Source organism: Corythoichthys intestinalis, chromosome 3 (assembly GCF_030265065.1).
Source record: "Corythoichthys intestinalis isolate RoL2023-P3 chromosome 3, ASM3026506v1, whole genome shotgun sequence".
Classification (NCBI taxonomy): domain Eukaryota; kingdom Metazoa; phylum Chordata; class Actinopteri; order Syngnathiformes; family Syngnathidae; genus Corythoichthys; species Corythoichthys intestinalis.
Genome location: NC_080397.1, coordinates 15,917,957 through 16,206,314, shown reverse-complemented (window position 1 = coordinate 16,206,314; position 288,358 = coordinate 15,917,957). Strand labels below are relative to the sequence as shown.

At 38.5% G+C, this 288,358-nt stretch overlaps 2 protein-coding genes across 8 annotated transcripts; both read right to left on the bottom strand.

Moving 5' to 3' along the window:
- Nucleotides 1-6,016: 6,016 nt before the first annotated feature.
- tmem161b (transmembrane protein 161B) lies at nt 6,017-33,630 on the bottom strand. Its single transcript, XM_057832788.1, has 12 exons — nt 33,387-33,630; nt 24,742-24,845; nt 23,854-23,934; nt 20,532-20,629; nt 20,298-20,454; nt 13,048-13,199; nt 12,913-12,973; nt 12,692-12,832; nt 12,413-12,526; nt 10,040-10,214; nt 6,631-6,727; nt 6,017-6,560 (listed from the first exon to the last, which is right to left on the bottom strand). The coding sequence occupies exons 1-12, from the start codon at nt 33,387-33,389 to the stop codon at nt 6,292-6,294; spliced, it is 1,452 nt and encodes a 483-aa protein (XP_057688771.1). The 5' UTR covers nt 33,390-33,630; the 3' UTR covers nt 6,017-6,291.
- Nucleotides 33,631-139,962: 106,332 nt separating this feature from the next.
- On the bottom strand, nt 139,963-285,286 carry mef2cb (myocyte enhancer factor 2cb). Of its 7 annotated transcripts, none has more exons than XM_057831028.1 (11): nt 285,073-285,286; nt 269,641-269,743; nt 226,043-226,250; nt 204,016-204,219; nt 170,220-170,363; nt 166,277-166,457; nt 162,099-162,146; nt 150,365-150,537; nt 146,549-146,678; nt 144,777-144,912; nt 139,963-143,482 (listed from the first exon to the last, which is right to left on the bottom strand). In XM_057831028.1, exons 3-11 carry the CDS (start codon nt 226,094-226,096, stop codon nt 143,131-143,133), a joined length of 1,422 nt encoding a protein of 473 aa, XP_057687011.1. In that variant the 5' UTR covers nt 226,097-226,250; nt 269,641-269,743; nt 285,073-285,286; the 3' UTR covers nt 139,963-143,130. The 7 variants fall into 7 exon arrangements, with proteins under 7 accessions (XP_057687011.1, XP_057687016.1, XP_057687014.1 ...); XM_057831033.1 differs by lacking the exons at nt 269,641-269,743; nt 285,073-285,286 and adding exons at nt 169,927-170,064; nt 264,182-264,703; XM_057831031.1 differs by lacking the exons at nt 170,220-170,363; nt 269,641-269,743; nt 285,073-285,286 and adding exons at nt 169,927-170,064; nt 264,182-264,705.
- Between the last annotated feature and the right edge of the window lie 3,072 nt (nt 285,287-288,358).

Sequence of the window (288,358 nt, the reverse complement as noted above, 5' to 3'; positions counted from 1 at the left end):
TTTTGATTGACAACGTAATGAGCAAATCAATTATCTTGTCGTATTAAGGCAGGGAGGCATTTTTCAATTTTCATTCCATTGTTCTGGGTTGAACCGGAAACTTTTGGAATCATCCTAGCGCACTTGTTAAAACGACTAGCAAAAAATCTTCTATTTTTGTTTTTTGTAGCTGCTTGTGTTTAGAGACTTGACCTCTGGCACTTTAGTTTCATTCCCTACTGAGCAGCGGATGCCGCTGAGCCCCTCCACTATCACAAAACACTCACAGGCGGACAGACTTTGAGGTTTCCCTCATTGAAAGACCAGCATCCGCCACTAGTGGCAGCCAATGCATTTATATTCCAATCAATCTTGTTTTATTGGAAAACATTTCCTTGAAACAAGACTAGTTTTTTTTTTTTAAACTCAACATGCAGTAGTTCTCTAAAATATCATTGAAAAACAAGAATTTCCTTTACCAAAAATAAAAATACAACAGAATTTTGCTTTACAAAAAAGAAAATCACTAGGTTTAAGGTTTCATTTATAAATCCAGATTTCTGGAAACCTACTAAAATTATCAGAGGCCTCTTAAGTCTTCCATTTTCCGCATCTTTAAACCTTTTAATGCTGAAACAGTTTGAAAGTGAGCCAAATGTGAGCTTTAACCAAACATGCATTATTTGACTTAACGAATGTCTGTGACCAAATACTAGCAGGCTAATGTGGCTAACTGACTAGATGCTTCGGCGCACAAGATCGGTCATGATTTCTTTTGTGGTTGACCTATCACAGATTCCACAAAATTCATGAAATTGGCCAACCGGTCGATTGTCGCACCTTTAATAAAAACAGAAGTAAATGAACATAATTTATTTCATGGTAAATTATGGTGGCAAAAATAAATACACTGAGAGAGAACATCAGCACATTACTTTGTAAATCCATGAAACGGAATAAAAGTAACACTTATTGGTACTGAATTAAAGAAACGTGAAAGTATCCCAGCTACTTCCCAACTAAACAGGCCACAATTAAAGAAAAATGATTATAATTGTCAAACATGTACAAAACCGATTCAAGTCACCAAGCAAGATCCTGTATTAACCCTTCATAGGGCACTCATTTACCTCATTTTCTGCCATTGACAGCGCTAGACGATCATTTATTGGATGTTAGTGTCGTCAATGGCACTAAAGCATGGGGATTCACAGCTTGTTAGATAATTTGAAAGAAAACAAAAAAAGAAATTAGAACGTTATTAAGGCCATAACCAGAGGGATGTCCCAATGCTTATTTTTTCACTTCCAATTTTTTTCGAGATGTTTTGCTGATACTGCTTCCTATATTTTCCAGACCAGTAAAAATAATGCAAAAAAAGCACATTTAACATATTAATCATAGTTTCTCAAGAGCAGTACAGGAATTCCTCGGGTTACGATATCCTCGACCTACGACGTTTCGACTTTACGACGCTCGTCCTCATCCCTAACACCACAGTTTCTGCTTAGCCAGTGCATAGTGCTTAGCTGCGTTTGTGCGCCGGGATTAACTTTTGCCTTTTTCGCCCTCGTTTTTTCACATTATGGCCCCAAAAAAGAAAGCTTGGTCTTCTAGTTCCATCCAAAATAAAAGCAATTACCTCGGAAACAAAGTTTAACATCCTAAAAAGAACGGAGAAAGGTGAAACACTGATGAAGATCGGTAAAGATTTTAGCTGCTTTCTGACCAAAGTTAACCCGCCGCCCAAAAACACCTTGCCTTGAAAACCCTAACTCTCCAGTCACCTCTCAGCAGTAATGGTAAGCACATCTTAACTCATTCGTAACTCGAAGACTCTGTTTAGTCACACTTAGTGGACATACTGTATTTGCCTAGTGGTTTGATTTACAGCAGCCGAGAAGCACGATTGTACTGAAAACTCGCGACTACTGGATTGGATCCGATCTTATCGCCAAATAAGATACTTCCAAAAAAAAAAAAAAAAAAAAAAAAAAAGGATCGGGCGCAAATATCGATACGGAGTCTTGAAACAGGACATCACTAAACCAGAATGTAATTGTTTTTCATTTAAATTTTATTCACTTATAATTGTGTTTATTCATTTAAACTGAATGAAAAAATGATTCATAATTTTTTATATATGTAAAATTTAGACTTGGCATCCGCATTTTGGGTTATGTAGGCCACAATATTGACATTTGATACACAAATGTTGACCCCGTATGTGGATGCCATATCTTTATGGGGTTGATTAAAAAAAAAATTTTTTTTTATTAATATAAAAAAAAAAAAAAAAATCACTTGCCCTATAAAGGATTAAAAACATGTTTACAGGTGTAGAAATATTTAATAAATACATTAAAAAGATCAGTTGAAAACAAGTCATTAGGACAAAACTGTTGACCACATTGTAGCAGAATGGCAATACGGAAGTGTGGGGTGATTAGAAAGAAAAAACACAAATTAATTTCATGTTAAAAAATTTGATACATTCAGTTTGTTTCCCATTGTGTGAAAGTAAAAACATGATATGACGCGGCCTGTCTTTCATTATCAAACTTAAAAGTTTCACATAAATGTATTTAGTAACCAAAACGGCATAACAGTGTTGGACCATCTTTCTTGAAAGGTTTGGACATTTCTATGCACTTCATTTAGACAAACAAGCTATTCTTCATGAATACTGGATGAAAAGAACTTTGGAAGTCCCTTGTCGTGTGGGATGTGGTTTGAGACAGGCATGGGAATCTTGGCACCATTGATGAAATCAACTTGATTTTGTAAAAAAAAAAAGAAAAAAAAAAAAAAATAATGAAGGCATTTCCGCATCTACAGTAGTAATGGGCCGAGCCTCCTGCCTCCCTTTTAAAACGGTCACAGCTGCTTGGAAAGATTTCCACAGTCCACACTCGTGTTTCAGAATGGCTCAGTTTATAAAAAAACAACAACAACAAAAAAACAATTCATGCTGCCTGTTCTATATGGAGGACCAAATGGGACAGAATGAAATGTGTAAATACATCTTTAATATTTAAATGTGTCATTAATTAAAATGAGGATTAAATAAATGTCATTAATTCATTAACAGTGGTCCATTTAATGTTAAAAAAAACACACACAACAATTATTTCACTATGTATTAATTATATCATTGACATGTGTTGCAGTACTTTATCAATTTATTTTATCTGTCAAACACCCATCAAAGTCAGTGGGCGGGACTAATACCTGATTGGTTACCCAGCCCACCAATCCAAGACTGTTCAATTTTAGAAAAATGATCGATGCAGAGCCAGTAAACGTATTCTGACACACTAGGTGGCGCTTCCTTTACTCGGGTCAAACAAGTGGAGGACGTGATGGCAAGTTTTGCTCACAAATTCATGACAAAGAGCCGAAATAATGTCAACAGACGTAATCAAGGGAACAGTACAAATAAAGTAGTATTTAAAGTGCTTGTGACACGAAAAAGCATGTTTATTTCATAATACACGCGGTATTTTATGCTCCTGAATGATATGGACCGCTTGGATGTGTGTGGAAGCGATCGCTATATTTATTTAGTTTTTTGAATCCCGCGCTAGGAAAATGAGTGACTTCCGGCTTCGGTCTCGCATTGAGGAGGAGGGCGCTGTGACGTGTACGGTAGAAGACGTCCTCTTCACGCTACAGTGTACTGTTGTGTATGAGGACGAAGGATTCAGCTGATTTTGCGGATTAATACTTTTATTTTTTGCATCACGCCAGCCAAACGGCTGCAGAAAAATCATTCTGTATGCGGGAGAGGCGTATGTGCCTTTTTGGAGTTTCAAAAGGTTCCCATTCACCGTGGATATTTACTGTGGGACCATTGGACTTACAAGGAAGTGAGTAAACATCTTGTTTTGTATTATGTCAAATACGAATACAGTGATTACAAAGTAAACACTATAAAATTCCTTTAAATAAAGGACTACTTACGTTTGATCTTTGATAGGCATGTAAAAAGCTATCCTCACGCTCATTAGCAGTTAGCTGTTAGCACGTTAGCTACACAACAATTCCAGCCACCCTCCTCCAGGGAACGAACTGTAAATTGCTCTCCGCCGGGCGGTTTGCCGATCCGCAAAGAAACTCGACAACCGGGTCGTCATGTCAAATAATCCAGGCTAGTTATGTGTGATTTTCCACTTCGAAGACTTTGAAACATCCCTCGGTTCGGGTTAGCATGTCGGCTAGCTGTCACTCCTTCTGGTCTGTTTACATTCTCCGAAGCCGGGGAAGAGAAATGAGATATGTCCGATGTAGGTGTCATAAAATATCGTTCGGCAGGTGTGACAGTAAAGGTAAAGTCGACTGTTTTGACCATTATGGAGTAATTTTGCCATGTCGTCTTGAATAAATGGATTTTTATTATTTTATATTCCATTTAGCACAAGTTATTTGTCATGACCATGCCATTTATTTAGCAATTGGGGAAAGTACTTGGGTAAAAAGAATATCCTGTAAAAATATTGAAGTAAAGAGACAGAAACAATGACATTTTGCCGCTCTCTTCGTCGCGTTTTCCTCATTGTGAATAGTTCCCCCTCGACGGGCTGACTGGTCCTTCTCAAGCCATTTATATAGCTATTGGGGAAAATACTTGGATAAAAAGAATATCCTGTAAAAATATTGGGAGTAGAGAGACTGAAACAATGACATTTTGCAGCTCTCTTCGTCTCGTTTTCCTCGTTCTGAACAATTCCCCCTCAATGGGCTGAATAGTAAAACCGATGAGCCTAGTCTACCGCTGACGTCATCCACCTGTTGGGGACGCTAAAGCCCTATAATTGTAGGCGTGGCTAACCGGCAGATTAAAAGACTAATTTCTCGTCATCTGCGCTTTGCTAAATTGTTGTATATAGTCGAATCGTCTCAAAATATGATTCTAATTCACATAATAATGCCATTTAAGACTTTTTTTCTGGTGTCGTATGCTCTTTAAATGCATTCAGTTGCATTTGCTGTGGTTTAGTACAATTCATTTATGGCATGACCACTTCCTATTTTTGTCACATTTTTTCCCGCGACTTCCACACCCACTCTGCCGGTCGCGGTTTAATCTGGCCGGGATCGACTTCACTTGGCTTTGTCGCCGCTAGGACTCGGCCCACTCGCCTGGCTCTCAATCGATTCCCTATCGATTACATTTGTTGCCCAAGAAAATCCAGTCTTATTTTAAGGTGTAGGAGAGATTGTAATAGCCTTCTTATTTTAAGGTGTAGGAGAGATTGTAATAGCCTTGTAAAGAGCTTTACTACTTTCGGCGAGAACGAAAGAGTTTTTTGTTGTTGTTGTGAACTACAGTTCCACACAAATGTACATTAAGATCTCATTCATAGCAATTTTAGGCGTGAGAGCCATTTTTTGAGAGTCCCAAACTTCCAAAAAAGCAAATTATCAAGCTTTCATAGGCCGTGACGTGTGTGTCGCTGTCCACCAAACAGAATTCTATGACGACGAGGCAGCTCTGTTATCGGACGCGTTCAGAGTTTACCACAAAGCATTCACTGCTACCGGGATGGCACCCTCCCATGGGGTTTCAGAATCGGCACCTTTCAAACTAAATTTCTCGAGCCTCTGGGGTCGTAGAACCAATGCCAAGGCAAAGGACATTAATCGGAAAACAATGAAATAAAATAATTAAAATTAAATAAAGAATGAATTGTATACATGTGCATTTTTTAGCCGTTCGGTTTCCGGCCAAGTTTTTCCAATATCCGGTTTTCGTTTTCAGCCAAGAATTTTGCTTTCGGTACATCTCTAATTTATATATTTCATTCCTTCATATTTGGTCCTCCATAGTTCCAAAGTCTTCGTCTTCAACTTCATTTGGACACATTCAAACAAACGTCTCCTTCTCAATTGCACACGTCCAATCTTCTCCATCGCATTAAGACTAAGTCTCGTAAGTATCGACAATTACCCAAACAGGGCATTTTGTCTTTGTGACTTTGGTGTGTGTGTAAAACAGAACCCCCCCACCCCCCCCCAAATTCAGTAATATAAAAAAAAAAAAAAAAAGTTAAAAACTGAAGTTTGTGTAACCGTGTCCAGCATGAGATTCAGAATTTGACGAGTTATGTCTAGAAAACGGAAAAAAAAGGACACCTCCTTTGTTACTTTTGTCAGTCATGTGATTTTGATTGTTACTAAACATAAGAATATCTTATGAAGCAGCTAAAAAGGAGTGAATGTAAAAACACAGAGTTTTCATCTGCAGAGGAAGCACTGGGAACAAAGCAATAGTTCCGAAGATAAAAGTCAGTCAGTGTGAAGGGCCTCGTTTTACGCTGCCATGAGATACTGATGGTAAAAGAGGCCAAAGAGGGACGTGGAGAAGAGGCAGGCGGCGATCCACCATGTAAAGAAAGAGAAGAGACCCCGGAAAAGTAACGGGCTGAAGACCGTTTTGAGTCCCCCCAGGGCTACCGACAGTTGGGTGACGGAAGCCCGTGTACCCGCCTCCGGGGGCGCTATTGGTGCTGACGCCTGTATAGAGTCCGTCTGATGAATGCAAGGCACCTCTTCCACGCGAAATCCCCACGAGTATCCACCTGATATTATGAGAGATGTTTTTTTTAAGTTTGAAAGCTGCAACAATGGACAATCATGAAGAAGGCTTACCTAAGGTTTTTAGCAGCAAAGTTGTATGCAGCAACATCACCAGAGGTGCCACATACTGGAGTGCTATTACACACAAGTAGTAAAAAACACGTGCAACCTGCGGGACAAAAAAAAAAAAAAAAAAAAAAACCGGGACGGTCGGCAATGATAAGACGTCCAGTCATGTGGTCATTATTCTTCTGCTGTGAATTTGAAGGGTATTATAATACTGAGGGGCTGTGAGATATCAATAGAACCGTTATGAGGCAAGATAACAAATATTAATAAAGATGACAAAAAAGTAAATCACATTCATGAGCAATTATCGAAAATTACGAACATTTCCGAAAGTATTCCGGAAAAAGCCGAATGGGGCGGAGACGTCACAACAATGAAACAAAAGGTGCCATCGTTGTTTATCGACGAGAGAGTTGCGTTTGTGTTTTATCAAAAAATCGGTAAAATGGTTCAAGCCTGTCATGTTATGTAGTGTACAAATAGCCATTTGTCGCAATGTAGTAAGAGCTGGACTACGCAGACAATGAGTAAAGTTCGTCCGTGCTAAGAGGGCTAATTTTGTAGACCCAGCCTCCGGCACGGTTTTGTGTGGTGCACATTTTACACCTGAAAGCTATTCGAACTATGAACAAATGAAATCAGGTTTTGCTAAGAAATTGCTGCTGAAAGCAGATGCGATGCCCACCTACACGCGCAGCCACCTAAATGTCCAAAGATATCAAGAAAGAGGACGATGACTGGCTCTGATGATACCACCCCAGGCAAAGCAAAAGAGGGAAATGGCCAGAGTGAGTACTCTTTTATAATAAAAAACATCACGCATTCGATATAGGACTGAACACATGTATAAATTATCGCTCGTAAAATATATACAACAAATCCTCTAATCCCATTCATATTTGTGTCTGTTGGCAGAGCGAAAACCTATGATAGCACAATAAATGATAATTATTTTAAACATTACTTTATTTTGCGGTCACGGTGTATCAGCTTCACAAAAAGAAATGCAAAACAAACCATTTGGTGTTTCCCCACACCATCTGTTGCCGGTGTTTCATCAGTGTGATTGCTCCCCTCAATGATCCTTTCATTAGGCTGCATTGGCTTTCGTTTGGGCTCAAATTGATAACCCAAAACACCAAAGAAAGGTTCATAACTCTCCGAGTCACCATTAGAAGAACATTCGTTACGTCGGATCCGTCGCCGCAACTAGAAACAAAATTGTCCGCTATCATCGCTGCCATTCAGTACTAAGCACTGAGCCGGGTGTTTCCTTGTTGTGAGGTCATGCACATAATATGCTAGATTTCCAGAATCTCGGGCGCCGGTCGTTTTAGCTTGACAATCGATCCAAATTTCTATCATTTTCTTGGTGTTGCGATGTGTGTAATTACACGGAGTGGCATGATATGAATCCCTAAAGGCATGCGTTTATGGATAAATGATGGAATATTAGCATTTCGCCAAGTGTTGTAATACCCTTTTAATGAGTTGTCCCCCTCACACCACGGTATGGATATTTGCTTTAAGTACAGTACTGAGGTCATGATGCGTCATTTACACTGCAGTGCAGTCAATGGAATGCTAACATTAAAGGGACTACACTAAGGATGTGACAATATATCGACATTGGGGAATATCGATACTTTTTATCCCAAAAGGTTATCGATATGCTCTCACTAAGAATCGATATATTGTTTCAAAAAAGCTGTGAAAAACAAAATTTTCTACTAGAATAGTGTCTATGTTAATGTTCATTCAAGACTCCCGGGCAAAATAGATTGGACGTTCAATGCCGTTAATGGTACTAAAACCATAGCATTTGTTGTCAGTCTTCCCGGTTTTGGAAGCATTTAATTGTTGGGGATTTCCCAGACTCGCCCAAGGGATAAATAAAGTTTATTGAACTGAAAGTTCCTGAAATGCCCCCAAATTGACTAATTGATGTCTAATACATATGAGGTGGGAGGGATGGCAGCGCTGACACTGCAAAATATCGTAGAATGATTTCCTGACCCATGTATTGATAATACCTGTATTGCCGTATCGTCAGATAATTGTTATCGTGAGGCTTGTATCGCAAATTGCATCGTATCGTGAGTTACCCAGAGATTCCCACTCTTAGACTACACTGAGTTTGTCATTTTTTTTACTCGGGACTGCAATTTCCGGCCAAAAGATATGAGTAACTTCCGCTCGTGCATGGCGCATGCTTGTATGAGCACAAACAAAGCAGCGAGTGTTTGGCCCATCAAATCAGCACCAGAAACATAAAAACAGGAATCTTAAGTGGGTTGAAAACATGTTTTTGCCTATCGGAGACTAGGTGGAGGCTCAATGAAACAACACTGCTGCCGCGGGGAATTGCAAAGGTGCGTGTTTGCCCACAGTGATTGACCCAAACTCTTTGCATTGAAGGCAAAAAAGGGATTTTGGGGCAGTCTAGGTTAAAATGTCAGGGCTCTGTGTACTCATTAGGGCATTGGTAGAGAACAGAGGCATGACAATATATCGAAATGAGTCTGTATCACAACAGGTTATCAATATGCTCCTGCCTAGAATTGATATTTTATTTAAAAAAGGTGTACCTGTGCTAGATGTCCAATCCATTTTGACTGGAAGGGTTAAAGATCGATTGGATGTCTAGCACTGTCAATGACACTTAAACGGAGCCAGTCTTCCCAGTTTGGGGAGCATTGTCAGGTCACTTCATGTTCATTTCAGGGCTTTTACAGGTTACTTCCTGTTGATTTTGAGTCACTTCCTAACCATTTGGGGACATTCCCGGGTCACTTCCTGTTGAGTAACCCAAAATCAACAGGAAATGACCCAGAAATTCCCCGAAATCAGAAAGTGACCAAAAATCAATATGTTGTATATTGTACACTGATTTCTTGACTAGTGCAGCTATAACTGTTGTATCGCCATATAGTGAGATAATAGTTACCGCGAGCCTTCTATCGCAAATCGTAACGTATCGTGAGCTACCCACAGGTTCCCACACCTAGACAGAGTTTGTCACTTTTTTACTCGGGACTGCAACCTCCGGCCAAAAGCGTAGAGTAACTGCAGCTCGTGCATGCCGCATGCTTGTACAAGCACAAACATGAAGCAACGAGTGTTTGGCTCATCAAATCAGCATGGAATAGAAAAGCTATTAGATTAACTCTAAAAATCCATATAGTCTAAATATAGTATACTAATATATAGTATATATAGTCCATATATGCAAGTATCGTCCCTTTAAGCCTAATAATTTTAGTACAAGGATGTCATATTTAAAGTCTGCACTTATGACATCTTGTAAAGATTCTTGACTCTAAAGCAACCATACCACAAATGTGACCATGACTGAAAATCAGTTTGACACACTGTTCTGAGGGAATATTCTAATTAGCATGTTGTCAATCACCATCTTCTGCAGGTCGACGGTACTTATGCGTCCCGCCTCCTTCTTCATCTGCTCCACGGCCTTCTTCGCCAGGTTGAGGTAGGCCTGCAAATGATGCCTCATCATCGCCAGTCGCAGCGCACACATCAGTATGATGGTCCATAAGCGCAGCGTGTCGTACGTCTGCTCAGCCATCCTGACACAGAGACACTGCAGTGAGTCACGCAAGAACCAGACGGATGGCAACTTTTCTTTGTTACTGCAACATCACTCCATCATTTAGACTGTGTGCCAAAGGGGAAATAAAGTTGGGGCAAAGGGAATGATGGATTTGAGTCATTGTAACTACATGGACAAAAGTTTTGAGACACAGCTCTTAACAATTTAAATGATATTTAATTCTTCCTCAAACATGAACATAGCTTGTATGAGTTTAGTGAAGGAAAACCGATTAAATCTTCTTTGAATGAATATTCACCGTTTTGTTTACCTGTGCTCATAGGTGAAACCTATTTATTCGGTTCCACATGTCTATGTTTTTTTTTGTCTGTATGTTTGTGTTCAAGATAACTCAAAAACGAATAAAGAGATTATTATCACACTTTCAGGATATTTTTGTTTGATAAAACGGACGAAATGATTACATTTTAGGGTACTGAGGTCAAAGTTCACAGAAACAAGAACGAATAAAAGGGATTGTTATCAAACTTGACGGATGCTTGTATTACCTAAGAGAAGCGGTGATTCAATTTGGGGGTAATAAGGTCAAAGGTCACTTAGATCCAAAGAACGGAATTTTCCGGAAAAACAAGAAATAAAGGGATCATCATAAATTTGCAGGATGTTTGTACTACAAAAAAAGTTGATTAAAATTTGGGATAATGAGGTCAAAGATCACAGAGATCAGAAGAGGAATTTCACGATCACTCAAAAACAGATTATTATCAAACTTGCAGCGTATGTTTATAACATGAAATGGAAGAGGTGATGAAATTTAAGAGCCATAAGGTCAAAGAGGTCAGAAAAGGAATTTTGCGATTCATATTTACAGGGAGTGCCCGCTCTTCCAAATATGGCATCGGTTGGGAGGTCTGCTTTTTGTCTGTTTGGCAATTAGGCATGTGCCGGTATGAGATTTTGATGGTACAATAACCGTGAGCAAAAATACCGCGGTTTCACGGTATCGCAATTATAGCTCCAAAATGTGTTAGCGATGTATGGGTTAAAAAAAAAAAAAAAATCATGATCAATGGAAAAAAACTTTTTTTTTTTCAGAACATAGTTGCAAACTGAAAAATGAATATATTGTTAAAATAAATAAATTATCAATTAAAAAAAATATTTTACATAAAATTAAAATAAATATAACTTATAGGTTAAGTGAATCACCGCCACAGCTCAAGTTGCTCAAGATTGGAGCAAGATCAAAATAATTTCTATAAAAAAGTCAATACACTTCTTAATAAAATTTTGAAAAATTTATTCTGCATGACTTTTTTTTTGAGAGTTAGGGTTATGTCATGCATTTGTGTTAAAAAGAACAAAGAATTCATAAGTTAATAAGTTAAAATGTATAAGTTAATTAAAATGTAAATATTGTTGTGGAAAGGTTACATAAAAAAAAAAAAAAAAAAACATTGGGAGTGAGACCTCTCCTTGATCCAGCAGACGTGGATTTGTGCTTAGGGCAAGATCATCTTTCGCAATTAGCGATCTTTGACGCTATCCCCTTTTCCCCTTCATTCAAGCGAATCAAGCTTGTTTTCTCACCCTGCGGCTGTAACACTCAACGAAGTTGCTCTCCTAGCTAAGCCTAAGCTAACATTCGTCATTGTACGTTTTTAGTTAGTTTGTATATTGAATGTGAAAGGAAAATGTGTGTTTTGTTTTTGGCGAACTTTTTCATGGTGCTAATCTGTTGAAGCTACTCACACATGGAAAATACAACTGTACAACGTTTTAAATGAATTCATTTTGTATATTCCACTTACCAAGATTTGAGAGCTCAATAAATTGAACAAAAGTACGCCTGTGTTTGGAGTATTTGTTTTTGTGTTCGCTTGCTGTCTAGCCGATAGCGTGACTTTCACACACAGCAACAAACGGGAAGGGGTGAGCGCTGCCGCGCCAAGCCACTTCTGGCTGCATTTTTGACACATGAAAAATAGCGAATACCGTACGACAGTCTGACGGAAAATTTTATTGGTTTTTAAACACAACGTTTTCACACCACATGAAACCGGTAACTGGCACATGCCTATTTGGCATAAATCTTTACAAGCAGAAAATATTGCATGAGAACAAGTGGAAAAAAAAGCTTAAACGACAATGTCATGTTTGCAAGCGATGTGTATGGTTTAAAAGTGGAACTGAACTTCGATGTGCTTTACTCACAAAGGCAAGCTGTCCTTTCCCAGGGTGGGGTTCAGTATGTAGTCCTTGGTAATGGGCTTCACCCATAGCAGGACCATGATAAGTGGGGACAAGAAGTTGATATGAAGCAAAGTTCTAAAAATGAATTGGAGAAAAACAAGACAGTCATTTCTTGAAGATACATTGCTGTAGCATATACAACAATGATAAATAATATTAAAGCACTTTCAGACACATTAATTAAAAAAAGAACAAACAAACAAACAAACACACAAAAAAAAAACGAATACTGGGTCTCACTGTGTGAATTTGGCTGTGGTCACATTGAGCGCATCCAGGTGCATCTGGGCTAATCGCAGGCCAGGGAAGGTTAAAAAAGCTCCAATCAGCGCGCAAAGAAAGGCGAGGATTAGCTTGAAGGTAAGTTTTGAAATTGGACCCCTGTGAAAAATTACAAAACAACCTTGATTGTGAATCATGACAATTTCTGAAGAAAATCATTTTACTGAAATGCAACTTACTGCGATTCCAAACCCTGGTGCTCCAGGAACTGCAGTGCGCTATCAGAGAAGTTGGCAAAACCTTGCAATGAAAACAAACATGCATTTTCACTTGAGACGCACAACGAGATTGAAAAGCATGGATCGGCATTTCACCTGTTTCCAGACCAAACTCCAGGTAGTTCTCAGTAACAATGAGAATGGCCATGGCTTTGACGAAGAAAAAGAAACCAAATGTGATACAGAGGGAGCGTTCACCTCCTTCCTCTAATTTAAAGTAGTGGGTCGTCAGAGAGAAGAGGATCTTTCTAAAACGACTGTCAAGGAAATCACTCAATATGCTTGAGAAAACCGTTGCGTTTGTATCGGGTACAAAGTTGGTGTATTATTGAATCGAGAGCAGTCTCAAATGTGCAAATGTTATGCCATCGACCGTGACATACATCCAATCCAGTTGAAATGGGAGGGCCTGGCAGCAATCTTTCGATTGCTGCCAGTCTTCCCAGTTTTAATGGTTTGCACTTCTGTCATCGTCAATAAGTTAATATGAGAAAAAACTTTCCCCCAGTACCTAAAGAAAGCATTAATTACAGTACTGTATACTGAAAATGTTCAAATGTTTCAAATGTTAATTTTCTTTCAATACATTTCTTAGTTTTTGTTGTTGTTTTTTTCTAAAAGAAAGGGATTGGACAGTTATCACCGTCACAGCAATGATTGAGTTAATCAAAACAGCAAGGTTATAATGGTTCTGGATCTTTTTTTTGTTTTTTTTCCGTATTTTTCCGACGATAAGTCACAGTTATTTTTTCATAGCTTGGCTGTGGGTCAGACTTATACTCTTGAGTTATTAACATTAGCATTTTCTTTATGCTACAGTTACCTGAATAACTTAATAGCTATGTTACGTTAACGTACCGGGCACGTTTTCAGTTCGCTGCATATCCGTCATGTAACTTTAGCATATCGTACACTTATTCAGCCTGTTGTTCTGTTTTATTTTAAATGGCCTTTCAAGAGGACATGTCTGTTCTTGGTGTTGTATTTAATCATATTTCCCTCCAAAAAGAGACCGATACTCCAATGCGACCAATACATGTTTTTTTCTACTTCATTGTTTATTTTTTGACCGGTGCGACTTATACTCAGGTGACTTATTGTCCGAAAAATACAAGTTTTATTTTAATTTTTCCCCTCCAATCTAATTGCTTTTAATGAGCTTTTGAGTTGATTTGACATTATTTCAAGAAAAATGAAAACCAATAAAAAGTTTAATTTTTACTAACATTAGTTTTTCATCAATGGATTTATTTTTCAAGTACAAGATGCAAAAGGAACTAAATTTAAAAAAAAAAAAAAAAAAAGAAAAAAAAAAAACCCTGTTTCAATGGATAAAATATGAACATGGATTAATGTCTAATTTCAAATTTTTAAAAATTTTTTAACACAAAATAAAGTTTTAGTTGGTTATATTTCATTTTATATTTTCATTTTTTTTACAGTACTGTTGACGTCCAATCAAATGGCTTTTTCATTCTCCTGCTAGTAGACATCTAATAAATTTGAAATAGGTCTGGCAGCGAACAGATGTCTATTGCCTTCAATGGCTGCCAATGAGTTTAGTTTTGATTAATTCTGATAAACATTTTTCAATTCTTGTTTTTGTCATCCCATTTGTTTTGGTTAATGATAACAACCTTGCAAACCAGCCCATTCCAATCTTTGCGCAAGCAATATTTATGATACAGCTCATCTATTCTTCCCAACAGAGTTCAGGGACCAAAGAGTTCTTATCAAACTACTTACAAGAGCATGCAGCACTTCTGTAAAGGCTAACAGCATTGTATTGCCCAGGTCTTAAACATTGTCATCATAGATGAAACAGGAAAACTGAAAATCAAGTGCTCCATTAGCACATATATTGGCAAAACACGCGCCCTCATATTCCAAGTCATCTGCTCTCGGGTCTATCCTTTCCCACCGAGTGCGTCAGGTGCCGGGCTGGGGAAATTTAGGTCTCCAATCTTTGACGTAGCCAGGAAATGACACACCATCTGACCGCGGCGAGCCGAGGTTGACCAGGAGCACTGGAAAAGATTGATTCCTGTGGTTGGCGGCACGGATAATGCATATTATTAGGCCATCATTCAGCGTAGCAAAATAGCAGGGAGCTGTGGACCATAAAGGTGCTGGCAGTCAGGCCTAGTAGGAGATCTCCACATCATTTTACATCCTCCACTGCTGCTTGGATCTACACAATCATGCTGAAATGATTTGGCCTCTCTAGCAGACAAGAAGACACTAACCTGTGGCATTTAATATAGGAGGGTTTCGAGTTAAAATGATAGAAATGTGATTGCATATAGGGGAGTTTGCATAATGTCCTTTTGTTCAAACTACCGTTGATTCTACTTAAATACTGCCTCTTTCCAAAGTGGCGCAAACATGTATATATTAGGGCTGTCAAAATTATCGCATTAACGGGCGAGAATTAATTTAATCACGTTAAAATATTTGACGCAATTAACGCACATGCCCCGCTCAAACAGGTTAAAATGACAGAACAGTGTCACGTCCACTTGTTACTTGTGTTTTTTGTCTCCCTCTGCTAACGCTTTGGTGCGACTGATTTTATGGGTTTAAGCACCATAATGTAATGTAATTATTGACATCAACAATGTCGAGCTACTAGTTTATTTTTTGATTGAAAATTTTACAAATTTTAATCAAAACGAAAACATTAAGAGGGCTTTTAATATAACATTTCTATAAGTTGTACTAACATTTATCTTTTAAGAACTACAAGTCTTTCTATCCATGGATCGCTTTAACAGAATGTTAATGTTAATGCCATCTTGTTGATTTATTGTTATAAAAAAGAAATACTTATGTACACTAAGTTGAATGTATATATCCGTCTTGTGTCTTATCTTTCCATTCCAACAATAATTTACAGAAAAATATGGCATACTTTAGAGATGGTTTGAATGGCGATTAATTACGATTAATTAATTTTTAATTAAAAATTTTAATCGTTCGACAGCCCTAGTATATATTATATGTCTAAGTAACATTTATATAGTAAAAGGTATCAGGGCAGCTTGTTTATACATGTTTAGGGCTGCAGCTATCGATATCTCTATCAATTAGTTCAAATAATCGAGTAAACGGATTGCAAAAATATAATGGGTTGCAGAACATCTTAAGGGATGTAAAACAAAGGAAAAATTGTGCTTGCAATAACATTTTGAAATAAAGATTGCACTTTCAAAAAAGCATAAAGCAAATACTAAAAGAACAACACGTTTCTTCAAATGATGTAAAATTGCACTTTCATTTCACGAGAGCAATAAATGCATTTAAAAATAAATTAAAATACCTGAGCTTAGTCTCAAATGGTATTAAAAAATGACTAAATGTAAGTACAACAAAAGAACAATTGACTAACTCACATAGCATAAGTCCGATAGCTTAAATGCTAACATTTTTTTTTTCTTTTCTTAAACAATACTTTTACAATACTTAACAAATCGTCACAAACTGCTAAATATACTGATAAATAACAAATGTATAAACATATTAGCGCAAAAGAAAACTTCTTATGTTGGTTTTAACTGGGACCAGCTGGATTCAGCCTTGTTAGAGTTATGTCATCTACACTGTTGCCACTAGAAGGAAGTATATCCCCCCAAATCAATAAAACTAAATGCTAACTTTTAAAACAAACGATCACAACGCCACTCTTATTAGACAAATCCTCAAAGAAGCAAAATTTGACTCGAAGCTTTTTTCTAATCGAATTACTTGAGTTAATCAATTAATCGTTGCAGCACTATACATTTTTAATGTTATTAACGCAGGAAGGAACTTCAATCCAAATTTAATTGTATTCAGGATTCCTACAGGTTTCAACAAGTCAAGAAATTATGACCAACACTTCTTTTTTAATGTCGATTATAGGCAAATTTCGAAGCTAATCTCACAAAAAGGAAAAAACAAAACTGCCCATCCATCCGTCCAACCATCCCAGGTCAGGTCACTGGGGTAGTAACTTCCGCAGGGAAGCCCAGACTTCCCTCTCCCCAACCACTTCATCACGCTCTTTTCGGATGTTCCCAAGGCATTCCCAGACCAGCTGGGAGACATCATCTCCCCAGCGTGTCGTGGGGCAGCCTGTAGTCATAACAATCACATGCCCGAGCCACTTCATCGGACTCCTATCGATGCGGAGGAGCAACGGCTCTACTCCGAGCCCCTCCCGGATGACCGAGCTTCTTACCTTATCTCAAAAGGAGAGCCCGGACACCCTCTGGTATATTATTTTGGCCGCTTGTATCCAGGATCTTGTTCTTTCGGTCACGACTCACAGCTCTTGACCACAGAGAGGGTAAGAATGCAGATCGACCGGTAAATAGACAGCTTCACTTTTTGGCTCAACTCTCTCTTCACCACAACAGACAGATGCAGAGTCCGCATCACTGCAGACAACGCACCGATCTGCCTGTTGATCTCCCGTTCCATTTTTCCTTCACTGAACAACACCCCGAGATACTTAAACTCCTCCACTAGGTGGAAGGATCTTATCCCTGAAAGAGGGCATTTTTCCCGACTAAGGACTATGGTGTCAGATTGGACTTGCTGATTCTCATCCTGACCGCTTTAAACTCGGCTGCGAACCGTTCCAGTAAGAGTTGAAGGTTGCGGCTTGATGAAGCCAACAGAACTACATCATCTGCAAAGATGAGAGATGCAATACTGAGGCCACTAAACCGGACGCCCTCAACGCCTCAGCTGCCCCTAGATAACCTGTTCATAACAGTTATGAACACAACCGGTGACGGATTTCAACCCCCACTGAAAACTGATCTGACTTACTAGTAGAGATGTCCCGATCCGATATTTGGATCGGATCGGACGCCGATATGGGCAAAAAAATGTGCATCGGTATTGGATCAGATCACGGGAAAAATTCCGATCCAGACTTCCGATCCAGTTTTTTTTAAAGCCCGGTCCTGGTTTTCCAGCGCGCCCATTTACATAATCTATTCCAGTTTTTGCTTCGGTTTCCCTAAATCCGGTCCGCATTTTACGGCACACCTTCAACACACTACATTGACATTACCGTCTCCCAACTTACCGAGAGACTTTATCGGTAAAAATGTCAGCTGTGTGGGATCATTTCACCTTAAAGGACGACAAAGACGAAGAGGCAGAGAGCAACATATGCCACAGTAAAGTCAAGCGTAGTGGTAAAGCTGTAAGAAGTTTTAATACAACCAACCTAATCAAGCATTTAGCGAAATACCACCACAAACAATATGAGGAGTATGTTAAGAAAACCGAAGACAAAAAGAAAGGTCCTACGCAACTAACACTGGCAGAAACTTTTGCTATACTCGACAAACTGGCACGTGACAGTCCCAAAGCCCAGGGAATAACAAGAGTCACTGCCGAAGAATTCATTCTGGATGACGAGCCATTATCTCACATTAGTAAAGACGCACCATCCAACACGTGATTCGGCCGTGGAAGATTCGAGAACGATTCACAAACATCCAAATTCTGATTATTGAAATATGTCAAGTAAAGCGGAACTAATGCACAGCGCGGTCTTCGGGACGCAATGAGAAACTGACCGCATTGCGTCCCATAGGTAAACATAACTTGTCTTAGACCCGGGTAATGCCAATGCTCAACTCACGGCTTTAGCTCAACTCATGCCGCTGGATAAAAAACACAAGAATACCTGACTGATGCTGACAGCCGCTACAAACTACGTCAACGTCGTTTTACTGGAGATAATAGATATTATATGTATATCGAACCAGATGCTACACGACAGACTCGACTGCGTTAGCAACATTGAAGTATTGAAAACCAGATGCGTTAGTAAACCGCCGCCATCTTAAAGCAGAAGACTTCCCTAGTAGGCTTTTGTGAACCTTCCAAGCGAACCTAATTAACTTTTTATCTAAAATACTCCTAAATCGGCAAAATCTTGACTTGAATCTATCTTCAAAACAGTTTTAAAACTTTCACATGTCGAAAGTAGACAGAAGGGAAATTATGGAATAACGGGAGCAATTTTAACAACTTTAACAGTTGATTCGAAAAATTAAATGAATTGAATGTTAGTTTAAAGCTGCTGATACAGAATGGGGAATTGAGTATTTTATTTACTGTTTTAAAATGTTAACTTGATACTGAAATAGTCGTTTATTTAAACCTGAGAGGCTTTTTATACAATTTTTGTATCTAATGCACGAAACATTAAAAGCATCTAATAGCTTGGGGGATTTGTGGGATTTTCCACTGAGGTTGTTGGTGTGTTTTGCTTTTTTAAGACAGTTTACAATATTATTTGCACGTTTTACTGACTGACTATGCCAATTTTGTTTGTTATTTATAATGTTTTGTATTTGTCACTGAATAAACAGGTCAGTTTCTTGTTACCAACCGTTGTATGTTATTCAAACTCACCTAATTCAGCTGGCTACTTGTTATTAAGAGTACTAAAACCTTTTTCAACATGAGTCTGACAACTAAGTAAGGAGGCTAAATAACTTTAAACTTTAACACATGCTCAGATAGGTCGGTATCGGTATCGGCCGGTATCGGATCGGAAGTGCAAAACAATATCAGTATCGGATCGGAAGTGCAAAAACCTGGATCGGGACATCCCTACTTACTAGTGTCTATTCAGACCAAACACTGACACCGGTCATACAGGGACCGGACCCCCCGTATCATGGATTCCACTCCATATATACCCCACTCCCGGAGCACCCCCCACAGAACTCTCCGAGGGAAACGGTCGAACGCCTTCTCCAAGTCCACAAAACACATGTAGATTGGTTGGGAGATGTACCATGACTGCCCCCCCCCTCCCCCCCAAGAACCCTGCCTTTTTAAGACAGTTTATCAAGATGAGACTTTTTTTTAAGATAATTACAGCTCCCTGCTTTTTTATTAACAGCAAACCGAAAGGTTTGTATTTTAGGGCAAGCATTTATTTCTTCAAGCAGATGTGAGACCAAGTGACTAACTGGGGTGCACGGTTAGTTACGATTCAGAGTAATCTATAGAAATTATTTTATCAAGTAAAAACTACATATTAAAGGTTATTGTTGGATGCTTTCATAGTACTCCCGTGATAGTTTTCTCCTTTTTCCAGCTGCTCAGAGAAATACCTGAGAGCCAACTAGATGGATTTGTCAAAGCTGCTTTTAAAAACGACCTTCTGACATCATTTTAAAAGCATGGCTACACAAAACAGATCACTTCAAATGGTCTTTGGTTTACATACGATACGCAGGGCTGCATTCATGTGATTCTAATGCACCGTGCATGTTGTCCATTGAGAGAACATTTGACATGACATCTTGTAAGGACTGATCCAAGGATACACGACAAAGGCGAGCACGAGCATGGACCACACCACGCTGATGTTCATCTCTCCTGAGGGCTGAGCCACACTGTAGTAGAGCTCCGTGATTAGATAGACCACGGTCGCCGCTACTGTGAAATCAACAAGCCACTGGAACTCTGGAAAGTAGTGCAATGCTGAGGGCATAAATGGGAAATAGATTTCTTAAATTGTATCCATATTTGGAAAGCTTAACCAATGCTCAATTCAGTACCTAATGTGTCCACTTCAGTGATATACTTTGTCTCCAGTTGAAGATCAATGTCCTTGGGTACCGTTAGCGGTTTGTTGTCTATGTGACCATTGTACTTCCTGGTAGAAAGAGCAACATCAAAAAATTAAAATGGAATTCTACATTCAACACATTATTAAATGGCAAAATTAGTCATACATAAAAACTGTGAGCAAAGCAAAACAATACTTGTACTACCTTTTTTAACCCTTTATGTGACAAGTGACCTTTAGTAATTTTAACATAGGACAATACTTACTAGTAGTAGTAGTAGTACTTCTTTTAACCCTTAAAAGGGCAAATGACTCTTGGTAATTTTAACAAAGCCTAACTAACCCATAAAACTAACTAACCCTGGCATCCACATCTTAAATGTAACTACAGACACCTTTAAGTGAAAACTACGGAAGGTTCGGTATATCTGTTTATCTGTATGTTTGTCTTTAAGATAATTCAAGAACAAATAAAGGGATTATGATCAAACTTGCAGCATATGGTTGAAAAATTAAGAGGAGTTAATTGCAATCAGGGGTCTAGAGGTCAAAGGTCACATAGGTCAGAAAGGAATTTCCCAATAAAAAAGGCGTTATCAAAATTGCAGAATATGCTATTAATATCAAACTGAAGAGGTGATTGCAATTAGTGGTCATGAGGTCAAATGTCACAAAGGTCAGAAAAGGAATTAAGCGATAGGTTGTTTCATACTTAAAGGACTTTTCTTGGGGGGGGGGCTTTGACGATCAACGCAATTCATTTAAACTGGAAGGACTGACTTTGAACACCGCCAGCTTCTCCCAGTCAAAATGGATTGGGTGTCTAGCGGGGGTTAAAGTCTAAGAAATGGGCAGAACTAAGTCAATCGCAGCAGGTAATTGAGAGCTACTCTTTGAGCATGAGGAACTATCTGATGGGCCTCCTCAGTTCTGGCCTCTGTTTGTTCAGCCCAGTGTGTGCGCTACATTCACCGGACAATGCCACTGTCAGACTCCCGGGCCAAAACACGGCCAAGACACATTTCTTCTCCGAAGCACCTGACAGCCAAAAAAGTGGGGGGCTCAGCTACATCCCATTGAGGGAGTCAGCGAGCAACAAAGGGATCTAAGCAGCATGGCAGGAGCTGGCAAAAAGACACTGGTCATCTTATTCTTTTTGGGATTACTGGACATGTGGTGCCACAGAACACCAACCTGCCTCATACGGGATCAGAGAAAGGGACTGTTATGGTGCACACTCCTGCATTTTTAAGATTAACTTCCAGTTGTGATTCAATTTAAATTCATACTTCCAAATAAATGTGTCAACCTATGGTTTAACACATTTGTCTTTTGTCAGTTCAATAAGACGAGAGAGAAATGTTGAAATATGCAAAGTCGGTAGTTGAACAAAATAAAATATGGTCTGAGGTCAGACAAAATCCTAGACAAAGAAAGCATGAAAAGACAAATCTGTTCAACGCCAGCTGCTCTCTCTTAGCTTCTTGACTGTATTTGTCAAAGTGTTTTTGAGTTTTATTTTGATTGTTTCTCTACCCTTCCACAAGGGTAAGAGTGATAAGCCGAATAGGAAAATGATGATGACAATGATTTATGGTCGAATTCTGGCCAAAAGGGTTATGCAGAAGTTAGTCTAGACATCCTATTGTTGTTTTAACTGGTAAAAGAAGTTTTTTTATTTTTATTTATTTTTATTTTTTTTGCAAAACAAACTATGGTAGCACTAGGCGTTTGAAATACTTTATATTGGTGGAAGGTACGTATCCCCTATTCATCTTAAAAATATCTTATATCTGTATATGTACAAGAAATATTCAAAGCTAACCCATATTAAAGATGCACAAGCCTTAAATGACTTGTGGTCAAATTCTAAGGCTGCGCTCAGACTGCAGGCATATTAGATTCTAATAGGATTCCTCCTCAAATCTGATTTTCAGGGCTGACTGTTCACACTATTTCTAGCAAGTGTCCAAATCAGATCTACGCCTGTTCACATTATTGATAGACCTAACAGATTGCTGTTGCAACAAAGGCGTCCGGCAGCATAGACTAAGGTCAAGGACAGTCACTCAAAACTCATCAGTGCTGTTCAGACTGAGAAGCATTTACCTTCCCTATGTGTAGGGCTGCAACTAATGATTATTTTTATGATCAATGAATTAGACGATGAATTGGATATTTTTCAGCTAACTTCACAATTGAACGTGAAGTTGTTTTAGGCATGTTTAAGTAATAATTAAGACAACATGGATGACAATTTCCTTCAAAATTAGTAGCTAATTACAGCTTCCTGGTCTAACCGTAGTCTACAAGTGTAGTTTAAGTACATTAAACTTGTTAAAGTTAAACTAAAGGTTCAGATCATGAAACAAAAATAATTTTTGAGTACACAAATCAGAGAAAACTCCTGTTCATTAAAAAAAAAATAAATAAAAACAGTGCTGCTGATTGACATTTTTCTTGTGGGCAAAGCGCCAATATAAATTGTGTCAATGACTCATTATTTTCTTTAAACAAACTAAACAGCAAAATCGAATGAGGATGGGGCAGACTTTAATGAATCGGTTTTCTTTATAAAAAAGCTGTTCAAAAATCCAATCCAAATCCCATTTCAAAGTTTGTATGACAATTTGTTTGAATGGGAGTTTGTGTTGAAAGCTGTTATATGAATGGGTTTATGTGTGTGGTTTCTTTAAAAAAAACAAGAAATGAGACAACTTTACTATCTCACAATAACTGAAGTGCTAATATGCTTCTCCAAAACACAATCCAAACAATGGTTGCTAAGTAGTAACGTCTCATCTACGAAGAATACGAACAATACAATTGGCTTCATTTACTCATCTCTGAGGCACACTGGCTCTAACAACACAAAAGAAAATCTAACTAACACTTCCATTCAGCAAACCAACCTGAGTGTAGCAGTGAACTCTCTCTCGCTCGCTCTAATCACTGGCACGCCTGCGCAGCTTCACGTTACACACAAACAAGGACCCAAATGGGACTGCTCAAAGCTGCCGGCAAAAATCGATGATCAAATTCATTGCCAACCAATTTATTAATCGATTTAATCGATTAGTTGTTGCAGCTTTACTTATGTGGTTTCAATCAGTCTCAAAGAAAATTTAGATTTATGTGCTTTGTGACTGTTTCGACTACAAAAGAGCCATTCCGTTCCAATCTACATGGGCTAAAAATCAGATTTTGGCTACCAGTCTGAACAAAACCTAAAAATCCACTTTTTACTTGTTTTAGTGCTTCTTTAGAATCTTTAAACCATGACACTCCCATGTATTACCATGTATACATACCTGTCTTTCCTCTTCTGGCCCTTCTGTTTACCAGCAAGATTCCTCAACTCATCTTCCGTAGGGTGCTGATACCACCGAAGACTAGCACAATAAGACAACGAGAGAACAAGCATTAGAAATCGGGACACCATAAATCAAGAATCCGTGTCCGAAAAGAATAACAACTGGCTACCATATCAATAAAACTAAGCAAATATGTTTAATTCACGATGGATTCACACCATAAAATGATTGACAGTGATGTAGAGTTAATAACCTGGGCACCTCTCTAGTGTTACCTTGAATTTAAAATGAGCAACACGAAAGAACATTACTTTTTTCATATAATTTCAGCGACATAGCTGGTTGTGAAATCCCTTAATAACTATTGTTAAGAGAAGAATTGTCCTGATCGGTCAACTGATTTGGAGGATCAGCCGATACAGAGTACCAAGCAGATACCTTGGATCATGTTGATCAGTGATTGGATCGGTGACATCCCTAGTTTTTAGAGTCGTTAATACTGTCTTTCTTCGATACCAAATGAGAGACGCTTGAGAACAGTTTTAACAACAACAAGTATGGTCATGCAGGATAACCCTGAAAATCTTTCAGGTGCATTATTCGGAAAACATAATTTTCTCTGATTAAAAACATGCTTGTAGTCTCATTTATTTATTATAGATAGAAATATAAATTACAAAAGCAGTGCAAAACACATTTTGTCATGAAAAGGATTCAATTTCGCCTTAAAAATGATATATACTTATTTAATATTTTGGAAATCGTGCTTGTTTAAAACAAAAACAAAAAACAACTTTTGTCAATTTATGGTAACTTCCCCATGTTTTACAATTCAAGACATTAAACGGGAACAAGAAAACGAAGCAGTGTGACAATGTGAATTACCTGCCACTGCAGAGTATCCATCTTGCGAAGGAATAATGAGGTATGATTTTTTGTATCACACTGGCCATTACCATGGTAACCACCAGCTGCACACCGATCACACCCTGTGAAAATAGAATGCTTTAAATGGCATTTGAATGAAAATAACATTTCACTTTAGCTACATGAGCTTCTGGTGGCATAGCATAGCATAGCATCTAGGAGCATATCGTACTGAACATTGCTTAATATAGAGTCTTGATAAAGAACTCAAAACCATCTTAATATTACCATTGTAGAAAAGCGTAATTTTTGACTATTAAATCCCCTTCGAATTTAATATAATACACAATTTTCAAATTATTTGCATTAACTGCATGTGTTTGCATGTTGAATGGATGCGTTTACATGGGTCCTAAAATCCTATTAATAATCCGATTGAAAGGCGAATATGAATAACAATGTCTCATATAAACAACTTAGCCAATCGAAACGTGAATCTCTTTACTTAAACATGTATAAAGATCAAATCCTATACACGAAATATGATTGATTTCAATCGGATTGAGGAGAATTACCCATGTAAACATACCCAATGACATGATTCAGTCCCACATCAAAAATCAACATAATTTGTTTTACTGGGCATTAAACACAAGTTAGCCAATAAAGAGGAGGATGTGAATGACAGGCCACTAGACCTACATGTGAAATGGGTCCCAGGGTTCAAGCCTATTTCACCAAGTGCGCGCTCTAAAATCTTAAGTCAATACTTTTTCTCATCGAAGGGGAGAGAGAGTTCCAATAATATGGCAATTATCTTTGCTCAGAGGTGACTGGTGGCCAAATAAAACGTCTCTGGCTCAAGCCCCTCCACCTCACATCATCCCAATGTGTGATGCGGTCATGATATATGGGTAAAAAGCCCGCTGCTTCAAGTTGGTATAGTGGGTGTCGCTGACCAATAGTTGTCGGAAACCTGCAAGGAACTCGTCCTCAGGGGAAATTGAGCCAGCATGGTTTCTCTTATCTTGCCAATCCTGCTTGACCCCCTCCACCTGACATCCAATTGATCCCTGCGGGGGTGGATGGTGAGTTTTCTATCCATGAAGCTAAACTTGGAACCTTATCAAACCATTTTTAATCGCAATTTTAAATCTGTTTAACTTCTTTCATTGTAAAACGGAGTAACAATTGAAAGGGACATTATGGAAAACAATGACGCGATGGTTAATTCTTTAAGCGATCTAGGCCAAACACAATTGCTCTAACAATTTGCTTGTTTTTACAATGACCACACAGTAGACAGTACTGTTGTCAAACTTTGTAAAATTACCAGAAAAACACAGAAAATAAAGAAATAGATCAACAACCTCATAAATCAAGCACACATTTAACTTATTTGCTGCCATTGTCAGCAACAAGTAACCAATTAATTTCATGACTCGATTGCTTTCAACACTCCCTTTTGTAATATATTGGATGTCTAGCTCCATCTATGACACTGAAAAAAGATAATAAAAAAGATAATTCAAAACCAGCGATCCAAGTTACCCCATGATACGATGCGATTTGAGCTACAAGGTCAACAATAACTATGATCTCATGATATGGCGAAACTGTCGACATAAGGCTCAGGAAATCATTCTGGGATATTCTACAAAAGAACTAATAAACAGAAAAACAAGCCAATTTCATCCTTCCGCTGTGAATTAGAATGGGTTTATCACTAGTAGACATCCATTTGAAGTGGGAGGACGGCAGGATTCGTGCATTCACTGCCATCCCTCCCACTTTAAACAAATTGGACGTCTATGGCCGTCAGTCAGTCAGCCAATGCAAGGCAATGAGATAATCTTCGGGCATTTTACGTAATTTCCTGTTGATTTTCTGTCACTTCCTTTTCCTTTTGAGGCATTTCTAGGTCACTTCCTTTTGATTTTGGGTTACTGAAAAGGAGTGACTCAAGATTGTCCCAAAATTAGTGACACAAAATCAACAGGAAGTAACCTGTAAATGACCACAAAAGACTGGCTGTGAATGCTCTGGTTTCAGTTCCTTTGACGGCACAAGACATCCAATCCAGTTAAAATGGATCTGATGACTAGCGCCGTCAATGGCAGCCTTTGAGCTAACGTAAACACTAATGATAGATTTTTGGAAGCAACTAGGCATGTCCCGGTATGAGATTTTGACGGTTCGATAACCGTGAGCAAAAATACTGCGGTTTTACGGTATTGCATTTTACCTCAAAAAAAAAAAAAAAATTCCATTGAACAGGATTTTTTTTTTCAGAACATATTTGCAAATTCGAACATGAATATAGTGTTAAATTAAATAAATGGATTAACAAAATATATATGTGTATATATATATGTGTATATATATATATATATATATATATATATATATATATATATATATATATATATATATTTTTTTTTTTTTTTTTTTTTTTTAAATAAAATTAAAATAAATATAACTATAGACTATACCCACAGCTCAAGTTGAACAAGATTAGAGCAAGATCAAAATAATTGCTATAAAAATGTAAAAACACTTCTAAGTAAAATTGAAAAACTATATACTGCAAGACTTTTTTTTGAGGAAAGAAAGAAATCATAAGTTATTACGTTAGTTAAAAATATACAGTCTAAGTTTGTTAAAATGTAAATATTGTTGTGGAAAGGTTTCATTTAAAAAAAAAACACAAAAAAAAAAAACATTGGGAGTGAACTCTCCCCGTCCAGCGGACGTGGATTTGTGCTTACGGCCAGATCATCTTTTGCAAATAGTGATCTTTGACGCTATCCTTTTCCCCCCCTTCATTCAAGCTTGTTTCTCACTCAGTGGCCGTGAGACTTAAAACCTCGACGAAGTTGCTCTCCCAGCTAAGCCTAGGCTAACATTCATCTTTGTAAGTTTTTAATTAGTTTGTACATTGAATTTGAAAGGAAAACGTGTGTTTTGTTTTTGGCAAACTTTTTCATGGTGCTAACCTGTTGAACCTACTCACACGTGGAAAAATACAATGGTAGAACGTCATTTTGTATATTTAACTTACCAAGATTTGAGAGCTCAATAAAGTGAAGAAAAGTACACCTTGTGTTTGCACTGTTTGTTTTTGGGTTTGTTGGCTGTTTAGCAGAATAGCGTCACTGACACAAACAGCAACAAACAGGGGAAGGGGTGAGCGCTGCCGCACCAAGCCACTTCTGGCTGCATTTTTGGCACATGAATAATAGCGAATTCCGTTTAACGGTATGACGGAAAATTTTAGTTGTTTTCAAATCACAATGTTTTTACACCACGGAAAACCATTAAACCGGAGTAGGAACCTTTTTTTTTTCCCTTAAACAGTCAAACCATTTTAAAACAATATATCGATTCTTGGTGGAAGCATATCGATAACCTTTTGGGCAACAAAGTATCACGATATATCACCTTTTCGATATATTGTCACCCCCAAGTAGAATACACAATTTTGTCTATGTCTATCGCTGTCTATGACAGTGAATTAGTGAGCCAGTGGTGAATTCACGCAAGGTACTTGCAGGAGCGTGAACGTGAAGTGAGTGCCTCCTAAATGTGATGTGACATACATACCAGGGGTGCAACGGTTCAGTTAGCCCACGGTTCGGTTTGAACCTCGGTTTTGGGATAACGATTTCGGTTCGGTTTCGGTGCCTTTATTTTGCTTTTTAAAAAGTGAAATAAACACTTAAAATAAAACATTTTCGACTGTTAAAATGCCTCTTAGCTCTTTGGCTAGTGTAGTGACTGACTACTGAAATACACACACAGTAGTAAAAAAGTTACTTGGCAAAGTAACTGGTGATACTTTTGATGAAAAAAACAAACCCAAAAACATAGTAACCTTTGCTTTGTTTTGAGGTCGTTTAATGTTGTGAATCAACCGTTAAAGTTGATAAAATTGCTCCCGTTTTTGCGTTAGTTCCCTTCTGTCTACTTTCGACATGTGAAAATTTTAAAACTGTTTCTTCCTTTAAATATCCTTTAGGAGTATTTTAGATAAAAGATATAAAGCTTAGGTTCGCTCGTAAGGTTTACTACAGCAGAGCCTTTCTGAGAAGTTTACGGCTCTAAAATGGCGGGTGTTTACTAACGCTACTGAGTGTCATTTCGCATGTAGTTCTATATGCATGAGATATCAGGCGTAGATTGTATGCTGTCGGCTACAGTCAGGAAATATTGGAGCCACCTAGCCTAGCATCGCGTTTGCTACAGCGTCTCAACAAACACTCTTCCCTCTCTGTGTCTGACTTTTCTCGCGTCATTCAACCAACGTATTAACGAACATTGTCTCGTTGCAGAAACAGTGACCAAATCTGAACGGATGAAAAAAAAAAACATAATGCACGAAAAACGTGCAGATTTTGAACGTAACGTACGGCGTACACATTTAAAAATCAGTGCTCACTTATACAAATTACGACGAGACCGTACAACTTGACAGGTATGAATTATAGTGGACCGTCACAGTTAGGTATTAGCACTCTGTAGCATGGGACGTCCAACTACCAGTGGTCAGGGCAAAACTATGTGCTTTAGTGAAATCATCTTCGATGGCTTTGCGTGCCATTTCATAAATGTCGGGGATTACGTCCTTGGAGAAATATGTCCGCGAGGGAACAATGTAATGCGGGTCAAGCGTTGCAAATAAATTAACGAAGCCCCCCGTGTGTTTTGACTGGTGTCATCTTCGGGGTTGTCCTGCCCTGAGAAAGTGATATCTGTGGGTGATGCCGGTTGAGGTGCCGGAGTCATGTTATAAAAGTGTTGCCATTAGCATGGGGAACAAGTGCTGAGCAATGCTTGCAATTTTATTTTATTTTTTTCAATATTTTCTCTCCTTCCGCATTGTAGTCCACGGGGAAACCAAAATGTTGCCACACCGCATATTTGAAAGAAGCCGGTGCTTCCTCAAAATTCGGTCTCTCCACTCCTCTGCTCGCCATAGCCATTTGTTTTCTTTCTTGTTTCACTCTCACTTCGCTCGTAAGCGAGAGAGGGCATTACTCGGCTTCTAATACACAGGTTCTTGACAGCAATCCAACATTTACTTGCGGGGCGGGAATTTCTCCACAACGGTGCTTCATGTCACAGACAGGCACACAGAGCTGGGAACTATCAGGTCTACTGATAGTTCCCAGGGTTTCTAAAAGTACTGTCGGAGCTAGAGCCTTTAGCCACCAAGCCCCTGTTTTATGGAATCAGCTTCCAGCTAATATTAAAGACGCCGAGACAGTCTGCACATTTAAGATTAGATTAAAAATGTTCCTATTCAACAAAGCTTATGGTCAGGCTATTTGAAGTCGGAGTAGACTCAAAGTTTAGTCTAAGCTGCACTAGAAGCTATAAAGCTCGGGGAAGTACAGCCACTGAGTTATATCTCCTTTTTCTCACTCTACCTACCACTTATCTTACTTTATTTCTATTTTCCAATGTTAATATCTAGTTAGCTAGTCTCTTCATCACTAGTCACCCGGTGTCCCCTTTCCCCCCTCCCCTCTGGGGAGGGGCTATTTTTCAGCTGCAGCCTCCTGACTGTCCGGACCCCTGGCTGGATGGACTACCTCGTTGCTACCCCCATCTCATCTGGCTAGATGGACCTCTTCTTGTTCCTTTACTCCACTGCATCTTTACGTACTGTAATTTCGCCTGCTAATTCCCATTAGCAGTCCTGGGGCTTCCTGTCTATCCGTCCTGGGAGTGGATCTCTCCTGACTGTGGTACTCCCCAAGGTTTCTCATTTTCTCCCAAAGACTCTGGAGTTTTTGGAGTTTTTCCTTGCCGACATGGGGGGTCTCAGGAATGGGGATACCCAGGACTTGAATTTATTTATTCATCTTTGTTGCTTCATTTGCCGTTTCTGATTGTGCATCATATTGCCTCTGCAAAGCCCTTTGAGACAACGTTGTTGTGATCCAGGGCTATACAAACAAAATTACATTGTATTGAATTGAATTGAATTGAATTGAATTGAATTGAATTGAATTGAATTGAACTGAATTGAGAGCTCGACCAATTCATTCCACAAGTGGTCGGAATACATTAATGGCAAAACCGAAAAGGCGTGATTCATAAAGGCGTATTGAACCGTACAGGGCGAACCGTCCGGTTCGACTTTGAACCGCAAACTGTTGCACCGCTAATACATACAGCTACGGATGTCCCGAAACAGATTTTTTCATACCGCTGATCTGATGTTTTGTCAATACTGACCTGATACCTGTCTTCTTAGACCATAACAAAATAATGGAATCAGCAATACATACAGTATATACAATTTATTTTGGTTTACAAAATGAACTGTATTGCAACAAATTCTGCCAATAAGGTTATGACTTATGAAAATTAATGTTGTCATGTGACAAATCATATTTTTTTGTATTGAAGTGAGCCCTGGTGGTGCATTGTCATAAAAAAAAGCTCTTTTTTAAAAATAACATGATCTTTTACTATATAATTGGTTTCTAAAGAGGAGTAGACCTTAACTAGTGGTGTAATTTCAATAAGAAATTTTCAAAAGTCTCGAAAATGTCTACTTTTAACTCACCTTATTTGACCTACGTTTCCTGCTCAATATTTTACTGCCCTTAGGAAATACAGATTTTAAGCTTTCCAATAATGTATTACACATGTTCATAGGACAATTTTGAAATTTGGCCAAATTGGGGGTCTCATAACGGAACTTCAAGCCACCTGAGTGTTTTCTCCCTTTTAACAGGGAGGGCTGACAGAATATCAAATTCATACAGTGCGATTGACGACGATGGACGTCCAATCCATCCTGGAAAGGAGTGGCAGCAAATGAATACAACACATTTTTCTTCTAACAATTACATGCATGAACTAGAGCAGGGCGGTAAACCGAAAATTTACCGTTATCGAAATTCTTCACGATGACCGACGTAATTTTGACCATGTCGGTAAAATCGGTAATTTAATAAAACAAGAAAATACAGTCTTTTCATCCCGCTTTGACTCTGTGTTGTTTGGCTATGTTCATTCCCCTTTAAGAAAGCAGACAGTGTGCTTGCGTATGTAGTCATGTGGTTTTCAGGAAGCCAAACAAACAGAAGCCCGGTAGGCTAACGCTACAAGTAAACGGGATGGAGTCGGGCTTAAATTAGCTTCGCCAAACTTTTACCCGACATTACGTAAACTCTTGGCGGGTTCCGGACGGGCTGTCACCCGCTGTCCTTCCTGGTTCTCACAATTTCAGGAGAGGATGCTTTCAGTGCTTTCTTCTGGTAGCCAAGCCACAGGCTAACGCTAGCGGCTAACGGTACAAATGAACGTTTTGGAGTCGGATAGCGGCTCTAACCTTGTCGAAACGGCTGAAATTAATGAGTGGACTGGGCACGGACTTCATGTAGCAATCATTATGTCACGTTATTTGGTATCTCTGTGTGATTTCTCTGAAAGCTTTCATGATGGTAAAGCACTCAGCATAAAGTATAATCCAACAGTGAAGCCTATATATAATATGACAGTTTAATGGCCACAGCTATTTTTCTGTATGTGTTTGCTTTATTTTGCCATCATAAAATCTTAAATGTTTCATGGGCATCAGAGCAATACAGCTTTAATCTGGTTGTGTCTGTGTAGGGGGTGCATGTATTAAAAAATGTTCTGGAAAAAAAAAAAAAAACCTTGACGTAAACACCTGTGTTGAATAATTATGTCACAGCAGCCATTACCAATAAGTTGTCTAAAGTGTACTGTTAAAGCTGCAAGTCATTTGTGTTAGAATGACATGTTTGCACAGTCATCATATTGATTTTTATAATGTTGTACATTTTTCAAGTCATACAAGCTGTTGTAAATGTTCACACTAGAATTCTTATTGTTTACAAGATTTTTTTTAATACTTAATGTTTAGACTGCATGTGCAATTGTTAAATTGAAAGCTGGTAAATAAATTTAACGAAAAACGGTTAATTTGTATTCAATGCATTGATTCAAATTTTCAAATTATATAACAGTCCGCTTGGGCTAATTTATCGTCATTTATCGTTATCGAGGTAAATCTGCTCAATTTATCGTGATACGTACTTAAGGCCATATCGCCCAGCCCTAGCATGGACGCAAGTTGGATACACACATCTACTATTTGCAAAGGAATCTCTTTACCCCCAGTGAGATTCAACTGGATCGTAATGAGAATAAGCAGTAGGAAAAAAATGCATGATTACACTTGACAACATGCAAAGAAGGTCACAATGCACAATTCAACCCTATAGTCAGTTTAAAGTCATCCAGGGGTCAACCAAACTGATTCAGGTACACCTCACCTGCACTTAAAGGTTAACAGCTATCATCTAAACCATGCAGATTCCGTGAATTGCACAACATTGTAAGCCCCAAAATTAATCGCCAGGAACTTCTAGTCCTTCAAATCATAATAGGCTAATTTAATTAAAAGATATTTTGTCTATTATTTGCAGAAAACAGAAGGCTGACAGGTGAGCCTTAGAGTTAGCCACATGTTAGCAAAGCATGATGCTAAACCAATTGCACTGTCACGAAATGAATGGAATGCGGGGCAGTACTAGAAAAACGCGAAATTAGCTCAATATGTAATATGCAATCAATGCAACATAGATGACACAACGCATATAGCTCGCTGTCACACTTACCATGTTGATGCAGTGCAGCTGAAACAGGCTCAACGCCGACAACACTGAGCACTCCGACTCGGAGAAGAAACAGCGAGGAGCACATAAGCCCTTCTTGAGACGTTTATATACAGGATGAATTGATTTTTTTCAAAGGGAAAATGTAACCGTTTCCGGCGTAAATGGGGTTACAATTTTTTTTTAAATCAGCCCAAATGATTGCCGCTCCGCTCCCAAGTATTTTCAACTGCAGTAGAGGTCACAGTGAAACTCCGGCTAAGCAGGTGTCCGATGTTGTGCCTGAAAAATAAATATTAGATAATAAAACTTGAAGTTATTTTGAAATAGGTGTACCCTATGTACAGGTCAAAAATCTTTTAAATTAATTTTTTTTTTTTTTTTTTTTTTGCATTGAATCCTACCCAATTTTAATAATAGAAACATAATTTTAAACAGGCTATAGTTTGGCCGCCAAACCTGAGTTTAGGACCGAACGAGGGGAAGGGTTTATTTTTGTATTGCTTAATTAGTACACATTAGAAATAACGCAAATGTTTCAGGATGAAGATTTGTTTATTTTTATTTTTTTTTTTTTTTAAATGTATTACTGTTTGCTTATTTTAAACTGTGTTTTATTTTCGGATTTTACTCCTGTATAATTCCCGAATGTTTTGTTTTCTATGAATAAAGTTACCATATGAATTCACTTGAAGTATATGTTACTTGTCTAATGAAAGTTGCTGAGAACAAAGAATGTGATATTTACCCTTATTTCCCCCCTTTACAGAAACAAATTTAGGACACTGAGGATTTTGTCATTCCACCGCAGCACATAATCTCGGTAAGAAATCTGAGCAATAAATTTAATTGATCTTAGAATCATCTCTCAGAATACTTTCTTTGCTGCGGGGGGTTGGGCTCAGGGATTGTTTTTGACCCTGAAATATGGTTTTAATGAAGCATCAATGGTCTCCTTAACTCTTTGGCTGCAAATGAGTGTTAAACATCCAAAACATAAATCGTGAATTGCTGTCTAAACCTAACAATTTTCTCTGAAAATGATGTGCCTGGTGCCAAATTGACTGGCAAAGATGTGGAAGAACATAAACATGTTCAGTTAAAGCAGTGCTTCTCAATTATTTTATGTTACGCCCCCCCCCCCCCCCCCCCAAGCAAGACGTAAATGTTTCGCGCCCCCCCAAACTATCTGCCGCCACTGTAAATAGTATCATTTGTCTATAAAATTACTATCATAAATACGCATCTGTCTAACACTGTGTCCTTTTTTTCTAATAAAGAAAAAAAGTAACATAGATCAACTTATAATAAAGTATAACTTTATTAACGTTGTTTTGTTTGTAACAGAGAAGACTTGACGAGCATCAATTTGCCTGCATTAAAAAAAAAAAAAGTCAACGTTCAAACTGTAAAAATACACTCAAGGTACATTTTTGACCATTTGATACAGAAAAATAAAATAATAAAATCAGTAAATAATAACAAATTCGAATTGATTAGAAACATTCACTCATGAGGACAATATGCCAAAAAATTTGACCGCAAAAAACAAAAGTGAATAAAAGAAAACAAGAGTGTCCTTGGACAGAAGGACAGTTTTTATTTTTGCTGCTCACACTCAGTATTACCTCCTTTGCAATGGTGTGGAGTTATTTTGCAATGAGCATGCGATCAATGCTCACTGGTTTACTGATATAACACTGACAAAGCAGGACGATTGTTGGCAATATTCGGCACGTTTTCGCTGAAAAACAATCAAGCGGCTTATCAATGAAATTGGGGTCGAATGTCTTTAAGTGGCGTCTTAATTGATTTGGCTTCTGGCTGTCCGCTATAAATATTTTTGGACACAGTTAACAGTGGTATTTCCTCATCACACACTGTATTAAAAGTCAAAGCTAAAAGGCAAACGGCACGAAAAAAGCGCATTCTCGGCGGCCGAGGTAGAACCGTAGGTGAGGGCGGTCGACGTGACGATCCCAAGCCGAAAATGGCACTTCTCGGGCGGCGACGTGAGAACCCGACAAGACCGTGGGTCGCTGCGTGAGTGAGTCCGGTCGGAAAACGGCTTTCGAAAACGGCGGTGGCGCACTGCTCTTCATATCTGTTTTCTGTGTGCTGAGTGCTCTTCCTTAGTTCAAAAATACTGAACGCACTCTGTAAATGAGAGCGCCACTGCCACCCACTGAGTGGATGTGCAAGTACACGTTATTCCAGTACGGCAAAAAAAAAAAAAAAAAAAAGCATGTTCCCCGTGGACACATGCGCCCCCCCTGGCATCGCTCTGCGCCCCCCCAGGGGGGCGCGCCCCACTATTTGAGAAGTACTGAGTTAAAGAGATGGCTTTAGTGTCGAAGGCTGAAAAAGACGGGAAAAAAAAGCCGACCTAAGCATAGCTTTAGCTTTTTTATCGACGCGACTGACAATGACATTCTCCTGTTTCAACAAGCTATCCTTTACCATCAGCCCTGTCTTTCTTATATATCCTCTGGTTGTCCTACGTCTCCTACCGTTCTTGGGGGTAATTTAGTTAGCTTTGTGTAGCGATCGCAAATGCTACTCAGTGACAGCCAATGAACACTTTTAATGTTTTCATTGATAACACATCTTAATCCTATAATTTATTTACACTTCCCCCTTACTAAAGTTGTGTTATGTATATATATATATATATATATATATATATATATATATATATATATATATATATATATATACATACATACAGTGCTTTGCAAAAGTATTCGGCCCCCTTGAACCTTGCAACCTTTCGCCACATTTCAGGCTTCAAACATAAAGATATAAAATTTTAATTTTTTGTCAAGAATCAACAACAAGTGGGACACAATCGTGAAGTGGAACAAAATTTATTGGATAATTTAAACTTTTTTAACAAATAAAAAAACTGAAAAGTGGGGCGTGCAATATTATTCGGCCCCCTTGCGTTAATACTTTGTAGCGCCACCTTTTGCTCCAATTACAGCTGCAAGTCGCTTGGGGTACGTTTCTATCAGTTTTGCACATCGAGAGACTGACATTCTTGCCCATTCTTCCTTGCAAAACAGCTCGAGCTCAGTGAGGTTGGATGGAGAGTGTTTGTGAACAGCAGTCTTCAACTCTTTCCACAGATTCTCGATTGGATTCAGGTCTGGACTTTGACTTGGCCATTCCAACACCTGGATACGTTTATTTTTGAACCATTCCATTGTAGATTTGGCTTTATGTTTTGGATCATTGTCCTGTTGGAAGATAAATCTCCATCCCAGTCTCAGGTCTTGTGCAGATACCAACAGGTTTTCTTCCAGAATGTTCCTGTATTTGGCTGCATCCATCTTCCCGTCAATTTTAACCATCTTCCCTGTCCCTGCTGAAGAAAAGCAGGCCAAAACCATGATGCTGCCACCACCATGTTTGACAGTGGGGATGGTGTGTTCAGGGTGATGAGCTGTGTTGCTTTTACGCCAAACATATCGTTTTGCATTGTGGCCAAAAAGTTCAATTTTGGTTTCATCTGACCAGAGCACCTTCTTCCACATGTTTGGTGTGTCTCCCAGGTGGCTTGTGGCAAACTTTAAACGAGACTTTTTATGGATATCTTTGAGAAATGGCTTTCTTCTTGCCACTCTTCCATAAAGGCCAGATTTGTGCAGTGTACGACTGATTATTGTCCTATGGACAGACTCTCCCACCTCAGCTGTAGATCTCTGCAGTTCATCCAGAGTGATCATGGGCCTCTTGGCTCCATCTCTGATCAGTTTTCTCCTTGTTTGAGAAGAAAGTTTGGAAGGACGACCGGGTCTTGGTAGATTTGCAGTGGTCTGATGCTCCTTCCATTTCAATATGATGGCTTGCACAGTGCTCCTTGGGATGTTTAAAGCTTGGGAAATCTTTTTGTATCCAAATCCGGCTTTAAACTTCTCCACAACAGTATCTCGGACCTGCCTGGTGTGTTCCTTGGTTTTCATAATGCTCTCTGCACTTTAAACAGAACCCTGAGACGATCACAGAGCAGGTGCATTTATACGGAGACTTGATTACAAACACGTGGATTCTATTTATCATCATCGGTCATTTAGGACAACATTGGATCATTCAGAGATCCTCACTGAACTTCTGGAGTGAGTTTGCTGCACTGAAAGTAAAGGGGCCGAATAATATTGCACGCCCCACTTTTCAGTTTTTTATTTGTTAAAAAAGTTTAAATTATCCAATAAATGTTGTTCCACTTCACGATTGTGTCCCACTTGTTGTTGATTCTTGACAAAAAAACTACATTTCATATCTTTATGTTTGAAGCCTGAAATGTGGCGAAAGATTCAAGGGGGCGAATACTTTTGCAAGGCACTGTATAAATATATATATATATATATATATATATATATATATATATATATATATATACATATATGTGTGTGTGTAACAGAAACGGTAACAGTGGCAGTCTGATACCATTGTAATTCTTTTCAGAAACGTGAATGGATTCGCCGAGCTGGTGTTAAAGTCCGCGCAAGTTGATTCGGTCTTCACATTTTTTCCTCCCGAGTTTTTGGTTTCCGGAAACGTATGAAGAAAACATCCTTCTTGTGTCGTAATGTCTAGAGTTGTTTCTACAAATTCCAAAAAAGCAATGCGTCATCGGCAGTGTTGTTAATAACGGCGTAACAATATAACGGCGTTACTAACGGCGTTATTCTTTTCAGTAGTGGGTAATCTAATTAATTACTTTTCTCATCTTGGCAACGCCGTTACCGTTACTGAGGACGGAAAGGCATGCGTTACTCTGCGTTACTATATTGGTCGAAAAGTCTGAGGGAGACGGACTCACCGAGACGACGGAGCAGAGCAGGAGTGAGGAGGAGCCAAGAAAGTTGTGACGAGGAGCAAACGCGATGCTAGGTAGCTCCAATAATACATGTTGTAGCTGATAGCCTACAAACTACACCCGCTGCTATGGTAGATATGGTAGACATGGTAGATATCACATGTACTGTATATAGATATAACTAGATGCAAATGACAGACATGGCACTAAATGCGTTAGTAGACAGCCGCCATCTTAAAGCAGTAGACTTTTTAGGACGGCTCTGTTGTAGAGAACCTTCCTAGCGAACCTAAGTAACTTTTTATCTAAAATACTCCTAAATCGGCAAAATCTTGACTTGAATCTATCTTTAAATGATGAAACAGTTTTAAAACTTTCATATGTCGAAAGTAGAGAGAAGGGAACTAATGCAATAATGTGAGCAATTTTAACAACTTTTAACAGTTGATTAAGGGTAAAGGGTAAATTAGGGTAAAGAATTGGGCTCGGGCCAATTGTACCAAAAACCTTCACAAAAAACTTCACATAGTGTGGCCAATGTTTTTTTTTTGTTTGTTTTTTTTTTTGTTTTTTTCGTTTTTTTTTTTTTTTTTGAAGGAAAAAAAAAAGTAATGATCACCAATTACTTTGCCAAGTAACTAATTACTCTTACATTCAGGTAATTGAGTTACTAACGCAATTACTTTTTGGGAGAAGTAATTTGTAACTATAATTAATTACTTTTTTTCAGTTAGATTAACAACACTGGTCATCGGCATGTTCGTTTTTGAAAGATTACCGGAGAAAAGTAGCACTAATTACGTAGGGTCTATGCGAGGGCGGGTCTATAATGTCCCACTTCGGCTTTACTTCCGCTTTATGATGCGACGTCACGGTCTAAAAATAGCCTGTGTGCGGTACGCCTTCAAAGGTAATGGTACTGCAGTTAGATTAAAATACTGACTAGCACAAAATGCACTCCCCCTTCGGGTTGCCAGAATACTGCTTCACATTGGAGAACCTGCAGGAACAGAACTTTAAATGGCAAGTGACGAGTCCTCTGCAGAAGCTATTTTGTCCTCTGCAGAAGCTATTTCTTTATTTTTCATGCAAGATGTTTTCAATGTAATAATGCCAACATTTACGTACGATGATTAAGATAGCAGTGATACAGGATCGAAGTTAGTTCATGTCACCATGACTGAAGTGAGGGATGACTACTTTTACTATACTATACACTGTATTCTATGTACTATGCTATGCTATACTATACTATACTATAAGCACACTGGCAAAGAAATATATCATTTGGTAATATGTTGACAGCATCCAAAAAGACGATTTCAATCGCAAATGTGATAATCAATCAGAATTGTGGTGTGATGTGAAAAGGGCCCGGGTGTGATGAGCATAAACGTGACCCACCGAGTGGAATGCCCAAGGAGGGACCAGGTGGTGCTAGTGGATTTTATTCTAGGACCTCTCCACACGTTTGCATGCCCATCAAGAAGATCGTCTGATTTGTGTGTGTGTGGGTGCAAGTGGAAATTTTTTGAGGACCCATCCAGAGTACCAGGTCAAGCGGCTGGCAGAGATATTTTAACACTTGGGGCGCTTTCACACTAGACCAAGAGGACCAGGGTCCGGATGGAGAACTACCTCGCAGCAACACTTGCAAAAGAGTTGTTGAAAAAGTTCAGCATTTACACTGCACTAACCGAACTTTCCGAGTATCATCACGTGTACAAAGGCACACTCATTGGACAAATAGAAGAGGAAGTACCTCCCCTTTTGTGAAGCAGAAGTTTGTATGGATGTAAGTTCGAATTAAAAAGAATAAAAAGTAAAAAAAAAAAAAAAAAAGCGCAATGTAGCATAGCAAGTTGATGCTTGGCCTGCGGCGGTGTTGCTCTCTCCTGACTCAATGCAGAGCGAACTGGATTATATAAAAATGCATAGGGAAAAATTAAACCACGAAAGGAAACTGCGTGGTATTCCAAGTCAAAGAGGTGCAACCGCTCTCACTTTCGTGACTTTTTGAACTATCAAATTGTCGCCACTTCCAGAAAAGCAAGACTCATGAAACGGCCGCACCGAGAGACTCGCCTGCCTCGGCCAGTCACTCTCACACGGTACGTTCAGCAACAGCATGCAAAACACAATCGCCAAATTAGAACCCGATTCTGTTTATCAAAAGCAACTGCTTAGCACAGCATAACAGCATTTGGCCATGGCTAATCATCTGTCATCTTGCCATTGTTGATTTTGAATAGCATCTCCGCTGTACTTCCGCTTCCAAGGAAGCCAGGGTTTCCCCTACATAGAAACGATAGACACCAAAATAACAGCTACCACGCATTGCAAATGAGATTTTTTTAGATTTAAAGATATATATATTTATAATTTAAAATGATGTCTAAAAGAATATATATATATATATATACGTATATAAATATATACAATATATTAAAAAAAAAAATCGTCGTCTCGCCCACCCGGGCGGTATGGTCTCCTCTTTCAAGCTCAATATTCAATATATATATATATATATACAGTGCCTTGCAAAAGTATTCGGCCCCCTTGAACCTTGCAACCTCTCGCCACATTTCAGGCTTCAAACATAAAGATATAAAATTTTAAATTTTGGCCAAGAATCAACAACAAGTGGGACACAATCGTGAAGTGGAACAAAATTTATTGATAATTTAAACTTTTTTAACAAATAAAAAAGTGAAAAGTGGGGCGTGCAATATTATTCGGCCCCCTTGCGTTAATACTTTGTAGTGCCACCTTTTGCTCCAATTACAGCTGTAAGTCGCTTGGGGTATGTTTCTATCAGTTTTGCACATCGAGAGACTGACATTCTTGCCCATTCTTCCTTGCAAAACAGCTTGAGCTCAGTGAGGTTGGATGGAGAGTGTTTGTGAACAGCAGTCTTCGGCTCTTTCCACAGATTCTCCATTGGATTCAGGTCTGGACTTTGACTTGGCCATTCTAACACCTGGATACGTTTATTTTTGAACCATTCCATTGTAGATTTGGCTTTATGTTTTGGATCATTGTCCTGTTGGAAGATAAATCTCCATCCCAGTCTCAGGTCTTGTGCAGAGACCAACAGGTTTTCTTCCAGCATGTTCCTGTATTTGGCTGCATCCATCTTCCCGTCAATTTTACCATCTTCCCTGTCCCTGCTGAAGAAAAGCAGGCCCAAACCATGATGCTGCCACCACCATGTTTGACAGTGGGGATGGTGTGTTCAGGGTGATGAGCTGTGTTGCTTTTACGCCAAACATATCGTTTTGCATTGTGGCCAAAAAGTTCAATTTTGGTTTCATCTGACCAGAGCACATTCTTCCACATGTTTGGTGTGTCTCCCAGGTGACTTGTGGCAAACTTTAAACGAGACTTTTTATGGATATCTTTGAGAAATGGCTTTCTTCTTGCCACTCTTCCATAAAGGCCAGATTTGTGCAGTGTACGACTGATTGTTGTCCTATGGACAGACTCTCTCACCTCAGCTGTAGATCTCTGCAGTTCATCCAGAGTGATCATGGGCCTCTTGGCTGCATCTCTGATCAGTTTTCTCCTTGTTTGAGAAGAAAGTTTGGAAGGACGGCCGGGTCTTGGTAGATTTGCAGTGGTCTGATGCTCCTTCCATTTCAATATGATGGCTTGCACAGTGCTCCTTGAGATGTTTAAAGCTTCGGAAATCTTTTTGTATCCAAATCCGGCTTTAAACTTCTCCACAACAGTATCTCGGACCTGCCTGGTGTGTTCCTTGGTTTTCATAATGCTCTCTGCACTTTAAACAGAACCCTGAGACTATCACAGAGCAGGTGCATTTATACGGAGACTTGATTACACACATTTGGATTCTATTTATCATCATCGGTCATTTAGGACAACATTGGATCATTCAGAGATCCTCACTGAACTTCTGGAGTGAGTTTGCTGCACTGAAAGTAAAGGGGCCGAATAATATTGCACGCCCCACTTTTCAGTTTTTTATTTGTTAAAAAAGTTTAAATTATCCAATAAATGTTGTTCCACTTCACGATTGTGTCCCACTTGTTGTTGATTCTTGACAAAAAAACTACATTTCATATCTTTATGTTTGAAGCCTGAAATGTGGTGAAAGGTTGCAAGATTCAAGGGGGCCGAATACTTTTGCAAGGCACTGTATATATATATATATATATATATGTATGTATGTATATATATATCCAGAAGACGGAAGGTGATCTCAACTGAAGGGGCTGAACTACCTGAAGGCAACATAACTGATGTGCAGGACAGCTACAAATACCTGGGGATCCCACAGGCAAATGGGAACCATGAGGAAGCAACTAGGAGGTCTGCCACAACCAAATACTTACAGAGGGTGAGGCAGGTCCTCAAGAGTCAGCTGAATGGCAAGAACAAGATCCAGGCCATTAACAGCTATGCTGGCATCGTATCCTGGCCTCTGGAAGAGATGCAGGCTACCGACATCAAGACAAGGAAGCTCCTTACAATGCATGGAGGGTTTCACCCTAAGTCCAGCATCCTGAGGCTCTACACAAAGCGGAAAGAGGGAGGCAGAGGACTAGTGAACATCAGAGCCACTACCCAGGAGGAAACTACATCCCTCCAAGAGTACATCATGAAAATGGCCCCCAGTGATGACCTGCTCGGTGAATGCCTCAGGCAACAGAAGCTCAGTAAGGAGGAGGACCCTGAGAAGATATCATGAAAGGACAAGACCCTGCAAGGTATGTACCACCGGCAAATTGAAGGGGTAGCTGACATGGAGAAAACATACCAATGGCTGGAAAAGGCCGGACTGAAGGACAGCACGGAAGCACTGATCATGGCAGCACAAGAACAGCCCATAAACACAAGATCAATAGAGGCCGGGGTCTATCACACAAGACAGGACCCCAGGTGCAGGCTATGCAAAGAGGCACCTGAGACAGTCCAGCACATCACAGCAGGGTGTAAGATGCTGGCAGGTAAGGCATACATGGAACGGCATAACCAGGTAGCAGGCATAGTGTACAGGAATATCTGTGCCGAGTACGGACTGGAGACCCCAGAGTCAAGGTGGGCGACACCTCCAAAGGTGGTTGAGAACAACCGAGCCAAGATCCTGTGGGACTTCCAGATCCAGACAGACAAACTGGTAATGGCCAAACAGCCTGACGTAGTGGAGGTGGATAAACATCAGAAGACAGCAGTAGTCATAGATGTAGCAATCCCGAGCGATAGCAACATCAGGAAAAAAAAAAAAAACACGAAAAGCTGGAGAAATATCAAGGGTTAAAGTGAAAAGTTGGAGAAAATGTGGGGAATGAAGGCAACAGTGGTGCCAGGAGTGATCGGGACACTAGGGGCAGTAAACCTCAAGCTGGGTGCATGGCTCCAACAGATACCAGGAACAACGTCCAAAGTCTCCGTTCAGAAGAGCGCAATCCTTGGGACAGCGAAGATCCTGCGCAGAACCCTCAAGCTCCCAGGCCTCTGGTAGAGGACCCGAGCTTGAGAGGAGAGACCATACCGCCCAGGTGGGCGAGACAACAATTTTAAAAATTATTTATATATAAATATATATATATATATATATATATATACACACACATATACATACACATATATACACTGTGGGGCAAATAAGTATTTAGTCAACCACTAATTGTGCAAGTTCTCCCACTTGACAATATTGGACAGGCCTGTAATTGTCAACATGGGTAAACCTCAACCATGAGAGACAGAATGTGGGAAAAAAAAACAGAAAATCACATTGTTCGATTTTTAAAGAATTTATTTGCAAATCATGGTGGAAAATAAATTGGTCAATACCAAAAGTTCATTTCAATACTTTGTTATGTACCCTTTGTTGGCAATCACGGAGTCCAAACGTTTTCTGTAACTCTTCACACGCTTTTCACACACTATTGCTGGTATTTTGGCCCATTCCTCCATGCAGATCTCCTCTAGAGCAGTAATGTTTTGGGGCTGTCGTTGAGCAACATGGACTTTCAACTCCCTCCACAGATTTTCTATGGGGTTGAGATCTGGAGACTGGCTAGGCCACTCCAGGACCTTGAAATGCTTCCTACGAAGGCACTCCTTTGTTGCCCTGGCTGTGTGTTTGGGATCATTGTCATGCTGAAAGACCCAACCACATCTCATCTTCAATGCCCTTGCTGTTGAAAGGAGATTTTCACTCAAAATCTCTTGATACATATCCCCATGCCCCCCATTAATTCTTTCCTTTACACAGCTCAGTCGTCCTGGTCCCTTTGCAGAGAAACAGCCCCAAAGCATGACGTTTCCACCCCCATGCTTCACAGTGGGTATGGTGTTCTTCAGATGCAATTCAGCATTCTTTCTCCTCCAAACACGAGAACCTGTGTTTCTACCAAAAAGTTCTATTTAGGTTTCATCTGACCATAACACATTCTCCCAGTCCTCTTTTGGATCATCCAAATGCTCTCTAGTGAACCGCAGACGGGCCTGGACGTGTACTGGCTTCAGCAGGGTGCAGGATTTGAGTCCCTGGCGGAGCATTGTGTTACTGATAGTAGCCTTTGTTAGTGTGGTCCCAGCTCTCTGTAGGTCAATCACTAGGTCCCCCCGTGTGATTTTGGGATTTTTGCTCACCGTTCTTGCTATCATTTTGACGGCACGAGGTGAAATCTTGCATGAGCCCCAGATCGAGGGAGATTATCATTGGTCTTGTATGTCTTCCATCCATCCATCCATCCATCCATCCATCCATCCATCCATCCATCCATCCATCCATCCATCCATCCATCCATCCATCCATCCATCCATCCATCCATCCATCCATCCATCCATCCATCCATTATCTTCCGCTTAGTCCGGGGTCGGGTCGCGGGGGCAGCAGCTTTAGCAGGGAAGCCCAGACTTCCCTCTCCCCAGCCACTTCAGCCAGCTCCTCCGGCGGGATTCCAAGGCGTTCCCAGGCCAGCCGAGCGACATAGTCTCTCCAGCGTGTCCTGGGTCGACCCCGGGGCACCTGCCGGTGGGACATGCCTGGAACAGCTCTCCAGGGAGGCGTCCAGGAGGCATCCGAACCAAATGCCCGAGCCATCTCAACTGGCTCCTCTCAACGCGGAGGAGTAGCGGCTCGACACCAAGCCCCTCCCGGATGACCGAGCTTCTCACCCTATCTCTAAGGGAGAGCCCGGACACCCTGCGGAGGAAACTCATTTCGGCCACTTGTATCCGGGATCTTGTTCTTTCGGTCACGACCCACAGCTCGTGACCATAGGTGAGGGTAGGAACGTAGATCGACCGGTAAATCGAGAGCTTCGCCTTTTGGCTCAGCTCCTTCTTCACCACAACGGACCGGTGCAGAGTCCGCATCACTGCAGACGCTGCACCGATCCGCCTGTCAATCTCCCGCTCCCTCCTACCCTCAATCGTGAACAAAACCCCAAGATACTTGAACTCCTCCACTTGGGGCAGGATCTCATCCCCGACCCGGAGAGGGCACTCCACCCTTTTCCGGCTGAGGACCATGGTCTCGGATTTGGAGGTGCTGATCTTCATCCCAACCGCTTCCCACTCGGCCGCGAACCGCCCCAGTGAGAGTTGGAGGTCACGGCTTGATGAAGCCAACAGCACCACATCATCTGCAAAAAGCAGAGATGCAATGCTGAGGCCACCAAACCGGACACCCTCAACGCTTCGGCTGCGCCTAGAAATTCTGTCCATAAAAATTATGAACAGAATCGGTGACAAAGGGCAGCCTTGGCGGAGTCCAATCCTCACTGGGAACGAATTCGACTTACTGCCGGCAATGCGGACCAGACTCTGACACCGATCGTACAGGGACCGAACAGCCCTTACCAGGGGGCTCGGTACCCCGTACTCCCGGAGCACCCTCCACAGGACTCCCCTAGGCACACGGTCGAACACCTTCTCCAAATCCACAAAACACATGTGGACTGGTTGGGCGAACTCCCATGCACCCTCGAGGACCCTGCCGAGGGTGTAGAGCTGGTCCACTGTTCCACGGCCGGGACGAAAACCACACTGCTCCTCCTGAATCCGAGATTCGACTTCCCGACGGACCCTCCTCTCCAGCACCCCTGAATAGACTTTACCGGGGAGGCTGAGGAGTGTGATCCCTCTATAATTGGAACACACCCTCCGGTCCCCCTTTTTAAAAAGGGGGACCACCACCCCGGTCTGCCAATCCAGAGGCACTGTCCCCGATGTCCACGCAATGTTGTAGAGGCGTGTCAGCCATGACAGCCCCACAACATCCAGAGCCTTTAGGAACTCCGGGCGGATCTCATCTACCCCTGGGGCCTTGCCACCGAGGAGCTTACCAACCGCCTCAGTGACTTCAACCCCAGAGATCGAAGAGCCCACCTCAGAGTCCCCAGACTCTGCTCCCTCAAAGGAAGGCGTGTCGTTGGAATTGAGGAGGGCTTCGAAGTATTCTCCCCACCTACTCACGACGTCCCGAGTCGAGGTCAGCAGTACACCATCTTCACTATACACAGTGTTAATGGTGCACTGCTTTCCTCTCCTCAGACGCCGGATGGTGGACCAGAATTTCCTCGAAGCTGTATGTCTTCCATTTTCTAACAATTGCTCCAATAGTTGATTTCTTTACACCAAGCGTTTTACCTATTGCAGATTCAGCCTCCCCAGCCTGGTGCAGGTCTACAATTTTGTCTCTGGTGTCCTTCGACAGCTCTTTGGTCTTGGCCATAGTGGAGTTTGGAGTGTGACTTACTGAGGTTGTGGACAGGTGTCTTTTATACCGATAATGAGTTAAAATAGGTGCCATTAATACAGGTAACGAATGGAGCCTTGTCAGACCTCGTTAGAAGAAGTTAGACCTCTTTGACAGCCAGAAATCTTGCTTGTTTGTAGGTGACCAAATACATATTTTCCACTGTAATTTGGAAATAAATTGTTTAAAAATCAAACAATGTGATTTTCTGTTTTTTTTCCCACATTCTGTCTCTCATGGTTGAAGTTCACCCATGTTGACAATTGCAGGCCTCTCTGATCTTTTCAAGTAGGAGAACTTGCACAATTGGTGGTTGACTAAATACTTATTTGCCACACTGTATATATATCTTAATTATTTACACTCTATTTGCCATAAGTCGTCTGAAATAGCATGTCAAATACAAATATTTTCTTTACACGCCTTATTTTGAAAATGGCATCGGTTCTCTTGTTGTTAACTTTCGCCTGAGTTCGTCGGCGCGGAGTTCCGCAGAAAGGTATTTCAATTTAATGAATGTAATTCTAGTTTAAACCTGTGAAAACGACCTTAATATGACGTTGACGTAACGTTTTAAGTTCTTTATGGCGTGTCTTTGACCTGAATCGTCGCGTCCTAGCTTTGCATTTGATCGTTACTGACGTCACTCTTTGTAATTTCAGATGAGTATTTTGAAAAGAGAAATGTGTCGGGAAAGGAGGGGTAAGGTAAAAAAAAGACTATCATTGTTTTGGTGATGTAGTTGTTTGTTTCACATTTTGAAATATTTAATTAGTGTGCTAATTAAACCAGTGTAGTCCAAATGACTAATCCATTTAATGTGTTACAGAATATGGACCAAGTCAGCATGATGGCAAAGATGGCATCACTGACTGATGAATGGGGAGGGCTGTACCCTTGATTGAGCCAACAGTCGGCCATTGCGTTGATAGTGCCTATCTCAACAGTGAACTGTGAGAGAGATTTCTCTGCAATGACCACGGTAAGAAATTTGGTCAACTTTACAATGTACAGAACTCTACAATGTCAGTTAGAGATGCTTGTATGTCTCTATTTCCTAGATGTCTTTTTAAAAAAATATATTTTTAATTTAATTTAGACCTGCGGAACCGGCTGCAGAAGGACTAGAAGCATGCCTCACATTGACCATAAATGTGACCACTGATTGCTGATTTTCCTTATGAAAGAGCCCTCAATTTTTTTTTTTTTTTTTTTTTTAAAACCAGGAAAATCAAGTGCGGGCAGGATGCAAACTTTGCAAATAGGTCTTTGTCATGGTTCTTCTTGGGAAAAAAAGTAAATGTTATTGGAAAAAAAAGTCTTGTTTGTCATGATATGAAACAATTTCGCCGCGGCACACTATCTGACGCAGCCCACCACCACCACACCTAGGGGAAACCCCAGATGGCCTTCGTGTACCGTCACAGCCTAGAGCATCACAGCTCCACGCTGCGACTCAGTACATAAAGAATCAAAAGCGCACCCTGCTCCGATAGCATTCAGAAGCAAAGCAGGGTGCATTTAACGTGGACCGAGACCCACGATTTTTGAGCTCACCAGAGTTCAGTTGTTTGGTCCTAACTAGAGTTGGGATGCGCGTTCACATTTACAAAACTAAGCAGACTGTCTGAAAAAAAGAATTCTGGTCCATTTTAAACGGACCAAACAGTGCTAGTGTGAAAGCGCCCTTAAACACTATTACAGCGCCGTGCATCATCTAACATTTCTGTTTGACATCCCCCCCCCCCCCACCCCACTTGCCCAACCACACCCACTTTTCGCCCGCAAATGGGGCCTTGTGTGGTCGCATCCCCCTCAATTCCGCCCCTGAGTCAGACTCATAAGAATAATAATCAGAATTACTCCTATTGGTGCCCTCATGAGTACAACAAGCACTATAACAAATGGACTGATGGATTTTCAACTTGAGAAAAATAGAATTTATTGCAACACATTGTTGTAGACCAAATGTATGCATTAATATTTTCACAGACAATATACTCAAAATCATGCCAGATTATCTGATTCAAAATCGGAAATGCCCTTTTACTAATGGTTCCCTGAAGAAACAGACCTGTCTTTATTTGATTACTTTCCTTCTTCCATACTTTGTGCTCTTATTTCAGTATTTTATAATTAAAGTGAGCTGTCTTCCTACTGTACACTCCGCTGCTCGTCTTCCATATCACACTCGGCACCATTACTGTTACTGCTTGAATGTGACTCTCTCTGGAGTTTTCATTCTTTTCTTTCTTCTTCTTGTCTTTTTAGTCAGCCTTGTTATTTTTAGATGAAACATAATAGCTCGAATCTTCAGAGTATCTCTGAGACTTCCATACTTCTTGTGAGTGTTTAATCCATATGACATCTCCTCGGTGCCTGCTGCTGCTTTTGGCTCGCACGTCTTACAATATAAATAAAGATGTTGAGAATATTACAGTGAAAATCTCAGCCTAGTCAATCAAATAGACTCACTGTTGAATGTCATCATTCATTTTTTATGGCAAGGCTTCATTTTTTTTCGTGGGGGCGCATTATATGTGGTTTCCTTCTTTTATTAATCAAACATCAGTTTGAAATGTGTGTCACTGATCTCAGCAGTGTACTCGCTCCGAGCGCAGGAAGAAAATAGAACAAAAAGTCGACTCCTCAGCAGCAGGACCGAAAATGGTCGTGAATGTAATTCTCTTTGGTGCGGAGCCTCCTTCTCTAGTCTGTGTAATCTACTGTACAGAAATGCAAATTACAATGCAAATGCAAATACCACTGAATAATTTATTTGTATCATACGCCCCCTTTACAGAAGAGCTTTTTGCTTGAATTGGGGATGACGTTTGGATGACAGGAAATAAAACTATTCACTGCATGACAATTAGAAAGGAATGTTCAGGAATTTTTTTCTTGTCTCTTTAATTACAAAATGACTTGGTTGTACTTCTCTTATTCACTTAGGTGATCAAATCGGCCGATAAAACCATTTTAAAATTGTATTGGATAATATCGACATTGGTATTTCATTATCGGTTGTACAATACATACAATACAATTTACAACACTCAATTGAATATAGAGTTGTCCGATAATATCGGGTAGCCGGTAATATCGGCCAATTTAGGCATTTTAAAATGATAACGTATAATATCGACATCTGTTTTTCATTATTGGTTTTAGAATACATACATACAATACAATTGACAACATGCAATTTAATATAGAGTTCTCCATTATTAACAGATAGCTGATAATATCGGACAATAAAAGAATTTTAAAATGATTGCTGATAATATCGACATCGGTTTTTCATTATCGTTTTTACAATACAATTTACATACAATACAATTTACAATACACGATTTAACACATATAATATAATTAGCCATAATATTTTAAGTCCACGACCGCATATATCGGCATCAGTTTGATATCAGTAGCAGATTTTTGGAGTTGGACAATATCGGGAAAACGGTTCAAAACTTACTATCGGACAATTCTAATATTAAACATTATAGTCATTGATAGTGCAATCCAAAACAGATCATTGTGGATGATATCATTTAACACAATGTCACTACATTATACTGTAATTATTTTTAGAGGTGTGCCCAATAAATTGGCTGATGTATGTAAATTAGGACCCAAAACATATATCTGTTTTTTGTTTGTTTTTTTGTTTTTTTTACCTTTTCGTTTCCGCCCGGATACTTGACTGTGTTCAGGCTTCCTCTTCAATGGTTTTCCCATCAGGGAGTGTAATTAAACAAGAGCATTCATGAGTGGGTCTGCTCATTTAGCCTGCATTTGGGCTTAGACAGCTTTGAGGCGATGGAAGAACAAATCCTGGTGGAACACGATGACAACACTGCCGCCAAAATGAAACACACTGCAAACAGAATGACAACTACTTTGCAACTTTGTGTGTTTTCTGATACTTCAGAAGGTTAATGGACAATGGATGTGAAAAGTAAACATCCCTGATCAATGTCAGGTTGTTATAATTGTATTTATGGCAGTTTCACTTTAAAAAGGTCAGATTTACTCCAACCCAAACTTTAAAAAATGTCAAGAACAAAACTGTAATTAATAGATTTTATGTTATCTGTTATTTTACTCACGTTTGAATGTGATAGGTTAAATATGAAGCGAGACAAATGCCCAGTTAATGCGGGCGTGCACATTTGTACAACCTGATTTATATATTTCAGATCAGATCAATATATTTTAATGTCCCCTCTCAAAAAGATTTTCTTTTCAAATGAATTGTGAATGAATGAATGAATTGTGATTAAAAGTCACCGTATTATTATGGGGAAATGGTTATTTTCTTGCACAAAAATTGGGGCGGATCTATCAGGGTGGCGTGGGGTGGTAAATGCCACCTTAAGAGATAAGCTTGCCACTTCAATAGGCACTGATGAAAACAATTAAAAGCTCCTGTCATCAATTAAGTAGTGGTGTCACTAGTGCATTTTTGTAGTGTCTACATATGATTTCTTAGCAAACTCTGATTCAATATGTGTACACAACATCCATATGATGACACTAGGAGTGTAACAATCGATGTGAATCAATATATCGATTTGTTTAACACAATCGAACGTATTTTGATCAAAATGCAAAATAATGCCAAATTTGGTAAAAAAAAAATTGAAAATAAATTTTATACACTTCAAAACTGATATGTGTTTTTTTTTAATCGCTTTAGTTAAATTGGAGCATATTATGTTCTTCATAATTTTGTATTAAATCGATTGAAGGCCCTTGAATGGATTTGTCACAGAATTTTATATTTTCAAAAGAAATGATGATGTATTATACCATCATGAAATATTTGCCACCCTCAAAAAGTTCCTGCCCCTGTTTTTGTGAAAAATAGGATATTTGATAAAGGGTGAGTAGACTTTAACAACATATATTTTCTTTTTCACAATGTAAAAAAAAAATGCTAATAATTCATCCAGTAGTGTGCAGAATGGAATTTAAACTTGCACATCGAGAAAACATCATTAATGTGCCAAAACCATAATAATCTGAAGAAAATGTCCATACCAGATGACACGTAACCTGAAATATTTGGGGGTACGTTATTTATATATATTATATATGTATATTTATCAACAGAAAGGACTTCATTGCAATATCACAGGCAATCCTTTTATTCATGTTTAGTGCTCCAACACACGCCTACGCCAATATATCATTTGTACATATACGTAGAAATATTTTCCATTTTCTAACATACAGTAGATGCTCAGCATCTCGGCATGACATTACATTAACTTCCATTTGTCAGTGCTATGTTTGCAATGCCACAATATCAAAAGATTAGTCTAAGCATTAATTTCCGTGTCATTGTTGTCATTTTAATGTACAGACGATTTATTCTATGTGCTGCATTTTATCCAACATGGACTCACGCCATGATATATGAATGCATATTTCCTTTTATTCATATCGAGACTGATTTATACTGCAAATGGGATACAGTGAAAGTGTGTGTGCACACAGAGAAATAAAGGCAGAGCTAGACAGAGGGGAGAGAGAGAAGCTCATTATAATCAGGCAATTATGCTGGCAGAATTAGAAGCGTCCTTATTTTCTCTTGTGGCGGCGTGAGTGTGGAAGACGCTATGGTGACTGCAGACTCAAAATCCATGGATGTGACTGATTCTGCTGTGTTAACATGGAGCATCTGTTGCCATGTGTGCAAACAAAACCTGTGATTTTTTTTTTTCTTTTCTTTACTCCCCCTTGATTTTCGGAGAATCAAATGTGGTTTCTCAGCTTCTTATTTGCATTGATGGGGATTTTTTGGTGTCTTGAGCGGAAGTGAATCAAACAAGAGAAGTTATTCATTGATGCCTACAACTCAGGACGACATGGCTGTCCACAATGTGTCATCCAAACAGGTGTACATAATTACGCTGCATGTTATTATCGTTATATATCTTTTGTATGTAGTCATGGTGATTAAAAATGGGCGGAGCTGTGCTGACGATTTTGCAGACAATGGTATGTCAGTACCTGTAATTCTGATATATCTGCATGAATACTTGACATGCATTTCCAATTCAAACAAGAAAGTTAAGGAATAAAGATAATAACTTTGTCTTTTTGTTTTGATGGTTTGTTGTCTTGTATTTTTTATATATTTTTTAATCAATTTATTATCTGCATGATCTTTCAATGTGACAAATAATGCTTGAGGTGAAGAACCAAAAGCACACTTAAGTTAAAGACTTTGACCTCTGGTCAAGGGTGTTTGGTCAGAATTTGACCCTTGACCTCTACTACACATTTTAGCAACACGCCAGCTAATGTGTATTGATTGTCCCTCCCTTGAGATTATGCGACGCCAATGTTACATGTGCGGATTGTACTGAACCGTATTTTGCTAAACAACTTTATATAACAATTATTGAAGGCTAAAAATGCTATTGTTTACCACAGCATATTCATAACTGCCTATATATTTCAAATTTCAAGTTATATGCTTTTTCCTCATTTGTTGGTTGTTTGAATTGTTTCTTAACTCTCTCGATGATTTAATGTTACTTTTATGTATCATTTTATGTTCTGTGTCAATTGTTTTTGTTTTAATATTAATTTTCTAGTTGTATTTCTATTTCCGGTTTCTTTGTTTTTAACTTTCTTGATTAGTTAATGTGATTTTTACGTGTCATTTTAACTGTTTGTGGATGTTCATTTGATGCAAAGTACTTTGAATTGCATTGTGTTGAATTGTGCTATATAAATAAATTTGCCTTGCCTTGCCTGGCCTTAATAAGCATCCTCCATTTTGAATTCGAAGGATATTTTCGTGGTTGTAAGATGCTGGTGCCTATCCATTCTGTAGTTGGGTGAAAGGCAGCTAGCCAGTCAATCACATGTTGGAGACAGATGACAATTCATAATAACAGTCACAGGGTTGCTAAGTGATGAGGCGGATGAAACACTGAATACACTATCCGTGGCTTCTAATGAGTTAAAATGTAATAATTAAAATGTTATAATTTAATTTTAAGATTCTAAATTTAAAAAATCACAATACAGTAATATGTATATTTAATCAATTTATATATTTCATGTATTTTATGAAACAGTAACACATTTTCTGTACAGGTATTATTACCTAATCTGAAATAAATTCATTTTTTAACTCCATTTGTCCATTTTTTTTAACTCGTATATATTTTTTACCCAAGAAGATGTAGCTGCAGTTTTGAAAAGAACAACCAGTCCCAACACCCACGTGCCCCACCCTTTTTCTGCATAGAAAAAAAAAAAAAAAAATCCGGATTGTGCATGGAATGTGTCAAGGGGGATTGTTTGTGTATGGGGTGGGGGTGCTAAGATGAACAGCGGAATGACGACTGGTTGAAAGTTCTCAGGAAAGTGCTTGTGTCTGGCCACGAAGCAGGCAGCTGATTTGGGCACTGCTATTAGCATAACAAAGGACCCGAGCCTGTGAACTTGGAGCACCTTTCGACCTTGGTGCTGTGGGGATGAATGGTCTGCGGGCCTCTCCATAGGCTGCCCCCCACACACATGGCTCGCCTGATCGTGGCTAAATTGCTAATCAGGGTAATTTAATATAGTATTTCACCATCTCTCGGCGGCTATTCGCCTTCCCGCCTCGAAAAAAAGAGCGCCCTTCAATGAACGAGACGAGACGGGCAGCTGCATGGCAAAACACACACAACATAGTTGTTTAAGCATGGCATCACATATTTACATTGACATTGAGATGAAAGATCGTCTGTAACAAGCAGACAATCTTTAGTAAAATTTATCGTGTTAAGTGGCCATATGCAATCTAATTTGAAGTACTAATTTCACAGACGTCAATTTGTATTATTTTAGCCACACCCGTAAGAATTCAGTAAGACTAATGATGAAAAAAAGTTAAGCGCTTTATCGCTATAATTCAATACTACAAACTCTCAGTTTGGATGTTTTTATCATCAGACTTTTTCTGAAAATCTGTAAATCGTTACAGATACGTACAGTTATATACAGTATAAATGGAACTTTGTCGGGGTGTTGGGGTGTGCGTGTGTGTGTGTTTGTTCCGTATAGACTCTTGAAACGGCTTGTCGTTTTTTATTTTTGATGACATTTTCCACAGTTGTACTTTATGCTTCTGGGAGTGTTCTTAGATCGGTTTGATCTCCATTTAGTGCGGAAAATTAATTAAAAACTCCAAAAATTAACATAGCAAATCCCTGATTGTGACGTCTTATGGGCAAAAGACGTGTCTCTTGCGATTACAATGTCACAGTTGGCTTTCAAACTTTTCATGTACAAATTTAAATGTGTTGTGATGATACGTTTTGGCTTTGAGTACTCCTCAACAAGACGCTGTATTTAAAAAAAAAAAAAAAAGTACAATTTTCTAGAATAGTACTAAGGGATTCATTTCGGCTAGATATGCATAATGTAGCAACAGTTATATATTTTGTGTTACGTGCGCAATGGTTCATGGGTTGTTGTGTCAACCATGACTTAGAGTAGTGGTTGCCGTTTTTATATTCTGGTATTTTCTGTTCAATAAAGGTGCTATCTCTTTGGGTCTTGCAGTGTATAAGGCACAGGAGCAGCTAGTGTGAAACCTAAACTGTCGCTATTCTTCTTCTCCATGTCGCTCGCCGCATTACTGTACACAGTGATGGAAATGCGATTGCGCATTAACCCCTTTATGGTGTCCTTTTACTATTATTACATTACACCTGCATCTTTAAAGAAAGTATGTTTTAGATGCCATTCGGTTGTATTGCGTTCACGTTGCACAAACCCGAGCAACACCTGGCCATACACTTTATCGTAATTATTTTCACTCTATATAAATTAGCATAGTATTTTTCTTTCACTTAAAAAATTCAGTATGCAGGGTGGATGAAATTCCCAAGTGGGATGATTTTGTATGTTTGACACACTTTGTTCTAACATTTCAAATGTGTAACCTGGTCAGAGTGAAATCGCCTCCATCAACAAGTTTTAGCGTCAAACCGGATGATTTCGGGTTTCCGAGTGACCACTTGCAAGCTGACTCAACAGAACGAGAGATGCAAGCATTAGACCACACACATTCATATACAGTATAATCTTACTGTGCCCTCGGTCTAATTGGGAATGACTAAAATAATTCATGACACCATCAAGGCCAACATCCATTGAGATCAGAGCTGGCATGTCATCAAAATGAAGGACAAAGCCATGAAAGATGTGTGCTAAAAATGTATAGAAAACTCAAACTTTTGTTGCACTGCATTACACAACATTTTCAATCATTTACCCAAGCAATTTATCTATCACAAATGAGATAAAAAGGAGGTTTTTTTTCTATGACCTTTATTTACTCTGCACAGAATGTGTTTCGTAATGTTAAAAAAAGTTAACAATTTTAACAGCAACACTGAAAGTAAAATTCCTCACCTTTTGGGAATATTTGACAGCTACATAATAGCATGAAGGGTCACAGAGACGCATATTTGTGTGTTCTGCTGAATGTACTGTTACAGAACAAGATAATTATTAATAATTACTGCTTTGTGGTTTATTTGTTCGTATGTATTTCATACCTAATTTATTAAAATGTTAATACAGTACAGTATTGTATTGAGTTGGCAGACCCATTCCAATTAAGTTACGTTGTTGGCAATGGATAGCAAACGTGGCGTACAACCTTTTTATGCCATCACACATCCACAATCAGGGTAGGGTGTGTGATGGACGTATTACGAAATGGTGATCAAACTAACAACACGTAGAGGCTTAATGCTTGTTTACTCTCTGGTACAATGAAATGAAAAAAAAAAAAATTACAGAAGGCTAATTGGAGCTTTGAAGTCTACAATCAACACAACAGCTAATGCTAGCTACTGTAATTACTATACATGACATAATATTCAATTTCAACACATTCTGGACATCAGTAGGCAGCTTTTAAAATGAATAATTGCTTTAAACAAAATGATCCTGTGTCCAGAATTAAGCACAGATGTGATGTGCAAACACGAGCTAATTAGCATAACATCTAGCCATAAGCTTCCCATTGAATGGTCTCATATACGCCATCTGAGGTTGTCTGTTAATTTATGCGAGCGACTAGACGATAATTCATGCCCAAATCAGCAGACGTCGGCTCCCCCCGAAAACATCAATGCAGACGTGTAGTCAATGTGTGGGAACCAAGGGCCCAAAGTCAACTTCACACATTCATCACCAGGACAAAGACACATCCACACTTGGTTAAGCAGCATTAAAAATTGAAAGAATACGATTCGTCTGATTTAATACTATGATATATTAGAAGAAATTACCCCAAATATTTCTGAATATGAGTATGTGATATCTTTGTTTTTGTTTTGAATTATGCTCAAGTATTCTCTCTGGTAATGTCTAAAAAAATTATTTCCATTCACCTGAGTCATTTGAGTCTGAGAGGAGTTCAAGTTTAGATGTTACCATGTTTGCTGTCCGACTACAATGACAGAAAACAGAATTGATCAATATGCAAACAAAAGTATTATAGGACCCTTGGGAGTCGGGGGCTAACAGGGGTCATCAAGACTGAGGGGGCTTGTCTAGACGCTCTGGTTTGGTAGTTCCACAGTTTCATTCTGCTTGCACTCTCTCAATAGAAGAACTTGACCTGTGTCTGGGACGAAGAAACTGGTGAAACACTAAGGAAAAAACTTGCACCTTCTCTTGTGTTTGCCAACCTTCTTTTACGGTACAAAAACAAAAAAAAAAAAAAAAAAAAAAAACGTAAAATAGGTTTACAGTCAGTGTTGTTTTTGGCAGCCCTTTTAATTTTCATCTTAGTCTTTTGGACGAAAATACATAGTCTTAGTAACATTTTAGTCATTTCAAAATGTGTTTGTCTTCATCTAGTCTTGGTCGACAGTTACTCAAAAGCTGTTTGTCTGTAAAATTAAAAAGTTTTAGTCCCAAAATAAATAAATAAAGTTTCCCAACATTTTCAAATAACTTTGACAGACCAGCATGTAGTGTCGACAGGACATTGCGATCTTTGTGATGATAATTAACACTCAGCAGGAAAACGGTACATTATTTGCAATTAATTAAACCCACCTGGACGCCACAAACTATGTAAAAAAAAAAAAAAAAAAAAAAAAAAAAATATATATATATATATAATTGTCCACGCGTTTAAGACGACACTCACCACGCTAAATGCTAACGCTAGCATGAACTCTATGCTAACCCCACAAGTTACATTTAGTGTGTGATGATCACTCAGCGCAGAGCTTTAATGGGTAAAGCAACATGGCATATTCTCTCTAGCCAAGATAAGAAAACAAATCTGTTTGTTTCAAAACAAGCAAGTCTGGAGCCTAGAGAGGACACCGGTGAGTGTGTGTGTGGGGCGGGGGGCGCAGTACGTCACATGGGTAACATGGCCAAACACTGCTACGATGCAGGCCAACTACACACACGATAAGATAATGTCAGACATTGTGAACATATGGCGGAAACTATGGCACATTTTCATCTCATTCTTGTCCCGTCAAGTGAAAACTGACATTATTTTTTAGTCTCATAAGACACGTTTTTAGCTCGTCACGTTATTGTCATGAAAAAAATTGTTCGTCGAAGAAATATTTTCGTTATCGTCATCGTTGACGAAAACAACACTGTTTACAGTTATCCCTCGCTAGTTCGTGGCTCATCTTTCTTGCCCTCAGTGCATCGCGGATTTTAAAAATATATTCAGCAATTCATCATCATTCATCAGTTCAAAATTGAGGAAAAATATTCATCAAAAATTCAAAATAAAAAAAAAAAATGGCGCGAAAGATCCCGGTGCGCCAGCAGACGGCAGGGAGAGCCCACGTTATTTACATTTACTTATGTATGTACACTTACACATGTATTGTATAAGTGAGTGAGAGACTGAATGTAGAGTATGTATTATGTATTCATATTATTTATATATACAGTATATATTATTTATTAAGGATGTCCCCAATCGGATTACGTGATTGGAAATCGGGCCAATTCGGCCATTTTTCAGAGGATTGGAATTCGGCAAGAAGGATCAGGTTTTTAATTTTAAAAGGACATACAAGTTATTTTATTTTTTTAGGGGCTAAAAAGTGACAAAATTATCCAGAAATACAATAGGATTGCCAAAAGAAACAAGAGATATGTTTTATACTCCGCATCACTCCTCAATAAAAGTGGAAGTACTGTGAGCAGTACAATACTGCAACATGTTTGGAACTTTTGTTAAAATTAAAAAAATAAATAAATAAAAATAAAATTGTATTGGCCGATTCTCAAAATCAGGTGACTCGGACTCGAGTGCAAAAATTGAGATTTGGGCATCCCTATTATTTATATTATTAATATTATATGTACATGTTTCAAACTTTTCGTTAGTGGTCTCATGATAACGTATGCATTTATAGGATTTTATACATATTTTTGTTAAAAATTGGGGGGGTCACAATAATACTTTGCGTTTTTTACCAGTTCTGGTCCCTATTAACCGCAATAATTGACGGGTAACTGTATTCCAAAAATATCAAGGCATGATATAATATTATATCATGGTGTGAGTACCTTGACTTATGACTGAATCAACTCAGAAGCTCTTCAAGTTGAAATTTTTTTTGGTCTGTTGTTTTTTTTTTTTTTTTTTTACACAAAAATGTCACAAAAAGAAGCACATACCTAATTTTTCGGACTATAAGTCACACTCGCCAAAAATGCACAATCAAGAGGAAAAAAACAAATATAAATCGCACCAGAGTATAAGTCGCATTTTTGGGTGAAATTTATTTGATAAAATCCTCTAGCTATGGCAACCTAGCGTTTAGCCCATAATTAGCTTTTTTGTTTTCTTCAATTCAGTAAGAGTAACCTCCGCGTTTCGCCAGACCCTTATAAGTTTCTCGCTATCCCCAAACTTTCTTTCTGATGGTTAATTACCGTTTTCGGCTTCATATTTCACTACTTGCAGCTAGTAATCAGCATTATATGATTTTCTTTTCAGTACCATATTGTTTAGCCCTTCTCAGTTGTTTTTATAAGTTACCGCCAATGTTGAAACAAAGGCCTTGAGTGCTCTCTTGCGGTTTAGTGCGACAGTAACATGTGAAATGATATAATAACGTGTTAATAATTTCACACATAAGTCACTCCAGACAATAAATCGTAATCCTTGCCAAACTATGAAAAAAACTGACTTATAGTCCGAAAAATACGGTAGTTGTTGTCCGCAAATTAATGGGCGCTACATTTTGGCAACAAAAATGCAGCTCCACCTTTCTTGTACTAATCTTTTAGGGCCATTGTGACTTTTACACAACCTTGTTACTGCTGTTTCACAGAGATTAATTTTTGCTTAATCAGGTCACCAATGGTGGATGGGTAGCCCCTCGAATGGAGGAAGAGGTGGCAAAATCACATGCCTGGTGATTAGCTTGACCTCCAACTTTTAAAGTCATTGCGGAATAAGTCAGTTCAACCCTACTGGCAACTTCAAGCAATTCTTCTAAAAACAACCATGGATGGGGAATAGATACAGTAACCATCAGCAAGTTACCTTACACTTCTGTGTAAACAGTAGCAAAGCATGCAATTTTAAAAACACTATCCTCAAAACATTACCAACAGATGCTTTTGTGGGTTTGACGTAGTAAAGAACTCCTTATACTAGTATGCACAGAGAACATCTCATGGAAAGAGGTTAAAGGCAACTATTGACAATGCCAATATACAGGAAGGGAACCCAACACCAAATTCAGTCACTTCTCCTACTCTCTCAGCTCCAATCGCAGCTGATGTGGTGTCGGGCAGAGAGCTGCTGCAGGGCATGGTATAATTGAAAGGCTGAAGAAGAATATGGCTTGTTTAAACCAAGCAGGCGGCAGCGAGGCCATGATGGGAAAACAAAGCCGGGGCCTCGGGAGCGGCTGACGCGACATCACTAATGGTGGAGCGCAAAGGAACATTGCTTCTGTTTTGTTCCCCTCAGTCGTCATGATGAGCAGCAGGTTGATGATGCACTTCAAGCGTTCAAATATGAAGTTTTCACAGCTGAACTGATATACTGTAGTTTTGTACAATCTAACATGACTCTCATGGGTGTTTCCTCCCAGATCAGACTTTCTTTGATTGGAAAATATCATCATCCACCCACTACACTATTTTTAATATTATATCATGGCAAGTGGAATCTACGGAATGTATGCATTTAAAAAACTGATTTAACAATCATGTGCACCCTGAACTCATCGGAGGCCTTTAATGAGTAAAAATGTTTAATCATGCCACATTTTAAGTAGTATATTAATATATATCAGTTTGTATTAACCTGGAACGTCAGATTGATTGTTCCATAGATCTGCTACGAATACATTCCAAATATTAATCTGGGAAAGCTCCAATCAAGAGCTGTTACTTGGGATGAAGCTTCATAATATTATACGGCTGCTGATTGGCAAATGGCTCTTCTTATCGCACTCATAAAAGTACTGTTTCCCATCCAAAAAACAAAAAACACTTTTGATGACCTTCTTTGCTCCTCTTTTAATAAGGAAATTAAGTGTATTTCAGACAGAATTTGAAAAAGTTGACCAATTTACCGCTTTGCATTCCACTCTAGTTTTCAAGCAGATAGCAGTGTTGTTATTGACAGTTCTTTTAATTTTCATCTTAGTCTGTCCTTTAGACTAAAATACTTATTAGTCCAAGTCATATTTTAGTCATTTCAAAATGTGTGTCTTTGTCTAGTCTTCTTCAAAGTTTACTCAAAATGGTTTCGACTGTAAAATTTAAGTTTTAGTCCTAAAATAAATAAATAAGTAAATAAAGGTTTCCAACAATTTCGATTCAATATTGACATACGACAACATATTGTAGCGTCTACAAGGACAACGCCAACTTAATGATGATAATACACACTCAGTAGGAAATCAGGTCATTATTTTCAGTAAATTATACCTACCTGGATACCACGTATTGTGTGTAAAAAAAAAAAAAAAAAAAAAAAAGTCTCCGAGAGTTTAAGAGAACGCTCGCCATTAGCACTAGCCTAATGCTACCGCGAATGCTGCTATGCTAACACAACGAGTTACATTTAGTGTGTTACGATCACTCAGCACAGACCTTTAAAGCACATTTCATATTCTCTCTTGTCAAAATAAGAAAACAAATCTTACTATATGCCTCAAAACAAACAAGCCTGGAGAAAACACCAGTGACTTGGGGGGTAACGCAGCACGTCACGTTAGTGACACAACCAGACACTGCTACGGCTAACTACACATAAAGATTGTGAACATGTGACCGAAACTATGGCACATTTTCATCTCGTTCTCGTCTCATAAGACAAAAACTGGCATTCGTCTCATTATATATTAACCTCCGAAGACACGTTTTTAGCTCGTTATCATCTCGTCATTGTCATGAAAACTTTTTTCGTTTTATCATTCATTAATTCATTTTCCATGCCGCTTTTCCTCACGAGGGTCACGGAGGTGCTGGAGCCTAGCTAGCCCAGCTAACTACAGGCAGTAGGCATGGTACACCCTGAACTGGTTACCAAGGAGACATACAACCATTCACGCACACACTCATACCTACGGACAATTTAGAGCAGACATGTCCAAAGTGCGGCCCGGGGGCCAAATGTGGCCCGTGGTCAAATTTCATCTGGCCCCCAGCCTCTGTCATAAGATCAATAACGTCTGGCCCGCACACAGACTTAATAAATTGGTTAGCAGTACTGCTACCAGCATATGAAGTAGCTTACACATTAAATGCTGCTCCTCATTTACCCACTAAAAGGCAGCAGCACTCTAAGCAATGTTACCCCGTGTGACGCTTGACTTCCAATTTTCTAAAATGGCAACAACCAACAACAACAACAAAAATTCACTGCGACAGCCAACGCTTCAAGGATAGGTGTAAATTGAACTATTTCTTCACTAAAATACCCACAACTGTGTCTGCCTCATTTGCAAAGAGACAGTCGCTATTTTTAGAGTTTAATGTGAGGCGATATTACCAAACAAGACACGCTTACATATACGACTAGATTACAGGGAGGATACGCAGCGAGAAATTGAAGCAACTTGAAGCTAGTTTAATTTCACAGCAGCAAGATACCGAGAGTCGAATGCCACAAAGGCTAGTTGCGAGATTGTTGAAATTATTACGTAATTTAAAAAAATAATAATAAAGCAAATGTGACACACAGAATGGCTTGCTAAAATTTGCTTAAATATATTGTTCTACGTAAAGGACGTCAGCCAACGTCGGCCCCCCCGACATTTTTACGACACCAAATCTGGCCCCCTTTGCAAAAAGTTTGGACACCCCTGATTTAGAGTGTTCAATCAGCCTACCACGCACTTTTTTGAGAAAACCCACACAGACACGGAGAGAACATGCAAACTTCACACAGGAAGGCTGAAGCCTGGAATTGAACCCTTTATCTGAGAACTGTGAGGCAGACGTGCTAACCACTCAGCCACCGTGCCGCCTCTTCTTCGTATGAAGTGTATTTTCGACAAATCTTCATATAATCAACTAGCTACAAGCACCGACAAATATGTGCTTCCTGGTCACGTCTGCCACTTTTTCCCGATTGGCTCGAACATTGGATGAGGCATGAAGTGCTTGGACAGTTGAGGTTTGCAAGATGATACTGCATTGTGATTCAGTAAGGAATATTTTTCTTGCAAGGCTAACTGTATGGAATACAGATAAAATACACTTTTCCTTATATTCACAAAACTACTGATGTTGGTACACTTATTGCGCACAACAACTGAAAATATTTTTGGTCATTACAGTACCTTGTTCTGGAAACACAGAGTAAAGCCTTTGCTTTTAAAAAGAAAGAGAAGAAATTCTCTGCTGTCTGGATATGTGACCCCCCCCCCCCTTAACTTTTATCTGTCCCAGTTCCTTTTTAGAAGTTATTCATAATATTATGAAAAGACAGAAAGTGCCAAAATAGGACACCGCAGGAGAAAGAAAGTAATTTTGCTATTCTGTCTGGGAGTGGTAACTTTGTGAACTTTACGTATTAAGTAATTCAGTACCTCCTCTCGTGTTTACCCCGCCGAGAAAGAAGTATGAACAAGGCGGTGTTTTGCAGTAGCAGTCAAGGTTGACTGTACATTTATTGTGAGTCATACAAAATTGAGCACTGACTTGCTGTCCTGTATGTCAATAAAAATAACACTGGGAACGGTGAATGATAGGCTAAAGGGGCTTTTACATTGGTTCGTCTGCTAAATCAAATCTAATAGCAAGGTAAGGACATTTTTACCAACAAATAAGGGCTTGTTTGACATAATCTTTGAGATCCAGTAGTTGCCAATTAGCAATGTGTTGAGCAACGGAATACTCTGTAAATAGCGTACCGCACGCAACACATCATGTTTGCTCATTAAATTCGTGACGTTAGCAATTGTTGCTAAGCGGGTCATGCTTGCGTTTGTCCCAATGCTAAATGCATGTAAATATTGTACCAACGAAATCCTGTCCGAAAATAATTTCCCTGGTGCCAAATTCACTGGTAAAGATGTGGAAGAACATACAAATGTTCAATTCAAGAGATAGCTTGAGTGTCAAGGGCGGAAAAAGACGGGAAAAAGAGCCTACCTGGTCCATTGCCTTACGCCACTGACAATGACATTTTCCTGTTTCAACAATCTATCCTTCATCACCATATGCCCTGTGTTTCTTATATATTATATCCTCTGGTTGTCTTACGTCTCTGACCGTTCTTGGGGGTTATTTACATTGCTATTTTTGTGTAGCGATCGCAAATGCTACTCAGTGACAGCCAACAAACGATTTTTTATTTATTTTTTTCATTAATAACAAATCTTAATTCTATTTTTTATTTACACTTCCCCCTTACTAAAGTTTTTTTTTTTTTTTTTTTTTTTTTTTTTTTTTTTTAAATATTTTTATTTATTTATTTTTAATTTTTTTTTTTACAACAGAAATGGTAACAACAGTGGCAGTCAGATACAATTTTATTTTTTTTCAGGTCATTCATTGTCAGACAGAAGCAGCATGGCAAAAGGCCACACTAAAAAATAAGTAAAAATATCAAAATGGCTTACCTCTTCGTCCTCTGTGGGATCATGGCCCCCAACAAAATGTTTACTGCATATGAAGGTGTATGGCTTCACCTTTTGGCGTTAAACTTGTCTTTTGGACGTCCGCACAAGTTGATCCATTGTACACATTTTTCCCTCTTTTTTGGCTTTGGGAAATGTATGAAGAAAACATCCTTCATATGTCGTAATGTCTACAGTCGTTTCTACAAGTTCCATAGCAGCAGTGTTTACTCGGGATGTTCTGTTTTGAAATATTACCGGTAGAAAACAAGCAGTAATACCATGAGTTGTATCCGAGGATGTGTCTATGTTGACCCACTTCCGCGTTACGATGGCGACGTCACAGTCTAAAAATAGCCTTCCTGCGGTACGCTATTGAATTCACAGTCTTTAAGGCATAACCTTTGCTTTTACAGTTTGTACTGAGACAGCATAACGAGTTGCAATTCCGTTACAGTTTTTCATTAAAAGCGTTTTTTTTAAGATTTCGGCAAAGTGTACTGTATTTTTCGTACCATAAGTCACACCTGAGTATGATTCGCACCAGCCCAAAATGTGCAATGTAGATAAAAAAAAACATATACAAGTCGCACTGGAGTATAAGTCGCAGTTAGAATAACTTCTGTATTTCGCTAGTCCCTTACAAGTTTCTTGCTAACTCCAAACTTTCGGCTGCTCCATCACTGTTATTTCATGATTTGCAGCTGGTAATCCGCAGAATACATATAATAATAATAATAAAATATAAATAATATTTATAATATTTTCTTTTCGGTGCCATTTTGTTCAGCCCTTCTCAGTTGTTTTTATTTGTTTTGATAAGTTACCGACAATGTTGAAATACAGGCCTTCAGCGCCTTGGAGTTTAGTGTGAAAATAACATATACATATAATGTGTAATATTGTGTTAATAATTTCACACATAAGTCGCTCCAGAGTATAAATCGCACCCCCGATCAAAGTATGAAAAAATACAGCAACATACAGTTCGAAAAATACAGTAATTGCATTTAAAGCATTTTTCTATTGAAGGCTGTTTATCGAAAAAAGCATTAATAATCCTCCTGAAGTCTCATCCCACGAGATTATACCGATGGAAGATAGACACCTATAACCTGTTGCATTTCAAGGAAACATGATCATGTGACTGAGTACGTCATATCCTTTGGCGTACGAATTTGAAAAAAAAGTGTATGTATAAGTGTATGTATTTAATTTCAAAAGGTCGGAAAAGCCTTCTCATGAGAGCGTAAAAAAAAAATTCTGTCACTTTTCATTGTAAAAATTTATGAATTACGAAGTGTGATTGAAACACTGGTGTATACTGTTTGCAATTTTGAACTTCCCTCAGTGCTCCATAAGTGAATCTGATCATCTTCACTACATTCCAAATTGACCGAAAAAAATATCATACAGATGTAGATAGAGCTCAAATTGATCCATTTGCTGCTGTGCATACCCTCTTTATCTCCACACCCACACCATTGCATATATGTGCAAATACACATACAGTAAGCTTGCAATTGCTGACTGTACAGATCACAAAGCATTCACAAAAATGTCCTGCTTCCTCCACTCTATATATAAAGGCGTGTTTGACTCAATATATATCTTGATCTCACTGGTATAGGCTACAGCAGCTGCGAGTTCCCCTCACAGTAATTTACCAAGCATGACTGTCTTTTATTGACTGGCATAAGGAATGTCCACCAGTGGCAAGACAGCGGCTCATTTCAGCCTGCAATAGATATCAATATTCCCTATCAATAAAACCATCAGGGGATGTGGAGATAGCAGGGAGAGGAATAGACTGCAATTGAAAGTGGATGGAGGCTGGCAATGAGAGGGCAAAGGTGCGACAGTGGACAGTGAGATGGAGAAGACGGCACGGGGTCTTCTCTTCTGGGATGGCACAATACTTGGTCAACTTTCACCACTTGAAAATCAATCACTGTTCATACAGAGGCAAACGCATGCGCTTTCGCTTTAAGAACCTATGTTATCTAGTTTCAAAATCTCAATGTAAGTTTACATTTACAAGGAATTTAAGGTTGTAGTTACTTGTTTTCCATTGACGTTGATAGGCACAATCTGGAAATCAGCCCATAAACACTATTCTTATTATGATATGTGACAGCAAAAAACAACAACAACAACAAAAAAAACAAATTTATTCTTTCACCTTCAAATTTGACTATCTAAAGTCTAAAGTTATATTACAGTTTTTCTCAATTGTTTTAGTACGTATCTGAGATCAGAATTGAAATTCTCAAAACAATTCATGCATTTCTCAAAACATGTCACACAAGTAGCAAAACCACACGGATTACCTGCAAAGCGAGTTTTTTTGTTCATAATTCTTAGTCTCTCGCTCAAAAGTAAATTTTTGTGTCAATAAACATGTCAGTGGTGTCAGAATGACATGTCCTTGTTTCACTGTGTGGAGTCAAGACAGTCAAATTGCTTTGTTATGCTCTCAATATAACAGTTACTGTGGTGGAAGGCTGTGATGCTGAAGCTGGTTTACGTAGGTTTTGATGAAAACTGTCAGTAAGTTAGTAAGTTTGTGTGTGTGGAAGATTGTTTGCAAGGGACTGGACAAGATTCAGTTTATACTTTTACTGTTTTTACAATGTCTTGACAAACATTTCATTGCGATACAGAGAGCAAAAGACAGCAGTGAGTATCACAAAGAAAAAAACAAAGGCAAAATTAGAAATAGGAATATAAGATAATCGACACAACTAAACTTCGAGTGCTGTTGGGATCCCCCCCCCCCTTCTTTCTACACAGCTTGAAGTTCCTCTCTGTTGGGCAACAAATTTCCATCCACATCACAACGAATGTCCTCTCTTGCTATACAGTGTGGAGAAAATCTTCTTGAATGTCTTACCTAGCCTCTGCAGGCATCTGCTGTGATGTCACTGCATGATGCATCCTGGCATCCAGGAGAGTCATCTGAGTGTGAGGCTGGCGATCCTACACTTGCCATCTTCATATGGAGAAAAATTATTCTATGGGATTGAGGAATGGGAAGTATGGTGGGAGGAACTCCATTACTATTCTTTTGTTTTTTGCATATCATTCCCTGATTATGTTGGCGTGGTGGAAACGCACATTGTCCCAAACTATTACAAATTTTGGCAGGTTAAAATATGTTACGTAAAATAAGTAACGAAAATGCTTAGAAATAAGCACAAACATTCAAGTCTGAGCAGAGAAATGTGCTAAAGCAATTGAGAAAAACTGCAAAATATAATGGGAAGAATGCCAGTTGTTGTCTGACGAGACAAGAATGAAACGAAAGTTTTTCTCATGAGTTCACAATGTGTGACATTTTCTTATCGTAGTTGTCCTGCATCGTAGGGGTGTTTGGTCGTGTCACCCATGTGACGTGCGGCACCACCCACCCACTCTACACACGCATTTACTCATCGGTCGCCTCTCCAGTCGTCAGACCTGCTTGTTTTGAAAACACATGGCAAAGATTTGTTTTCTTATGTTAGAGAATATGCCATGTTGCTTTTACCTTTAAAGGTCTGTGGTGTTCATCACACACTAAATGTAACATATTTTGTTAGCATAGCGTACGCGTTAGCATTAGCATTTAGCATGGGGTGCGTCGTCTTAAACTTTTGTACAACTTTTTTTTTTTTTGACGAGACAAGAATGAAATGAAAGTTTTTGTCATAAGTTCACAATGTGTGACATTTTCTTATCGTAGTTGTCCTGCATCGTAGGGGTGTTTGGTTGTGTCACTCATGTGACGTGCGGCACCCATACACATGCACTTACTCATCGGTGTCCTCTCCAGGCATCAGACTTGCTTGTTTTGAAAACACATGGTAAGATATGTTGTCTTATCTTAGAGAATATGCCATGTTGCTTTAGCCTTTTAAAGGTCTGTGCTGATTGTTCATCACACACTAAATGTAACACATTTTGTTAGCATAGCGTACGCATTAGCATTTAGCGCGACGAGCATCGTCTTAAACTTTTTTTTTTTTTTTTTTAAACATTTCCTGGTGCCCCGGTGGGTTTATTTATTTGAAAGTAATGTGCTGTTTTCCTACTGAGTGTGTATTATCATCACAAAGACAGTGATGTCTTTGTAGACTCTACAATTATGTGCTCGTCAGATAATGTTCATTCGAAATTGTTGGAAACCTTTATTTATTTATTTTTGTGTTATGAGCATATTCGCATTTTGAGTAACTGTGGACTAAAACCAGATGAAGTTGTACACATTTTGAAATGACTAAAGTATGACTAAGACTAATCAGTATTATCGTCCAAAAGAATGAGACCAAAATTAAAAGGGCTGACAAAACAGCATTGTCTGACACCTCAGAAAAATAGTAATAATAATAACAAAGTTTTGAAACCGTAAATCTATGAATCATTTTTTTTTTTTTTTTTTTTCGAACAAGTGAGTCTTTATTTTTTTCACAGTGTTTGTTTTCAGTATTTGTTTACAGTACAATAGAATGTGGATGATTATTTCAGCTACTGGAAAACCCTCAGGACACCTTTGCTATATTTCAGTTTTTTTGGTTTTGTTTTGTTTTTTTGTGTGTGTGCCGTTAGCTGTAGATGTGACTGTTGGCTCGGGGGCATCCTTTGTCTCATCACACGAGCCGCCAAACATCATTGGACACTGTGGGAACAAACACACCATCTCACCTGTCACGCCGTTGACATCTCTGGTGCAAACAGAAGGTGTAAAAATGCATGCAGGCGGGGAAATTCGGCCACCGAATGGCTTGTTTGTGTGATCATGACCGTACGTCATCGAGCATATAGGTGGAGGCCATCTTTCATCCCTTGCTCGCGATTAGGTATTCTACATGATATGATGATCCAGGCCCAATTAAAGGATGAGGCAGTGTGAAAAATGTGATGACAGGGCAAGCGGAAGACAAGAGCGTCTGATGTGACATCTGAGAGGGAGAGGAGGGGACGCTGGCTGAAAAGAAGGGAGGAGTGATGTTTCGAAAGGAAATGAAGAAAGAGGGAGAAGGATGGCGAGAATGAATGTTAAGTAGAAAGCGACAGGGAGAATAATATGCTTCGGAAAAGGAGAGGGGAAATGAAGAGGCACATGAAGATGAATGGAGAGAAGAGTAGGAAAAATTATCCGCCTTTCTCATATGAAACAATTTCTCAAACCTACTTTTGATCTTTTTAGATTGGATCGCGTCATGCTTTTATTTTTTTTTTCCACCTCCCCCAAAACACCACGCAAATACAAGAAATGCAATGAAATATGTATGCGTGTGACTGGCGACACAAGAAGAAAATATTCAGATGGTGTTGCTCATATTGCACACACAGGTACATTTGATTTACAAGGCATGGGATTTATTGTGCACAAGCAGGCAGGGAAATGTTTTATGAGTTTTCCCCCCCAGATAAACTCCAAACTGTCGGGTGCGTCAGTTTGATGCGGCTGCTTTGATCAACCTGCTACCTTTTATCAGTGCGCGTGCTCCTGTCATCAGCAAACAGGACCCAATTATGTCAAGCCTATTGTTCGTGAAGAATCAAGAAAACGTCTCTGGTCTTAAAATGGGGTTTTATTTAGCCATCAAAAGACAAACAGTTTTGCTTAATTGCTAATGAAAATATGAACACAATACATTTGTTCTCATCAGCTCAGGCTGAAAAATGTGTTGCGCCATTGATAACAAAAGCACTAATGACTTCTTCAAGTTGTTGCGCTGGAGGGAGGGACAGACCTAAAACAGAAAAAGGGGATAGATTAGAAGGAAAAATGACAGATAACACAGTATACACGCAATTCCAAACTCCAAATTTAAGAAACTGAAGTTAAATCTTTTTGTTTGACACAAGGGGTCAAAAAGTATGCAAGCTTAGGGCATTTTATTTACTTTTTTGTCTGTATTCCAGGCTGCGAAAGTTAAGTTTTAACCCACAAGTAAAGGGCAGTGGGAGTCTGAACTTTTGAATATTACACCTTTTATTAATAAAAGCAAAGCACTTGGTCAATTTTGGATTGACAGAAATTAATAGTCGTTATCAAAAATGTGAATTGTTTCAATGCCATTGACGGTGATAGGCGTCCAATCCTTTGGAATTGGGACAGGCGGGCAGCAAATGATTAATGTATCCATCTCGGTTTCAGTGGTTTGGACTTCTATCACTGTCAATGGCAGCTATTCACTCAATCGGAATACTCTACTGAGACGACGCATGCAAGATATTCTTGCAACAACAACAAAGCACTCTGAGGAAGCAGATTTCAGCCAAATTTAATGCATTGTCATATTTCTGACCTCTGTGACCTTTGACCCTTTCTTTTCTCATCACATTACATATCCTGCAAATTTAATAAGTCAATCCTTTATCGAGTCGATTGTCTTTTTTTTCCCCTTTTAGATTGACAAAAATGAATGTTTGTTATAAAAAAATTAGGGCTGTCAAAATTAACGCGTTAACGCGCGGTAATTAATTTTTAAAACTAATCCTGTTAAAATATTTGACGCAATTAACGCACATGTCCCGCTCAGACAGTATTCTGCCTGTTGGTAAGTTTTACAGCAAGGTTTTTTGTGCTGTCTAACAGCGAACTCTTGTGGTCGCTTTGCGACATGGTTTGTTGCTTTCTTGCCAGTTCAATATGGCTGCGTCTCGGGCTGACGCCTACGTTGTAATGTTGTGCTTATATGATCCTTGGACAAGATTTGTCCGTAAGTATGGTTGTTGTAAAGAATGTACATATTATGTTAGTAAGCGAAATGTTATATTTTTTGTATGAGACGCTTTTTGTTTATGTTTAGTGAACCTGTATAGCGTGCTAAGCTAACGTTGTTGCTAATGCAATGCTTGTGTACTTTTTTTTGTAGTTTCACTACGGTCTAAAGAGGACAGTGGTTTGAGGCCATTTTATAAATAAATCAGATGAAAAAGGAAGAAGTCTGATTATTAAGGCGTCGTTCACTAGCTGTCTAGCTTTAGAAAAAGTAGACGCTTCGGAGTGAGGACAGCATAGACAGATTTAAATAACAGTAGAGTGAAATTCCCACTACAGTCCTTATGTACCGTATGTTGAATGTATATATCCATCTTGTGTCTTATCTTTCCATTCCAACAAATTATTTTACAGAATATATATATATATATATATAATTTACAGAAAAATATGGCATATTTTATAGATGGTTTGAATTGTGATTAATTGCGATTAATTACAATTAATAAATTTTTAAGCTGTAATTAACTCGATTAAAAATTTTAATCGTTTGACAGCCCTACAAAAAATATATAATGTTTCAGTAACATTGACGGCGATAGATGTTCAATTCATTTAAAACATTTAAACCTCTCCCATTTCAAATGGATTTGACGTCTAGCACAGTCAATTGCAGCCATTTACACAATCGGAATACAGTATTGAGACGAGGCATACAGAATATTCTTGAAACAAGAACAAAAACTAGACAAGCACTCTGAAAGGGATGACATCTCTGCCTAAGCAGCCAAAGTCAAAGCATCACCATATTTCTGACCTCTGTGACCTTTGAACCTCTCTCTTCTCATAACATTACCTATTTGGGGTGTGAGAAAATATTGAAATGCTGATTTATAGTGATACTTCGGATCCCAAAGATATGCTCCTGCCAAAAATCGATCTATCGTTTTGAAAAGGTTGCTACCAAAATCTTTCACTAGAATAGTGTCTCCATTAACTCAACAGCTGCCATTGACGGCGCTACGCACCCAATCCATTTACAATGGGAGGGGTGATTGAACTTTCGCTCATTCGAAACCAGAGCATTCGCGGCCAGTCTATCCGATTTTCGGGGCATTTCCAGGTCACAATCTGTTCATTTTAGAGCATTTACAGGTCACTTCCTGTTAAATTTGTGTGACTGCCTATTCATTTGGGGATATTCCCAGGTCACTGTCTGTTCTGTAACCCAAAAATCAACAGGAAATTATCCGTAAATGCTTCAAAATAAACAGGAAGTGACAGAAAATCAACAGCAAATGACCTGAAAGGTGCAATATTTAAACTAATCAGTTGCCATTGATTGCCACAGATGTCCAATCCGTTTGAAGTGGGAGGCATGGCAGCGAATGAACAAATGTTCAATGGGTTGCCAGAATACCACTTCACATTGGAGAACATGCATCAAAAGTATTTCCTCTGAAGAAAGAATATATCTTTTTTTTAATTCATGCAAAATGTTTTCAATGTAATAATGTCAACAAATGTTCATTTGCTGCCACCCTCCCAGTTCAAACGGATTGGACGTCTACTAGTGATAAACCTTTCAAATTCACAGCAGAAGGATGAAAAGAGCTTGCTTTTCTTGTATTATTGGTTTTGTCGATTATCCTAGAATGATCTCCTGATCCATGTATTGATAATTGTTGTATCGCCATATCACGAGTGTTAAAACCCCCCGATCACAAGCAATCTGAATTGTGTGTATTTTTCTCCGGAAACTGAGTTACGTCACAGACCAGAGTAAGCTTCTTCAATGAAAGGACTCTCTGAGCTCTGAGTTCTCAGTCAACTTGAAGGCAACAAAGACCTCAACAATAGCGGCAGACATAAGCCAGTACCTCATATCGCACTGCACTTTTCTCTCCTTCTTCCTGCTGCACTTCTCACATGTATTGTCTTACATGATCTACTTTAGAACCTGATAAGATGGCCACTGACTTTTTTTCTATGAAGGACACACGGCTCGGAAGTGTCTCAGGTTTACAGCTTATTATTTACTTTAACAGGAAACTAGTAGGTTGAGGGTTTATGTTTACACCACAACTACAATGTTAGTTGCGCACAGATGGCAATGTTGTCTAAATGAAACTGACTCTAAATACTGAAATGCATGCCAGGCCATTAGTAGGACTTTTTCCATTTCCATATTTAGGGATGGGAATCAAGAATCGGCTCCGTATGTCTCAATTCCATGGAATCGTTTGGCGGTTTATCTAATGATTCTCATATAGATTCCAACCCAGCACGAGTTATGTCACGTAACTTACTCATGTTACATAGTATTGATTCAGCAAGTAAGGCAACATGATTACTCAAAAAGGGACAACTCACCAAGTAAAATCTGAAGAGTTGTCTCCGAGTAATTTTGCATTGATTTTCACAGGCCAGGTCATTATTCATGAGACTATGGAGATTTTTCCCAAAAAATCTATTAATGGGTCTATCGTATTCGTCGTCGAATACTCTATATGAAAAATATAACATATATGCATATAAAATAATTTTAAACGATATTCTTAGCAATTTTAATACTCCTGTTAGAAAGGTTCCTTGGGTATGCGGTCGTTCCCATAGCAACCAGTCAGTTACTTCCTGTTATTGTCCTACGTCACATGCGCTGCATATTCTGGGACCGAGAATAGGCGTAAGGGGTGCATTTCGAGCAGAGAGTATTCCGTGTGCTTCCATGAACGAATGTAAGTATTTCCTCATCATGTAAAAGCTCTTATGATAAGTTAGAGCCGTTTTTAGCGCGACCGTTTCGCGTTTTTACTGTTATGTCGGCTGGTTGCTCCCGCTCGTCCTCGCTGCGTCGAGGAGAGCGTTGTTTATATTATATCCGCTGTTAAGAGGGAATGTGCTAGTTTAGCATTTTAAGATGATGTTGTACATCCATATGAGTGTAAAGTGCTTAGTTTTCGCCACTTTTATGGCCAAGATGACTGCACGTGTACGCAAAGTGCTTCCGGGTTAACCCCTTCCACCTTTGTGTTCATTACACTGTGCGAGTTATGTATGTGTGTTATTGACTGCTTTACAGTCAATTTGCATTGTTTATTGCCTCAGCACTAATATGAACCACACATATACCCACACATTCCAGTCTTCTTCCACACACATCCAAATACATCAACATCTTTCCACGCATGCTCTCATCTGCTCATTGAGGGAATCTCATATCAAGTGCCATTGCCTGTTTATAGTTGTGCCTGATGCCAAGTTGGATTAAAAGTGCCAAAGACAAACTCCACTCTCTGCTACTTGTGTTATAAGTTCTAACTGACACCGCAAGGCCAGCGAACCATAAAACATATTGAACCCAGAACCTCATACAGTCCCTTAGTCCAAATTAGTCGATGAGAGAATCGATAAAGAATCGAATCGATAAGCAATATTGGTAATGGAATCGGAATCGTAAAGATCTTATCAATTCCCATCCCTATCCATACCCTTGGAAGCACTGTACTTAAACTGTATCATATTTTTCGTACTATAAGTCGCACCAGCCAATAAATTTTACGTAATGAATTGAGGGGTGGGAACATATAAAGTCGCACCGGAATATAAGTCGCATTTTTAGGGGAAAATTGATTTGATTTGATTTATTTATTTAAAATCCAACACCAAGAACAGACATGTCATCTTGAAAGGCAATGTAAAATAAAAATTATATCGAGAACAACAGGCTGAATAAGTGTACAGTATGCTAATGTTACATGACGCAAGGACAACAAGGAGACCAAACAAGGAGCACGGTATGTTAACGTAAGAAAGCTAGTAAGAGTTATTCAGATAACAATAGCATAAGAACATGTTGACAAGTTTATCAAACCATCAGTGTCACTTAAATCACTAAATGATTTAATAATTTGTTAATAATTTCACACATTTGTTGCTCCAGGGAATGAGTCCCACTCCGGACCAAACTATGAGAAAAAAAACAGTTATAGTCCAGTACGGTACTATTATTTACAGGAAATTGTTTAAACCATGAAGGAAAAGCGGTACAAAAAAATTGCTAGTCTGATTGGTGAGTTAAGAGCAGTTTGACTTGCAAAATACTTCTGTTGCAATCTGACACATGATGACTACATGGTTTGTTTTCGTGATTCTAGCTAAAATAGAATTTAAATATATATATATATATATATATATATATATATATATATATATATATATATATATATATATATATATATATATATATATATATATATATATATATTAGGGCTGTCAAAATTATCGCGTTAACGCGCGGTAATTAATTTTTTTTTATTAATCACGTTAAAATATTTGACGCAATTAACGCACATGTCCCGCTCAGACAGTATTCTGCCTTTGGTAAGTTTTACAGCAAGGCTTTTTGTGCTGTCTAACAGCGAACTCTTGTGGTCGCTTTGCGACATGGTTTATTGTTTTCTTGCCAGTTCAATATGGCTGCACGACATCTCGGGCTGACGCCTACGTTGTAATGTTGTGCTTATATGATCCTTGGACAAAATTTGTCCGTAAGTATGGTTGTTGTAAAGAATGTAAATATTATGTTAGTAAGCGAAATGTTATATTTTTTGTATGAGACGCTTTTTATTTATGTTTAGTGAACCTGTATAGCGTGCTAAGCTAACGTTGTTGCTAATGCAATGCTTGTGTCCTTTTTTTTTTGTAGTTTTACGACGGTCTAAAGAGGACAGTGGTTTGAGGCCATTTTATTAATAAATCAGATGAAAAAGGAAGACGTCTGATTATTAAGGCGTCGTTCACTAGCTGTCTAGCTCTGGAAAAAGTAGACGCTTCGGAGTGAGGACAGCATAGACAGATTTAAATGACAGTAGAGTGAAATGCCCACTACAGTCCTTATGTACCGTATGTTGAATGTATATATCCATCTTGTGTCTTATCTTTCCATTCCAACAATTTATTTTACAGAATATATATTTAATTTACAGAAAAATATGGCATATTTTATAGATGGTTTGAATTGCGATTAATTGCGATTAATTACGATTAATTAATTTTTAAGCTGTAATTAACTCGATTAAAAATTTTAATCGTTTGACAGCGTGTGTATGTATATATATATATATATATATATATATATATATATATATATATATATATATATATATATATATATATATATATATATATATATATATATATATATATATATTTAGTACAAAAAAGTTTTTATTATTATTATTGTTAAAACTGAATATATAAATACATTTGAAACATTTTAGGAATAAATTCAAATATATATATTTTACTTAATGAATAACAAATGGTTTCTTTTCTAATTTTGTTAAAAAGTAAGTAATAAGACAAAAATGAAAAATAAATTAATACTAGAGTTTTCCAATATTATCGGGTAGCCAATAATATCTGCTGATAAAAGCCTTTAAAAATGATATTGGATAATATCAACATTGGGTTTGGGCCAATATGCATGTTGCCTTCAAAGTGAATGTAGAAGCCTTCTGCCTTTGTACAAGGGCTGGTCACAGCTTAATTCAGTAGTTATGTTATTGACCATGAGTCATTAGTGTCAAAACTAAGATGCATGGGATTTGTTATGTGAGCATTATCATTATTAAAGCATCCAATGGGGAATTACAATACAATTATCCATTATATGTTAAGTCCATGACCTGCATATATCGGTATTGGTTTGATATCGGTATCGGATTTTTGGAGTTGGACAATATCGGGATATCAGGTATAGGTTAAAAAGTCTTTATCGGACAACTCTGATTTATACAATTAAAAATAAAATAAAGACAATGTTTAATATTTTTCCCTTCATTAATTAAAAATATTTATTTATTTATTAAACAGTTATTGCTTTTTGTAATTGAAAAATGTATAAACAAGAAATATGATTATATTTGCTATGAAGAACCTCAAAAATAAGGGTTTGAACAATTTTGAGTAGAATAATGTTTCTAAACAGTTCATCAACTTTCAAAATAGTTATTGATTCATTCTTTTATCGATTAGTTGACAATAATTCGATTAATCGTGGCATCGGTAGTCGGCAGACGTATTGGATTTTTTTTTTTTTTTTTTTAAAAAGCATATCTATGACATAGCCCCTGACTAAGTTGAGTTTGCCACCTGTTCTAGAGTGAATATAGTTTATTTCATTTGAATTTGGTATTAATTTGTTACTTTATGAGATTAATATTGATTCTCAATTATTCCAGATGATTACCAAAGTATATCACGGTACATTTTTCTTTAGAAACGAAAATTTCTATAATATATATAAATAAAAAATGTACTTTACAGGCCTCTGAACATTTTAAAGTTGACCTTTTTAAACGTTATTCAGCCCATCACGGACTTGAAATACTGAGAGACACTCGCTTGCACATATATACGTCAAGAACTGCTCTCATATTTTTCCAAGAATTCAATGAGTACAAAAGCATTGAGGCCAGGCTTTTTTCTTCCACAAATGCCTCTGATACTTAGCTGACAGTACAGAAAAGTTCAGGGTTGACAGGCGGTTTTTCAGCTATCTACAGCCAAGCTCAGCCCATCTTCAAAAGATGAAGGCAGACAAGTCGAGTGCAAGACCTCGTCTGCACCTCTAGGGCACAAGCTGCTTACCTGGCCAGCTTGTCTGTTTGCTAACAGCTGATCTTAGTCAAAACAGGAGTTGCCTGTCTCAACATCACTCTTTGTGCTGACATGTCACATCAACACCTTGACACGTCTAAAAACATGATATCCGTCCAATGTGTTACTAAATATATGTTTAGATTCTCAGTCATCCAGGAAGAAACTTATTTTTTTCCAGTTAAAATAGTCTTTGTTTTTTTTAAATGTATGTTTTGTTAGATCAGTGGTTCTTAAACATTTTACAGTAAGTACCTCCGCAAAGAATACTTAGCTATCCGAGGACCAACATCAAGGTCAACATTAAAATATGTTAGTGTTGGAACAGTGGCAGAACAAATGTGAAAAGGGCCCAGGTGTTATGAGCATTAATGGGACCTCCACCAACCGGGGTTGCTCGTGGACAATTATTCCCAGGCCCCGCCACACTTTGGCAGACGTCTCGAGACGATTGTCCGGTCTATGTGTGGGGTGCAAGTGAAACGTTTTTTGCGGGGCCCTCCAGACAACCGGCCAGGCGCCTGGCAATGATATTTTAACACTTAAACAATATATTACAGCTCACGCATCATCATACCTTTCTGTTTGACCCTCCTCTCGCCCAACAACGCCCACTTTATGTCCACTAACCAAGCCCCCTTAGAGGCCAAAGTTCCGCCCCTGTGTTGTAGGCGAAAATGTTCAGAAATAAAAGGTTAAGGTTCTACTTATTTTTTATACGGCATAGTTTGAGCATTAATTCATGAAATAATAGTAAAGCTGTAAGAAGAAGAGGAAGTTTGTTGATGTGTTTCCTTAGTGTGAGTATTGTAAGTAGTAATATGCAAATGTCACTGTGTCGTCACTAGTTAGTCCATCTCCATCAATGGCACTGAAAGAGTTAAGATTTGCATTAAATGGTATTACACTTGTTGTTTCTAAATATTTGTTAAAATGTGTGCATCTTATGTTGTTTAAAGTTAAATACAACTGAACTATTGTCGCTAAATGAACTGTAGTGCAGGGGTGTCAAACTCATTCTGGTTCGCGGGCCACATTCATGGCAATTAGGTTTCATGTGGGCTGGACTAGTTAATTTTTTTACCAAATAAATTGCGCAATGAAGGTACTGCAACTAGACCAAAAATATTTACTAGCACAAAATGCCCTTGCCCTTTGGGTTGCCAGAATAATGCTTCACACTGGAAAGCCTGCAAGAAAAGAACTTCCTCTTCAGAAGGATAAAATTTTTTTTTTTTAAATTAATGCCAACATTTAGTAATGATGCTTAAAAGAGCCGTGATATGAGGTCAAAGTTAGTTTATGTCACCATAACCAAATTGAGGGAGGGCTACTCAATGTTTAAGCGCACTGGCAAAGAAGTAAATCATTTGTTAATTCAATGACAGCATCCACAAAGAAGATTTAATTGCTCCATCCATTGTGATTTCAATTACCGACTAAATACTGTATATACACACGTTAAGCCCTGGTCAATGGAGCCACATGCGAAATAACGTAGCACCGTCAGAACGCCGGTCAATGGATCCAGATATTAAATAATGTCGCAAAACCACACCAAATGAATGCATATACTTGTTTTGCTTCTCTTGTTGTCTTGAATCCTTTGAGACACAAAACGACGTGTTTTTCTTTTTTAGCTTGCGAGATTAGACATAATTCAGACTTTTTGTCAAAGTTGGCGCAGTCTTAGAATACGGGGTGCACAGAGCTATGGCAACCTAGATGAAGACTGGAAACTGGTCTTGTGATTAGCTGATGATGAGTAAGATGGGAACAAATTTGCAATATGCAAATCCTCCTTTAAAATGGGAAAATCTATCTAAGTATTTCTAAAAAACATGTTCCTGTATGTCTATTGAAATATTATGGCGATTTCATGAATAAATGAAGTGCAAATCCTATATTGCACACCTTTAACTCACGGGCTGCCAATAACAACGTCCAGTCCATTTTGACTGGGAGGGGAAGAATGAACGAAGGTTCGCGGTTACATTTGTTCATTTGCCCCTCCCAGTCAAAATGGATTGGACATCAAGCACCGTCAATAGCACTGGAAAATGAGCATTCACAGACAGTTTTAGGATACTTACAGATCACTAAAAGTACATTTTAGATCATTTCCTGTTGATCATGGGCCATTTCTAGGTCACTTCCTGTTCATTTGGGGTCAGTTCCCATTGATTTGGGGGCATTTTTGGATCACTTCCTGGTTTACTCTTTGGCTGCCTCTGACGGTGCTAGAAGTCCAATCCATTTTGACTTGGAGGGGGTGAATGAACGAATGTAACCGCGGAAAAACAAAACTGTGTAAAGGGCAGTAGTGCAAGCACTCGATCATACAAAGCTACAGTTTTATAGCACTAATGTCAAAATTAAAGCATGTGATTTTCATGTATGTGTCTCAGTTGTTTTTTCATTCCAACATCTGATTGAGATGGATGGGCGAGGTCATGTGACGCACCTGTGGCGCATTAGGAGCATGCGGTATTTAAGGACACCTGTTTAGCAGCTGTTTCAGATGACTGCCTTGCTTACTGCTGTGTTTGCCCCCATCTTCACTGTCTCTGACGTTTCCTATGGTTGTATCCTAGTCTGATCATCTTGACTTTTTGTGCTCTATTCTGTGTTGGACTTTGTGCTCCCTTAGTTGTACTTTGTTATATTCACGTATTTTTTAACGTGCTCCCTCAGTTGTACTTTTTATTAAATGCAGACATTCACTGTTTCTCGTCTCTGAGTCTGTGATTGGGATCCACATCAACAATTTGCCGTTCATTACAGTGATTGTATACTGTATGTACAGTTTGAATGAGCTACAATGTGCCTGTCAGGCAGAACAATCCTGCGGGCCGGATTGGACCTCCTGGTTGGGATGCTTCTGGCTCATGGGTCGTACATTTGACACCCCTGCTGTATGGATTGATAAATATTTAATGTTAAATGACCATTTTTAATTCACTCAAATCTTTTGCATGCCAATAAAGAGACCCCGCGTACCACTAGTGGAACCCAATATGACACCATGAGAACCACTTGGTTAGATTGTTTTTCTGAGAGGTGACAAGCATCTGAAACGGTGCTTGAAAAAAACGTAGCTTGGCACAAAAACAACCACAGCCAAGGTGAAACATGGTGGTTGCCGCATGAGCAGCACTTGTGAAAAATATGGTATCATTTTTTTTTTTTTTACATTATAAAAAAAAATGGTACACATAGCTCTATAAAGAAAGATTCACACAAATTGCCAGTCAATTCAAAATACAACCACTGCACATTACTTCACTATGACATTCACTATCTACCTTTGTCAGTTCCTCTCAACCTCAGGCAGACATTTTTTTTAATATGTCAGTATGGATGGGAACATACATGTACAAAAAAGACAAAAAACAACCAACAATGGTCTTGTCAGCACAGAGGAGGCTCCATGTTTTGTATGCTTGAAGCAGTGCATTATGTGCTAAGTGTCTAGTAGCCCTCCTATAGTAAATAATGGATGCTCCTTTTCCCTTTTTTTCACTAGGGGGACCAGTCATGGTTTACCTGTATAAATGCCCTTTCTGTGTCTTTGGAGAAATGGATAGTACTAAAGGATGTGGGTCAGATGATTTCATCAGCACAGCATTTCTCTGCATGTCTCTTTCAATCAACAGTTTGACACATGCAATGTCACTCCGAATGTCTTATGGAAGCTTTCATGGTGAATTCTCGGGTAAAAGGGATGCTATAGGCTGCTGAGACATAGTAGGGGGAATTTGTGAAATATGGCCCGCATAAAAAAGAGGGCAGAAGCAGTAATGCACAAAAGGAGAAAGTCACCTTCTGCTAAATATCCTTGATGTGTATGCCTGAAGACTTGCGTCACTACAGCGTTTGTTTCCGGGTCGCTCACTGCGAATTCTTCGTCAGTCCGTCAGTGTTGCTGCAAAAACACACACAAAAATACATGACACATGTTTTTTTCGTCTGGTTAATCTAGATTAAATTAAAGCTAAAAAAAAAAACAAAACAAAACAAAAAAAAGATGTCGGACCGTTACCGTACCGTATTTTTCGTACTAAAAGTCGCACCTGAGTATAAGTCACACTAGTTAAAAAATGCACAATGAAAAGGAAAAAAACATTTAAGTCGCACCGGAGTATCAGTCGCATTTGGGGGTACATTTATTTGATAAAATGAAAATCGTGAAATTACAAAACTATGCAAAAAAACCCCCAAAAAACTATCACTTATAGTCCAAAAAATATGGTCTCTTTGGTCTCCCTCCCCCGTTCATCCTGAGGTTACATCGAAATAGTTTCAGCAATTATAAATTATTTACTCGATTCGGCATCCAGCCCTTTAACCTCTCAGCAAATGCACAGGGCTGTCAGGGGTTAAAAATATACTCCCATAGGATCTGCATCTAAGTGTGTGGGTCCGAGCTTTTGTGCACATTTAAGGACAGAAAAAAATAAGAACATATGTAACCTATGACACTAAAAGCGGTGTCCCTTCTCTTTCTTTCTGTTACACCTACAGAGACTGTTATGTGGAGAATCACCACTGTCCCAGATGACACTATTAGATCCCAAAGTGTGACTGGATGTGACAGTTTGTTCTTTTTGTCAGAATGATTCTTGACCTTAGCGATGAAAAGTATAACAGTGTGTTTGTTCAAAATTTTGACTGCCATTGACGTCGCTGAGCTGGGGTATTTTTATTCCTGTCAAATGTTAAAATTCTATGGAGACTCCCCGGGTTCCAGGGTAGAAAAAAATATTTTTCACTGCTAATTTGTACCAACAGTTTAGTAATCTGTACCCTGACTAAAGTGTACCAACAGTTTAGCCATTTAGTAAACTGTACCGAAAGTTTATTAATCTGTACCCACAGTTTAGTAATATGTAACCACAGTATACTGAACTGTACCCACAGTTTATTAATCTGTACCTAGAGTTTATACATTTGTACCTGTATATGTTCCCACAGTTTAGTAATCCGTACCCACAGTCTAGCAATGACCCGGAAACGGTAGTCCTCAATTTGGTTTGCTCGAAAGTCCAAAAGCCAACTGAGCAGTCAAGCAAGCATTTGAACACTGGTTTCCCTTGAAATATTAAATTGTTTTGAAAGGTAACTGATGCACGTTTTCTTTGGTAGCCGTAAACACTCGCTTTCAGGCATCATCAATCAATATAGCATGTTTTGTACCCACAGTTTAGTAATCTAAGGCTGCGGATTACAAAATTGTAGGTACAGTTTAGTAATCTAAGGATACAGTTTAGTAACCTGTGGACACAGATAAATAAATCTACGGGTACAGATTACTAAACTATGGGTACAGATTAGCTATGAAAAATATTTTGTTCTACTCTGGCACCTGGGTGGCACAGTTATACCGACACACATATTCACAGTTTTTTTTTTTTTTCAATTCATTAACATTAACAAGATTCTTTCCACTAGGATTCCCATGATGAAAGATGTTGTCTGTCCCTATAACTCATTGGCTGACGAAAGACGTCCAATCCATATGAAGTAAAACTCCATGTTCAAACGGATTGGATGTCTATCGTCGTTAATGGCACTGAAACATGAAAAAGTTAGGACATTTTCTAGGTCATTCAGTGACATGCTAATGCAACTCATCAAAGCGCTAACACTATTGCTAACTCTGCCTGAACACATTATTGTTGTACGTCTCTGGCATACAGCAGCGTTGTCATGGATACCCCCAGACACATCCGCCATGCTTTGAGCGGGGGGATGCTGCTGAGTGCTTCAGAGGGGTTGGCGCCGATTCTCCTGCACCCCCATTCTCTACCCCTGCCCCCCGATACTGAATCCCTATTCTCCCTCAAATGCGGCTTAGCATCACAACGGTTCTCCGCTGTGCTGCTTGAGTTGCTCGCTTTTTGCAATTGAATACGAGCAACATATTTTTGGGATGTTGTTGTTGAGAGAACGGGACAATGGAAAGTGAAAGTGGAAAGACGAGTAAGGTTTTTTTTCTCGAAAATAAGCAAAGAGAATGCAAATTGTACGTGTGTGAGTGTATGTTTTAAGAGAGGGTGTTGGTGTGTTAGCCTTGGGGCTTTGGTTAAGCCCATAGTTCATTCTGAGCTGATCCTTTTCATTAGCCATTATCAATAATTCAACATCGCACTTGGTTTAATGGTTTAATGTGGGCAAACCTTCACTCTGGGTGATCACAGACACACATGAAGTAAGTGAGCATACACATGGAAAAGCGCACATTTCATCATGCCAAAAAAAAGGTAGACAACAACAATTTACTGGTCCGCAGAGCCATAAAAAAATAAATAAATAAATGAATAAAGAAATAAATAAAATCACTTTTGTCCCCCTCCTATTCAATATCGATTCTTTTCACAATTAAAAAAAAAAAAGTTGTATTTTCTATTTCATATTGGGTTTTTTTGTTTTGTTTTTTTACTGGTAGTTTTAAAGAATGTGCAATGAAATATAAGAAACTTGCGAGTAACATTTTACTCAAATATGAAGTACAATTAGCAGCAGTGAATTATCTGCTTATTGCAAACTGCACTAAAATAAATACGGACAACTGTAATTATTCATGTAATAATTGTTCAACAAGGCAATAATGTATAAACATAATGATTAGGGTGTTTTAAGGAGGTATATACAACTGAAAATCAAGAAAGTAAAAGAAACAGGCTCTTCAGGGATAATAAAGACACCCTGAATAATGTTTTTCATTTCCCCAGTTAACATTACTATTTCTTTTAGATGGGAATATTCTTCAATAACTAGTGATTCACACTGACATTATATTAACATCCAAAGTCATTTATAAAAAAAATAATTAAAAATAGATGTTGGACAAATTTAAGAAATTCCCTCAACATTGAACCGAATTTATCAGAAGAGAATTGAGTGTGTGTGCAATTTAGCCACTGGGAAGTAGTACTTTGCAAAGAAGCCCCAGCATTGTCACACTAGTGGAAGAATAATAATTCTTTTTTAGTTACCCTCGATGATTGATATAACGTGTTTTTGGCTGTGTACAGGAGCATGTGCATGTGAGTGTTGTTAGTATTCTTGTGTAAGACAAGAAAAGTTCGTTTATGTCTGTTAATGTTTAACATTTTGAGAGTTGAACAAGCTCAATGCTAATTTTTGTGAGTGCTTGAATGGCATAACCCATTGTATATTAGCATTAAGCTAGCGGGCGCGTTCGGAAAACAAAATATATTTTGTATTTTAATGATTGCTATGTGTAATTTTCCTTGTTATGTGGGTTTAGTGTAACAGTTTACCTCAAATGAAGTGCAATAAATGTCTTGAAAATCACTTCAAAATCTTCCAACCTAGTCACCATTAGCACCATGTTATGTTTAATTAGATATGAAACAGCTGATCATAGAGCTCGAACCCCCCCTTAACTATAATCGCGATCTTAAAATTGCCCAACCCTACAAACTACTTAACTTCAAGTATATGTGCAGTTATAAGAAGTGAATTTAAGTCCTCTACTCTTAAGTTGGTGAAATGAAAGGGTTAAGCTTTTATGACGCGTCCCCTCCGTTCTTCCTCTTTGCCCTCCTTTTTATATCCTTCAATACGGCAGTCAGTGCACAGTGGCTGCACATATGCTGGGAAGAAATAATCCACTTTGATTGGTAGGCTAACTTGAAGTGTCAATTATTCTTGTGAAAATGACGGTACGGTTTCTCACCTCAGAAATGAAGTTGGAGGCACAGATGGGTGTGTGCATGTGCGCGCGCACAGTCTACATAGTCTTTCCAACCCTACCACAACCTATTCTTTATCTGGCCTGCTTTGGAAGGAAAGCTGACGTACAAAGTCACACACCACAATGGGTATTTGCATGCACCATGTGCACACTGAAGATTCAATATGCAGTAAAGAAAAAAAAAATAAAGCATGATACCAAAAGACTTGAGTCAGCCATTGAAGAATGCAAATATTCATTCCACTAGATTATACAGGTGTAACTTCTGATGTGATTGTGTGGTGGTATTACATTTAATGATGTAGGATAAAAGAGAAAATTCCTAGAAATGTTCCTTAACCAACCAGTGGTATTTTGATTTTGTAATTATTTTGTTGAAAACAAGGAAGCGAGAAAGAGAAAGAAAATTTGAGTGTTAGCATGAGAGCAATTAAAGATACTATGCTACTGGTTTTCCTCTATTTTAACTATTTCTCTGGAAAAGGGACTATTTTGGGTAATTTAAAAAACAGCCTAACCCTAACCCAGTCCTGGCATCTGTATACCTATTGTATACATATTGTATGTATGTATGAATGTACGTATATACGTATAATTTGGGTAATGAAGACAACAATTTTTAACATTGGTATAATACAAGTATGTATGTATGTTTGTATGTATGTATGCATGCATGCATGTATGTATGTATGTATGTATGTATGTATGTATGTATGGACGGACGACGGACGGACGGACGGACAGATAGATGATACATAGATCCCCTCTGTTCTTCCTCGTTGCCCTCCTTTTTAATTTTCTTCAATCTATATTTTTGGTAGTGGATCAATTTTGATCTGTAATTTAACTCAGCCTTAAAATACTAAACCTTTGCATTGAATTGATTTCGGTACAAGTTTAACCCGAACACAATCCGAAAAAATTAAAAACAGAACCTTTATTATTCAATGAGTGGCCTATAAAGGGTTGAGAAATTAAATCTACGTGATTGTTATATAGTGCGAAGGGGAAAAAGGTCCTCTTAGGTGATGTGGTTTAAAACTGAGGAGCAAAAAAGCATTTCAGGCCCAAAACAGGATCAAACAACTGGCTGAGGCGTTCAGTTACACCATAACAATGGCTTACATTCACTCTCATCCTCAACACAACACAAGCTTTACCTCAAAGGATGTGCAGCAGAAGGGAAAAGGGGAAACTCTGCTTCGGTGGGTGTGTGAATACAGCTACGAAGGGGCGTATGGTGATATCTTAGACGATAATGGTGTCAGAGAGATTAGATGGTATCAGCCTACCATGTTTGTTTTCAGCTACTTACTTCTACAGATTGAGCAAGTTCACGGGGAACCTTCCAGGCATCAACAATCTTAACTTGCACTATTGTTTTACTTCAACTTGCAGTTCTCACATTTGTGCGAAAATGCCAGGAGAGATGAAATGCTAACGGTTCAAATTTATTGAGAACCGTGACTCTGGTTAACACAGTTCCAAAGGCCACATACAATGGTATAAGAGCAATATTTTCTTTATTCTGCCTCATATTAAAGGCTTTCTTAATTGTTTAAAAAACACTTATTTAACTCCTTGGCTGCTATTGACGGTGCTAGATATCCAATCCATTTTAACTGAAAGGTTATTTGTTCATTTGCTGCCATCCCACCCAGTTTGGTGTTGGATGCTGGTCTTTCAATGAGGGGGAGCTTAAAGTGTGTCCGCCTGTGAGTGCTTTGTGATGGTGGAGGGGCTCAGCGGCACCCGCTGCTCGGTAGGGAAAGGAACTAGAGTGTCAGAAGTCAAAAACGCCAGAACTAGAAGCTTAATTTTTCGCTAGTCATTTTTAACAAAGCAAGTTTCACTAGGATTATTATGAAAGTCTCCAGTTCAACTCAAAACAACGGAATGAAAATTGAAAAATTCCTCCAGTGAATGTTAATATGACAAGACCACTGATTTGCTTATTTCGCTGCCAATCAAAATCCCGAATTCAGCCTCGGACAAATCATCCAATGATCATGCAGAGCCAGCGTCCGAATCAGTCAAACCACCCTCACTGCCCATTTAACCCCAAAGACGCACAGCGTTCGATGGGCGGGATAAACCTAGCCTTTGGTCAATGAGCAGTCTCGTATCCCTGTAGTGGAACAATGTTCTCTCAACTCTGAAGACGTACTAGCGTCCACACTGTTTAAAGCAGTGTTTTTCCACCTTTTTTATTTCACGGCACTTTTTACATTGGAAAAAATCTTGCGGCACACCGCAAACCAAAAATGTTCCAAATTTATTTTCTATACAATATATCATAAAATAATTTCACAGTATGTATACTTAGAAACTTGAGCCTGTTTAGATGAACACTAAGCCGATAACCTTATTCTTCAACAGCTCTCAGCCTTTCTCTGTTTTAATTTTTTTTTAATAGCAGTTAGGCCTGAAAAAGCTCAGAATTATCAGACGGGGACTTTAACAGTGTCTTTAACCCCATCAGAGCCAGGCATCTCGCAGACAATAACTTTGCAGGCAGGTAGTATAAATGTCTCTGTCACAGTGTGGGACTTTTTGGATTCAGCAACAAGTTCAGCAACAAGGTAACTGGCTTTGAGGGCTGTCTCATTTACCTTTGCAGTTTTTCTCAAAAAAGTTGCCTGTTTCTCTGTGCTTTTACGAAGGCGAACAAAATAGTCAATCGACTTGTTTTGAAGCGACTGGCGTTTCGTTTGAAGATGACGTTTAAACTTGCATGGCGCTGTTGGATAGCTGCTCATGTCGCGTTCAAGAACTGCTTGGATTTCTAGCCATTTGCCACCTTGCTGTCCTCAACAATGTGTTGGAAGAAAACACAGGGAGGGTTGACGGTCGTCACATATGGATAAAATAGAAAGGACTTTTTCGAGTATATCGACACATGACGAGTCTAACCAAATTATGTGCAGTAGACGTGCTGGGGTCCACATTGTTACGGACAGCAAGGTCGCTGATGGCTAGAAATCCGAGCAGTTCTTGAACGCGACACGAGCAATACCTCACTCATCTGCACATGACCGAGAACTTTATATGCGACATTGGATAATTCCTCGCGGCACACCTGATGATCTCTCACGGCACACTAGTGTGCCGCAGCACATCGATTGAAAAACACTGGTTTAAAGGACTGTGAAGCTGTGCGAATGGATGAAAAGCAAGCTACATCCAACCAGTGATAAGAAGCTAATTCTGAACAAAAGCACGTTGGGCGTATATTTAGACAATGACATGTACATGCAACAGTATGCATTTGATTATTTATTTTTTTGTTGTTGACATTTTGGAGGAAGCTGAGTTTCCCTTGCAGTCTTAGAGCAATCAGCACTGCTAACATCGTCAATGGCATTGAAAGAGATCATGGCGAAAGTTAATAACTATGATTGACAGCACTCGAAACTTTAATAAAAACAACGTAAACAATGACATATGCTTGTTATTAAGTTAGCAGTTTGATTAAATGACTACATTGGCAGACAGCTGGAACTTTACATATCAATCTCTTAGGCCAACATAATAAATTCCTTACATCGTGCAGCCAACTATTTAATCATTACATTCTCTGTAAGCCATTTTTTCTATTACTGGCAGTCTGACCAATGCTTTTTATTTTTTTAAATTGGCACACCAACCCGCTACATATCCCTTGAAAAATACAATAATTTTTTCAACTATCTGATGGGCATTAATCAAATTCAATTTCTCTTCTACTGGCAATTAGGGGTGGGAACCTCTTGGTAGCTCATGATACGATACAATTTGCGATACAAGGCCTACGATAACGATCATCTCACTTTTTTTCTTCCAACATTGACATTAATTTTTAAAACGATAAATCGATTCTTAATGGGACCATACCGATAACCTTTTTGGTTACAAAGTGTCGCAATATATCCCCTTTCCGATCTGTTTTCACACTCCTAATGGCAATGTTATACATTGCAAAGCTCATTATAAAATGTAACTGAAGTAAGTTTTTTTCTTGTTTGATTCCAGTAATCATCATATAATTTACCAAAAACCTGTTGGACCACCTTTAATTTGTCTTCCTAGTGGGAAACTGCAATCACATCCTTCCTGCTAACATGCTAACTTCAAATGCTTGCTTTCTGTCTGTCTAGTGCGTTTGTTCATCTGCCAACACGCTCACGCACATTTTCCCTCTCTTCCAAACTCAGCTTCTTGTACGTCAAAATACTGAGGCCACTTCTTTTGAGAGTTTTGTGCCGGACCATATAGAGGAAAAAAAATACAGCTATGTTAGGGGAAAGTGATCTCGGGCTCTTCTCCGGCTGTGGCTGGGTTCTCCTGGGAAACACACAGCTCATACAATGGATAGAGGAGGCCTTTTGTTAGGTCTCTGGGAGCTGCAGGGCTTTCTCTGGATCAAACGTGCGTGTGTGTGCGCGTGCACGCTCTCAGCTTCTGCATTTCACTCACATTCACATGCTAGCAGCTGGCAGGAAAAGACGGCACCAACACACACAAAGGCACACCTTCGCCCACACTCGTACACTGATACGCAGACTTTCCTTATCTCCTAAACTCGGCTTAACAAAGTAAACTTCTTCAATCTTTTTTTATACAGTTGTCAGGAGTGGCAATTTGAATCAGGTGAAGACAAAGAACACAATAGTGATGGGACACGCTTTTTGGCTAATCCGTATTGGTTTTAGTGTCAGTATATACCAAGAGGTTTGTGCCGATAAAACGCAGAAATATTACTTTACTTTTACGGCTATAATCATGTGTCACCTTTAAAAGTACTCTTTTTGTTATAGCTATAACATTTGACTTTTACATCTTGAAATACCGGATGTGGAAAATGTCCACAATTTTGGAAATGGCAGTGATTTAATATTTTTCAATGCTATTGACAGCGCTAAACGAGCTAGCACCCATAGTTCAAATAGATTGGACATCTATTGCCATTAGTGGCAGCCATCCTACTTCAAATCACTGTCAATGGCAGTGAATGAGTTCATGAGGAAGCTGAACTCTTACGTACTTCTGTCAGTCTGTCATTGTGTGAGGGAATAAAATAGAGTATTTCGTCCAGTATTGTTTTTGGCAGCCCTTTTAATTTTTGTCTTAGTCATATTTTAGTCATTTCAAAATGTGTTTGTCTTCGTCTAGTTTTAGTTGACGAAATCTTTGACTAAAAGTTTTGTCTAGTTCAAACGACAATTTCGAATGAACATAGACAGACGAGTACATATATAACATTGGTGTCCAAACCTGTCCTCAAGGGCCGCTGTGGGTCCTAGTTTTTGTTCCTACCAATCGAGCACAGACAGGTTAACCAATGAAGTTTGTGCTAAAACAAGCAACACCTGACTGAAATCAACCGATTACCCTTGTGAGACGCCAGATTGGTGAAAGGTTGTCCTCATGATGGGTTTGAACAAAAACCCGCACCCACTGCGGCCGTATGTGGAATAGTTTGGACACCACTGGTCTATAAGGACAACGCCAACTTCGTGATGATAATACACAATCAGCAGGAAAAGCAGTACACTATTTTCATTTAAACCCACCTAGAAGCCACGAACTCTATGTAAGAAAAAAAAATTGTCCGAGCATTTAGGAGGATGCTCGCCATGCTCAAGTTGATGGTATTGCTAACGCAAATGCTAACTCGAAAAGTTACATTTAGTGTGTGATGATGACTCAGCACAAACTTTTAAAGGCTGAAGCAATTTATTACTTAAACTGAAATTATCTCTTGCCAAGATAAGACAACAAATCTTATCCTGTGTTTCCAAACAAGCAAGATGGAGCCCAACCTAGCTTGAAAAACATCTTGTACTCCGGTGAGGAGCGTGAGGGAGAGGCGCAGCACATCTCCCATAAGTGACACGACCCAAACACTGCTACGATGCAAGCTGACGTACTCCACATACAATATGAAAATGTCACGCATTATGAACATATGACAGAAACTATGTAACATTTTCGTCTCAGTGTCATCTCGTCAGTTGAAAACTGGCATTTGTCTCGTTATTTTCTAGTCTCCCGAATCACGTTTTTAGCTGATCTGCGTCACGAAAAAATTGTTCGTCCCCTAAATATATTCATTATCATCATTGTTGAGAAAAACAACACTGATTTCACCTAAAATACAGTGTATTCAGAAAAACTAATTTGATTCATGTAAACTGTATTCTACTAACTAATACTTGTTTTATTATAATGGGATCACAATTTTTGTTGTTTTGGGTTTATATAGAGGGAGGTCTCAAACGCTCACTCGTTTTGTTCATCTTCTCCGTCTTGGTGAGGACACCAACTAAAAAGACCACTCCTCCATCATTCGTGGACAAATATCAATGAAATTTTGTTGGTATATCCTCGGGATCTATACACATCGATTCTCAGAGCCTGATTCTTTATTTCAATGTCTAACAGATCATTTTTTGATTGCCGATGTTGCCTGTTGGCTTGAGGTTTGCCAGTAGAGTGTATGGACGATCTTTGAGTGTGCTTATCCCTCTTATGTTATGTCTTCGGGCTGATGATACGTTTAAGGAGCCAGGCGGTCATAGTTCATTTGGACTTCTTAAAAAAAAAATAATAATAATTGCTTTATTAAAAAAAAAAATCAAATATTGACATACAATTAAATTTAAGAGGTAAGCATAACTGCAATGTTTATATAACGTGAATACAAGATTATGATTATTGTTTTCCTTATATATATTTGTTTTACAGCTATTATATTAATATTCAAAAAGACTACTTGTACTATTCTTTGTTGGTTGCCCTGATTATTGTTAATACTGTATGTGGATACGACGGAAAAACACCGTTTTGGGAAGTTTGGAAAGAACTTACTGACTTACTTACTTCCGTACAACTGAACTTGTTTGGGAAAGCCTGTATTCTTTTTCTTCTTTGCAGAACTCCTGGGAAATGCTCTCAGTGAAAAGAACTCGCACCTTCTCCAGGACTCCCCCTTTTCCAGTTCCCCAGTTTCTCACAGTGTCTCCGCATCCTTCCTTCACTCTTCCTCACTCCTACCCCCTCGAGCACCCCCTCTCCTCCCAAGTCTCTGCCTTGCTTTCAACTCCAATTTTGGGCACAATGAAGTTGTTCTGGCTGACAGTTTGGCCAGTAGAAGTAAGTGTTGCTCAAGCCCGCTGTGTGGCCCTGGAGTGGGCCCATTCTCCCCCTTGCCAGCTCAGTTACCGAGTGCTTTGCTGGTGAGACGCGGAAGCCGCCCGTCCCCCACGCTCCCACCCTGACCCAAACAATTAGCCTCAAACTGCAATCAGGCTTAGTCCCACTTGACTTCATATTATGTTTTTTAATGTTATGGCCTCGTAGTGGTTTATACTGTATCTTTACCACAACCAGGTTAGTGTCATTTACTCCGTTACATCACCTTTTGGAGGACGTGTCAGAAACGATTCTGTATCGGGGTCATCTGGGTAGACAAAGCCTGCAAGCGTCTCTTTTGTGTCGCATCCAGTGAGCATCAACAACCTTTACTTTCTGTCAGAAACCTCTGTTTCCTTTCTGGCTTTCCGCCTTTGTGATCTAGTACCATCTTTTTCAGACTATAAGTCGCACCTGAGTATAAGTAGCACCAGCCAAAAAACGTGTAGTATGGAGGAAAAAAAACATATAAGTGGCACCGAAATACTAGTCGCATTTTTGGGTGAAGTTTATTTAATAAAATCCAACACCGAGAACAGACATGTCATCTTGAAAGGCCATTTACAATTAAAAAAAAAAGGAAAACAACAGGCTGAATTAGTGTACGGTATGCTGACGTTACATGACGCATAAACAATGAACTGAGAACGTGCCCAGTATATTAATGTAATATAGTTATTAAGAGTTATTCAGATAACTATAGCAGAAGGAACATGCTAACAAGTTTACCAAAACATTACTGTCACCTCGAATGACATGAAATGATATAATAATGTGTCAATAATTTTACACATAAGTCACTCCAGAGTGCAAGTCACACCCCTGGCTAAACTATGAAAAAAACTGCGAGTTATCATCTGAAAAATACAGTAGTAACGGGAAAAGATGGAGCGACTTGGCAAAGACTCGCAAATAGAGGATGCATGAGAAAGTGGCTGGGAGAGGCCCTGATGGAGGACACCATATGTCCAGGCGTTGAATATCAGTTGTCTGGCCCCCAGTGCGCTGCCGGACCACCATAACTTAGTTTGTCTTGAGTACAAAGTTTGGTCCAAGCTTGGCTGGCTTCATTAGGAAGCTATTCTCTGCGGCCAATGAAGCTCAACAGACCTCCAACAAAGGAGCTAATCACACCCACTGCTGCTACTCCCTTTTAGCCCGTCTCCTTCCTTCCTGCTCGGCCTCACCTATACAAAAATCACTCTCTACCAATTCTATGCAGTGGAACTCTTGGCTAAGTAGAAAGCAAAATAAGCACTCATTCAGAACTTACAATAGTCCAGAAAAAAGGTTAACAGCAGAGATCCATCTGTAGGGAAGCAAGCAGTTGCAATTATAAAAGAAAATAGCAATCTAACAATATTTGCACAGCAACTAAATGATAGTGTTTTTTCTATATGTCAACACCTACAGCTGTTTGTTTACGTTAGTGCCAAGTCTCACCTGACAGACAATACAGTGTTGCAGACGAGTGCTATAGTGGGATGTGGTGCATTCGGCACCCGCCTACTTACTATGTGCTGTGCCTGCCGCAGCTTGTGGGGGCATTTGAGAGCAAAGGATGTTGTGCCTTGACAATGGAGAGCCCCAGGTTACTGAATACTTGAAATGACCTTGAACCTTCACTGTTCTTCTTTCTCAGGGCTGCAGGGCCGGTCAGTATATTGCGTGTGTGTATACGCGAGTTTAGTCGAGAAAAAAAAAAGAAAAAAGATCAGGGTCTGCATTGGTTGGAACTGTTCATGGCTTTAGGGCTAGCATCATTCAGATTGTTTATTTTGCATTAGATACTTTATCTGTTTAAATTATGGCTCATTAGATTAATCAGTTACTGTATGTAAGGCGGCCGAGAGGTGTCAGGTGACTGCAAAGTCCAAATGCTTTGCAAAAAGAAAAAAAGCACAAATACAAATTGCCATAACAGGATCCCGAAATGCCAAAGCACGAACCCCAATCGCAAGAACAGGAACCCCAACTGCCCGCAACACGAATGCAAATGTCTCGCAAAACAACTGCAAATGGCTCACAACACGACAGCAAAAAGCCACAGCACGAATGCGAGAGGACGACCCATAAGTAGAGTAAGGGCGTATTGACACTAGGAAAGTCCAAAGTTCACGTTCTTTGGTCCACACCAAAATTCACTAGGCTCAGACTTTTTTTAGTGCAGTTCCTTTTCACGTTGCAATTTTAGCAAATGACCCAAGATTTGACAACAAACCTACGCGTGTGCAAACATCATTCAATCATTGGACAAAACGGTCTGGGTGGGGTAACACGCTAAAATACAGAAGTAAACAATCATGGCGAGTCAGTTTTGCAACACTTATGTTAATGATGATTAGTTTGAGCCAATTAAAAGCATTTGCAGGATTTTTTGGACCAGCATAGTTTTTATGTTAGCATCTGCCCAAATATCTTTAAAAGATATTCAGTCTCCTCATTGCTCCATATTCAACCCCGACGTACTGCTAACTACAGACTGTGATGCTAACCAAACAACATTTCAATAAAGCCTGTGGCTAAAGAAGCCCGTTACGTGCAAACAGGTGTGTGATATGAGTTTTAGTCCGGACCACGGTGCAGTCACATTCACAAATAAAGGGACCGCACCACGTTCCGCATGGAAGTGAACCGAGACTACATCTCCCCCGAGGTCTCAGACCGGCTGTTTGGTCTGCACCAGAGTTTGCCGGTTTGTATTGACACTAGCCCAAAAGATGTACACCACAAACTTTTTGGGTTTGGTCTGGACCAAACAGGGCAGTTGTGAATACACCCTAAATTTCACGGAAATATACATAGGGACTGCAACTCCCACCCTGCTGCTGCCTTGTAACCACAAGTCCACAACACAATCACGTCACATCCCCACATGTGCACAGCTTAAAAACGTAAGTTACAGAAAATCACTGACAAATTTACACATCGGTTTATATTGCTTTGTGACCATCTCTTCGGTGGCAGCAGCAAGGTGGGAGTTGCAGTCCTCATGCCTACGTCAGTGGAATTTAGTCTACTTTGATTTTGTCTATTCATCCCATTAGATTAGTGTACCTAATGTTATGGCTGAATACAATTGCTGTATGTCTCCTCAACCTTTCACCTTCTGTTTTCTCTATGGAGCCAATTGCCATCAGTGCACCACAAAAGACTAAAATGAAAAACTCAACCTTCAAAGAATACATTACTATTCTTATTGCACTTGCAGCTACAGGGTTTAAAACATCTAAACGCATACAATATACACCCCTAGAATACAAACACTTGGAATGTATGGAAAATGTGGTTTATCGTTTTCCTTTGAAAGGTCAAAACACTACCCACCACCCATCTGAGGCACTTTGAAGAGCAACAAAACACATCCAGCAATGCACTCAAACATCAAATAGAGTTTACAGCTCCTTTGAATGTACATAGGGATGTGTCTTCCATTCATCTTGCATTATACTGGAGTGGCTCTTCATTGCATGTTGTCCAACAATCCAGCAGGCTTGCTCTTGTTGTGCAACATTACTTACATGTGTTTGTGCTTGTATAGCTCGAAGTAGCATGGTGGGTTGTGGATACACAAACACAAATGCGCACACATATAGAAAAAGTCACAAACTTGTTATATCTAATCTAAATTTCTTTATAAATAGTGTGCCAGTGTTGTTTTTGGCAGCCCTTATAATTTTCGTCTTAGTCTTTTGGACGATAATCTTTATTAGTTGTAGTCATATTTTAGTCATTTCAAAATGTGTTTGTCTTCATCTAACTTTTGTTGATGAAAACCAAACTAATTTTGTCTAGTTTTAGTCGGCGTTTCCTCCAAATTTTTCCTTCTTTGAAATTAAAACGTTTTAGTCCAAAAATAAATAAATAAATGCTTCCAACAATTTTAATGAACACTGACAGACGAGAACAAGGGTAAGGCCAAATTCCTGGTTATAATACACACTCAGCAGGAAAACGGAACATTTATTTCAATTAATTATACCCAGCTTAAAAAAAGCTCGCCGTTAGCCCAATGCTAACGCGAACGTAAATGCTATGCTAACGCTATGGGTTACATTTTGTGTGTGATGATCACTCATTACAGACCTTTAAAGGCTACAGCTTCATTGCATATTCTGCAAAATCTTACCGTGTGTTTCAAAACAAGCAAGCCTGCAGAGGACACTGGTGAGTTGGGGGCGGGGGGTGCAGCACGTCACATGAGTGATACAACCAAACACTGCTACGATTACACATAAAAATGTTACACATTCTAAACATGTGACGGAAATCTTGGCGCATTTTCGTCTTGGTCTCGTCAGACGAAAATGCTTACATTTGTTTACAGCAGCTATGTTTTAGTCTCCCAAGAAACGTTTTTAGCTAGTTATCGTCTCATCATCGTCATGACAAAAATGTATGTCGATGAAAACAACACTAGTGTGGACGCGTGTGCGCATTCATTCCCTCTGGACTCCGAAACAGTTCGACCGATTTTTTTTTTTTTTTAATTTACAGATTTATACTATAAACGTCTGTGAGTAATCTTGGTAGTTTTTTTTTTTTTTTTAATCCAAGTTCCCCCCCTAAATATATAAATCAATCATCGAAAAATTGAGTTGCAGAAGGAATGGCCAGATTCGAACCAAATTTGACACACTCATAGAGAGTTAAATCAATCGTGCTTCTAAGAAGTTCCAAGGTTGCAGAGCTTTCAATTGTGCAGAAAATCGACAAAATCCCAAAACCGATACATTCCGATTGCTCCCAAACCGTACGTCGGATTGTAACGAGAGTTGGCAGATTGGCTGTTGCGGTCATTAACAGTCACCGTGGAAATATTCACACCGGGGCGCCCCCAAATTGAGTGACAAATTGTTAATAGATAAACCGTTAATAAGAAAAGCATGTCACTGTGCAGTGAAGTAGAAGCTGAAAAGTTGTTAAAAAGGTAGTCTATAGAGAAGTTCTACGGTTTTTCGAAAGCTCTTTGCCTCAAATTTTTTATTTATCGTAACAGATTTTCTTCACCCTTTGGCCCCTGCGTGTAACCAATAAATTCTAGCTTTGAGTTCTCTTTCTTAAAAAAAAAAAAAAAAAAAAAAACTTGCACCCTATAGCATGGAATCTATAAAGGTGAAAGGGAAGTTGGGGTTAGAAAAGTCATGGGAGTTAACAAGTTGAGTTTGAAAAAACGACATTGCCCTTAACGATGTTATTCAGGCCTTAGAATAATGTGGTCCTCATATAGTCCTGCAAGCTGACATTGAGACTCATTTTAAAAAATTTTCAGCGGAGCAAAATTAAACAACTTGCAGGCCAAGGTGGTACGTATTTGTGAAACCACTGAAAATTCATCTGATTTTGAGGTTTCCTATGTGTTGATTTAACAAAACTTGGCCCCAATAACACAGCACAAGTAGTATGCCAGGGAACGCCAGGCTAGACTGCTTGTTTACTACTATTTGATTAGAAAGATTGTCAAATATAATTCAGAAAAAGTGTGAGGGCAAGTCATGTAAATTTTGATGTGACTGAAACGCACAATAATCCTCCCATATTGCCTATATTGTAAACATATTTCCCTTCCTCAATTTCAAAGCTTTAGCTTAAATCACAGCAACATCGCCTGCATGCGTGAAGGCACAGTTCTTTGCTTTTTATACACTATAGATTGCTGCCATTATCTGGAGCTATTTTTCCAGATGACACATACAAAATGGTGATAACGTAGAAGCAAAGGGATAAAGACGTTTCATCTAAATGCCATGTGAATTGCTGATGGGAGCTGTGGGAAATTTGGGTCCGCAATTGTCAGCATTAGTCCAACTTTAGTTGTCAAAGGACATTTTGACCAGTCAGAATGGGGAACAGATACTCATTGGTGACCCTATTACATAGAAGGTGACATAACTTAAAAGTTATGGCTTAGCCCTTTATATAGCACTCATTTAAATATATACTATGAAATGATAAAACAATAATAATAAAGAACGCTTCCACAATTATTTGCCAGCTATTTTTGTTAATGAATGATTCAAAATTGTCCATTTCTCTCTTACATTTTTATTTATTTATTTGCATTTTTTTAATCAAATGAAAAAAGGCAACAAAATAGTATATTTTGTCTATTTTCATGTATGTACGTATTATGATTTCTTCTATTAGAATAAGGGGGAAAGTAAATCTCTGTCGATTTATTCACTTCTTTTTTCCCATTTGTTTTACATACTTATTTTGTTTAATTCATTAACATATTTTAATAAAACTAAAAAGCGACACCTGAGAGGGCTGGCAGTGTTTCTTTAAACACTGCATACCTTCCAAATCAAATGGACTGGTTGTCTATCGCCGTCAATGGCAGGCAAAGAGCTAATATTTTGCCTCTCTCTCAATAAGTTCACTTGGATAAGTCAATTATTTGAAACAACACTATATGATGCAATGCAGTTCTATACTACAAGACAAACAAATTCATTATTCATAAACAATTAGGTATGTTCACATGGACAAAATTTCTACAATCCGATCAGCGTTCGGATTAAAATTATGATCAGATGCACTGGTTTCACGAACACTAAAAATATTGATCCGATCAGGTCTTGCTTCAGAACGTCTAATTCTCGTTCTAATGATGTGTATTTGTTTTATTAATGGGCGTGCACTAAATACGAGACTTTTGGATTAATATACATTACATGTTATAAGGTACATTGTCTGCAAGCTCGGCGTATGTCAGCAACTTGAGTTGTCGCAATTTCCTGGTTATTCGCAGTTGTAGAGGTGAGCAGGAATATGCAGAGATGGAGAAGTGTGAATTTAATAAAAATGGATGGAAATGGTTTATTTAAGACTTGGTTGGCTCCTGGTGAAAATAACAACAGTGCCCAGTTCAAAGTAGATATGTGACAATGTATCGAAAAGGTGATATATCCCTATACTTTGTGGCCCAAAAGGTTATTGATATGCTCCCACCAAGAATCGATATACAGTATTGTTTTAAAAAAGTGACACTGTTTAAAAAAACAAAAACAAAAATGCTCACTGGCTGCCATTGATGGCCCTAGATATCCAATTCATTTGGACTAGATTGGACGTCTAGCATTGTCAATGGCACTGAAACCAGAGCATTCACAGCCAGTCTTTTGTAGGCATTTACTGGTCAGTTCCTGTTCATTTTAGGGCATTTACAGGTTACTTCCTAATGATTTTAAATCACTTCCTATTCATTTTGGGACATTTTAAGTCAATTCCTTTTCACTAACCCAAAATCAACAGGAGGGGACCTGCGAATACCCCAGAATCAACAGGAAGTAACTCATAAATGCCCCAATAAGAAAAGGAAGTGACCGAAAAACATAAGGAAATGACGTGAAATGCCCCAAAATGAATCCATTAGTTCCAGTGTTCCAGAGTTGTCAATCTTACTTTAAAAAGTAATTAGTCAGTTGCAAACTATTTCTGCCAAAAAGTTATTAGCAGTAGTTAGTAACTCAGTTACCTCAACGTAAGAGTAATTAGTTATTCGGCAACGTTATAACATGATCCATTCTTACGTCTTTCACACCAAATATGTTAATATTAACAGATTGAGTTGAGCTGACTTTTTCATTCCACCCCCCCAAAAAACATAGGGCACACTTTTTACATTTTTTTTTTCATTTCAACTATAAAAGTGTGTAGTGGTATACAAGCTTTAACTTTGACATGCTGTGAGACAAAAGTTTTTTTTGTTTTTCCTGTTGTACTGAACCTGCACCAAACCCTGACCCTCGTACCAAGGTACGTACTGAACCGTGATTTGTGTGTAACGTCACATACCTAATATATATCAGGGGTCGCGTTAACCGAATATTTTCCATCGTTGACCGATTTTTTTAAAATGGTGACGGAAAAAACTGAAGCCCACCTGTCATTTTGACAGGTTGCAATTCACACCCCAGACCACAGGGTGGTGAGTGAGCATATTAATTAGCTGTTGTCTCTCTTGATGCATTACGTCTTTGGCCTTACTCTGAAAAATGTCAAGGCAACTGAGTGTCCGAAGTTTCTTCAAAAAGCCCCAAAACGACGATGGTGGTGATAAAAGAGGTGAAAAAACAGGGACTGCACAAGCCCATGCACACCAGGAGGAAGGTGTAAGACTCCGTTTAGGCCACAGCAGGTGAACTGTTAATTTCATTGTTCCATAATGTAGTCTACCTACTGGGGCCACAGTCAGCTGTTTTTGTCACTGCGGAGAAAAAGTTACATATTCATCTGCTTGATGTGTGATGGCATGGTGCGGATTCTCTGTTAAGCTTGTTCGGACAGAATATTAATTTAAAATGAATGAAAACTAAATACTATTGAATATGTTAAAGCGGTATGCAATGTTAAGAGTCTTGTTAGCTCGAATTGCTGTGTCCAGCCGCTGTAGCTCTGCTGCTCTCTGTGAACTCTCTATTCAAGCCGGAACGCGCGCAGCTCTTAAGTGTCTCTGTCACGTGACTGTGTCGTAGCCGCTAATGCGCTCGGCCAAATGGACACACAAATACGGAAGGTGAATTATGCCAAACAAAGGGTCACCACAATGTCATTATCATCATTTAAAAAATTTAAGTGACGGGTAAAAATAGATTATGACCGGATTTTTATGACCCTGTCAGTCAAAATGACAGACAACGAAAAAGTCTAGCGCAACCTCTGATATATATAGATATATTTTTTCAATATGCAGGTAAAGCTCTGAATCTCTTCCCTCTTCTATCTTTATTGTTTTGATTTTTAAAAAAATCACACAAGGTTTATGGATATGCCATTCAAGAAATGTTAAGGGCAAGTAACTATTTTTGGTAATAAACAAAAAACATTTTTATGTAGCATCTACAAGGACAACGCCCACTTGGTGATGATAATGCATATTCAACAGGAAAACAGTCCGTTATTTGAAATTAATTTTACCCACCTAAATGCCGCAAACTGTATGTAAAAAAGAAAATGTTGCCCGAGAATTTAAGATGATGCTAATGCGAGCGAGAATGTGAATGCTATGCTAACGCTCCGAGGTCTGAGCCATCTAGCACTCTGTTTGCAATGGCGTCCCTTCTCCCCCCGCCCGCTCTGATCTCTCGGTCTCTCTGTCTCCCGCATCATTCAACTAAATTGTAGTAACGCACGCCTTTACATACTCAGTGACGGTAATGGAGTTGCAAAGATGGGAAAATTAATTAATTAGATTACTCACTACTGACAAAAATTACGCCGTTAGTAACACCGTTATTAACAACACTGACTGCCACTGACGGCCATTGTTGTTCAATCCGTTTGAAGTTCAAATGGATTGGACATCTACTAGTGATGAGCGCATTCCAATTCACAGCATAAGTATGAAAATAGCTTGTTTCTTTTTATGATGATGATGAATGATTTCCTGACCCATGTATCGGTAATTGTTGTAACACCATATCCTATACCATAACATATCAAAAGCCTTGTATCGCAAATCATATTGTAATGTTAGGTACCCATCTAACTCTTAGTAGCTCAATTATTTGAACCAACAGTCTATATGATCCAATACAGTATTATACTACAGTAATAATAATAATTATATATATATATATATATATATATATATATATATATATATATATATATATATATATATATATATATATATATATATATATATATATATATATATATATATATATATATATATATATAGCAGATGATTGTATGGTCATTCAGAAATATTTTAAAAGGATCCCCAGTCCCATTATCGAAGACTATCAGTGAGCAATTGTTTTGGGCCCTGGCATTTAGTGTGGGAAGATGGCTCTTGTGTGGGTCACCCACTCTGACTGTGAATGAACCCCTAGCAATAAACACACACAAAAAATCCCTGAGTTGAAATAGTCTTCTTTTTGCTAATTGTTTGCTTCTACTAATGTGAGGATAATGTATTCTATTGTGAGCATTCTTTGCCCATGTTCATTAAGCCAGGAAGCAGGGAAATCTTTTCCTTTTGTCTTGTTGGTGCACCCCCTTCTCCCTTCCACCCCCACCCTGGCCTCTTTTTCTTCCTGACGTTCCCCCTCTTTGTGGGAGAAGGTGATGGCACGACTGGCAAAGCATCCCTCACCATCCCAAATGCAGACGCAGCGTCGAACAAAGGAAGGATGTGGACGGGAAGATGATGTTAAAAGAAGACACATATAGGGAATGAGCAGAAGGACGCATCTTTCCCATTTCTTCTATCCTTGCCTTCTTCAACAACTCCTATCACACCCTCCGCAGCTGCCAGCTACACACGCACTTTGACGCCCCTTCTTGCCCCATTTTCACCCAACTCCCTTCAGCGCTTCTGTGATGCTCCTCCTAATGAGAGCTGGCGGGACAATGGTAGCATTGTTGGCCGTGTTTGGAAAGCCGGCACTGAAACAATCGGTGTTTACCCAAGCATCAGCGTAGCCCAAAAGCACTCCTTCATTACCGCAGGGCCAAGTCTGATTAAGTTTTTTTTTTTCACAAATGCAACAATGAAACACAGGGACAACACTTCATCAATCACTTTAAGTAACACTACTTCCCTTGTTTCCAATAAATAGTGCATCTTTTGTGTCTTTTGCACATCTACATATTGACTTACAGTCATTGAGGTTTATTGCTTAAATGAGCAAATCTGCACTCGGCAACCAGGCATTCTTACATAGTCTAAAACATCTTGTTCTAGACATGAGAACATTTTTTGATTTTGATTCATACGCTCATAAAGGTTTTACTAGAATTTCTAATATATCTGCTACTTTGTTAAGAAATTAAATACCCCAAAACAAACTAGAGACATTTTTAGACAGAAGAGCTGTTTTCTTTTGGATAGTTCTGGAAAGCAATGACCCAAACCTGCTAATTTAACAACCATTAACTTGATCCTCTTAAAACAATTCGGTGACTGAGCCTTACCCCATTTTAGAGGGCAAGTGACTATTTTTGCTAATTAAAAAAAAAAAACTTGACCAATTAAGTGTGGCCTACATGACCCAAAATGTGATATTCACTCATGTGGATGCCAGGTCTCACTTACAATTCTTTCTATTCATAAACAAATGTATAAACAGATACATCGCATTTGTTTTTTATTTACTCCCTTACTGGAGTCGCTTAGACCCCAAGGTTTTGAACGGTAGTGTATATATATGGCGGAAAACACAGACAAGACTGAAAAAGCAGTCTCTGCTCTTGCACTCCTCTTTAAGAGAAACTGCTATATTTTAAGCCAAAACAACTGTTGTGTTTGTTAGAACAATGTCTATCTACAGAATATGTCTATATGCTGTCTATATGCTGCCATAGCAGATTCATGGCGCATTAAGCCCTCGAACTATTTGTACTTTGTCAATTTTACCCTGGAAACCCCCATTTACAGACATTGCACAACCGCTCTTGTTTCAACCCAGCCATAAAACAAAGGTAATTAATTATATTTATTATTCAAAATGTCTGTCATCTTTAGCGTAGAGTCATTAATTGATGTCTAATATTTCGTTTGAAAAAAAAACAACAACAACTTTAAAAAATTGTTCACTTGCATATTTTAAACTTTTAAACAAATGAAGTCACAATGAAAAAAATGGCATCTGCAAAAAAGTCACGGATATCTACCTCATAACTATCACTTAGTTGTTTTTTTTTTTTTTTTTTACTACTGTCGCATTTTCCCTGTTATTTGAGATGATAAATAATCGAGCCAAACAAAGAAAAATTGAAAAAAATCCCACATCCATGTAGCCTGAGTGTCAAGACACAGTTGTGAATGGCCACAGCTGGATTTTTGGGGAATTTTATGGGTGAAACATGGTAATATAACAAGGGTCGCAATGAATAAATCGCAGACATCAATGAATGGTCGAGATGTTCTTTGTCATATATTTACCCTTTTAAACATATGAACAATTTCATTATAAAATCTAAAAAATTTTCAAAAAAACAAAAAACATCCAATCAAAATGGATTGGACATCTTTCGCTGTTAATGGCGGTGCAGGATGTTCAATTCATTTTGACCCAAGGAAAAAATATTTTTAAAATTTTTCTTTTTCTTTATCAGTGAAGTCATTGGCTGCCATTGCACATGAGCAATGGATTGAACATCTAGCGCCGCCAACGGCAGCCATTGATTTAGGGTTTAAACAGACAACACCTAGTATAAAATCCTTCCCGTAGAGCACACTTACTCAAAGTATTAAAATATATAAATCACAGATTTTTTTTAGACCTCTGATAATTTTATGGGCGCAACCATTTTTTGACATTAGTTATACTCGCATACATACACACTATTAATGATATTAATGTATTAATGGTGTCACAAGGAATGGCAGGAAATCTGGGGAGTTCACATTTGATTGACAAAATATCCAACCACTTCCTGGAAATACTGGCTTTTATTGAAAAATGTATCTACTATTTCACATCAGGAAAACGAAATTCATTGTTTTTCAATTTAACAAAGAAGATTACTTCCACTAGGATAGACATGCTGAACATGTTGTTTGTCCCTTAAAAATGTTTCATATAGAAATAATCACTAATTTACTTTGAATTAATATTGTTTATCACAAATTAGAGGAGTTATGTGATGCAATGGTGCTGTTCAAATTAATGTGTGTCTCTACACAATACAATGACCTTGCTGATCCAAGACGGAGCTAATTTCTTTATTTAAAATCCCCACTAGGGTTAAACAAGCCGGAGGCAGAGGCAGTATGACTGACTGCAAGAAATAAGAGGAAACTCTCTTGCGTGATAGCCTCAGATCATATAAAAGAAGTAAAAAAAAGATGGAGGAATGGAGGGAGTGTTATCAAACGGATGCTTGTGGCGGCGACGTAGTGAATCAGTGGATTGACAGCTCTTTCACTCAGCCGCATCCCTCAGCTGCTACGGCTTCTCGTGGAAATATGCTTGCAGCGCTATGCAAAGCAGCATCATGAATATGCGCAATTAGGTGGGACTGCTGTAATTTTTCTGGGTTATGGGATGTGACGTGCGTGAGGCAGAAGCATACATCAGCATAAAGACGAGTGACAAATGCAGCTTCCTCTCCTCTGCAATAAGGCTTTTTACACATTACAACGCAGTTTGCTTTTAAACAAGTTTACAAAGGAACCAACAAGATACTTTTATATGGTATCACATTCAGATTGAAGGTAAATTGCAACAATTGGGAGTTTATGAGAGCACAGAGATGCGTTTTGAAGCACCGTTTAATATGACTGTCTTATTTAAAATCATACATTAAGATAACAAGAGTGCCTCTTTTAAAACGAGAAAAACATGAATTTTGTCAAAGAACACAAAAGCTTAATAAAAAAAAAAAAAAGAGAAATAATAAAATATATCCTTATACTCTCCTGCCTCCTGCAAATAGGGTAATCATAAAAGATGAAACACCTCTCTGACTGATATGAACACACACGCACGTACTGGTAATACACACACAATAATGAGGCTTGGGTGTGGTCAAGGGACTGAAATATTCAGTGGAAAAAAATGAGATTAGCAGGAGTTAATTTATGATTTAACAATAAGGCAATTTTTTCCACAGAGCCTGGTATCTTTGAATATACTTTTAATCAGTAATTAAATCACTATTTTAGCTGAATTTTATGTTTAACTGGGTTCAAATATTCACATTAGTTTGGGTTTATTAACTCCTTGTAGGGCACTCAATTCACTCAATACCTGCCATTGACGGCGCTAGATGTCCAGTCTATTTTCACTGGGAGGGCTGGCAATGATAATTTGTCTAGAGCCATCAATGGCAGCCGGTGAGTTAAATACTAGGGAAGAACAAAACAACAACAGAAAACAAACGTTAGCGTTTTATTGGGTCACGTGTGTATGGTGGGTGTAATTCTGATATTAATTCCTTTTATTTCTATGATAATGAATAATAATAAACAAGTTAAAAATGAACAACAACCGCACGACTCGCTCCCTAAACGTGTCATCTGCCCAGAGACATGAAAATCCCCACCGAAGAGTGTGCATGCCTTCAACTGGCTATCTTGGAACTTACAGGCAACAAGAAGTCCGCAGTTAATCAATGTCATTAATCAGCCATGAGATCAAACATTAAAAATCATGCTCTGAGATCGATGCGTATACATGCCTAGAATATAAATACCGAATATCTTTGTGATATGTCCATGAATAATGGAGGAGTAGAAATTTTAGTTAATGCCTACGCCAAAAAGAACAAGAACAAAGCAAGCGAGTTTTTGAGACCTCCATCCGGGCAGTCTAAAAAAAAAAAAAAAAAAAAAAAAATCACAATTATGATTGGACTTACTGTCCACACAAGTGCACACACACACACCTTTAATATTGTGGCCCTACATGACACAAAACATATGTGGACACAAAACCTTAATGAGGTTATGCTTTTTTTTTTTTTTTTTTTTTTAATGAACAAAAATACCCGCGACCCGACCCCGGAATAAGCGGAAGATAATGGATGGATGGATGGATGGATGAACAAAAATAGCCATTTCTCCCATAAAGGGTTGAACATTTAGGTGAATAAATTATTGACAAGGGGGCAAGTACTTTTACACAACTGTGGATGTTGTACACATGTGTATTATTATTATTATTATTATTATTATTAGGAGTGAAACAGTCACGATTCGGTACAACAGGGAAAACAACAACGCTTTATTTTATCACAGCATTTGGAAGTTGGTTCTATTGGCTAAAACTAAAAATCAACTCTTATTAAAGTGCAAAATAAATTCTTTAATTCACAGTTTATGGGCAAAAATAGACAACAGACCCTTTTTTGTAGTGATCGCCTGAGGTAACGGTGAAAGTCAGGTAGCACTCGCCAGCTGGCAACCTTGGTAAACTTTTTATAAAAATAAGATACTTCCATTTTCAATGTTGGATTACACACAGTTAAATGTAAATCATTTCCAGTGAACATTTTGTGTAAAAACTTCCAAAGTTAAAAAAATACCGCAGAAAAAAAAAACTCTTATATTATGTAAACTGTATTTGTGTATATATACACAGATAGCTCCCTCTCTGTACATTGGCCATAACTTTTCTAGTAGTGATCTATGATAACTTCTTCGGCTGTTTGGGTTTGTCTTCTTTTTCCTGTAATGTCGGTTGTTGGTTTAGGAGCATTATCTTTACCGCCTCCTGGAGTAAAGGAGGACTAACTGCGACATGGATTTTATTTATGAGTTATTCACATGTATTCACCAACTGACTGCATGCACCGAACCGTGATGCCTGAATAAAAATACTCTTACACTCTTAATGTATATATATTGATGTATATGTATTTTTAAAACTGTCTATTGATATACAGTTAACAAAGTCAAACAAATAAATCATCCTGTACAGCCCTGAAAGTCCACTGGTCTGAAATTCACCCATCCTAAACCTGGCCATTTAGACACTCTTTGAATCCACCACTTTCCGAGAAAAAAGATTAAACATGATATATGTATGTTTGCTGGTGGTAATAACCTCGAGATTTTGTTGCCGACCCAAACGTGCATCACAGTTAATGAGAAAGCGTTAGTGAATCTCCCTACTCTGCATTGTTGCCAAATACTCCGGACACTTTTTTTTCTTTTTGTCAGGGTATTGAATTACTAAGCATTCATTTTTGTGTGTGCTTTAGGATTGGATTCAGATGAACCTTTAGAGAAGCCGAACATATGAATGCACAATACGGACAGGCAGATGGGAACAGGGACACTGACAAAAGCATCTATTAATAATTGGATCATATTCCTACAGACACACATGAATATATCAATGCATGTGCACGTTCTACACACTTTTCCAGCCCTTCACAGGGAGCCAATTTATAGATACTGTACTGAAGCTACCCTCAGCAACCCTCATCTCTCTCTTTGCCATGCCCCTGTCCCCCCCTCTGTACACACACACAGTGGCACGCTCGGCACCCTGCTACACATACCGAAGGGGAGGACACATCGCTCATAGCACCCAGGAAATTAACTTGACATTTGATGCAGACAGAAAATATATTTCAGTGGGGGTGGAGAGGGAAAAAAAAAACAAAGTGTACCAAAGCAGACAGCATAAACCCATCCCTTGTTCATCCATTCCCCCCACCCCCCCTATAAGCCCAGGGATGCATTCGGGGGGGGGATTTCAGCGATCTGCAATGCAGACGCCACTGGGTGCCCACGGAAAATGAGCTTCATCTTTTGCCTGTCCCTCTCAGTGTATGCTGTCTGTCCCCCTTTGTTTCCATCTTTTATGATTCCTGCATGCGCTCCATTTTCATATGCACTTCCCCTCCCCTTCGTCTTGATGCCTTTCTATTAAGAGGCAAGTTGGAAAAGCAAACGGAAGATGGAGATTCTCTCTGTGTGAGGGGGCTTACATTTTACTTGACTAGAGTTGTCCGATAATGACTTTTGACCAATATCCCGATATTGTGCAACTCCAAAAATCCCATATCCGATTCCCATATCCATATCCATAACCGATTCCGATATATGCGGTCGTAGACTTTACATATTATGGCTAATTCATGAGTTTTTAATTCATTATTTTTCAATCATTTATTGTTCGTGTCATTTTTGCGCCATGAATGCAAATGGTCTGCTCACATAATAAATCTCAAGCATCTTAGTTTGGAGACATTTAATAGTCAATAGGCAAAACTGCTGTGGTAAGCTGTGACCAGCCCTTGTACAACGGCAAAAGGCTTCTACATTCACCTTGAAGGCAGCAAAACCGATGTCGATATAATCCGATATCATTTAAAAATGCTTTTAGCGGTCGATATTATCGGCTACCCGATAATATCGGACAACTCTACTTTTAACTAATGGTTGTCATTGACGACACTAAACTTCCAATGCAATTTATCTTTGTTCATTCGCCTCTCCGAGTCAATATGGCTTGGAATTTGGACAACTAGCAACGTGGATAGCACTAAAAGATGAGAATTCGCAGCCACTCCTCCTTGTTTAAATGGAATGGACGACTGTTGTCAATGGCAGTCAATGATGTAAATAGGCTAATAAGATGTGCAACTTTTGGAGAAACTGTTGTGAAGAAATGTGAACGTGTAAGAGTGAATAATATGAAAGGATATATAGTTTTAATGTTCTAAGAACTATTCAATAAGCTAAACAAAAAAAGAACCTCACATAAATAGATGGGTGAAATGTTCTGATTTATTTAAAAAAAAAATTGTAAAAAAAAATTGTATTTTATTTTATTTTTATTTTGTTTTTCATTTTTAAATTATTTGTGTTGACAATATTAGTTATACACACACACACACACACACACACACATTTTTAAAAATTTTATTTTATTTCATTTAAGTGTTCTGAGTATTTTGAAGTTTGAATGTTGAAAGCAAAGGGAATAGTGAAAATACTGTACTTCGATGTTTCAGAGAAAAATACAAAACAATGTCTGATGACATTTTAACCCTTTATTTTATCGTGTAAAAATATCAGACTTTGGAATTTAGAAATCCTTGAAATGTTCGAAATGTTTCTGGTCCAGTGAGTCAATTTGGATATGGAACTTTTTAGGAGCAATAATTTGAAATTTTAGGAGAATTTGTGGAACCATGTGTAATATGGCCAGAAAGAAATCATGAGTTTTTAATTATTTGAATGACTCCAGAAATGTTGACTGTAAGAAAATAGGGAGAATAATAATAATGACAAAAACCATGTTTGTGTAGAATAACATTTACTACATAAATTATTGCAGCAGTGACACAGTGGGTGATGCTGAAGATGCTTTAAATACATATTACCTTAGCATTTAGGAGCACCAATAACTGCTGCTCCTCCTGTCCTACATATCAAGGTCCACATACAATTTAATGCCAGCAGACGCGAAAATACAGCGCGGCGTGGTCGTGCATAATCTGCTAAGATTAACGATCACATCCCGGGCCTTTCAGTAGCCTCGGCAAGGAGCCCAAACACTGACGAATGGTACCGGCTGCAATTAATGCATCATTATGTACTGCTAGAGTTTATACCTCATGTACGAGGAACAACACGCAGCAGGAGCGCCGAGTGGCCAGCTTCTGTCGCATTAGACATGCGGGAATGTTAACATCATTACGCACAATTGCCAGTCTTCTCTGTGACCGCACCCTACTTTTCCTCACAATTGTGTCTGTCTCCAATTGTGTCTGCCTTGCAATTAAATAAGAAAACATTCCTTTTTGAGAAAATTCTTGAATATCAAGAAAGATTAAATATACATAATAAAAGTCACTTCACTCAGCGTTGTATTATCAATCAATAAAAATGAAGTATTATTCATCACTAATGTGAAGTGACATTTAGAAACAGATAGGTTCTGCATTGATGAAAATCAGTCTGCCTGCTGTTTATTTTTTAAAATATTCATAGAGAGAGAATATTCTTGTTAAAATATATACAGACGCATATTTATTTGACTGCTGGCTAGTAGAAATGAAGAATTTTATTTGCGTCAGCTTTGTGCTGTCAACATATTGCATCATTCTGGCTGTATTCTATTAGCATTCTGTACATCTTACAGTAAAAATCACATTGTGAATTGTTTATTAATGAAATACTAGAAAGAATGAGAGAACGAACCCTGTGACCTGGCTGTTCTCTAGACATAGGTTTGTCCTACACCTTGTGTACAAAGTCACCGGCATCCTTCTCTACATGTGCAAACTCCTCCCCCATTGCTACTCCTCGCTGCTCGTGATTTGCATTCATTTGCATGATTTCACAATGTGCATATCCTTTGTTCTGCTTGCGTGGTGATGCACAAGAAACCCCCCTCGTGCTGTTATACAGTCTGCTGAAATCTGTGTGGATTTTAGGATCCTGTTTGTTCGGCGCTGTTGGGTCTGCTTTAATTGAACATTTTCAGTAAAGCTACAGTCGTAGGCTTAAAAAAAACAGTATCGTGTATAAGGACGAATTCGGATGGGGATGCTTTACTGCAGGTTTCTCTGCATGTAATTGACATTGTGTTATCGCTAAGAGGCATGAGCATTGGCAGCATGTTGCATGGCTAAAGGACTTCATCCAACCGTGAAATGTGGACTTACCTGACAATGAAATAGGGGAACTATAGATGGCAAATAAAGCATTCACATAAAAAATTGTGCTTGTGTGTTTTCATAAGTAATTGTTTGTACTATTTCCCCTTCTTTTTTACCGTAATAGCCAACCGCATGCTGACAGCTTTTGTTCTCTGGTTTTGTTTATCTTGCCACATGTCCTTACAAATGTTAAATAAATATGTTGAAGCTGGCCTTTGATGATCCTAACCTGGCAGGAGATGGGGATGTTCAGCTATTATATTTAGGGTAGACGGGGAATATGAAATGTACATGTGTGACATATACTAGTATATATATATGGGTGGATTTAGAAAAAAAGAAATAATTAATTAGCGCCCATTTTAATTGCACAATACTATTTGTTTCACAAAATAAAACATTGATTTTAAAAATAAATCTTAGTGAATGACTGAATCAAATCTACACATGCACAAATATTTTTAACACTTAACAAATGCATTGTCAGTTTTACAATAAAAATGTACTGAATACTGTATATACCTTGCATAATAAAAAAAAAAAAAAAAAGTATAAAAATAAATATGAATCACAATTTTGTTTTTCTATGAGGTGTATAAATATATCTTTTTTAATTACCTCAATTTTGTAGTTAATTTGTACCAAGTACAGCATTTAATTTGTGTGCGCATCAGGGCCACTGGGAGGCAGCAATTCACAGAGAAGTGCCTGCGTTGTTACACTAGTGTAAGAAGAAGAGTGCTTTCTTGATGTCTTTTTTTAAGAGTTGATGGTGGCTGTAATGTGTTTGGCCATATACAAGGAATGTATTTCTGTGAGTGTTGTTATTTTTCAAAGAATGTGGCCTTTGTGTGTTAATATCTATTCTTTTGGGAGGTACATAAGGCGAATCCATGCTAATTTTCGTAAGAGCTCCATTGTACATTAGGATTAAGTTAGGGTTCACGTTCTGAAAACGAAATGTACTTTGTATTTTAATACTCAGTATGTATAATTTTTCTTGTCATATGTGTTTAATGTTGCAGTTGACCTCATCTGGAGTATAATTAACGTTTTGTGTTTATGTGGTATCATTAAAGCTACGTCTTCACTCGAATGATTCGGACAACATTTTATACCTGTCCGCACTACGTTTAAGGTGCGTTTATAAACGCCATGCTTCTGCAAGGGATGCCTGCATTTGCGCCTGCACAAAAAGAGCAGCCTCGTGTGCGATGTCATGATCCACGAGGGTCACCTCTGAACTGGAACCTTTTTTCGGCATTGATGTCTTCTCTTGACATTTTCAAGCGTAAAATTTACTATCTCTTTCAGTTGTAAAAAGAGGAGCAGGAAAGCCACGTCTGTACCATTCACCTCCATTGTTTACGATGACGTAATGCCACACAAAATAATGGTGATGACGTCACTTCCGTCTGCTCCGATTTTTACACGGGTAGCTGGCGGCTACACTAGACCGGGTTCCGGCATTTAACAAATTAGCTGTCTCTCTAGCCCGTGTAATAAAATATCCGGACAAGAGGTACATTAGTGTAGACGCCATGCCGTATAGTACAATAATTTGAACGTTTAAGGCCATTATCCACCCTAGTGTAGACGTAGCTTAACACTTTCAGTGCCATTGACGATGATAGACGTCTTTTCACCCGGTCTGTGAATTGAAATTAGTTTGTCACTAGAGACACCCAATCCATCTGAACTGAGATGGCTGGCGGCAGCGGACGAACAAATGGACGGTTCAAATTGATTGGATGTCTATTGTTGTCAATGGCAGCTAAATGTAAAATGCTAAGGACTGACAGAACGATATAATTTGTGTTGAGACCCATTTGTGTTGACTGAGCAACTGTTTTCTGAAGCGTCATCAACTTTTGATAACCAAACTGATCAAATCTATTTAACTGCTGCTCTTTTGTACAAAAAAGTGCTACTGTTGATTTTTGTTTCTTAATATTAATAGAGAAGATTGACATGACCGTGCAGTCTTTAGTATTGTACATGAACTACAGCTGCAAAACTTTTGAGACATGTTTCCTTGTACCTTATGTGTGTATCTTATGTTATGACCCCCCCCCCCCCCCCCCCCCCCGCAATCTGTTTCTGAGGCCACCTTAACAAATAAATTAGCCACTCTTACGACTGCAACTTTGGCGCAAACATTTTAAACGATTTGTTACTCCTCGGCTAAATCAAAATTAACGTGTAGAAATGTTTGACGGGCCTAATTGAAAACAAAGTATCTCCTCTACGGGACATAAATGAGACCAATTTGTGTTGCGGCATGGCTTTCCACAGCTGGAGGAAATATTTTTAAATCTGCACATTTGAGCGTGCGTGTGCGTTGTTAGAATGATGATGGGATAATAGACCTCCCTTTTATTTATTTTTTTCCAGCACACCAATAAATACAAGCTATAGAGAGCTTAGAAGTGGTCATGGGATGTGATTGTGCCCACAATCACAGCAAATGTTCTCATGTCGTTTACTGTGTCTTCTGGACCACAACTAACATCTCTGACTGTATCTGACACACATGGGCAAGCACAAATCACACACATCAGCAGAGATGGCCATGCAATTGAAAAAACAAAAAGAAAAAGAAGTCAGTTTTTTTTTTTTTTATCGTATGTAAGTTTTGAGACATTAAGTATAGCTGTCTGATTTTATCGGGCCGATAAAATCATTTTAAAATGATATCAGATAATATCGACATCGGTTATTCATTATGGGGTTTTGGCCAATATGCATGTTGTCTTCAAAGTTAATGTAGAAGCCTTCTGCCTTTGTACAAGGGCTGGTCACAGTTTAGCACAGCAGTTATGCTTATTGACCATTAGGTGTCTCCAAACTAAGGTGCTTGGGATGTATTATGTGAGCAGACCATTTGCATTCATGGAGCAAAAATTAAATGAACAATGAACGATTGAAAAATAATTAATTCTAAACTCATGAATTAGCCATAATATGTTAAGTCCGCATCCGCATATCAGTATTGGTTTGATATGGGTATCAGATTTTTGGATTTGGACAATGTCGTTATATCATTTAAAAAGTCATTATTGGACAACTGTAATTGAATTTTTAAAATTATGTCTAAATGTTTTTTTTTTTTTTTCTGGAGTCGTAGTTCCCTAATTACCGAAAAAGTCAGATTAATGCAAACGTAATGTAATAGGTTGTGTGTGTGTGTGTGTGTGTGTGTTGGGGGGCAGCAAAAATGCAGCGCTTGCATTTACAGTATAGTGTAAAGGAACACTGAAAATCCTTTATACGGAAACACAAACACTCATTCATGTATGCATCTATTTTTATTTTCATATGTGTTGTTGTCATTGCACCTTTATCCTGTGTCATCATGTGTCCTTTGAATTTTAGGTGTAAATGTGGATTTAATTAACATAACCACACTGACAAACCAACTTTTAAATTTGGATCTGATATTTTTAGCTTACCTCTAAGGCCCAGTAAAAAAAAAAGGAAATCCCAAACATCACATCCATGTTCTCTTCAGCTCTTCTGCACAACTTCAGTTCTTCATCACTAAAGCAATGAAAGGAAGAAAAAAATTAATAAGAGGAAAACAAAAACAAAAAACAATTTTCAAATCAAACTTCAGCCAAAGTAACACAGAAGGTTATGTGAATGGGTTTGAAAAGTTTTAATTTAAATATGTCCATGGTTTTGATTAATATAGTTCATATAGTCAATATTACGGTTTTCCCTGATCCGATCACGCGATTGAAAGTCGGACCGATCGGGTCATTTTTCAGAGGATCCGAATCAGGTGATTAGTTTAATTTATTATTTCTTTTTTAAGAGGTAATACTTTTATATTCCGCAATTCTAGCGGAAAAAGTGGAAGAGGAAGTATTGTAAAGACTACAGTACTTTAACATGTTTAGAACTTTTGTTGAAATACATCGGTATCAGTTTGGGACTCGATATCGGCAGATTCTCAAAATCAGGTGACTTGGACTCGGGTGCAAAAATACATGATCAGGACATACCTAGTTAAAGTAGTTAAGTTAGTTATAGTTCATATAGCTTTGAGGCTTTCAATTTGAGGATTTGGTGTCAATGTTGGTGACAGACATTCATACCACTTCAAATGAATTTTAGACATCCATACTTTTCAGAAGCAGTTTTTTTGTGATGTAATTTCTAATGTTGTGTCATGGTAGCGTGCAGGAAAAACTAGTGTATTTTACATGTAGTTTGATTGTTTTGCATATTTAAGGAAGATTTAGCAAGGCAGATGGTTCACTTTGCTGTGTTGATGATTGTAGGGAGCATAATGAAAAGTTTTTTTTTTTTTTTTTTTAATTCCCACCGAAAATGACCGTGAAAAACGAAAGACAAGCAAGGACGAGGACGAGCAAGGGATTAAACATGGTGTCCCGTCAGATTAGCATACAAGTATGATTATACAGTAGTATAATACTTATATTTATTAATTGATTGATGTGTTTGTGGACTGACCACATTTGTTATACACTGAACTGTATGTGACTGTGACCTTTTCTTTATTAAAATGTGGAAACGTTTATGTTATTGTCATTGTATGCATAACCATTTGAAGACTTTCATCGTAATAAATATACATCATCTTAAATATTACGACACAAACGTCCTATAAATCTGCCTTTTAATGTACGGAAATACTGTATGTATGTAAATAATTGTAGAGGCTAAGAATTACTTTGATTTTGTCGCCAATATGTACTTCAAGCTCTTCTGTAAACCTTAAAGTGCATATTGGAGATTTCTACACTGCCAGCCATCATGCCACCTAACCAACTGCGCATGCGCTGAAAATATGTCACCAAATAGCCTCCAATAGCAACCAGAAAATATTACGCCTTGTTCAGACTGGCAGGCAAAATCTGATTTTTAGCCAATCCAGAATGAAACTGGATGGCTCTTTTGTAGTCTCTGAACAGTCACAAAGCACATAAATTAGATTTTTGCAAGACGGATTGAAACCATGTACGGGAAGTAGTTTCATATCGGATCTGGACAGGATGCTTCTCAGTCTGAACAACTCAAATGGGATTTGACTGTTCGGGATGTCACTCTATGCTGGATGACGCCTTCATTGCCACAGCGACCTGTCAGGTGTGTCAATAAAGTGGGCTAATCTTAACAAGCCCAGATCAGATTTAGACACTTGCTGAAAAATAGTGCGAACAGTCAGCCCTAAATATCAGATTTGAGGAGCAATCCCATTGAAATCAGATAGGTCTGCAGTCTGAACGCAGTTATTTAATCTTTCTCTAATATAATGCACACAAACCTCATTTTCGCTTTGGTTGAATCACATTTTATTGGTATTTTATATTGCCAAGTACAAGCACATGTTCAAAATAATCCTGAAAGAACCAAAAGAAGTCCAATTCCAAAGTGTGATAAGCAAAAAACTCAAAACATGACACAGATCCTGACAGATATCTTGATCTGAAAATATTCTTCTCATTCCCCAGTGTAATGTTCTACTTGTGGGCCGACCTCTCAGTGTGCGCGCGTGTGCATGTGTGTGTAGCCCTACGGCGGGGTTTTAGGGTGCACTCCCACCCTGGCTTCCCTCCATTTTCTCTCTCTTCATTCTCTTTGTGGCTTGTGTGGCACGTTTCATCCCATCTCCATCCTTCCCTGCATGACATGCACCTGATTCACCGTTTTGATACCTCACTGTCCCGCGTCGACCTACGATTCTAAGTAAACGTCAACGTGAGGATGCATAGGATGTTAAATTAACGCTCATGTTTACGTCTCGTAAATAAATAGAATAAGAATGGAAGCAGAAGCAAAACACCTGCTGAGACTATTATTAGTAAATAGTAGGTGGCCTTCAGTGCTTCATTATTCTTCCAAGTCCAGGTCTGCTTTGACATTCTGCTCCCCCTCCCGTGCCGCCTGTCTCATTTCCTTGCCAGTAACAATCCATTAGCGAGCGCTCGGCTCAAACAAGCAGCCGTTTAATTATTGTCTCTTTGTTGGCAGCACGCCTGTACCACTCATCATCATGGAAGAGGGGAGGTGTTACATTGATAATGTGCATGCAGAACGTGACAACATGCACACACGGTTATACGCTGACTTGCATTTAACCCTTTATAGGGCACTCATTTACAGTAAATAATTGGTTGCCATAGACAGAACTAGATGTCCAATCCTGGCAGCAGTCATTGGAGGCAATGAGTTAAATACTATGATAACAAAATAAAGCTTTATTGGTGGCCAGAATAAAGTTTCTATTCATTTTAATAGTGTTATTTTTGTGTTTAGTAGTATGTTCTTGATTTAACATATATTTCATTGTAAGAATATATAAATAATGATGAATCATTTGAAATGAATAATGTAATGGTTATAATTGAGATCTAGCATCCGCATATGTGGACATCACATTTTAGGTCATGTGGACCAAATGTTAACATTATTGTGGTGTACATTGCAAAAATTCTAAGTCCTACCATGAATATGTGTCACGTTTCTTGTAAAAAAAAAAAAAAAAAAAAAAAAAACTATAAATATATATGGTATGCATAGATATGAGTGTGTGCACGAATGGTTGTGTACACCACCAACTGCCGATAGTTAGCTGGGATTGGCTCCAGCACCTCCATAATAAGCGGCTCGGAAAATGGTGTACAAATTGAAAATGTTACTGAGAACAAATTTTGGGGAGGTATAATTGACAACAAACTGTCATGGAAACCTCACGCCAGACGCATAAAAAACAAGATTTCAAAAAGCCTCTCAATTTTGGATAAAGTTAAACTATATCCCGATTAGAATGATCGCTGTCCTCTGTACTGTACTTTGGTTCTTCCATAATTTTTATATATTGTGTTGAAATGTGGGGAAACACCATCATAATACGATAAATCCATTAGTCATTGTACAGAAACGAGTAGAGCGCATCATTCATAAGACTGGATTTTTGGATCATGCCTATAAACTATTTCTCCAATCTGAATTGCTTAAACTTCAAGACCGTATCAATTATAAGACATCTATAGTTCTGTCGCAAGCTTTTCCCAATATGTTACCTGTAAATTTACAAAAACATTTTAACATTCCAAAAAGAGCTCATAAATTGTGAGGTATATGTATATATTTAATTCTTTTTGCTGTTAGATGAATGCATGATGTTTTACCATTGCTGGCATTGTTCTTCCTCTCCCTTTGTTGGGAAAAACATAGCCCTCAACAATGTGTGTGTGCCCTTGTTCGGTCCATACAAATACAATATATGCTGTCTATGAATCTATGTGTGCACTCTAACAAGCATTGGATGATAATTAACATATCTGCGTATTACTTCCACTGGATTTTCTCTTCCTTGATAATTATGTAGTTTTAGTTAAGACAAATTTATAATCAAATCATTCGTGTAAGCTGAATCATTATCACAAAAGACCTTTTTTAAATGGTTTCGCCTCTTAGAGAAGCTGCATTACGATACTTGGTTAAGAATAAATTAAAAAGGTTTCTCCCGCATTTAGCTTAGCAGGCCGCGGCGAATAAACGGCATGCAAACGAAACGCTGCCATCTCGCCGGTGACAGTAATCGGGGACGTTAATCCATGCAAATGAAATGCTCCGCATGCAAAGCGGCCGACCGCTGTAATTGAATATGCGACTTTTCAGACCTCCTCCTCGCCATCAATAGGAAACGCGTACGCTCTAATGTGTATGCGAGCGCATGTGTATGCCAGCGGACATTTTAGGTCTACCCTCTTTTCGTGCCTTAAGATGGTGGCACCTTGAGGCGGCGCGTAGCTCCTCCTCAGCATCCCCATTGCTTCCTTCCTTCTTTCCTCCGCGTGACAACACAGGATGCGGGCCCCTTTCCATCCTAACCTAGAGCCCCCCGTTATAAATATTTAATTCACAACTCTCTAATAAGGATATTAAGGCGAGTATACCCCCGCCCGTGCGTATATGCATGACTCTTCTCATCAAATTTACATAAAAGGGCCAGATGCTAATGCGAGCGTAGCAACTCCTGCTCACTATTCTATAAGCACAGCTACCGGGCCTCCGGTCCGAGCACCCGTATAATTTAAATGGCCGACACCATCATCTATTTTTCAAATGGTATGCTGCATGTCAAATGTAACCAAGCCTCTATATCCCATGCTTCATACTGAACATATTGCTAGTAGTGCCAGAACAGCATTTATTATCCTTCCGTTAAGAGTTCTTTGTGGGCATCCAGTTTGCTATACAATGCACTCATTGGCTGCCCTTGACCACAGCAGACGTGCAATCACGTGGCTCTTTTCATGCTTCTGATGTGAAGTGAATTGAGTTTACGTAGATGTCCAATCCAGGGAGGGATGGCAGCAAATGAACGTCTATGGTGCTCAAAGGCAACCGATGAGTTTAATTTTAGGGCATTTCAGGTCATTTCCTGTTGATTTTCAGTCACTTCCTGTTGATTTTGGGAACCTTCTAGGTCACTTCCTGTTGATTTGGGAGCATATGGGCCCCTTCCTGTTGATTTTCGGAAAAGGAAGTGACCTGAAAATCTCCGTAAATGAATAGGCAGTGACTCAAACTCAACAATGACCTGGAAATGCCCTAAAACGAAAACAAAGAAAGTGACACCTTTTTAAACTGATATAACCATTCTTGGCAGGAGCATATCGATAACCTTTTGGGATACAAAGTATCACGATATATTACCATTTCGATATTTTGTCACGCCCCTAGCAGACGTCCAATCATGTGGCTCTTTTCATTCTCTGCTAGGAATATAAATTATTTTGTCACTAGTAAAATGTAAAACTTTTTAAATGATCAACAATGCCGGGCTTTACCTCATCGACTGCCAATGACTGCAATAAACGTCCAGTCCGTTTGAACTGGGAGTGTTCGTTCATTCGCTGTCAGCCCTCTCAGTTCAAATTGATCGGACGTCTATTGCCTCCAATGGCAGCCAATTATGTAAGGCCCATTTTTATAATAATCAAAATAATATATAGTTTCAACTCCTACTGCAGTATAATGTTTATTTGTGTTTATTTATTTTATATGTATCTTTTTTTTCAATCATATTCATAATCAGATAAAATTAAGAGAATTCCATTTGTAAACGGTATTTTTTCGGCCTCAAGTCGCACCAGCCAAAACATGCGCAATGAATAGCAAAAGAAAAAAACATACATAATGCATGTCCCATTTTGGGGGGGAAATTTATTTGATAAAATCCAACATCAAGAACAAACATGTCATCTTTAATGGCAATTTAAAATAAAAATAGAATAGAGGAGAACAGGCTGAATAAATGTACGGTAAACGCTAACATTTCAGTGTAGTGTGAAAACAACGTGAAATTATATTAAAATGTCTTAATAATTTCACACATACAGTGGGGAGAACAAGTAATTGATACACTGCCAATGGGTTTTCCCATTGTAAGTGTATCAAATACTTGTTCTCCCCACTGTAAGTCACTCCAGCGTATAAGTCGCACCCCCAGCCAAACTATGAAAAAAAAAACGCGACTTATAATCTGAAAAATACGGTATATTACGTTAAGTAAATTAAGTTCCTATTTGATCTGTTTATGAAAAAAGTTTTTTTTTAAATGCCAGACTTGTGAGATTACTAAACAGCAGTGGGGTTTCACAAATCTTGATCGCAACTGTACATTGAGCGTGTGTCGTTAAAAATATTCAGCATATAGAATTTTGGGAGTGTATGGTCCACTGTTTTGTAATTAGTCCAAGATAAATAATTCAGCACTCAAAAATATATTATTTACACCCTTTCATCTGCAAGACCGATTGAAAGCATATTTCAAGGCGCAATTATACTAATTTATTTATACGGCGTAGTATTTGCATAATCAAAAGTCAGTGGAGCACAGACATCCAAGAGGGCATGCATGGCAGCCAGCTTTAGAGCTGCAGTGTAAAAATAGCATTTTTATGCGTATGGTGTGACTGTAAACTGTAGTGACATTGATTTTATTAGAATAAATAATAATAACAAGGGGTGAGAATTTGAAAAAAAAAAAAAGTTGTTGTTAAAGGTCTGACAGCTGTTTTCAACAAATTATAAGGTGTGGAATTAAAAAACGATGTCAGTTTTTTTCCTCCACTGTTTCCCTTCTTACTATGTTTTTACTACATACACACCAAGGATGTTATTTGCAGGGGGGCTGGTGGGGTCATAACCCCCTCAAATAATCAGAGTCATCCAATGAAATAATCAAATACCATATTTTTTCAGATTGTAAGGCGCACTTAAAGTCCTTTATTTTTTCCCTAAATTGACAGTGCACTTTATGTATGAATTTTGGTTATACTTAATAACCTAGAACCTATTTTGTTGGCACACAAGTATATTATACTGGTCCAGTAAAGTGCTCAAGACACACATTCATCAAACCCATGAATAAAACAAATACATGCACTAATAAATAAAACAATATTTAATATGTTAAAAGATAACTAACAAACTCAAACACAGTACTTTGATGCACTAATGCTCCTTATATGTTTGATAATAAACTCCTCCATTAATGGAGCATTTCATGATCAGAAAAATAAAAATATGAATTATCTTGAATGATTATCTTGAGTGATCATTTAACTATCTGTCAAAGAAAAGCAGTAGAAAGTTGCCAAAACCTTTATAAAAATATAATAGTGCTGATTAAACATTGCAATCATGCCCTTTTCTTTCAAATTTCATTTTTTTTTTTTTTTAGTATTGGATTTTTAAAAAAAATACAACAAGCACATGAGTAATGTGTTTTTCATATTTTTAAAGAAAATGGGGATCTGATTGTTCAAAATCTTGGTGTTATAGCAGGAAAACTGAGATCAGTTGATGCTTCTGCACCAAAATATTAGTAAAACATCAAAAACAAAATATAAACTCAACACCTAAAGCAACAACAACTGTGGTACCCAGTATCATAAAACAAGTCCTAGTGGTATATCATAAAACAAGTCCTTGTAGTATTTGTAAAGCATGGGTTTGTGATAGTTTACGTATCTCTAATTTATATTAAATAAGTATATATTATTTTTAGAATATATATTAAGTGGAATCCTTCTTATTGTTTTTTTCACACAATGAAGTACTAAGAATCGAGTGTGATGCGATCGTCCACTGCCATCTCTCCTGGTTTTAATGGATTGAACATCTATCACTGTCAATGGCAGCCAATGACTTAATATCATTACTAGTACTTAAAAATTGTAATTGAAAAACTGCTGTTGGGGATGAGCGATGCTTGCATTTCACTTCCACATTGCTTCATGTAATTTTTAGTATGTGACAATAAAAAAAAAACTTGTTGGAAATGAGCGATGCTTGCATTTTACTGCCACGTTGCTTCAGGTAATATTTAGTATTTGACAATAAATATTTTCAAAAAAATGGATCGGATGGCTCTCGCCCGAATGGCAGCGATTCTTGCAGCCCCTAAAACCACGACTCAATGACAACCAAACAAGTGTGAGAAGACCATGCTGACTCGTACAGCATGGCAGAGCACAGCATGCCCGCTGCTCGCAACAAGACGCTCAAGTGGCCATGCATGATGTCATTAAAAAGGGCCCGACGCTGCAGCATTCCTCATTGGTTTATTGAAAAGTATGACTCCCGCATACGTTGTTGTGAGGAGTCAAAAAGAGTTCCTTTTTGTGTGATTTGCATCACTTTCTACACAGGACATGAATCTCAATGCCAAGACCTTCATTTGAAGTCAAACACAATAGTGAAGGAGTCTTTCTAAATATGGTTTCTCTCGAAGAGCCATTACTCTATGTCTGCCAATTAGTCGATTCAATGAATCCACTAGTGTTTTGATAGTTGATTTTAGAGACCGCCCTGGCCTAGAAATTGGTCCAAATCATCTTTTTGAGTCTCTTGGAAGCAAATATTATTTTTATTTTGTCCTTTGTCATTTACTTGACTTACATTTTTTAACTGAAAAGGACAAAAATATATATATATACTGTATGATATATATATATTTTTTATTTTTTTTATTTTTTTGTTTTTAGTTTTAATAACAAAAAAAAAGATGTATAATACTGCTTTTATATCTTTTTAAACATATTTTTAAAAAAAAATTTTTAGTAAAATGGGGAAAATATAAATGTATTTTTATTGTTATTTATTATGTGCATTTCTTTTTATATATTACATTTTTTCATTGTTTCATTGTTAACATAAAAAAGCAAATTAAAGATATTTAAAGATAATAATAATAATAATATATACAGTATATATATAGTATATAATAAAATGTTCTAAAAAAATATTTCTGTAGTCTCAGTGAAGTATTGAGACTACATAAATAATAGAATATTTACTTTTATAATATTTAAATTTTATTAATATTTTATTATTGTATATTATATAATTATATTATTTATTTCACTTCTTTTAAAATAAAATATAGTTTAAACATATATAAATATATATACAGTATATTAAAATAACATAGTATATAGTATAGTATATAATAAAATATATTTTTAAGTATGATTTCTGTAGTTTCGATGAAAGAAATAAATAATAGAACATTTGATTTCATGTTGTATCATAATATTTAAATTTCATTTTAGTGCGAAGAAGTCAATGCACAAAAAAAAAAGTCAATGTACGTGATTTACTTTTGTGGCCCACACAGATAATGTCGCGTACCAAATCAGGTCCCCGGGCCGTGAGTTTGACAGCAGGGCAATAGTGTGTCTCCATTCAGACAACAGAAGGTGGCATTCCAGTTTGACACCTACGGCATTCAACACACACACACACAACTAAAGAACCCGGCCCGCATTGGCAGTGGCTGATGCTGCCATGCGCACGGTGATCTCACCTACCGTTGCCGTGGTGACACCAACCAGAGGGAAAAGCCTCATTCTGTGTACGCATGCGTATGCGCGACTGTGATTGTGACAGACCAAGATGAGAAGGGCCTGCAGGAATTCACATTGTTCCCGGCTTGTTTAAGCTTTATGTCTCATTCACTTACTAGCTTTTTTTTTCCAGGAAAACAGGCAGCCTTTCAATTATTAAGGCAGTAAATTCAACATGACGCTGCCAGTAAAAGAGCAGGCCGGTGCTTTTAATAGTGCTCCGAGTCAATGCATGTACAGCACAAAGTTCTAACGCTATGCACGCACTTACCCTTTTTTTTCCTCTCTCCGACAGACAGGCAAACTAAAGTCCCCTTACTAGCAGCTGCTATTGTTGAATTGTATTAGTGATGAAGAGCTAACTCAGACTATAGGGGTCATCTGCTCATCAATGGGTGGCGCTGGCCTAGGCTCGCTCTGCAGCCATGAATGCACTGAATTCATTAGCCCTGGTGCACAGATGGTGTCTGGCTGCCTGTCTCAAGTTCAAGTTCATGTCCAGGAGACGCACGCACACGCATAAATACACACATGCATGAACACAGATAGAAAACCGGCGACAGAGACCAAGCCTAAGTCCAGACAGACAGACGTTGCTGAACGAGATGCTGCTATTGTTCCCTTTCATCAACAGGATGCACTCGCTATCTGCATGGGTCGGCTAACTGTAGACAGAAAATGTACACGACAACATACAAGGAGTGTAAAGATACATTGAGCTGGATCATTAAGCAATGATCTGATTAAATCCATCGAAACTGAATTAGGGATTGTTTGTACCGCTGAATCAAAAATAACATAGGTTTCTTTCACTCAGGTCAACTTTTTATGCTAATCTGATTTTCTGAATGAATCGATTACATTTTGGCGACATCATTTTCTTCAATACTTTTCATTCAAAGGTTTTGGAAGGGAAAAATGTTTGTAAAAATACATATTAATTATACATGACAAAAGAAAAATTTTGTAAACTAAATAACAGAAGTCGACCGATAAGAGATTTTCAAATAATGATGCAAATTCCGCCGATCCGTAAAAACATTTCAGCCGATTGCCAATATCTAAAACCAATTTTGTTAGTCGATATTTGAGGACCATATATATACACACATAAATATGTATATATGTGTATATATGTGTATATATGTGTATGTGTATGTGTATATATATATATATATATATATATATATATATATATATATATATATATATATATATATATATATATATATATATATATATATATATATATATATATATTTGTATATATATTTTTTTAAGAGTGTGGATTACGAAAAGCAATTTTTTTAAATTGCTTCAACAGCTTCAAATTTGATGATCTGAAAAGGATTTATTCGGTCTTGTATGACCAAACCAATGAATGCAGCACTTCTTTCTATGATTATACACACTCAGCAAAAACAGTAAATTATTTTCAAATACTTAAACCCACCAGAATGTCACGACGAGATGTAAACAAGTGAGAGTGAGAGTTAAAGACGAAATTCGCCATGCTAAAGCTAATGCCAGGAGTTACATTTAGAGTGTAAGGATCACTCAGTAAACACCTTAAAAGGCTAAAGCATCATTTCATATTCTCTCATGCAAGATGAAATAATAAAATCTTTCAATATTTACAAAACAGGCAAGCCTAAAGCATCCTGTAGCAGCCTGACTTCAAGCTGCTGCAGGGTCCTTCTGGGGTTCTACATCAGTCAGTGGTAGCCACAGTTGCCCACATAAATGCCTGATCAAAATCCTCTTTTTTATCGGCTTTTTTTTTTTTTTTTTGTTAATCGTCCAATGGACGATGTTGGAAAAAAGATATCGGCCCGTTATATATAGCTGGCCGATATATCAGTCGACCTTTACTAAATAATAGACATTCATAGAGTTATGTATATGGGGGTACTTCGGAAAGTTATTGAAACTAATTGAGCGAGCGAGCCCAAACAAGCACATTAAAATGATTGTAAATCAGCTGACAAAACTTGGACATTAAATTTAGTGTTGACCAGTGTTAACGACATTTCTTAGATATGGAACTTTTTTTTAAAAGAATAGTTTTTATTCAAGTGTTGTTTTGTTGTTACAGTGACAAAATTGTACAAAATATCCAAATGTTAATTGCTTTAGGTAAAATTGACCAATTACGATCATAATATTAAATCAAACAAAGCTCCTTGAATTTGATAAAATCCTAATATCAGAAAATATCATATCGTCCATGGAATCAATATTGTTTTTTTTATCATGAAATTGTTCATGATCGAACCAAATAACATTGTAATATTGTTAAATATCGTACCAGCTGTGGAATTACTATGGTCTCGTGTGGTCATGAAATTGTTAATCATTGAATTAAATCAAATATCATATGGTTAAAATAATCTATATCTTTCAATTTTGCCATTATCCATGATTTAATCAAATGTTAATCAAAATGTTAATATTACCAAATATTGTATCTTACAACAAACCAATATTGTTTCGTGTTTTAATGAAATTAGTCATTTATACCCTTAAACATAGACTGCTCAACAAAAACAACACAATCAATGAAATCATTCATACTTAACTAGCTCAATCAAAATAAATATGGCATTTGTGGACTCTTCATTTCTTCCCAAATGACAATTTTTCCCAAAACATTGCAGGGGGTGGCCATAATAAGTCACAAACAATAAGCCATCACCCATGTAGAGTCTATTCATATGCTCAGTGAAAGAACTTAACCAAGGTTGTTCCACTTTTTGTAGAAGCTTCAGTGCCTTGTGTTCACAATGCATATAAAAGCGTCAAACATAAAATATGCTGATTTCCTTGTAGGTGAATATGAAAACACCCTTCATGGTCACAATGTTTTTGTTACCATTCAAATCAAATGGCAACTAATGAGCCATTTGAATTACGAGTGAAGGACCACATTTCGGTGACACTGACGGCGATAGACGTCCAACCCCTTTGGAATGGGTGGGGCTGACGATTGAATGATTGGTGCCAACTCTCCCAGTTCAAAGGTATTAGAGTTCTATTGCCGTCAATGCTAGCTGATGTATTAAAAATAATAATACAGTGATCCTTCGCTACTCAACTTTCGCACCCTCAATGCATCGCAGATTTGTTAAAAATACAATGTAGCTATCTATATATAAATATTAGGGATGTCCGAGTCACCTGATTTTGAGAATCATCCGATATCGAGTCCCTGATCTGATACCGATAAAAAAATAGTCATTTCCAAAGTTCCAAACATGTTACAGTACTGTACTGTTTACAGTACTTCTTCTTCCACTTTTTGAGTGCTGAAGAGTGTTAAACGTATATATTTTTGTTTCTTTTGGCAATCCCATTGTGTTTCTGGATTTTTAGCCCATATTGTGTATCATGTATAATTTTTTTTTTTCTTAATTAAAAACCCAATCCTTTTCACTCGATTCCGATCCTCTGAAAAATGATGCAATCGACTCAATTTCTGATCACGTAATCAAATCGGGGACATCCCTAATTTATATATATATATATATTCATCAAAAATTCAAAACTGAGAAAATATGACTCGAAAGTTGCCCGAGCGCTTAGAAGGCAGGGAGATTCCACACAACTCAGAATCCACCTCTCTGATTCAAATGTACAATACATATTATTTATATCATTTACACATTTATATCTTTTACATGTTTTTTTTTAATATGTTATTTATATTATTAATTTATTATTGACATGTTTCAAACTATTCTTTAATGTTCTAATGATAACATACACATTTAGGGTTTAGATACACTTATTGATATCTATACGTATTACACATTATATATATGTTAAAATAGGTTTAGGAGTGGTACTACTTCATGCATTTCACTTTACGCGGTTGGTTTTGGTCCCCATTAACCACGATAATTGAGAGATCACTGTACTGATAAAATAATAATGTTCTGGCTATAAAATGAACAAACAATTTAGATCAGTCACTTTAGTCGTCAATATAAGCGCTTTAGCTAGCTGTGGGCTGACATAAACTGAACCCCCCACTCTCTGACACACACACAGGCACACACAATTGAAACACTAGCCCCTTTCATAAAGCTATGCTTGGACTTAACCAGTGACGGTAACACTTGTTTTACTCCTAACAGCTCAAGCTAACTTCCTCTAATGTACTTTCAGGCAAAAAACCTGCGAGATGGCAAGAAAACATGTCAGTGATGGTCCAATTCAGCCCATTGATCAGAATAAACTGAAGGTCAAATATGCTTCACTTGAACTACATACTTTTTTCAAATCCCATTTGTGGAAAGTTCTATAAAATCGACTGTTTTCGCAAAGTGTGTTAGCTTGTATAGGCTAATCTAATTTCTGAAAAGGTGTTTAACAACCATTCTGGATCAATATGTTGAATGTTCAAGCAACGATCCAATCAAATTGATTTAAACACAAAACATGGATCAACATCGTCATCAATTGTTTGTGCATACATTAGTTAGATTAATATTTAATGTAAGTAATGAGTAACTGTTAATGTTAGCTGATTTGCGAAAAAGCAACAAAATAAATGGCCCAAAAATTCAAAATGGCTTTTTTTTGTTTTTTGTATGCTTTTGCTTTAATGTACTGTGTTAAATGTGTATATATCACAATAAATTGATTGAAGTCCCTTGAATCAAATTAAATTGTGTCAGGCTTTATATTATCAGAAAATATTGTTTCCTTTTTCAAAGAATCAATACCATATTGAATCATCATGAACTTGTGGGTGTATTACACCCTTGTCCTAATACAGTTTCTTACAAGTGAATGTGTCTACAAGATCACTGGAGCAACAAAAACTGATCCTTTCATCTGTTTAGTTTCCATGTTTTGCTACATAAGGACAAAATATTAAACAAATATAAACTATATACAAGATATCAAATTAGTATTGTTGTTCATTGACAATATCTATATAGACCTAATATGCTTGTTTGACATAATATTCCATAGATGTTACAATACGCCTAAAATAAACTGTCCCCTAAAAAGCCTCCATGTTCAACTTCCCATTATGCACATAAAGACACGTCAGGTTATTGAAATTGCATAGTGTTTCTAAATGCCTAAGTGCAGTGTGTTGAAGTGGGGCCATATGCAGCACAAGCCTTTGAAAATCACTAAGACTATAACTAAGATAATGGCCATGCCATTATGCATACAACTGGCAGAGGCGTGAGACGTTCAAAGACCGTTAGTCTACTCCACGTTGGCCTTTCTTTGGGGATGCAGATGAGTAGGGTGCACTTGACATCTTTTCATGACAAGTCCCCTACATTTACCCCCCTCCCCCCTTCATATTGGGCCCGGTCGTGGCATTGCCACTTGCCCCCACCGAGCGTGGGAATGGGATGGTCCAGCCGTTCACATCTCCTGCACTGCGGTTAACGGAATCAATTAAGCCGGCCCGACCCCCCCAAACACAGCTCTCTCCCCCTCTTCTGCCACCACCAGCCTCCTCCTCACACTCCCTGACCCCCATCCCTCCGAACCCCCACTTTTTGTCAGCCCCCCTATACATCCTAATTATTAGGCCCTTGCTTTCGGATGCCAGTGCTGTTTCTTGAGTTGAACATGCGGAAAGACACTTTATGGATCTAAATGCTCCTCTACGTAATGCAATAAGCAACCATGAATGTTAACCACATTGTTGGCCTGTAGGGAAAGTTTAAAGTGTGTATGTTGATGCTAATACAATTCTCTTGTACATCACCAAGTTATCGAATAATAAAAATTCTCTTGATTATAGTCCTGGGAAATATATATACAAAATATGTTGTGCACCTCCTCGATGACTGTGGAAGTGATTTTTACTTTCGGTTATCTAGCTTTATGACGAGCAGAACACTCATACAGCTAGATAACCAAAGATAACAACCCACTTCCTAATCTTCTGCAATAATCCACATACACACCTCCTCTTCTGCTCTCCAACTTTCCAACTCTCGGATTTGAAAATACATTTAAGCATGAAAAAAAGACATCCTTTTTTTGCATATCATATTCTGCTATATATTCCGGTTTTGTGGTCTCTACACAGGATGCAAAAATTCCACCGTGAGAAAGAGGGTGAGAAAAAAAATATAATCCCAATGTTAATGTTACATTGACTTGACATGAAGCAATATGAGTGAGTTGAAGTAGGCCGGTTATGGAGTGCAGTCATCCTTGCACAGGGGCCCTCATCTGCAATGCAAATGAGCCTGAATCCCACAAAAGACTCGTTCGCCTCTATTAAGTCGTTGTGGAGCAGCAATAGATATCCTGTGAGGCCGGAGGAGAACCACCACGCAGGGAAGGTGTGAGGAGAGAGAGAGAGGGGGGGGGGGGGGGGTCCATCTTTCCCGTGGAAAAGCGCAGGGAATTAGGACGCAAATGTTTCGGATTATGAAGTCTGGATCTTGCTTTGGAGGATCATATTGTCCGCGCTCCCAACGAAGGAGAGCCGATGCCTCGCAGCCTTGCAGCCGGAGGGTCCGCTATGCAGGCGACGTAAATGCTCCCCCTCGCTCGCAAGCAATGTGGATGGAAAGGGGCCATCCCCAAAGCTTGGGGGGGCTGGACAAAATATGGACCAACCCCGGTGAGGTCAAAGGCCTCGGACCACGAGCATGTAAATACGATGATGTCATGAAAAAAATAGCAAAATCACACCCCCACCGCCTCCTCCTCCTCTTCCCTCCTAATCCGCGCACACGTCCGCGCTCGATGGAAAAAGTCCGCCTTGTGCGGCGAGCAGCACCGGTCACGTCGTCGTTCTCGTTGGGGAAAATTTTCCCCCTCTTTATTTTGCCTCAACCCGAGATAGACTGTATTGCGTTAGGCTGTATTGCGTTTAGACGGAGAATGCGCTCCTAAAAATGACCACCGAGCAGGGAGGACTGGGATTGCTTATACAAAAAAACACGCTTATGCGTCAAAATCCTTTTTTTTTTTTTTTTTTTTTTTTTAGCGCATCTGCACCGAGGACTACAATGGCATCGTCGCCGTATTACTCATTTCCCCAGCATGCCCAAACACAAGTGGGAGTAGTTGACTGAACGCCCCACGACATGTGAGTGTAATATATGTGCAATCCTATCGCGCACGTCGCTTTTTCGTTCAATTTGCGCCACGTTGACATCTTTCTGGATAATTATTTACGCGTCATAGAGGATTAAGACAATTCCCTTAATTGAGGATGATGTTTGTCAATCACGTCATCATCCGATTGCCAAAGGGTCCCACTCGCAGTGTCAGTGGTGGGCGGGGCTAACTCGGCAGGTGTAGAAATGAGTCGAATAGGACTCAAGTACATTGCTTGTATTTATCAAAATTCATGTTATTAAGCACAATTTTGATTTTTTATTCTTTTGCGTACATTTTCCCCCACAATGTAGCATCATATCATCTACATTATGTGCATATTTTTTCATGTTCAATAATTAGGAATGCATGCACCTTTGTTTTTTAAATATGGACTTTTTCCTTTTTTTTTTTTTTCTTTCTTTCTTTTTTTTTTTTTTTTTTTTTTTTTTTTAAATCCTTTTAATAAACACATCACATGTCCTGTGAGGATGAAATTAAAGTCACCTCATTAAGGCTTCAGAACAGGCCTCCCACGAGCTTGCACACACACACTAACAGAGGTCACGTCATCACATCGCTAATTAACAATACAATTACAAATCGTACTTCATGATTTTTGATGACAGCATGTAGGCTACTGAATACGAAACTGTAGACGTAAATGACATGTTGTTTGTGACGTTAGATGCATAAATAACACAAATTTAACGTATGGCGTGTGGTGACATTACAAGTGGAACTTTATGGTTTTGTTTCATAGCATCAAATAGCAATTCATGAGATTCAATATCCACATAATTCTACACGATCAAACGTATAGTTGAATGCATTGCTTTGTATTAAAACGTATTATATTACAATGTTTAGAATAATTGATTTTGTTGTTTAAAAAACTGGGGGAAACACGCACACACACGTCGCTCCAATGTCTAAGTAGGTCAAAGAGAAAATCACAACCTGAAACTTCATTTTTCCCACTCTAACCAATCCTTATTCAACCAAAACGTGTACGTCCTTTTACACACATTTCAAATTTTAAAACTTTTCTTTCACAAACGAATCTTAAAAGTTGCACTTACTTCATAAAGGTGAGTCTAATGAAGTGAGCTGTCCGTCTTTGTCTTGCCGTCACACTTCCCCCTCAAATATCCCGTTCAAAAATAAGAAGGAAAAAAGAAATGAGTGTAGGGGACACAGACTTTGTGGAATAACCTGCATTTGATGCATGCTGCAGCCGCTCTGAGCACAGTGTGATCATATCCCAGGAACATGATAGACGGAGCTAGGAAGGAAGGGAGGGAGAGGGGGAGGGAGGGATGGAGAGAAAAGGAGGAGGTGTGGGGGAGACAACTTTCCCATATACTGCCACCAAATACAAAAAAAGTGCGTGCAGAGTTTTAAGTCACTCGGTTGATGATGGAGTGGGATGATGATGAGGATGATGAGGGGGATGTAAAGTCTATCCTTCTGTGTGAGGACGTGCTCAGAAATCCGAACAAGTACCCCAAAGTTCTTTTGTTACCCTCAAAAAAAGTGCTCCTGTCCCCCCAACCATGCACTGCAGGATGACACAAAGCACAACACATTTCTACATCTGTTCTTTTCACTGCAAATTCTGTTCAGGATGGAGACTTGAGGCGAAGAGCAGACCTGGCCTGGTCGCAAGTCAACCACACATGGATGCACGCAGTATAAAGTGACACACATCCAACAGAGAACATTTATTGAAAAACACCTTTACAAGTCATCCCTACAATAATAATAATAATAACTCGAATATGGAGGTATTATAGTTAGTACATGAATAATTTGTTTTGTGAAAATGAAATATATAAATATATATTGCTGACTGCAACACAAATATTAAATACAGTTCATTTTTACTCAAGTCACTTTTAATTTATTGACTCTTGTCAGTCTTATCACTATTGAAATCATGGAGGCCCTCCCCCTGTCTAATTAATTCAGGCTGCAGTTAGGTTGCGCGTGCACGTCCAGTGACGTCGACGTGCAGCCATATTTAAATACACGAAGGCAATTAGCACATCCGAATATGCAAATGCAGCTCGTTGTACACGGTCAGTGTGCGTGTGCCTGCCTTCATGCGTGGCCGCGGACGGACTAATGTTAGCCTCTTTACACTCTTTTTGTTAACTGGCAGGGGGTCTTATAATATCTTGTTGTCTTCTTATTTACTTGTTTTTGGACCACAGAGAAGAGAAGATGAGCGACATGCGTGGAAACGTCGAACAAGATTTTTTTTGTTTGTTTTATTAAATGAGAAGACTGCACGCTGCAACATTCTCCGATGGTATTATTTTCAATATGAACGCATATTTATTGGAATGATTTTATCGTATTGTTGTGTTATAGTCATTCATACAAAAAGGATTATTTATACTGATAATTATTTCCTCAAGTGATTACTAGTTCAATAGTTGTATGTTGTGAAAGTAATTAATGTTTTATAATGCATTGTTTAATATTACAGGATATAGAGAAATTATTATTATGTGTATGAATAATGAATAGTCAGATTGCATGGGCGCAGCTCCGTATACAATGGCTACTGAGAAGTGACGTATAACGCCTTTCAAACAGAAGAAAGGGGTTTCGAGGTTTGTTAAAATTACAGTGACGAAAATGGTTAACCAAATAACTCAAATTTTACGTGAACCATTGATCACATTCAATTCAGGATTAAACGCCACGTGACCTTACCTGTTGTTACATCGCCGTCTTTCAATAATTCTTCAGAGCCCCTAAAGAGTCACCATGAGGCTGACAATGTTATACGAAAGGTTGAAGTCTACACAGACCTTAACTTTTTATTGCATTGGAGATTTTTTTTTAATAGTCGTAAAAATGCATTTCATTTCCTATAAATTTTAACTTGACTTCTAGTATATGCTTAACTCATGTTACTATTTTAAACGGGAAAAAGCATACGACTTGTCTGTATAAGAGACAAGGGACATGATACGTATGTTTACATGAGTTAAATCTCTCTACATAATATCAATTAGAATTATGACTTTGCTCTTACCATTGTCAACATGTTTTTTTATTTTTATTTTTATTTTTTTACATAATATACTTTTTCCTCGACTCAGATTTCCCCCCCCCCATTTTTTAAACAGGTAAACAGCACAAAATGACAATATTAATATAAATGAAGAGTACATGTATTTAGAGACATTGATCATATTTAAAATATATAACTTCATATTGTAACCATGTGCTTTTTCCATGCACCGCATCGGTATTACAGCTGCCATTGACGGCAGTATATACTGCACACCTCTGATGTCTATCGCCGTCAGTGATAGTCAAAGCCTTAAAATTCGCGTGGCATGAGATCAAATTGGGAGAAAATCTACAACATATAATGTTCATTGTCCATCTCGCCACAATGACGACGACGAAGAGCCGAGCTCGACGACTCAATGATGACATCTAGTGGCCATGTGGAAGATTGCTACAACGGCAACTGGAAAGAGCGGCTTCGAATATGCGCAAATAAATGCACGTTTTCCACGAAAAACAGCCTTGCTTGCAAATACTGTATGCCACAGGTAAAATTCGAATCGAAATGATCGCCCCCCCCCCCCCCCCCCAAATGTGAATCTTGGAACGTGACTTAATGTATTGTACAATTTAGTTATGGCCTTGCAATTTTAATTTATACTTTGACGTTATCGTATTTTATTATTTTTCGTATTTTTATTATTTTTACGCACTAAAAATGAGTATTCGTTTCAATTTGACGTGCTTTACGTGTACAGTATATACAAAAGTATGCGGTTTAACGAACTGCGAAAATTTGCTTAATTTAACCCTTTAAATTTAAAATAATCTTTTTGTAACCCGAATACCATTACCATCGTCTAAATAATTACATCTCATTTATGAAGAGCTATTAACCTGAAATAGCTCGATTAAAGTTGTAAAACTTTACCCTGCAGTATGTATTCGTTAGATGAAATTATGCTTGAGCTTTTCTCGTTGTTTAAAGGTGTTTTCTTTGAACATACACACACATGTTAATATGCATAACATTTAAAATTTTAGTGTCCTTGAAAACAGGAAATTGATTGATACAAACAAGAAGAAAGGGTATGATGCATGCAGTCGTTTTGCAAGCTCGTTGCATTTAAATTATTTATGTGCATCTTGTTCGCACATCTAAATGCGTGTAAAATTTTAGAATGTCATAAAGGAACGAATTGAACGAAAGTGGAAGGTATATTTGAATTAAGCCATGAAAACGGAATGAAAATGGTTTCATTGTATCCAAACAAATAATTCTTAAGAAAAAAAAAAAAAAAAAAAAAAAAAAATATATATATATATATATATATATATATATATATATATATATATATATATATATATATATATATATATATATATATATATATATATATATATATAAAGGAAAAGCACACAAGGGCTTGAATTGAGGATCAAAATTTCCGATCGAAGGCCTGCTATAGTGAAACAAAACTCAGACCTGTATAGCATTGTATGTGACAAAATGTATTACAATAATCAAGTCAATCATAGGTTCTTTATATTTGTTCATTTAAACTGCTTGGTTTTCTTTCCATTGAATTTAACTTTTTTATGCTGGAATTATGATGATTATTATCATTTTTTAAACCCTTATAGGGCGCACATTTATCTAACTGGTTGCCATTGACGGCGCTAGACGTTCAATTCTTTTCAACTGCCATTCAAAATGGACTGGACGTCTAGCGCTACTGAAACACTAGCATTCACAGCCAGTGGTCCTGTTTTAACCCCCGTTACCCTATTTTGCCGGGTCAGTTTGACCCAAGAAATGTGCAAGTGCCGCAAAATTATTCAGAAAATTAAACTCAAACTAATTGGCTGCTATTGACGGCGATAGACGTCCAACCCATGCATTTTTGACTGGGTATAAGTCAAAATGGATTGGACGTCTATCGCCGTCAATGGCAATGAGTGTTAAAAGTGTCAGAAATTGAATTGTTTAAACTTTAATCTAATTGTAAACATACGCCACTTTCATTTAGCCAAGCAGAACATGTTTACTACCCCAAAATACCTTCAATATTTAAAAATGGTTATTTATCTATTTGACCGCTGACTAAATATCTTGGTTTAAAATAACCCCAATAATAATTTCATTGCAAAATAAGTGCTAAAATATTTTGTAAATAAAAATTAGACTATTTAAAATAGGAAAAAAAGGTCAATTTGACCTCCTGAGTAAACATCCAAATGAAAAAAAAACATCACAACTAGCAATTTCACTTCAAAAGATATGTGTTAAAATTTAAGACGGGTAACAGGAGGGTTAAATGAATAAGACGTCTACTTTTGTCAATGGCAGGGGAAAAAAAAGTACTCTGAAAAAAAAAACTTCAGAGTGTTACTCGGAGCTTTAACCGTGTTTCTGTCTTTATTCCTTTTAATTTAAATTTTTTCCAATCAACATTGTGTTAATTAAAAAAACAAAAAACAAAAACAAAAAAACACGGTGATCCCTTCACTTATCGCTGTTAATGGGGACCAGAACCGACCGCATAAAGTGAAAAACCGCGAAGTAGTGTCACACCCCCATTTTAACATATATTTTTTTGTGTATATATTGAATCAGTAAGTATATATAAAACTATAAATACACATGTTATCATTAGAACATTAATATGCGTGTGTGTGTAAGTATACATACATCCATAGATTAAAATAAAGTGTACATAAATATATTTTTAGATTTTTTAATTTATATAACAGGGGCTTGGATCCCAAAAAAATATTGCTGGGGTGGCAAGAAGGGGGCAGGAATGTTTTGACGGTGGCAAATATTTCATGATGATATCATACATCATCGAGTCTTTGGACAATGATACGATATTCTGCGACGATTCGATTCAAGGGCCTTTGATTGATTTAATCCAAAATTATGAAGACATTTAATACAAATCACTTTTGATGTGACTTTTGTTGTTTTATAAATGAAAAAAAAAAAAAATTAACAAAACGGCATCTCAAAATTATAATTATATATCATTTTGATCAAGTTACATTTAATTATGCTTAACAAATTGGTATATTGAGCCACATCAATTAAATGTTGCACGCCTAGTGTCAAAATATGACGGATGAGTATACATATTGAATCAGAATTTGCAAAGAAATCTTATGGAGACACTACAAAAAGGCAAGGTGACATTTACAAACTGATATAGAAAAACTTCAAATATTTGTTTATTATTATTATTTTTTTATGTTAATATAAGGATGCTCACTGGCAACATTACTTAATTGATGGCAGTAAATATCAAATTGACAGGAGTTTTTTTTTCATTGGTGACAATTGGGGTGGCAAACCTGATTTTTAAGGGGGCAGTTGCCACCCCATGCCACCCTGGTGGATCCGCCCCTGCTTATAACAAGATTTAAAAATCAGCGATACACTGAGGGGTGAAAGTTTTGCAGCAAAGCAACGAGTTAAAGGTCTTAAGTGTTAACTTTGCTGTAGTGACCACTGTCCCTGAAAGGATTAAATCAGTGTATTTTAATGTGATTTGAATAAATTCTTTCCCTGCAACATTAAATGAAAAATGCTGACAAACGATTTTGTCCCCATATATTTGCAACTCTTTGCATTGAAGCAATGGGACGCATGCAGAAATAAGCTCAACACAAATGAAGTCACACCAAGTCACGATGAGGATAACTAAGAAAGCCAGTAAGTTTACTGAAATCTGCAAAGTACAAACAATTCAATCTCCCCCTCAGCAGAGGAGACTTGTATATATTCCAGCCCACCACACACAGCTCAGTCCAGTCCCTTGAGTTCCACACATGTAGATTTCACCGAACGCCATCGTCGTGAGTCTCAAGTGGCGACAAAGGCCAGCTTATGCCGCTGAAAGCCGCTCATATTCTTCGCAAAAAAACATCTCCAAAGCTGCCCCAGTCTCTGGGTTGACACAAGCTACATTTCACACTACAGACTGACGATTTTAAGCATTGAACAGAAACAAAATCCCTTTTTTTCTCTCAAGATTTAAATAAACCACACAATGTGGAGAAACAAAGAGGGATGATATGCTATTACACATGGCTGTACAGGTGGATGCGCTCCCATTTGCACTGCAAAGTGACTTGACAATACATCGGATGAGGTACTGTTTGGGTCATTTGGAGGTACCAGCATGACTTTTTAAATCTCATAACACAACTGATCAACAGATGATGAAAAATAAAAATGTAAATAAAACACACAAAAGAGGAGAAAATATAAATCTGCTTCATGTCTTTGGTTGATTTTTAACTCTAGCTCATTGGCTGGCTGATAGACATCCAGTGAAAGATCATGTTTCGGCGCCATTGACAGCAATAGACGTCGAATGAAATGAACAAATCAATTTCAAATGGATTCGACGTCCGTCCCTGTCAATGGCGGCCAACGAGTTAAACACCAAGGCGACAGCTCAAGCTTGTGAGTGAATCTAAATCGATGCTAATTATCGTCAATATCAATGCAAAAGAGGGGTCGATGCTGTAAAGTCAAAAAGAAATTCTACATTTCAACAGTTTTTATTGACACTTTCAATGCTTGCAAAATAAAAACATAAATGAATGTGAAAATAAGAAGTTTACAACACACAAATGCCACTGGCTTTGGTTTCTCCACTCATCCGCCTCAAACATTTTTTTAATTTATTTTTCCCCTCTCAGCCTTTTTTGTATATTGAATTTTTTTTTTTAAAAAAGGGAGAGTTGAGAAGAACACTGCTATAGAGGCTCTGCCCCTGTTTGAATGCACAGACTATACAGTAACAACATAGTGAACCTGCATGAAATATCCACATTGAAATATCATAACACTTAAATGACAGCAGATACAGGACTCAGAGGCAGATATAAGTGGCTAGTTTGCGTAATCGAAACAGCTATCGATCAAAAATGAACAACACGTGATCCAATTGTCCTCGCGCGGCTGTCAAAACCGTCGCTGTATATGTTTCATTTGAAAATAATTGAACTCCAGAAGGTACAGAATTGAATTAAATCTGCAATCATTCGGGGTTATTCCTCAGCATCCATTTGCGGAATTCTATTACTTCAATAGCTTGTGCAGAGTTGAATAAGGGAAAAACAAGGTCATGTTCAATAAGTTAATAGAATGAAGCGCGTGAGACATCAAAATGCATGTTGGGTCAGACGTAATTGGACGTCAGTGATTTCTTTTGCCGCCTTTGCTTGTGTTGGAGCCCGAAAAAGTTGTAGGAAAAACAAACCAAACGAACATGTGCAACTGCACATTGAAACTCCACTAAGAAACCAACAACAAAAAAAATTATTATTATATATATTTATATATTAGAAAGCTATACACAAGCATGTTAATTTCACAGATTTTTTTCTTTTTTTTCTCATTTTTTTTTTTAAAGATTCTTAATATTACCATTATTATATATATAATTAGAAATACACGTTTAATAACAAACTTCTACAAAGATAAAACAGTTCAGCAAAGCATTGGATCTCAGTCTGTTTCATGGCTTGGGTCTCCGAAGCCCACTCATCCCCCCAACCGGGCGGGGTGCGCTATCCTTCTCTTATTTAGCAAAGCTATCAAAAACACATTCTGGCTTATAGAAACTACAAAAAGCCACAAAAATGCTTTGCATTGCATTGTAATCCTTTCATATGAAAATAGAAGCAAGTGTATCGTACAATTGTTTTTTCTTTTTTTTCTCCTTTAATAATACTGATAGTTATAACTAGATCCCAAGGTTTCTTGATTACACTAACTCTTGGATCCTAGGGTGGTCCTCACTCACCCCACTTTTTACACACCAAAAGTTCCAAACGTTTTGGGGTCCGAATACCTGTACAGTCCTTCAAATGTTGCATATTAGCTATTCCTTTAGCAAGTAAATAAATCTTGAAATGTCCTGCAACTTCGCTCCCCCTTTTCGACCTCTATTTACATAAATACGTTGAACCTGCAACATGACATCATCTATTGTTAACACACACACTTGTTTTTGCCAGGGAGACGGTACATATTGATGAAACTGACACTGTACATGTTTGTCAAGTACACTCGCTCTCATGTTGATGCTTTTTTTTGTCTTTTCTTGTCACTGATAATTACAGTGACCGGGAAGTGTCAGACTATCTGCAAATTCCAGACACTTTGCAAAGGGAAAAAAATGCCAATAGTCACAACACGAACGCAAAATGATCACAACGGAAGTAAACTTGACCAGTAGGTAAACTTTGGCAGATATTGCTTCATGACCATTGTCTGCCTTAACGCTTCAGTGTCAGGGCGATGGCGTACCCAGCTTGGACCTTAATCCTGACGTGCGCCTCCCTAAAATCCTGACAACGCGTCGCTGTGATGCGTATCTACGTGAACGGCAAGGAGTGTGATTGGTCCACGCAAAACGTGATTCCCGTGATTGCTATTTCCAGCCAACATAGCAACAATCCCGCCATTCTTCAATCTGTTGTTGTATCGAAAAAGAAATGGACCAGGTCGAGGAAGTATGTAAATTCATCCGTTCGCTGCCTCTACTGGTTCAGTAGTCAGACAGACCACCTCCGCAAAGTTTTCTGCGTCTCCTGCGCTTTACCATTTGGAGCAAAAGCAATTCTTTTTGATTTCGATGAGCTCCAGCTCAAGAAACAGCTGCTCCGTCTCTGACATTAACGAAACCAAGGAGTGCTATGTGAAGCACAGCGAAACCACACAAAGATAAGGATACATCCTCCTAGTGGATGGGCGGCGGACTAGAACGTTATCCCTCACTTCTCTGCAGAGCTTCAAATGCTCATCAACAGCGCCGGGGCGACACCGTAGTTACGTCGTTGGCTTGACGCAGCAGTCATACGGTGGAGATTTTCATATGACGTTAGCTGCTACCGTAATCCAGTACAGATCGTTGCATGACATTAGCCGCTAACGTTATCCAATAGAGGTCGTTGCATGACATCAGATGCTAACGTTACCCAGTTGAGATTGTTGTAGGACATTCGTCGCTAATGTTAGCCTCTAAGATATAAGTTTAGTGTGTGCTTACTTCCATCACTATTATTATAAGCCTTACATCAGAACAAAGGACACACGTCTGACTGGCTAATGTTAGTGGATAACGTCAGAGCTGTCACGATTTCTATGATAAAGTTAGCTAACGTCAATGATCTCTACTGGATGAATACTTCTGAAAGGCCTATGGCAGAGATTGTCACAAAGCGATATCTACCCTTGTGTCTGCTGTTGTAATTTATTAGTTTACTTCAGTTTTCGCTGTTTACATATGTGATGCGGCTATTGATATTCCTGTTTTTGTTTTACAAAACGTTTGGAATTTGCAAACTGCTTGACACTTTCCGACCGCTGTAGATGATGAATTGGAACTTGTATGAAACAGAGTACCTGACTATTGTTGTTGGTGATATGCATATATGTACACACATGTAAAGATATATGCATTTGTGATTGCAATTGATGCATAGTTCCCCAACTAAAAATAGATTACCCTGCCCCTCGATTGATTGACATCTACAAGAGCCCACTGGTTTATGTGATGTCATATATATAGCACACACACACACTCAGCAAAAAAAAAATAAAATAAAATGGTTGTAGACTTTTGAGAGGGGCTGACAGGGGGCTGCTTTTGTCGCAGGGGGAGAAAGGGGCGGCCTTAATTGGGGAGAGGGCGGGGTTATCATGTGGCCCAGCCCTCGGACAGGCGCACCCGCTTGATGGAGGGGCTCTCGCGCTCGTCCAGGGCGGGGCGGACCAGTCCTAGAGGAGAGTGAAACTCGTTCCTGTGCTCGTCGCGGTCGCTGCCTTCGTGGGAGCTGCTACAACTGCTCAGGCTATCGACCGGGGAGCGGCCCGAGTCCTGGCGGGATGAGGGGTTCTGGGGAGGGACTACCCCACCGCCGCCGTAGCCCCCCGGTGTGCTGCTGGTGCGATCTCTAGGAGGAGAAACAGGTTCGGACTTGATGTGCAGGCTTTGAGCAGAGGGCAGGGAGAGATTTGAACCCTGACATAAGTGAGAGCTAGCGCAATTTCTGTAGGAAGGAAGAGGAAAGGAAAGGTGTTACAGAAATACAGAGCACACAATCATGCAATTGTCCATTTTCAAGAGGTGTCGTATTTGTGAAGGTTGGAAAAACGGGTGATTGACGGTACAGTGGCGCCTTCACCTAGGAGTTCAAGTTGCTCGTTGGCTACGCTCGGAACTCAAAAGGCAACCCTAATCATCTCACTGTTAAAAGGAATTCAAATGATATTAAGACTGCCATTGACACCGATAGATTTGCAATCCACTTGAGGTGGGAGGGTTATCTCTGTCAGTGGCAATGAAATAGAATCTTTCCTGTTAAATACACAGTAAATATTTAAATCAGGGGTCTCAAAACCAGTCATCAAGGGTCCTGGTCTTCGTTCCAACCGATACCGTACGGACAGTTTACCCATTGAGGTTTTAAGAAACCTGATTTCCTGAAAAGGTGTCCTCTTGTTCAGTTAGAATGAAATCCTGCACCCACTGTGGCACTTTGTGGAATAGTTTGGAGACCTCTGAATGAAATAGTTTATTGATCACATGAATTTATGATGCCGCCGCTTCTGGTGTGCACGCCTTGACCACCAGAGAGCAGTATAATACAGATACAAGGAGGTACTGTACTCTGAAGACTTCAGTAACATCATTTTTTAGAAAAAAAATTAAAAATGTTTTTCTGTAGCACGAGTTTTATTCTTAATCATTTTTTATTACTTTTTGGTCTCAGATTTCAAATCAGCCATTAGGTCTTTTTCACACAATTAACATTGCTATTATTAATTATAATATTTTCACACAACATCAGTTTAACTTTTTAGTCCTTTCCATAATTATATACATTTTTCTGAATTGTTGTCAACATTAGCTTGTCAGAATTGACTTGATTTTTACATATTGGAGCCCTTTGACTGCAGTGAAGTACGGTACATTTCACGTTGTCCCTTAGTGCCAGCTATATAACTAAGTTGTAACAAATATCACTTTAAAATCAATTTGCATTGCACACACACACAAAATCTAGACAGCTTACAGAAAATTAAAGGTTAGATTTGGATTCAGCACCCCAGAATTACATAATATTTTTTGCTGGCCATTTTTATTGATAGACTGTCTATCTGCACATTGCTGCACCGCTTGTGTTCAAATATGAGTTGATATGGCGCTATCGGAGCTATGTCCCAGAAAAATCCTTATGTCAAGTCACTCGTAAGTCAAGGCACCACTGTACACTCTCGTGGCTATGTGATGTGACATCATCCTTGTGACGTGGTAAACCATGCATTCTTAAAGCCACTCACCCAAGCTGGCCAAGGGCCGAATGCTGCATGTTCTGAAGGTGTTGCTGCTGCCAGCCACTCATTGAGCCCAAGTGCAGAGAGCTGCCGCTGTTGAAGCCTGACAGCGAAGACAAGTCCGCACTGTTCAGGGAATACTCTGCATCGGAAAAAATGATGGATATGCAGTATGAAATAAGATCCAAAATGTATGTAGTTGTAATGAATGATGTTGTAACTCTCAAACTTCCGTTTTTTTTTTAACAACAGCACCCTCTTGTGTTCCACTGTAGAGATGCATGTATTAATAGTGGATGACGCTTAAAGTACCAAAAAGTACATACCGTATGGAGTGCCTATTTTAAAATCTCAAATACTTTTTTTTTTTTTTTTTTTTTTTTTTAAATGAGGAGATACAGTATAAGAGCTGATGTTTTTCTGTAATAATATCTAAAATTTCAAACTTTGATAGTATGAAATGGATAAAAATATTTCTAGGGGTGCCACAAACGATTATTTTGATAATAGACTGATAACTTTTTTCTGAATTAGTTATTGCTGTTTTGAAATTGAAAATATATATATGAATAATAAGAAATATAAAGAGAATATTTGTTTTATTTAATATTTAACTATGTTTTTTAGACTAAACCTTTATAGGACATGCATTTAACTCACTTATTGCCATTTACAGCACTAGACGTCCAATGAATTTTGACTGGAAGTGATAGCAGCGACCTCTCCCAGTAAAAATGGATTGGATGTCTAGAGCCATCGATGGCACTTAAACATGAGCATTCACATTCAGTCCTCACAGTTGGAATGAATTATGTCTATAGTAGTCAATGGCAGCCAATGAGGAAAAACTGTTAAAAACAATTAACTTTATTTCGGTTTGTATTCATTTTAATTCATTAATCATCACAGTTTGGATCATTTTAGATAAATGTGTGGCCAAATGTTACCATATGTTAATATTGTGGCCTACATGACCCACAATGTGAAGTCCACAAATATGTTCATGGGATTCATTTTTTTTTTTTAAATTTATATTTCAATATATATACATGTATATATACAGTATATACAACGGGGAGAACAAGTATTTGATACACTGCCAATGGGTTTTCCATTTTTATATATTAGATATATATTAGAAAAAGTCACTTGCCCAATAATGGGTAATGACAATTTTATTCATTGGAATGGGGAAACATTGTAAAAGCTGGTGCTTTGAGTTAGGATCCTGGCCAATGCAGGACGAATTACTGTAAATTCATATCTTTAGGCACAACTTTACTGTTCAAAAAACAGAACAGGATGGGATTTTTATTATTAAAAAATGTAAAAAGACAATATTTAGTATTAAGAGGCTTAAGAAAAGAGAATGTGTACAATTCTGACATCAATAATTCTCCCAAAATCATTAATCGACTATACAAATAGTTGTTGATTATTTAGATAATCATATAGTTATTGATTAATCCAGTGGCAGAACAGATGTGAACAGGGCCCCGGGTGCGATGACTATAAACGAGAAGTAGATTTTTTTGTGAGCCTATCCAGACAACCGGCCAAGCAGCTGGAAGAGATATTTTAACACTTAAACATTATATTACAGCTCTGTGCATCAGCTTACCTTTCAGTTTGACCATCCCCTCACGCACTTTATGCCTGCAAACCCCCAGCACCCCTTAAATTCTGCCCCTGGATTAATCGATTACTTGTGGCAACCCTATCAATTTGAGAACCAAAGCTAAATTTAAAAAAAATCTCGATAGTGTTTTGGTACATACCTGTACCATAAGATGTGGAGATGGCTGACGGGTAACCACCCATGCCTTGTCCTGGCAAAGTGGGAGTTGCTACTGACACAACTGGGGTGGCCAAAGACTGAGCAGACTGGGAATTGTTTATTCTCTGGTTCTGTGACAGATAAAAAGAAAAAAAGAAGATGAAACAAAAGTCAACGGTGAATATTCAACGAACGGCAAAGCCTAATCATAGCAAGAAAGTTGCGCTGGTCTTTTTAATTTCCTTTCTTTCACTAAGCAGATGCTGTGAAAATGAACGTGATGCCAGGTTGCAATTGCCTGACACGCGCTGAACCCAGCCAACCCTGTCATTTACCCTTAGTGAGGGCCCACTGTCGCTATAGTAACACCACCTGTCTCCAAGGCAACGCAGGGTAGCGATGGCAAAGGAAGAGGACGCGCGTTTCTGAGGCGAAGGTGAGCGTTTGCTGGCAAAAGATGGACTTTAATGCCAAATGAATAAATAAAAAGCAGAACACATCTCGCAGTAATAAAAAAAACTGCAATTTGTTAGAGTGGGTTCTATGACCAAAAACGCTGGGAAAATTCTAAGGCAGAAACTAAAATGTAACATGAAGTAAACGTCAGGTCAACGTGCTGTTACAGTTCCACAACACTGGAGGGCACTATGTGTCCTAACAAAACGAGCTGACTTTACAGCCAGTGGGATGTTAAAATGATAAAATTGACCCGATTAAAAAATATCAGGCTCTAAATTGGTGAACCTTGAGCGGGAAAAAATTGTTTGCAAAAATGTTTATGCTGCATTGGAGGGAGCCCGCTTGTTTTTTTCTACTTTTGAGCAGTCCGACTTACCAATAGTAGATCAACATCCTCAGACTGAGGGCATTAAAGTGGAGGGTGATAAATTCAATTAGTATAGAGTGACGACTAATTAAGGGTTTAGAGAAGAAACTGTCACAAATTATTCTAAAATGCTACACTACCAACAAAAACTTTAAATATTGACAAAAAAAAGCTTAACATATACAGTACAGCACTGCAAATGCACTATTGCCCATAAAGTTGGAATAAACTCGGCATTTGTTTTTACCACTTTTCATGAAATACAAGCACATCCTAACATAAAAAAGATTTCACCCAGGACACAAAATCATTGCAATTCATCGATCGGAATCAAACAAATAGTTAACAGGAGGATTACTGAAAATGAAAATCATTCCAACTTCATGGCAAACAATGCAGAACCTGTCAAACGATTCACAATATATGGTATAGGTACCACTACTCCTTAGCGGTAAGAATTACGAAATCAAAAATTCTAATGAAATTGACAGAATTTAAAACATGCAATATAATAAATAATAAAATAAAGCATGGAGCAAACATCCAAACATAACTTTTTTTGGGGCTGCTTGTCTACAGATTTGTTTCTGTACAAGTACAGCATATATAACTATCCGTCCTATTCACAATGATGTCACTCAACTTCCGGATTACTTTCTGTTTAGCGATAGGAGTGCATCTTCAGTATTTCTTCAATGATAATTGTGTGCACTGCTCCATAATCCAACAAAAGTCATTTAAATTTGAGAGGTACAAGTTTACATGAATACTTTTTTCCATTTGTCTCGATAATGTTATCTGTCTTTTATGCTTTACCATTCGGAAATGATCTTAAATTCGCCTAGAATCTAGAAATGTCCATTATAGGTAAAGTCAAAATATGTAATATGTATGTATCCCACTGTATGTATATGCAAGATAGTCGTAAATAATATTAATTTTCATTATACCTTTCGAAACTGAATGTTTTTTTTCTTTTAGATCCTGGTGGTTCATATAAACACAACAGAGTTTTACAGAGGGATACACTCCTATTGGCAAACCCGGAAGAGGGCATGACGTCATGTGAATCAGCCCCATACAGCTACATTTATTTGTATTGTTTGTTTTACTGCACTTAAGTACAAGTTTTAATTTTATTTAATTTACTAGTCCTCAATGAAAGAAGGCTGACTACAGAAATCTGAGAATACATTTTTTCCCTTTAAAAAACATTTATTATATTTAAAAATTCAGACTATTTCTTCTTTTACATTTTGTTTTATCCTGCCCCCCCTCCGTTTTATCAAAAAAAAAAAAAAAAATTGTGCACTTTAAGGCACACCCGATTATATGCCTCACTCACCTAATTTTACAAGAAAACTGCATGTGTTCACATATACGCTGCACTGCAGCTGTATTTACACAAAAAGACCTGCAGCTCTATAGCATGTAAAAATCCACAAAAAGACAAAACTGCAATGTTCAAAGCAGGGTAGAAAATACTGGTACATATTAAAAATCTATTAGTATATAGTTAATGTTTGCTATTAAGAGGGTCAAAAAGGGGGATTTGGAAAACTTTTAGGTCAACTATATGTCTAAAGAAATGAATCAACTACTAGAAACTAACAACTAGCTACTAGTTGTCCATTCATTTGTTCATAAATTAGGTGTAGATTAGTCGTGGAAGCCTTAAGGGACTATAGACCCTACTCACCTATGTCACAAAATGACGTGTCGCTGTATCCGGCCACCATATTGTCCGTCATTTTTTAGCCCTATTCTCAATGGTTTCAATTAGTCGTGCAATTTATAGAGCAATTCATGGAAGCCCCGGTGTTATCTGATGCTGTAAACTCATTGGATGCGCTGCATAAAAGGGGTTATGTGGAAAAGCTTCAGTTTATCCATTCGCCAGATCCATATTTGATGCCTAAATCGATGTTTTTTGACCCGCTGTCTTCGCCCGTCTCTGCCTGACATCTGCTACCCTGATATTTACAACTATCTTGTCCACACAAAGTCAGCCTATTCTCACGAAAGTTTGAAAAACTTTAAGCGCTTGGAGGCTTATAAATACTTCGTTGCTGGTTGGGTGAAACAGGTCCTCGTCCACGAAAATTCGGCAGGAATCTATCTTGTGCTCGGGAAGGTGAGTTACAAAATTTTCAATTCAAAATCTTTTGTTCTTGCTAACATCCACTGTCAAGCCTAATGTAGTTCATGTCATTTGTCAATGGAGCTAGGGCTTTTAATGTTTATATGGTTTAGCGATAGCACTCTCACTACATACATATATAATATGTAATAAATATGAAGTGCGATAGCACTACTCCAGATTGTCCCTAGTTGAATTCATTTTTTGGCTTTTGGCCTCAATAGTGACATTGTAAATTAATTGTATGACAACTGTCTTATTATCCCCTTATAATTATATATTTTCAGGTAGTTCATTCACAACGTCTGAGTGTATGATGTCGGCGATTAGCCTAGCAATGATCTTAATTGTGGTTGTCAGCCCAAAACCCTCTAAATATATATTAAATGCATCTTACCAGATATAAAATGACTACTAAATAATCTGTGGTAATCGTTTGGAGCCCAGTTTTCTCGTCGAATTGCAGCAGCCCATCTCGCTCTCCTCTCCGGGTCTCTCGGAATCCGGTAGAACTTCAAGTCTCTCCGTCTATCTTCTCTGTTATTGCAACCGACCGCTACACACGCCTTCACCATTTTGATTATTAATGTTAACGAGCAGAAAAACACGCCATAATAGGAGGAATTTACGTAGCGGTAATGCATCAACAGTGACGAGTTGACGGACAATATGGCGCGGGGGCGTGGTTGTGACGTCATGTGAGTAGGGTCTATAACAGCAATCTAGGCCTCTAAAAGGTTGCATCACTGCCACCTACAGGGAGTTTTGGGGTACGAAAACTATTGTCAAGCTTGAAATAAACAATAGACCAGCAAACAAGTAAAACAATAGCAACAAAAGAGTTTACTCACAATTGAGGGCATGTTGTTCTTGGCGCCATGCGGGATAAGCACACGTAGATCAGGTTTGCGGTTGTTCATGCCTAAGTTCATGGGTGGAGGTGACTTTGCCTGCATGTTCTTGTTCATGCCGGCCTGAGAGACCAGCAGACCGGGAGAGTTGCGATGATTTCCATATCCGTTTCCTGTGAAAGCAAAGAAAAGATGGGAGAATGAGAAGGATTCACACAAAATATTGTTGGCAGTGAATGATTAGATTATTAGATCGTTCGAATGCTGCCAGCCCCTCCCAGTCAAAAAGTTTTAGACGTCTATCGTCGTCAATGGCAGACAATGAGATAATGTGCCTTTTATTTCTGCCAGTAGGTGAAACCTACGGAAGGCGGAGGTTATGAATTCGGTTCTGTATGTCTGTTTGTCTCTATGTTTGAGTTCAAGATAACTTCAGAACAAATGAAGGAGCTATTTATTATCAAACTTGCAGGATATGTTTGCATGTTTTCACGATCACTTGATAACGGATTAGCCTGATTAGATCAAATTTGCAGACTAGGTGATATGAGAATAGGAAAGGTCAAAGGTCACAGTGGTCATTAAAGGAATTTCACGATAATATGATATCAAATTAGCCTAATTAACTTAAATTTGCTGGGTAGGTGATATGTTGAGAATAGAAAAGGTCAAAGGTCACAGTTGTCAGAAAAGACATTTCAAAATAACTTGATAACAGATTAGCTAAATTAGCTTGAATTTGCAGGGTCAGTAATATGATGAGAATAGAAAGGGTCAAAGGTCACAGTGGTCAGAAATAAAGCGATGCTTTGAATTTGTCTGCTCCCTCTCCCAAAATAATTTTAAAAACTACAATTCCAGCATTTAATAACTTGCAATTCCTGCAATGTAAGCTAATTACTCCACACAATTCTCCAATTTTCACCTTGCGGTCCTAAATAGTCGCCTAGTGTTTTCTGTCATTTGGCTAAATGAGCCATGGAAATGTTTCTTTCTGACAGAGGACCCTCAAGTATTCATATTTACTTGGCGTCCATACAAAAAGCAGACCTCCCCCTCCAACTCTGTCACAGTCAGTTAAGACTACATGTGCCCGGCAACAGCCAGTGAATCATGTAAAAACATTAAATTACGGGTAGCATGACCACAGAAGGACGGGGCCCATCATTTGGCCATCACAGCTAAACATGTGTGGTTGCTGCACACAAAAGACCCTCCCTCGGGGCTGCCACCAGCTCGGCACACAAGTGCAGCGCACGTTTTTCCCTCTTGAAAAATGATGCGGTGAAAACCTCGCAAAATCATAAAGACAAAAAAAAAAATAGGAGGAAAGCATTCCTGCAAGTAACATATTCTTTGTTTCTAACCCAATCCCACAAGCTAGTCCCCCCCCTTACTTAGAACACAGGGCGCAGTGTGGACTTTTCCCACTTGAAAGACAGGCACGAATTATACGTTAGACATAAATGAATTTCCTAATCATATACTCCGGGGGGAAAATGAGTCGCAGATGTCTTCCTGGGCAATTTCCCTTTGCTGATCTTTGTTTAATTTGAGAGGGAGGTTTTTGTTGTTTGGAAATGAAAAGTCTCAAAATGCACAATTTGAACAATTTCAAGAGTAAAACCACCGCTAGCTAAAAAACCGTGTGCGCTCTGCTTCCGTTAATATATGGTATCGCGCATATTTGGGCCTAAATGTGTGAGAGCGGCATCTTTGTATGTTTGAAAGTAGAAAAGCGAGCTTCGCATATGGATGCACGTGTGTATTTTCTATGGAAGCCTCTTAGTTCTATCTCAAGCCTCGCATTAGCAAAGTGGCAGCTGCCTCTTCAGCTTTCCTGCTCTCTCATTCTCATGGCTGGCCTTTTGTAAGTTGGAGTGGGTGCATGTGGAGATAGATGAATGAGACCTCACACACTCCTAAACACATTGATGGCACCCATACACACACACATTTTTAGTAAATAACCCGCGTTTTGGTGTTCCTGCTGAGATGAAAACTCGCTCGGGGGTGTCACGTTAATACGGTGTTTGGTCAGAAGGACGCAGACTTCATGTTGGTAGGGCTTCAATCAGACATCTGCGCGTTGCTACCGTGTGGAGATGGCTGCGGTCCAGTCAATTATTACAGCTCAATGATCAGCAGTGGCGCAGGACGCTCCTTAAAGCACTTCACAAGTGAAATCATGAAGTCATTAAGCAAATGAAAGCAGAACTGCGAGTCAAGTCTTTTCATTTGACTGTTTGATCCCCTCTGATTTGGAGACAGATGCTATGACTCAACTCAGAGAAGTGAAAGCAGCTAAACGCTATATGCTACTGTGCAGAGGTGAGAAGAGTAGCCAAAAATTTTACTCGAGTAAGTGGAGCATTGCTTCAGAATATTACTTGAGTATAGGTAAAGGTAGCCATTCAAAATATTAACTTAATTAAAAGTAAAAAAAGTACTCAGAGAAAAGAATACTCAAGTACTGAGTAACTGCTTACAGTATAATGTCTGTTTTTTTAGGAATGGCATTACACAAACACACACATACTGTACTAGTATATGTACACTACCGTTCAAAGGTTTGGGGGCTAAGTGACCCCGAACTTTAGATCGGTAGTGCATATACACTGTATATACTTTTTTTAGGCACCCTGCCAAAAAATGCACATAAATCATTTAATTCCGTCCAAAAAAATCTACAGAAATGCAATATGACTAGTCTAAAGAGCATGAGTGCCCTCTAATGGAGAAACCTATTTCCTACCATGAAATAAAATCGATCATATCTCAGTTTTTTCGTGGTCTATTGACGTCAAATGAAAATTGTGAGAGAGGTTGAAATCCACACTTTTGAGTAATATTCACGGCAGCGCCCAGTCAAATAATTAAATTTTTACAGCACTTTAAAGACACCACATGATTGAACAGGCTGGCGCGACCATAGGAGTTCCGGCTGCAAGCTTGTGTATGGTCATGTGACTGTATTGCTATATCTGATTGGTATAATTGAATCATGTGATTATTGTTGGGCCGTCTCATCGGTGAAACTGGTAGAGCCACTTAGCTGGAAAAAAATAAAGTCAAATCTAATATGTAGAATGAGAGGAAACGACTTTCGTGTAGTCCAAAGTAGCGGAGTAGGAGTAGCGTTTCTGCTTCACAAATCTACTCAAGTAATAGTCAATAGTATGCGTGGTAAAACTACTTTTAGAAGTACATTTTTCTCAAAAAGTTAAATAAGTAAATGGAACGCATAACTACCCAACTCTGCTACCATGCATGCCATAGGCTCCGAAAAACATTCAGAGAGGAAGTGATAAGATGCTATCATGCCAAAAATGAGTCAGGCTGTAGAGACTATACGCAGCGCCACACCACATGCTTCTATTTGTTATTTTCCAAGTGGTGAGAGTGCAACTGAGCATCGATTGCAACATCCCAAGTAACGTTGTCAGACTTTAGTTGTTTTCTTAAGATGTATTTCAATTACAACTCGGCGACAGCTCTTAAAAGCCGAGCGTGCTCTCCCTTCACTCTCGCTCCTGTGTGATGCGTTCAATTGCAAAAAAAACAGTTATCATTGGACGGCTACCTCTGTCAATGACAGCTCATGAGTCAAATACTATGAAAAAAAAAGCTTTAGAATATTATTGGGGCCATAAACAGAGTATATTTCTGTTTTTATTCATTTTAATTTTGTGTTTAATAACATTTGATAAATTTTTAAATTTGTTTAGAAGAAAATTATATACAGTAGGATATACAAATGATAAGAAATAGCATTATGATTTTGGAAAAAAGTTTTATTTTACTTATTGTCTGCCATTTATGTCCAATTCATTTGAACCGCGAGGACTGGCTTGAATGCTTATCTTTCAATGCTATTGAGTTAAATAGCAAAAAACTTATTAAAATGTTTTTTACCTTGTTAAGTTGCCTCTGGAGTTTTAATAAACAAACAAAAAAATGATTACATTACATTATATTTATTTTTTTAATTTACATATTGCAGGGTCTTGAACACATTAAATAAGCTTTAAATTGCTTAAATTGAATAAATGTATGCATAATTACTGGAAAAATGATAAATGGAGAAGACATATTTAGTATCTTTTTTTTTTATTTAAAATTTTTTTTTTAGTCTTCACCTTCACAGTGCCCAATGTGCTTTACGGGTTCACATTCATACCAATAGGTGGTGCCGCTGCCATGCAAGGTACTGCCATGACAATTGTTAGCTATTTTTGGGGTTCAGTTTCCAATCCAAGGACACTTTGGAAGTGGACAGTCGGAGCCAGGATCGAACCACGTGACCTTAGTTTCGTGAACCACATGCTTTAACAACTAAAATTTCAATGGCGATTCAGTATTCTTTTTTTCTTCATATTATTGAATGTACACTTGTTGTGCTGAAAATTGATCTGAAAATTCTGAATTTTTACTAAGATAACAACATGAAAGAAGCGCAATGTGTTTTAATGGAAGGCAATTGGAACAATGGAATTACCAAACAGCCTGATATGTGTGTGTGTGGGGTTGTGTGTTTAGGCACAAAACAACTTTTCTTTCCTTTTTTTTCTTTTTTACAGTGCTGCCACACTACAGGGGGACCCCAGGTAATAGAATTCCCATGTGGGAGCTTGCTGTCATTTTGTCTCTTTACAGACAGTGGAACCATGACATATGTGGAAACACGCACATACATCCCTCCTTTTTTAAAACTGTTATACAGAAGGAACACCTGACAGCTATTTGTACAATTCGGATGAAAACTTGTGAGCAGGAGAGGAATGCTAAAATACATTTATTAATAATAACATGGTTTCGGTTAAGGGTGTGACAAAATATTGAAATGTTAATGTATCGTCAAACAATGTATCACAGAAGGTTATCAATATGCTCCTGCCAAGAATTGGTATATCATTTAAAAAATGTGTCACTGTTAAAAAAGACAAAACAAAACAAAACAAAACTAGAATAGTGTCTCTGTTAGTGCTAAATATCCAATTAATTTTGATTGGATAGGACGTCTAACACTGTCAATGGCACTCAAACGAGAGCATTCACAACCAGTCTTTTGTGGGCATTTAGTGGGCATTTACAAGTCACTTTTTTTTTCATTTTAAGCATAAGCGAATTTTAAGGGGGGGTGCAGGCCCCCCCTGGTGGCTAAAAAGTGTCATTGCATGTAACTGACTTTCCTATATATATATATAAAAGTTGTAAAGCAATAAAACTGCAACAAAAATGAATTAAATTAACAACAACAAAAACAAATTAAATTTTTTTTTTTTTTATAATGGGTCAAAAGTATTTTTCGAGCACCTTAGACGGTTATTTACTTTGCATATAATTTGAGATATATACATATATAAATATTAAAAAAATATTTTTTAAAAATGTTTTTTTTCTTTGAAAATATTTTTTATTGATTGAAGCAACTTTTTTTTGGGATTGAAAGATTTAGACACATCAAAGAAAACTTTTTTAATGAAAAATTAAGTGTTCAAATGCAATATTTCAATCTCAAATATTTTTTCGCATTCAAACACTTTTTCTATGATTGAATTTTTTTCTTATTTCGATTTCAGTGATTATTCTTTTTGAAAATCTATACTTTTTGAAGAAACTTGTTTTTTGATTGATTAATAACGACAAAAATGTCCTAGCAAAAATGTGGCCCAAACACAAATCAACATTACTTCAATCAAAAAAGTTGCGCCAATCAAAAAAAAAAAAAAAAAAAAAAAAAAAAATAAATAAATAAATAAATAAAAATTTTGAGTTTCAAATATATTTTTGCATTCAAACACATTTTTTTTTGGTTCGAAGCGACTTTTTTTGGGGTTGAAAATATATATTTTGATTGAAGAAACTTTTTTTTGATTGAAAATAAAGACAAAAATCTACCTCCATATGGCTCTGCCCAGGGGATACAATTTTGACTAGGGTAACTACATTGGCACGACACCGGCGGGCGTACCATATTCAATGGATGACGATCTTGGCGAAAAGCATAGCTGTCCTAAGCAGCCTCATTTAGAATTCCCCTCACGAATGATGTGAAACAAAAATCCCTCATTGTCAACTATTATTATAAATATTCTTGTAAGTTAATTTTAATGCTGACACTGCGTTTCGGGGTCATCAACATGTTGTGTCCCCCCTGCCCCAAAAGTCAAACTCCACCTATGATTTTAAGGCATTTACAGGTTATTTCCTGTTGAGTTTGAATCACTGCCTATTCATTTGGGGTGATTTCCATGTCACTTCCTTTTCTGTAATCCAAAATCAACAGGAAGTGACCAAGAAATGCCCCAAAATCAACAGGAAGTGACTTAAAATAAACAGCCAATGCCCTGAAATACCCCAAAACTAAACTCATTTCTTGCCATTGACCGCCATAGACGTCCAATCCGTTTGAAGAGGGAGGGATGGAAGCGAATGATCATCCACTGCCACCCTCCCACTTCAAATGAATTAGATGTCTACTATTGATACTCAATTCAATTCACAGCAAAAGGATGAAAAGAGCTTGTTTTTCTGTTTATTGCTTTCATAGTAAAATATTGTGGAATGATTTGATCAGAGGTGGGTAGTAACACGTTACATGTGCTCCATTATATGCACTTGAGTAACTTTTGAGAAAAATTTACTTCCAAGGGTTGTTTTACTGAGCTATACTTTTTACTTTTACTTGAGTAGATTTGTGAAGAAAAAACGCTACTCCTACGCCACTACTTTGGGCTACACAGGAGTCGTTAAAATTTTCCTCTTTATTTTACATATTTGATATTTTTTTGTTGTTGTTGCTAGCAATGCTATTGCCATGAGTAGTGCTACTAATTTCACCAATGAGACGTTGCAACAATCATCACATGACTCCATTACGCCAATCAGACGAAAGCTTGCTGTTCTATGATCGCGAAAGCTTGCTGTTCTATGATCACGCCAGCCTGTTCAATCACATGGTGTATTTAAAGCACAGTAACAAATGAAGTATTTGACATAGAGTGCTGCCCTCAACATGAATCGAAAGAGCAGATTTAAAACTCCCAGTTTTTATTTATTTGGCACAGATTGACCACGGAAAACCGGAGATATGATCTTTTTAATTTCATAACAGTAACTGAAGAAACTACAGTAGTCACTATTCAAACTAGGAACTGTTTTCTCCACTAGAGGGCAGGGCACTCATGCTCTTTGGGCGAATAATGCTTCATTACGTTTTTTTTTTTTTTTCTCTCGCCGGAATTTAATGTTTTATTTTTTTATTTTTAGTAACTTTGTGTTGAAAGGAAAAAAATACCATTGTTTAAAAAAAAATCAAAACAAAAATAAGCAGTTACTCAAAATTTTACTCATATTCTTTTCACTGGATACTTTTGTACTTGTAGACTTTTTGGATGACTACTTTTACTCTTAATTGAGTAATATTATTTTGAAGCAATGCTACTCTTACTCTGGTAAAACCTTTGGTTACTCTACTCACCTTTGGATTTAATGACTCATGTATCGATATTTTTTGTATCGCCATATTGTGAGATAATTGTTATAGTGAGCCTTGTATTGAAAATTGTATCATATTGTGAGGTACCCAGAGGTCCACAATAGAGTTGTCCGATAATGAATTTTTAACCGATACTCTAACTGATATCCAGATATTGTCCAACTGCAAATATCCGATACCAATATCAGACCGATACCGATATATGCGGTTGTAGACTTAACATATAATGGCTGTGGATAGTTTCAAATATTTACTTTACATTTAATTTTTGCACCAAATGGTCTGCTCACATAACAAATGCCAAGCATCTTAGTTTGAAGACATCTAATGGTCAATAAGCATTACTGATGTGCTTAGTTGTGCGCAACCCTTGTCCAAAAGCATTCACTTTGAAGGCAACATGCATATTGGCTTGAAATCGATAATGAAATAATGATGTCTATATAATCCAATACCATTTTAAAATGCTTTTATAGGCTGATAATATTGGCTCCCCGATAATATTGGACTCCTTTAGTTCCCACCCCAAATTTAGGCTGAGCCACCTCACACTGACTCGCTCATCATTACAATGACTGACCAAGTTCACGTAACATGTCTATCTGTGTTCCCCTACTTTTTCTCCTCTACACATATGCCTCAAAGCACTAGTGGATATTCATCAACGCGCACTCTCTGCCTGTAGATATGATTTAAGGACCCTTTGAATGGAATCTTTTAGTTTCACACAAGTCTCTCTCCGCGTGTTTTTTGCCGCTGCCGAGCGACGCGCCGCACTCCTCACAGAGCGCCTCTGTTCCTCAGCCCCCTTTAATACAAAGAGCACATTGGAAGCGTCGCGCCGTCGAACGAACGCACGCCACAACAAACCGTCCTGTTGTGCGTGTATGCGACGAGTGACCAGACAGAGAAACCAAGCGGTGACCCCGATGACGGAGCCCCAGGGGCCAGACGGGGCCGCCCAGCTGTGCCCCACTGAACCACGGCCCCTCCTCTCCATTTTTACACTGTAAAATTTGTCCAGGCTATAAAATTTCACCCTTTAAATAGGAGGTCTCTTCGCTATAAACTTTGCCCTGACATGCCCTGAGGGATGAACCTAATGGCACACAGAAGCTAAACATTACGTTTGCTGACATAGGTTTGGTTTGCTCAAATCTCTGTAGGCGCGACAGACGTTTTTGGGGGCGTATGGTTAGACACTAAAACACTGCGTTAATTTGGTTACAAGACATATGGTAGCTGTTAATCTCTGGAAAGGAAGTAAAGAAGCTGGTTGTATGGAGACACAAAGAACTACAAATGTATAGGTTGCAGACGACCACAATTTTCCCCCGGAGCATCCTCAGAAGTATTTATATGTACAGCTAGTCCCAAATGTTGTTTTTAGCTGAAGTGAGTTTTTGTTCGAGTGCCTCTTTTTTTCTTTAACCGTCCAAAATGATTTAGAGCTGTATTTGTTTCTGAACTAATCTCAGCTAATGTTGTAAATCTGTGATTGTCGAAGTGTGGTATGCGCTCCCTCTAGTGGTATGTAGAGGAATCACTGAAAAAGTATGGTTCAGTTTTATTGAACCTTTCGAATTAATTACATTTGCATTTTTTTCACTCATTGGCTGGGACTGATGGCAATAGATGTCCAATCCCTTTGAACTGGGTTAGGGACAGGGTTAGGGGCAGCAAATGGATGAATGTTTGACCGCTACATCTGATAAACTAATTTAAATTCATAGCAGAGGCTGAAAAGAGCAACATGATTGAATGCCGATTATCGGCAATCTTTTGTTGAACATCTATTTAGGGATAAATGTCCAATTAATTGGAATTGAGAGGGCTGGCAGTGAATGCTCATGTTTCATTACAAGACATTAGACGTATGTAAATTCCATTTGATTGAATGATCGCTACAAGACGCTACAAAAGGCTGTTATCATTAATGAAAACAAATTAAAGGCCGAAATTCATAATTTAATTGAAATAAATAAAAACTATGATCAAAAGATAAAAACAATAGCTAACGGAAACTATACGGTGCTCACAAAACTAATACATTTAAATTAAAGACACTAACCCCTTTGTTTTGCAGCTTATTAAGTATTTTATATTTAAAATTCACACAACAAAATGATGAAACTCAAATGAACAAAAACATTATTAAAATGTCTTTTTTTTGGGAGTTTTTTCCCCCCTGTGCCTTAAAAACAATCCAATGTGATGACAAAAAACAAAAGTAATACTAATACTAATATACATAACAGCAACGCTAACAATTTAAAACAAAATTAAGACCAAATAAAAGATAGCAATTTCACTCATGAAACTAATCAAAACTATCAGAATTCAAGAATGAGAGAGAATAAAAAAAAAACAATTAAATATAAAATATTATATACATCAAATTTCAGAGCCCCCTGAGTGCAAGGGTGGATTTTTTTTTTCTTTTTTCCATAGCTAATCTGTACCTACAGTTTAATAATCTGTACCCACATCTTAATAATGTATACCCACAAATAACGAAACTATGGATACAGATTACTAAACTCTCTTTTTGTAATCTATACCCACAAATGACTAAACTATGGATACAGATTACTAATCTAAACTCACAGATAACTAAAATATGGGTTCAGATTACTGCACTGTACCCACAGTTTAGTAATCAGACCAGGTTTATATAACTGTGGGGACAGATTAATAAAGTGTGGGTACAGTTTAGTAATTTCATAGCTAATCTGTACCCAATATTTAGTAACCTGTACCCACAGTTAAGTAACCTGTACCCATAGATTACTGAAGTTTACCCACAGTTTAGATATCTGCACGCATTGTTTATTAATCTGTACCAACAGATTACTAAAGTATACCCACATAGTACGAAACTATACCCACAGATTACTAAATTGCAGGTACAGATTAGCTATGATTTTTTTTCTACTCTGGCACCCTGGTTTACAAAAGTACAGTATGTCATGCTGTATTATTAAAGTACATTAAAGTGTTTCATGATGGTGGTACTTGGAGAGTTTTTAAATGTGCCAATAGTTGTTAAATTTTGGAAAAAACCTGCAAACAGTTGAAGAAAATTTAATAGGTTGCACCTCATCCTGCAGAGCCAATTTAATAAATAAAATGTACTTTATTTCAAAATTCTAAAAAAAAATTCCCCAAAAATCAGAATAAAATCAGTCACGCTAAATTGAAAATGTTGCCTTTTGAATAATATTGACTCCAGAGGTAAAAAATACCTTCATCGAATCTTAAAATAAATAAACAAACACAAATTTGGCACGCATCGACAGCGAAAGTAAGAGTTACAAAAACACCCGACTTGAACTGGATCCAAATAAATCTCAGCAGCAGACCTGATGATAAAACAAATGCGTGTATTGAAAAGTCGGGTATAGCTCCTCTCTTCACCTCATCAGGAAGTACGTTTCATTCCCCCCCCCCTCCCTGTCTTGTATGATTTTATTGCTTAACCCAACAGGGGCAGGATGTGTCACAGCCCCGGCACTGAGTAAACATTCCCAGATGAACTCCACCACCACTAACATCAACACATCACGGACAAAATCTCCACTTGGGTTTGGGTTAATATTAGTCATGCATTTTAGCCCTTTCATGCACGATTTAGGATTTTTTTTTTTTTTTAACTCTCACAGGGCACTCATTTCACTCATTGACAGCGCTAGACGTCCAATCCGTTTAGACTAGGATTTCATTCGCCCCTCCCATTCTAAATAGATTGGACATCTAGCGCCTTCAATAGCAGCCAATGAGCTAACACAGACAATATTCTAGTGACAGCTTTTGGTATCAAACTGTTGGTTCCTATTTTTTTGGGATACAAAGCATTCCAATATATTGTCACACCCCTGCTGTCCACCGTAGCGGCCACTATCCCTTAAAGCCTTTAAGGGATGAGAGAATGAGTGGACACCTTGTTTTAGTGTCTAGACCAGGGGTTTTCAACCCAGTCCTCAAGGCACACTGTGGGTCCTGGTTTTTGTTCCAGCCGATCCAGCAGAGACAGTTGAACCAATGAGGCTTCTGCTAAAACAAGCCACACCTGACTGCAATCAACTGATTGCACTTGTAAAACACCAGATTGGGGAAAAAGTGTTGTCATCTTGTTTGGTAAGAATGAAATCCTGCACCCACAGTGTGCCTTAGTGGAATAGGTTGGGAACCCCTGGTCTAGACAATGGCACGAGAGTGTGAGGACATTCTTACCAGCACTGGTGCCTGCGCCAGTGGTGAGGTCAGCACCCATGAGGCCACCTAAAAAGCAAAGAAATAAATGGGTGAATGGATGGATAATTTGACTAACTACCACAGCACATAATCAGTCCACAACGAGTTAACATTACTGTGCATTTCAGTGGATCAAAAATGTATTCTGCACCAGAGAAAAATGAAGCTCAAACACACCAGACGACTGGACGCTGTCATCCAAGAAAAATGACACATTATTATTTTTAAGCCATGTGAGGTGGAAGGGTGGGAGGGTTTCCAACTTGTGCGGTTTGCTGTGGATGCTCGCAAGCTCCAAAGCTCATATTTAGTTTTGTGCTGGTGTTTCTTGCATTCAGTTGTAATGACAGGGTGAGGGTGTGGGATGATTGCTTCGGTGGGACAGAAAAAGGACTCTGGACAACAATAACAAACTAACAGGCTTGATTTCCTTATGTCACCAGCACACTGAAAGACTATGCTGTACATAGTGCGGACATCAAGTCTGTTAAGTTTAGTATTATATGTAACGGAGAATAGGGTTGGTTGCCACACGGGTTGGCTGTCACACTTGTGAAAACTCGACCACTTGAGGGCTGTGTTGTGCAATATGAGTATTGAAATGATCAGAATTGTGCCATTAAACTGTTTACTTTATTGTAGAGTGTCACATTTCTTTGAGGAAAGAGACAGTTACTTTTTTAAAGGTCAATTTCAAAACTTTATTATCTTCACTACTTTTTTATCGGGCTCACAAAACAATTGGTTTCCTGTCATGAAAGTGCTACTAATAAAAAGTATGAGGTCAAAGCTAGTTTTCATTCTATGGCTAGGAATTGCATGCAAGCTGTTAGGTTAGCTTTTAGTCAAAAACATGAGGTAGAGTTGGTTGTCACAATTCTAATGGGGATGGTCGTCAAACTAATAACAGGTTAAAAGGGTAAAATTATTTTCAATTGTCACTGTACAGGGCACACTAAATGTGTTTTCCAGTGTTTCCAATGTGTGTCATCAATGTTTCAGAGTGTGAATAGCCATGTTAATGTTCAGTTCATTACTTAAATTTTATGTTAAGTACTTTGAAATGACTTCTTGTTTTCAACAATAACCTGAAAAATGGATGTGTTCTGTTATGTTGAAGCAATATTGAAAATGTGTTCTGATACAGTGGGGAGAACATGTATTTGATACACTGCCAATGGGAAAACCCATTGGCAGTGTATCAATATAATGGAAATGTTATAATGTATTTTTGTTACTATTGACTATTTATTGAAATAATTAACTCATTTGCTCCCAAAAATGTATAAATATGTTCTATTTGTAATTGTTTCAGTGTCCCAAAGACGTATTTATATGTCTTTTATGTTTTTTATTTTATTTTTCTCAATAGACATTTCTGGGTTCGGATTCAATTTAGATCCAAAGCACAAAGCTGAAAATCCATTTTAAAGTAATAAAACTGGCCACTGGAGGGCAGTAGCACATTTGGTAAGACCCGCAACCCGATTCAATGGCAACGAACGGCCGGGCCGCACGGCTGGGGCGCTGGCGGAAGGCGACCAAATGGCGTCCAGGATGCCAGGCGGCGGACGACCGAGCAGAACAACCTAGAGGACGCCCGGGATGCCAGGCGCTGGACGACTGAGCAGAACGACCGGGACCACCAGTGCAACGGACAATGCCGTTGAGTCCGTGCTGCTCGCCGAGCAGACCCCGCAGAGACTCAAAAAAATCCATCTTTATGAGATAGGCGGCGATGAGGGAAAAGTTTACCCAGCTGTCGCGGCCACAACAGCGTCATCTCTCAGTTAGTTATGTGTAAATAAATTGTTACCTTGCTATGAAAAGCACTATTTGTCTTGTTGTTTATGTTATTTTGTAAAAGGAAAACATTATTCAGATGTTTGGGATGTTACTAAATCAAAAAATAGCTGTTTTAAAGTCAAAGTTATGTTTGAAATGTATGCTTTCACAAAAAGCTCAATTTCTCTGTTTTTTCACCAGAAATGGGAAAATTGCTCAAACTAAGCTATTTTCTAATGCTGATTTCTAAAGAATGGAAAAGATACAAACTTACTTTTTTTTCCTGCTGATAGAAGAGAGTCTAATCTTTCTTTTGGTGGGTTCCATGTTTATATAGCAATAGAACAGAATTTTCTGTGGGCCTTGCAAAATCAGTCAAAATCCAGTAAAACGGCCGGGAGCGAAGGGGGTTGCACCGGTGAAAATGGCTAGGAGTGAATGAGTTAATAAAGAAAAAAAAAAAAAAATTCAATTAAGATGTCAAAAACCAAGGTAAGATTGTGCATTGAGCTGTAATATGGTGTTTAATCCATGGTTTATGCTTCTGCGACAGCCCTACGTCGTCGATGAGCATTTGAAACTCTGCCGAGAAGTGACGCATTATGATGTAGTGCCTGCCCAGTCACTAGCAGGGGTGAAAGTGGGCCAGAACGGTCAGGAACGCTATAAGAGCGGTATAAGATTCAGGGTCAGAACGCAGTTCCGGTATAAGATTCAGGGCTAGAATGCTGTTCCGGTACACGGTGCTTTGATCCCGAAAATATGACAGCAACTGTCAAAACGCCATGTAAAAAAAAAAAGCTAAGCTGCCACACATGCATTTCAGCTCCAAGAAGAAAAAAATCTACCAACATCAGATTTACAAACACAAGTGTTAACAACAAGCATAATAAAGTTCTTGTGTAGTGTAATCCGTTTCCACCAATATTTATCATTGATTTTATTCCACGGACGGCATGGAGGTTTCCCCAGGTACTGCAGTTATCTGAGTCTGACGATGATGAGTCACGTCAATGTGCGAATGCACGCAGCAAAGCAAAACGCCTGGACTCATTTATCCGTTCAATTGGCTGACATACTGACATGTGATCAGCAGAGATGCTTAGCTCTGATTGGTTAAAATGTGCATGTTTTCTGGAACAGCAAAAAAAAAAAAAAAAAAGCTTGTTGAATTGATGCGACAAAAAAAGGGCACTGCAACATAAAATGGATCAAATCTTTAAGCGCAACGAAAGAGTTGAGGAGGCTTATTTATCATATTTAGTTTTATTTGCTCTGATGAGGAGGTTCAGAACATCTTAGCTGTCAATGTGCACTTAGGACTTATATATGTTCATTTATGTTAGGCTACTTATTCATTTCCTTATGATTTAAAAAAGTCAATGTTTGCGCGATCTTCAAAATATATTCCATTTCACTCGCATAATATAAGTAATTTGTACGTATTTTTCTGAATGTATGTTACTTAAATCTTTATTATTAAAAAAATTAAAGTAAATGTTTACATTAACTTATATTTTGATATATATCCTATGTTCTTAAGTTGTTAAAATTGAGATTTGGCATTTAGTATGTGAGGAAATGAGGGGAAACAAAAATTAGGAGATGGAGGTTGGGGTTATTGTTGTCTTTGTTCACTTTTATTTTGCAAATCATTGAAATAAATACAATTTTGAATGAAAAATAAAATAATAAAATTTCTGGCTCCGTGGCGACCTTCACGTCGGGCTGTTCCGGCAAGAAATTCTAGCCACTTTCACCCCTGGTCACTAGGGGGTGTCCTTATCTTTGTGTGGTTTCGCAGGCTTTTGTGGGGCTTCACATAGCACTCCTTGGTTTCTTTAATGTCAAATACAGAGCAGCTGTTTCCCGAGCTGGAGTTCATCGAAATCGAAAGAGAATTGGTTATATTTCCTTCCTTCCGCAACAATTCTTTCCTCGACGTGGTCCATTTCTTTTTCATAATGACAAGAGTTTGAAAAATGGTGGAATTGTTGCTGGTGTCTATGTTGACCGGAAATAGCAATAACAAAAATTATGTTTTGAGTGGACCAATCACAGTCCTTGCCGTTCACATAGCAACGCGTCAGGATTTTTGGGAGGTGCATAGCATAGGGTCCAAGCAGGGTATGCCGTCGACGGCGTATCTACGGCGTCCCCCCAATGCAGAAGCAAAACAGCCCTTTTAGTGTTAAAACATTTCAGGTCCCCCCTGCTAGACTGGTCATGTGGAGGGCCCCGTGTTGTCATGAACCACTAGCACCCCACCCTCACCTCGCTCTCAGCCAGGCGACTCAAGGGGCCCGTTGATACTCATCGCACCCAGGCCCTGTTCGCACTGATCTCCCTTATTGTATTTGTACCCGTGTTACCTGCACTGGGGGGTCTGTGTGTAACTCCTGGTGACATGCTGTTTCTCTGTAGTCCATGGTGTGTCAGCGGTAGCAGGTTGTGGTTTCCAAGGGAGCCGCCGGGATGGCTGTAGATGAGATTGTTTTGGTTGCTGACGGGGATGGACACGGGCATGTCGTAGTTGGACGGGGGCATGGCCTGCTGAGAGAGAGGCAGGGAAAGACAAGAGCGGCCAGTTTGGTTAGATTTGCTGGCTACTCGGAACAAGGAGCAAATGAAACAAGACCACGTTGTTGGGAAAAAGAAAGGCCAATGGCAATTAGAAAGGGGGAAAAAAGATGGAATACACAAAAACAGACAAGGCGAAAATTTGAAAGGAAAAACTAACATCAGACATCCATGCACAATTGAATGAAACAGAAGACAAGACCACAAAACAGGAGATTTTGCTTTAGGGAGGAAACAACTGCCACAGTAACCCAGCATGCTCTTAATTGAATTGATGGGTTGGAATCAGCGCAGTTACTTTAACGATCTCACTGGTCACTTTTGAGAAACAAATCGTCCAAATAAAACATCTGCCAGTAATTTTCTTCCAAGTTTATGGCACTTAAAGAATAAAAATATACCTTATTGATTCATTTATGTGGACTTGCACAGCTCCAAAAGGCCAAATATCCTCCACTCCAGCTCTTTGTGCAAATCTGCAGTGATTTTCTTTTGAGGTGGCGGGATTTGAGTTTAATCCGAAATGATTTATTTTTCCATTTCATGGTGCTAATGTTCAAGTCCTAGTGGTATTTACTCAGATCGGTGTGCAGGCTCATCAGTAACATAAGAAGCCCAAAGCGCCCATTTTTTTGGTGGCATTTTTGTGTCACTTGGCACAAGGGCTTAACCCTTGGGAGTGCCCTGGAAGTGGTTGGATTTTGAATGTTAGCTTTAGGAAGTAGAAAATAGGGGCCTAAATTACTGCCATGTGTCTGAGAGTCTTATAGAGAGAATCAGCTTGAAGACAAATTTAGCTGACGTTTTAAATGTCTAGTGATTTTGTTACTTTAATACTTAGTCATTTATTTTTTGCGATTGTTTCTGAACATTTAATGCGGATATATATGTGTAAAGTTGAGACATTCTTAGTCTCTTGACCCTTCATAGCACACTCATTTAACACTTTAGATGCCATTGTTTGAGCTAGACATCAAATCCATTTGGACTGGGAGAGACCAGTCAAACTGAATTGGACATCTAGATCTGTCAATGGCACGCAAATGTGAGCATTCACAGCCAGTCCTACCAGTTTAACTGAATTAAACATCTATCATTGTCAATGACAGGTTAACAGTAAATACTCTCTTAATAATTTATTAATTGAACACATTTTTTAAACTTAGGTTCTTTTTTCTTTTCTCTTTTTGAAATATAAAAAAAGATTAATTAAAACAGTATTCTATATTTATTTTAATGTACTTAATTATTTTAATGGCTTAAATAAAATGATAAAACTGCAATTATTCTCTTTATTTATTGAAAATATATGTATATTACTGTAGGTGATAACCAGAGTGCATTTTTAAAATTAATTCATTTTAATTTTGTTAATTTATCTATTAAAATTGTATTAATTTATTATTTTATTTATTCATAAAATTATGTAAATATAATGATCAATAATAAAATAGAAATATTATATTTGAGACCTGACATCCATGGGAGGCCTTTATAGATATGTGTATGTATATACTAATATATATATGTATGTGTATATATATATTTCCAGAAATATTAACTCATTGGCTGCCACTGACGTCAATAGACGTACAATCCATTTGAACTAGGAAGTTTGACAGCGAATGAACAAATGTTCATCTACTTGTGACAAACTATTTTAAAAATTCTCAGCAGAAGCATTAAAAGAGCCACATGATTGGATGTCTATCATCGTCAATGACACTGAATGAGCAATTTAAGGATTAGTTGCATTTTTTAAGCATAATGAAGGCCTTGATTGGTGAAAATAAAAATTTTATGGAATGTAGACACTCTGTTCTTAAACTGTACACGCCCCTAAACAGCAATTCAATGGGTGCCATCCTTCCTGTTTTCACTGATCTTCCTCCTTTATGCACCCCCTAAGCAGTCCCCTGCAATCCAGAGAGGCCCGGGGCTTGGCAGCCACACTTACCACACACTGAACTGCCACTTGTTTTGTGCAGGACGCTCCCCCACGCCGCACCCCGATAGCGCCAAACCCAAAATGCATGTTACCCAGAAAACCACACCACCCCTCCTCTTAGTTTTAGTCAGAAACTACTGTTCTCCTCTAAATTATTCACCAGCATAACCATTCCAATATGAAAAAATGGAGGGACGGGTCTGCTTACACAAAGCCACTTTCATGACGTGGTTGCTCGCAAGTCGCAACTGACTCTTCTTTTTCGTAAAAGGAAAACTACAATCCGGCAGTTGGCAGGCCGTATTCGCAGGGGCGGAGCTAGAAAAATATTGATGGGGTGGCGAGAGGGGAGCAGGAACTTTTTGAGGGTAGCAAATATTTTAGCGATTCTTTGGATATATGATGTGATATTCTGCGACGATTTGATTCAAGGGCTTCCGATCATTTTAATACAAAAGTATAAAGTCAGTTAAAAAAAAAAAAAAAAAAAAATATATATATATATATATATATATATATATATATTTGAACAAAAGTCCTAAACATGTTACAGCACTGTACTGTTTATGGTATTTCCTCTTCCACTTTTTCCGAGTATAAAACGTATATATTTTTGTTTCTTTTGGCAATGCCATTGTATTTCTGGATTGTTCAACATATTCTGGATGTATGATCATTTTGTTGATGAACCATCTGATTTTTTTTTTTTTCTTTTTAGAGTTGTCCAATATTATCAGGTAGCCGATAATATCGGCTGATGAAAGCATTTTAAAATGATATCAGATAACATCGCTATCTGTTTTAGGTTAATGTTATTATAATATAGTAAATATAATTGAAAGTATTACATTTCTAATAATTATAAATTATTATATAATAAATATCATATATGTATGCATCAGGTGAAAATACTTTTTAATTTTTAATTGTAAAGTGCATTTTAAAAGAAGTGCTTTTGTACTTTTTCTTAAGTATTTTTTTTTTTTTTAGATACTTGTTCTTCTAATTAAGTAATTTTTTTGTCCCTGTAGCTGTACTTTTACTTAGGTGATAAAAAGTGAGTACTTCATTCCACCACTATTGGGTTTACAAGCCTGTCTTTTAAGGTGGGAGTTGCCACGGTATTCGGGAGCATCATCTTTACATATTACAGTCATGTGCGTGCAGACTGTAGCTCCCCCCTCGAAAAACAGGTTCACAGTGGGGAATGTGTTTAAATGAGCCAAAGTCTGCAATTACGGAGCAAAAATGGCTGCTGGTTGCGGCTGCAGTTCTGTCAAATTAGAGGACCTCTCCTCAATACGCCAAATGGGAGAGCTGTAATCTTTTCCACTGTATGTATGTATACGTTGTAATCTGCGGTCGTACTCGCACTCTCACTTTGTGTGTTTAGTCTGGTGGCAAACAATGGCGGTTAGCGGGGTTAGCACAACACCAACTGGCCAGTCAGCATTTGGTTAGCTTGCCCGTGTCATGTCAAAAACCCGTACTTACAGGTATCTTATGACTTTTAATCATTTGATCAAACTCCTCGTTAATCTGTTTGTATTTCTCCTCAGTTCGCGGGGTGAGGATGAGAGTGGATTCAAGCTCCGGGCTCTCGCCACCTTTGTTCTCCTTCTTGCTCAAAGCCTGCCGGGTCCCACGAGCAAACACAAGAGGGACGGATGGCGGGGAGACGTGACGGAAACGTGGAGACGAGGACCAAGTGAGACACGGTACAGACAGTGGGAGGGAGGGGAGAGAGGAAAGAAAGAGGTGAGGAAGGGTCAGCAAGCGGTACTTACACACAGTCTCTGTCTGCTGATCATCAGATCTATGTCCTCGTTTATTTTCCTGTATTTGTCCTCGGACTCGGGGCTGTGGCCGACCGAGTCGTCTGCGTCGGGGTCAGGGCTGTCACAGCCATTTAGGCCCTTCTTTCTCAACGTCTGCGAACAAAACAGTGGCACAGCAGAGTTGAAAAGCTGTGCGAAACCCAGGGAAGAAGGGACATTAAGAGGAAATTATGCTTTAAAAACGCACCCTAGAGAAATGGCCGATTTGCTCATTGTTTTTGGATGTCTTCGGCTTAATCTACACTAAGATGTGGGGACGCATTTGCAGAAAATGCACATAAAAATGTTGAATCTTGTGAGACAATGACCAAATTTGAACGCGGAAAGTCAATTGCTGTGTTTTTCGGACGATAAGCCACAGTTTTTTTTCATAGTTTGGCCGGGGGTGTCACTTATACTCTGGAGAGACTTATGTGTGAAATTATTAACACATGATTATATCATTTCACATTTTATTTTCACACTAACCCGTATGAGGGCGCTGAAGGCCTGTGTTTCAACATTGGTGGTAACTTATAGAAACAACTGAGAAGGGCTAAACAAAATGGCAGCTAAAAGAAAATCGTATTCTGCAGATTACAAGCTGCAAGTAGTGAAACCGAATACAGTAATCGAGTGCAGGAAGAAAGTTTTCGAGTTAGCTAGAAACTTGTAAGAGACTGGCGAAATTCGGCGGTAAATCTTACTACGACTTATACTCCAGTGCGAATTATACTGTATTTTTTTTTACTCGTCACGGTATACATATTGCTATATCAGAACAAAAAATGAAAGCTAACCCTTACAGTAAACTGTAACCTTAAAAATATTTTGGATTTACAATACTAAACTCAACTACCGGGGTAAATGATTTAGAACACAATAGACAAGTATAATGAAAGCATAAATCATATTTGTTGAGAAAGGATTTTCATCATGAAAATGTGGTTTTCTTTTGACAGAAAAACTACAAATATGCCTTTAATTCATAGGTTGCTATTGACAATAAGGTAACAATACCAAATAATGTCACTTTTGAATGGATGTAAAAGATACGGACTGGACATTAATGGAGTTAGTGACAAAATTTGCCGGATGACACTTAATGACATCTGTCATAAGCATTCATTAATACTCATGACAGTTACTAAGCCATAATTGTGACGGTCATATTACGCCACTGTCAAATAAGGTGTTACCGACAATAATAGATGTACCAGAGTTGCTTTAAAAATGAACTATTTTTTACTGCATATTGACCACTCAGTTTCTTTGACATATTAGTAGTTAGAACCCTGAAGATAATGAAACAGATCAAGAACCTACTGTTCCAAAGGCTTTAATATATTTTTTATTAAATGACTGACTGGCTGCCACAACTGTGGTAGACGTCCAATCTATTTTGACTGGGAAGGTCTAGTAGCGATCAAATGCCCTCCCAGTCAAAATAGATCGAACGTCTATCGCCGTCAATGGCACTGAAGCATCATTTAATTCCAGCCATCTCAATTCAAAAGAATTTTACATCTATCGCTGTGAATGACTGTAAATAAGTTGATATCAAACTTTTTTTTTTTTTACACATACAAACTGTACTTCTCTCAAAATAGAATGAAGATATTTTCCACACTGGAAAGTAGCTCTAGATAAATAATAAAGAAATTAAAAATGAAAGTGCGCAAATTAACGGGGTTTATGAGACATAAGACTTATTACAGACAAATGCATGACTGAAGGCAGCAGTTTCCATTTTGACCACCTGATGGCCACCTGCCCCCATTAGAACCCTTAAAGCTCAGGTCCACCACTCTTGTAAACGTTTCATGTTAAAGTCATTTTTTTTCTGTGAACATTGTCTACAACCATGACACCAATGATGATTTCAGACACACTATTTTGTGTGTGTGTGTGTTTGCTTTAGAGCGTGTCGACTGAAGTAAGTAGGCTACCGCTGCTACAGTACATGTTGTGTTCATTTGTAAAAGTGAGACAAAGACTGAGTGAAGAAAAGTACAGTAGCTGACAGTTAGAGATCTCATCAAAGAAAGACCCCCTCTCCCATATCCCAACCACCACCAGCCTGCCCCCCTCCATCTTTTCTCCCCCTGGCTTTAATAAAGAGAGATTAGTCTAGTGGAGGAATATCACGGGCCTGCTTCTGTCTGTGTAGTCACCGCTTCACACTGCGCTCCCTTACTTTCATCTGAGGCTCCATATCAGACAGACGTAATTAAATTTACTTTAGTACACCCAGTATTTGATGCTGATGAAGTGCCTGTGTGTGCGCGAGGGGGAGAATTGTGTGGTGCTGCGAGTGTGGGTGTATAAAGTAGGAAGGTAGATGCTGAGATAAGTTAATCTCAGTGAACTTCTTCCTCTCATTTGTTTGTCTGTGTTGGCGCTCGCTCAGAGAGGAGATACGAGTGATGCTCGCTGCTCCATCACGAGCGGCGGCAACGGTGACAGGGAACGATCTGCCTGCTTAGAAAACAAATAACGATCCACTCATCTCTCATGTCAGCACTACAAAGGCCTGTTTGGAGTGTGGTTTTAGTGAACTTAGAGGGCTCCTTTTGTACGCGCGATCGCTGTTTGATTCCTGAGGCGTCTTGTGGCGAAGCAGCTACTGTATAAGCGTGTCAACATTCGCCGGCTCTCCTCTTTTCCCCTCCAAATTCTCACCTGCCCGCTGCCCCACCCCCCTCGAGAGTGGAAATCTGGAATTCAAAATTTGAAAGCATCTCTCACATCTCTGACAGTCTTCAGGAAATCACACCAAACAAACGCAAGGAGAGCTGACTTCTAACGGTGCAGCCGTGAAACAGCCGCTCTCGCTTCATGTGAGGTGTGTGAGTCAGGAGAACAAAGGGGTTGCAGAGGTTCATCACGCTGTCTTTTTTGGCAAAGGCGTGAGATGGAATTTTTTCCCCCCGTCTTTGGTGCAGTTGCATTGTGGTCCTGGCGGTATATTGTATTGAACTGACAAGAGTTGAACTGCTGGCCTTCTGTTCACATGATAAACCGAAACGTTACTTCTAAACTTCCACAAATCTCCACCGAACCAGGATAAATCACAGCAGGGGTTGCAATAATTATCTTTTTGTAATGTTTGATTGTTGAACGTGAACGGAGCTCACCATTTGGCTGCAATCAGCCTTCATATAAACTTATTGGCTTCTATTGACAGTGATAGACCAACAAGAGTTGCTTCGAAATTGAAATTTTTTCTTTTTAAAAGAATTGCTCGATATTATTGGGTAGCCGATAATATCGGCTGATAAAGCTTTTAAAATCATGTCAGATAATATCGGCATCGGTTTTTCATTATCGGTTCTAAGCCAGTATGCAAGATGCAAGGAAGGCAAGGCAAGGCAAGGCAAATTTATTTATATAGCACAATTCAACACAAAGCAATTCAAAGTGCTTTACATCACATGAAGATCATAAAAATCACATTTAAATCAATACAACGTAAAAAAAAAAAGCCCTGATTTAAAGGAGCTAACAGTTTGAGCATACTTCAGACGTTCAGGTAACTTGTTCCAGAGGTGGGGAGCATAATAACTAAATGCTGCCTCACCCTGCTTGGTTCTTGTTCTTGGAACATGCAGGAGACCGGTTCCAGACGACCTTAGGGGTCTAAATGTCTCATAGGAATCTAACAAATCAAGGATGTATTTTGGTCCAAGGCCATTAAGTGTTTTGTAGACGAGCAGTAGTATTTTATAGTCTATCCTTTGACTCACTGAAAGCCAGTGTAGCGATTTCATAACCGATGTAATGTGGTCCAGCTTCCTTGTATTTGTGAGGACTCTGGCTGCAGCATTCTGTACTAGCTGCAGCTTCCTGACTGATTTTTTTATCAAGACCCGTAAATATACCGTTGCAATATAAGTTTTTTAATGTCTTGTTGAGTCAGAAGCCCCTTGATTCTGGCTATATTTTTAAAGCGGTAATAAGCAGATTTAGTGACGGACTTTAGATGGCTATCAAATTTTAGGTCTAAGTCAATAATTATGCCAAGGTTTCTGACTTGATCTGTAGCTGTAAGCGACATTGTGCTAAGGCACCTGCTTATCTTTGACCTTTCCTTTTTTGGCCCAAAAATGATCATTTCTGTCTTCTCCACATTTAACTGGAGAAAATTCTGGCACATCCATTCAATGATTTGATGAATGCATTTACTCAGGGAGACTAAGGGACTATAATCATGTGGGGAGACAGAAATGTACAGTTGTGTGTCATCTGCATAGGTGTGATAGATGTCATACTGTTCCATAATCTGAGCTAAGGGAAGCATATACAAGAAGTGGTCCAAGAATTGCCCTTTGAGGGACTCCACACGTGAATTTGGCTCGTTCTGACTGATGGTTTCCGATTGACACAAAGAAATCCCTATCATGTAAATAGGATGTGAACCACTGAAGAATAGTGTCAGTAAGCCCTACCCACTCTTCCAATCTGCTGAGTAGTATGTTGTGATCAACCGTGTAGAATGCGGCGCTAAGATCCAATAGTAGCAGAACATATTCCGACAAATATCATTTAGGACTTTGCTGTATTGTGGCCGAAATCCAGACTGAAATGAGTTAAAAAGATTGTTTTGCATCATAAAAGTCTGGATCTGTTCGAACACAACCCTTTCAATAATTTTCCCCAGGAATGTCAGATTTGATATCGGCCTGTAATTACTAATGGTTGAGGCATCCAGATTAGGTTTTTTTAGGAGATGTTTTATTACTGCAGTTTTTGAAGTCTGTGGAAACTCTCCTGTTTGGAGAGAAGTATTTATAATCTGAAGTATGTCTGGGGCTATGCAATGAAAAACAGTTTTGAAAAAGTTTGAAGGAAGGACGTCAAGGCAGCATGTTGTGGGCTTCAATTTTGACACAATTTCTGTTAAAGTGGCATAGTCCAAGAGGCTAAACTGTCTTAGATTGATGTGGGGGATATTTTGGGAGGCATTTAGTGTAACAATTGATAATCTGGAGTTGCCCACAGTCTGTCTAATCGTTACTACTTTGTGTGTAAAGAATGCTGCGAAATCATTACAGGACACCTCAGAAGCCAATTCCTGAGGTATTGATGCTTGTGGGTTTGTCAGTTTGTCAACAACAGAAAATAGTGTGCGAGCATTGTTGGTGTTTCTACTAATGATCTCTGAAAAATATGACTGTCCAGCATTTTTCAGTTCCTGGTTGTATTTGCGAAGACTCTCTTTGTAGATATAAAAAACTAGGAGTTTGTTTTTTCGCCATCTGCGTTCTGCTCGTCTACAATACAATACAATTGCAAGATGAAAGGAAACACATCAATAACCTCAAGCGACATTAAATGCTCATCAATTAACTTATTACTTGAGTGAATGAGCATTCGTTCATTCACATCTCCCAGTCAAAATGGATTGAATGTCTATCACTGTCAATGGCATTGAAGCATGATCATTCAATGCCAGCCAATTGGTTTTGATGTGTACAATATTGCTGTCAATGGCAGTTAAGCACTGTCATCAAAACAGGAGTTCGGAAGATCAATCTAGTCAATGTAGTTCATCAAACAGCAATCCCTAGAGTAGCTAGACATGTCCATTTAAGGAAAAACATCATTGCAGAGCTCAGGGAAAAGGAGGCACCCAAAAGGGCTTAAAGAGCGGGTGGTCATGCAAGCAGGTCGGGGCACCGCTTGTGTTGGGTGTTGATAGGTCGCAAAGTGTTATATGACTTGGAAGCATGCCGCCCTCCCCCCGGGCTTAGCTTTCCAGCAGGGCTCAGCACTTTAAGGGAGTGCGACTAGGCTGCTATGCCACTCATCCCAGTTATGACCACCTGTCTGCAGGCCTCACACCTGTTGCCAAGGGCTGACACACGACCCTAGCACCAATCACGTCTGCCGGAGGGCTCACATCACCATAGAAGGCCCAGTTGCGTTCACACTTCACTGCCTAACGTCATTGTATATATTTATACATAGTGCGTGTTGGTGAGTTGGAGAGAGAAGGCGAACAACGTTAATTCCTGGGATTGGAGGAGAAAAGCTGTTTTTGCTTGCATAGCTCCTATGTCTTTCTGCGGCCCCTTTGGAGGCTTGCTCCTAATTAAACTCCTTCTTCATGACACTCCCTCATGACTCGCCTTGTCACAGGGTCTCTGCCAAGCAGGGACAGCATAGACATGGTGGCCTACATACATAGACACCCGTCTCATCAGTACCCTTCAGCTAGGACGGAATCAGACGTTAGCATTACTTCAAATAGTGTTGTCCCGGTCCGATTTTTGGTATCGGCACCCGATATTGTTATTTTTGGAGTATCGGTTTTGGTCACAAGATCGGATCCAGTGCTCATGTTGTGCTTTTCGTCTGCTGTAAATCAAACCCAGCTTGTCCACTGCGTGGGACTAATTCACTTCAGAAATCAATGATAGTAAAAGAGCATCTTGTAATATTTGCAAACAGTGCATGATTCGAGGAGGTACAGAGGAAAAAAAAAAGAAAAAAAGACGTCAGTTACAGTTTTATTATTTTTTTTTTTTTTAAATCAAAGGGACTACAGGGCGGTTGTCATTTTTTTTTCTTTCTTTTTTTTTTTTTTTTACTCGTGACTCAAACCTCCGGGCTGAAGCGTAACTGCAGTCTGTGTTAAGCTTGTGCATGAAGCGCACACTTGTACGAGCACGAATGCCAAGCAATGGGAGTTTGGCCCATTAAATCAGCACAGGAAACATAAAAAAACAGCTAGTAGCAAGTAGAGCTGTCCGATAATGACTTTTTAACCGATAACCAAAATCCCGATATTGTCCAACTCAAAAAAATCCGACACTGACATTAAACTGATACTGATATGTATGCGATCGTGGACTGTACATATTAGGGCTAATTGTATTGTGATGCCCCACTTGATGCTTTAATCATGATTATTATTACTCACATAACAAATCCAAAGCATCTTAGTTTGGAGACATCTAATGGTCAATAAGCATAACTGCTGTGCTAAGCTGTGACCAGGCCTTGTACAGGCAGTCAGAAGGCTACTACATTCACTTTGAAGGCAACATGCATACTGGTCCAAAACCGATAATATAAAACCGATATTGATTTAATCAGGAATCCTTTTAAAATACTTTTATTGGCCGATATTATCGGATACCAGATAATATCAGACAACTCTATTAGTAATCCTAAAGTGGCTTATAAATGTGTTTTTTCCAAGCGGAGACTAGGCGGAGGCTCGGTGAAACAGCGCTACAGCCGCAGGGACACGCGTGAGTGCACAGGTGCCAATTTGCCTAGGGTGGTCGACCCGAAGTATCTCTACTGAAGGTAATAAAAAAGGCTGTTTGGGGGAGTCTCTTTTAAAATATCAGGGCTCTGTGTACTCATCAGGGAATTGGTGAAGCATGCATGGAGTAGAAAAATCCCATGTTTTCCCTTTAATTGATCTTTTGACTATTATTTCTTTGTAAAACTGAGTTGTTTTATAACTTTTAAATTTGAACTATTTGGAATTTATTTCAGTCGCGGATTCTGGTCTTTCAAGGAGGGGAAACTCAAAGTATGTCTGCCTGTGAGTGCTTTGTGACAGCACCTGCTGCTCTGTAGGGAAAGAAATTGAGTGCCAGAAGTCAAGTCTCCGAAATTGAAGCTCAATTTTTTGCTGTTTTTTTTTTTAACAAAGCAACTGTTGCGAGGATGATTAAGAAAGTCTCCGGATCAACTCGGAACAACAGAATGAAAATGGAAAAATATGCTAATGAGACAAGATCAATGATTCGCTCAATTCGCTGTCAATCAAAAAGGCATTCAGCCTCAGACGGATCATCCAATCATCATGCAGAGAAGAAGCGCATTTGGGCCAGCCTAGCCCCGCCTGCTACCCGTAGACCTCCAGAGACACACAGCATCTGATAGGCGGGATAAACCCAAACTTTAGCCATTGATTCGTCTCGTTTCGCTGTACAGTAGTGGAATAATGCACTCTCAACTCTGGACAAGCACATCGTCCAAACTGTCTAAAGGACTGTGAAGCTGTGCGAATGAATGATAAATAAGCCGTATTGTAACCAGAGATAAGAAGCTAATTCTTCTTTGTAGCGCATATTTAGTCAATGACATGTACATACATCGGTATACAGTACATTTGATTACTTATTTTTTGACATTTTGGGGGGAGCTGAGCTTCCCTTGCAGTCTTAGAGCAATCGCCATTTCTTCCTTGGAACATTCAGCTTTCTTTTGTTTCTGAAGTTTTGGTATAGCATCTGTCAAATAAATGTGTTTTAATTTGTAACAGTTCTTTACCACAGTCCGTGGTGTGAGTAATAACTCCACGGACCCACACAGGGTATTTGGGTGTGAATTCTGATCTGTCCCCCAGGGGGTTTGAAAAGGACAGCTGATGCCCACCATAGCAGGATCCTTCTGTTCGGCATTCTGCCACCCTTCGCACCCTCTCCAGCCCTCTGATCCGTCTTCTCTGTCCCAGTCTGCTTCCCAGTCTGTCTCCCTCCGCCCCTTATTTTCTGGACTCCAACCACATCACGACATAAGCACAGTCAAAACATTGTTGGCTTGATGGGTCCATCTTTATTTTTGACAGACGTGCGTGTTAACTCTTGGGTTATGTTTGGAAAGCTCTTTATTGCTGACCGTCGTCTTGGCAGTGGCTGAAGGGTACGACACGTTCAATATTGTGCTTATGGTTACTGGCGACAGACAGACCAGTCCATTTATCTCAATGTCTTCCAGCTAGTAGCATTGGTGCAACAAGCGCTCACTAAACAGCTTGTTTCTATTCAATGCAGGTCTTCAGGTTCCAAAACTGAATGGGCTTTGTCTGTAGAAGCACTTATGAGAGTTTTCCCCAAGCGGTTCTTTTCCATATTTGTCGGGATATGGTAACCGACACTTCTTCCTCACGTGGTTTACCGTGATTGCTGTGCTATCGTAATGGATTCAAATTTTGCGCATATAGTTTTAAGTGAACGATCACGCACCTTTAAGGAATGAAGAAGCTATGTGAGGGATGCACACCTGCCATGGTGATGGAATGTGTGTTTGGGGCCCCCTATGCTATGCGTTATTTTTTCGGTGACCCTTTTTTTATGGCTATGAAATTCCAGGTTGCTTATTTTTTTTAATGAGTTTCAAGTTAAAGTAAATTTGCATGCTATTTTTCAGTAACATTGATGGCCAATCCATTTTGACAGAGAGGGCTAGCAGCGAATGTCTATCACTGTCAATGGAAGCCAATAAGTTAATTTCTTAAATAGCATTAAACAGTAATGAACAACAATTGTAAATTGTAATATGTTAAAGTTACTGGGTGGTCAATACAAGTGTAGTTGATTTTTTGAGCAGATTTGGTTTGTCTATCACACGGGTGCCAAACTCATGGCCTGGGGGCCGGATACGGCCCAACTCATCCTTTTGTGTGGCCCGTCGAGGGAAATCAAATTGTGGGTCATTTATTTGATAAAATCCAACACTAAAAACAGACATGTCCTCTTGAAAGGCAATTTAGAATAAAAAATAAATACAGAACAACAGGCTGAATCAGTGTACGGTAGAGGTGCACGATAATTATCGGTTTGATAATTATCGGTCCAATAATAGGAATTATGACGTCCTCCCAATAACTCCAATAATATCGGTCCGATAATATACTGTATAATGCTTTTGCCACGGTGTTGGTGGATTAGGATGTGTGCGTTTGTTTCCACTCCAGTTTTGCCAGTATGCAAAGTTTTTTTTACTGTTCTAGAGGCCGTATTTTTCCATCACTGAGTGATTAACCTTACTATATGAATTAGCAAATATTTGCATTTTACAGTGTTAGTTATAAGTTACTAAGTTATTGAGAGACCTTTTGGTTATTGTTAGGCTTGCTGTCCTATAATTGCCAGGCTAAGAAAGTTGTTTGTTGGGCCAAGACCACAAAAGTCTTCTGTTGCACCGAATGTTTTATCTATTGACAAAGCACAATACCTGCTTGGTTTATGTTTGTTTTAGTTCAGTGCTCATTTTTTAGGGGAACACATAGTCAACGATATTGACTGATTGTGATTGACTCAAATTATATTTATTTGAAAAAATAAATATGGGCACTTTATTTGAAGTCAAAACTGTTCTTGTCTTTGTATAATCATGTCATCATGAAAATTCTGGTTAGGTCTATGCTGAATCCACCAGTAGTATTTTTGACTTACTGTTCAAAAACTCGGGTGAATATATATGTATATATATATATATATATATATATATATATATATATATATATATATATGTATGTATGTATATATAAATAAATAACCGGTTATCGTATCGGTATCGGCCTTGAAGAGCAGGAAGTCATAAACAACTCACTGATAACATGCCCGGTATGTTACCGTAACATAGCTAGTAAGAGTTATTCAGATCACAACAGCATAAAGAACTTGCTAACAAATTTACCAAACCGTCAGTGTCACCCTAAATCACAAAATCTTTAATTAAAAAAAATATGTGTTAATAATTTCACACTTAAGTTGTTCCAAAGTATACTGTAGGTCGCACTCATCCAAACTATGAAACAGGCCAAACTATGAAAAACGGTGTACTGTATAGTCCGAAATACAGTAGTTAAATCTCATTGTACATTCTCTGTACAATGACATTTAAGGCTTTCTATTCTATTCTATTCTATTCTATTCTATTCTATTCTATTCTATTCTATTCTATTCTATTCTATTCTATTCTATTCTATTCTATTCTATTCTATTCTACCATAACCATAACTCCTACGTGGCATGACAAAATGAGTTTGACACACCTAGTTATCATCATGACAGCCAATGAGTTAACCAAGTCAATTTGGTTGTGGACCAACGGGACAACGTGTCAATAACTCTCGTTGAGTTGCGCCTTGGAGATGTGCTCACATTCTTCTCATTTCTGCTTCGTTTTCCCTCTGCCACACTTTTGCTTTTTGCCTCACTTGTCACTCACTTTGACTGTTACACTATCGTTCCCTCTGCTTTTTAGATTTGTTGGTGGTAAGGGGACATCAGAGGGATCAGGATGGCTTAGTTTATTAGAAACAGATGGCAGACCAAAGGCAAAGAAGGCCACAGTTTCACCAAGCGTGGTTTGAACATGCCAGGACCATGTCGAGGGGTAAGTCGGTGAATGATGGCTGCATGGTGTGCACGTGTAAGATGGTTGGTTTTTGTAGGTTAGGGGCGATGGCCACCTCCTCCTTTTCTCAAACCTCATTGCCAGTCTCTGTATGATATGTCAATTTGAACCAAGGAATGTGCCAGCGTCGAAAAATTATTAAAAAATTTGAGCGCAGACTCATTGGCTGCTATTGATGGCGATAGTCATCAGATAGATTTTTGATTGGTAGGGGGCGAATGAACGTTTGTTCTATCGCCGTCAATGTCAGTGAGAGTTAAACATGTCAGAAACTGATTTTTTAAAACTTTGAAACTAATTGTAAGTATGTGCCACTAACCCTGATCACTCCAAGCAGAACATGTTAAATACCTCTAAATACCTTTTTTTTTCTTTCAAAAGGATGGGTCAATTTGACCCCCATGAGTAAATATCCTAAATAAAATAACCTCATTAATAATTTCACTGCAAAATATTTGTTAAAATGTTTCATAAATAAAAATTAGACTGAAACCTGGGTCAATTTCACCTCCGTGAGTAAACATCCAAATGACAAAAAAAAAAAGAAACTTCACAAATAGCAATTTGTCTTTAAGAGATGTGTTAAAATTTAAAATGGGTCAATTTGACCTGTCGACGTAAAAGGACGGTTTAAATGAATCGCTCTAATAAAAATCATAAGATTATTAGCATTAGTATTAACATTTTTAGTGGAAAAAGGTGAATTTTTACAAATATTTATTATTATTATTGTCATATTTTCTTAATGGAAAAAGGGGCCATTTTTAAGAAATACTATTTGTTATTAATGTTACAGTATTTTCTCTATTATTTATCAAGAAAGTGTTTACAGCAAACCCTGGGATGACTTTTCAGCGATTAATTCAGATGCTATGGCGGCTTTCAACGGCTAAATCTTCAATTTCATAAAGGGAGATGAAAGTTGTGCGCGTTACAAAGCTCCAAACATTAACAGACCGTGGCGCTGTGTGATGTGCACGTGCTAAAATCACCATCAGGAAAAGCCCCCATAGACAAGAGCCCACTCACATACAGGCGGTCATGGCTAGCCTGTATGCAACACAATACCAGATGGTACAGTGTATCCCATATGGAAGAGACACACACTGAGCACATGTCACAATCCAACACCCTTTGCTACAGCAGCATCCAAGTCTAGTGAACAAAGTGGTCATTCAGACAAGTCACCACACTGTATAATTACCCAGATAGACATTACAGGACAATACCAGCTCAGAGAAAGTGGATAAAGAAGGCACTTATGTCTACTGTACACCCTGAGTCTCTATTCTAAAGTACTTCATTTACATTAGCTCCAAATGTAACAATTCTAAATGGAAATTTTCAAAATGAGGAGTCCTTGTCTTCATTTTTTTTCCCCCTGCGCTGCCCACCAATCATGACTTATCGTCGTTTGTCACTCGGTCGCTTATCGCGTGGCTCCACAGCAGGAAGAGGGAGCCTGAGGGAGGCCTTGAGTAACAATGACCAGCTGCTTGACCTCTGTAATGTGACCTTGGATTTCCAAACCCTGCCCAAAAGCTGCAATTATGGCGAGGACTAAAGGGGGGCACGGGCGTCGGCAGAGGAGGGGTTGGGGGGGGGGGGGGGTGGAGGGAATGCCACTTTTAAAAATAGATCATGATTTCAAGTTTTCCACAAATAGTTTCAAAGAACAAGGCGTCATTTCATCTTTAAAAGCTGGCGTGAATTGTTTTGGGCTGTATGGTGGAAAAGCCTAGCCTGGCAGCCCTGGCAGCGTGGCCTCAGAAGTGGCCTGAGTCTTTACACCACAGGGACCACATATTGGCAAATATCAAACGCTCTATTTTTAAAGGCTCCTTTTGTTGTCGTGTGCCTACCTCAGACTTCCGTTGCAACATATTGACCTTCAAAAACACTTTCGAGAGAGATCCAAAACAGTTTAACAGTTTAAGGTCTGACGTTCTGCTTTTCTGGGTGTCTGGTGTGGGGCGAAAATGCTGAGCTTGTAGATCAAGTACATTATCGGCCTTCCTGTTTTTAGCCTCTTCTGTAAAATGAAAGAGGCATAGTGAATAAAACAAGCTCAAACTGAAATGTCCTAAAACGGGTATGCTGCTGGTATGACTTAGACTCTAGAGCAGGGGTGGGCAAACCGGTCCTCGAGGGCCGCAGTGGGTCCTGGTCTTTGTTCCAACTGATTCAGCACACACACAGCATAACCAATGAGGTTTCAGTGGAAACAAGGAGCACCTGACTGCAATCAACTGATTGCACTTGTAAGAAACCAGATTGGTGAAAGGATGTCCTCATGATGGGTATGAACAAAAACCCGCACCCACTGCGGCCCTTTGTGGAATTAATTGCCCACCCCTGCTCTAGAGTGCCTTATTAGTGAAATTATTAACACATTATGACAGTGATCCCTCGCTACTTCGCGCTTCAAACTTCACGCTCTCAGTCCATCGCAGATTTTTTTTCAATTAAAAAAAACAAACAAAACAAAACAAAAAAAAAAAAACAAAACAAAAAAAACAAAAAACAGATGACCTGTCCCGAGCCAATTGTGTAGTCTCTTTCCCTCCCTCCCTCCCTCCCTGCTCGTTGCTGGTCAGGCAGTGAGTGCACTGAAATTGCTTATTAAAGTTAACCATGATTGACAGATGTTTATGTTGTTAGAGAACCGAGCATCAAAGCGACGTATGCATCAATCATCAGTTAACTTTTTACACAGTTTCTGTGGCAACAGTGATTTGCAGTGACACTGATGGTTTGGTAAACTTGTTTGCATGTTCTTTATGCCATAGTTATCTCAATAACCCTTAATAGCTATGAACGTTAACATACCAGGCACGTTCTCAGTTCGTTGTTTGTGCACCATGTGACGTTAGCATACCATACACTTCTTCAGCCTGTTGTTCTCTATTCTGTTTTTATTTTAAATTGCCTTTCAAGATGACATGTCTGTTCATGGTGTTAATTTTTTTTTTAAATTAATTTCCCCCAAAAATGCAACTCTGGTGCTACTTATATATGTTTTCTCTTCCCTCTTTGTTGTGCATCTTTTGGCTGGTGTGACCTATACTCAGGTGCGATTTATAGTCCGATAAATACAGTAAAAAATACTTTTTTTTTCTTCTTCTTGAATCTACGACTGCATTTATCAGGTCCAGTTTATTTGCGTTCAACTTAAAATACAAAAGATTTTCGTTTCGTTTAATGTTTTAACACAAAAACAGGGAACCAGATCCGACTTTCAAGTCATGTTTCTTGCTTGAATTTGTTAGGATTTCTTTAGTCCTCACTTTATGTGGTCCACGAAAGTCAATCATGTGTATCAACTCTGTTTCTTGCTAGAATTACATTTTAATACAATTTCTATAGTTCTCAATAACAGATTGAAAACTGCAAAAATCAGATAGTTATTGGTTTTCATTGATGAAATTTTCTTAATTTTTTTTTTTAATATTTAAAAATATAAACAATATAAACATTTACTGTTCTTCAGTTTTTATAAACAAAACATTTAAAAATACTGCTTTCCCCTTATTAAATTGAAAATGCAAACAAATAAAAATAAAGAATTTATATATATATATATATATATATGTAATATGAAGAGAACATATACTGTTTTTCCACTGCTGTTTTTTAAGAAAAAAAGAAATTGAAAAAAAAATATTGAATTTAAAAAAGTACATTTTTAAAAAACTTTTTAAAAATAATTTATTACTTCATTTAAAAGAATACTATTAAAGAGAAAAAATATATGGAAAAATACATTAATTTAAAATAAAGATTAAAAATATAATATAAATATATTTTCCCCGTTTTTATAAGTCAAAATCTAAAAAAAAAAAAAACATACGAAAAGACTAAAAAAATTAAATAAAAATGATTAATCAACTGTAATATTTTTTACCTCAATTTTCAACCTATTGACTGCCATTGACGGTGATAGACGTCCAATCATGTGGCATGCCATGTGAATTTAAATGTATTTATCCCCAACAGACATCCAGCATTTGTTCATTGGCTGGCATCCCTCCCGGTTTAAATGGATTGGACGTCTATCGCCATCAATGGCAGCCAGTGAGTTTTCCTCAGAGAGCCTTGCTAATGCTCAAAGGCAGGTCATAGGTCCATTTTCTCAATAACATCATTAGAACACATGGACAAAGACATTCTCAGCATTAGATGTGAAAGGCGCGCATGTTTTTCTCTATTATGTATGAATTTTAACAAACAACAAGACAGGAAGCTACTGTTTGGTTAAGCATGGGGACTGGGGGAGCCGAGTGAATTAAATAACAGGCGTCTTTATTCAAGGGATCAAATGTTTATAGGCACCGCGGGGTCTTGGGCCGATGGTGTCATGCATGTGGTTGATGAGAGCAATTATTCATGCTGGATGATCAGAGGAAAAAAGAAAGGGGGAGATGAGCTCTGAATGAATAGCATGGAGCTCTGCTTGCTTACTCACTCTTCTGTTTGAAAAACAACCCCCCACACCAACACTCAAAAGGGGGGGAGAAAGTCCTCCCAGCAAAGACCGCCAGCTACTAACTATTTTTAGCCACATCAACACTATTTTTAAATCATCTTTTATATAAAGACATCTATTAGGAGAAAAAGAGGTCACATACAGTTAAATGTAAGCGATAGCAGTTTTGATGATGTCGCAAAACAATGCAGTCATTTAGAAAGTGAGCATCTTTAGCGCAGTAGAAAAAAAAAGTTACTCTCAGGACTCGTTTTCTCCGTTTTGGGTTCAAAAACGGGATTTTAACAAGTAAAAATGATGACAAATTTGGAGCCCCAATGTGGAGAAAGCTGGTGAAGACAGGAAGAAGGGAAGGAAACACAGCTGCATGACACATGGAACATTACAAGAGGTCTTGCACGTATACAGTAGCTTGTTTGCTTTTCCAACAACTCATCGGCTTACTTACAGCTGCTACTTTTGTTAACGTAAAACCTATGAAAACATGTAAAACCTCTAAAGTCGGATGTGCGCAAAAATTTTTGTTCCAATCGTATTAAAAGAAAGTCCACATGGGGCAAGTTACTATTTTTGGTAATTTAATCACTAGTTTATCACTAATAGATGTCCAATCCATTTGAAGTGGGAGGGTTCGCAGCAAATTAACAAATAGTGCCGTCAACACTTGTCAACAACACATTTGTTACATTGATGCAAATCAGGGGCGGAACTTCAGGTGCTAGGGTGCCGCCGCACCTAGGCCCAGGCCTCAAAGGCTACATCTACACTAGAACGATAATTTTTTGTCTCGTATATTCGGACAATATTTTAGACCTGTCCGCACTACGTTTATGTTGCATTTATAAATGCCCTGCTCCTGTACGGGACGCCTGCATTTGTGCAAAACTACATATGAGCAAAAAGGAGCAGCCTCGTGTGTGACATCATCGTCCGCATTGGTCACCGAACCGGAAGCTTATAATTTTTTGGCGTTGTTTGATTGTCGTTCGTTGTCTTTTCCAGACAAATTTAATCATAAGATTTAAATGCTCTTTCAGTTTGAAAAAGAGGAGCAGGAATAGGCATCTGTACCATTTGCCTCCATTGTTGACAATACCATCATGCCACACAAAATGGTGATGGCGGTCCGTGAACATCACTTCCTTTGTATCCGATTAATATACGGATACCCCGGTTATACTAGGTGGCAGGTCCGAAGTTTATGAAATGAAATTACACAGCCACCTACCCTTTGTAATAAAATTTCCGGACAAGAAGTACATCAGTGTAGCTGACATGCCGTACACTAATTCCACATTTAATGCCATTATCCGTCCTAGTGCAGGCGTAGCCTACGAGGACCGGTTTGCAGGCATAAAGTGGGCGTGGTTGGGTGAGGGGAGGGTCAAACCGAAAGGTAAGATGAAGCGCGGAGCATTAATATAGTGTCTAAGTGTTAAAATATCTCTGTTAGCTGCTTGGCTGGTTTTCTTGAGGGGCCCGCAAAAATTTCCACTTCAACACACAAACACACACACCGCCACACACACACACACTGGACGATTGTCTTGAGGGGCCTGCGAAAGTGTGGCGGGGCCCGCAAATAGTTTTCCACTAGCAGCCCCCAGCACCCGTTGGACGGTCCACTCTGAGGGTCCCGATTTTTGCTCTTTGCACCCAGGCCTGTTCACGTTTGTTGTAACACTGATGCAAACACTTGTCTTTACATACATTTAGGGTGTTGAATCCAAATGTAACTTTTTTTTTCTTTAAACTTTAATTTTTTGGCAAACTTTTGTGCAATGCACAATTATTGCAAAGCAATATTTTCAACAAAGTTGGTGTATCACTGGCATTTTTAAAACTAGCCTGTTATGTTAAGACAACTGCAGACGCAGGGGGCAAACAATGGGGACAATGTGCTTTCTTGCATTGTTCCAAAAATGTGAATATCAGTCAACTATGACCAGCTAATGTTGAAAGATTAAGAAAAATGTATGTACAGTAGTTATGCTAAGAACTGGAAATTTAACTGGCATTGGGTGAAAATATACAGTGATCCCTCGCTACTTTGCGTTTCAAACTTCACGCCCTCAGTCCATCGCGGATTTTTTTCAATTAAAAAAAAATACAGATGGGCTCTCCTAAGCCAATCGCGTAGTCTCACTCTCGCTACCTCTCTTCCTCTCCCTGCTCTTTGTTCGTCAGGCACTGCACTGGAGTTGCTTATTAAAGTTAACGATGTTGACAGATTGTTTGTTTGATCTTGCTAAGGTCACGAACTTCAAAAGCGCCGCATGCATTAATCATCGTTTAACTTGTTAAACAGTTGTTGTGGCAACTCAAGTGTGTAAGTGAGCAGCTTGAGAGGATTTAAGTAGACTCACTCAATGAAGCATTTAATAAAGCCAAGCATTTTTCTACTACTTTATTCTTGTTTAAAAATAATTCAGTGGGACAGTAAAATGTTTAAAACTTTTTATAATTATTACCTGGGTCTTTCCTTTGGAAAGGCCAGGTATATGCTGTTCTGCAACTTTATTGTACTTATTATTTATTATTATTCATCTTATTCTCCGCGTTTTGGTCCCGCCGCACAGTCCGAACCGTAGCACCGATCGGCACCGTTCAAGTTCTGGCACGACCGGAATTTTCGCGCGACGATGGGAATTTTCCAAACGGCCCCGAAAAATTTTCCGTTCGCCCGTAAACGGCAATTTTCCGGAAAAAAAAAAAAAAAATTCAAAATGTATCTAGTTACATTTGAAGTGCTTAAAAACAGTTTATATAGATATATATATATATGCGCTACTTCGCGGTTTTTCACTTCTCGCAGTGGGTTCTGATCCCCATTACCTGCCAAAAAACGAGGGATCACTGTATACAGAATATGCGTAGTAAGATAGATACGTAGGTAGATAGACATAAAATATAATAAAAAAAAAAAAATACAGCTCATGCAAAAGAAAATGGAAAAAAACCTTATTATTATATTTTTAATATGTTCTTCATGATTACAAATGAACGAATACATACATTATTAAATGTTTAAGCAAGATTAATAACATTAAAACAAATAAAAACTCAAATACACTATGGTCATTGCTCTCAATATCGCTCAAAATCAGCGCCCGCCCCTCCTAGTTAAAATGGGTTGGACATGTTTTGTGTTTTTAATATAAATGTTCTTCTTCTTTACAAACTACCACAGCACATAACTTGGAATACTACACTTTTACTTGGACTGGCAGTGAATGAGTGAATTATTTCCTACTGAAGGAATTTGAATTTTAAATTTAAATGTATTTGCATAAAAACTTTTCCATGAAAGTACAACATTTATTGTTCATGTAAATTACATTCTTATGCTTTCGAACATGCAGCCAGCCTGCAATCAGCTACACCTTAAACGAAATCTTAATTTCTTAATCTCCCCAATGTCATAATGTTAATTTACTTAGCCAGTCAAAGCAGCTTCAGACCTTAATCCCCACCTCGGCAGGAAAAACAAGCCGTGTCGCCCATATCTGCGCTGCCAGTTAACACTGAAGCGCTCTGAGCGGAGTGGTGACCCCGCCCCATATCGCACCTTCACCTAAAAGCTTGAAAAATCTACGCGAGGTCATTGTGGACAACTGGGGAGATATGACGCCATTTATTCCATTAGAGGCTGACAAATGAAAAAGTCGCGCTAGATAAATTAGCGACGCTATTCAAGCTCGCACGATTACACAGCCTTTGAGAGGCATGAGAAGAAGTCATTCAGTGAGCTGATCAACACTGAAACTCCTTAAGGCTAATGTTCTCCATGGTGTTTAGAAACCAAATAAGCACAGAGAATGGCACACATGCTGGAAAATATTTTCGAAAGCGCGAGGCAGAACATGAGCACACTGCTACTTCTGAAAGAGAGATCACATGTCCCGCTACTGACTTGCTTAAGAGACTTAATGCACATTTACTGTATATGGTATAGAATTGCGTCTAATGGACCGTAGTGTAGCTGTAAACTCACCGTCCACATTAGCTGAAAAATCTAATGAGATTATATCTGCAAATTATATAGAGATCATGTTTGATTTACTCTGTCAGAGGGGTATTCATTTAACAAAATCACATAATGAAAGTTTTTTATCAAAAAACTAATCAGAAAGCTTAGATCTGGCATTGATGGCGATAGACGTCCAATCCGTTTTGACTGGATTTGCTGCCGGCCTCTGTGTTTCCATTGCGCTTTTGTGAAACAGTATATTTTAATATCGCAATGTCTGAAAAACCACCTCATGAGAACGTAAAACAATATTTAAGTGTTTTTTTCCCCCCGAAATTCAGGCATTTCAATTACACTACTAGTTTTTCAATGTGAAATTTCTGTTTTGTTATTTACTCAGGCTAATGGAAACACACTAACAAATACACACTGGTAAGGAATGCATTTTCGGCTTGAAGTATGGCAAATTTACAGACTAAAGAAAAACAGAAAACAATATTTGTTACTAATTCTATTGCAAACAATGTCCAGGCAGTATGGCTAGCTAGCTATAACCATATAGCTAAGCCTACATATTTGACATTTATTTTTGTGATCTGTTTGAGCTTTATGATACATGAACATGACTGAATAGTTCTCAGCCAAAGATAAAAATTAATCCGAAAAAGGATAAATTAATAATAACACTTAGTTTTTGCCAAAATTCCAACGGAAAACAGAGTTGTGTCTGGCTGTATCGTGAGCAACTCCTCAATCAATTTTACACGAACCACACATACATCACAAAAAAAAAAAAAAAAAAAAAAAAAAAAAAAGACAAAACTAAACAAAAAACAAACAAGAAGCACACAATTCAAGCATTCAATAACACAATAACTCATCATAGACAATATGATAAACAAAACTCAATAAATTAGTTGAATTTTATTTTATCCCAGACAATAGTTATAGGTTGTTTTAATTACCTGACATGTTTCGTTGATGGTCTTCGGGCCACGCTTGCGGATCTCAATGGCCTCCCTGATCCAGCGCTGATGTTTGTTTTCTTCAGTGCGGATGACTCTGGCCTTTTCCCAGTCCATAATGTGGTTTTCCCTATTGCAGTGATGGCTGACTTGTGATGTTCCTGTTGTACTTGTTCTTTTATTGCCTTTGTATGTCTTATTGTTGTCTCCTTCTCACACGACTTCTTTTGTTGTTTTTCTTGGTTTCCCATGTGTGTTGAGATCCACAAGCGAGGCCAGAGGACCATTAACAGGGATGAGGGGGCTTACACGTGCTCTACTACCTGGACCAGCATTCTGGAAGAGTGAATGGTCAGCAGAGGGCGTGACTCGCCTGTCAATCTGACAGGTGAGTCACGCCTTCATCCATCAGCTGATAAAGACGCGTCACACCAACACCAGTGACTCTCTGATGAAGGCGGAAGTGTTCACCAAAACATGTCAGGTAATGAAAACAACCTATAAGTATTATCTGGGATAAAAGACAAAAATCAACTAATATATAAGTGTAGACAAAATGAACTCAATACAAATTCAATAAAATTATATTGAACAAATTAAAAGGGGAGGAGGGGTAGGGCAAGGCATCTAGGTGCTTTCTGGGGAGATTATAAATCCACCTAAGTAATCTCTGAAGGGCTGCCAGGTTTTGTGAAAGGTACTTCCCCCACCGGAAAGTGAGAATCTAATCATCTCTAAACTAAAAAGAGTCAGAACCTCTTTAAGTCAACTGTTATATGATGGGGGAAGTGCATGTTTCCACTTAAGCAAAATAAGACGTCTCTCTAGTAGGGTCGTGAAAGCGATTACATGGCGTACTGGCGCTGATAAAAGTGCTACGTATGGATCATTCCCCAAGTTTGTGTCAAACACATTTTCCAGTGTGTCAAAAATCTGGCGCCAAAAACCAACAAGATTAGGACATGACCAAAACATGCGTATGATCCGAAGGTGATTGTTTACATCTATTACAGCTGTCAATGGTGGTGGGGTAATTTTTTGGAGACGCGCATTGGTGTAATGTACTGTAAACACAACTTTGCACTGTAATAGGCCATGTCTGGTACAGATGGAAGGAGAATTGAGTACTTTAGAAATCTGCTTTCACTGATTGTCTGATATTGCGGTCCCAATCTCGTCCTCCCACTTCTGCTTTAAAGAAAGAGTATGTAGAGGGCTATGACAGTCTAAGGAATTATAGATGAATGAGATGGTACGCCTACCGTCAGGGTCTAGGTTGGGCACTGTATCGATCAAGGAAATGGTGTCTGATTGGGAAAATCTGGATAAGTAGCTTGAACAAAGTGCCTTGATTGACATTTATAACAACCATATGATAATCAGTTACAAACTAATTATGAGATTATGGTGATTCTAGTCGTGTCTTGCATGCACAATTTAATAAGGTGTCTAATATCCATTGTCTATGGTTGCGGGTCACTCCAAACAGGAATCACACATGCGCGTGACCTTGACCTTTGACATCACTTGGTAAGATGCTGTCTGTAACAATAACTTTAATTTCACTATATACCGGTAATATAGGCCAGCTCCAACACAGCTAGACTCATGCACAAATTATGTGATAATAAGTTTCAATGACGTCACAAGCAAGGGCAGGCAATTTGAGATATTCACATTTGATTGGCTAAAATAGTTCCTGCATTGACAAAAAATATCAGGCAGACACTTTCTGGCAATATTGGCTTTTATTTAGATTATCTTTCCCGAACTATTACACTTAGGAAACAAGAAAATCTTTTTTTTTTTTCAATTTACTAAGCAATATTCTTTCCCTGGCATCCACACAATATAGGTTTTGTCAGTCTGTTTAGTTGTTATTTAGTTAACTGTAATTTTTTTTACACTGTTTTGAATGAATTTGTCGTATATCCCAGGCTATGTTGGTCCCTATTTTGAATGTCTGGTAGAAGCACTTTCCAGCTACTTTACCGGCTGCTGTATTTGACTGCCGCCGCACTGGACTGAGCACACACCTGTGCCTCGCACACATCTTGGCACATCGGTGAAACATACGCCGGGTGAAACATGGCCAGGGAGCTTTGCTGAATCTCATTAGCCGAGCGGGTAGTCATTAACAGAATGACCTTTGGAAATAATTACCAGCCTTCCTCCCTCCATCCCTCTTTACCTCCCTCCTCCTTTGCTCACTCTCATCCATCCCTCTGTCCCACACCTCCCCCTTCCCCTCTTTTGCATGGAATGCATTCTCCAAGGTGTGCACTGAGGAGGAGAAAAACGAGGCAGGGAGGGTGAGGTAAGAGAAGCATGCTCTTGCTCCTGCTGCTGTTGAAGATTACGAGGAGAGCTGAACGTTCAGATTAGATTAATCTGCTGGAATGGGATTGGCCAGTAGCCTTTCTTCTGGCAGGTATGGTAAGAAGGAGGGGAGGTCGGCTTAGAGGCAGGGGCCATGTGCCACGCCATGTGATGCTATCACCAATGGCATGAGAGCACTGCTCTTGCTGAGGTCATCAAAATGCATTTAACCCTTCAATAGGTCACTCGTTTACGAAACTCATTGGCTCCCATGGACTGTGGTAGATGTCCAATCACTTTTGACTCGGAGAGTCTGGCAGTGAATGATCGCTACCAGCCCTCCCATTCAAAATCTAGCGCAATGATCCAATAAACAATTTCCCGATATTGTCCAACTCCAAAAATCCGATACGATTTCAAACCGATACCGATATGTGCGGTCGTGGATTTAATCTACTGCATTATGGCTAATTGTACAGTGATGCCCCACTGGATGCTTTAATAATGATAATGCTCGCAGCACAAATCCCAAGCATCTTAGTTTGGAGAAATCTAATGGTCAATAAGCATAACTGCTGTGCTAAACTGTAACCAGCCCTTGTACAAAGGCAGAAGGCGTCTACATTCAATTTGAAGGCAACATGCATATTGGCCCAAAACCAAAAATGAAAAACTGATGTCGATATGATCCCATATCATTTTTAAATGCTTTTATCGGCCAACTCTAGTTAACAGTAAATGTAATTTCATTTATTTTCTGTGTTAAAATATATGTTTCTTTTACCTTTTTATAAAAAAGGGAAAAACAGCAATTGTATCATTGTTTAACTTATTTTTTTAAATTAAAAAAAATATGTAAAAAATGTAAAAAAAAAAACAAACAAACTTTTTGTACTTTTAAAATGGTCTAAAATCACTTTTTAATTTAAAAAGTATATCACTCAGCATTCACAGCCAGTACTCCAAGTTTAAATGAACTGGACGTACATCATTATCAATGGAGGTAATGAGTTTAATATTATGAAACAAAACAAAACCAAAAATATAGTAAAGTAATGTAAAGTAAATCACCTTCAGAGTGCCATAACCAGAGTATATTTCAGGTATTCATTTATATTTTGATCAACGCAGTTTTTATCAACATTTTATTCATTTATAATTATATCTATCCATGAAATATATTTCAAATATAAAAAAAGAAAATAATGATTCATAATAAAAAAGAATAATATAATTATATTTGAGACCTGATGTCCACAAACCTTGTTTATCAAATATTAATAATGTGGCATACATGACCTAAAAGGAGATGCCCACGTTTTTTTTTTTTTTTTTTTTTTTTTTTTGGGGGGGGGGTGTAAAGGGGTTTTGGGCATTTCCAACATAGAAATAACTAAAACTTGGCTCACAAAACATTGTTGGATTTAAGGTAGCAAACAAGAATAATAAGAAGCAGATAGAAGTGTTTACACTTCAGGTGGAATAAGAGGAGTAAAAAAAGCAGAGGTCTATGTATTTTCAGGATTTTCACTTTCTTCTCTAATATCAGTCACATGTCCAGGAAGCTGGCCCAGCAGAGCGTGAGGTTGGGAAATATGTCTGTTTTATCTGGAGCCAGACTTAGCATTGCACTGCAGAACTGCCAGGAGGACACACTTGGACATCATATGACAGAGGAGCTGCCTCTGCCTTGCCTTCAGTTCACAGTTTGAAGCATGTGTTTTGATCAAAAGTGTGTATATAACTGTGTAGGACATGGTTACATGGGGCTTGGAATGCAAATGGATGGTTTTAAGTATGAATTACATGGGAACTACTAACGTTCAACGATGCTATGATCGTATAATTTAGAAAAAGTTGGACGAAATATGATTCTGGTATGAATTTCAGTCAGTTTATCACTAGTAGACATCCAATCCATAGGAACTGGGAGGCGCTGGCAGCAAATGAACGAATGTTCATTTACTGTCTGTCCTCCCAGTTCCAATTGATTGAACGTCAGTTGCCGTAAGTGGCATCTAGGGTTGCCACCCCCCCTAAAAAAATAAATAAAAAACTAAGGGACACCTCGTTGGTAGAGCCGACCGGCCCGATAACCGTGACTCTTGAATTATTTTTTTTTTTGTATGTGAAAAGGGATTTTATTATTAATAATTACTATATTATAGTAATTTTACTCAAGCCTGAATTAATTAGTTACATATAAGCATACAGAAAAACAATAATTATCAGAAATGTATTTTTAATACAAAAAAATACTAGAATAAAATTATCATTTGTCTTGCTTAACTTAAAGTGTATAATTTAACCCTTAAGGTCCTGATCCTTTGTGTGTGTGTGTGTGTTTTGACCTTTATCTTTTTTTTTTTGTTTGTTAAAAACTATAATAAAAATAAAAATATAATACAATAAATAAAAATAAAGTACACAGAGATTAATAAAAAAAAGATCATCATTTGGAACATTTTTACTTTTGCTTCACTCAAACCTCTAATCACCCACACTCTTATGTTGTCTTCTGTTATCATCATGGCTAAAACAGTAGCTCGACCAATGAAAGGATTGTGATTTCGTATTGTCATTGTTCCGTCAGCTCATTGGTCAAAAAGCAGGAGAGGCGGGGAACACGTTTCCTTGCATATTCTTGTACCAGTATTCATCCGTTCTAAAAATAAAATACTATTTTCGGTTTCATGACAATACGGGACAAAGTACATCCTTTGAAAGCTCAATACGGAACGCGTACTTTTGTTCCTGAATACGGGACAATTCCGTTTTTCAAGGGACGGTTAGCAACCCTAATAACATCCAATGAGTTAACTTTAGTTCGTATGGATTTTTATGAATCACTCAAGTATTTGACCCGCGTGTTCAGCAATGTCAACCTACAGTAAAATTATCTTATGACTTGAAATGTAACATGTTCAGTAGATTAAGGGAAGGAAGACAAAAAAAATAAATAAACACAAGAAAGCCCTGAAGCTTCTTGTAAACATGCAGTCACTACAGAGGCTATGTAACACTCTCTGTAGCACTTTCTCAACAACGCTAATTATCAAGCAAAGACATGCTAATTACACAGAGTTTTATTGCTAATGTAGTGAGCCTCGACGCCGGCCGCCCACGCTGAGCTCTGCTCCCCTACCTCTGCCTTGCCTCCCTCCCACTGCACCTTCAGGCACAGCGGCATCAGAGGGAGAAGGAAGCCTTTCTGTACACTTCTGAAGGCAAATTCGGAATGAGACATGCATCTAAAGTCAGATACTAGCGTGCACAAACCCAGATTTTATCGGACATAGCTAGAACTCACCTTTAATATAATTGTTATTGTCCACTAGAAATACGCTTCCCCCAACCCAGCAACCCGCCCACGCTGATGAACCTTGACAAAGCTTAGCAGTAGCAACTAGCGGGTCCCGACCCATGTTCACCTCCCTCCTCCGTCCCACCGTCTCCATACGTCCGTGCCCGTGTCAGCCCTGTGGCCAATCCCGTTAGCCTGGTGAGGCCTCATATCATCGATCTGGAGCAGAGACCTCTGGGGGTCCCTGCGCTGGTAGCGTTCTGCAGCTTTTAGCATTCCCCAGCCCCCACTAGGCTTTCAAACATCTTTCCTGACACGGCTGTTTATATGTTAGCTGTCCTCGGCTCAATAATGGAGACATGGTTACAGAGAGCATCATAGTGGTTGGGTCACCTCACTGGCACTTGTTGAAACATGTGACATTCAGGTTACACTAATGATACAGTAGATGAAGAACACAAGAAAATGTATTAATGTATGTGGTGCATACACAATTACAATTACATAGCGCAAAGAATTACAATTCATTTACAGTATATTTATCTACATTCTAATGGTGGAAAATGAGCAAAGAATTATGTAGCATTTACTGGTCTATTTAATTTTGCAGATGGTGGAAGAATAAGGCATTGTGTGCTCCGATCTGATACTCAGTTCCAGTATTGGCGAGTCATACAGCTATTTTTGCCATTCAATATCCCATATTCACATGTTTTCAGCTCCATTACATTTTTTCGCTGCAGTAAATCTATATCTATACTTATAAGAAAATGGAACTTTGTCTGTGTGTGTGCGTGTCTGTGTTCGTTCCCTATGGACTCCGAAATGGCTAGTCGAATATTGACGAAATTTTACACTGTTGTACTTTATGCTTCTGGGAGTGTTCTTAGATGGGTTTGATCTCTGTGGGCCTTCATTTAGTGAGGAAAATTAATTTGAAACTCCAAAAATGAGCATAGAAAATCCCTGATTGTGGAGGCGACAGTGCTGTCTTTACGGGCAAAACATTACAATGTGGCGATTGGCTGTCAAACTTTACAGTTTCATGTACAAATTTATATGTGCAAATGCATATGTGTATTGTGGCTTTGAGTACTCCACAAAAAGACGATTTAGAAAAGATTGAAAAAAAAAAAAAAGAAAAAAAGAAAAAAAAAGGACAATTTTCTGAAATATTACTATCGGATTAATTTTGGATTAATTCATACTGTAACGACTTATTTATCATGTGTTACCCCCACAATGGTTCATGGGTAATTGAGGCAACAATGACTTAGAGTGGTGGTTGCCGCTGTTAAGTTCTGGTGTTTTCTGTTCAACAAAAACGATGTGTCTTGGGGTCGTGGAGCATAAGAGCAGCAAATGTGAAACATAAAAACAGTCTCGCTCATTCTTTTGCACGTTGTTCCCCACAAGACTGTCCACAGTGGTGAAAAGTGATTGCACATTAACCCCTTTTGTTTGGGTGTATTACTACATTACAGCTGCATCTTGAAGGAAACCATGTTTTATCTGCCAATTGGTGTTATTGCGTTCACCTTACACAGCAACGCCGGGCCATACTGCTAGTCATACCATAAGACAAACATGTCCACTGTGGGGGACTACGCTTTTTAAAGATATCAAGAGAAAATTTGTGTAATATTTGTAATTAATTTCAGAAGATACCAGCAGGGCCCACTTTTATACAAAGAAACATGATTTGTCATTTACAGCGGAGTCATGCGACAAAATTAGCCCTAGCATTTTTAAAGCTTCTTTTTTTCTTGATCTTTTGACTGCTTTTCAAAATTTTTTATTTACTTTAATTTCATTATTTCAATACAAATAATATTGATTCTTCATTTAATGCTTATATTCCTTTCTTTGTTAAATTGTCTACAGATATAGGTATCGGATCGGTATCGGCAAAAAATATCTTGGAAAAATTGGATCGGACCCAATAAGTGTTGTCTTTAACTCGTTGACTGCCATTGATGGCGGAAGGTGCTCTAAAAATGAGCTTTTAACACTGACCAAACAGCAACTTTGTCAAATTACACTGCAACTAAGAAAACCGATCAACAACCTACTGTTTTAATGGCTTTAACATTTTTCATAAAATAACCAGTTGTCTCTTATTGACGATGAAATACAGATTCATTTTGACGGGGATGGGCTGGCAGCGATCGAACGATCTCTGCCAACCCTCTCGATCAAAATGGATCTGATGTCTATTGCCGTCAATGGCATTGGAGCATCATTCACTGCCATTCATCCTATGTTAGTAAATGTCTCATCCGTTCTTTGTTTTCACTGTCATGGTCATCCCATATGCTAACTGTAATATCACTTTACATATAAGCTAGCTTCACACATTTAACGGAAGCACAGCCAATATTAACAAGGGCAAAATACTGCTACTTTTATATCTCAACTAGTATATCGATGTCTTTAAAAGGATATGCAAACGGCAATTCTATTCCAAAGCAGACGGAATTTGATGCGAATGCGAAAACTGAAAAGGTTGGCCGTGTGGGGCAGATTGCCATCTGGAGTAGCGGGAGTAGTCCCAGTAGACCTGTCTGCCCGTGTTTGGGCATCAAGCCCAGTAACACCCATATGAAGAGATAACAACATGTCCCATGCTGTGGGCTCCTGTATTAGCCTGGCCAACCTGATCCATAGGGGCGTGTGGGCTTCGACTATTCATTCATTACATCTCATTGGGCTTTAGTACATCTTGTCTTCTTCAGTTGTGAGCCAACAATTTCAGACTGGTATACATAATTTGTCACGGGACAGAACAAATACATTTAAATCAGGGGTGTCAAACTTGGAGTTGGTTTTCTTCTGAGGGCCAACTTGTGCTGCCATGATTAATCGATTAATCAACAACTAATGGATTAGCAAAGGAAGTAATAAGTACTTTGATAGTTGACGAATAGTGTAGAGATAATGTGGACCTAAAATTTTCAAGTTTTTAAGGTGCTTAAAAGCAAATATTTTCTTATTTTTATTACTTGGTTATGTAATCAGTCTCTCTGTCTGTCTACATGTTTGTGCTCAAAATAACTCAGGAATGAATAGAGGGATTGTTGTCAAACTTGCAGCATATGTATTTTACTATGAAACAGAAGACGTGATTAAATTTTGTACTAATGAGTCAAAGGTAATCATCCTCTGTGAATTAGGCTCCTTTTTTTGCATTTATGGGGAAAAAAAAAAAAAGAGCGAAAAAAAACAGTAAATATTCTCTCTTTATTTATTGTGATATTTTTCACGTTAGAATGTTTTAATTAAATCGTTTAATAAGAAAAAAATCAAAAAGGTTTTTTTTCTTATTAAAAAATTTGAGTGAAAATAATAAATATTCTCTTTTCATTGTTTACATTTGATTTATTTATTGCTAAAATTATGAAACAGAAGAGGTGATTAAATTTTGTACTAATGAGTCAAAGGTAATCGAGCTCTGTGAATCCTCCTTATTTGCATATTTTCATTACCATAATATATATATATATATATATATATATATATATATATATATATATATATATATATATATATATATATATATATATATATATATATATATATATATATATATATATATATATATATATATAAATTAAATAGCAGGAAAAATCAATAAGATTTTTATTTTGAATGAATTTTTTTTTCACTTTATTTTTTTTATTTTTTTTTTTAAATTAAAAACCAAGAAAGAGAAAACAATATTCTTTCATTGCTCACATTTGAAAAACTAATTTATTCTTAAAAGAAAAAAACTCTGCAGTCATTGACTCACCGATGAGAACTATACAAATAGTTTTTCAATTTGGGTGGAACATGAAATCGATGGATACGATTGACTTTCGTCAGCAACAGAAAATGATCTGGCCCTGGGCCGCGAGTTTGACACCTCTGAATCAAATGATAGCTTTAACAAGTCCTTTGATTTAAATATAATTAACTACCATACGACATCACATACTTAACTCATTGGCTGCCTTTGACAGCGATAGAAGGCAAACCCTGAACTTGGAGGATTGATGGCGATTGACGGGGTTAGACGATCGAATGATCAGCCAGTCAAAATGGATTGTAGGTCTATCCCAGTCAATGGCAGCTAACGTATAATTTCTCAAGTAAAATTGAAGTAGTTTGAACTGTAGGAAGGTTGTTGGTCTGTTTCCTCAGTTTGACTGTTGTAAGAGGTAACATGTCAAAGTTAATGTGTGGTTCATGTAAACACAGTTCATTTTTAAAGCAGATCTGGTTCATTTGGTTCAGTTAAAAAACAAGATGTATTCATCAATTGCACTTGAGCAGCACATATGTATGTGCGTGAGCACTAGAGAAAGGGATCAACTCTGCCCACCAGGTTGGTCAGAACTCTGGTGCGAATGTTGCATAACAGCTTCATGTTGAGCGCTTAAGGATCTTGTAAAGTGGCGGCGTCATTCGCAGTTTTATCTGGCTGCTCGCTGGCCGCCCTGACAACAATGTTTAGAATTGTCAGGAGCCGCGCTTGTGACATGTGTTCACTGGTTTGGGTCAGTGTCCAACTCTGAGCCAGATCAATGCTGACAGTGTGGTCACACTAATTAGGCTGCGGTATTTCCATTAGACAGTATAGCTAATATACAGTAAGTTTGGTTTATTAATGTATTAGCAAATTTGATGTAAAAAATGAGACATTTTTTGTCATGAATTTGTATGGCAATTGGGTAAATATTTGATTTTTGTATTTAAAATTGATGCGACAAGACAAATGTTCATGGCTCATTGTAAATGCCAGAATGAGTAGGTAAAAGAAAAAATAACTTGATTTGCATCTAAAAGACTTCACGGCAAGGGAGCTGAGGGTAATCTTTTTTCATAATCATTTTTACTTCCAAGCTGTACCATCCTGAACCAAACTCTACCACACAGGTTTCAGAGTCATGGCCCGTGGTCCATATGGCCCACCACATTATTTTGTGTGGTGCGTGAAAGTGAATCATGTGCATCGACTTCAAGTTTCTCTCTGAAATATAAGGGAAATAATATTTCTGTATTCTTGAATGAAAAATGAGGACTACAGGAATCAGATTTCCAGGTTTTTTCCTTTTTTTTTTGAAATTCAAAATTTTGTTCTATTTTGTTTTGTCAAAAAAAAAATTGAGAGTGTTTGAGAGTAACACTTTTTTCATCTTCTCTATGTCAAGTTTAACAATAGTTGACTTTGAAAACAAATGGAGAAACATTTGTGGACATGGAGGATTGGACTCCACCAAGGCTGCCCTTTGTCACCGATTCTGTTCATAATTTTTATGGACAGAATTTCTAGGCGCAGCCGAAGCGTTGAGGGTGTCCGGTTTGGTAGCCTCAGCATTGCATCACTGCTTTTTGCAGATGATGTGGTGCTGTTGGCTTCATCAAGCCGTGACCTCCAACTCTCACTGGGGCGGTTTGCAGCCGAGTGTGAAGCGGTTGGGATGAAGATCAGCACCTCCAAATCCGAGACCATGGTCCTCAGCCGGAAAAGGGTGGCATGCCCTCTCCGGGTCGGGGACGAGATCCTGCCCCAAGTGGAGGAGTTCAAGTATCTTGGGGTCTTGTTCACGAGTGAGGGTAGGAGGGAGCGGGAGATTGATAGTCGGATTGGTGCAGCATCTGCAGTGATGCGGACTCTGCACCGGTCCGTTGTGGTGAAGAAGGAGCTAAGCCAAAAGGCGAAGCTCTCGATTTACCGGTCGATCTACGTTCCTACCCTCACCTATGGTCACGAGCTGTGGGTCGTGACCGAAAGAACAAGATCCCGGATACAAGCGGCCGAAATGAATTCCTCCGCAGGGTGTCCGGGCTCTCCCTTAGAGATAGGGTGAGAAGCTCGGTCATCCGGGAGGGGCTTGGTGTCGAGCCGCTACTCCTCCGCGTTGAGAGGAGCCAGTTGAGGTGGCTCGGGCCTCTGGTTCGGATGCCTCCTGGACGCCTCCCTGGAGAGGTGTTCCGGGCATGTCCCACTGGCGGGAGGCCCCGGGGTCGACCCAGGACACGCTGGAGAGACTATGTCGCTCGGCTGGCCTGGGAACGCCTTGGAATCCCGCCGGAGGAGCTGGCTGAAGTGGCTGGGGAGTGGGAAGTCTGGGCTTCCCTGCTAAAGCTGCTGCCCCCGCGACCCGACCCCGGAATAAGCGGAAGATAATGGATGGATGGATGGATGGATGGAGAAACACATATTTTTAATATTTGCATTTTTTCCTTTTTGCTTTTATTTCAATTGAAGAACAAAAAAAAAAAAAAAAAAACCAGATAATCATTCCCCTTTTTTTTATTATAAAAAAAAGACTATTTACTGGTTATTTCATGAATCAATATATATCTATTTTTTAATTATACTCGTCATGTTTCTCTCTCTAGTAAAACTCAAAATACAATTTTGCAGCATTTACAGTCGCCATTTTTTAATAGGTTAAAAAAAAGAATATTCACAATTAGGAGGCTTAAAAAAAGCAACAAATATTTATTTGTCAATTCATTTGATAACTGATCAGTAGTCACTTAGTCGATTAACCTTGACAGCCTGAATTGGCAGATATAAATAATAAGTTGTCTAATATTATCGGGTAGCCGATAATATTGGCCGATAGAAGCATTTTAAAATGATATCCGATAATTTTGACCTCGGTCTTTCATTATCGGTTTTGGGCAAATATGCATGTTGCCTTCAAAGTGAATGTAGAAGCCTTCTGCGTTTGTACAAGGGCTGGTCACAGCTTAGTATAGCAGTTACAGTATGCTTATTGACCATTAGATGTCTCCAAAATGAAATTCTTGGGATTTGTTATCTGAGCATTATCATGATTAAAGCATTCAATGGGGCATCACAATACAATTAGCCATAATATGTTAAGTCCACGACAGCATATATCGATATCGGTATCAGATTTTTGGGGTTGAAAAATATCGTGAAATTGGTTATCAGTTAAAAAGTCATTATCGGACAACTCTACTTGCTACTAACTGTTTTTATGTTTCTGGGGCTGATTTGATGGGCCATACGCCAGTTGCTTTACATTCGTGCTTGCATAAGTGTGCACGTCATGCACAAGCTTAACATAGGCTGCTGTTACGCTTTAGGTTAAGGGAGAAAAAAAAAAAAAAAAAAAAAAAAACTTCCTGTTGTCTCTTTAAAAAAAAAGCCCACGATTGCATATACTGGTATCGATTTGATATCGGGCTCGGGTGCCACCGCACCCTATAAGGACCCCCATAAGCTTCGCCCCTGATAAGAAACTATATCTACAATGTGGCCCGCGACAAAGATGAATTTGACATCTCTGCACGACTGTATAAAATAGTTAACTAACCAAAAGGACCTCTATTAGGACTTCTAAAGGACTATTTTCGCATATGTTTTGAATTGGTAACTACCCAACATTTAACTTCACCCTCAATTCTACCTCTCGGTGATGAGCGTGAAGACCAAAAAAAGGAGAAGTAATGATTCACAAACATCTGCTCCATTTCCGTGCATGATTCAGTGCATCCGGACGCACGTGCTTTTGCGTCGTCGTGCGACTCACCTCCACAATGTCCGAGTTGGTCCTGCTCTCGTGGGGCTCGTTGTACTCGGTGTATTTGAGCAGGACCTTGTCCATGTCTGTGCTGGCGTACTGGAACAGCTTGTTGGTGCTGTTGAAGATGATCAGGGCGATCTCACAGTCGCACAGCACGCTCAGCTCGTAGGCTTTCTTCATGAGGCCAAACTTTCTCTTTGTAAATGTCACCTGGGAGAGAGGAAGATAATGATTAGCCTTGGGAGAATTAGAGAAGTTTCTGTATACCAATGCTGAACTCTTTCAGTGCCATTCATGATGCTAGACGTACGATCATGTGAATTTAAACAAGTTTACCACTAGTAGACGTTCAATCCATTTGCACTGGGAGGGTTAGCAGCGAATGAACATTCAACCCTTTATAAAATGTTGAGCTTTGTGGTTACTTTATAGAAGGAAAAACCCAGCTCAGTCTATTTATGCCACAAAAAGGAACCTAAAACATTTGCGATCAATTCAAATTGAAAGTGCATTCAAGGAAAAGAGAAATCCGTTGAAGTTTGAACAACCCCCGACTGGCGCGGTCCTACCACTATACCAGGAAAAAGAAAAAGTTGCATTTTAAGGAACTGAAAATACTCTGTTTCGGAAAAATAACGGCCAAAAAGATCAGTTAATGTTTGTACATCAAAGGACGCAGAGGGACTTATGACAGATAAAATGTCCCTTTCTCAAAAGCCTTCTCCTTCTGCGCTATTAAAAGAAATGCACATCAATGACTACCCTCAGAAGAAAATAAAATGTTAGTGTTGCCCGAGTAACTAGCTTTCTATATAAATAGCCACCACTCATATTTATACCGAGTAGATGCTTCCACAAAAACTAGGTATTTTTGACTGGGATTTTTTTTTCATTATTCTTGGTTTGTTTGAGGAGTTTTTGCATGACGCAGATGTATTTGGTCGCCACGTCTTTTTATTTTGATAGAAGGGCGTATATTTACCAAACCTGGAGCAGTACAAGAAGTTGAAATGCAAGAAAGAAAAATATTGCAGCGCTTGCAAGGATTGACAGCAGAAATTAGTAAACTCAAGAGTCAGGTTTACTTTTCCCCCACACTTTATTTACACCACACTCATCCATCTCATGCATTGAACATATGCCAATGTGTCTGCCTAAATGAGATTAGGATTTTTGATTACCGTATTTTTCGGACTATAAATCGCACCTGAGTTTAAATTGCCTCAGCCAAACAATTTGCAAAGAAGTGGAAAAAAAACCCAAAACATTTATAAGTCATACCGGTGAATAAGTTGCATTTTTGGGGGACATTTATTTGATAAATACAACACTAAGAAAACATATGTCATCTTGAATGGCAATTTAAAATAAAAATAGAATAACAACAGGCTGAATAAGTGTACCGTATGCTAATGTTACACTGCTGCTCAATTACCATTTTCGGCTGCATATTTCACTACTCGCAGCTTGTAATCTGCAGAATATGTTTATTTTATTTTATTTTTTTTTGGTGCCATTTTGTTCAGTCCTTCTCAGTTGTTTTTATATGTTTTTGTAAGTTACCGCCACAAATCTCGATTCGGTACGTACCTCGGTTTTGAGGTCCCGGTTCGGTTCATTTTCGGTACAGTAAGAAAACAAAACGCAAAATATAAATGTGCTAGTTGTTTATTACACACTTTTGTGCTTCCAACAATAGGAACATTAGCCTATACAAAGCTAGAATTCTGCTAAAAAGTTGCGGGTATTTAAAGATAATTCAACAACAATTTGCCTTTCAGACCCCGCGTATTGGTCAAGAAAAAGGAAGCCCTGTGCTAATGAGAAAAGCAATCCCAATGACAAAGATTTTAACATGTATTTTATAAATGAAATGCCTCAATGAAACATTTTTTTTCTTATGAACGGTTTTCAAAAGCTTTATTGGTGGTTTCTCAAGTTAAAGCGCCACACAGAAATTAATACATTTAATTGTGTAAGCAGGATGTGTGTATTATTCTTATTATCTAATTACAGGTGTTTTAGCTCATTTGATTTGATTTATTTAAATGGGCTATTATTTATTTTATTATGTGTTTATATTTTACAAATGCGATGTAGTATTCATTTATATTGTATATTTTACTTTAGTTTCTATGTGAATATTAGTTCCTACTTGTTTTGTTGTGGTAGGAGGGTTTTGTATTGAACACAGGGCCTTGTTGGTTATTATTATAGCAGAGAAGACAGCAGTAAATCAACATAGACGAGTCAACTGTGCCCCGATCTACCACGCAAGAGATCTGATGGACTCAAAAAGTAGGTTACGATTGCATATTAGTTTGAAAATCGACCGGCTCCACCGTATTTTTACACGAGTGACGTCCGACCCGATCCTAGCTACCAGTAGTAGTATTGACGCAGGAGGGCTGCGTCTGGCGTCAAATAATAAGCTCTGCCGTTCTTTTTGCGTGCGTCGCGTAGAGCCGCTTCTGGGACGCATCTAACACGCGGGCGCACTGCGACTGGTGTGCATTGCCTGATTGACTCTAACGCCTGCTTTTCACTGCGTTCTCACATTGTTGCGCCATTGACGTTTCTGGGTTATAGTGTCCTACCGTGTTGGTCCTCATTATAGTAGAGAAGACGGAGTAAATATAATCTACACAAAGAAACTGTAACCCGATCAACTCACAGCCTTGAAAAGTAAGGGTTATATTATGTCAGAAACTCGTTTGGTATGCGTCCGTTCCGAACCGAGCACCACGTACCGAAAAGGTTCAATACTATTACATGTACCGTTACATCCTTAATCACTACTAGGAAAGTTATGTTGAATGCATAGAGTGGGAACCATCAAATGCAGTATTACTAACACTTTTTGAAGTGTATTCAGTTAATATTTTCAAATCAGTTTATTTTGCTCTAGTACTAGGCTGAAGTAATTGAAAACCTGAGTGAGTATTTATTTTTTAACTATTTCAAGTATTTCCACTTTTTATTTTGTTTTAGCTAATACAAAAATATATCTTATTTGGAAGCGCAATTTCACTGGTAAGGATTTAGAGTTAACTGTGTTTAATCCAACATTTAAAATGGTAGTATGTTATCACAAAAAAAAAAAAAAAAAAGTTACCAAGCTGGCGATTGCTACCTGACTAAAGTTTTTTTGTACGGATCATTACAAAAAAGGGTGTGTTGTAATTTGTTTGCACATAAACTGTGATATAAAGAATGTTAAAACAATAAAAACACAAATTCACAAATGTGATGTTTTCTTCTATTTGTTTTGCACTTTAATAGCAGCTGCATTTTAGTTTCAACCAGTAGGACAAACTTTAACATTTAACTGCTGTGATAAAAAAAAAAAAGAAGAAGGATTTTTTGTTTTCCTTTTGCACCGAACCCGTACCGAAACGTGACTTGTATGTACCGTGACACCCCTAATATCAAGCTTTTACACAGCCCCTCCTCTGCGTGCTACTTTTGTTGTCTTCCGTCGAGCTGTATTATTATTTACATTGGAGAGCTACACTGACACAGCTCTTTTTTAATGAGAAACATTGCATCAGAGCTGTGCTCAGCTGGCATTATCTACTGCATGTTTGTCTATTCTCTTCTGACACTTCAACGAGTGCCAAAAAATACAGAATTGAAACCTCCCGACTCTCAGTGAATCATGCTTTGAATGCAATAATAAAGACTACAAGTGAAGTCTTTCAAGAGAAAAGATCACGCTGCCCTTCACACTTTGAAAGCTGAAAGAGGAGCTGGGAATGACTGGATATTGATGGATAGTTTTGTATTACATGCAAGCACGTCTCCCAGGATGCACCAAGGAAACTGAATCCAACCCTCACCTCCACCCTTTCCTTCTTTCTCCCCCTACATTGAGTCGGTAACCTTGCGTGAATTGCTCCATCCTTAAACCACATTCCATCCAAAAGTCTTTCTGTCCATTTTGTGTAAATGCAGTAGCGGTACTTCTTACTCAGCGACTACAGAAGAGGGAAAATAAATGCTCCCATGGGATGTAAATATCATGCTGACATTTACACAATCAGATTTAAATGTGAAACAAACAAGGACAGTTAGATTAATTATTACATCCCAGAACTCTTGCTGGGCTTGGACTAATACATAGAAAAAATAAACAGTAGGACATGAGGTTGAAGCTGGCTATGTAAGAACAGCACTTGGAGTGTTGTCTTACAAGGACAACACGCTGTAGACAGCTAGCGGACGTCCGAGCTGCGTTATCACTCAGACACTAACTCTACCGGAGCCATCAGCATTTTAAAAGGTGGCACCTGGCATTCAGTGGGCTGTCTGTGAAGAGCACACATACACATTGATAACTGAGGGACAAACCATATGCCAGATTATATTGATGCACCATTTGCCTTGAGATGCAAGTTAAAATTTCTGTTGTTTATTTGTCGTTCTGAATATAAATACGCCGGTTGGTTTTGCTAAATGGTCTGTTTACGTGTGTATAAAATAAAACATGGATTTTTTTCCCCCTTCCACCGTGTTATATTTGAAAGGATCCAACTTGGAAAAATGTTAAGTAAACATGTTCACTATCAGTTAAAGGACAGTGAAATATGGACAAAAACCTAACATTGATCCAAAAACGTTTTGGAAGTTCAAAAGCAGAGGTTGTGAGTGTTGTCAGTTCGCCCTTTAAGTCATTCACTGTTGCCCAGAATATATGATTGAGTAGTTAATAAAATGATTGTTGTCAGCCCTCTCAGTCAAACTAGATTGGGCGTTTATTGTCGTGATTGGGAGCTGGCGAGTTAACATATCAAGTTCTTTTCAGTTGATTCCCAACTGGCTTTCATCACGCTCCAGAAGGCGAACAAGCATGATTACATAAAGCCAAAACTGACCAAACAATAACACCTAGATGAATTTCACACCACACCCACACATCTCAATGTGACACATACAGCACAACCTGCTATATAGCATACATCCACGCAAATACTATTTGTACATGCTTGCTTGAACAACCACCCTTGTACTTGAACATCAAGTGCGATGTACTAATTGGCGCCAGATCTTGACTTTTCAGCTCCGTAAATTGAAAAGACGTCATCATGTGACCTTATTAGGCCATAACATTCATTTGCCATGTTTAAAATGTGCTTGTCCTGCGTTCATCTTCACTTGTTTTATTGAGTAATCCTGGCTGATCCATTTAAAACTTGTATTATCTTAGTATAGAATGCAGAATTGCAATGTGAAAAGAGCATTGGGAAGACTTTCTTAAAATGATTTACCAATCTAATCTAGCTAAGTAGTATATACTCAATCATACAATACTTCTAGACCCATACATTCTTTGACTTTACGTGTTCACAATATGAACAAAACCCTAACCCATTCAGATAACAATAAACAAAACAAACTTCTGCCGATCTCACTCCGAATCACTTCAAATCAAGTTTTCATCTTCAGAATGACATTTGTAGTTGATTGCACCAACATTTTGTAAAGGGCATGCCTCGAGTATAAGTATCAATATATAAGTCGCACCTGAGTATAAGTCACAGGTCTAGCCAAACTATGGAAAAAGTGGGACTTATAGTCAAGAAAATAAGGTAAGTAAAATGTTTACAGTCTCAAAACTTAAAAATTCAATTGGAATTGATTTTCAAATGTCATGTTCTGCCATTTTTGCATTTCTTTTTTAACATTTCACGCTTCAGTCTTCAATCAAGATTCTTATAGGTATGAATGGGAAAACGGTGAACAAGTAGTTTGCACATTCGCCTCTAAATTCTGAACGTCGGTATTCCAATCTTAATTCTTGTTTTCATATGTGGAGTTAGCATGTTCTTTTCTCTGCTGGACATTATTTTCTTCAGCGTTGAATTTCCTTTCCCAAATTCCAAAAACATACAAATTAGTGCATGTGAATGTGAACGCTTGCTTTTTTTTTGTTTTTTTTTTGTTTAAATATGTACACTGCAATTGGCTGGCGACCTGACCAGGGCAGAGGCGATTGCTCTAAGACTGCAAGGGAAACTCAGCTTCCCCCAAAATGTCAAAAAATAAGTTATCAAGTGTTCAAGTCATTGACTAAATATGCTGTACAACACGCTCAACTTTTGTTCAGGATTAGCTTCTTATCACCGGTTATGATGCGGCTTGTTTTTCATTCATTCATGCAGCTTCACAGTACTGTAAACAGTGTTGACACCGTGCGTCTTGAGAGGTGAGAGTGCATTGTACCGCTACAGCAAAAAGAGACGAGTCATTGGCTAAAGACTGAGTTTTTCCCCACCCATCGGACGCCTTGCGTCTCTGTGGGTCTATGGGCAGTGGGAGGGGCTCGGCTGGCCCGGGCGCTCTGCTTCCATGATGATTGGATGATCGGTCTGAGGCTGAATCCCTTTTTGATTAACAACAAAATTAGCGAATCAGTGATCTTGTCTTATAAACATCCACGGGAGGCATTTTTCAATTTTCATTCCATTGTTCTGAGTTGAACCGGAAACTTTTCTAATTATCTAGCGGCATTTGCTTTGTTAAAAACGACTAGCGAAAACTTGAACTTCTATTTTTTATTTATTTATTTATTTTTCTATTGTAGCTGCTTTTGTTTGATGACTTGACTTCTGGCACTCTAATTTCTTATCCCACCAAGCAGCTGGTAGCGCAGAGCCCCTACACAGTCACAAAGCACTCATAGGTGGACACACTTTGAGCTTCCCCTCATTGAAAGAACCAGCAACTATCACTAGTCCACAGTGTATCACGTCTCTTTGAAAATGGACAAATAGCTGTTTTCTGTAAGACTATGAATCTGAACTGGACGTTGCTGGATATTGCAAGTGTAGCTCATGTCGAATGTATAAATATCACTACAAAATGTCATATTCAGAAGCTCACGTTCTTAAATTTCCTGTCAACCCCTTTCATCTTCTTCCTTGTCATCTTTATTCATGTACGTATGTTTGTCTGCGAAAAGGCAATTACGTGTGCGTCCCAGTCAAATGAGCAGAGATTTTGCTCTGCATAAAACGACATGTCACATTTCCGCTGGCATGAGTGGAGTAAGGCGGCCCGGGATAAACAGAGAAGAAGGCAGATTCGCCGCCACATGGGTGAGAGGGGAGACAGAGGGAAGAGAGCAAGAGGGTGTTGGGGTGAGAGAGAGCAGAGGAGAGGGGGGCGGACCTACAGGAAGCACATTTGTATGCATTTCCTCTCATAACAGGAAGAGGCCAGTGGCTTCCCCTTCACAATGGCTTCGCTTCTGCTTCCCACCTCCTGCCTGCTTCCCTGGGGGAGGCATAGGAGGAGTGGAGAGACAGGCACCTAAAACTACTCGCTTGAAACCAAACATGGTGCGCTCACACACACAAATACATGTCAGTCAGCTTTAGTTTTGTCCCGAGACAAACACTTCTCCCATTGTCAGGGGCCAGGCAGGAAGACACGAGCTTACGCAAAAGGAATACAAGGAGTCCAGGACCTGCTTCTGAACTCTGCATCACAGCCAAGGAAACAGTTAAGAGGGACACTCTGACAAAAGAGGCTTTGTCACCCCTTATAATATATGCCCTGCTCTTCTCTCTCTTCAAAATGCCACTTATCGTCATTTTCGGTGCACAAGGCAGAAGACTGGAGATCTTGTTCCCTTTCATTCAAAGTCTGAATCAAGAAGAGTCCATGTTGGATATTTAAAAGCTAACATTAACACGGAAATGACAAGTGCATTAATCATGGTGACTTACGGGATATCGTACATGTGAGTTGCAATCGTTTGTAATTATAATCCGGTACAGTAAGGTAATGGTTGGATGTGTTCCTCTCTTAGTGCTCCTGTTCAAAGATGAAAAGCTGCAAATTGTATTTTACATTACAAGGCTCTGAGTTAGTTAGAAATCATCATGAGAAAAATAACTTGATTGCTGTAAACTTTTGTCACGAGGCCACAACTGAAATGCATTTTAAAATATTCAACTCATTGGCTGCAATTAATGACGAAAGATGTCCAATCTATCTGAAATGGGAGAGTCTGGCAGCGATCTAACAATCCCTAGTCTAAAGGGATTCAACGTCGATTCCCCTGTCAATGGCGGTGAATGAGTAAATAGTTTGGGCATAGCGCACAAAGAAGCAAAATCGCAGCAACACCTGATGTTGGGTTACCAACAAGAATCGACAACTCAACAAAAATTATACATAACATTAATCGTCGAGTATTTTGATAGTCGATTAATCGTTTAGACATTGTTGACAAAAGAAATTCTCCAAATTCTCTTCTTTGAGCCTCTTATTAGTAAGCACTCCCTGATGTTTTGTTTGAATTTCATTTACTTTTTATTAACATTTATCTGTTGAAAATTAAACATGGAAAAAAAGAGTCAATCATCCTTTTTTAAATATTTTTCAAAATTATTTTACAAAATTAACTGAGAAACCTTTTGATAGTCGATTAATCGTTTAGATAATGTTCAAACAAAAAGTTGTCCAAATTCTCTTCTCTAAAGCTTCTTTATAGTCAGCACTTTGTTTTATTTTACTTTTACTGTTTGCTGTTCACTTTTTAGCATTTTCTAATAAAAAAAATTAACGGGGACAAAAAATTATTAAAAAAAAAAATTCGTAAATAATATTTTTTAGTTATTAAAGAAATTAAAACTTTTGAATAAATATTTTTTAAATTAAAAAAAGTAAAAAATTATTTAATTTTTTTGTATACTTGTTTTCATTGAATTCATTCATCAACATTTATTGAAATTTATAATTACATCTTTAATTAATCAATATGAAGAAAAAATGTCAATATTCTCCTATTTATTCTTAATTTATATTTTTCAAAAAAGATCATTCAATTCCAGCCATTCCAGTTAAAATAGCAGTGAATTCTTTACAAACCCAATTTCAACATCTGCTCTGAGAACGCCGCTATAATTCCAGTTTTCACACTCTTGACTCCATAACAATCAAGCTCTTAGGAAAAAGGTGTGAGCGGGTAAATGAAGCACGCATAAAACGATGCGAAAAACAAAACTTCAGCTGTCCAAAGAAAACTAGAACAATGAAGTGAGAGCTTGGTGAGCACTTTACAGGTGAGCTCGAGCAGAGCGAAGGTGACACTCGCAAAGGGAAGGTGGCAGGTGGGAACTAGGGGAACAAAAGGGTGATAAGGAGCTACCCCGCGGGTCTCATTATTTTCCTGCTGTTAATTTCACCAGCACATGTTCTCACCCTGGCACCGTTGATTGGAGTAAGGCTTTATGATCAGAACAAACAAACAGCCTCTTTTTACCATGTGCCCTCAGGCATCGCCTGTGTATCTTCCATGTGTTGTTTAACTTGGAGACGCCGTTATTTTACTTCCTGGCACTGATGACCTTCTCCATGTTTAACCTTTGGCCCCGCATCCTTGTTGGAAGCCTAATGTCTCCAGCTTAACTCACACAAATGTGCAAGCAAGTCGCCTGAATTTATCCCGTCAAGCACATAAGAGAGGCAAAACTAATTAACTCCAATTGTAGTAAATAAATTGGTACCGAGATGAGCAACTGCATACTGCTTACTGTATATATTGACCAGCAACAACAATAAAAAATGTATGTATGTATGTATGTGTGTGTGTATATATATATGTATATATGTATATATATATATATATATATATATATATATATATATATATATATATATATATATATATATATATGCAAAAATGGACAACACTCCCTATTTTACGTAGGGATTGACTGAGGTAACCGTTAAAGTCAGGTGGCACTTGTTTTTCATAAAGATAAGACACAAGCATTTTCAATGTTTGATTACACAGTTAACTGTATACCATTACCAGTGAACATACACTCCTGCATAAGGTATATTTTATATTGGCTAAAATCAAAGAAAAAGTGCAAATTGTTCCAAAAAATGAAAAGGCATCTTTTAAAATAGTGCAAAACCAAATACTCACTCAGTGTTTCAATGACTTCAGTTAGTAATACTGCATTTGATATTTCCCACTCTGTATATTCGCCATAACTTTCCTAGTAGTGATTAATGATAACTACGCGCATTGCCTCTACCGCCCCCTGGATTGCAGGAGGACACGGACATGAATTTTTAAAAATGTATTTATTTATTTTTTAACTGAAACATATATGCCGTCTGACTGCGTGCACTGAACTGTGATTCCCGTACCAAATACCGTTACACTCTTCGGAGAAAAACACACATGAGTTGATGAGAGATGGCGAAATATGTAAATCATTGCTGTTGAGCAATGATTTGATTGAACACACGAGGTGCGATGTGACTGCAGCGACAGTGACACGCATCGCCCTCTGGCTGTGCATCATCGTAAGTCTCTGATTGGCTATGAATTTTGAGGGCATTTCATAATTTCCGGTCTTTTCTGAGCACCAACAACTTCCCATACTGCTGTGTTTTTATTTATGTCCTGGAAATCATGCTGAGAGAGAGGTATCATAAAGTATGTGCTGATGGCACGTACAGTGCTAAAATGACATGCTCTCCCAAGTTTTTTTTTTTTTTTTTTGTTAATGACAACCAATGTTATAGAATCATTACAACTTGTAAAGAACAGCAAACGTACAAGAGATACGAGAAAAAATTAAATATCCATGTTGACAAAGTTTTTTTTTTCTCCATGTTGACAAAGTGTGGCGTGTGGATGGCCGGTGTCCTTACAGGTGATTTGTCAATAAATCCGTTGCTCATTCCTTGTAGTACAAGGCGACAGAAATAGAACCATTTCCTGTTTTCCTATACCGCGTCGCTGGTCAGCATGTGCAAGTGTACGTGTACGAGCGTGAAATTTCATGTGCAGGAACATCCCGGGTTGCTTCGCCGCAAGAGGGTTGGCGATTTTCACCTCGTAACTCTTGTTCCATTGAAAATGTATCCAATGCGACCGACGTTGCTTCCCTTGTGTTTTGCCCCTTATATTGTAACTATCCGAGAGCTGCTATAATTTTTTGACTCTCTCATGTCATAACTAAATGAGGTCATCATTTTTTATTTAATTTTATTTTTCTTAATTGCAAAACAATAACAAGCCTTATAGTCTTCTTGGAAACACAGAGACAAGTCGGCATAACATCCTGTCAAAAGTTAGGCCTTCCAAAAAAAGCACAATAACAGTTTTGATAGACTTTATTTGGCCCCATGTTGGGGTTTTTGGGAGTCACGCTCCTACTATTTTCTGGTAGTTATTGTTTGTTATCTGGCTTGTTCACCACTTCTAAATTAGCCGGCGAATGGCCCAGGAATGTGCAGTTGAACTGTGTTAGTATAACTTTGCACAGACTTTTAACAGGAATTGATGGGCAGATATTGCCTGTTGCCGAACAGACAGGGAGGGTTATTGCTTTGAGTTATTAAATAAAAACTTGCATTGCATAATGAGCCTCACTATAGGGTTGGGACATATAGACAAAAAAAAAAAGGATCACCATTTTTTTAAAAACCTGTGACGTATAGTCCCAAAAATATGGTAAACATGCCATGGCTAATTACCTAGAGTGATCCTGATGTTAAAATCACACAGCCTTAAGTCACTGTCTGTTCAGCTAACGAACTGGATAAACATACTTCGATTCCGGGTAATTATTGGCCAGGCTAAGGCTTTGTGTATGAAAAGTGGTGAAAGTATGACAACTTGGGCAAATTCTTAATGGGGAAAAAAATATATCATCAAACATGAAATCGTATGAAAATCAAGGTTCCTATCTATATTTGGTAAGTCGTCTTAATGTTGGTTAGCCAGTGTATTTAAAATACATACTCCTTAAAGAACATATTAAATCCACCATCTATCAAAGTGTCAGACTGAATCAATGTTTCAAATCTATCCATGCGCGCACACACCTAAGCTTATATATTGCATGTCTGCTTTCCATGGGCAGTCCATGAGGGGTTCTTTTATGTGTCTGAGGCAGGGAGAGGGTCTGAGTGGTCAGGGGGCTGCGAGCCAGGCCTCACACACTGCTGCCCACTGTCCAAAGCTTTGGGCAGCCAGTCAACAACAGGGAGGCCTGGCTCTTCTGCCACGGCCCTGGGGAAGCGTTTCGGGGGCCCGGGGTGGCAGCCCAAAGTGGCCGCCCAGGGAGAGACGGGCCAGCTGCCCAAAGCTATGCTGCCTCTGCAGCTGGGCGGGCCGGGAAGCAATGTAGGTGGCATCCTGGTGATGACAGCTTGGTGCTACATCAAAAGCTTGGAGGATGGAAATGCGAGGAATTCAAGGGGAAACTTTTAATTAGGATTTTTTGACATATGTCTGTTATGTATGGTGACTGGTGTACATTTCTGGTCCAAAACTGTACATTTTTGGTCATGTGAAAAAAATTAGAATATGGTTTGTAAATATGTTAAAATGGGACTGACATTGGCTGCTGGCACGATTTTATAACCCGGACCTTACGTCATTTTTGGTCGGCAGCGGCTGTCACAATGTTGGTTGTGTTTTGTTCCAAAGTGAGCTTTCCCGATGTCCTAACTGCAGACAATTCAAGCTCATCAAGACTGTATTTAAGCCGGTGATCCAAGAGAAGTGTGTCGAGATATATCTTCCTGGGCACTATTCGACACCTCTGCCGCCCGTGTTTTGAAGTCCCTTACGTTGTCCTGGTATTTGAGTGTACTGTATTTGTTTTGTTGTCTTATCGGCTCTCCGCCTACCGCTTAGGTTAGTATTATTGATCCCTGTCACAGATCCATTGTGTTATTCCCCCTTTTCCGCGATTGCGTGTATTTTTCTTTGTATTTAATTAACGCTTAAATGCATCCCTCCGATGTTTTCTGGTTTGGAGTACAACCTTGTTTCTGCAGTAGCGAGCCTTACATCGACAACAAAATAAACCACGCATTTCGAAAGATGGATGAAGAACTCTTTTCCTCAGTTCCACGATCCCGTTGTAATTTTAATTTCATTATGTTTTCAGTTTAAATGAGCTATTTCCAGCTTGTTGATTGATAATTATGAGTTTGTTTACCACTTTTCATCTTACTGCGAAGAAAGAGGAAGTGACGATCAGCACGCCTTGATATTTACTTCATCAGCAATCGTGCTGTGACCAGGGAATTTAACGCCTGATTTCACGCACACCGCTTCCCGGGAAAGTCCCGGACATTATACTAAGACGCGACCCGTGAATTGTCTGCATAATCTTTGTGTCAGTCGACCCGGGAAATTGTTTTCACACATAAGGGTTACCTGTTTAAATCCTGCGATTTTCACTGTATTTCGGTGTGTGTGAAAGGGGCTTTATACTCAGTTGCGACTTATAGTCCAAAAATACAGTATCTGGATAACTGACTTGCAATTCACCCCCTCATAAAAAATCTGGAGGTAAGAATGCCATTGTAGAAAAAAAATTAATCATATCTACATGAATGTTATTTATTCCTTTTAAACGCATAAAAATAGTAAAAGTATGTAAAGCACGTGATGTTGGAGGCGGGTTTTCAACAAACTCTTCTCTTGTTTATTTGTCTTGGGTGACATTCTCTCAAAAAAGGAAGTGAAAATATGCTAAATTCAACTTCTGTTTTTTTAGTCTTTTAAGAAGAAGGTTGGAGTTTCTGCTCTGCCTTGTGATGCTGTCCAATGCAGTGATGTCATTCATTTTGACATGCCATATATGGAGTCACCCTGAATCAAAATGTGATGATTCAACTCAAATTTCATTTTATCCCAGGCAAAATCAATCGGAGTCCATCGCCGTCAATGGCAGCGAATGACTAAACTCCAGCTAAACAAACTGTTTTATTGACTCTTATTGCTGAACCCTTTCCCTCTCTCTCCTTGTAAGTAAAGCCCGGATATCTCAGGCATCGATTCCCCTCAGGTGTCCTTCCTGTCTCCCTCTTTCCCCTCCTTATCCTCAGGAGCCGGATGGCCCGTTGCATGTGGCGGGCTCAGTCTAAGGTGAGAGAAGGGCTGAGATAACAGCGAGGAGGAAGCGCGGGTGCTGCTGCAACACGATAGCCAGAGCCCTCGTAGGAAACTCTGTGACCTCTCGACAAAGTGATGCTTTGCCTCTTTTTCCAAAGAGAGGATGCTGTGTCACAACTAAGGGTGGGAACATCTGGGTACCTCACGATACGATACGATTTGCAATGCAAGGCTCTCACGATATGGCGATACGACAATTATCAACACATGGGTGAGGAAATCATTCTAGGATATTCTAACAACCAACTAATAAACAGAAAAACAAGTTATTTTCATCTTTCTGCTGTGAATTGGAATGAATTCAATGATAGTAGACGTCCAATCCGCTTCAAAAGAATTGGACGTCAGTGGCAGCCAATGCCAAGCAATGAGTTCATTTTGGGCATTTCACATTGTTTCCTCTTGATTTTCGGTCACTTCCTTTTCGTTTTGGGGCATTTACGGCAAGGGTGTAGGTTTGATCTCAACATTGGTAGGGATGATATAACATCATAACCTGCATGTACACTTTTTGCTCTGGATGGGACATTAATAAGACCAAACAGATTGGGTGAACGGGGGTCAGGGCGACATTTCTCATGAATATGAACCTAATTAATTGATATGCTAAATCGGGGGTGCTCATTACATCGATCACGATCGACCAGTCGATCGTTACGGTAGAGTGGGTAGCTCACGGCATCTCCCCCCAAAAAATATATTTATTTTTTCAATGTACATTATTATTATTATTATACATTATTATTATTATGATTATGTTGTGTGTATGCTGTATTGTGAGAGCCGCATATGAGTTTTTGAAATACCCGTCTCTAAGAAGCTTCTTGCTCACGTCTTTCTGGTTCCATAATTACCAGCAGAGTTCACTACATTTCTTCCAGTTTAATTAACGTTAACAGTAGGAAACACAAACAGAAGGACACTTCTCTCTGAGCAGCTTCCTACTCGAGTTTTGAAGGTTATCAATTTCACACAGTTTAATGTTATGCTAACTCAGACGTAGGTCGGACTTTCAGTAGCAAATTAGTGGTGGGTTTCCCACCTTCGTGATGTTGGCGTCTTTTTAAATTATTTACAGTGGCTGCTGCTGGCCAAAAAAAAACCCTTGTAATAACCCTCCTCTTCGAAGGGTTGTCAACATGTATTTCTGTCGGGGCTGTGTGATTGTGTGCGTGTGTGTCGGTGGGTTGGGGTCAAGTCATCAGCCAATCAAACGTACGCTTGGGTGGGGTGGACCGGCACATTCAGCAAGTGAAAAGGAGTAAATGTAAGTTTTAACACAATAAAACACAAGAACACAATAAAAATAATTCACTTAATAATGGTAGGCTAGATTGAATTCTATTCTTACAACATATGGGAAGACAATCTAAATTACCTGTATAATTGAAATCATTATCTATAAAGTTGCATATAGGCTGGTTGGGACAATTTGAGCATCCTAAAAAAGTTGCTAGTGTTATGTCCCTACCGTCCCCATGTTATCCTTCGCCCTTGATTTACGGGTATCTTCTTGTTGATTTTGGGGTATTTACAGGTCACTTCCTGTTGATTTAACATGATTTAACATTTAATATTGATGATAATAAATTATGCAAAATTAAACATAATAATACTAATATATAGGAATTTGCTCTACAAAGTGTTAGGGAATTTTAGTCCAAAAAGAAGAAGCGCAATGCTTTTATTATTAGTATTTTTTTAGACACATTATGATGTTGATCGATGGTTTGCATAGCATTGCGTCCATTTATTGTTACATCCCTCCTTGGGGTGGGAAGCTTTGAGTACCTCGTGATATGATACGATTTGTGATACAAGGCTCGCGATACTGATGATCTCACGAAATGGCGATACAACAATGGTCGATACATGGGTCAGGAATTCATTCTACAATTCATCACATATCGATTTTTGGTCCTTTCCTGTTGGTTTTGCGGCATTTACGGGTCACTTCCTGGTGATTTTGGGGCATTTACAGCTTACTTCCTGTTGATTTTTTGGGTTACTGAAAAGGAGGTGATTGAAGAATATCCCCAATTGTATAGAAAGTCACTCAAAATCAACAGAAAGTAACCTGTAAATGCCCTAAAATGACCCGGAAGTGACCTGTAAATACCCACAAAAGACTGGCCGTGAATGCTCTGGTTTCAGTGCCATTGACTGAGCTAGACTTCCAATCCAGTCAAAGTGAACTGGATGTCTAGCACTGTCAAAGGCAGCCAGTCAGCTAACATAGACACTATTCTAATGGAAGATTTTGGTAGCAACCGGTTGACACCTTTTTAAAACGATATATTGCTTCTTGGTGGGACCATCTAATTACAGTTGTGGTCAAAAGTTTACATACACTTGTGAAGAACATAATGTCATGGCTTTCTTGAGTTTCCAGTTATTTCTACAACTCTGATTTTTCTCCGATAGAGTGATTGAAACAGATACTTCTTTGTCACAAAAAACATTCATGAAGTTTGGTTCTTTTATGACTTTATTATGGGTGAACAGAAAAAGTGATCAAATCTGCTGGGTCAAAGATATACATACATGGATCTGAAAAAGCGAATCATTGACTTGAACAAGTCAGGAAAGTCACTTGGAGCCATTTCAAAGCAGCTGCAGGTCCCAAGAGCAACAGTGCAAACAATTGTTTGTAAGTATAAAGTGCATGGCACTGTTTTGTCACTGCCACGATCAGGAAGAAAACGCAAGCTATCACCTGCTACTGAGAGAAAATTGGTCAGGAGGGTGAAGATTCAACCGAGAATCACCAAAAAGCAGATCTGCCAAGAATTAGAAGCTGCTGGAACACAGGTATCAGTGTCCACAGTCAAGCGTGTTTTGCATCTCCATGGACTGAGAGGCTGCCATGCAAGAAGGAAGCCCTTGCTCCAAAAGCGGCACCTTAAGGCTCGACTGAAGTTTGCTGCTGATCACATGGACAAAGATAAGACCTTCTGGAGGAAAGTTCTGTGGTCAGACGAAACAAAAATCGAGCTGTTTGGCCACAATGCCCAGCAATATGTTTGGAGGAGAAAAGGTGAGGCCTTTAACCCCAAGTACACCATGCCTACCGTCAAGCACGGTGGTGGTAGTATTATGCTGTGGGGCTGTTTTGCTGCCAATGGAACTGGTGCTTTACAGAGAGTAAATGGGATAATTAAGAAGGAGGATTACCTTCAAATTCTTCAAGATAACCTAACATCATCAGCCCGAAGATTGGGTCTTGGGCGCAGTTGGGTGTTCCAACAGGACAATGACCCCAAACACACATCAAAAGTGGTAATGGAATGGCTAAATCAGGCTAGAATTAAGGTTTTTTAATGGCCTTCCCAAAGTCCTGACTTAAACCCCATTGAGAACTTGTGGACAATGCTGAAGAAACAAGTCCATGTCAGAAAGCCATCAAATTTAACTGAACTGCACCAATTCTGTCAAGAGGAGTGGTCAAAGATTCAACCAGAAGCTTGCCAGAAGCTTGTGGATGGCTACCAAAAGCGCCTAATTGAAGTGAAAATGGCCAAGGGACATGTTACCAAATATTAGCGCTGCTGTATGTATATTTTTGACCCAGCAGATTTGATCACTTTTTTCTGTTCACCCATAATAAAGTCATATAAGAACCAAACTTCATGAATGTTTTCTGTGACAAAGAAGTTTCTGTTCCAATCACTCTATCAGAGAAAAATCAGAGTTGTAGAAATAACTGGAAACTCAAGAGATCCATGACATTATGTTCTTCACAAGTGTATGTAAACTTTTGACCACAACTGTATATATATAATAAAACTTAGTATATCTTCTCGAACTGCATATTGTCTATTATAGTCAATTATAGTGGTTACAGTGAGCTAACGTATTCTAATGGAAGAATTTAGTAGCGACCTGTTGATTCCTTTTTTTTTTTTTTATTTCCGATATACTGTCACACCCGGTGAAATTACTGGTAGCAGCTTCTTTATCTCAGGTGCATTTTCTCACATGCAAGGGTTAGTTGGAAGCTCACGCGTAAAGCTCAGTCATGACAAGCACTCCTTCAGCATTGACTAATCAATTCCATGAGCATTTTTATTTTTACTCTAAGTGACTCCACAGAGTGATGAAAGCGTTACTGTGTCAGACTTATGTCAGAGAATTAAGAAAGGCCTGAAGCTGGTCAGAGTGACTGTGTTTTTGACCTGTGATCCAGAGGCCAAGCTAGATGCGTATGGATCCAATTTGAAATGTCGGGAAGCTGAAAAAGTGTCAGTGGTCAGTTTGGAGCACAGGAAGTGATCGATTGAGTGCCTCAGGGCAGCGAGGAAGGAACGCTCTCTTTGTCTTTTTTTTTAACAGCCGCAGACCTAAGAGTGGGCTCGTGTCACATAGTCCAATTTTTCATGTAATGCATGAAACTGCGGCTGAGATTTATAGGGTGTAACGTGTGCGAGGGGACTTACAAAGTACGTACAGGAACTGAAAATAGGAAAAATACAGAGTTGGTACACCGGCTGAAATAGATATCTGTGCGTGGGATTTTGTTGCTTGTCTAATGGCTCACAAGCACTGTTGTAGATCATCCTGAAAATGTTTGATTGGGTTGGGATCAGAGTTATAGCGACAAACTCACCCAAGTAAAAAAAGCATAATATTTTGTTGATTGCGGTTGTTCGCGATAATGCACGAAAGAGCTCATTTGCTTTCTGACATTAATTCTTAAAGTAACAAGTAGAAGTGGTCATAAAAAAACAAGGAAATTTAAGTGTGAGAGCGGGGATGCTACAACACATCTTGATAATATGTTTAACTTATTTAGTGATGAAACGATTGTGGCAAGATAAAAAGGCAGGAAATTTTAGTTTCAAGATGAGTGATATATACTTCAAAGAGGTGGATTTAAAGAATTGTAAATCCTGTTGTCGATAAGCACAACATGTGGAGACCACAAACATTTGCTGAACATAGTAGCACTTCCAATCTAAACATTAGTAACTCAATGGTTGCAGCTAACAGTGATAGACGTCCAATCTATTTGAACTGGGAGGGCTAGCAGCGAATGAACGAACTGCCAACCCTCCCAGTTTAAAAGGATTGGACATCTACTAGTGACAAAACTACATTTAATTCACAGCGACAGAATGAAAATATCCACGATTTAACTCATTCAGTATCATTGACAGTGATTGATGTCGAATTCATTTAAGCTGCGATAGCTGACATTGAGTGAACAGATTAATAGATGCCTAATTAATTTTGACTGGAAAGGCTGGTGAGTCAGCCAATGAGTAGCAGTCCGTCATGGACGATGGTCTTTTACTCTCTTATAGTGTAAAATGTTCGCTGCCAGGCCATTAAAACAGTAAAAAAGCTGTTGATATGTTTACACGACACCGATCTTATGCAATAATGCAAAAGTGTCGATTTGACGTTATTTCAATTCTGCGTTTACACGACAATTATGTCTGGGGAAAACTGCGTACACATGGAAGTGCATAAGTGCATGAACCCTCCAATTTGCCGATGTAGTATGCATTCCCAATGTGTAGGTGCCAGCACCACCATAACCTCCTGTGTGTAACCTTTCCCTTCTGCTGTTTCCTCTTTCGTCCTGGTCTATAACAACATTGCCAGGCGAAATGTTCTTCTCTGATCAAAATTACTTTCTGTGATTAGAGTAGTGAAAACTTGAATATATTCTGGAATACAGTGGTATGAAAAATTATCTGAACCTTTTGGAGTTTCTCACATTTCTGCATAAAATCACCATCAAATGTGATCCGATCCTTGTCAAAATCACACAGGTGAAAATACAGTGTCTGCTTTAACTAAAACAACCCAAACATTTATAAGTTTTCATATTTTGATAAGGATGGCATGCAAACAATGACAGAAGGGGGAAGAATAAGTAAGTTAACACTCTACCTAAGGAGACTTAAAGAGCAATTCAAACCAATTTTTACCAAACATTTTAAGTCAGGCGTGTGCCCAATCACTGATGAGTGGTTTAAAGCTGCCCTGCCCACTATAAAACACACACTTGGTAAGAAATGTCTTGATGAGAAGCATTGTCTGATGTGCATCATGGCCTGGGTAAAAGAGCTGTCTGAATACCCGCAATCAAGGATTGTTGAGTTGTATAAAGCTGGGAAAGGATATAAAACCATCTCTTAAAGCCTGTACGTTCATCAATCGACGGTCAGATAAGTTGTCTACAAATACTGAAAGTTTGGCACTGTTGCTTCTCTCCCAAAGAGTGGCCGTCCACCAAAGATGATGCCAAGAGTTCAGCGCAGAATACTCAGAAAGGTAAAAAAGAGCCATAAAGTGTCTGCTAAAGACTTACAGTAATTCACTGACACAGTCCAATATCTCTGTGCACACAACAACTATATGTAAAACTATGACCAATAATGGTGTTCATGGGCTCCACGAAGAAAGCACCTGCTGTCTTAAAAAAACAAAACAAAACAAAAAAAACATTGCTGCTCGTTTAGTATTCGCAAAAAGGCACTTGGACACTCCACAGTAGTTTTGGCAAAATATTTTGTGGACTGATGAAACCAAAGTTGAATTGTTTGTGACTAACACACAACGTCATGTGTGGAGGAAAAATGGAACAGCTCACATCAACAACACATCCCCACCACAAAGCATGGTGGAGGGAGCATCGTGATTTGGGGGTGTTGTGCTACCTCAGGGCCTGGACAACTTGCAATTGTTAATGAAAGAATGAATTCAAAAGTTCATCAGGATATTTTGCAGGAAAACTTGAGGCCGTCTGTCAGACAGTTGAAGCTAAAAAGAGGATGGATGCTGTAACAAGACAATGTTTCAAAACACAGAAGTAAATCAACTTCAGAATGGTATCAGTAGAACAAAATACACGTTCTTGAGTGGCCAAGTCAAAGTTGAGACTTGAACCCCATTGAGATGCTGTGGGATGACCTACAGACAGCGATTCATGCCAGACATCACAGGAATCTGACTGAACTACAGCAGTTTTGTAGATAATAATGGGCCAAGATTAGTCCTGATCGATGTGCCAGACTGATCTGCAGCTACGGGAAGCGTCTGGTTGAAGTTATTGCTCCTAAAGGGGGGGGGGCACAAAATATGAAATGTGATGGTTCACTTACTTATTTTTCCCCCTTCTGTCATTGTTTGCATACTATCCTCATTAAAATATGAAAACCTATAAATGTTTGGGTGGTTTTAGTTAAAGCAGACACTGTTTTTTCATCTGTGTGGTTCTGACAAAGATCAGATTACATTTGATGGTGATTTTATGCAGAGATGTGAGGAATTCCAAAAGGTTCAGATACTTTTTCATACCACTGTAATGTTGAACGCAGTTAGACCCTGTACAAGGCTGCTACTTGATTACAAGTTTTCATACACTGTCGGACTTTCCGCATGCACTGAAGTCATCAGTATCTTCATGCCCTTCACGGACAAAAATGTTGGCACATTGTCGCCAACTATTGTTCTGGCGTATGCAAGTCCGTTGTCACCCACAACTCACTTTTGCGCTGTCAGCTGTTTAGACTGCGACGACAGGGAGGAGCGTTGTCAAGCTTTCTACTCTGGAGGGCATTCTTAAATGTTTGCGTTTTCAGCCCCCCAAACTGCCGTCGCCGTGTAATAGGGCAATAGGAAAGGTTTTTGTGTTGTCACTCCCATTGCCGTTGTCGTGTAAACAGCCCTTAAGAGTTCTGCCTGTCTTTTCCACAAGTAAGTGTAGTTTGTTTCCCCCAACCAGTAATATTCAGCTAACAGTGAGTTTAACAGCGTGAGGGCCATTCTAGTAAAACGCCGGCGCAGCGCTTCACGTTGAATTCATGCAGAATGGGATTGAAATCTTGGGGATAGTCTCGGCGGAAAGACTCTCTGACTGCCTCAACACAGGATTGTCATTATAAACCAGGAAGACTTCATCCCCCAAAGCAATAACTTGATGCTATGCTCCCTTTTCCCCCCGATTTCATATTGTCCAGACTCCCTAAAGACTTTCGTTGGATTGTACGGGGGTGTTGGGCGTTCCCCCCTTGCTCTATTCACTCCTCCCTTCCCCACCCTCATACTCATCCATCCTCCCGTTCCCAAGAGACGTACCTGTCTGTTGCGTTCATCCATAATCCGCGTGATCTGAATCTTTTTCCTCCCCATCGTCCCCGTCGCTTTCTTTCTCTCCTCTTCCCAAAGAACTTTATGCTTGCTTCTCTCTTCTTCTTTCCTCTTCTTTCTCTTTACTCTTCCTCTTCTCACTCTTTCTCTCTCTTTCTATTTGTTCCAATCAACTCAAAGATTCCAGCATCTGTACCTGTGAGAAAGAGAGAAAAAAACAGGAGGGGGAAGGAGAGGATGAGCATTAAATGAAATGAAATATGGCAAAATACTGAGAGGAATGAAAAAAAATAATAAAATAAAAGCGGCATCATGGAAGCCACTAGGGAGGGCGAAGAAAGACAAAGAATCTGTCAACAATGTTGTGAGAGCGGCTGTGTTTTTCACTGTCGATATCATGCAAATCAGTTTTTTGCTTCTTTTGGTCTCGCTCTTTCCCACTGCAGACTATGAGAGGAGACAGCGCTGTCAGGATCTCGCCTCGTTCACAGAGACTTTGACAGTGTTTTGGAAGTGCCGCTAACTTAAACGCTCTAATCACCGGCACTGTAACATTACCTCCAGACTGAGCAATGCTTTTTACTTCCTCCTGTAAAACTTCACTGTACTGACAGTAAAACTTGCATTCAGCTTACTCCCTCTGCTCTTTTGCCCCATCATCTCCAAAATGTGGGGTGAAACAATTATGTATATTCATGTGTTTTCGGTGCTGATTAGCCTGTTCAGGTTTGCAAGTAATGGGAAGAAATGTGAACAGGGCCCGGGTGCGATGAGGATTAACGGGGCCCCCTGAGTGGACCGTCCAACTGGGGGATGATAGCGGACAATTATTCATGGGACCCTCCACACTTTCGCAGGCTCCTCGAGACGACCGTCCGGTGTGTGTGTGATATTTTACACTTAAAAACTATATTACAGCCCCGCGCATCATCTTAGCTTTCTGTTTGCCCCTCCCCAACCACGCCCACTTTACGCCCACAAACCGGGCCCCTTACAGGCATGGGTGTGGTCGCACCCTCAGTACCCCGTAAATTCCACCCCTGTGTGGGAAGGTGAAAAGTGAACTCAGGGCTGCAACGATTAATCGACTAATTGGTTATCAAATTAGCCCACAACTATTTTGATTGTTGATTAATCATTTAGAGACATTTTTAACCTCAGAATTATTATTATTTTTTGTTTTACCTCATTGGCTGTCATTGTTGTAGTAAATGTCCAATCCATTTTTACTGGGAGGAGTAGCACCAATTAATTGCTGCCAAACCTCTCAGTCAAAATGGATTGGACATCTATTGCTGTCAATGTCAGTGATTGAGTTAAGAGCAAATTATATTAAATTTGAATAGAAAAAAATTTGATTTTTTAAAATACATTTTATTTAAATAAAAAACACAATTTTTAGTGTTATTTTATTTATAAATATATTTTCCTAAATAAAGAGAAATAGTTTAATTTTAAAATTATTTAATTTAGAATTAATTTTTTGTGTAAAAAAAAATAAATAAAAAGGCCAAAGATACAATTAATTCCACCTAATTATGGATTATCAGAATATTTTTTATGGTGCAGCTTTAGTTAGGTCAGATAGGTTACATTCCTAAAAACACCAATTATCTTTCTTAATATATTTATTTCATTAAAAAAGGTTTATATTGTGTATATATGTTAAATTTAAAAAATGGGAAAAAATATTTTATTTGTGAATTTTAGAAATTTGCAATCATTTTTTCTTTAAAAAAATACAATATATTATTATATTTTTGTAATATCAACACTAGATAACGTGATTTTATATAAACTGGTCACCTAATCAAATAAAATAATTGTTAATTCGTGGAATCAAAATAATAGTTTTTGGCAGCACTAAACTCAGGATGGACTTTTTTACAAAGTCAAGTGAAGGAAGTCAAATGAAGAAAAAAAATACCTGACAGCCAAAATAAGACCAAATATGTCAAGAATGAGCATTTAGAAAAAATTGTTTAGAGTCCACGTTCCAACAAAATTCCATCCCGTCAAACTGGATATCCTTGTCTGTGTTGGTTTGTGTACTTTTTTCATGGCCAAAAACCATCGAGCTGGACTTTTGCGTTGTGTGTTCCCCAAAAAGTTTGCATGAGTGTGAATGCGTGTGTTCTTTATCTGAGCTTGGCTAAGCCCGAGCTTGGGCGCATCTCTCTGGAGGTGCTTAAGTAGGCCAACCCAATCTATCTAAGGGAGGAGCACAAGAACTGTTGTTGTGTTTTCTTTTGACAGTAGAGGTGATAACGTCCCTCGTTATGCAAATGAGCATCCCATTATTTAAACTCAGTGCAATGCAGAGAAGCTGTCACTGCCATCACGTAGAAAAATAAAAAAATAAAAATTCTCCGTCTACCCGGCCTTTTTTCTCCATCTTCTCTTTCTTCTCTCCTTTCTGAACCAGATTTCCGGCACCTGGCAGCGCAAGCATCAGACATTGATGTGGAAGACGACACCGCTTCACCAAAAGACATGACAGTCTCTCTCTATCACTCTTTCTCTCTTCTCTCATGCACCCCTGCTCTCTTCATCACTCTCCTCACATTCTCTCCTTCGCACACACACTGTATGCATACACACTTTTTTCTCCTCATCTCCCCTAACCCGAATCCATGTATTTATTGAGTAACATGCATGAGAAAGCAGAAGAATGCTTTAAACCCCCGAGGTGAACACAGCACACGGCTACGCACTTGACCTCTTTTTTCCACTAGTAGGACATTGATAATGAAAGTATGCAATAGGGACATACACTAGCTAGCAACACGACTTCACACGCAATATAAAGCACTGCGGTTTGTAGAGTCAGATAATTTTCCACCATCATTTTGAGATGTGTTTATTATTTGCACCCATTGTTATTGACAGCCCTTGACTTTAAATATTTTTTAAAATAAATATTACATTATATTATTAAATTATATTATTAAAATAAATATTTTAAATTGAAAAGAAAGAACATTTTTTTGTGGAGTGTTTCAAAATGGGGCAAAAATCAAATCTCATTTGATTGCGATTAGCCGATTGCTGCCAACCTCTCCCTATATATATATATATATACATGCAGTGGGGAGAACAAGTATTTGATACACTGCCAATGGGTTTTCCCATTGTCAGTGTATCAAATACTTGTTCTCCCCACTGTATATATATATATATATATATATATATATATATATATATATATATATATATATATATATATATATATATATATATATATATATATATATATATATATATATATATATATATATATATATGTATAAAAAGGGGGTTGATCTATAGGGCAGATATTCTATTTATTTCAATAATTTTACTTTTTTAAACAGCTGTTTTTCCACTTCTAAAAAAATTAATAAAAATATGTTAATCAAGTAAATATTTTTTTATTGTTTCATAAAAATATATGTATCTTATAAAGATAATTAAATGAATAAATAAATTTGAAAAAAAAAACAGGGAAAACAGTTATTAACGAATTGTATTTGATCGCAATCATCCGATCGCTACCAGCCTGGATTGGATGCCTATCAATGTCAATGGCAGTCAATGAGTTAACTTATAGTCATTGGCTGACATTGATGCAGATTGACTAATTTTTACTTTTTAATTTATTTAGTTTTTAAAAATATATTGTTCAAATTGGAGGGAAGAAGGGTGAGAAAATGTAATATATATTTTTTTACTATTTTATTTTTTTTGGAAATAGCTTTTTTTTTGGAACATTTGAAACACATAAAACAAAAAATATCTTATTTTTTGTTGTTTTAATTAAAAATCTATATTTATTTATGTTTTTTAAAAATGGAAAAAATAAATAAAACTTCAAATGGATTGGACATCTATCGCCATCAATGGCTGCCAATGAGTTAACATTATTATGGAGTTTAATTTCATTGACTACCATTGATTGCGAATGACTTAAAAAAAAAAAAAAAAAAGAAAAATACATACTTAAAATGAAAACAATTTTTTTTATTGTTTCAGTTATATTTAAAAATACATACAGTATATAGTTTCTTTACCTAAAAAAATACAGTAAAGAAGGAAAAAACCCTTTGTTTATTTTTTTCATATTTACTTACAATTAAAATCTTTCAGGAAAAAAAAAAAAAAAAAAAAAAACGGGCAATTATTTTGAAAGAGACAATAAGTCACATAACTCCTTCACCGGCATTGACGGTGATAGGCATCCAAACGCTCATTTGATCAGTTACAATGGTCTGAACGTCCATCACCGTCACTGGCAGCCACTAGGCTATGATAAAGTAAATGACAATTTAAACTTTTTTTTTTTTTTTTTAAAGAAAACAGCAAAATATGCCTTGATTTCATTAATGACACTCACGTCAAATATCATATAGTCTGAAAACCTCAAACAGGCGGTATGAGATATGCATACAAAGCATCTCTGGCAGTTGGGGAAATAATAAGAAGATCTAAAATAACTCTGGCAGTCGTGAGGAGGCTATCCAGAAGATTTTTGTGCAAACACGCCCATCTTTAAAGACAGAAAAAAACAAAGCGATGCCCCCTGGAAGGAAACAAAGAGGGATGTTGTCAGACAAAGTGGGATTACAAGCCAACTAAAGACGCTTGGCACAAGAAAGCCAGACAAGCGTATCAATCAAGCCAGCAGCGTACCTCAATCACAGGCTGACAGCATCATCCCCTCCCGGCCTTTGTAGTCAACACTCGCCAGCTCGGGCAGGGCTCCAAAAAGCCAGGGGTTACTTCAATGATCCCTGCCTGCTGGCCTCTACCACCTCCTCCTCAATCCTCCCAAAGCACCAGTGAGCACGGCTGAACCTCTCAATGTCAACACCCGGCGGGGCAACACCTTAGGCCTTATGTAACATTAAGACAAAGCCCATGTCCTGAACATTTAATCCCTGCTTTTGGCTCGCGGTGCCAGCCATGCAGCACTCCTCCTCCTCTCATCCCTTCTCACGTTCATTTCCTTTTACCTCCTCCTTCTCATCGATGCAACACCTGCCTCCGTCCTGTACGACTGCCAGGCCATTTCTGGTTATGAGCACGCCCGTGGCAGGTATAGAGCATCAGTTAACAGATTACCAAGTGAATCACTCAATCCAATTTGGGCTAGTGACGCCAAGGCGGTGAAATGACCGGGAAACAAACGCCGCTTAGTGAATGTGGTCATGTGGCACATGGCGGTAATCCTCTAGAGGAATTTTTCACAAGGGACCTCTGACCTCTGGGAGGCATATGAGGTGAGCTAGGAACGTGAAAAACAGACCCAAAGCAGAGGTGATTGCTCTAAGGAGTGAGACACACAAAAGACGATGTCGCTCGTGTTCAATACATTTTTTATGGAACGAGCGCGACGAGGCGAAAATCTCCAACCCTGCTGCGACACGCGACGTTCGTGCACGTGAAATTTTGCGCTCATGAACGTAAACGTGCAAACTCGGACCAGCAATGCGATTTAAGAAAATAGGAAATGGTTCTATTTCTCTCACTGTTGCCTGGCACTACAACCAATCAGTAACAGATTTATTGATCGACAAATCAGCTGTGTGGACACTGGTCAACCCTGAAAGTTTCATGTTTCAATGATTCTATAACACTGCTTGACTTACAAAAAAAAAAAAAAAAAAAAAAAAAAAAAAAAAAAACTGTCAACATGGAGGAGCGTATCATCTTAGCAGTGTGCGAGCAGCACATACTTTATGATATGCTCCACCATGTTGACCGAGAGAAAAATAAAATAGTAGCAGTATGAGAAAAATATGGTACTGGTAAAAGTAACAAATACTATCTAGTAGGGGTAACGGTAAGTAACGGTTCGGTATGTACCTCGGTAAGGGGGTCACGGTTCAGTACAGGTTCGGTACAACAGTAAAAAGGTTCTTCAATATGTGATAATCAGTCAATTATGACATATTATTGTTGACATGTTGAAGAAAATTGTATATAACTACACAAAGGAATGAAAAGAACTGGTTGTGGCTGAAACTGTTTGAAGAATCTGTATAAAATACAACTAATATTAGAATATAAGAAATGCTAATTGCATGAAAACTAAAGCATGCAGAACAAAACAGACAGAATATTTGAAATCAGTGACCAAAAAGTGAAGAGATTAATTTAAATAAATACTGTAAATTGTTGTTGCTTAATGAAGTTGAATTTTTTAAAATTGTTGTTTTAATGAAGACTACATAAATCAGAGAATTTTTACTGTTCCACACTTTTTCAAGCATTGAAAAATAAGATAAAAAAATAAAGAAACACATTTTTAAAAATGAGATTCATAAGATATATATACAGTGGGGCAAATAAGTATTTAGTCAACCACTAATTGTGCAAAATCTCCCACTTGAAAATATTAGAGTGGCCTGTAATTGTCAACATGGGTAAACCTCAACCATGAGAGACAGAATGTGGGAAAAAAAAACAGAAAATCACAGTTTGATTTTTAAAGAATTTATTTGCAAATCATGGTGGAAAATAAGTATTTGGTCAATACCAAAAGTTCATCTCAATACTTTGTTATGTACCCATTGTTGGCAATAACAGAGGCCAAACGTTTTCTGTAACTCTTCACAAGCTTTTCTCGCACAGTTGCTGGTATCATGCAGATCTCCTCTAGAGCAGTGATGTTTTGGGGCTGTCGTTGGGCAACACGAACTTTCAACTCCCTCTACAGATTTTCTATGGGGTTGAGATCTGGAGACTGGCTAGGCCACTCCAGTACCTTGAAATGCTTCTTATGAAGCCACTCCTTTGTTGCCCTGGCTGTGTGTTCGGGATCATTGTCATGCTGAAAGACCCAGCCACGTCTCATCTTCAATGCCCTTGCTGATGGAAGATTTTCACTCAAAATCTCTCGATACATGGCCCCATTCATTCTTTCATTTACACAGATCAGTCGTCCCGGTCCTTTTGCAGAAAAACAGCCCCAAAGCATGATGTTTCCACCCCCATGCTTCACAGTGGGTATGGTGTTCTTCGAATGCAATTCAGTATTCCTTCTCCTCCAAACACGAGAACCTGTGTTTCTACCAAAAAGTTCTATTTAGGTGTCATCTGACCATAACACATTCTCCCAGTCCTCTTCTGGATCATCCAAATGCTCTCTAGTGAACAGGCCTGGCCATGCACTGGCTTCAGCAGGGGGATACGTCTGGCTGTGCAGGATTTGAGTCCCTGGTGGCGCGTTGTGTTACTGATACTAGCCTTTGTTACTGTGGTCCCAGGTCTCTGTAGGTCATTCACTAGGTCCCCCCATGTGGTTCTGGGATTTTTGCTCACCGTTCTTGTTATCATTTTGACGCCACGCGGTGATATCTTGCATGGAGCCCCAAATCGAGGGAGATTATCAGTGTCTTGTATGTCTTCAATTTTCTAATAATTGCTCCCACAGTTGATTTCTTTACACCAAGCGTTTTAACTATTGTACATTCAGTCTTCCCATCCTGGTGTCCTTCTACAGCTCTTTGGTCTTGGCCATAGTGGAGTTCTGAGTGTGACGGACTGAGATTGTGGGCAGGTGTCTTTTATACCGATAATGAGTTAAAACAGGTGCAATTAATACAGGTAACGAGTGGAGCCTCGTTAGACTTCATTAGACCTCGTTAGAAGAAGTTAGACCTCTTTGACAGCCAGAAATCTGTACAGTAAACATTAAAAACTATTTACTGTAAAGAAGCTTTGGAAAAAATAATTATGTCATCAATGTCCATTCAATTAATCGACTTTCAAAATAATTTTTATTAACTGGATAACATTGGGCAACACTATTGTTTTTGGGTGCAGAATCCAAATCAGATGCCCGGTTTTTCTCTAAGAAAAAACTGTCCGCCAGAGAACCGATCAGTGTTCGATGAGCGGATTAATCGTGGCAGCCCTACCTGACTAATAAATGTGTGCTTGCTGAGAGCTAGGAAAAGAAAAATGAGTGGGCGCCTGCTAAAGTCGAAGTAGGTGGTTGTACCATGAAGACAGAAGGACAACAGTTGCTCCTCTGCTTGTTCAATATCACGGGTCCTGGCTCTGTGGGCTTTGAGCTGGACAGGTGACAATGGAGGATGACGCGAAGAACACATACATACGCACGTGAAGGAAATAGAGTGAGGCAAAATAAGAGATCTTTTGAACAGGCACCAGGCCTCTCCAGGGGGAGGGGAAGCGCTGTAGCCATGACCCTCCCATCTGTTAAGCAGACGGACAGAGAGAGCGAACCAGAGAGAAAGATGAAGGTTGGAGGGGGAGGATGGCAGAATCGGAGGGAGATTCAGCACATACATCTAATGAGCGCTCTTTCTCTCGCTGTCTCCGAAGTGGGAGCTGAGAGGACGACGAGAACACGAACACTCTGGTGTGCACCACAAGGCTCGATTCTAGGTCACCTCTCTCCCTAGCGTTTAGTCACTAAAAACTAATACGCAGCACACATTGTAACAGTCTGTTGGGTGCTCGTTAATGCGGACTGAGTATGAAACGAACAAGTGACAAAAAAGAAGGAGGGATTTACTTTCAATTTTTGTAGTCACACAACAACAAACTAGTAAGAAGTACAGAGATACTATGACTAGCAATCAGTTGTTGGTTTGGTTTTTATTTAACATTCATTTTAACTGATTGGCTGCCTTTGACGGCCATAGACGTCCGATCCATTTGAACTGACTTTTGAATTTATCAGAAACTAAGAACAAATATACGTTTAACATAATAATAGTGAAATGGATAACAGTAGGCAAAATAGGAATCTATTAATGTAACACATTAAAAGTTTTTCAGATAACTCTATCCTAAAAAACAGGCTGTTGGCGGTCAGAGGGCAAAAAAATATGGATCTATATATAATATAGATAGAAAATATAGATAGAACACAGATAGATATAGATAAGCCTAGCCAAACTGTGAAAAAAAAAGTGTGACTTGTAGTCGGGAAAATACAGTACTTTAATTAACTATAATTATATTAAAGGCTAAGCTAGGGATGAGCAATTTTAAGATTGAGATTGAAAATCGAACATTTTTAGTTCTCGCTGATTGGCCTTGTCATATTTAATCGATTATATGAATATGCAGATGCAAACTGCATGCAAATATATTTTGAACAGTCCCCCAAAAAGAGTCCAAAGTTGATAGCTTTCAAGTGGTCTATTACACAACAAGTGAGGTAAACAGTCAAGCTAAACGCACATAAAAAAAGATACACATGTCGTGCACTAAAATACAAAATACTCACTGTATCTTTCAAGCGCCTGCTCGCTAGCTCAACGTTAATATTCAATGGCAGACAACATTGCATAAAAGCTATTAGTGAAAAAAAAAAAACAACATAAAAAATAAGTTTAAAAACATTGAAAAGAATCGGACGATATGAAATTAAAAAAAAAAAAAAATCTTTTTCACCCGGTCAAAGTATGGACATACCTTATCTTCTGATACAGCATTTTACAAGTATATCGTTCGGACTGTAAATTGCTTATTTTTTCATTTATGTTTGAAATATAGTTACCTGAATACCGAACTTTGAGTCACAGTGTTTTTCTGGCCATGGGTGCGACTTATACTCCAGAGTGATTTACATTCCAAAAAATAGGGTAACTGTTCATTTTAAGTTAACAGATGCATATTTAGCTTTTTGTTGTCCATTTTACTGATTATAGTACTCACTCTTTCTCATTCAACTAAATGGTGAAAAGACTGGTAAGACTTATACTCCGAAAGATATAGTACTTCCATTTTCTAGGAAATACCTCTATTGCTTAATAAGGAGGTTCCACAAAAGGCAGTTCTTGTAAGACTCATTGCACAGAATGATCAACTTATTCCTACATTCAGAGAAATGCACAGAGGAAAAAATGTTGAAACTAAAAGTGACGCTTGGGTATCACGCAATGTCCAAAAATCTGCTGACAGGAGAGTTCTTGTATTGTAATTCTCTACACGTCCACGTTTAAAGCAAATTGAAGAAGGTGATTTATCGTGACAGGTTTGTTGATGTTTTTCCTAAGAAACCCCACCCCAGCAGCACGGTGTCAAACTCACCGTACAGTACATCTGCAACACATTTGGTAATAGTAGATGTGTATATATATATATATATATATATATATATATATATATATATATATATATATATATATATATATATATATATATATCTACAGTATATGTCTATATAAATATAGACATATATATTGCAAGTATCTATCTCCTTATCCTCTAAGGAAATGTGGTTGTAAAGATTCGAAATAACATATTACATTACAGTAAGTAAACCTTTTAGGACGTGTATGGTACATTAAAATAAACGTGCTCACTTTTTAAATAAACCCTCATTTCCTTGAAGAGAAGAAAGTGGGATTTTATAATTTTTCTAATGCAACATGAATGTTTGTATTCTGTTTTTACTTGAGCATGTCACGAAACGGTCTTGTTTTTGTAAAAGGGTTTTCTCTTGGGTGTCTGTTGTATCTCTCATCAGTCACTTTACATGTAGCAAACATTAGTCCGTTTTGGAGTAGGAATTAGAGTTACGCTTGGCACACGTGGTACCTCCGAGGATTGGGACGCAGCAGCAGAAATGAGAGGATCCTGCGAGTCAATGGCCACGCAGCATGGGAGAGAGGAGAAAAAAAAACGTGTACCGGGTCTCATTGTGCCTCTAATGTCATTAGCGGCGGTGACTCGTCTATGTGGGACGTAGCGTTCGCTGTCTGTCACAGAGAGATAGGTAGGGTGACGAATGGCTCGCGCTACTACTTCTCCCTCCTCCATTTTCCCTAATGTCTATATCTTCTCCAAGTGACCTGAAGCTGGGTGGTAGCCCATGCGTAGGTGGGCCTCTGTGGCTTTGAATTGTTGCAGATATTACAGCTAATTTAGCATGTTAGCAGCTAAAGAGATTAGTAACATGTACACCCGTGGATTAACGTGATAGTGGCGGATCATCTTATAATGTGTTCATTCTCCTCAGTGAAGGTTTTAGCTAAACCTGAATGTTTTGCATGTGTGTGTGAGCGTCCTCTTATAAGTCTGTTTTAAGATATCGGAGTATATTCTCGCTTGTCTCTTTCTATTAGCGCATGATCTATTCCGATCATTAGCAAGACAGCAACGTATTCTATTGTCAATATTCATGTACTTTAGAAGTATGACGTCTGTCTATTGAAAATGTCTTTTATTTACATATTTCCAATCTGCTAACTGGATGTGATGTCTCCTCGACAACCCCAGTTTTGAGCAACTGTTCAACTTAAACATGAAATGTGATGAAGTGTGATTTAATAGGTATGTTTACCTGGACACTTTTATTCGGAATTAAAGGCAAGACTACAATGAAAATGCTTCATGTATACACCCGATTCAAGAATATTCCAACCAGCATATTCAAATCAACATTCTATTCCAAAGTTTATGTGATTTCAACACGTTTAAAGTACAATAAGTCTCTGAATTCTTTTTAATAATATTGTTATGCTGTTGCTAATTAATGATGAGTATTTCTTACCATTAATGCGACTTCTGGTGCTGCATGGTTTTGCTGATGGCTTTGTAGTCTGGTTGATACTTGGTGGAATTAAGCTTCATGCAGGCATTGAGAAACTTAGGATGCGTCTATTTTCATGTTCACGAAGAAGCGCCACAAATCCTGTTTTTCCCCAACACGCACGGAGCACCATCGGTGCACACCAAAAATAAGTTTATCCATCGTTTTTTTTTTTTTTTTTTTTTAAATCAAACTCAGTGAAGGACTTGAATAAATCCTCCCCTCATGTTGTCCCTTTCATAGTCAAAACCTTTCAATAACGCTGAACACGCTGGATAAATTGCTTACATCGGTTGACTCATCCAAAGCGAGATAAAACAACCGTGCCGCATTTATGTCCTTATGTCCTGCTGAAAAGTACGATACTCCTCGTCTTTTTTTCTTTTTGCCATCTTCTCAAAAGGGATTCTAAAATTAGCTGACAACGCGAAAAATGAAACCAAAAAAAAGGGAAGTTTACTTCCTGATCTCACGCACATGTGCACATCGGCTGGTATTTTGGACAGCAAAATACGGCAACCCCACTTGAACAGTGTCTCTGCCTCATCTGCGTTGCCTATGCGATTGATAGATAAATAGCTAGGTAGATAGACACGACAACATGTATGTCTGCCACTTTCAGGCTAAAATTACTGTGAACCGGCTTTCCAGTCGGCGGTGACGTCGCCGTTTCACGCAATGCGCAAATGAGTATAACGAAACTTTTTTTTTTTCAATAAGCAAAGATTTGCCTGCAAGCCAGATGCAGCCATCAAAAGAGCCAGATCTGGCTCGCGAGCCATGGGTTCCCGACCTCTGGTTTAAAGTCTAAATGGACAGACTAATATTTTGTTGACATGGAAGTTAGTAGGGCGTCCTCTTCTTCTTCTACTATTTTTTCTGGTATATTTGGTCATACTGCCGTCACATGCTGTGGGAAAGATGAACCTTACCACATTGGTAATTACAAGTACGTCCTGTTCATGTGCTTTTGTTGTTGTAACAAAAAGACATAGTAGACATGGACTTCATTTTGGTTTGTTGCATGGGACAAAAGAAGAGTTTCAGACCTATTAATTCATCTACAACAACAAGAAGAGAATGCATCGAAATACATACATTGTTTGTAACTGAACATTTCAGCGAACACTTGGTTACAAAAAACCTCTTTAAAAGTTTCAAAATACAGTGACCCCTTGTTTTTCGAGTTAATGGGAACCAGAATCCGCTGCGATATATGAAAAACCGTGAAGTGGCGCCCCCCCCCCAAAAAAAAAAAAAAAAAAATTTTTTTTTGTCATGCTAAATCTGAATAAATACATTGAACACATGTTCAATGTATTTATTCAGATTTAGCATTGGAAAAAGATTCATATAAGTTACCTATGAGACAATGTTTTTTCACTTTTTCCCACCCAAATTATATATTAAAAAAAACGAAACAAAAACAAAAAAAAAACATGTATCTGTTTATTTTAGTACATGGTATTTAAGCACTTCAAATGTAATAATTATAGGTTTTAAGCATGTTACTGTCCCACTGAATTAATTTTAAACTAGAATAAAGTATAAAAATGCTTGTCTTTATTAAATGCTTCATTGAGTGAGTCCACTCAACTCTGCTCCATCTCCTCACTTACACACAATGAGTTGCCACAGCAACTGTTTGACAAGTTAAACAATCTGATCTGTGGCAAGATCAAACAGAAGACGTCTATCAATCATCGTTAACTTTAATAAGTAACTCCAGTGCATTGCCTGAACAACAAAGAGCAGGGAGAGTGAGGGAGGGAGAGTGAGACTAAGCGATCGGCTCGGGACAGCTCATCTGTATTTTTCATTTCTTTTAAATTGAAAAAAAAAATCCGCGATGGACTGAGGGCGCGAAGTTTGAAATGCGAAGTAGCGAGGGATCACTGTAATTTGTTCCGACTGACGTTCTGATGCATGAACACACAATACCTAATCGGGTCTATATTTTTAGTGTCAATGAACACAGTGTCTCCGATCATAACTTTAATCTGAACGCTCATCGGATTGAAGAAATTTTGTCCATGCAAGCATACCCCATGACACTCTCCCAGTAATGTTTCACTTCTTGTGATTCACCCTGTCAAATCCGAACCCTAAGGTCTTAGAGGCCAAGAATACAGGAAAGTTTGTGGAAGGATGTGACATCAGCAGCCCGAGACAATCAAAGTTGCTTCCTATCCTAAATCTCTTCAAAACCAAAACCTAAAGACATGTACACTTCCCCACATGAGAAAGACGCAGTAAAACTTTCTGGATCTGGGTTATTACAAGGCGTCATGTTGACTTCCCCATACAATTTATTTTCAGTCATTTGCTAAAAATATTTCCAGGAAGCCACTGCGTAATATTGTGAAAACAACATGGAACCTCGAATGACATGCTAAGCAATACTTTTTTTTCCGATTGGACAAAAATAGAACACTTACAAGGAAGTGATGATATCAAAAAGATTGGTGCAAACGTCGATGGAGTCGCCCTTCTGAAGAGAGCAATACAAGATGAGATCATAGCATCAGAAGGTAGAGAATTATGTAAAAGGACACTCAATGTGTTCAATAGTTTTGGGAACATTTGAATACTGTTCTCCATATTATAATTGAAATACCTGTATATGAAACACATGTCTCCTGTGTTTTCCGGACTATAAGTCGCACATTTTTTTTTTTCATATTTTAGTCGGGCCTGCGACATATACTCAGGTGCGACGTATGTTTATTCTTATACTCGAGGCATGCCCTCTACTTCGAGTTTGTGCAGTTTGTCAAAAGTGATACTGTAGATGAAGACTTGAATGGATTTGGAAATTGTGACTTGGAGTGAGATTGAGAGTTTGTTTTGTTTAGAGTTATCTGAATAAATTCTAACATGTTAACATATACCTATTTAGCCCTATGTTCTCTGTTTTATTGCAGCAATAATGTATAATGTTTGTGCTTGGTTTCTGATTAAACGAAATGACCTCCCCAAAATTCGACTTATACCCAGTGTGACTTATATATGTTTTTTCCCTCTCTTTTTGGGCATTTTTTGGCTGGAGGGACTTATACTCAGGTGCGACTTATGGTCTGTAAAATACATTGATTGAAACGGTTACTCTTACCCTTGTGATATTCAATTGGCTGCTTTTGTAAAATAATATTTTTTGGTTCCTCGGACATTTAAGTTTTCAAATGGTATTCGTGGGGAGTTTTGGAGCGCGAGCCTTCATGTGCACAGCTGCACATCTCACTCAGCAGCAACAAACGGTAGGCCACCCGAGCGGCCGTGGAGACAGGTAGTCATCCGTCAGAGGCGACGGCGAGACAGGTGAGAGCCATCTTTCCATATAGCCTTGTGCTGACTTCCCCAAGGACGCGGTGACTTGACACAATGCGTCAGCCCCCCTTTCTGAAAGAAGGCCAAGGGCTGTAAAAACCACAGCTGCTGGGCCAAAGGCAGGCGAGCCAAAGGACACACACGTGGAAGTGAGGGCGAACACATGGGTACCAAAAAAAAAAAAAATAGTCGACTTAATGTGTCCGCCTAAAAGAGATCAGGGTTTTTGATTACCGTATTTTTCGAACTATAAGCCGCACCAGCCATAAAATGCGCAATGAAGAGGAAAAATAGAAAAAATAAGTTGGGGAAACTTATTTGATAAAACCCAACACCAAGAACAGACATGTCATCTTGAAAGGCAATTTAAAATAAAAATAGAATAGAGAACGGTACAGTTAGCTAAAAAGGACAGGTAGAAATGCAATAAACTTGGTACGTGACAATATTCACAGTGGAATTTGAATTTCTGTAGTACACATGCCAGGCCACTAGTAGGCGATGTCTTATGTAGCATTGTAACGTAACACGCATACAATGCTTGTCCTTACCAGTCTAAATGCTTTTGAATACTTTTTTGAAAACTTTCAGATTTTTTTCAGGCTCCCATAGGTTGTTATCAGGTAAACAAATGGAACAACACCGGTTTTTCTTTTCCGTTATTTTAAATCAGTGTCGCAAGTTTTACAGACTGATGGTGTAAGTTGAAATACATCAGCATAAGCAGTGTTTCTTGACATCCTCCTCCTCTCTTTCTTTCACTCCCCTCTTCCTGTCATTGTTTGGTTATTTGCAACACTACAGTTAGTCACCTCCTCAAATGTAGACTACAATGCTACCAAAAGCTTAATACAGTGTCAAAATACCATTAGTGATTGCTCCGCCAAGGCATCCCAACTTCCCCCAAAATGTCCCAAAATAAGTGATCAAATGTATACTGTTGTGCGTACATGTCATTGACTAAATAGGCACTACAACACACTCAACTTTTGTTGAGAATTAGCTTCTTATCAGTGGTTACGATGTGGCTTGCTTTTCATTCATTTGCACAGCTTCACAGTCCTTTAAACAGTGTGCGTCCCCAGAGTTGTGAGTGCATTCTCCACTACTACTACACTATGCATCTCTGGGGCTCTGTGGGCAGTGGGGTGGGGCTCTGCTGGCTCTGCATCCCTGCATGATGATTGGATGATCTGTCTGAGGCTGAATCCGTTTTTAATTCCAAGCAAAATGAGCGAATCTGTGCTCTTGTCGTATTAACATTTTTCAATCCTCATTCAGTTGTTCTTAGATGTAGTGAGTAGTTTCCTAATCATCCTAGCGACACTTTCTTAGTTAAAAAGTACTGGCAAAAAAATTGAGCTTCTATTTCATTTAAAATACATATATATTTTTTAATTATAGTGTTTGGAGATTTGACTTCCGGCACTCTAGTTTCTTTCCCTACCGAGCAGCGGGTGATGCTGAGCCCCTCCAATGTCACAAAGCACTCACAGGCCAACACACTTTGAGCTTTGCCTCATTGAAAGACAGGTATCCGCCACTGCAATATACAAAGATGGGCCACAGGTAACGGTAAATGAACTGTGTGCGTCTTTGGCATCTCTAGTTGTCAAATGCTTTATATAAAAAAAAAATGAATGAACAACAAACTAATAGTTACCTCTCAGCGAGACTAACCACCTGCCCTCACAGGAACAGCCGCAAGTCATGTCACTTACAACACAAAGCACTGACATATTCACCCAATTATGTTCTCTGCCGACTAAGACAATGTCTCTGTAGTCTCTAGTAGAGGGGGAGAAAGGAAACGAGAGTGCAGGCGTAAGGGGTGAAAGCTGTATAGGTTAGTTATGAAGACCTGAACTTGCGACCCCCCCACTCCTTTCTTATACCCCACCTCTTCAACCGAGCACCGTATAAACAGTAGACATCGCAGTGAGGGTGATGATTTCATCACCCCCCCCCCCCCCCCCCCCGACTTCTCCTGGCTGCCACAGTCTTCTAATCACACTAATTAAAAGCTTTGTTCATTTAGAAATCTCTGATGACAATTTGTTTCACTCTCCCCCTACAGCAGTGGTGGCTGCGAAGAGAAGAGAATTAAATTTGATCTTCTGACAGCAATTATTAAATGCTCCCTCCTGGCCTCAATTAAGGCCCGCGGGCTAATGCTAACACGGCTAACCTTCATGCAGCCACGAGGTGCACTTCTCTTTTTCCTTCAGCGGCTTGGTTGCGTCACCTCTGGCTGCAAAGAGCATGTATGGCACCTCCAAGAAACATTGCTTTCGGCACTAGGCTATCTTTCATATATGTTGATTGGAACAGTACCATGTACAGTATGAGGGATATATACGTATATACATATATATAGCGAGAGAGAGATTGCTGCCATCCCTCCCACTCCAAATGATTTAAGATTTGCCAAGTGTTTATTCATTTATTTATTTATTTTTAACTATTATTATCACTATATTTTTAGTTTGACTATTTTTTATCTGAATTTTTTATTTATTTTTAATTTTATTATTTTATTTAATTTCATACCTCCCAGTCAAAATGACTATTTTTGAAATATTTAAATCAATTGTTGTAGCATTATTTCATTTTTATTCATTTCACAGCCCGCCCGTCTCATCAGACCATAGGACATGGTTCCAGTAATCTATGTGCTTGTTGACATATGTTCAGCAAACGGTTTGATGTAGAGCGCGGTGTATGGTCTGAGCATTAAGAGGCTGACCCCCCACCTCTTCAACCTCTGCAGCAATGCTGACAGCACTCCTGTAACGAGTCACATGACATTTTGGAGGGAAAATAACAAGCAGTACTCTATTTGAACATTTAGGGATGTAGTTTCTAAGAGGTTAGTCACTTTTGTTGCCAGGGGTTTAGATATTAATGGCTATATTTTGAGTTATTTTGAGGGGAAAATGAATTAACTCTCTTATATAAGCTGCACACAGACTACTTTTCACTGTGTCAAAGTGTCATTTTGTCAGTGTTGTCCCATGAAAAGATATACTTAAATATCTGCAGAAATGCGAGGGGTGTACTCACGTTTGTAATACACTGTGTATATATATATATACACAGTATGTTTTTTTTAATTTTTTTAATTTAATTAAATTTTTTTTACAATAGATTGCGGCCAACCCTCCCAGTCCAAATGTCTCAAGATTTGCCAAGTCTTTTTTTAAATTATTTTTTAACCGTTTTTTTTACTGTTATTATTACTACTATATTATTTATGTTAATTTCCCTTTTTTGCATCATTTTTTATTTTTTATATTCTTTTATTTTGTACCTCCCAGTCAAAATTACAGATTTTTAAATATAAAAAAAAAAAACAGTAAATATTGCATTTATTCATTTTTAATTTTATTCAAAATGTTTTTTTTGTTTTTGTTTTTTTTAACAGAACCTCTCATCCATAGAATTGTATATGCTCACTTTTTTTTGTAATCATGCTAAACTATCACATGGCATGTTGTGGCAAGGATGCGTTTGATTTGCGAAGAAGTACATGGTTGTGTACTTCAACAAGGATGTCCTTCATACTGTAGATATGACCTTCTGGGATTTTTTTCTTTCCCTCCTCTCTTTCTCCTCAGGTCCCTTTGCTCTACTCGGAAACCGAGTAACCTAGATTGTAATGTATCAAGAGGGGACTGGTGAGATAGGACGAAAGACAGTACGAGAGATTCAGCAATGCTAAAGTTTGGCATTCAAAAGAAAAAAAATCAGTAGCGGAAAAAGCGCTGCATTAACTCCCCCCCCAGCTCTATGATTGATAATCGTGAGCATTGTGTGCATCATTAAACTCAGGCTGTGCCACTATTCGTGTTAGTTTAACCAAGGCTGGTGTTATGTTTCCAGGCGTTGTCTTTTCTCCACACACAGTGTAAACCTGATACACGAGCAGCAAGCTCTGAATTCATAATTAATGCCACTCATATTCATTTGTTTCGATTAAAAAAATGGACCATTGAAGACAAAGATGGGTTCTTGTACCATTCTAAAAGTCAAATTTATAGCTTTTTAAGACCTTAAAAATATCAGTTAAGACCAAAACTTGTCGCAACAATTTCTTGTTTCCAATCAAAATGAATTGGATGTTTAGTGCTGTCAGTGACAGCTAGTGTGCTAACGTAGACACTATTCTAATGGAAGATTTGGTAGCAACTTGTTGGTTCCTTTGATTTATTTATTTATTTTGTTTTTCAAAACAGTGACATCTTTCTCGAATGATATATCGATTCTTGATAGTAGCATATCGATGACCTTATATAATGTATATATAACACCTTTTCGATATGTTGTCAAATCCTTACTTTGCACCAGGCACTGTTGTTATTTTCACTAGAGGCCAACTACCTCTTAAATAAACCATCCATTTTGATTAAATTTACACTTCCCATCTCTGCATATTTCCCCTCACCTCTAAAGCCACGAATAACCCGGAAATGGCATCATGGCGACAACTCAAGTCACTGACGAATGGAATGCCGAGGCTATGGACCGTATTACATATATTAATCCCAAACTTTAGTACATAGCCATTGTTAAAACAAATACACACCATTAGATATTTAAGGCTGACAACAGTTATTTTCCTGCCATTAAACGCATCGTCTGGAAATGTAATACTTACTGCAATTTTCCATTAAATTTAAGACAATTTAAGACCTTGATTATCCAGATTTTTAGACATTTTAAGTACCCGCGGGAACCCTGATAAACATTTTTCCCAACTCTCTAGTTCTAGCTGTGCTTTACAATTCCCAAGGGAGTGCTGGTGTTGGGGTGTGTGAGGAGAAAGATTGTCTGGAGTGTGACCGCGTGCGGTGGCATGACGGCACCTACAGATGAGCCTCTGTTTAGGGGAGTGGCCCCCACCGAGGCCAAAGCCCAGCCCAAGCCTCTCATTACACGCTGCTTTTTGGAGTGGTTAAGAGGGGGGTTACTGGTGAGGGACCGGCAGCACCGGCGTACTCCACTCCCCACGCCATCACAAGGCGACCTCATCAAAGCGAGCGCTCGTAATTTGTCGCAGAAAGCAGCCAATTAACATATGTTAAGGAGGAGGGAAAACGAAAAGATGGGAGGAGGGGATGGTGGGTCCAAAAAAAAAAAAGATAGCTTATGATTAAAGAGTCTCCACAGCTGCATGGAATCAAGATGGCAAAGAGGTTTGAAAGAAACCTCAGCGCTAGTAATCTGATAAAGCCTACTGTTACTTCAGCTCCACAAGCAGAAGGGGCACATAGAGAATGAACTAATGCAGACAAACAAATATCAAATTACCGCCGCGAGACCATGAGCTTTGGCAGAGTGCCTCGGGCCCTCTATGCGGCTACAGTGCAGGCCACTGTATCACATGGACCCTCTCCCACCCTATCCACACCCTGCTGTTTGACCACGCTCTATTTTTAGCTCCACTTTTACCATTGTGCCTGACACTTACGCTAAAGTTGCCAGGAATGCTAGCTTATTTTGTCATCGCCATAGCAAAATCGTAAGGGCAGTTTCATAGCCAGGCTTATTCTTTAGGCTTAGTGAGTTTTTCACAGTTTTTCACAATTGTTTGGACTCGCAACAGTTTAAAAAAAATGCACAATGGAGAGGAAAAAAGACATACTGTATATGTCGCCCTGGAGAGTCACATTTTCATGGAAAATTTTATTTGATCAGAAACCAATAAAGTATTTTGATCATTTAGAGACAATATTGAAAACACTTTTTCAGGTCCTTATGAGAAAATATTCTTTTATTTTTCTTCTAATTCAGTTCATTTAATTTTTATTTACATTTTTTTTCAATAAAGGTTGACAACAGTAAATAATCTCTTTTCATGTATTGTTTCATTTTCTTTTAAAGTATATTTTTTAAGAACAAAAATAGAAAGAGGAATATATATTCTTTTTTTTATTGTTTACATTTTTTTAAAAAAAATATTTATTTGCTGTCTTCTAATAAATAAAACAATGAACAACGGCAATCGGAGTATATCAAACTCCCATGTGATACATTGAAACTTTTCATACCATAAGGACACTCAGATTCAGTGTTGTTAATCTTACCTTAAAAAAGTAATTACAGTTACAAATTACTTCTTCCAAAAATTAATTGTGTTAGTAACTCAGTTACCTGAATATAGGAGTAATTAGTTACTCGGCAAAGTAAATGGTGATACTTTTCATGTATTGCATTAGTTCCCTTCTGTCTACTTTCAACATGTGAAAGTTTTAAAACGGTATCATCATTTAAAGATAGATTCAAGTCAAAATTTTGTCAATTTAGGAGAATCTTAGATAAAAAAGTTACTGAGGCTCGCTAGGAAGGTTCTCTACAACAGAGCCATCCTGAGAAGTCTACTGCTTGAAGATGGCGGCTGTTTACTAACGCTGGCGAGTCTATCATTTCGTATCTAGTTTTATATACTAGAACATGTGATGTCTACCGTAGCATCATGTGGGTGTAGTTTGTAGGCTATCGGCTACAGTCAGGTATTACTGTATGGCATAGCCTAGCATCGCGTTTGCAACGGCGTCAAAACTCCCTTCCCTCTTTCCCACTCCTGTTCTGCTCTCTTCGTGAGTCCGTATCTCTCAGACTTTTCTCACGTCATTCAACCAACATAGTAACACATAGTAACGCACGCCTTTACATCCTCGGTAACGGTAATGGCGTTGCAGGGATGAGAAAAATAATTAATTAGATTATTCACCGCTGGAAAAAAATAACACCGTCATTAACAACACTGCTGAGATTCCTATTCTCCGTGTCTAAGCAGCTAAACATAGCAGGTTAAAAAAGGTAAATATCTGAGTTCTGCAATCCTCGATTTATCGTTGAGGACTACAGAAATGTTATTAAATTTTTTTTATTTTAACAAGAAACTTTGTCGATGCACATAGGCCCTGGACCGCAAGTTTGACACCAGTGCAATATGATAATAACAATAAAATTGTAGGTTAAATAGAAGTCTTTTAACATAAGATATTAACATTTTTTAAGATATCTAAGCCTAAGAAAACCCGAAACTTAACTTGGTTTACCAAACTCTCGATCTCACTTCAAATCACTACCAAATCCGTAAAAGTCAAAATGTTCAGTGTTGCTTTCTCACAGCTGTCAGTGTGGAAGGAAAAACAAAGTCGCAGACCCAGCCAAATATAAAAAAGTGTGACTTATAGTCCGGAAAATACAGTACATCCTAATTTGTTTGCTTTCAAATTTCCGCCCTCCCTCCATGCTTGGCTTTTACCACACTACTTGACGTTCCTTATGCACACGTGTTTCTGAACATTATTGTTGATGTTGTCAGAATATCTTATGTGATAGTGTGCCTTGTTGTTGGAGCGCGGTGGCAGGTTGAATGCATTAGCAGTGCACGGCGACGGCGTTCTGTTATGTTGTCGTCTCGCCGCCGTGCCTGCGTCTCCTCGGCAGCGACTGATCACACGAGGCTGACAAGCCAGTTCGGGTCGCAGTCTGCAGCCACATTCTTCGCTACGTGGGATCTGACTCGTTCACAAAGAAAAAAAACATGCGCGGGGAGGAAGCGTTAAGCAAGTTTGAGTGATTTATGGAATTGTATGCTGAAGTACAGGGGAAAGCCCAAAACAAAAGGCTGGTTTTCACTTTTTAGCATTTTACTTTACTCTTTATCGGGTGTATCTGTACAATTGAACTCTGGCTGTTATTGATGGTGATAGACATCCAATTGATCAATTTTAACTGGAATTTTTGGAGAATTTTGGAACAGTGTGAGTCTCGGGAAAAATGTGGAAGGAAAAGGTGCCAAAGTGTTGAAGTAAAAATAAATGTAAAGAGTAATAACTCATGTGGCATGCTTTGAAAAAGTAAAAACATTCACTCGCACAGGTAAAAATTATACTTTTTGTCAAAAATCAAAAGAGTATACCTCTAATGCCTGAAATTATGTGACTGAATGTTGTGTAGGGGTGTGACAATACATCGAAAAGGTGATATATTGCGATACATTGTGGCCCAAAAGGTTATCGATATGCTCCCATCAAGAATCAATAAATAGTTTTAAAAAGTGTCATTAGTCATAAAAAAAAAAAAAAAAAAAAAGGAACTAACAGGTTGCTTCCAAAATCTTCCATTGACTGCTGTCTCATTTATTCTGATTCATTTGGCCTAGATTGGACATCCAGCAACGTCAATGGCAGTGAAAACAGAGCATTCCCAGCAAGTCTTTTGTAGGCATTTACAGGTACTTCGTGTTCATTTTAGGGCATTTGCAGATTACTTCCTGTTGATTTTGAGTCACTTCCTATTCATTAGGGGACATTCTTGAGTCGTTTCCCCGTCAGTAACACGAAATCAACAGGAAGTGCCCTGTAAATGCCCCAAAATCAACAGGAAGTGACCCGGACATGTCCCAAAAGAAAAAGGAAGTCTCAGAAAAACAGCAGGAAATGACGTGAAATGTCCCAAAATGAACTCATTGCCTGGCATTGGTGTCCACTGACGGCCATAGAACATCTGTTCAACATCTGATGTCTACTAGTAATAAACTCCATCCAATTCACCACAAAAGGATGAAAATAGATAGTTTTTTCCGTTTATTAGTCGTTTCGTCGAATGTCCTGGAATAATTTCCTGACTGATGTATCGATAATTGTCGTACCGCCGTATCGTGAGGTCATCGTTTTCGTGCATTGCAAATAGTATTGTATCGTGAGGTACCCAGAGGTTCCCACTGCTGATGTACTTCTTTACAAGCATCAGAAAAATCCACAAATGGTGAGGAATAAAACATCCCCCCACTGCGTATGTATAAATCATGACCGTTTCCTTTTTACTCTTCTCCATCTCTCTGGAACTCCTATCTTTACCATCAAGCATTGATCGTTACTTATTTATTTTTCCTATTTGGGAAGTAAAGTGGCGGTGCGAAAAAAGATGCGTTTGGTTCACATCTTCAGCTTCTGGTTCAGAGGAGGACCTGGCCGCCCGGATTTCCCCCAACGCCACTGCCATCATCTTTATCATCATCATCAGGAGCACTCAAATCCCTACGCTCCGAGGACAGCTGCATCGTTCACATAACCTCGCTTGCCCCCTCCCAGTGCTCCGCCACCGCCGCCCCCGGCTAATGATAGCAGAGCATGTCCCCTTTCGCAAGCTTTTTTCCACACAAACTCACAACAAGAGACGAGTGGGCACGACACACGAGCCCTCTCCGTCTTTCTCCTCCCCTTCATTTATTTTTCTCATATCACTCAATTCCTTCCCCTAGAAATCCCCTCGCCTTCTGACCCAAAGAAGGCCTGAGAATGCGAGACGACCCCCCGACGCACACAGTAACATGACGCACACTTTACCGCCCTTGTGATTCCGTACTGCTTTCTCTCACTGAGTTCACCCCTCACTGCAAGTGACCTGCATCACAGCTGTGTGTGGGAACTTGCATGGTGCAGTGTGTGAACATATGTGTCTGCTGACGCGACTCCTGGGGTGCCCGTTGCTCTCACATCTCTACGTTTAACTTTTCCTCTCCATCGTAGCCTTTCCGTAGGATTACTTAGAAAGGGTTAAGCAGTAGGGATTAGGGGTGTGACAATTAGGGGTGGAAACCTCTGGGTACTTCACAATACAATACAATTTGCGATACAAGGCTCACGATAACGATTATGTCAATATTGTCCATACATGGTTGAGGTAATCATTCTAGGATGTTCTACAAAACAACTAATAAACAGAAAAAACAAGAACTTTTCATCCTTCTGTTGTGAATCGGGATGAGTTTATCACTAGTAGACATCCAATCCATTTGAAGTGGGAAGGTGGCAGCGAACGAACGGTGGCAGCCAATAAGTTCATTTTGGGGCATTTCAGGTCATTTGCTGCTTTTTTTAGTTGGTTTGGTTGGTTGGTTTTGGTTAGAAAAGTTGAGTGATTCACAAATGTCCCCAAATGAGTAGGAAGTGGCTTAAAATGAACTGGAAGTAACCAGAAAATGTCCAAAAATGAACAGGAAGTGACCTGTAAATGCCAAAGAAAGACTGGCTGTGAATGCTATAGTTTCAGTGCCATTGATGGCGCTAGACGTCCAATCCAGTCAAAATTAATTGGATGTCTAGCGCTGTCAATGGCAGCCAGTGAGCTAACGCAGATACTATTTGTTCGATACATTCATTCATCCCTCCCACTTCAAACTGATTGGACGTCTATGACCGTTAGTGGCAGCCAATACCAGGCATTTAGTTAATTTTAGGGCATTTCATGTCATCTCCTGTCAATTTTCGGTCACTTCTTTACCTTTTGGGGCATTTACGAGTCACTTCCTTTTGATTTTGGGGCATTTACAGGTAGCTTCCTTTTGATTTTGGGGCATTTACAGGTCACTTCCTTTTGATTTTGTGTTGCTGAAAAGGAAGTGACTTACGAGTAGGGTTGGCCATCGTTTGAATTTGAACGGTTCCGATTCCACGTTTCAATTCCGGTTCCAAACGATTCTCGATTCCGATTCTTTTAACAGGCAGGGTAAAAAAAATGTATTGTATATATTAATTTCTTAACTTTTCAATTATTTTTTAAAAATTAGACGAACTTTCAATTAACTTTTCTATGAGTTTCTCACAGGACTATTTTTAACTTGTAAATAAATATCAGTCTTTGAACGTGAATATGATGAAGTTTCTTTCCACAGGAGTGCACTTTCAGAAAAAAGTTTATTTTTCAAAAGCTCACAGAGAAAACATTTACACATATTCTTTTGCCTATGTTTTAGAGTGTCTTATGCTGCAGACATTTATTGTATTGCATCGTTTGTTTTAGGTGGTATTTCTACAAGTTAGTTAAGATGTCAGGCGGGGAGTGTTTTGTCCCTTGATCTTATGTTGGCTACTTTTTAAGTTTGCTTTCTTTTTAAACTGATATATTGTTGATCCGTCCACAAGATTTCCCTATTGTAACTTCGGACTCTAAAGTTTTTCGTTGGTTTTGCTATGTGCGCTTGGCTTCCCCTAGTGGTGACTTACTGGAAGCAGTGGGGGGAAAAAAACGTATTACTTTAGTTGGAAAAGAATCTTTGAGGTGTATAGATGCCATATAACTCCTCTGAACTACACATTGTTGGGAACGCTTGCTAAAACAAAATCTGTAAGTTTGCACGTTTTACCAGAGGGTCTGATATCATTTGGGTGTGTTTATTCTGTTACTTTGTTGTCATTTGTGTAAAGCGAACCAACACGTTTTTGTGCTAAGCTAAATTAGCCACTTCATATGATTTGCTCAAAAGTGAGCTAGTCTTCATATGGCTTTGTCTTCGTGCGCATTTTTTCTTGTCGACAGTCAGGGCATTGAAACTTGGAATCGAAATTAAAAAAAATTCGAATGGTTCCGAGACAACCGGAATGTTAGTCCCGGATCCCATTGATGCTCGATACCAAACCCTACTCACAAGTGTCCTCAAATGAATAGAAAGTGACTCCAAATCAACAGGAAGTAACCTGCAAATGCTCTAAAATTAACAGGAAGTGAGTGATCTGTAAAAGTCCACAAAAGACTGGCTGTGAATGCTTTAGCTTCAGTGCCATTGAAGGCGCTAGACGTCCAATCCAGTCAAAATTAATTGGATATCTAGTGCCGTAAATGGCAACCGGTGAGCTAACATAGGCACTGTTCTAATGGAAGATTTTGTTAGCAACCTGCTGGTTCCTTTTTTTTCCGAACAGTGACACCTTTTTAAAACGATGAATCGATTATTGGCAGGAGCATATCGATAACCTTCTGGTCTGCATCGCGATACATCACCATTTTTGATTTACTGTCACACCAAGGGTGTAGGTTTGATTAAGGACAGTAGAGATATAACACTACCAACTTTTCAGGATGTTCAAATTGTGCCCACCAACTTTTAAGCAACCCTATTTTAATTACATAATGATAATAATTGATGATAATTATTAATGATAATAATTCATAATGTCTTTCCATATGTTGTAAGAATAGAATTGACCCTTCCATTATGACGTGAATTACTGTATTTTCATTATGTTGAGACATACATTTACCCCTTTTTACTTGCTGAATGTGCCGGTCCATTTTTTTCCCCTCAAACACACGTTTGATTGACTGATGACTGGAACAAACAAACGCGCACTCTCACACAACCCCGGCAGAAATACATATCAACATGCCGCCTCCTCCACCCCCTTCAAAGACGAGGGATATTAGAATATTTTTTTCGGCCAGCCGCAGCAGCAACCTCTGTTAGTAGACGTTGTGGAGGTGGGGAACACACCACTAATTTTGCTACTAAAAGTCCGACCTGCATCACAGTTAGCATAACATTAAACTGTGTGAACTTGCTAACCTGCAAAACACGAGTAGGAAGCAGCTTAGAGAAAAGTGTCCTCCTGTACTGTATGTGTTTTCTACTGTTAACGTTAATTCAACTGTGCATTTATTCATTAATTAAAATATATTTATTTTCTCCATCATTCATTCAAAAATAATTTTATTTGCAGCCTTTGCAGACATTTCTTTAACCCCCCCACACACACACAAAAAAAATAGCACACACAAAACACAAGCACTGTAAATTTTCTTTATATGAAGAAAGGGTGATTTCCACCATTTTCTCCCTTGAAAATAACAACTTTACCTTTTTTCATTTTTACGTAAGTAACAAGCATATTTTTGATAAATGTAGCCCTGACCCCCGTTCACCCAATCGGTTTGGTCTTATTAATGTCCCGTCCCCAGCAAAAAGTGTATATGCAGGTCATGCTGTTATAGCATCCCTACCAATGTTGAGACCAAACCTATGCCCTTGGTCACACCCTTACTTATAATAGAGAAGAAGCGTGGTTCGTGACTTGGTGAATGTAGAAAGTGTCTTTAAGATAACCTGTGAAGATAATTATAAATAAAAGTGGCTGGGGTGGGGGAAAAACTTTACATCATGTAGTTCTATTGTGTGTGTGTGTGTGTGTGTGTGTGGCGGTGGCAGCGGGCGGCGCAGCTCTGGCTTCTGCGGCTCCTACTGTGCATCATATCAAATAAACAACGTATTACATGTGTACTTAACCAAGGGGAGCTGCAGAGCGCTGGGAGCTAATCCCTGTTATCGTTTCAAGCGTTTCTCCCTTGATTAGGGAAGAGAAGCCTAAGATGGTTGAAGAAAGCCAGTGAGGAGGCGGCAAGAAAAAAAAAAGCATTTGCGTTAACTTCCCACATACTATCCCTTCTCACTCTCTCCTTTGGCGCACCCGCTAACCTCTCTTTGCCTTCTTCTCATTCCTTCTCCCTGCGGATTTCGCACCGCTCTTCCTTGTTTTTCGACCACCTCTCAGAAGTGGGTCAGCGTTTTGAAGAACATGGGAGAAAAAGAGCGTGTTTCGTTCTATGAGAACAATCTGAGACTTCTTTAACAAGTAGCCCGCTTATCAAATTAAGCTGTCAAAAGCACATTAATAACATGCAGCTCAATTCCCTTCACACACAAGAGGGGATTGGAAATAAAGAATGATTCCTTTCTGGCAGTGTAAAGAAAAACACCAAGGGCACTAATGATTTTCACAGATTCCTTCCTTTCTGTATATTTCTCTTTGTCAGGCCCAATCTTAATAAGATTATTGGCCATCAATTTAGGAGGCCCAGCTATAGATTGCCACTCATTTAAAGGGCATATTGTGTGAACTCGTGCAGTCTTAAAAATAACATAATTTTCTCGTCGTTTGTCACTCTCTCCAAACATGTGAAGAGAAGAGAGAAAGTTAACACTCTTGACGCCGCTCACATGACATATGCCCGAGACGCAGAAACAAAATTAACGCCTCGGTGTGCAGATGGCAGTGAGGAGAGAAAACCACCCTGTGACCTCGCATACTGAGTCCAAGTTTTGACGCAATTGGTCACGCGTAGATATAGTTATTGGTTCCAATTTGACGATGATAGATGTCTAATTATGTGGATATTTTCTAGGTGCGGAAACGTCTGGGTATATAACCATATGATTTGATTTGCGATACAAGGGTCGGGAAATGATTCTAGGATATTTGATAGAACAACTGAAACAAAACAAACTATTTTCATGCATCTGCTATGAATTGGAATGAGTGTATCACAAGTTGACGTCTAGTCGTCAGAAGTGGGAGGGATTTGCTGCCATCCCTCCCAGCTCAAACAGATTGGACATCTACAGCCGTCAGTGGCAGCCAATGAGATCAGTTTGGTGCATTTAATGTCATTTCCTGTTGATTTTGGGGCATTTACAGGTCACCTCCTGTTGATTTTCAGTTACTGAAAAGGAAGTGACTGAAGAACGCCAAATGAATAGAAAGTGACTGAAAATCGACATGAAGTAACATCTATAGCCATCAGTGGTAGCCAATGTCCGACAATGAGTTAATTTTGGGGCATTTCACATCATTTCCTGTTGATTTGAGGGCATTTACAGGTCACTTCCTGTTGATTTAGGACAGGCGTCGGCAACCCAAAATGTTGAAAGAGCCATACTGGACCAAAAAAAACAAAACACAAACATGTCTGGAGCAGCAAAAAATTAAAAGCCTTAAATAAGCCTATAAATGAAGGCAACACATGCTGTATGTATCTGTATTAGCTATATTTGCCTACTATCAAAATGACTAAGTTGGCTAAAAATACCTAATGAACCTTTATAATTTAATGTTTATTTTCCCTGCAGTGCATCCAACGCACCATGTGACTACTCTGTTGTATGATGCCACCTCAAATTTAACTTCATTACAATATTAATGAATTGTTTCATTGCTCCTATGAAATTATAGAAAAGCAATAAAGAAGACCGATTTTTGATGTCGTTTTTATTTTGAGGTTGCGAAAAACAACAAAATGGAACGTGCATAACATGCTCCTTATCTACTGTAGACATGTCTTTGATTTTTTTTATTACCTCGTGTTTGTTTTTGAAGTCTGCGAATAGGTGTTCTGGTATGTTGATGAACGTCTCCTTCATGTACTCACCATCTGTGGACGGTTTTCCACACTTTATTATCTCTCGGGTTATAACAAAACATGCAGCAGTAGTGGAGTTTGGTGATGCAATCCACTTTTTAAATCTATTTTTGTTCTTCAGAAGTAATGGAATCACACTTTTGCTCTCACTCCCATGTTTGTGTCATTTTTTTCCTCCTACAGAAACCATATCAAAACAAAAAATATATATTTTCCTCAACCATGTTTTTCTATTTTCAAACATTTTTGAAAATGCTCCAGGGAGCCACTAGGGCAGCGCTAAAGAGCCGCATGCGGCCTAGCGCCCTCTTTAGCGCACAGATTGCCAACCCCCGATTTAGGGTTACTGAAAAGGAAGTGACTCAAGAATAAGCCCAAATGAATAAGAAGTGACTCAAAATAAACAGGAAGTAACCTGTAAATACCCTTAAAAATGAACAGGAAGTGACCTGTAAGTGCCCACAAAATACACTAGTTTCAGTGCCATTGACAACGCGACACGTCCAATCCAGTCAAAATGAATTGGATGCCTAGTGCCTATCTTTTCATTGTTTTGCTGTGATTTAAAATCATTTCATCACTAATGGACTAGTAGTCCAATCCATTTGAATTGGGAGGGCTGGCAGCGAATGAAATGAATGTATCTTTCATAGATAACAGAATGAGGTGACCAGCCTCTAAGTAGCTAAGTCGATGGCAGTCAATGAGAGTCTGTTGGCTAAACAAAACAGCAGCACATAATAATTTCTGATGTTTTAAATAGGTTTGCTGCATACTTTTGTAGATATTCCCAAAGTTCATTTTCTCTATTATAGTTATCTTAATTGTAACGGTTTTAAATCATGATGATTTAAAGCAATATTGATATTTGCCGATATTACAGTTTGACGTGATTGGATTCTATGGCCTTCTTGTTTATTAACACACATTTAACATTGCATTGCATTGCATTGATATTTTGCATTTAGACTGGATCGTTGCGTATTTAATCGATGTATCAAGCCAGATCGATTATAATTACTTTTAGTAACATATATTATTTTCCATTAGATGTCCAATCATGTGGATTTTCATCTGTATGCTGTAAATTTACATGGGTTTTTCACTAGTAGATGTCCAACACATTTGAACTGGGAGGGCTGACAGTGAGCGACTAAATGAGTTTACCTACAGGAGACATCCAATCCTTTTGAAGTGGGAGAGTGGCAGCGACTGTTCAATCGCTGCCACCCTTCCACTTCAAAATTATTGGACGTCTCCTAGTGATAAACTCATATAAATTTGAAAATTTGTTGTCATTTAAATCAATGTTAACTCATGAGTTAAACAGAGTGATTTGCATACTTAATTATTTTAATATGAATTTCATTTTTTACCAGTTTCCGTTCCCCTTAATGCACCGCCACTACTTGCTTTTGTGTTGCCATAACATCTCTGTAGTTTGTGTGTCCCTATTTTTCTGACAGCCCCCCACTCACTGATTTTCTCACACCCTCATCCTGTTTGTGCATCTCCCAAGGGGGCCGTTGGGATCGAGCCGCCGGCGGATAGATGCGGCTAGCGGGCCCTGGGAGCCAAGCTGTAGCGACGGCAGGTATCTCCCACACTAGCTGGGCTATTTTTACAACTGCGAGGCCAGCGGAGGGCCAAAAATAAGTCAAGAGGCCATTTTTATCCCGCACGGTGGAGGTGACGCCCCCCTCGGCTTACTCATACAAACACATGCAGTGCCAGAAAGTTAAGAAGCAAAGTGGGGGGAAAAAATTCTTACTAAACAATGGAAGTGTCACTCTGTCGAGCATACACGCGCACGCACAAGCAGCAGACAAAAGTCAATATCAAGGCTGAGCTATTTCTGTAGAGAGCACTATTTAGGAAGTGTGGGATGGGTGCCAGTATTCTCCTCGGTATCGTCTGGGCGCTATACAAACCTCACCTCTTTCCTCTCTCTCTCTTTCTCTCTCTGACTCCTCACCCTTTTTCCACCCGACCCTTCGCTCCATTGTGAGCGTTCTCCAACAAGGTTATTTGTTTTTCCGGTAGGTCGAACCACAGCGCCAGCCAGGTGAAAGCATCTCAAAGAGATTCACTCTGTCCAGCAAGGCTTGAAGTGAAACGCGGGGCTGGAGTTTCAAATAAAGTGCCCCCCTCATTCATTATACATGTCACTGCACTGAAAATCTCCTTCCGCAACACCATCTCTTCTCCTTTCGCTCCATCTTCCTGCCCCTCACCATTGTTTGAAGGGTCCATAAAGTAGGGATAAAATTAACTCATTGGCTTCCATTGCTGGGGATGGACGACCCAGAGTTGCTCTAAAATTGAATTGTGACTTTGGCATGTTACCACAAACAACACTCAAACTAAGGAAATATATCAACAACCTCTATGCTCTTCTAATGGCTTCCATTCAATTTCAAACAGGTAAACCAGAAATTTCCTCGAAACAACAGGGAGTTACCTGATATCAAAAGGAAGTGACCCAGAAATCAACAAGTGACTGAATATCAGCCGGAAGTGAACCAGAAATGCCCTCTAAATGAACAGGAAATGACCCAGAAATGCCCCAAAATCAACCGGAAGTGACCGGACATCAAACGGAAGTGAAACAGAAATTCCTGCTAAATCAATACGAAGTGACCCAGAAATGCCCTAAAATCAACAAGTGATCCAATATCAACTGGGAGTGATCTATTAATACCTGAAAATGAATAGGAAGTGACCTGATATCAAGGGAAAATGGCCCACAAATGCCCTCTAAATCAACAGGAAGTGACCCAAGATTATCCGGGTGTGACCGAGTAATGCCCAAAAATCAACAGGAGGTAAAAGTCTTAAATTTCAGATGACGCAGGAACGCTCCGTAATCTTTCTGGTATGCTTTTTATTTCTATTCGTTTTATTTAGAAAAATGAATGTTTCACCTACAAAAACGTAAAAAATTGCTCTGTTTTTTCGATTACTTTATATTGTATTAAATGCTTCATGTTCTTCTAAAGGCTTTAATGTTAAAATATCAACAGGAGGTGAACCAGAAATGCCCTCTAAATCAACAGGAAGTGACCTGATATTAACAGAAAGTGACCAAGAAATGCCCCATAATCAACAAGTGAGCCAATATCAATTAAGGAGTGAACCCTTAATGCCCCAAAATCAACAGGAAGTGAATAGATATCAAAAGGAAGTCACCCAGAAATGCCTAAAGTCAACAGGAAGTGACCTAGGAATGGCCCAAAATCAACAGAAAGTGACCCGTAAAGGCCCTAAAATTAACCGGAAGTGACCTGTAGGAGCAATTTCTCCAGAAATTGCAATTTTGTTTTTGTTCCATAAATTAACTCCTTGGCTGCCATAGACAGCAATAGACGTTCTAATCCATCCACTAGGATGGGCTAGCGGCAATTAAACAATTTAAAATTGACATAATGGTCATTTTTCTCAATGGCAGCAAATAATTTAATGACATCATTAGCTGCACTTTGGAAAAATGGCATGCAGGAGAAAAGATAAGGTGTGGGAGTTGTAGTCCTGTAAAGTTTTACTTCCTCCTGGGCCATGCGAGCACCCTGTGCTGTCAAGTCTTTTAAAACCTGGCCTTCAGTGTGGGAACAGCCCAGATGACGGTGGAAAGGAACACTAGTGTGGACTTTGGCAGGTTATAGTTCGAGTACGAAAAGCGCCAAATGCGATGTCGAAAGAGTTGAAACATTCAGACGTGACGTGAACTGGCACTGTAATATTGTCCATCGCAGCGGGAAGACATTTGACGGAAACTTTTTAGGGAAGGATTTGCGATACGGCGGTGGCAGAAAGGCTAAAACTTGAGTCATTTCCCTCTCTTGGATTCATGTGTCAACACAAGATGGTCTAAAAATACTCGATAGCGGGAACGGTGGCGGTGGAGAGGCTTCAGATGGATGCGAGCTTGTGCACAGAGCCGTGTCTGTGCATCTCGCTGGACTACGTGCTACCGAATGACTCCGCTGTGTCGCAGATGTGACAAAGATAAATTACAGTCACCGCTAAGCGCTTTCTAAATCTCCATTCTTGTATTTATTTGTTTTTTTGATAGTCCAGAATCTCAAAGTTGCAAGTGTTGTGTTTTATCACTGAACACACCATTGAACAGAATAGAATGCAACACGGATAAACGCCTATGATAACAATTTTTAAATTGAAAGCTTTAATTCACAAATGAATTTACTAGTGTTAGCTCATTCTTAAAAGCTTTTAGAGCTGAAAAAATTAATAGATTAACTCGCGTAATTTGATTAGAAAAAAAAATTGGAATCAAATTTTGGTGGCGCTGTCATGGTTTGTTTTCAAAGTGTTTGCATTTAGTTTTATTGATTTGGGTGGATACTCTGCCCTCTAGTGGCTGCAGTGAATATGACATAACTCATCTAACATGGCTGGATCCAGCTGCTCCTTGTTAAGACCAACATAAGGTAAGTTTTTGTTTGAGCTAATATGTTTGTTCATGCATTCGTAATTTAGGTTAGAGGTAAATTTTGCAGTTTTTTTGTGTGAACACGCGTTTTAACAAATAGTTAAGAAAAAAAAAGTTAACATTTTAGCTACCAGACTTTTGCTATGCAAGTTAGCCAATTGTTCTTTTGTTGTACTTAGATCCTCATTTATTGTTTTTGTACCGTTTGAGGCTAAATGAAAGTGCTGTTCTTAGTTTCAAGAAACACTCAGAAATTTTTGTATTAGCATTTAATGCTCTTCTGAAAGTGCAATCTTAGCAAGCCAAAATAAATATTATTGCCGGCATAAGCACTTGTTTCTTTGTTTTACATCTCATAAAATTTATTCTACATCACATTACTCGATTATTTTGAACTAACTAATCGATAGATTATTCGATTGCCTAAATAATCGATAGCTGCAGCCCTAAAAGCATTTTAATCTTGAAAGCGAGAGTGTACAGTTCAATATTTAGAGAAAAATGTCCAACCTTGGTTTTAGTCTAAATGTTTCCTTTGTCTTATCATGCACGGTCCAATGACTCCCTCCTTCCTCTCCCTTTCCAAATATTTCAAGGAGCACGGCAAGAGGTGTTTCGGGTGTCTCTTTAGGTGGGCCAATGCTGACGATACCATTGTGTGGTCAGCGCGCGGCTGGCTGCGGACCACCCAGCAGGCTGCCGCTGCCTCCGCCGCCGCCATCGTGACCGACAGGCCAGGCAGGAAACCGGAAACAGGAAGGAGGAGGCAGGACGTCCTGTTCATTACAATTTCATTTTAGGAAAAAAAGAAAAAATCGGGAGGCGTGAATAAGAAATATGATTTGAATTCCATTTTTTTTTAACAGTCATCTCAGTTTCAGCCCTCAAACAATGCATTTTCAATGTACACCAGCAAGAACCTCACACGACTCAGACTATAAAAGAAAAAGTATAACAAAGGCATAAACATTCCTATGTGCAAACAGAGACAATACACGCACACACACAGAGAAGCAGCAAACACAAAGCACAAAGCAGCCCAAAACAAAAATCAACTTTATGGGGAAAAAAATAAAAAAATATTCTAAAGTGTGTTTTACAATACAATTAAACATCAAAGGCTGATCTATTCCGCTGTGATCCTTAACACCCCAGTGAACAAGCCCTTCACAAACACACACTTACAGCACACACACAACACTGCTCAGCATCAGCGCTAATTACTAGACAGAGACAAGTCTTGGCATAATTATGAAAAAAATCAGGACATTTTCAAATATACACATTCAGAATAAACCACTCAAGAGTGTTTTTTATTATTGTTTTGTATGTTTTAAAAATCGGTGCAGCCACAATGAAGCTACACAAAAAGAGGCGAGTTTGACTTCTCTAATTACATTAGTGCAATAATAATTAAATTATGGCCTTTAAAGCATAAAGGCAGGCTGGCCTTGTGTAACAACTCCATAAGCCCTTGAGTTATTAAAAACTTTTCATCTGATTCACAACAGTGGGTGGAAAATGCAGATTTGTGACGCTCAAATTGATCTTAAAAATGACTTTTGTTGTTTCCAGTTTAGCAAATTCTCAAATGACGGTCAACCTGTTGTTCATGATTTGATTTACTTGACTCCTCTGTCACCTTTTTCCTACAGCCAAAGCAGAATGACTATACTTTGATATCTCGCCACCACATCTTTGCCAACCTGCAGTTTGCAAATGAATGTCCTGCCGATGGTTAACTGAGCAAACTCGACGAAACCCCTTCAAAATATTGAAGAAGGGGGAAAATACTTTAAAGAAACCCCTTCAAAATATTGAAGAAGGGGGAAAATACTTTAAAGCATAGCGAAGGGGGCTTCTGAATTATTTGCTTAAACATGAGCGCCTCTGATGTTTCTACGAAGATAAATGTTTTCATAGATCTGGTTTTCCATAAGGAGCGAATCGTCAAATGTGCCTTTTTTTCTCTTCAGGATTACACGTCTGTGTGGTATACTTGGCATATTGTGATATTTAAATGAAAAGATACAAGATGGATATGACACACTTGGGGGACTAATCCCCAATTTATCTTGCCATATAAAACAGAATTAAAAGTATAATCACCTATGCACGGGAGGCAAAAACCTGATCATTTGGCACACACGCGCGCGTACTTGTGAGTCCTTCCTTTAAGTAAAGCCTCATTGAGCCCCCAGTGTACAGCAAAGTGCCCTGACAATCGGCTCAATGCCCCGGCCAATCATAGGGACACGTGACCCTCTAATCCCTCTCTGAGAGGGGCAAGTGTATGTTGTCATTGTTGGTTTTGTGAATCAACGCCCCGAAATCCCACATGATTTGTCCGGAGGGAGACGGGAGGAAAGAAAAAGTAGTCAGGACAGTGTTGGGGTATGCTTTTCATCTATGTGCGTGTGGTGTGTGCATGTGTGTGTGCTTGCACGGGGTCCCTGAGATTACAGTTCTTGGTTGACAGAGTCCTCAGTGTGTAATCGTGGGTCCACATGCGAGCACTCACCTTCCTCTGAGCGGATTAAGCCAACGCTAAATCCCAAGAGAGCAACAGGCCAGACAGGACAACTTCATTGACCGTGGCCATGGGAGGGGGCAATTGGACTCATTTTTGGGCGCACACTAAAACCATTTTTCACTGTAAAAGTTGAAGTAAGGAGAAAAGAAAAAAAAAAAAAAAAAAAAAGAGTACAAGCTTAAAATTGAATAGACTGTTTTAATTACTCTGAGGGAACTTTTAAGCTGGTAGGAAACTTTAGAAAGCTATTTAAATTCATTTGTGTAATTGAATTGTTGGTGATAGTAAAATATGTTTTGGGTGCGACTTTCTTTACATTCACAGCATTTATAAGGGAAAGTTGAATTAACGGGTGGGAAAACTGTTTAAAATTGCGTGTGTTACTGTATATCACTCAGTGTGAATAAAATAAGTAAGTTTTATGAGCAATTTATATTCACAACTACATAACATGAATTGGTATCTGATTATTAATAGTTATAACATGATAGATTAACTATCATCGACAAATATATTTATATCAGTCGCAGCCTGCAAATTGTTAAAGTTGATAAGGTGCCGTTATTAATAGTCATCTTGCAACAGGTATATGTAAATATAGCATACGATGTACACAACAGGATACATATATGAATCCATACACAATACTACAAATATAAATAGATTAAGTATAAAAAAATATATGTTTTACCTGTGTGACGACATCAACAATTAAATATCAGATTACAGCTCTGTCAACACTTTTAATGTGGGTGACATCTAATTATTTATTCATAAATGCTTACAATGTACTTTTGATTAAGAACGTTTTATTAAATTAAACTTACATAGTGATTTTTCCCTCAAATCAGTGTTTAAACTGCCTCGTGTATAAATTAATTAGACATATACATAACTCTAAAATTAGATTTATTTTCCCTTCCAGCACTCGAAATGACATTTCTAGGTGTTAGTTAATATCCACACCCTAAAGTCAAGTCAACTGCTCAATATCACACTAATGTAAATTAAGTAGAATAACTCAACTTTCCGCCACCCCAAAGTTCTCCAAAGAGTATTTTGCCGGCTGTAAACACGGAGGTGTGCGCCTGCATGTGGACATAATGATCCTCACTCTCCAAATAGCCCATAAACAGCGAATTATCGAGCCGATTGTCTGTCAAAGCAACTTTGGTGAGAAGCGCGCGCGTCAGAAGTGTGGGTGAATAAATCACCTCGAAATAAATAGTAATAATAATAACTAAAAGGAGGAAAAAGTCAACATTCGAATCTACTTACTCTATTAGTAGCCAAAAAAAAACCCGCATCCGTCTGGTGCGAACGTGAAGGAAGCAACGGCGAGCAGGTCCGCTGATGGGTCGGGCTCCGGGTCCGGACGGGACAGCGCAACACTGACAGGACTCGAAACAGCCGCTCGGTTGTCGAGGACCAACTCGTCGGGCAAGCGCGCACTTAAAATCCAGGAGCGCAACTTAGCAGAAGACGCCGCTGGCAGGGAAAAAAAGTCATCTACAGTACACGCTGGGAGTCTCGACAATGTCACGGAGAACTAAGAGCGCTCTCTCGCTCTTTCTCTCTCTCTGCTGCTCTCTCTCTCTTTCTCTCTCTCTTTAATCGCCAGTGAGAGTGTGCAAGCAGTAAAGGTGTCCGTCGGTACCGGCTGGGTCCAGAGTCTGCGGATCGGTGAAGGTGGTGCTGGTGTCAGATCGGACGTCTGCTCTGATATGGGGCGCTTGACGCTCTTTTTTCTTCTCACTAATCGTGACAGAGTCTTTCCATAAAGCCTCTCTTCTATTTCCTCTTAGCGCATGGCTTCTTCTTTTTTTGTACGTGTGTTTGAGTACGGAGGAAAGGGGGCGGGCTTACATTTCCCCCTAACTGGACTTTAATGAAAGAGGCACTTCTGCTCTAATGGTTTGTTAGAGCGCCAGCCCCCCAACGTGGACTAGTGTTTATGTGTTACATGAGCACAAATCTCAAGATAAAACATAACAAAAAAAAAGTGGATTCACTAAAAATTCATTGACAGCAATAGAAAGCTAATTCATTTAACCCTGTCATGCTCGAATTATTATTATTTTAAATCCTTACAGGGAACTCATTGACCTCATTGGCTGCCATTGACGGCGCTAGACGTCCAATTCATTTTTATTGGGGAGGGCGAATGAAAATTTATTAAAATGTAGTTTTTTTTTCTGAATTTATTGAGAAATCTGTTCGCGTTTTACAAAAACACACAGCTGAATGGCAACACGTGGCATGGATACACATTAGCATAGGCCAGGGGTCGGCAAACCCAAAATGTTGAAAGAGCCAAATTGGATAAAAAAAACAAATATGTCTGGAGCCGCAAAAATTGAAAGCTTTATAATGACGTTGACAGATGCTGTATGTAGCTATATCAGCTATATTAGCCAACTATCAAAATGAATAAATTGACAACAAATACGGCCTTCATGATTTTCCCCACTATTAGGCGAACCTGAAAGCCTTCAATTTTCTCAAAAGCCGACCGTGCGCCTTATAATCCGATTCATGGCAAGACATTCCGTTTAGCTCTGCTCCATCTTGCGGATCCATAACGCAATGCCAACCATTACTACTGCTACTACTACTACTGCGCCTTATACTGCAGTGCGCTCTATACATGAAAACGGTTTTAAAATAGGCAACTCATTGAAGGTGCGTCTTATACTCTGATGCACCTTGTAATGTGGAAAATATGGTAAATTTTTATTTTCTCTGCAGTGAATCCTATAGAGAATGACGCACCACGTGACTACTCTGTTTTACGATGCCACCTCAAATTTAACTTCATTACAATATTAATGAATTAGAAGAATGTTGTGTCATGTTTTTCCTCCTACAGGAACCATATTAAAATTAATAATATATTTTCAAACATTTTTGAAAAAGCTCCATGGAGCCACTAGGGTAGCGCTAAGGAGCCGCATGTGGCTCTAGAGCCGCAGGGTGCTGTCAAGAATAAAATTAACTTGCAAGATATATGCTAGTATAGTAGCTTAGCCCATGCTCGTACATACAGGCATCCCAGCTGTGTGTGAGTGTGCACGTTTTTCTGTCTTACCTAGTGGAGAAGTAGACGCCGCATCCGTTTTGACTGAATATTCCAGCCAGGAACATTTGAAATAATATGGTGAAAATCAGCGTTTTTTGTTTTTGTTTAGTTTTTTTCCCCATCATTTTTTAGGGTTAACGTCTTTGGTGGAGCACACTGAAACTCACCATTTTGGTGGTGCTCTCCGGCGTTTCACGGTCCACATCTTCAATCCTTGGTTCTCGCTCAGTAGTTGTTATCACTTTAAAAGCTTAGTTTGAAAAACTGGGTATATCGACATATATCCATCTTGCCTTATGTCCTCAGGTGTTTTTTGTTTGGGCTAAGCATAGCAAATGATCGCCTCTAAGGTGCTAGTCATTGATCTGATTTTATGTGATCTGTTTGAAAAATAATTTGGCCCGTTATAAAAATCTTTTTTCTTTTCATTTAATTCATTTTTGTTGTCTGTTTTATTGCTTTAAAAGTTTTATAGACAACCTTTACCGGCAAAGTCTTAATTTTCAATTCATATATTGGAAAGTGAATTATACGCAATGACATTTTAGGCCACCGGGGGGCGTATCACCCCCCCACCCCCCGGCCTCTCCTTAATCCCCGCGTAAACACATTAGGCGTACCATCTGCCATCTAGTGGTATATTATAAATATTTATCTGCCTGTCGCTAATGCTGCATTTAGATCCAAATAAACTCGCACAAAAAGCAGTTTTGTGCTCACACAGACATTACGTCGGCAACAGTCAAAGTCCACGAAACCAAACACCGGTTCAAGTAACATAAAATTAAGTGATATAACGACTTTAATTTTGAACTTTTATAACACTTTTCTCGTATGATTACTTCAACCTCCTAATAATACAGCAAAGGTTTCGAGTTCGCACAGATCTCACGTCACCAAAAACCTGTGGAACCAATTTCTGGCTCATGAAACAAAAACAACTTTCATCTCGTATTATTACGACTTGTAATATTTCGACTTTTCTCATAGTATTACGATTATAATCTCATAATATGTATTACGATGTGTGACTTTGTTCTCATAATATTGCTACTTTTTTTCTCGTAGTATTAACGTGTAGACTGAAGAATTGTTTCTCGTAATTTTGCGACTCTAACATTTTACATCACGTGAACCGGAAGTTGTTCGGGGTTGTTCAACTTTTGGCACGTGAACACAAACCCGCTTTTGGCGACGGATGTAGCGGGACAAAACACAGTGTGAAGCCAAATCCGAAGTAAAAATTTGACTTGTGCGTTAGATTTGGACACTCCACCACTAGATGGTGACAGTGACTTCACAGCAAACAACCACAATTTGTTAGCGCAGTTATTAAGAAACTACAGGTATCTGTTGAGTTTTGTGGTTTGTGTATTTCTTTTTTCTACAAATGATCGGTTCTCGATCTTGCCGAATGTACTCATGCTGTGGGATAAATGGCATCGTGCTTCCAACACGAACCCCTCCCCCTTTCCGGTGGTCCCTGTCAAAAAAGTCCCACCTCCCGCATGGCGCCAATCATTGCGGAGAAGGCGCTATCTACAGATGATAAGGCCTGACGCAGACAGTAAGCATGGGGAATTAGCGAGTTCTTATCCATCCAACCGGATGATTTCAAAACATCCACTCCACTGGTGTGACGATAACAATTAAAGCAGCAAGTTTGCCACTTCAGATAAGTGCCACACAGGCATCACCATGGCTTTATGTACAGAGATGATTCATAGATAGGACATGTAATAATCCTTCTCTATTATTCTAACGTTATATGGCTGTCAGAGAGATAATTTTTCATTCTTCACGAATGTTACATTTGATGCAGCGTCATATAAGCACTTTTTGTTTGGTTGTTTACCAACGTGTGTGTATAAAATGAAGAAATACAGCTATCACCTTAAAATAACAGCTTTAAAAACAACTTTGATTTGATAATGTCTCGTGAAACACTCGTGCCGCGCCTTGACCAGTCAAAAACTTTGATTCCTCACATAAGCAAATTTATGTGGTTGGTTACAATAGCTGATTCAATTAAAAAACAAAACAAAACTATGAACTGATAAAGCAGTGTAAAAGAAATGAACCTGCACCAAACTTACCTTTAGGCTGACATACTTCATTCTGCACCAAAGCCATCCATTTTTTTCTTGTAATGTAGGGATAATTACTTGCGGTCAATAGTTTGACCTATTTTTTAAAAACATGCTTACTTATAGCGACATAATGCTACTACATCAGGCAGTTTTATAAAACTTTTTAGACTGCGCAAGTGTAAAACTGAAGAATATGTTCTCGACACTTAACCGTTCATAAAGGACTTAATGAAGTCATTGGCTGCCATTGACGACACTGCACATCCAAGCGATTTTGACTGGGAGGGCTGGCAGAGAATGAGCACTGTCAGCCCTCCAAGTCAAAATGGATTGGACATCTAGTGCCGTCAGTGGCAATGAAACATGATTTTATTTAAACTGGAAAGACTGGCTATGAATGCCTATAGTGATGTCAATGGCATGCAATGATTTTACTCTAAATATATTCTCATTTATTTCTAAAATGTTTAAAGTCATATAATTTAGAAAAGGGGGGACTGTAAATATGATAGTGTATAAAAGTGTATTAATAAAAAGGTAATACTATTTAATTTTTTTGTCAACATTGGAGTGTAAATGGGGGCACTACAAGCAGTTTTTTTTTTTTTTTTTTTTTTTTTTTTAATTCATTGTAATTTGGTTTTTATCAACATTTCATTTTTTCATATAGGTCATATAGGCCACACTTGTACACATTTTGAGAAACTTTCTCATCCTACTTAAGTATCTAAAATATTTGACTATGGTTGTACTATACCAAATGTGAATACAGTATTCTGGGTTAATATTGGTATAGTAAATAAACAGGCCAATCGACTGAACTCTGTGAAATCCATATTATTGAACTATTACTACATGCATAAACTGCTTGTGGAATAGTTTTAGTGTGTAAAATACATGACATATAACAAACTGGTCCTAATGGTCTTAATCCTTGTGTTCTGTTTGAAAGCTTCCCACACTAGATGATGATCTGTGATTTAACTTAGCTGGAAAATACTACACCAATGCAGCATTTTGTTTTTGGATATGTAAAAAGTACCATTGATTTTTGCATACTCATAACTTGAAAACCGATCAAAGTTGCCCCGAACAGAGTACAAGGGTTAAATCTTCCTTATACCGTACTGTATATATGTGTATGAAGAATAGGTTTCTTAATACAGTAGATGTAATCTCAAAGAAAAGACCTCCCTTATATCCCTCACTTGTGTAAATGAACACCATCCTAATCTTTCCTTTGAAGTTCAACTGTGAAGTATAAGCTTTGTGCTGCATTCACCCAATCAGTTAGGAGACAGAGCAGCCTATCAAATCAGTTAATAAATAAATCAAGCTGGCTAATCTGCTTGACGGGTGGCCATTACATTTTGTAATGCAACGCCGCTGGTGTCTGATGACTCGGGATGCCACCATCACATCACCTGACCTTTGAATCTTTAATAGCATTTCCTCTCCAGATCTAATAATCAATACAATTTGTAGTCAAGGCAGAGTCGGGAATGCAACATGACAAATATGAATGGCAGTTGAATGGTCACATATTGGTACGTGCGCTGGCAACATACCACGTTCAATGTTCCTTCGTGTGTCGTTTCGTAGCTTTCTTTGTCGTTAATCTGAGAGCTCAACTCAGTGTTCACAAGGCTTGCGCTCTTCTTTGGTTGGCACCTGGAGAGAGAAGCAAAGAAGCAAAGTGTGAGGGGGAGGAGGATGAGAGAGTGAGAACCTGTCACTAACATGGTAATTGTTTGCATAGAAGTGTGCAGGAACAATACCATCTACATAAATGCGAGTGTGTGCTAGCAAGTGTTGTGTGTGTTTTTGTTGTTGTTTTTGCTGGCTCTGTCCAAAACTCGGAGGTCACCAGGAAACGTTGACCATAATGTAATGTTATTAATTGCAAACGGATCTACATGAAAAAAACAAACAAAAAAGCCTTAACACTCCTGCTAAAATGCCAAATTTTGCCAATACTGAAATATATTTGTCAGTGCAATAGAGTTGTTGTTTTTTCAGTTTTAGCATTTCAAATTAACTTACAACTTTATACTTAAAAATTGTCCAAAAATATTGTTGATTTATGATTTAAATGTTCCAATGGAGAAGTTTGATTTTTAAATCTGAATTTAAATGCTGAAAATAAATAGCTGTTTGTCATAGACTATAAGTCACTCTTTTTTTTTTTTTTTTTTTTTAATAGTTTGAGTGGTCCTGTGATTGAGACTCCTGTGTGACATACTGTGTGTGTATACACACAGACATGTATATATATATATATATATATATATATATATATATATATATATATATATATATATATTTTTTTTTATACATGGTATATACATATATACGTAGTCAGTAGTAGTAGTAATAGCCATAGCCACGAGATTATTTTGTTGTTGGCTATATTTATCCTAATACATTAATATGTTACATTAAGAAATGCCTATTTAGCCTGTTCTGTTTTATTACCATTACTGTAATGTATCTTCATTGTGCATTTTTCTATGGTGCGAAATATACTTAGCTGCAACTTGTACTCTGAAAAATATGGAATGCATGAAGCGTGACTTGACTACAGAGTGTTTAATCAAATATCCAATTATAATTTAACAAAAAAGTTTTTTTAAAACAGGTTATTAGCGCATGACACTCGTGAGGATAAGCGGTACAGATAATGACTGACAACAAGTTGTGAATTATATGATTGAGATATACACACCTCATAGTTGCGTGCGAACAAACTGGTTCTAGAGCAGGTTGAAAAAACATATATTGAAGCATGTATGTCATTCCGAGCCAAGGCAATTTATCCCAAATGGAATGTAATTACAGTATAAGTTTGCCTTGCGAAACCTTTCCTGTCCAACTCAATAGATATCTGAGCACTTGATCACATACTGTATAAATGTGAGCCTAAGCTCATTTGAGGCCCGAGTGTGCACGCGTGTCTCGTCCAAGTCAAATTAACAGTTTAGCAAACCAATTACGTTGATTCAAACATGTTTGCACACGTAAGGCGTTTAGACGAGTGCAATTGTGTGAGTTTTGGCATTCTCCAAAAAGAAAAAAAGAAGGGCGGGGGTATACGAATGGACGAAAAACGCACGTGTGGTTTGCAGATAGCGATCTCGCTCGGATTGTTAGTTAAGCCTCTCCTGGCAGCCAGTTCACAGCATGTGTCACACACACGCGTGCACACACACCCGGAACAGCTCGCATGTAAAAGTGGTGGAAAGAGAGGAATGCCCATCTCGAGCAAAAGATATAAACACAAACACATTTCCAACGTGATGCAGGAACAGCACAGGCTCGTTGCAATCTGTTGTTCTTTGGGCTCACGTGAAAACACAAGCTGCCACTCACGCTGCGGAGACGTCTAGCAGTAACCGCTCCGGAGAATTAGCTATAACAGCGGGGCAGTTGTCGTGAGTCACATAAATCTGAAAGATGGTTATAAAAAATGGACAGCTTTCCATCAATGTGTCTGCGCTAGTTCCCAATTGACTTTTAGACAAGTTTGATGCTGTGTGACGTGATCAACTAACACTTACAGGTACAAGCTTATCAATCTATGTTTGTTTATAAGTTAGTGTCAGTTTTAACTTAAGATGCACTGATACCGGTATTCAGGGGCAGATCTAGAAAAATATTTATTGGGTGACAGGAACTCTTCGAGGATGACAAATAGGTATTTCATGACGGTATATCATCAATTATTTGGACAATGATACGATATTTTGCGACGATTCGATTCAAAGGCCATTAAACGATTTAATACAAAAATGATGAAGACATTTAACACAATCGGTTCCAAGTTACATAAAGCAATGAAAAAAAAAATACGTTGGCGGGGTTGTTTTATGTTAGGTCACTTCCTGTTTTATTTTGGTGGGTTCCTTTTGCTACTCAGTGTTCACCTTTGTCAGTCTTGTCTTGCCTTCCTCTTAATCACCTGAGTGCCCGCACCTGTGTATCGTTAGCCCTAGGCTTTATATTCCCCTCTGGTTCCTTGCCTTGTGCCAGTGCGTTTTTTTTTCTGAGAGAAACTGCAGGAAGCCAATACATAGGGTTGCCACATTTCAGAAATAAGAAATACGGGACACCTCCCTTGCGCCCAAAGCTGTACAGGCAGAAAAAAAAAGCGACATCCCCAAAACTCCTAAAATGCATAGAAATGTACAGTGGGGCAAATAAGTATTTAGTCAACCACTAATTGTGCAAGTACTCCCACTTGAAAATATTAGTGAGGCCTGTAATTGTCAACATGGTAAATCTCAACCATGAGAGACAGAATGTGGAAAAAAAAAAAAAAACAGAAAATACCATTGTTTGATTTTTAAAGAATTTATTTGCAAATCATGGTGGAACGTAAGTATTTGGTCAATACCAAAGTTCATCTCAATACTTTGTTATGTACCCTTTGTTGACAATAACTGAGGCCAAACGTTTAATGTAACTCTTCACAAGCTTATTTCACTGTTGCTGGTATTTTGGCCCATTCCTTCATGCAGATCTCCTCTAAAGCAGTGATGTTTTGGGGCTGTCGTTGGGCAACATGGACTTTCAACTCCCTCCACAGATTTTCTATGGGGTTGAGATCTGGAGACTGGCTAGGCCAATGCAGTACCTTGAAATGGTTTTTACGAAGCCACTCCTTTGTTGCCCTGGTTGTGTGTTTGGGATCATTGTCATGCTGAAAGACCCAGCCATGTCTCATCTTCAATGCCCTTGCTGATGGAAAGAGATTTTCACTCAAAATCTCTCGATACATGGCCCCATTCATTCTTTCCTTTACACAGATCAGTCGTCCTGGTTCCTTTGCAGAAAAACAGCCCCAAAGCATGATGTTTCCACCCCCATGCTTCACAGTGGGTATGGTGTTCTTCGGATGCAATTCAGTATTCTTTCTCCTCCAAACATAAGAACATGTGTTTCTACCAAAAATGTCTATTTTGGTTTCATCTGACCATAACACATTCTCCCAGTCCTCTTCTGAATCATCCAAATGCTCTCTAGTAAACCACAGACGGGCCTGGATGTGTACTTTCTTCAGCAGGGGGACACGTCTGGCAGTGCAGGATTTGAGTCCCTGGCGCTCAGCTCTCTGTAGGTCATTCACTAGGTGCCCCCGTGTGGTTCTGGGATTTTTGCTCACCGTTCTTGTTATTATTAGGATGCCACGGGGTGAGATCTTGAATGGCGCCCCAAATCGAGGGAGATTATCAGTGGTCTTGTATCTCTTCCATTTTCTAATAATTGCTCCCACAGTAGATTTCTTTACACCAGGGGTGCCCAAGTCCAGTCCTCGAGAGCCCTTATCCAGCTTGTTTTCCATTTCTCCCTCCTCCAACACACCTGACTCAAATAATCAGGATCATTATCAGGCTCCTGCAGAGCTTGCTGATGAGCTGGTCATTTGATTCAGGTGTGTTCAAGGAGTGAGACATGGAAAACAAGCTGGATAGGGGCTCTCGAGGACCGGACTTGGGCACCCCTGCTTTACGCCAAGCGTTTTACCTATTGCAGATTCAGTCTTCCCAGCCTGGTGCAGGTCTACAATTTTGTCTCTGGTGTCCTTCGACAGCTGTTTGGTCTTGGCCATTGGGGAGTTTGGAGTGTGACTAACTGGGATTGTGGACAGGTGTCTTTCATACAGATAATGAGCTACAACAGGTGCCATTAATACAGGTAATGAGTCGAGCCTCGTTAGACCTTGTTAGAAGAAGTTAGACCTATTTGACAGCCAGAAATCTTGCTTGTTTGTAGGTGACCAAATACTTATTTTCCACTCTAATTTGGAAATACATTTTTTAAAAATAAAAAAATGTGATTTTCATTTTTTTTTTCACATTCTGTCTCTCATGGTTGAGGTTTACCCATGTTGACAATTACAGGCCTCTCTAATCTTTTCAAGTAGGAGAACTTGCAGAATTGGTGGTTGACTTAATACTTATTTGCCCCACTGTATATATTCATATATATTCAATATTAGTTCAATACAGAACGTCATGTCTTGCATTTGAGTCGAGCCATGTGTGCCCCTTCCGTGTCACATTTACAAACTGATGTAGATAAACTTAGCTTCATGTTTTTATCTATTTTTTTTTACATTGTATAAATACACAGTGTATCACAAAAGCGAGTACACCCCTCGCATTTCTGCAAATATTTAAGTATATCTTTTCATGGGACAACACTGACAAAATGACACTTTGACACAATGAAATGTAGTCTGTGTCCAGCTTGTAGAGTTATTTTGTTTTCCCCTCAAAATAACTCAAAATACAGCCATGTCCAAACTGAGTACTGCTTGTCATTTTCCCTCCAAAATGTCATGTGACTCGTTACAGGAGTGCTTTCAGCATTGCTGCAGAGGTTGAAGAGGTGGGGGGTCAGCCTGTTAGTGCTCAGACCATACGCCGCACTCTACATCAAATTGGTGTGCATGGCTGTCACCCCAGGAGGAAGCCTCTTCTGAAGACGGTACACAAGAAAGCCCGCCCATCTCATCAGACCTTAGAACATGGTTCCAGTAATCCATGCGCTTTTTTGACATGTCGCCAGCATGTCTCCTGTTTGCGGGCTTTCACACAGACTACTTTTCATTATGTCAAAGTGTCATTTTGTCAGTGTTGTCCCATGAAAAGACATAGTTAAATATCTGCAGAAATGCGAGGGTGTACTCACTTTTGTTATATACTGTATATACTTCTATATAATATATACTCAATATATACTTACATACATCCTTTTTTTATATTATTATTTTTATTATTATTACAGGGATCCTCACTGACACCACTAATTAATTGATGGCAGTAATTATCAAATTTAAGTTTTCATGCAGATTGGGGTGGCAACTGGTGATCTTTCAGTGTGGTCCCCCCGTGCCACCCTGGTGAATCTGGGCTGATTCTGAACCGCTATAAAATATCGATACTTGAACGCTGTATCTCCAAAACAAACAAACAAACAACAACAACAAAACAATAGGTAGTATACTTTAGGATACGTTTACACTGTAAATTAAATCTATGTATCTGTATCGAATATTTTCATGCAATGTGAACAGTCCAATAGAGATTTTTTTCAAATACGACCCGGGTTCATTCTTATGTGGACATAACTCTATATCTATTTGACACCTCTGCAGTATGAATGCAGATTTTTGCATGTGACCTACACGTCATCAACTACTGCAATACATCAACGTTGTTCGACAAAACATCACCAGAGGTGAACTCGCAATGACAGACAAAAGTGTTTAAAATACACTTTGCTCCTTGATAGCTCATGTGATGCTATCAGTTGCTACAAAACAGCCCGTCAAAAAATTTGGAATTACCAAATAATCCAAATTGGGGTTAGGTCCTTAAATAGGGACGAGTTATGGAATTAATATACAAAAAAAGTAGAGGTGTAGATAATGACTTTTTAACTGATAACCAACAACCTAATATTGTCCAACTCCAAAAATCTGATACCGATATCAAACCTATGCCAATATAAGTGGTCGTGGAAGTATTGTACTACGGCTAATTGTTTTGTGATGCCGCATTGGATGCGTTAATAATTATAATGCTCAAATAAGAAATCCCAAGCATCTTAGTTTGGAGACATCTAATGGTCAATAAGCATAACTGCTCTGCAAAGCTGTGACCAACCCTTGTACAAAGGCAAAAGGCTTCTACATTCGCTTTGAAAGCAATATGCATATTGGTCAAAACTGATAATGACAAACTGATGTCGATATTATCCGATAATAATTTCAAAATGCTTTTATAAGCCGATATTATCGGCTTCCCAATAATATCGGACAACTGCACAATAAAACAAGACCTTTCCATAAATGTTCCTTTTACAATCGTACAAAATTGTATGACGCAACTGATTTGACCATAAACTATTGTAGTTGATTTCTGACTTGCCTGCATGAGCTACTTACATAAGTTTTGGGATTTTATTAATCAATCTATGCGTTAAAAATGCCTTAGAATTTTCTCAGATTGTCCTCTGTCATACGAGTAAGCCTATATGCATATTGAATCCAACAGGTCTGCCTAAATTCATAATATTAGTCATCCAAATCCTAATATTAAGCAAAATTGCAAGCTCCGTATTAATTCAATTTGTAATGAAAGCCAGGGAAATATCACCAGTAATTATAGTTGCAGAAATTGTTCTAGTACGCAGTATAATTAAGTGAGCAAAGGTGACAAAATCACTTTTAATTAAGTTAGGCGGCATCATATTACAGAGTTGAAAAAAAAAATTGATAAAATAGAAAATCACATATCAAGGAGTTGATATTTATGCTAACAAGATAAGTTGCAGTAAAAATTGCAATTAAAAAAATCTGGGACAGAAGGCTTGCAGCCAATGAGTTAACTGTGAATTCACACTGTCTCTTTCTTTGTAGAGAACAAAAGAGTATATTACCAAGTATTACCAAAGACCTCCTAGCGACCCCTGGCTGGGCGCAATGTCAAACATGAGACAGCAGAGGCCATTTTGCATGTGCCGTGTTTAACCAACAGTGTTCTAACTGTACACCTTGTATGCATAATGGATGAGGCACAAGCTGAACAACAAGTTCTCCCTTTGTTCTGCCTGATGCTCCTGTTACATCACAGGAAAAGCCCCATGGTCCTATGACCGTGCCTGGCTGGCTGCACCGAGATGCCACAGGGCACTCACAATTGGTGCTTCAACACTTTAGAGGCTATACTAGACTGACAAAATATTCCATAACACTTTTCAAGGTGATAGATCACAGTTCTACGTCTGGGTACCTCACGTTATGATACGATTTGCATTATGATACGATAGGAGGCTCACGATATGGTGATACAACAATTATCGATACGTTGATCAGGAAATCATTCTCGGATACACTACAAAACAACTAATAAACAAGAAAACAAACTATTTTCATCCTTCTGCTGTGAACTAGAATGAGTTTATCACTGGTAAATGTCCAATCCGTTTAAAGTGGAAGGGTGCCATCCCTCCCTTTTCACAATTCACAGCAGAAAGAGGAAAATGGCTTGTTCATTCGTTCATTCGCTGCTATGACTCAAAAATCAAGAGGAAGTAAACTTTAAATGGCCTGGGAGGGTGGCAACGAATGAATAATCGTTAATTCCCTCCCCACTTTAAACAGATTGGACGTCTATGGCTGCCAGTGGCAGCCAATGCCGGGCACCGAGTAAATTTTGGGGCATTTCACGTGATTTTGTTTTGATTTTCACTCATTTCCTTTACCTTCTGGGGTATTTACTGGTCACTTCCTGTTGATTTTGGGACATTTGCATGTCACTTCCTGTTGATTTGGGTTTCTGAAAAGGAAGTGACTCATTAATGTCCCCAAATAATCAGGAAGTGGCTCAAAATCAACAGAAAGTAACCTGTCCACAAAATATTGACTATGAATGCTCTGGTTTCAGTGCCATTAACGGCACTAAACGTCCAATCTGGGCAAAATGAATTGGATGTCTAGTGTTGTCAATAGCAGCCAGTTAGCTAGCGTAAACACCATTCTAATGGAGGTTTTGGTAGCAACCTGGTGGTCCCTTTTTTTTAAACAGTGACACCTTTTTGAAACGATATATCAGTTCTTGATGGAAGCATATTGATAACCTTTTAGGCTACAAAATGTCGCTATGTATAAGCTTTTTTATATATTGTCAAACCCACAAGTTCTACGTCACGGTAAAATGGAGAAACTGAAGTCCACATCCCATCCACATTTGTGAGACATAATTGTATGATCAAGTCCGATTATCAAGTTCTTGAATATAGACCTTCCGATTGAAAAAAAAGAAAGAAGTGGTATCTGTGTGGCCGTTAAACAAAATGAATCATCTACAAATAACACGAAACCCTTCACGTAACACTCAAGGGTCATAAAAAAGTGCACAGACAAGTGAAGCATGCAAAACATGAAAAAAATTCCAATGGTAAAGATGGTTCAGCCACTTAGTAACTTGGTAAAATGTACAATACCATATAAATTTCAAGCCGTAAATAAAAAACGCATGGTAATGCCAATTACACGTCCTACACTGCTTGTCATGCAAGGGTAAAAACATATATGGTGTGTATAATTATACACACGCACAGTAGAACTGAAGAACAATAGGAAAAAAACTTCAGTTCTTCAAGCAAACATCTGCGTGTTAAGTGTGATGCTGTAACTTTGCAGTGTGTAATTCTTATTAATTTCTTGCTTATTATGTTTTTTTTTATTATTACATTTTTTAAGTTTTCTATTCCAATTGTTTGTTGTTGTTTTTTTGTTGTTGTTTTTTTTTGTGTGATTTTATTTAATTTGTATTAAATATTTTTTAATACTGTTACACCTTCTATTCTGAATACTCTCATTAAATAATAATAATAATAATAATAAATTATGCACTGCACCCCTAAAAAAGCAGCATAAGGTTAATTCATTGGCTGCTTTTGCCGGCACTGGAGTGTCCAATCCATTCTGACTGGGACAGTCAAAAGGATTGGATATCCAAAGACACTAAATCATGAGTACTCACAGTCAGTCCTCCCAGTTTAATTAAATTGTTGATGTCAATTACAGGTAACGAGTTAAAGATAAATCCAAACTCATGTAAAATATATATTTAAAGATTTTTGTTTTTTAGACTTAAACTGAGATTGTTGGGGATCTCCAGCTGCATCATGCATGGTGACAGTTCAAACCAGGTTATGTGCGACCAAACATATGATGAGATATTTACCTCTGGCAGTACGTGAAACCTAAGACAGACAGAGGTATTATGTATTCAGTTCTATTTCTGGTTTTCTCTCTGTATGATGGATATGTCTTATGTATAACTCAAAAATATACAAAATGGATTATTATCAAAATTGACAACTTTTCAGGATGCTCGAATTGTCCCCACCAACTTTAAAGCAACCTTATTTGCATTACATATATATATATATATATATATATATATATATATATATATATATATATATATATATATATATATATATATATATATATATATATATATATATATATGTATATGTATATGTATATGTATATGTATATATGTATATGTATATGTATATATGTATATGTATATATATATATGTATATGTATATGTATATATATATATATATATATATATATATATATATATATATATATATATATATATATATATATATATATATATATATATATATATATATATATATATATATATATATATATATATATATATATACATATACATATACGTATAGGTCATTTAGATTGTCTTCCCATATGTTGTAAGGATAGTATTGACCCTGCCATTATGAAGTGAATAATTTTCATGATGTTCAGACTTATATTTACCTCTTTTCACTTGCTGAATGTGTCGGTCCTTTTTTTCCCCTCACATGCACGTGCTATTGACCGATTGCTTGCATTTATTTAAAAATGTATTTATTTATTTTCTACATGATATAAGAATATTTTTATTTGAAGCCTATATCGACAATTTTCCAAATAATCATATATTCATCATCAACGCGGTAAAAAGGTTGCATTTTTTGTTGAGTTTGGCTGTGCTTGTGGACAATAGCATTAGTATTATACCTGAAGGAAGGCTCAATTTGTATTTATTTTTGTTATACCCTAAGTTTTTTCAGTTCTATTTATTAGTTTATTTCGACAAATGCTGAGTGGTCTTACGACAAATGTTTATTTTTTGCATTCCTGGATAGTTAAGAGATTATAAACAAGTTTGTATTTATTGTGTATATTCATACAGTATAATTGAAGTTATGTTAAAATATTGCACTTTAAATTTGCTTATAAAATCCGGACATTTATTCTGTAAGTTTTCAAAATGTTTGTTTTGTAGTTTGTTTTTGAAAACAAAGGTTTGAATCGAATGGTGTATCTACTGAACCAATACACATTAAACTTAATATGAGACAATACAGATTTATTTTGCATTGGTCGTTTAGCCTATCAATTAATTAGGTTCATATTTGTGAGAAAATCAGCCCTGACCCCCATTTAGCCAATCTATTTGGTCTTATTAATGTCCTGTCCCCAGCAAAAAGTGTTCATGCCGGTTTTGCTGTCCCTACCAATGTTGAGAAAACCTACACCCTTGGGTGTAACCCTAACAAGAGTCCATGGATCTTCTACTGCTTAGTAAACAAATAACTACAGTGAAATCACCCCCCCCCCCCCAAAAAAAAAAAAACGTGAATCAAAAGTGAACGTACAATAACTCTTGGATTGAATGAATCCCGATAACCGTGCATTCAAATTTTCGACCAGAAGAGGAGTTCTAATGCTTAGAAGACATTGAAATAGCCAATAGTTACTGTATCTAAGACTTTATAGGGCAGTCATTTAACTCATTGGCTGCCATTGATGGTGCTAGATGTCCAGTCCATTTTGACTAGGAGAGGCTTGCAGCAAATGATCGTGAATGAATGGAGAGTGCAGAGTGTATTTGTTTTGATCATTTTAACTGTATTAACTTAGTTTTTATTACTATTAATCTATAATAGCATTTATTCATAAACACATTAAAATAATTAATAATAATACAATATATAATTATGATTGAGACCCGGCTTCCACATATGTGGGAATCACATTTTGAGTCATGTAGGCCACACTTGTTTATCAAATGTGAATATTATGGTCTATATGACCAAAAAAGTGATGTCCAGAAAGAAAAACTCCTAATGAAATGTAATGCTAAAATGGCTGTTTAGCTAGTAATGTTACCACCGTTATAAATCCCATGAACTGTGTCTTCTTATTGTGGCTTCAAATTGACGAAGACAAACTATTTGTTTTGTGATTTTGCCTCCCACTGAAAAGTAATTCCTAGTTAATCGCTCCAGCACGGGCACAGTTATTTCATTGTTCTGACTGCGCCACCTCTAATTGTGCCAATACAGGCAAGATGCCAATACTTTTTTTTTTTCTTTTAATTTTTTTGCATCATGTTCAATGGGTTCTCACAGTCTCATTCCCAACAAGTGTCTTAATTAAGTCCTTCAAGACTGAGTTAAAGCCGTTTCAAACTAGCGTAGCCTCCAACTAGCATAGCCTCCTTGTGTGAAGGGGTCAGCAGCAACCTATCCATCATGTATGTCGGAGGGGGAAAATAAGGAATCACTCCATTTTGAGTAGAAAATACAGACACACCCAGTCAATTTACTTTCCTTAATTGGGCCCATGCCTCAGATTAGATCTGCTCGTTAGTCAGCAGTTAAAAACAGTGCTATTATCACACCTTGGAGGGCTGCTGGACCAAGTGGATTCACAAAAATCATGGCTCCAACAAGAGAGATGTCTCTTGAGACCAAGGAGAGGATTATCAAACTTCTTGAAGAAGGTAACGCTACACGTATGGTTGCCATAGATGTGGGCTGTTCATAATCAGCTGTATCAAAAATCTGGACCAAGTAACAAACAGCATGGTAAGGTTGTTAGAGTTGAGAGTACTGGAAGACATCCAAACGTCATGACAAACAACTAAAAGCCATATGTCTTGATAACAGAAGATGTACAACAAGACAAGACAAATAAAGAAGAAATGGGAGAAAGCTGGAGTCAAGGTATATGACAGAACTGTGAAAAAACACCTAAAGGAAATGGGAATTTCATACAGGAAAGCTAAAAGGAAACCACCATTGACACTTAAACAGAAAAGAACAAGACTGCAATGAGCTAAGGAGAGGCAATCATGGACTGTGAATGACTGGATGAAGGTTATTTTTAGTGATGAGTCAAGAATCTGCAATGGACAAGGTGATGATGCTGGAACTTTTGTTTGGTGCTGTTCCAGTGAAATTTACAAATATGACTGCCAGAAGAAAACATCAAAATTCCCTCAGTCCTTGATGATATGGGGCTGCATGTCAGGCAAAGGCACTGGAAAAATGGGTGTGGTTAAATATTCAATAAATGCACAAGTTTACATTGAAATTTTAGACAGCTTTCTTATCCCTTCAAATGAAAATATGTTTGGGGATAATGAAATCATTTTCCAAGATGACATTGCATCATGCCACAGAGCTAAAACTGTTAAAGCATTCCTTGGAGAAAGACTAATCCTATCAATGTCATGGCCTGCAAATAGCCCAGATCTCAACCCTATTGAATACCTGTGGTGGAAATTGGGGGAAAAAAATGGTCCACAGCAAGGCTCCGACCTGCAAGATGATCTGGCAACCGCAATCAAAGGGAGTTGGCACCAAATTGATGAAGAATACTGTTTGTCACTCATCAGGTCCATGCCCCAGGGACTGCAAGCTGTCATAAAAGCCAGACGTGGTGCAACTAAATACTAGAAATGTGTTTTGATTGTTATTTCTTTGTTTGATTCTCATGAGTCTATATTTTTTTCCCCTTAGAATGGAGTGATTCTATATATATTTCCCTGCACTTGCTATATAAAAATAACATTTACTGACCTCCACAATTTTTTATTCATTTCTTTTAGTGTTTCTGAATGCTAAAGAGTTGCACCTTTGAACTAATTCCTTATTTTTTCAAGCTTTTTATTTGAGTTTGTTCTACATAATAAAATATCTGAGTGAGTGCTCGTCCGAGCCTGGTGAGTCCATACTTTTTGCTAGTGGTTGTACATACTGTACGTAGGTTGGCCGAGATATTTTAATGGTGCCACAAATATTGAGACTAACCTTTGACTCAAGCCAACAGTTTTCCATTTTTCCACTCGCTACACTAACCACTGCGTGGCCGTTGACCTTGGCAACTAAAGATCAGTCAGCATGGCGACGTTACTTCTTCCACACGCCCTCCAAGCAGCTGATAACATTCGACTGTGGAAACGGAAAAAAAGAGAATACGATGCATCTAAACGAGGCTCTGATGCGCGCGCGAGCCGACTCTTGGCGACCGTGGACGCGCGCTGGATCTCGGCAGATGAGCGGCTGCGTCTAAAGCTCTTTGTGCCTCCAGGATGGCCCCCCAACTCATTCTTATTCAGACATGATCAGAGGGGAGGCAGGCAACTGAGATTAGCTGCAGATCAAAAGAGCTGCCTCGCGCCAGCGCTTGTGTTTTGTAGATTTAGGCCGCCCCGGCGCGTTGCCGTTGTATCGCGGCGCCGGAGCGTCACACTGATTTTTTTGTGGGGGGGCCTCGACAGCGCTCAAGGGGGTAGACGGAAGGGGAATTTGCGTGCAGGAGGTCGGGCGGCTGCTGGAATTGTTAAAAACATTTCAGAATAAAACAGATAGGAGGGTAAAACAATGAGCAAAAAAAAATATGTTTCACTGCTTTACATGCAGCTTATGTAACTGCTTCCATATGTGGGTAAAAAAACTCTTCTGTGATAATTTGTTTAAAATTTTATTTCTGCAGGAACACACTCAGAGTAACTATGAACTACAGGCCTGCGTTTTATCGGAGCCATCAACATTTTTTTTTTTTTTTTAATTAACCCGTCAGAATCTGAAACAGCATACTCGTAAATTTTTCAGAAAAGTCTTCTTCAGATTCAATAGCATTCAAATTAAACTCGCAAGAAAGTCTAACAGGCCTGTATTTATGTGCAATATATACTTTTTTCCCAATTTCGCAATTTTATCTGTTTCTTTTTAGAATTTTTTTTTTCTTTAATCAATTACTCTTGGTGTCACGATTTAGGCAGAATTAATTTTGTTATATTGTATTTACATTTTTTACCCACTACCTATTTTATTGGAGAGTGCCGTTGCCAAACTCCTACGGAACCTAGATTAGTTGAGCCCTAAATTTACAACAATTTACAACCCATCAAAAAGGGAGAAGGATTACAATAGCAACTTTGAACTTTGAAAAATTCAATAACATTTTCCCTCACGGGACATGGCACACAGCGACAATGGAAAATGACAGGATGAGGCGACTTTCCAAAGACAGAGAGGCAAATGTGTAAGGTGTATAAGGTCGCTCGCATCTCCACCGAGAGCAAAAAGAAAATGTTTCCTCATCTGGGCTGCCCATCAAAGCAACGGAATCCGGAGGCCCAAAAAGCTAATAAGTGAAGACTGCAGCTACTGTCAAGTGCTTCCAAGTTTCCAAGCTCTCGCTGACTCTCTTTCACGAGAGGACGGTAATTCTTCCAATTAGAAAAGATGCACGTTTTCTAAATTTTGTAAGGACTTGTATCAAATTAGAAAAACTTATTCCAAAACAACACAGTGGTTGAAAAATGTTCAAGTAGAGTATTTGACCACAAGGGCTTGTTTTATTCTGATTTCATTCTAATTTTCTCCTCCAGAAATAATTTTATAAACAAGAATAAACATTTCTCTAGACCTGCCGCCTCAAAGGATTGTCTCCAAACTTTATCTCAGTGTATCCTTAAACAGCAAAACCTGTGATGCATATTGTTATTGAAGTGTGTATCTGCTACATGGGGAGCTACCTTGAGGAAATGAGTCATTTTTAAAGCAAACAGCTTGTTGGAGCTCTTTTCTCTCACCAATGGTTCCAGACTGTGAACGGAGATGTTCTAAGCAATTACCCTTAAATGTAGCCATAACCTCAACTGACTGTGAAGCATTAGAAACAGAGAAATAAAACTATATTAAGTTACACTTTAACGCCTTTAACCATTTGTCTTACTTTGGAAGTACAAAAACCGTAGAAGTGAAAAGTTTAAGACACACTTTTCCAGGTACCTCAGTCGAATTTTCCCTAAGTGCTCAAAGGAGACGATTGGCGACAGCTGGGACGTGACCACGCCTTCGATGCCAGAACGTCTCTGGTGTCAATCTACTGTGCCCATGCGGGGAAAACTCGAAATATACAAGTCGTGCAAATTGTTGTTGTCTATAAAGACATGACTCACTGAATCAAGGTTGAAACGAGCAATAACATCAGTCCTAATCAAACAAAAATTTCTGAACAGGTTCAAATATCAAAACAATGTTGTTTAGAAGCCTTGACCCACTGTGTGGTCTTAATTTGATTTTTGGGGAAAAGGAAAAAACTCACCCGTGCCGTTTCTCTGCTTCCCCAGGAAGTTCCACCCTGCAGAACCAGCTGAGGCCCCAAGAAAATTACAATTAAAAAAAGTCAAGACAAAAGTTAGCATACGGAAAACTACAAATACCCCCAAAGTGCCCAAAATAAATGCCCTGCATGTGATAAAGCCAGACCAGCTGGCTTTGAATAGAAACCCCCGATTTGGGTTGTGCGTTTGCCCCCGATGTCTAGCCGCATCTGAACTAAAATCAGGTGTACCTCTTTCCAGACACCCCCTCATGCCCAACACCCCTACCACTGCCCGAGCGTCATTCACCTGCTCCCGTCAATCACGCCCGGGTAAATTTAGCATTCGGGGAGGATCAGTGACAGCCCTGACCCCCCCAACAGACACAAGTGCACACACCCCATACCTTTGTCAGCAGTGCGCATACATACAGTATAGCCTGGATCACTGACCTTACAAGAATGCGGCCATCGCCATCAGAAGCGCCGCCCCTTTTTCACCTTCACATGTTCCAAATTTACGGATGCCATTCTTTGCATGTGCTTTGGCTTAACACAGCAATAATGAAACCTACCAAGCTGAAGGCTCATTTTGAAGTCAAACAAATGTTCGGGGGGGGGGGGGGGGGGGGACGGTTCTCCATTGTGGCAATTATGACTAAACCAATATTAGGAGACTGTAGTTTTTTTTTTTTTTAAATAGATCTCATTATACTCAATGCAAAATTTTAGAAAAAAAAAAACAAACAAACAAAAAAAACAGCACTTTTGTGCTTTTCCACATCATTTTGTGTGGCCTGAAAAAGTACATAAATCATGTGCAACCACTTGATGTTCAGGGAACATGTATTGACAGATTTTTTTCTTGTAGTTAGTATTTCTACCCATTTTTCTTTTTTGTTAGAAAAAGTCAATAACATTTAAAAATATACAAATACTTACAATTAAGAGGCTAAAAATCCAGACATTTCGACAATGTTTTGGTCAATAATGTATCTTAGGCTTTCGTATTTTTCCGACTCGAGTCGCACAGAAGTGGACCAATTCAAATCCAATCTTGGTCACTTTCATATGTGGTTTTAAATCAGGCTTGGGTCACATTTTTCAAAACTCGCAAGTCTCCCAAATTGGACTACATGCAGCAATTACATCAGCAAAGCGTGATAGAGGCAAAGGGAATGGCAGCGATAGAGCTGTGTATTACCATTAGCACCTAGCTTAAACTCGGCTTTTAGGCGGAGGCAGGTTTGACCATAGTCATAAAAAAATAATGTGAAAAAAATGGATAAGCCTGAGAATGCTCGGTTTTCTTTCTGTGCGCCAAATGAGCAATATTTCAATATTGCTTACAAAGATCGAGAGTCAAACTGACCATAGTGTGCGTCTTGCACAAACAGTGCGTACATGCGTTCAATCAATATAAACTTTGAAGATGAGTAAATGGGGATTATTTTTGCCTGTTATTTGTGTCCTCTTTTTTGAAATCAAAATATGGTCACCCCAGAATAATGTAGCGCCAGCAAGTGTAGTCATTTGTTTTGATGCATCTGCGCACGCGAGTCAGTTTGTTCAGCGCATTTTGGATGCGAGTTAGTGTGCATGCGTAATACTTGAGTGGGCTCAATGGAAGAAGGCAGTTTGAACAGGCACGCAAAACGATGATGAAAAATTGGAATTGTGCATGAAGACCTGCGGTCTGAACTTAGCCTTAGGCTGTGTTCAGACTGCAGGCCAATCGGATTCCTCGTCAAATTTTAGGGCTGACAGCAGAGAAGGACGTCACGTCTGTTCAGACTGAGAAATATCTTATCCATATTTTATATGAAACTAGCTCCCGTATATTGTTTCAATCCATCTCGCAAAACTCTGATTTCTGTGCTTTGTGACTGTTCAGACTACAGAAAAGCCATTCTGTTTCAATCTGGATGGGCCAAAAAAATCTGATTTTGGCTGCCAATCTGAACAATCCTATTGACTGACAAAATACTTGGCGATTCATTTGTGAATCCATTTTTTTGCTGATGAGTCAATGAAGAGTGGCAGCCATAGTTGGCAGAAAGAATAGCCCTCCAAAAGAAAGCTCCGAGACAAAGATGACTTTGACGCCCCTGCTGTAGCGCGACCCCTCTGTCAAGCATTGACAAGCTTTTGGTTAGTGACTTTCCAAACCATTCAAGTTTCTCCGGCTTCTACCTTTCCAAAGGACGCTAATTGGTGCAGTCATCAAAATTTGTATCATTTCCCAAAGTAGCAACATTGATCTGGAAGATCATATATTTTTCCAGCTGCCTCGCAAGGCTAAACATAACCACTTTTCCAAGCTAATGACCCATGTTATCGACAGTGCCAAAATCATGAATGAATAAGCTTTCCTTTCAGAACTGGCATCACTCAAATATGTGAATAAAAATTATCCAAGGCAACAGATTAGCCACCATGGATAGCATCTTATCTCTAGTCAAAACAACATGCAAAGTGGTACCCACCTATAATTTGGTAATTGCAAGCTCATTTAACTATGCATTTGTGTTGCTGACAGGGCTCAGCAAAATTACTTTTGAATATTAGCTGATACAAATCATACACCTTCAACAAGAGAGAAGTTAAGGGTTTGACAAAACTGCTGACATTGTGGCTGTGAGTCATTTCTGCTGCTAAATGAGACATTCTTTTGGACACAACCATCAACAGGCTTAACAAGCGCAAGCAATATTACTTGTGTTGAAAGCATGATCTTTTTTTCATAAAATACTTATTTACAATGGAGAACAATGATTAAAATGAAGGTCGGGTAGAATATGGTTAATTCTTTCCAGAAAAAATTCAAAATCCCGCTTTAGGAGGAGAAAAAGTAGTGCTCCCTTGCTGATAAGTATATGTGCCCTCCTGAAGGTGAAATTGACTTTGTATTGATCCGGGTGTATTGTTTACATGTTTCTGGGCAAAGATAATTAAGTCATCTGTTTATTTTTGGTGATTTCTACCACTAGGGCTACCTGTACCAGTATACAAAGCGACAGTCTACTTTGATATTTGCACTGACCTCATGGACAGGAATTCGGTAATGTGCCAGGGAGTGGCCAGGGTGCGGTAAGATGATGCATAGTGGTGAGAGTTAATTGAATTATAACAGGCCCCGCAGATGAGAGCGGGAGCCACTGTCAGGATCAGTGTAACCTTTACACGGCAGCGTTACCCGTAAAGCCCTTTCATTGCTTTAGCTTTAATGTAAAGCAACTTTGGCTCAGACTGACCATTGTCCTGACATTGTCCTACACTTGTGTGCTGT

Excerpts from the sequence above, each read along its gene's own strand:
- mef2cb (XM_057831033.1), bottom strand. The coding sequence starts at position 226,096 with ATGGGGAGGAAAAAGATTCAGATCACGCGGATTATGGATGAACGCAAC. Across the intron at positions 204,220-226,042 it reads TGGATGAACGCAACAGACAG|GTGACATTTACAAAGAGAAA; the intron begins GTACGTCTCTTG and ends CCTCTCTCCCAG. Across the intron at positions 170,364-204,015 it reads CCAACTCGGACATTGTGGAG|ACGTTGAGAAAGAAGGGCCT; the intron begins GTGAGTCGCACG and ends TTTTGTTCGCAG.
- tmem161b (XM_057832788.1), bottom strand. Across the intron at positions 20,630-23,853 it reads GGCCAGAAGAGGAAAGACAG|GAAGTACAATGGTCACATAG; the intron begins GTATGTATACAT and ends TCTTTCTACCAG. Across the intron at positions 12,833-12,912 it reads CACCAGGGTTTGGAATCGCA|GGGTCCAATTTCAAAACTTA; the intron begins GTAAGTTGCATT and ends AATTTTTCACAG.